At 41.0% G+C, this 220011-nt stretch overlaps 2 protein-coding genes and 1 non-coding gene across 5 annotated transcripts; 2 read left to right on the top strand and 1 right to left on the bottom strand.

Annotated features, from left to right (window-relative positions):
- Positions 1-33488: 33488 nt before the first annotated feature.
- Gtf2a1 (general transcription factor IIA subunit 1) lies at positions 33489-65775 on the top strand. Its single transcript, XM_051150133.1, has 9 exons — positions 33489-33970; positions 36695-36796; positions 47536-47740; positions 50441-50508; positions 53325-53400; positions 54915-55048; positions 55327-55647; positions 59727-59816; positions 63018-65775. The coding sequence occupies exons 1-9, from the start codon at positions 33941-33943 to the stop codon at positions 63123-63125; spliced, it is 1134 nt and encodes a 377-aa protein (XP_051006090.1). The 5' UTR covers positions 33489-33940; the 3' UTR covers positions 63126-65775.
- On the top strand, positions 49558-49700 carry LOC127197606 (small nucleolar RNA SNORA79). Its single transcript, XR_007831702.1, has one exon. It is a non-coding gene; the product is annotated as a small nucleolar RNA SNORA79 (small nucleolar RNA).
- Positions 65776-88589: 22814 nt separating the features above from the next.
- On the bottom strand, positions 88590-219014 carry Tshr (thyroid stimulating hormone receptor). 3 transcript variants are annotated; one of them, XM_051150103.1, is made up of 10 exons: positions 218524-219010; positions 147712-147783; positions 140497-140571; positions 129672-129746; positions 127229-127303; positions 124703-124780; positions 122181-122249; positions 115159-115236; positions 93569-93757; positions 88590-90203 (listed from the first exon to the last, which is right to left on the bottom strand). In XM_051150103.1, the coding sequence occupies exons 1-10, from the start codon at positions 218691-218693 to the stop codon at positions 88790-88792; spliced, it is 2295 nt and encodes a 764-aa protein (XP_051006060.1). In that variant the 5' UTR covers positions 218694-219010; the 3' UTR covers positions 88590-88789. The 3 variants fall into 3 exon arrangements, with proteins under 3 accessions (XP_051006060.1, XP_051006070.1, XP_051006079.1); XM_051150113.1 differs by lacking the exon at positions 124703-124780 and having other exon boundaries at positions 218524-219013; XM_051150122.1 differs by lacking the exons at positions 124703-124780; positions 127229-127303 and having other exon boundaries at positions 218524-219014.
- Between the last annotated feature and the right edge of the window lie 997 nt (positions 219015-220011).

Raw genomic sequence — 220011 nt, 5'->3', positions numbered from 1 at the left:
CCACAAGTACAAGGATTTGCAGTGTGTCTTCTCATTTAATGTAAACAGTCACCTTCCTCTGATTCCAGATTGGTGGGTATAGTAGATTTTATCCAAAGTGGTTTGAATGAGAATGGCCTACGTAGGATTATATGTTTGAATGCTTGTTTCTGTGGTAGGTGGAGCTATTTGGGAAGGACTAAGAGGTGTGGCCTTGTTGGAGGAGGTATGTCACTGGACATGGGCTTTGAGCTTTAAAAAGCCCACACCATTCCCAATTAGCTCCCTCGCCTCCATCTTCTCATTGTTATCTCAACATAAGCGCTCAGCTATTGCTCCAAAGCCATACCTACCTGAAGTCATGCTCCACGCCAAGATTATGACAGACTCGCACTCTGAAACTACACAAGCCCTCAATTAAATGCTTTCTTTTATAAGGTGCCTTGGTCATGGTGTCTCTTCACAGCATAGAAACAGAACTAAAACAGGAGCTATAGGACAGAAACACACTCCTGTTCATAAAGGGCACTGACCTTACCCTATGGAGGGAATTCCCTATGAAACACTTTCTCTTTAAGCCCTAACCTGAGCAAACCCATCCCTTAAATCCCCAAGCCAAAAGCTTAACATTCTGCCCCAGTGGGGATTGTATGCTCCCCCCCAACCCCCATTATTCAAGATAGGTTTTTACTGTGTTGCCTTGGCTGCCCTGGAACTCACTCTGTAGACCAGGCTGGCCCTGAACTCACCTACCTCTGCCTCCTGAGTGCCAGGATTAAAGGCATATGCATTGCCTCCAAGATGGAGTTATATTCTTTTTCTTTTCTTCCTTCCTTTCTTTCTTTCTTTCTTTCTTTCTTTCTTTCTTTCTTTCTTTCTTTTTGAGACAGGGTTTCATTTCTCTGTGTAGCCTTTGACTGTCCTGGACTCACTTTGTAGACCAGGCTGGCCTCCAACTCACAGAGATCCACCTGCCTCTACCTCCCAAAGTGCTGGGATTACAGGCATGTGGCACCACACCCAGCTTGGAATTATATCCTTAAGTGAATACTCTCAAACCTCATATAAATGCAATTAAGGGAGGCCAACGAGCAGATAAAGGATAATTCTTAATGACAAATCCTCTATGACCCTCAACTCATTTTTAATTTCTCCCGTGTGGGAGAAAGTCATTAACTGTTCCTCCCTGAACAGTGGGAAGAAGTCATTAAAATGAGTCACACCCTTATTCTCTGAGATCTTTTGACAGGAATGGACTATTCCAGACTTGATAGCATCTTTGCTTCACAGACAACACCACCAAATAAGATGGCTGACCAAACAACCTAAATGCAAGTAAAATGACTTCACTTTTAAACTCATTCTAAGATACAAAGTAGGTTTAGTCCCACTCTGTCACTGCCCTGTACCTAGTGAAATATCTTTCCAAACCAAAAATAACATTAAAAAAAAAAAGTCATTCTTGCACTGCCAAGAGATATAAAGTTGCTCAAAAGTTAGATAAAATTATGAGGAAAAGTTGAAGTCAAATGCTTTCTGTGTAACCCTGACGACGTGAGCTCTGGAGTCCATAGGCAGAATCCGCATGAAGAAGGTGAATGCAGAGGCTCAAATCTGAATTCACAGCCACAGAAGTACTACAGAAGGGGAGCCAAAGATAGGAAGTCAAACTGCAAAGTGGAAAAGTGGCAGAAATAAGAGAGACCCTGCCTCAAAAACAAGGTGGAAAAGAGAACTGACTGCCAAATGTTGTCTCTTGATTTCCGTATGTGCTCTATAGCATCTGCACACACACACACACACACACACACACACACACACACACCACAGAGAGAATCTTTCAATTAATCAGTGCTTAAACAAACAAACAAACAAACATACCATTTGCCTTCTGAACCACAGTGTAGGTTAGCAGAGCAAACTCCAAGGACCAGGAATTTCAATCTCCCTCCTCTTCTTCCCAAACAACCCCTCCTCTCTTCTTACCTCTCCTCGATGCTTCACTAACCAGGCAAAAATAAATTCTCGTTAATCTATTTAATCCTAAAGAATCTAGTGGCATGGTAGAGAAATGAGGCATATCTAGTGACCTGAAAACTCAATTATCTCTGTCTATGTTGACCCCATTTTGTTCAATGTCCTTTTATGTATTTTCTCCACTGTTTAAAAAGTGTCTTTGTATGCATGTTCGTGTGTGTGTGTGTGTGTGTGTGTGTGTGTGTGTGTGTGTGTGTGTGTGTTCTTTCCATGAATTTTATGAACACTGCATGCAGGACCTCCTCAGAGGCCAAAAGAGTTTTAATCCCCTGGGTGCTATTACAGAGTGTTGTGAGTTGTTATGAGGGTATGAGGGTTCCACTAACCAAACCTGGATCCTTTGCAAAAGTAGTAGACAGTCTTAAGAACTAAGTCATGTAGCAGGCTACCAAGAAGAGACTTGATACCCTATGAGCATATACAGGGGGAGGAAGTCCCCTTCAGTCACAGACATAGGGGAGGGGAGTAAGGGGAAAATGGGAGGGAGGGAGGAATGGGAGGATACAAGGGATGGGATAACCATTGAGATGTAATATGAATAAATTAATTAAAAAAGGGGAAAAAATAAAGAGGAAGTTGACTCTGGCAAATAAATAAATAAATAAATAAATAAATAAATAAATAAGAACTAAGCCATGTCTCCAGTCCCTCTGCTGCTTTTAATACTTGTGTGCTGGAGGCTCCAGAGATGGTTCTGTAGTTAAGAACACTGACTGCTCTTTCAGAGAACCCTGGATCCACAAGTTGCAGGCAAAGGGACAGAGACAGAGAGAGGAGAGAGAGGAAGGAGGCATGGAGACCGACAGACAGACAGACAGGGCATGGTATGGGCTTTTGAAACCTCCTCCAACAAAGCCACACCTTCTCCAACATGGCCACACCTCCTAATCCTTCCCCAACAGTTCCACTCCACTGGGGACCAAGCATTCAAACAGATGAGCCTGTAGAAGCCATTCTCATTCAACCCACTACACCCACAGTTACTTGCAACTTCTGACGCCAGCTGTGTGAGGACTCCGCCATTGTGCTGCATCATTTTGTGTCAACTTGACACAGACTGAAGTCATCCAAGCAGAAGGAACTTCAATTAAGGAAGTGCCTCCAAGACAGGCATGGTGGCATATGACTTTAATGCCACGAGGCTGAGGCAGGCAATCTCTGAGTTGAAGGCCAGCCTGATCTACAAAGTGAGTTCCAGGACAGCCACAGCTACACAGAGAAACCTTGCCTTGAAAATCCTAGAAAAAGAAAAAAAAAAGAAAAGAAAAGAAAAAAGGAAGGAAGGAAGGAAGGAAAAAAGGAAGGAAAAGTCTCCATAAGATTAGGCTGTAGGGCTTTTTCTTAACTTGTCACTAATGGGGAGGGCCCATCCCGTTGTAGGAGGGTCATGACTTGGCTGGTGGTACTGGGGTCTATAAGAAATCAGGCTGAGCAAGCCATGGGGAGGAAGCCAGTAAGCAGCGCCCTTCACTACCTCTTTATCAGCTCCTACCTCCAGGTTCCTGCCCCATTTGAGTTCCTGTCTTGACTGCCTACAATGATGAGCATCTGAAAGTGTAAACCAAATAAACCCTTCCTTCCACAAGTTGTTTTGGTTATGGTGTTTTTTTCACAGCAATAATAACCCTAACTAAGACACCCACATATTTCAAACACTGCAGCAGATTCTGCATAGAGGTGTCCTCTGATTCTATTTAATTCCAGCACTCTCTGGAGATAGTGCTAGACCCCACTCAACCTGGCTATGTTTACCTTAAAAGTAGTCTGGAAAAAAACCCCAATGAATGACCAAAATAAGCTATTATTTCTTTTGCTGCCAAAATGCCAAGTAAAAAGCTATATACCAATTTATTCTTTCCTGAGATTTTGAAATTATTATCTTAGGTTGTATCCAAGGCATTGGCTTATTCTTTGGAAATTAACCCACAAAGTATTGCCAAGAATAACATAAAAATAATGAGATCTTGTATCCCACAATGGTGAGCACTCCACTCCTGATTGAATGAAATGACCTTGTTTCTACCCAAGGTCTTTGGCCCTTTCAGGTAATTCCAGTCATGGGATTCTTACTCGGAGGTAGACAATGCTTTGGGCAAAGCACATTGTGCAAAATGGCAAACTAACATGGAGGAAGGAATGTGAATTTGATGTTCTTTTCATCTCTCTAACCAGATTCTAGAACTTTCCCTTTATAAACTGGTGCTTCAGGGCCAGAGAGATGACTCCATGGGCAGAAGAATTCTGAGTTCAGTCTCAGGACCCACATGTCCACACATGGAACTGACTCACACACACAAAGCAATATTTTTTTTAAAAAACTTTGATGTTCCAATAATGGCATAGTTAATATAGTTTCCTAATATAGGTCCCATTAAGCCCTGCCTCAAAGAGGAAAGAATTAAGTATAGTATACACAATCCTAGATTTTGGTTACAAAAATGTCAAATACTGCCTTCTGGTTACAAGTATTTTTGGTGGACACTGAGAGATGTGTAGATAATACCTCTGTAAGTTGACCCTGGCAACAATAGAAACATTGTTATTATTACTAAAGTGATTTTTATTTTGCTTTGTTTTGTTTTGTTTTTTGTTTTTTCGAGACAAGGTCTCTCTGTATAGCCTTAGCTATCCTGGACTCGATTTGTAGACCAGGCTGGCCTTGAACTCACAGTGATTCACCTGCCTCTGCCTCCTGAGTACGAGGATTAGAGGCATGTGCCACCACGCCCAGCTTTAAAAACCTTTCTTCCCCATTGCTTCTATTAATGAAACATAAAATACAAAGTGCATGCTTCCCACTGCAAACTTTTATCAGTTTCACTTAGCATTTAATCTCTACAGTCCTTTTCTAACCCAGTACACTTCTTTCTGTATCACTAAAAAAACTATAATGTGAGAGAAGCTTGGAAGACTCCAGGAGGCCCCATTGGCAATTAATGGCTACCTAGAGGAGGGAGAACCATTTTCTTTGAGTGGTGTGGTCACTTCTTAGTTGCCAATGTTCCAGTAAGTTTCCCCCCACATACATTTATGCAAGAAACCATAATCAAAATCAGTGGGGCACACACACACACACACACACACAGGAAGTGGGAGGGGAAATTGTTGCGAAGAAAATGGGGGTCTTTAACAGGGTAATGACAGCATGTATATTTTATCAGAATAAATGTGTGTGTGTGTGTGTGTGTGTGTGTGTGTGTGTGTGTGTGTGTAAGATTGCCAAGGAATAAAGTATCTCAAAAGCCATGCAATGTCCAGCACTCTACTGTCCCTACATGCAGTACTTACTAACCTCTTACAACCCTATGAAGCAGACACTTGTTGGTGCCCTTATTTTACAGATTAAAAGAAGAAAGCTATCGGTGCTGAGAGGTAATTGCTTTTCCTAAGAGTAGAGAACCCACAGAATCTACTAACCTGGGCTCATAGCTGCTCACAGAGCCTGGACCAACAACCAAGGAGCCTGCGTTGGACTGACCTAGGCCCTCTGCACCTGTCACAGTTGTGTAGATTGGTCTTCTTGTGGAACTCCTAACAGTAGGAGCAGAGGCTGTCTTAGACTCTTTTGCTTGCTTTTGGGACCCTTTTCCTCATACTGGGTTGCCTCAACCAGCCTTAATACGAGGGGAGGTGCCTAGTCTTACCGCAACTTGATATGCTGTGTTTGTTGGATAATCATGGGGTGGGGGGGGGGGGGGGGGGGCGGCCTGCTCTTTTCTGAAGAGAAAAGGAGGAGTGGATTGGGGGAGGGAGTTCGGAACTGGGAGGAGAGGAGAGTATGGTCAGGATGTAATTAAAAAAAAAAAAAAAAAAAAAAAAAAAAAAAAAAAAAAAACCAGCAACAAGAAATATATAAAGGCAAAAAAAAAAAAAAAAAAAAAAAAAAAAAACAGTAAAAAATAGAAAGTGGTAGACATTGTTTGATGAAGCCAAGCTCCCAGCTGTGTTAGTGTGCCACCTACAGGACAGTCGTGAGTGGGCTGCCCCATTCTCAGTGACAATCACTAGGGTTTTTATTTTGCCCTCTCAAAAAAAAAATGTGCTAACCAATATACAATACACTCAAGAAACACTTATGTTTACAATATATTCTGGTTATGGTTTCTCTTCCCCCAAACTCCTCCCAGATTCTCCTCCCTTCCCCACCTACCCAAATCCACACTCTTTCATTCTCTCACTCATTAGAATACAAGCCAGCATCTAAAGCATAATAATAGTAATAATAATAATAATAAACCCTGTTTGTTTTTATATTTATAATATAATAATAAATATTATTATTATTATTATTATTATTATTATTATTATTATTATTATTATTATTATTCTCAAGGAATAAAGTGTCTCAAAGTATTTGTTATTATTATAAATATAAAAACAAACCAACAGAATAGGACAAAACAAACAGAATAAAAAATAGCCAAAGAAAAGGCTCAAGAAACACATATAAATAAACAAGCATGTTCACACCCACAGAAATTCCATAAAAAACAGAAACCGGAAACCATAATCTATATGTGGAGGGTCTATAAAGTTAAAAAGACGACATACAAGAAGACCTGGCAAAGCACTATGAAAAAAGGAACCTCCAAATAATACCACTGATATGTTTTGTTTGGGCCATCTATTGCTGGGTATGGAGCCTGCCCTGAAGTGTGATTTGCATACCCAGTGAGACTCTGATAGACAAAACTATTTTTTCCATTGCAAGAGGTTATCAATTGGAGATAGCTTCTAGGTTAGGTATGTGGGCTTGTGTCCATTTTCCCTCTCAGCCCTGGGATCCTATGTGTCCCAGACATGTGCAGGCCCTGTGCCCGTGCCTGCTGCGACAATCTCTGCGAGTTTATATGTGCATCAGTCCTGTTGTTTCTAAAAGGGCCTTGTTTCCTTGGTATCCTCCATCCACACTGGCTCTTACAGTCTTTCCTCCCCTGTTCTTCCATGAGGTTCCCTGAGTTTGAGGGGAGGGATTTAATGGTGATATCCCACTTAGGACTGAGTATTCCAAGGGGTCTCACTCTCTGCACATTGTCCAGCTGTGGACATCTGTATTTGCTCCTATTTCCTGTAGGAGGAAGCTTCTCTAAGGGTGGCTGAGCAAGACACTGATCTGTGAGTATAGCAGAATGTCTCTAAGAGTCATATTATTGCTACATTGCTTTAGCAGAATGTATTTATTAATACTCTGTTTTCCTCTAGGTCTTTGGACCACCTAGTCTCAGGCCCTTGACCACCACCCAACCACCCAATGCCAGGGATGGGTTGCTCAAATGGAGTGGTGCTTAAAGACAATGTTATTGTTCTTGGTTGGTTGGTTGGTTGGTTGGTTAGTTGGTTGGTTGGTTAGTTCCACAAGCTTTCTGCCACTATTGCATGATCACATCTTGCAGGCAGGTCACAGCTAAATATCTAAGGGTTTGTAGCTGGGCTGGTGTTCACCTTTCTCCCCTGGAAGCATGCAGAAAAGAATATCCTCCAGTTCCCAGCCAGTTTATGGAGAGCAACCAATAGCCTTAGCAATAGCCTTGGTTGTTTGAGGACTCCCATGAGACACCTTTGGCCAACAATAGACCTGGAATTGTAGGTTTCATATGGTGACAAGCAATGTCCAGTTGGGATTTTGTATCCTTGTTTGGTGATTCCATTTCGATCACCTTCATTTATGTATGCATTGTAGAAAGCTTCTACCTTTTGGGTTTCCATAGGACCCTCAAATGGCTCTTAGTTTTAGCTGTCCTACCTCCTCCCCTGTATTCCCTCTCTTATTTCTTCCCTTCCCATTCCCCGCTTGACTCTTCCATTCCAGTCCCACCCCTCACCTTGTCCATCCATAACTATTCTAGCCCCTCTTCCCAGGGAGGCTCAACCCTCCCCTCGATTCACTTACTCTATAGCTAATCTCTGTGGTTCTATGGATTGTAGCCTGCTAATCAAAGACTTAACAGCTAACATCCACATATAAACAAATACATACCATATTTGTTTTCTGGGTCTGAGTTACCTCATTGAAGATTATTTTTTTTTCTAGTTTCATCCATTTACCTGAGAATTTCATGACTTCATTTTTTTAAAAATCTGAGTAATATTCCATGGTGTAGATGTACCGCATTTTCTTTATCCATTCAACTGTTGAAAGACATGTAGTCTGTTTCAAATTTCTGACTATTATAGAGTATCAGTGAACACAGTAAAATAAAATGGGTAACAGGAAAAGGGTAACAGACTGCAGTCATTAATTCACGGTCACAGAGTTAATCTTCGTGATTATAAAGTACCATTCATAATCTTCATTCATTTCACCCATGTCATAAACTGAACATTGATATTATCATGATATTATTTGTTTCCTTATATCTTATCTCAGTAAGTTATTTCAGAATAACAATTAACCCTAACACATCAATAGCTTTGTTCAGGCTACTTTTGGGTCAACTTGACACAAGCTAGAGTTATCTGAAAGGAGGGAACCTCCATTAAGAAAATGCCTCTATAAAATGCAGCTGTAGGCCATTTTCTTAATTAGTGACTGATGGTTGATGACCCAGCCCAATGTGGGTGGTGCCTGCTCTGGGCTGGTGGTCCTGAGGGCTACAAGAAAGCAGGCTAAGCAAGCCATATTGACTAAGCCAGTAAGCAGCATGCTGCCATTGCCTCTGTGTCAGCTCCTGCCTCCTCTCCAGGTTCCAGCCTTGCTTGAGTTCCTGTCCTGACTTCTTTCAATGATGGGCTACAATGTGGAAATGTAAGCTGAATAAACCCTTTCCTCTCCAAGTTGCTTTTGTCATGGTGGTTTTTTTTTTTTTAAGCTTTTCTTTCTTCTTCTTCTTCTTCTTCTTCTTCTTCTTCTTCTTCTTCTTCTTCTTCTCTCTCTCTCTCTCTCTCTCTCTCTCTCTCTCTCTCTCTCTCTCTCTCTCTCTCTCTCTCTCTCTCTCTCCTTTTTAATAGTTCACAAGTCTGTGGTCTGCCTGGGATTGGGCTCCCTAAGGGGGCTGGGAACTCTGCTCTAGGCTGGGTTTGGCAGGGCATCTTAGCTAATGTAGACAAACTCAGCATGACTCTTCTTGGAGCCAGTGGTCTACGGGGATTATGTTCTTTTTGTGGGGAGGCAGAAGCACAAGAATGGGGCTAGAAACACTTAAGGCTTCTTGACTCCTCTTCTGAAAATGGCCCAGCAATATGTCTGCCACCTTCTAGAGTCCAAATCAAGTCTAAAATAAAGCCTAAAATAAAATACTTCATCTAGTTAGTGAACTATAAAATCACAGGCAAAGAATATGCACATATGAAGGGGTATCAGACAGTAGTGTAATCTATCACACACTTGCTCTTCATAAGCATCAAGTCAGCATCATTCTAATATCACTCATTTCATTGATAAACCAAGGCTCAGCATCTTTAGAAATGTGGGCTTGTTGAAGTTTTGGGAGAGTCCGATGAATAACAACAATTCTTGGGACTTTCCCATGCCCCCGTTCACTGAAAACTACCTAAGAAACCACCCTAAACTTCAAGAAAATGTTTTTGTTTGTTCATTTATTTTCCAGATGATAAGGATTACAAGCGTGCTGGAGCACCTAGTCTTCGTTTGTGATTCCTGCCCTTGCTTTACTTGGCTCTCGGGATCGTCATACAACCATACTGAAAACTATACATATGCTGTTTGAAGTCACCGAGAAGCTGCCTCTGGCAGTGGGAGATCCAGGCGTGTTTGTCTCAATTGCCCTCCCGAAGTTCCTGTCCTGGGGCAGACTGGCCGCTTAAGTCGGAACACAGAGAAAGGAAAGCAACAGACAGATAAAGGAGGGGAAAACATTGCGGCCTTGAGAACGCTAGAATGTAAACCATTTCTAACAGCTGTTACCGTTCTTTGTCTTGTGATAGAATAATGCCCCAACAAACTCCAGGTGCTCATCTGTGGACAGAAAGCTCAATCGGGAACTGTAGCTTTTACTGCTTCAACGTCCGTCCCTGATTGATTTCTGCTGGGTCCTATAGACACCACCGCACCACCCCCCCCGCCCCCGCGCCCCCAATATGACGCTGTTATCTCTGTGGTATGTAGCCTTAGAGTCCTTTGGGTAGATTCCCAGGAGAAGTACGGGTAAGTCATATAGTAGTTCTATCTTTAGTTTTCGTTGCTGTTTTTGAGGTACCTCCACACACATTTCTATAGCGGCTGTGCCAATTTCCCTTTTCACCAGCAGTATATGAAGGTTCTTCTTTCCCCATGTCCTCACCAGAAGTTTTAATTTCGATTTCCTTGATCGCTAAGGCGTTGATCACATTTTCAAGTATTTATTGATCATTCTATTTATCCTTTTGGAAGTTGTCTTTTAATGTGGTGGGTTGAATGACTGGCCCCCACAGGCTCATAGAGAGTGGCACTATTTGAAAGGATTACGATGTGTGGAGGAATTGAGGCCTTGGTGGAGGAAGCGTGTCACTGAGGGTGGGCTTTGGGGTGTCAAATGCTCAAGCTACATTCAAAGCCCAATGTATCTCTCTCCCCCTGCTGCCTGCCAATCTACATGTGCAACTCTAGGCTCCCTCTGCAGCCAGAGTCGGCCTGTGTGCTGCCATGTTTCCTGCAGTGACAACAACGCACTAAGCCTCTGAGCCTGTAAGCTAGCCCCAACTAACTATTTTCCTTTATAAGAGTTGCTGTTGTTGTGATGTCTTTTCACAGCAATAGAAACCCTAAGACATTTAAGTTCATTAAAACACATATTAATTGTATGATATGATTTTCCTTTGTTTGTTTGTTTGTTTGTTTGTTTTTTTGTGTTCACTTTTTGAGTTCTTCATATATTCCAGATATAATCCTATCAGAGTTTTCCCCCCATTCTGTAGGGTGTCTCTTCACTCTGGAAATTGTTTCCTTTGGGTTCAGATACTTTTTGTTGTTGTTTTGTTTTGTTTTTCATTGTCTGTACCTTTTTATATTTCTTTTTTGTCTGTATTTTTTTTTAACTTAAGTTTTTTGTATAATATACTTTTATCATGTTTTGTCCTCTCTCAACTCCTCTCAGATTCCTCCACATCCTTCCCACCCAACTTTATGTTCTGTCTCTTTCTTTTAAAAAAAAGAAAGAAAGAAAGAAAGAAAGAAAGAAAAAAGCCACACAAAGACAAAATTCAAACCAGCTAACCAACCAAAAAACCTAGTAAGACAAAACATGCCAAACAAAAAAAAGTGAAGCAAAATGCTTACCAAAGAAAACACATGGAGGTTTTTTTGTGTCTTGGGCATGGTGCCTGCAATGAACTGTGGTTGGTATATCTAGTGACACCCACTATAGAAAATGGATTATCTGTTTGCCAGCTGGTGTCAGTTTTAGATAGCTTCTTCCTTAGGAGTAGAACCAATCTCCACTTCTCACAATCTCGGTGGTGAGATTCTGTCAGGCTTGGACCTGTTTAGAACTCTTTTGGTCACCAGTCCTTTTTTTTAAAAAAAAAGTTTTCTGTTAACATTTTGCAGAGGGGGACATAACAGGGCCCCAGGCTTAATAGGTCCCAAGACTTTAGCATTACTAACTCCATGGTGGAAGTACCATTCAGGCTGTAAAACTCAGCACATGGACAGCACCACCTGTCAAAACTAAAACAAAGGCCTGATCCATCAAAGTCCACAATTATGAGAAAGTCTCTAAATATACTAAATCTTGCTTTTTTTTTTACTTCTGTAGTTCTGTTTCTGGCTAACTGTTCTTGTTAACTGAAGTATGTCAACCCAGATCATGGTTTTTGTGATTAAAAGCTCACCCCGAGAAAGCCTCAGTGCTACATTGTGATGCCAAACAAACACCCAGTGTTGTAGCCGACTAACTAAAGAAGACTTTCTTTTGTTTTTCTTTTATTTGACTTTTGGGTTTTCAAGATAGGATTACTCTGTAAAACCCTGCCTGTCCTGGACTGGCTTTGTAGACCACGTTGCTCTTATCTTCCTTTTCCCTCTTTGACATTTTTGTTTATCATCATTTTGTTTTCTTCTTTCTTTCAGGTGCTCACTCTTGATGTACACATGTCATTTTTTGGGAGGAGGGGGACAGGAGCTCCTTACATACCCAAATTGACCTTTAATTTGCCATCACTTGGCTTAGCCTCCTTCCTGAGAGCTAGGCTTGCAGGTGTGAGCCATCCTGCCTGGGCTAAGTGTTGTCCTCCATCCAAGCCCTACTCTCTGGTCATCATCCCCTTCTTTCAAAAGATCTCCTCTCAAAATATTTCTCATTTGATTGCAGCTTACAATGCAATGAGGCTGTCATTTTTATTCCTCATCAGTCTGGGAGATTAAAAACTTCCCACTCCTCCTCTGAGGCTAAAGAGTTTATTATCATTACGGAGGTCAGGCAAGTGTCTTCTTTAGCAAAATGACTGAGAAGTTGCTACTCTCACATCTCACATCCCATTGGATGAAGCTTAACACAAGGGTGTGGGAGGTACACAGATGGTTTCTTAAGCTGGGTGTGGCGGTACACGCCTATAATCCCAACATTTGGAAGACTAAGCAGGAGAACCAGGTTTGGAGGCATCCAGGTTTAAGGTGCATGATAGGACCCCCATCTAAAACAAACAAACAAAAACCCACACATCCCAAATACAGTCTCTTATGAGGCAAGACGACCACTCTGATCTGAAAATGTCTCCTGAAATTTGTGTGTTGAAATTCAATCACCACTGGGCATAGTGGTGCACACCTTTAATCCCCTCACTTGGGAGGCAGAGGCAGGTGGATCTGTGATTTCTGAGGCCAGCCTGCTCTACAGAACAAGTTCCACGACAGCCAAGGTCACATAGGAAAATATTTGTTTTTTTTTCAAAATATTAAAAAACAACAATAACAACAAGAAAGAAGGAAAGGAAGAAAGGAAGAAGAAAAGAAAGAAATCCAATCGCCATGGTAACAATGCTATGAACTCAGGATTTGGGGTTTTTTAGGTGATTAGGGCTTAACACGAACCAATTTCTGTCTTTACAAAAGGACTTAATGGAAGGAAGGAATTTTTTTTCATCTTTAATTTATTCTTTGAGAATATTATGGGCATATTTTTTGTATTTGATCTTATCCTCTCCCTACTCCCCACTCACCTGAGACATTCCCACTAAATCCAATTAGTGTTGCCCCTATAAGTGGTCACCCCATTCAGTGGTGCCTGGGCCACCATCAGAAGCCACATCCCTGAGTGGGGAAAAATTGCCTCTCCCAGCAGCCATCAACTGCTAATAACCCCTCAGCTAGGGGTAGGAGTGTGCCCTGCCCCCACCCCACCCTCCATCCATGCTAGCACTGTGAAAGCTAGCCAGAGGGAGGAAGCTTCCTGGTTAGTAGCAGCTGGGTTCCTCCACGCCCTGTGGCCACAGCGTGGGTGTGTTCCCTATCACGTTCTGGCAGTCGACCAGGAGCCATGACAACAGCCTGTATTGTTTTGAGCATCTCTGGGACACCCCTGACCAGCAGAGGCCACCTCTTTTAGTCCTATCTGTTTCTTGTACCTGGTGAGGACCCAGCTTTCCCTCTGGACAATGAGGTAACAAGGTACCATTTTGGAAGTGGAGACTGGCTTCTCACCAGGTGCTGAGCCTGCTGGCGCCTTGCTCGTGGACTGTGACGTGATGATAATCTGGCAGGCCTAACCCATGTCTAGGTGCTGGAGAAGTAACTGAGAGTTTTATGTACTGACCCATAGATGGCAAACAGAGAGGGAGGAAGACACTAGGCCTGGAGTGTGATTCTGAATCTCAAAGCCCACCCCCCAGCTACATACCTCCTCCAAGGCCCAATTTCCTAATCCTTCCCAAAGTTTTTCTTTCTTTCTTTCTTTTTTTAAAAGATTTATTTATTTATTATTTATTTATACAGTACTCTGCCCGCATGTGGGACAGCAGGCCAGAAAAGGGCATCAGATCTCATTGTAGATGGGTATGAGCCACCATGTGGTTTCTGGGAATTGAACTCAGGATCTTTGGAAGAATAGCCAGTGCTCTTAACCTCTGAGCCATCTCTCCAGCCCCACAAACAGTTTTTCAACTGAGGCCTGAGCATGCAAATATTTGAGCCTATGGGAGTGAGGGGGGGGGAGGCGGAGGGGGAAGCAGGTGGGGTGGAAGAAAAGTTATTCTCATTTCAACCACCACAGCCACCATGGAGTTCTGGGAAACAAACCAGGGTCTTTGGTAAGAGCAACAAGTGCTCTTAAGCATGGGGGCCATCTCTACAACTCCATAAATGTATATTCTTTATAAATTACCCAGCTGTCAAATAGCACCACAAATGGACTAAAACCAACTAGTTCAAACTCAAGGCATCCTGTTATTAAAAGGAGATATAAACACATGAAGAAAGTTAGTTATGGGTACCACGTTCCTTAAGCCCAATGCTCACTTGCTTCAAGTCTTTGCAGAGAAGAGACAGCTGGAAGTAGTGAGGAACACACAGATAGGATGACGACTATCACCTTAAACACAATGGGCAAGTCTGCGTAGCGACCATATGTGTACTTTGTCTTTTCTCAGCCCTCCAGCCATCCCTTTCTTCTCTTTACAGTGGATTTCCAGATTACAGCTGCCTGTTTGTATCTTTTAGGAAAAAAGAAATGAAAGCAGCCACCACCAAGTCTACCAATTTAGCTACAGAGTCTCAACATCAACTGTTTTTCCTCATTCTTTTCTCCTTTTATGGTACACAGAAGCTCCTAGCAACAAAACTAGGCTGAGTAGCCCAGGTGAATAGACACCTCCTTTTATAAAGCACACACCCATCTTTAAGCAATGGCACTGATTGTCTTTGGCTATACATTTTGAGCACAACAAAGGCTTGCAACTTCAAGGGGAAGCCTTGGGAGGCAAATGGCTGTTAATTTTGGTCATTTTCGACTCTTGGCACATTAACAGTTACCCAAATCGCCACTCAACCATTTGGCAGACAGCTAGGCATTCATTCCAGGAACAGCTTTCATGTAGCTTGTGGGAGCCACTGTGGGTATAAAGGACACTACCATCTAAGTATTTGGATCTGTGGCCCAGTTGCTGATTGCAGTTTAAACAGATTATATTTTTAGAACAGTTTTAGGCTCTCGAGAGAGTTCCCGTATACTCTTGGCCTCCACACAAGTGTCAGCGCAGTGAGTATTATGTTTGGTAGTGAGAGACTGAAAGCTTTCCCTTTGAGAGAGGGAAACAAGGCAGAGCCTCCCACTTTCAGTGCTCCTGCCCATCACACTGCTGGAAGTTTTACTAGGAGCAATTAGGAAAGGAAGAAAAAGAAAAGACGCCCAGCTGGGGAAAGAGTTCGTAAAATGCCCTCTTTTGCAAATGGTATGATCATGTGTGTGTGTTTGTGTAAAACCCTGAAGACTCTGTAAAGATTGTCAAAATTAAACAAGTAAATCTAATGTCAGAGAGGCAGCTCAGAGGTTAAGTGTGCACCCTGCTCTTGAAGAGGCCCCAAGTTCAGTTCTCAGCAGCCATAACAGCTGGTTCACAGCCACTAGCTCCAAAGACATTGACCACCTCTGACCTTGGCAGGCACCTGTACTCACATGCACATACCCCTACATGGCAACACAACACACACACACACACACACACACACACACACACACACACACACAAACACATGATGAAAAATTAAAAATAAATCTTAAAAAACCCCAAATTTAGAAAAGTAGACATCAAATTAAAACACAAAAACTAGTTAGAACTTCTTCGTACTAACATTCAACAATCAGAAAAGGAAACTGGCAAAGAAATTCCATTTATAATAGCCACAAAATAATAAAACACAAAGGAATTAATTTAGACAATGAGGCAAAAAAGAATGACTGCTCTTCCAGAGGAAAGAGGTTTGATTATTTCCCAGCATCCACATAGAAACCCACAACCATCTGTAACTCCAGTTTCAGGGGACTGGGGATCCAAAGCCCTCTCCTGGCCTCCACTGGCACCATGTATGTACGTGATTCACAGACACACAGTAGGCAACACAGGTGTACACGTGAAATAAATATTTCAAAGTAGTTCACAATAAACCAAATACCTAATGATCTAAAACTATTATTTATTTATTTACTTATTTATTTTTAAACATTTTATTTATTTTTTAAAGATTTATTTATTATGCATACAGTGTTCTGCCTGCATGTACATCTGCACACCAGAAGAGGGCATCAGATCTCATTATAGATGGTTGTGAGCCACCATGTGGTTGCTGGGAATTGAACTCAGGACCTTTGGAAGAGCAACCAGTGCTCCTAACCTCTGAGCCATCTCTCCAGCCTCAACTATTATTTAGTTTTAATTTGTTCCCTTTACATCCTGATTGTAGACTCTTCCCTCATTGCCTTCCAGTCCTACCCTCCCTCCCTGATTGCCTTCCAGTCCTACCTTCCCTCCTTCATACCCTCTCTCTTCCTTTCCTAGTCCTCAGAAAGAGGAACCCTCCTCCCCTAACATCTGACCTCAGCCTATCAAGTCTCATCTGGACTGCCTGTACTCTCTTCCTCTGTGGCAAGGCCTGCCCCTCCAGAGGAAAGTGGCCAACATGTGGGGACCAGAGTCCATGTCAGAAGTAGTCCCTGCTCCCCATATTATGAGACCCACAAGGAGACTGTGCTGCCTATCTACTACAAATGAGCAGAGGGTCTAGGGCCTCGGTTAGTGCATCCGTGTCTGCAGCACTCCCCTCCTCCACCTGCATTTGTTGGCTCCATTGGTCTCCTTGTCCTGTCCCTTCCAGGTTCTTTTACTCCCCAACTCTTCAGTAAGGCTCCTTGTGTTCCACCCCGAAGTTTGGTTGTGTGTATCAGCATCTGCTTGGATCCCCTGCTGGGTGGAGTCTTTCAGAGGACCTCTATGGTAGGCTCCCTTTCTGTTCCTTCCCATCAGCTGCTTCAGGTGTCTTTTCTATTTGTCTTTCTGAATGAGAATGATCTAAAACTCTTAGAAAAAAAGTACAGAACAAAAAATTTGCAATTAGATTTAGTGATAATTACTTACATCTTGTCTCCAAAGGTACAAGCAACAAAAGAAAAAGAAAACAAGTTGGACTTAATGGAATATGAGTTTAAATGTTGTAGAATGTGATCTTTGCATGCCTGAGAACCCAGGTTCAATCCCTAGTACCCTCTTACATGACCCTGAAAGGTGTTTGGAGAAGAGTAAAATGGCAACCCATATAATGGGAAACAAACTTGTAAGCCATGTATTTGGCAGGGCTTTAATATCCACAACATAGAAAGAACTCTTAAATTTGAACAAAACAGCCCAGTTCAAAAAGGAGAAAATGACTGACATAGAGACTTTTCCAAAGACAGCATGGCCAGTAACAGATGGAAAATGGCCAACATAAGGAGGCATTTGGGAGATAAAGACTGAAAATGTGAGGTGCCATCACTTTATAGCCATTAAATGCTTTTTAAAAATTCCAGAAAAAAATGTTGGCAGAGATGTAGAGAATTTGGAATGTGTGTGCAGTGTCAGTGGCTGCAAAATAAAGAACAATTACTGTGGAAAGCACTCTGGTATTTTCTCAGAAAATTAAAAACATAATTACTATGTGATTCATTGATTAATTCCACTTCTGTATCTACACCCAAAATAATTGGAGGCAGGACGTCAAAGTGTTACCTATATATTCATTATTTGTAACAGCTAAAACAGAAAAGCAAACCAATGTCCGTTGTCAAATAAATGAACAAGTAAAAGGTTGTAAGTACATCTGATGGGCTATTATACAACTTAGAAAGGAATAATGTTCTGACATGTGACAACATATATGAAGCCAGATTCAGAAGACCAATGTGGCACAATTCTTCTTACACAAGAGAATTAGTCAAAATCATAAAGACAGAAAGTAGAATCATGGCTGATAGGGACTGAGAGGAAAGGGGATTTCTTGTTTTTTCAGTGTAGGCTTTTCAGATTTTAGAGGTAGTTTTCAGGTTTTAGAGGTAATTGCCAGTTTTGGCTACACAACAATATGAGTGCATTCACCACGACTGAACTCTATGCTTAAGATGATATGGCAGTGCATTTCACGTTCTGTGTGCTTTACTACAATATAAAGAGAGAAACCATTTGCTCCCATGTCCCTACCCCAACCAAATACAGCCCCATCTGAGCACCCTCACTGCCAAGCTTCTCAAAATGCTCAAAATCATTTACTCACTTCCCCCTGAATTCACTCTAACTCATCATGCATTTCTACAATCACAATAAAGTACACGTTTGTGAGCCTTCCGACTTGACAGATCTCAAGTCCCGGCAATCCCCTGAAGTAGCATTGGGCACATTTCATGGTTCTGTTCCTGACACGCCTCCTTTGTTGTCTTGCCACACCCCCACCCTCCTCCTGACGATGCGTGGTAACTTTCCTTTCTTTCCATTTGAGGGAGACTTTTCTCCTCTGGGGTTCATAAATTTGAGAAAGCCTCTTCTTTCTCCCCACAACTCCTCCAGTCATCGTGTTAACCTTCTGACTCTAATGAAGATATTCTAAAGAGGTCCTCTGCCCCTCTCTTTGGCTATCAGACTATTGAGATGATGTCACCTAAGGAATTGAAAACTTTCCAGGAATCTCATGCTGGGAGATAGAAAAGGCCAGAGCCTTGACAGCAGCCTGTCTCCATGGAAAGGGACTTCACAGAACTTTGACAATGTGTCTGTACCTTACAGATCAGACTGGAGCTGAAAAGATGACGGGTGCCGCTGTGCCACGCTTGGAAGGGGAAAGCTCACTATGCCCACCTTTGGTTTCTGCTCACCTGTTTAGCTGCTACCCTCCATAGCCTGAGGAGTCCCCCAGACCTTTTTCAGGGATCTTGATTTAGGCCAAGCCAGGATTTTAGGCTTCAGTCCTATCTGGCAGATAATAGTGAAGCAGACTTAGAAACTGTATTAAAGATATCTTTCTTTAGGCTTGAGCAGTATGGTTATGAGAAAGAGCTGTGTGCTCAGAGGAAAGTAAGGTACACTCAAGTGGGGATATGTGTTTCCCAAGTGAGACTAGGGGCATGTGCTCCTCAAGGGAGGGGAAGCCATTAATTTTCTTAGCATTAGCATGGTGGCTCAGAGGCTACATCTAAAGCACTCCCTCCCTCCCTCCCTCCCTCCCTCCCTCCTTCCGTCCCCCTCCAATCCCCCCCCCCTTAACCCCCCCCCCCCAGCTCTGCCACAATCTTACAAGGTAAACCTGAAAGCCACTAGGGTTGTACACGTGGGTTCTCTGGTGAGATTCCTAGAAATTGCAGGCTTACGGCTGGGAAGAGAAAAGAGCCTTATACAGGTGGTAATTGTGCTAGGGTCTTGGTGCACACCGTCTGGCAAAGACTTTACCCAGATTTCAGAGTGAGGGTGAATCCTTTCCCTATTCAAGCCGCCAAAGCTTCCCTGGCTTTCTGTACTGCTTCAGCAATGGGAGCCATAATTAGAATTTCTTTAGGAAATTCCACGCTGCAAATAAGGATGGGCATAAGCCCCATCTCCCAGGAAGATTCATTCACAGTTCTGAGGACTATAGCACAGTTAAATGAATACATGCACATTTCCTGGAATCTGTTTCATCTTTTCCTGAATTCTAACACTGCCGCAAGGCAGAGAGAAGCTGAGAATTTTACTTCCTCAGTTTTAGGCAAAACTGTAAATAACTCCTGTTTCTCTCACCAGTTCCTATTCTAGTTTTCTGTGGAGTGAGCAATGCACCTAAAATTCTGGTCACATCATGGTTAAATAAACAGAACTTTCAATTTTTTTTTTTTCAGTTTTGATTTCTTTCACCTGAGCAGGGTGGGGTGCAGGGTAAGGGTAGAATTTTGTTTCTTTGCAACAAAGTTTCACTATATACCTCTGGCTGTCTTGGAACTTGCTATGTAGTCTAGGCTGGTCCCAAATTTACAAGAGTCTAGGTGCCTCTGCCTCCCAAGTGCTGGGATTAAAGGTGTGTGCCACCACACTGAGCAAGATTTTTTTTAAAATTGTGTGTATGTTTATGCAGGTGAGCACAGAGTCCATGGAGGGTAGAAGAGGGTGTAGAATTTTCTGGAACTTCAGTTATTATTGTAAGCTGCCAATGCAGGTGTTAGAAATTAAACTCTGGTCCATTGGAGTGCAGCAAGCACCCTTACCTGCTGAACTGTCTTTACAGTTCCACACGTGAAAACATTTTACGTTTCCCCTGGTGTCTAGGTATATAAAATGGGTATATAGGGTGTGACGTGTAGCTCACATGATAGAGTGCTTTGCGTAGCATGTGCAAAGCCTCGGGCTTGCATCCTAGCATCAACATTACCTGGTTCAGCAGCACATAGATCATCTAAGCAACCCAGAAGTGGAGGTAGAAGAATCAGAAGTTCATCCTTAGTCATATAGTGAATTCGAGGCCAGCCTTGAGCTGACCTGTTTCAGGCGGCATTGCTTGACTATGCACGATGTGACAGCGTGCATAATGCAGATGCAAAGTACCCACTATGTCTTCAGAACCAAGCATGTGGTGAAATCACATGACATGTCACAAGCGAACGCAACTAGAGACCCCTCAGAGTCCTTACCTATTTGCTTTTTAATTAATTCTTGGTCATTGTGAATTCAGAGACTTTTTATTTTGGCCACGCGTTTCAGGATACCCCACCTTCAGTTATGCAGCCCGAAACAGGCTCACAATCCACAGTTTAAGGTGCTGTGGCCTAGAACACTTGTTGAGTGAAAAATCAGAGTGCCTGGAATCCTAGCACTCTGAAGAGGCAGAGGCAAAAATATCAGGGTTCAAAGTCACCTGTGGCTACGCAGTGAGCTCAAAGCCAGCCTGAGATCCATGAGACCTGTCTCAAATTTTTATATTTTGTTTTATTGAATGAATATAACTTTTTCTAGTTTTTTTGAGACAGGGTTTCTCTGTGTAGGCCTAGCTGTTCTGGAACTCACTATGTAGACCAGGCTGGCCTCAAACTCAGAGATCTGTTTGCCTTTGCCTCTGGAGTACATGTGCCATGAATGCTCAGCCTATACAATAATTTAATGATAATTAGATATAAAATATATTCATAAACTATATTTTATTTCTTTTAGTTTTTTCAGGACAGGGTTTATCTGTCAAGAGCCCTGGCTGTCCTAGAACTCAGTTTGTATACCTGGCTGGCCTTGATCTCATAGAGATCACCTGTCTAAAGAAAATATATAACAATTATGTGCCAAATACTATCACTTTCCAAATGTATAAAACTAAGAACACAGGGGTTGAAGAAAAAAAGAGAGGGAAGTTGAAAGTCAGTGGAGGGGAAAGGAAAAAGAGTTAGAAAGAAGGGATTTAGACCTGACTGTCTGGGAAAGAAATTAGAGAGAATTTGGAAGCAAATATGTGTGGAATTCTATGCTTTGAAAATGAAGCCATTGTTATCAGCACATTTCACCACAGAGACTAGAAACATGAAATGTTTCCAGTCATTGTATTTTCAGGGCCCTGTGGTTTTTTTCTGGGTTCAAAGCATATTTTGCCATCCCATGGCCAAGTGACACTACTGAATATGCCATTTACCTCACATATTATAATACAATATACCTGAGGTCCTGTGCTGGCGGGGGTGGGGTGGGGTGGGAACCCATCGTTTACTTTAACAGCTATTGAAAAAGAGTAGTACAATTTGCACTTGAGAAGTGAGCAGTGGTATCTCTTATCTAAAGGTTGATATATAAAGAATCTTGTTTTAAACAAGTTGAGCCATCCCGGAAAACCAGGTGACGATTTTCAACTGATGAGCAGAGAGATCAGATACTCAAATGATTTGCCTCAAAAAAGCGGGAAATACACTAGCTTGGAGTGAGATGTCTGTTTCATTTCAAACTTGCAATTGTTCTCTTTTCTGGTTCTCATTCAACAAATGGAAAGATGCATGCATTTGTAAAGTAGGTATCTGTGCCTTATCAGTAGTCTGGGTTACAACCGTGCCCTAATTTCCCAATGTTTGTTCTACTCCAACGCTCAATGAGATCTAGATAAAGACAATGTAGAATTCACCCTTTAATATTCTTTTTTTTTTAAGATTTATTTTGGTTTTTATTATGTCATGGTATGCAAATATTAGTGCAGGTGACCCTGGAGGGCAGAAGAGGATGTGAGAGCCCCTAGAACTGAGAGTTATGGGCAATTATGGGTACTGGGAGTCAAACGCAGGTCCGCTGGAAGAACAGCAAATACTCTTAACCACTGAGCCATCTCTCCAGTGTCCCCCTTTAATATTCTATGCTATCAATATTGCCGGTGTTGCTAACATCTCCTGAAGATCCACTTTGTGCCAAGCACCATACAAGGGGTTCTGGGGAGTTGTCTCTTAATCCTCACATGACTCTCCAAAGTAATATTACTGAATGTCATTTTATAGATTAAGTAATTTGCCCGTAGGAGGAGGACAATGCTTGAACTCATTTCTCTCTGGAGCATACGTTCCTAGGAACTTGCAAGAGTGGGCTTTTTTCCAATCTACACTTTCTCTTCCAATTACTGAACATCAGCATTGGCATTGTCACAATTTATCTTTCTGTTTCCATAGTTGGAGATATGCCATTGGTGCATTAAATAAAATAAAAATGAATTCTCCTTCCTAACTTTCTATCATTAAAAATGACCATCCTTTTTTCTTGTTTGATGAAAGCATTTACAATTTATAGCAGACTTAGATGGCAACGTTTTCCATTAGAAAGCATCTCACTAGAGCATGATCCCTTTTTGCCAAATTCAGTAATTGAGAAATTGCTTTTCAAAACAGGAATGTGAAGGCTTTTGACTGACACAGAAGCAGAGAAAATCAGCTATTGAAATCATTTAACAAAGACTTTTTTTGTCTGTTTTTTGTTTGTTTGTTTGGTTTGGTTTTTTTGTTTTTTGTTTTTTGAGATGGTGTCTTGTAACCTTGGTTGGCCTACAACTCACCATGTAGACCAGGATGGCCTTGAATTCACATGATCCTCTTGCCTCTGATTCTCTGAGTGCTGGGGTTACAGGTGTGCGCCACCACACCCAGCTACTTTTAAATTTTTTAAATTTAATTTAAATCAGTCCTGGATGTCTTGGAACTTCCTATATAGACCGAGCTGGTGTCAAATTTGAAAAGACCCTCACGCCTTTTTCTCCTGAGTGCTGTTAGACTGTGTCTAAGACAATGAGTTTTCTGCCTCTGTTTTTAAACTCTTTACCACTTCTACTTAGAACTGTTATTTCCACAGGAAAATAATTTTGGAGAGCAGTGACCCACATGTGCTGGCTAATCATCTTGACTGCATTCAGAATTACCTGGTAAATATAGCACAGATGTGTCTTTGAGGGAGCTCCCAGCTAGGTATAACTGGGGGAACATATACCCTGAGAGTATGGGTGATACTACCCCACTGGTGGGATCAACACTGAGTCAAGGGTCAAAGAGGAGGAGGTCAGGCGAACCCTAACGTCTGCTTCTGTACTACCGTGGGCACAATGGGACCAATCACCTCATGCTCCTTCTACCATGCATTTTCCACAGTGACAGGCTGTAACCCCTCAACCTGTGACCAAAACAAGCCCTTTGCCTTAGTCAGTGTTCTATTGCTGTGGAGGGACACCACGACCATAGCAAGTCTTATAAAGGAAAGCATTCAATTGGGCCTTGCTAACAGCTTCAGAGGTTTGGTTCGTTATCAGCATGGCGGGAAGCACGGTGGCTGCAGGCTGACACGGTGCTGGAGAAGGGGGTGGGAATTCTACATCCAGATCTGCATGCAGGCACCAAGAAGAGAGGCCACAGGGCCTGACTTGGGCTTTTGAAACCTCAACGTCCACCCCAGTGACAACGCTCCCTCCAACAAGGCCACACTTTCTAATCCTTTCAAACAATGCTGCTTCCGGAGCATCCTAATATATGAACCTATGGGGGCCATTCTTATTCAAACTACCACATCCCCTTTCCCTTACATGGCATTTGTTAGGTATTTTGCCAAATAAGAAAAAAATAACTAACATACACTATTTCTAGCTTTAGGGCAGCCTGGCCATCCCTAATGTAAAAATCTGAAGACTCTCTGAGCCTGGTGATAAATAAATATCTATAATCCTAGAATACATAAGTCTGACATAGGAAGATTCTGAGTTTTATACCAGCCTGGGCTGCATACTAAGACCATGCTTATATATTAATTAATTAAATAATTAAAATGGAAATGATCCAAAATTAAAAGTTTTTTTTTGAGCGTTGGAATGATGATGGTGGGAGAGAACTCTGTGCCTAACCTCACGAAGGACCACCCTCAGAGGATAGGCACATTAGAAGTACTGTAGGAAGTTACTTACCTTCAGGCTGTGTGAACAAGGTATGTATGAAACAAATTAATTTTGTGTTTAGTCTTGGCTCCCATCCTCAAGATAGTTCATTCTATAAACGTAGAAACATCCAAAAATACTTCTGGCCCCAAGCACCTTGGATAATGGATACCGAAGCTATAATAATAATTCTCCAATATCTAGTTTGTATATTATAGATGCCATTTCCTTGCTATAATGTACTTTTTAAAAATTAGAATATAAGCCAGGTGGTAGTGGTACACATCTTTAATCCCAGCATTCAGAATGCAGAGGCAGGCAGCTCTCTGAGTTTGAGGAAAGTCTGGTCTACATAGAGAGTTCCAGGACAGCAAGTGATACACAGAGAAATCCTGTCTCGAAAAACCAAAAAGAAAAAAAAAAGGTTGAATATGTAACATGGTTGTGGGAATTTATGTGTGTAGGCACAATATTTGGAAGGCAGAGGCGGAATGATCAAGCATGCCCAAGCTAGCTTTGGCTAAGTAGTGAGACCTCTCTCAAAGAAATATCTTCTTTATATATAGTATTCTGTTATATACTGTTAAACTCCACATAAGGAATATCACTAGACTCTGTCTCAAGTACAGAAGACTGTAGCAAGTTGAGAATAAATAATCACTTTTTATCCTTTTGTCACCTGTATTACCTGCTCAAGTGAAAAGCAAACACATACAAGGGAAAGGTTGGCAGGCAAGCCAAAGATCGCTTGACAACTAGAACAATATTTTCATATAGACATCTGCACAGGCACCCTAATTATCACCTGTTTTACCTCTCCTAATCCACCACACTTGCGATTCAAGAGCAGGCCTATAAAGCTGAGACACTGAAATTAGATATAAAGAAAAATCAATGTAATTAAACATGATATTTAGTGGTGGTTATGTTTATACTACAATGCCAGGATTTCTTGGGAATTTCCACCAAGTCTGGAAGATAAAAGTGAAAACATGGGGGCTGGAGAGATGGCTCAGAGGTTAAGAGCACCGACTGCTCTTCCAGAGGTCCTGAGTTCAATTCCCAGCAACCACATGGTGACTCACAACCATCTGTAATGTAATGCAGGCCCTCTTCTGGCCTGCAGGGGTACATTCATGCAGAGCACTGTATACATAATAAATAAATAAATCTAAAAAAAAAGTGTAAATATGGAGCTACTACCAATGCTAAAATAATGTTTCACTGGGTTTATTTATAAACATTTTAGTTATCTAAAAAAAAACAATTTAGTTTATGTACATGAGTGTTTTGCATGCATATATTTAAGTGTACCATGTGTATGCAGTACCCTCCGAGCCCAGAAGACATTGTCAGATCCCCTGGAACTGGAATTATGTACAGTTGTGAGAACCCCTGTGGGTGCAGAGAACTGAACCCCAGTCCACTGCAAGAGCAGCAAGTGCTCTTAACTGCTGAACAGATATCTCTAGCTCTGCAAACTTATTTTTTTCCATATATTATACATGTGTGTCTATGTGGCTGCCTACCCACATAGTCCTTGGAACTCAATGTTTTGACTAGACTAGAGAGCCACCTCTCTCTGTTTCCCAGCCTTGGCCGTACCGGGAGCCTTGGCTGTCCCTGACTCACTTTGTAGACCAGGCTGGCCTTGAACTCACAGCGATCCGCCTGCCTCTGCCTCCCAAGTGCTGAGATTAAAGACATGCACCACCACGCCTGGCTGTTCCCCACTTTTTAATTGGGTTATTTTGTTTGCTAGTGTTTAATGTTTTGAGTTCTTTACATATTTTGGATGTTAGCCCTTTGTTAGATATAGGATCGGTGAAGATCTTTTCCCAATCTGTAGACTGCTGTTTCATTCATTGGCAGGAATTTTGCCCTACAGAAGCTTTTCAGTTTCCAGAGGTCCCATTTATTAATTGTTGGTCTTAGAGCCTGAGCTGTTAGTGTTCTCTTGAGGAAGTTGTCTCTTGTGCCAATGAGTTCAAGACTCGTCCCCACTTTCTCTTCTAATAGATTTAGTGTATCTGGGGTTATGTTGAGGTCTTTGATTCACTTGGACTTAGTTTTTGTACATGGTGGTAGATATGGATCTGTTTGCATTTTCTACATTTAGACATCCAGTTAGACTAGCATCATTTGTTAAAGATGCCATTTTTTTTCATTGTATAGACTTGGATCCTTTGTCAAAAATCTATTGTCCATAGATGTGTGGGTTTCTTTCTGGGTCTTTGATTTGATTCCATTGATCAACCAGTCTATTTCTGTGTCATTACCATACAGCTTTTATTACTATTGCTCTGTAGAATAGCTTGAAGTCAGGGATAGAGATACCTCTATAAGTTCTTTTATTGTACAGGATTGTTTTAGCTATTCTTGTTTTTTTTTTTTTTTTTTTTTTTTTTTTTTTTTTTTTTCCATATGAAGTTTAGAATTGTTCTTTCAAGTTCCATAAAGAATTGTGCTGGAATTTTTATGGAGATTGCATTGAATCTGTAGATTGCTTTTGGTAAGATGGCCAGAGACTCCCAGTAGCAAGGGCCATAGTGACTGAAGAGGACACCCTCTAACTAGACAAGACTCCTAGTAGAGAGAGGGACACATCAACCCAGCCACAAAAGCATCAACCCAAAATTTACCCTGTCTTCAGGATGTGCAGGGATAAAGATAGAGCAGAAAGAGCAGAGATTGAGAGAGCCAACCCCTGACACTATACTTTCAAAAAGGAGCCTGGCAGAGTTGTCCTCTGAGAGGTTCTACCCAGCAGTGGTTCAAAACAAATGTAGAGTCTTACAGCCAAACACTGGGTGATGTGTAGGAGTCTTATGGAAATGTGGGTAGCAGGAGAAAAGGAGCTCCACAAGAAGACCAACAGAGACAACGAACCAGGGCCCCTAGGGGCCTGCTGAGACTGAAGCATCAACCAAGGACCATCCATGGACTGGACCTAGGCCCCCTACACAGATGTAGCCAATGGGAACCTCAGGCTTCATATGTGTCCCCTAGTAAGGTAAGCCGGGGTATGTCTCTGATATGGACTCTGATGCCAGATTTTTGATGACTGTGGTCCCTATGGGACTGCTGTGCCAGGCCACAGGGGAAGAAGACATGCTCAGTCCTGATGTGACTTGATGAACTAAGGTGCTCCTCTTTTCTGAGGAATAAGGGAGGGAGAATCGGGGAGAGGGAGGTAGTTAGGGACTGGGAGGAGATAAAGAATGGAGCTAAGACCAGGATGTAAAGTGAATAAAAAAAATAATTTAAAAAGAAACACAGAGAGCTTCTCCTGTCTTTGCCTCCTAAATTCTGGGGTTAAAGGTATATACCACCATACTTGGCTAGCCCTTTAATTTTAATATATTTTTAATGAAAAGTTTTAGAAAATAAGAAAAAGAGCCAGTGTGGTGGTATGTTCCTTTAATCCCAGCACTTGAGAGGAAAAGGCAGGAGGGTCTCTGTGAGTCTGAGGTCAGCCTGGTCTACACAGCGAGTTCCAGGACAGCCAAGACTATATAATAGAGAGATCCTAACTCAAAAACACTGGTTAAGAGAGAAACAGGAAAACAAAGTTATATAAAAATAACTTAAAAAAAAAAGAAAAGGTTTGAAATAGTGTACTGAAACCCATTTTACCCTGAATTTACTTTTTGTTTTTTTGTTTATATTTTTGAGACAGGGTTTCCTTGTATAGCCCTGGCTGTGCTGTACTCACTTTGTAGACCAGGCTGGCCTTGAACTAACAGAGACCAACTTGCTCCTACTTCCCCGAGTGCTGAGATTACAAGTGTGTGCCACCATGCCCGGCTACCAGGATTTACATTTAACAATGTTCAACAGTGGTCAAACTTCCTTCATTTATACCTATCCTTATATCTGCTTTTGCATTATTTGAAAAACAAATTCAGAGCTCACACCAATTCATTCTTAAATTCTTCAGTATGATTTTAGCTGTATCACTCAAACTTCTACCCTTATGGCCATTTATTTCTCCTCCTCGTCAGTTTGCTCTCCTTTGTTTGTCTCTTTTAAATGTGTTATTTTTGTTTATATGTAGATATGTGTCTGTCGTGTGTGTGTGTGTGTGTGTGTGTGTGTGTGTGTGTGTGTGTGTGTGTGTGTGTATTGTGTGTGTGACGAAGCTGGAGTTACAAGTGGTTGTTATCTATCCAACATGCATGTAGGCCTTGGAAAATCTCAGGCGCCAATAGTATAAGACCAGGTCCAGATTCACAGGACTGAGAAATAGAGTAAGAGGCAAAACCTTAAGGGCATCCTAAATAGGCCCCATTCCCTACTTTTCACCAACCCCCAATCATACATCATGTTACTTCATCAAGAGAATAATCGGCTCATTAGACCAAAGTCTGGAGAATCCAATCACTTACTAAAACTCCATCTGTTGGCAGCCAAGTGCCCGGAATATATCCGAACCACAGTACACCTTACAGACACACTCATGATGTTTTATTACTTATCTGGACATTCATTCGCCCAGACAAGGCGGTTAACCGTTACCAGATTCTTTCCAGTGTCCGGGCTATCTGGACCTGCCAACACCTAAGTTTCAGAATGTTAGTTTCCAGAGGCATAAAAAAAATAAATTCTTGTTTAAACTACTTAATGAGTAGTACTTTGTCACGGTAGGAGTTAGTTTTCCTTTTTGTTTGTCAGTAGGAAAAGATATCCCACAGTTGGTTTGGATGTAATAACTGGAGCAATAATTGAGGATTTTTTTTTTTCTTTTTTTTTGAAACAAAGTTTCACGTAACTCAGGCTGGACGTGAACTTATGTAGCCAAGGAGGATGTTGAACTTTTGATGCTTTTGCCACTTCCCCAGTTGTTGAGATAGCAGACTCACAGCATGATGGCCAGTCTTAGGTAGTGCTGGGGCTGGAACCCAGAGCTTGATGTGTACTTTGTTTCTACCAACTGAGTTACATGCTGGGTTCCTAAAGAAGTATTTATCTTGTACCGTTTATGGAGTTGTTGTAGGGTACCCTCCAGAGAAGACTACTCAGATATGAGTTTAAGCCAATGGAAAATCCTTATTATCCTGCTGGCAATTACACTAGGTGTTTGGGATCCCAGTATAGCCTCTAGTCTTTTTCAGGGTGAGTTTTAAGTTCAAATACTTTATCCTGGTTTGTCACACTTCCCTTAACAAAAACAACCTACTAAAAGTTGAAATACAGAAGCCAAAAAACAAGGCTATTACTTTAAAAGATTTCTCCAGACCTATGGTCTTTGATGGATTAGGTCTTTTTTTGGTGCGGGGGTGGGGGGGACTGGTGATGCTGTCTGCATGCTGTCTCCAAGCAATCTTGATTCCTATTACTGAAAAATAGTTCAAGATCATAATCAGAAACAAATGTTACTCAATGTCACTGGATTGGTCATTTGAAGCTCCTCAAGATACTTTTGTGTTGTTTTTGTTTTTCGAGACAGGGTTTCTCTGTGTAACCTTGGCTGTCCTGAACTCGCTTTGTAGACCAGCTTGGCCTTGAACTCACAGCAATCCGCCTGCCTCTGCCTCCCAAGTGCTGGGATTAAAGGTGTGCAGCACCACGCCCGGCCCAAGATACATATTTTATAAAATAAAAAATTGAGGTTTTGTTCTTGTTTTAAGAAAGGCATTCCCTGCTCGTGACTCAGAATCAGAAGTTTCTCAAGAGCACTGGCCGTGAAATACCACACACAATCTAGGTACTAAGTGTACCCATTGCTTCTAGGTTGACTTCTTCTAGGCCTCTTCAAAGACAGGAAAAGAATTATGGATCATTTTTCTGTTGGTTTTTCCAGAGAGGGTTTTTCTGTGCAACAGCCCTGGCTATCCTGGCAATCCCTCTGTAGACTAGGTTGGTCTGCAGCTCACAGAGATCTGACCATCTCTGTATCCTCTGAGTTCTGGGATTAAAGGCTTGCCCCACCACACCCAGCTCATCATGATTCTTACAATTCAGTACTAGAGAATTCTGCTCTGTATCTTGTATCTGCATTTCTTTCCTTTTGTTTTGTTTTGTTTTCTGAGTAGGGTTTATCTGTGTAATAGCCCTGGCTGTCCTGGACTTACTCTGTAGACCAGGCTGGCCTTGAACTCACAAAGATCCTCCTGTCTCTGCCGTGCTGGGATCAAAGGTGTGTGTATTTCTTCTCTCCCACGTTGACAAGAGATTAGCATTTCGACCTGTAGACTAGGTAAGGTTCATCTGAGCCAATTTGGAGGTCTTGATTCTCTAGAATATACACGTTTGCTTTTGTTTTGCATTGTTTTTCTGTTTGAGAACAATCCTGGCTGTCCTGGAACTCAGAGACCCTTTTGCCTCTGCCTGAGATTAATGGTGTGCCCACTATCCCTGGTTTATATAGGTATTTTTATCTGCCTAAATAAAAGAGTTTGAAGTTAGAGAAAGCTAATTATTTTTTTAATGGCGCTATTTATCTACATAAAAAAAAAAAACCCTCAGAAATGGGAAATCAAGCATGTCTCAAACAGCTATTAAATTAGAAGTTTTTCAAGCTCTAGACAAAAAAGGGGAGAGTCAGATAAGAATAACTTAAATATGATACAGTTTTGCTTGTGTTTTTCTGGCTAGAGGTTCCACATGTTAAGTTCCAGAATTCTGATACAAGATCAGAAAATATCTGAAACACACACACACACTAACTGCAGGGTTATTACAGCTAATCAGAGTTCGAAGGAATAGACTGTAATGGAATCCATGGTGGGGTTTTTTTTGTTTTGTGTGTGTGTGGTGTTTTGTTTTGTTTTTGTTTGTTTGGTTTTTTTGGTTTTTCAAGACAGGGTTTCTCTGTGTAGCCTTGGCTGCCCTGGACTCAGACAGCGATTCGCCTGCCTCTGCCTCCCAAGTGCTGGGATTAAAGGCGTGTGCCACCACTGCCTGGCTCCATGGTGGTTTTTTTTAGAAGTCAGGCACATGGGCACTGGAGAGGAGGAGAGTCCTGGGGGAAAATGTGACTCAAGTGTAGGCATTGCTGCCATCTAAACCGTATAGCCATGGAAAGAGCCCCCACCGGTCTAATGGTATTGTCTTTTTCTGAAAGTTTATTGTTTATCCTTTGTGTACAAGTTCTGAAAGAGCTGGAGTAGTGGCGGTTCAGACTCCTGATGCAAGTGCTAGGAAACAAATTCAGTCATTACACAGAGCAGCAAGCATTCTAACTGCTGAGCCATCTCTCAAGTCCTTCTAGGAATCCTTAAAAAAAATCCAATTGACACTGGTTTCACAAATCAGACCCAACAACATAGATTTCATCAATCTCCTACGAAGACTACCTCTGCAGAGAAGAAGTCTTCCACGTTCTGTCTTCAGTGGTCTTAACCTTAACTGATGGCAAAAGACCCAATCATTTAGTTAGGAATACCAAATGGCAAGAAGAGAAACTAGGTGTAAAATGTTCCTAGAACGAACGCATACAGACTCGCAAAACAGCCGAGTGAGGCTCACTGGGCAAGGGTCTCTTCACTGTTCATGCTAGTTGTTAAATATGTTGATTGGATCACAACCTCAATACCAGTAACACGTATGTTCTCTGAATCATTTTCTAGTGCTCCAGACCAGACAAAGCTGTGCAGAGAACTGCTGAGGCACTGTTGAGTATTTAGTGGTCAGATGTTGCAGCACACGCCTTTAATCCCAGTACTCCAGAGGTAGAGGGCTGTGGATCTCTTTGAGTTCAAGACCAGCAAGTTGTACATGGTCTCTATATTGTCCTGAAACTTGCTTATGTAGGCTGTCTCAAAAGAAAAAAATAAGAATAAAAATGAGGGGGCACACCTTTGATCCTAGCACTGAGGAAGCAGAGGCAGGCAGATCTGAGTTACAGGAAAGCTAGGGCTACACAGAGAAATCGTGTCTTGACTGCACCCCCAGCAATCTCTTAAGAGATGCTTATCAAGCCCAACTTTTCAATAGTCACGGCATGTTTTCTCTAAACCCTTTCCCTGAGGTCATATGAGACAGGCTGTATCCTTTCCTTGCTCTGCTAACCTTTGATAGTCTCTATCTCTGGCATAGAATGATGATTGATTGGCTTTGCTTTTTTAATATAAACTTCATGGGTCCACATTAGTCTCCAAATTCCTAGTACCAGGAAAAGTGGCACTGTAATTCTGCCCACTGCACTCTAGTCTGTTCCATGAAATACTGATACAACGGCAGGATTTGCTCGGATGTCAACAGGTCAAACTCCTAATGAGTTGCACTCCGAGATACCGACTCTGCAGGATCTCTTTTAAGTGGCAGGCCAGGCAAGTTGGTGAGTCAAGGCCATGGGTTTCAGATGTGGTTAGTCACTCTGTGCAGGGCAATATGCAAATTACAGTACTTTGGTAACATTACCAAAACAGTAAAATCTTTCGGGTAGTCCAGTCTAATAGTTGTATCCAAGTTCGTTTTCTTTTTTCCGTCATCCCTACTACCCTAAGAAGTCATTTAAAGTGCCCGAGTTGGAGGAGGCTGAATCTTTGGGAGTCCTTTGGCCAAACCACTTTATGGTCTAGCTTTATAGAGTCAAACAGCTCAAGACGCCTTCAGGAATTCCTAAATCCTCCAACGTAGATACAGCGAGCACAAAGCTCTCATCTCCTTTAGACTTAAGCGCAACTTCTCGAGGTCTATCCTTTTCAAGAGGCGCGAACTTCCCTCATCGTCCGACCTCAGCTCACGAATCAAAAACATGACTCCGCATTTAAAACTGTCCCAAGCCCCAGCGCGCGCGGGCTCCGGAAACCGCACCACGTGACGCGCCGTTCCTCCGCAGCCATCCTCAAGAGAGCCGGGTAGCCTCCAAGGCTACCCCATTTCTGCGCCCCACCAGGTCGGCTGGCCGCCCACCACAAGCAGTGCTAGGTAACCCCGAACTCTGGGGTCTCTATGAACCGTCCCCATCCAGCTAACGCCGTCTGGTCAACGCCTCCCGGCGCACCGCCCCCGGAACGCTTCCGCCAGGGTGCCGACCACGTGATCACGCGAGACTTGAGAAAAGGCGGTGGCGCGCCTTTACTCCAGGCCCGCGGGCCCCGCCCACTCAGTGTCAACCGGGACCTAGCGACGCCCCGGCGCGCGTGCGCACGCGGCTTCTCGCGGTGTCTCGCGCTCGGCCCCGCCCCCGGCTGCCCCCGCCCTTTCCGCCCCTCCCTCCCTCCGCCCTGTCTCTCCGCGGCAGCGACGGCGGCGGCTCGCGCAGCTTCTTGGCTCGCTATATAAAGGGGAGAAGCAGGCGGACCGGACGGCTGGAGCTGCAGCCGGTGGCGGCAGCGGCGGCGCGGGGAGCGGTGACCGGTGTTGGTTTCCCTCCTCGGCGCCGAGTGGGGAGCGGGTGACGCCCCCTAACCCCCTAAGGGGTCGTGGCTTTTTTTTTCTTTCCCATTTTTTTTTTTTCCTTTAAGGAGAGTCTCGAGGTTTTTAGCTGCGGGAGGAGTGCCCCCCTCCTCCTGGTCTCCCGCCTCTTACTCTTCCACGGTCGGTTTTGTTGAGAATTTTCTGCCCCACTCTTGCGGGTGACTTGGGTCACCCTCCGGTTCTGAGTCTTTATTTTTTTTAATTTTTAAAAATTGTTCTTTTTTTTTTTTTTTTTTTTTTAAATCTCGTTCCCTCTTGTTTGTGTTGTGTGTGGAAATGGCGAACTCGGCAAACACAAACACCGTGGTAAGGACGTGGTGCGGTGGCCGGCGGGGGCTGCGAAGGTTCCGGCGGCAGGCAACGGCCGGGGAGGGCGGGGGCGGGCCCGGGCGAGGCGGCGCTCCCGACCCGGTCCCCTCCGCCCTCCACCGCCGCGGGCCTGGCCGGGCGGGGGAGGGGGCGCCGCGGGCTGGCGGGCGGAGGGCGGCGGGGCCGGGAGCGCCGCGGGGCGGGCCACGCAGGCCGTTGGGCCCTGGCTGTCGACCCCCGGGATGCGGACAGGCGGGCGGCAACCGCATGCGGGGCCCGGACCCGGCCAGCCCCCGAGTGGCCGCGGGTCGAGCCTCGCGCCTGGAGAGCCTCTCGGACGCCTCCGAGGCCGGGCGTGCCTTCGGGGGCTCTCTGGAGGTGGTGCTTGGGAAGCCTGCACTGGGGCCGGTTTTACTAATCCTCCAAGGAAAAAAAAAAAAAAAAGAAAAAGAAAAAAAACCCAAAGGTTGGCAAGCACTTATCTCGGTTCCTCCCCAGTGGGTAAAATGGCGAAGGGGAAGCAAAACCCCCGTGGTATCTTCCACTAGCAAAAGCACCAGAACAAACAAAGCCTACAGTGAGTGGCTCAAGTGTCCCCGCTTTCGCCTCGAAATTTGCCTACTTCCCGCTGCTCCCTTTTTTTTGGTTACTTGCGATCACGTAGGTTTGCAAAAAGCAGTCACATAAAAATAACCTTTTCAAGAGTCACCAACGCAATGTGATCACTAGGCCACCCCAACTCTTGTTTGTTTGTTTTTTTTTAATTATGACAATAAAACACGCTTTTTTGTTTTGATTTTCGTTTCGCTTTTTTTCCCCCGGTCCCAAACGCCGCAGGGCAGCCTGCGGCCGCCCGACAACCGTACCGTTGGCGACTCGGGTCGATCCATCATGGCTGCGGCCTCTTACCCTGCTTTTCAGTGCCTGCGCCTTGTGGTCCTCCTCCCTTTGGCTGCCCTGTTTATATAGAGCCATTGCCGCTCTCTAATATAGACTCTGCCAGGATGGGAAGGTGCTTTTCAGGCCTACGTCACCGCCTCTCCATTTAAACACCAGATCCGGCTTTAAATAGTGAGAGCTGCTGAGCGCGGGGCTGGGAGGTGCGTGCTCCCGAGGCGAGAGGCGCCCGCATGCGGAGCGCAGCTTATTTCTATTTTCCCTTCACGCTGAAATTTCGCTCCGGAGCCGGGAGGTTGCTTTCACAGACCCGAGTGTTTTGCTTTAACAGCTAGGGTGTACTGTCTTTGTTTGTAGTGGGAAGTAGGCCAGAAATACAGCATCGTTTTGGTCCCCGCTCTCCCTACTGTATTTATAGTTTAATTTTAAGTCATTTTAGATCAGATAGATTTTTTTTCCCCCTTGAAGAGGTACCTTCAACATTCTAGGCTTTAAAAAAAAAATACTGTGTGCATTTTATGTTTCCCGGAGAGGACTTGGGTTCGGTAGTGTTTTGTTAGTCAGATATTTGGGAAATGTTGCAAATACAGCTCCTAACAGTTCATCATATTTTCTTTATACAAATACCTAAAGCACGATGCTTTTCAAAGTTGTAGTGCCTGAGCTTCCCAGTGAGATCTGTGCCCGTAATAATTGATGTGTAGAGTAAGTGAAGAGCCTAAACTACATTTTAAGAATTAAAGATTAGGTGGTGGTTTTAATTTCATCAGCGGTTAACATGGTATTGAGTATAAAACCTACCCAGTTTACCTAATGCTATGCCAAAAGAATCAGCACTTTCTGAGAGGAACCTTCCAATTTATCACCTGATAATGCCACATGTGGCCTCTGATGCTCCAGTTTCAGAGTTTGGAATATCGTGTTTTGAAAGGACACGTCTAAATCACCTTCTTGCAATAAAGACCAAAAGCCTGGGCGAGTGAAGCTTAGACTTTAAGCCTTTCCTTTTTCTTTCAACCATAGTGCTTCTGAATTGCTTAAATTGTAGGCTAATTGCTGAATGACTAAATGGTACCAAAAGAAGGCAGAGCTGTACATCAGTGTCTGACTAAGGAGAAGACTTGGGGGTAACTGATTTCAGACATTAAAACATTGGGTTTGCTGGAAATTTATCCTACCAATTTAAAATTACACGGCCAGTGTAGAGTTTAGTGGTGTAGCTTCAAGGTACAAACTAGGGCAGGGGAAAAAAACAGTGAGGTCATTTTGTATGATCACATACTGATGAGACTGCTGGGCATGGCCAGGGGATGACGAGTGAACAAAAAGTTGCCCAAAGTCTTAAGAATTGGAAAGGTATGTGATTGGACAGGGGTGAAACAACAGATGGGTAGTAGGAACCAGACACAACCATAAACTATTATTAATAATAATGTTAAGATATTTTGGTTATAACCGAGGAATTTATAACTGGATTTTGTATGAACAGCCTGTACATAAAGAACTTAGGTTTATGAACTATATTGCCTAGCCTTATACTTCTATAAAATATGTAGTCATCAAATCCAGTTTAATGAGCCTTTGTTTATTTGGAGACAGGATCTCTGCATGTAGATCAAGGCGGCCTGAAACTCTGAGATCTTCTGGTCTCTACCTTCTGAGTATTAAGCCTAGCTTAGGATTGCCGTGTCTTTAAAGGCACAATCTTAAAATACATTTTAGACAGTTGACCAATTGGCTTGTATTTAAGGATTATATATTTATTAAGGATTTCTCAAAACCTGCTAAATCAGTCTTTTAGTCAATCTTATTTTTCCTTTAAAGCCTAAATTGTATAGATCTGTGATTGAAGATGTTATTAATGATGTACGCGACATCTTTCTGGATGATGGCGTGGATGAGCAAGTCCTGATGGAACTAAAAACTGTGAGTTTGTCTTTTTAAAAGAGTGTTTCAATAATGAGTAACTTTTCTATAGGATGAATGTTTGACTGTAAGGAGAGATACTGTAGTCTAGTGAAGGATATTGGTTTTATGGTCCAGTTGCTTGATATGTCAGTAACAGTATTTTAATTTTTTTGTTGTCTTACTAAATTTGTATTCTAAAATGTGTTTGTGTTAGAAGGATTGAACAGATGCTTCATAAAAGAATTTAGGTACCAGAGTCAAATCCCTTATGTGTGCTAAATGCTCTGTTGATTATGTATTGAACACCGAGAGCTAGTTTTAAAATGGCATTTGCGTGGGGACTGGAGAGATGTCCCAATGGTTAAGAGCGCTGGCTGCTCTTCCAGAGGTACTGAGTTCACTGCACAGCACTCACATGGTGCCTCACAATAGTCTGTAAATATAGTCCCAGGAGATCCCTCTTCTAGCCTTGACAGGCATCAGCACACAAGTGGTACACAGATACTCATGTTGGGAAAACACTCATATACATAATTAAAATAGAAAAAATATAGCATTTGTGTTTTCCTGGTGGTAGAATGACATGAAAATGTCGAGTATTTTTGTACTGGTTGAACTAAGTACCCAAGTTTGAAAATTTCATAGTTCTATCATTCATTTAAAAGCCTTTAATCCCAGTACTTGGGAGGTAGAAGCAGGTGGATCTTTGTGAGTTCGAGGCCAGCCTGGTCTACAAAGTGAGTCCAGGAAAGCCATGGCTACACAGAGAAACCCTGTCTTGGAAACTGGAAAAAAAAAAAAAGTTTCAGCTTGTGTGGTTGGGAAAATGTCTCATTGAGTAAGAATGCTTATTCTGAAATTAAGAGGACCTGAGTTCACATTTACAACACGTAAAAGCCAAGTCTGGCCACATGTACCTGTCACCTCAGTGTTACAGATGAGGACAGTAGATGCCAGGAGCTTACTGGACAGCCTGAACCTAGGAGCTTCAGGTTTTAATGAAAGGCCTGTCTCCAAGCAACAGTGCAGAGTGATAGAGATGACATTTAACATCCTGTAGGCTCCACATGCGCACAGTTGTCCAGTGAGAAAGTCGCCAGCTCAACTCACAGCTTGTATGCACAATACTTTCTGTACCCTTCCTTTAGATGTCTGTTCATGTGCAGCTGAATTGCTTTAGGTATATTTACTGTGCTGATGACTGTTTTTAAAAGAGTATACTCAGTGAAATGTGTTAACATTTTAAAGATCTGCATATTTTATTTTTAATGATTGTTGGAAGATTCATTCAAAATACAAGGTTTTACTCTTAGTATAAAAAACTGATTGGTATACAGGTTGAGATTCTGTATTGCTGAACTTCTAAGAAATATTTTTAAAATATCTTTTGCTTTCTCAATTGTGTAAATAGTTGAATGTTTCTTTGCACCCTTGAATCAAAACAACAGCCAAATGCAGAGGTGAATAGGAGATCTGGCTTCTTTTTCTTTTTTGGGTGGGGGGTTTGAACAGGATTTTTCTATGTAGCTTTGATCTGCCTGCCTCTGCCTCCTGAGTGCTGGGATTACAGGCATGTGTCAATCACTGTACCCAGCCACTGAGATCAGTTTTTAAGTTTTTTTCTATCAGTCCCTGTCGCCTACACCCCTGGTTAATTCTGGAATAATTGGTGTCATTTATGTATATCTAGACTTCTCATTTTAAAATCTTAACTCTAAAAATACCTAAAGTTTTTCAAAGTCCTCAGTAACTTTTAGAAAGGATAAATGGAGCCAAAATTGATTTTATAAAGTTGTCCTTTGGCCTCCATATGCTATGGCATGCGCACATCCATCATTCATAATCAAAATTAAGATTATTAAAAATGTAAATGGACCTGAGATCAGAAGATATTACAACTGTTGGTTTAGAAATTGAGAGCAACTTCTTTAGAGCTGTGCTCAAGTCATCCCAGCTAGTAAGTGGTTAGGGACATTAGCTGTGGTCTTCTCCATCCAGATGTGGAAGCTAGAATTTAGCACTCATTTTAAATAAAACAAATATGAGCCTTTTTGTGGTGATAATATATATCTTAGTGTTTTAGCACCTGTGGGGAACTTCTAGAATAGTCAATAAGAGTTTGCCAAAGTGAGAAAGGGAAAAAAAAAAAATGTAAGTTTAAAGTGAAATGAGTAATACTTATGTGGAGAGAATTGTAAATGTTATTAATGCTCCAGGATACAAGTGTTAGAATGCCTCTTATGAAACAGAAGTTGGAAGAACATGGGACAGAATAAAGTATGTGAAAAATAAGGAAATAAGCTTAGCTCCTACAGGGAGAGAAATGTAGATGTTACTACTGCTTAAAGACACAGGTGTTAGAATGTCTCTTCTGAAACAGGGCTTGGAACAACATGGAACAGCATAAAGTATCTAAGTTACATGAAGAGTAAACAGACAAGCTTAGTTTGGTCCTTAATTTACTGGGAAATGTTTTATACTTTGCTGCACTTAGTAGCTGTATCTTTACAATTCTGTGACTTTATGTAGAAAATATAATTTCTTTACTTCTTTCTTCTTCTTCTTTTTTTTTTTTTTCCTCTTTTTTTTCCTCCCCTGAGGTGGGGTTTCCCTTTGCAGCCTTTGCTGTCCTGGACTTGCTTTGTAGACTAGACTAGTCTTGAACGCACAGAGATCCGCCTGCTTCTGCCTCTCTGAGTGCTGAGATTACAGATGTGCAGTACCATGTGTGCCTGACAACATTTCTATAGGTGTAGAAATGAGCCCTAAAAACTTGAATTGATTATGGTAGGGGTCACTCTCGGATCTTTATATTTGCTCTTGCTTTGTAAGTTGACAGTTGGAGGAGTTCAGTCTTCCCACTGGTCCCCATAGCTATAAGACATTCTATTCAAAGAAACTGAATTGTCTTAGAAAAACCAGATATCTTCATTTGCATGTTTCATACATTTGACAGTGACTCATTCCACTTTTAATCCTCAGTTTTGACCAGAATACCTGGCCTGTGTGGCTGGAATTCAGCTAAATATTTAGCTGAACTGCTTAATAACAGATGTGGCTCTAGAATCTTTTACTTTTTTTAAAAGGAGTTATTATTTCTTTATGTATATAGTGCCTACATGTAAACCTGCATGCCAGAAGAGGGCACCAGATCTCATTATATAGATGGTTGTGAGCCACCATGTGGTTCCTGAGAATTGAACTCAGGACCTTTGGAAGAGTAGCCAACTGAGCTGTCTCTCCAGCCCCGTGGCTCTAGAATCTTAACAGTGCTATTTTTGTTGTTAAGTGGGTCATACTTATATTTTGGGTTGTAATAAGAGAGAAAGCTGTTAGACCAGAATGAACTTAATTCTCAGCACTAAATTTCTTTAGAATGTGCCCTAGATGTAACAGTTGGACACTAGCCCTGTCCGGGGGATGGCTCTCTGCAGTGATGAAGATGCTCTGTGTCTGTCGTCTGCTGCATGGTGGTCATTAGCCACATGTGGCTGTTAAGCATTTGGAATGTGATTAGAGGAAATGAGAAATATGTTTTTGTTCATTTTACTCAATTTAAATTACCGCATGTGGCTAGTGATTACCACATTGAGCTGCACAGATTTTCTTGTTAGCAAGGTTAACACCCATTGTATGTTTTGTGGTTTATAATGGGTGTTGTGATTTAGCTCTGGCCCTTCTCCTCTTTTAACTGTTTCATAGATTATCAAAGTTGTTAAAGCTATCAGATAGAGTGCTGATTAGAGTATGAACTGAGATGCATGATGAGAACGCATGTAATTTAAAGGTTAACTGATAGTGCAGAAAATGTCGTGATTAGAAAAACAAAACAACAGAACCCAGCTCAGTTATTGAGATCATTTCCCAAAGTGTTAAAGGAGCTCATTTTTATGTGTAAACTATAGGTGCTAGGGAAGACATCAGATATAATCCGTATTTAAATGGAGTGTGGATTGGCAGTTAACAAAATGGGAATGACACTTTAGAAATTCTCTTCAGAGGGAATAATGAGCACCTAAGGAGGACAGCCTGCACACATGTGAGGCCAGCCTAGTCTGTATGGCTCCAGGCCAGTCTGGCCTATATATAGTGAGACTGCCTCAGAAAAGCAAAACTGGAAAAACAAGAACTCAAAGTAGATGATAAAACCAATCTATCTGCCTACTTATATCTACTTAGATCTAAGTAGCAAGTACAACTCCATATGTAAACCACGGGATCCTCCCCCCTCCCTTCCATTGCTTTCCATCGAACCTGGAACCTTACACAAGCCAGGCTAATGCTCTGCCACTGAGCCGCCACATCCGTAACCCTTTGCCTCTGTGCTGATAAAATAAGAGCCCTCAGAGAGAAGTCTGAAAATTCAGGTTCTATGCCTCTAGTTTACTGCCTCAGCTTTTGAGCGTTTGACATGTTGGACTGATTGGTTAATAGCTGCATATAGGGTGTTAGCAGATGACTAACTTCTGCTCACCAATTACCTGCTTTCTGCCTTTTGACAAAAGTAGTTCGCTAGTATGTAGTTGAAGTGTGAACCTAAGTGTGCCACGAGATAAAAGACCTACATTCACATTTCTGCCATCTTCTTGCTAATGTCTTTGTCAAGAGATGGTCCAAATTTACTTTTGAATCAAACTGAAGCGTCCGTTCTCCAGCAGTGTGTTGGCTAGAAATCTTAAGTGACTCTGTTTCTACAAAATACTTAGCTCCTGCATAGAGTGTACAACCAACCATTTCAGAGCTTCTGAGAGATGTTCGGGAACTCAGCTTCCCCAAAGAGCAAATGAAATAGGAAGAAGATGAGGTGTTGTGGTTGGCTGAGAAGCATGGAACATTAGGATGAGGCAGGTGAAGTACCCAGGGCACAGTATCCAGAGACACTGGAGTTAGACTTTGGGGTTTAGTTCTTCTCTTCTTGCCTTCCATGAATAATTTGTCTAACTTTTTGTTCTTCAGTTTCTTTTTCTCTGAAGAAGGAGATGATAATGTCTACATGTGTACTTATTATATAGAACTAAAGTTGAGTTATTAGACCATTTCAGTAACAAATAGAGCTGTAGACCTCAGTCTTTTTAGCAACAAGTTAAATTTTGTTCATGTCAATTTTAGATACCTAGGCAAAAATTGCCAAAGTGTGGGTATGCCAGAATTAATAGTTATGTGAAGGGGAATAAATAAAAAATGAAGTAAAAAGGCTCTTCCAATTTTCTAAGCAAAAGAAATACTTAACAATTCAGTATACCTGATTCAGCATTACTGAAATGGCTACCATTGCCATAACAGTGTAACATTATTTTAACAGCCGATATTTAGAACCTGGACCTTTCTGATAAAATCAGAATTGTGTAGTAGTGAAATTGAAGGGATAGAGAGCTGGCTCAGCAGTTAAGAGCCCTTGTTGCTCTTACAGAGGACCTATATTTAGTTCTCAATACTCACATGGAGGCTCACAACCAGCCATAACTCCATTTTCAGGGAATCCAGTACTTTCTGACTTACATCATTGCTAAGTCCTGAGTCCTGATTGAGTAGCCCAACCCCTACAGAGCTTTTGGCAATATGTGGGACCATATTCATATGTTCAAGAGTAGCTGGCACCTTTGGCATTTAGTAGGCAAGAACTAGAAAGGTTTCATTTCCTGTGGGACCGTCTGTATGATACAGATATGCTCTCCCTAAAATGCCAGTAACACCTTATACAGAAAATAGAATTCTAATAAACATTAGTTTATCTTTCTAATTTTTCTTTGAATTTATTACTAAATGGCTGGCACATTCTTATTTATCAGTTAAGTCCTGAGTAAAATAGTGTCTTTGTGAAGGAATTCATTCAAAAGTAAAACTATCTCTAATAGTCACAGGCAGTGACTGCCTCCCTCTCAAACAAAAACAACCCCCAAAAACCAGACTCTCACTTTGGAGCTGTGAGTTAGCCTTGAATTAACAGATTACCTGCCTCTTATCTCCCAAGTACTGTGGATTAAAGACATGCACCACCATGCCTAGCCTAAGTGACTGCCTTTCTCTGAGGCTATGGAACTTTGAGATGTTTCATTTTAGAAGACTACACATTAAAAGCAATGGAATAGTCTGAGGTTATTTAAAAGAAAGTAGCTTAGTACTGTAAGAAATACAGTCTAGTCTGTTGCAAATAGGCTATATACTAAGTAAGCTTGTACCCCAGAGTCTGACTAAATTGGGTAGTAGTAGAACAGGACAAAGGTGCTGGTTTTAAACTAGTACACTATTTTCCCCTTATCTATGGCCTTCTTTGTTTTAAAGAATATATTTTATGGGTGTTGGTATTTTGCTTGCATGTATGTCTTCATCATGTTTGTGCTTGGTGCTTGTGAAGGCCAGAAGAGGGCACTGGGTTTCTTGGAACTGGGGATACAGACTATTGAGAGCTGTCATCTGGGTACTAGTAATTGAACCTGGGTCCTCTGGAAGAGCAGCAAGTGCTTTTAACTACTGAGCCTTCTCTCCAGCCCCATCTTACTTTTTGAGATTTTGGTTACCCTTGGTCAGCTTTGTTAGAAGAATATAAAATATTCCAGAAATAGTCAGTTTGTGAGTTTTAGGTTGTGTGCATTCTGACTAGGATGATGAAATCTCTCCCCAGCCAGTTGCATCTTCTCTAGGTTGTGAGTCATTTCTCTGTCCAGTTTATCTATTCTGCAGATGCAACTCATCCATTAATCACTTAGTGTCCACCCAGTTGTCAGAATATCTGTGTAGTGTCATGGTGTTTATGTTCAGATAGCCTAACAGAGCTGTTACGTCACAGAGTCTGTGTTCTTCACCATCTTACCACATAGATATTGTATTTCATATCTCCACAAGAAGACTACATGCATTCAGTAAGGTACTTTGAGAAAGAGATGACAGTCAAATAGCTTTTATCACAGAATATCCTTATAGTTGTTCTATTTTACTAATTTTAGTTGCAGTGTAGGTAATTTGCAAATGAAACTTCATTATGGGTATGTATGTATGTAGGAGAAAAATCACATTTGAGTCGAGTATGGTTTTAGACTCCCAGCTGGAATATGGACTATTTCCCCAAATACGAGGGTGAGTACATTATAGCATATATTATACACACACGCACACAGAGACGCGCGCGCACACACACACACAAAATCTACAGATTATGATTTACTATGGGTATAGTTAATCAGGTTAATCCTGTTAACAGCGCAGAAAACAATGTATCCTAAGCTTTTTGCACACTGTATAACAAATAAAAGTACAGACTATTTCTTATGTTGCATTTTCCTCTCAGTTTAATATTATTCATAAAATAGTTCAACCTTGGCTTTTAATGACCCCACTAATGGGGTTGAAAATCATTGGTTTAGACTTTCATACAATGATTCTCACTTTTGCAAACATCACAAAATAACCTGGACACTTCATTATAATGGTTTGTGTCTCACTTCTTAACCTGCTGATCAATAGAGTAAGTTGGGATCCCGCCTCAGAATTAGCTTTCTTCCTCTTCTGCAGCCACTGGCCCCTTCCTGCCTCCTCCTCTTTCTTTTTTTCTTCATTTTCTTGTGATTCTTGATTTGTGGTTTTCATTTCATGCTAACTGGGCAAGTACTCTTACCAGTGAAATACACTCTAAACCTTCTCAGTTACAAGTTTTGATTGTTAGGTCCTTGACACCAGGAAGTAGGGAATTTGAATGTGTATTCACCTGCAGGTTACATATAGACAATATTTCTGTTGATTATAGAGACTTCATTGGAATGATGGGCTTGTATTACCAATCAATGGTGATTAAAAATGAAAAAGTGTGAAAGGATTCTGGAGGGATGGCTCAGTCATTAAGAGTGATAACTGTTTTTTCAAAGCACAGAGTTCTATTCTTAGAACCCACTTCAAGTGGCTCACAACTGCCTGTACCTTCAGTTCCAGGGGATTTAACACCCTCTTCTAGTTAGAGAGGGCATCCACAAGCATGTGGCATATATACGCGCGCGCGCGCGCGCACACACACACACACACACACACACACACACACACACACACACACACAAACTAAGATGCACGCTTTTAATCCCAGCACTCAGCAGGTAGAGGCAGGTGGGTCTCTGAGTTGGAAGCCAGCTTGGTCTACAGAGTGAGTTCCAGGACAGCCAGGGCTACTCGGAGAAACCTGGTCTTAAAAAGCAAACAAACAACAACAAAGTACGATGGGTTGGGAGTTGGACAGTGTTAGAAATGTACTTTAAGAACTAGGTTGGGGACGAAAAGAACTAAACTAGGTTGGATCCTTCTCGTGTAGAAGATTTTGGTGTAAACCCCTACCCCCACCTCCTTCCCCCAGGAAGCTCTAGCTCATCTGGAACTCACTATGTTCCAGCTGGCCTTGAGCTCAACAGAGACCCTGCTGCCCCTGCTTCTCAAGTGCTGGAATGAAGGCATGTGCCTGCCACTACGCCTGGCTTAAAAAACAGTATCTTAACACTAATAGTTCTCTTACTTCACTTCTTTTTTAAGGAAAAATTACTGTGTTTGTGTGTGTATACATACATGTGCATGTAGAGGTTAGAGGGTAATTTGTGGAAGTTGGTTCTTTTTCTGTTTGGGGCAGGGGGAGGTTTCGCGACAGGGTTTCTCTGTGTCCCCCAGCTGCCCTGGAACTTGCTCTGTAGACCAGCTTGTCCTTGAACTCAGAGATCCACTTGCCTCTGCCTCCTGAGTGCTGGGATTAAAGGAGTGCACCACCACTGCCCTGTAGTTCTCTCTTTGTCTCATGTGGGTCCCGAGGATCAAACCCATCATCAGGCTTGACGGCAAGTGCCTTAGCCACTGATCCATGTCAACGGCTCCTCCACATTGATTTTTGACTCATAAGAAACTGGGTTTTGTTTTGAGTTTAAAAAAGGAAAAGAGAACGGCAGGAGGGCCAGGTGAATTGCATATCTGAGACACTTACCATATACAATACTCTAATCATACGATGGCTGTCTTGTCATGCAGGTACCTGTTTTGACCTGCTTTTAGCCCACTTTGCGGACATTGGCCAGACACAGTTTGGGCTCTTAGGAAGTGTAGTACTTTGTTGCTACAGGAATTTGTTTTTAGTGTGGGGGTTGTAGAAGCCTCTGTTATTGGCTAGAAGTTTAGAAGTAATCTAAATGAGTTTTCTTTAATTTTAGATGAGGAAAATGTCTAAGAATGTTACAGGATTGAGTTGCATTAGTAGACAAACCAGGATTAACTGGTTTCCCAGCCTCTGATGCAATGCTATTACATAATTAAAGCCACTACTGTAGTAGTAATAACAACTAGTATTCAATAATCACTGACTTTAAGCCCTGATAACCATGAATAGAGGTTAGACTCTTTTAAAATACAGATTTCAGGTCTTTAAGTATGCGTCAGGCTTTCTCGGGAAGCAGTTGTACTGTGAACCTGACTTTTACTTCATGTTTCAGTACACTATTGGGAAGATGCTGGGATTGTTACCAGCATATAGTTATCAATCTAGGTCATGTAGAGAGGAAACGGTGAGGGGTTTTTGGTGTTGTTTTAAATTTTTGAATATGTCAAGAGAAGCCTCTGAAAAGATCTTAGAGACGCCTCTAAGCAGTATCCCAAGAGCAGGTCCTGGAGTTAAAAACCGTATGTGTAAATGGTACTATGTAAAAATACCCAAATTGTTTCATTTACATTTCAGAGGTACAACTTTACTTTCTTTCTTGGATAATTTCTTATAGAAATGAAGCTCTAAATTAAACATTAATGTAGTATAAAGCAAACATGTTAAGGAAAGAATGAAATAGTTGGAAATGTTTTCATTTCCTCTTTCTTGGGTGACTTTCCCTCTCCTCTCCCCCCATAGAACTTACCTTGTGGTGAAATGAGAAAATACAGATTGGGCATCCCTAATCTGAAAGGGGTCACCAAACCCAGGAATATTTTTGTTGTATTTTTTTCAGATTTTGGAATACTTGCATATAATAGACAGTGAAGTTCACTTATGTAAAACATATGCCTTTTATACACTGCTAGAAACTAATTTTAGATACTATTTTAAATAGTTTTGTGCATAAAATAAAATTTCATCAGGTGGAACTTTCCACTGGTGACTTCATGTCAGGAGTCCAAGAGGTAGAGATTTTAGAACATAGCAGATTTTGAGTTTTTAGGTTAGATATGTTCAGCCTATAGAAATAACTAAACAGAAAGTGATTGTCAATCTTTGGCATATTGGAGGAAAGGAAATTTCAAGAGGTGTAGAGGATTGGGATAACCATTGTGGCCTCACTTTCTTTTCCTTAGAAGATTAGACAAATAGTAAGTTGGTCTATCTTAATTTAGAGTGCTTCTATTTCTCATTCTTATGGAGAGATGAATATTTGTCCTGTTGACTGATATTTAAGAGATAGAAAAATTTCTATTGAGCAAATTTCCATAAAAGTAATTTAATAATGGTTTTGAAATAAAAAGATAAGCTGTGATTATTCAGATAGTGACTCTGGGAACTCCATTAAATAATACCTGCTAATTAAGGAATTACTTTAGAAAGTTTCTTGGAATATAAAAAAAAAAAATGTCTTTAGTACAGTAAACATGAAGTCAGATTAAAGTTTATTTTCTTACATAAGAATTAGGCATTAAAGGCTAATTTTTTTGTGATTGTATTATTTCTTCAAATGGAAAAAAATTACAAACACCTAATGTTTTGCCCATTATGTCCAGAGTTTAACTGACTGAGAAGTCTTTACTGTTTTTTGTCTTAGTTGTGGGAGAATAAACTAATGCAGTCTAGGGCAGTAGATGGATTTCATTCAGAAGAGCAGCAGCTTTTGTTGCAAGTTCAGCAGCAGCATCAACCCCAACAGCAGCAGCATCATCACCACCACCACCACCAGCAAGCTCAACCTCAGCAAACGGTACCTCAGCAAGCACAGACCCAACAGGTCCTTATTCCTGCGTCACAGCAAGGTGAGAAGGCTAGAGTTCCCTATCATGGCTTGCCAATTACAGTTATCCTTTCAAATTATTCCTTTGACTCTTTGAGTTTCTTGTATCATCCTTTTAAAATAGATGCTTGGTAAGGGGTGGAAAGCTATTCTGATTTTTCTTTTTCTTCCCCTCTTTTGGCTGAGTTTTGGCTTGTAGCTCATCTGGTAGAGGGCTTGCCTAGCATACATGAAGCCCTGGCTGGGTTCAGTGCCCAACACTGCATAAACTGCACTGTGGAGCACATCTGTAATGCTAACACTTAGGAGGGGGAAGCAGGATCAGATACTCAAAGTCATCTTCAGTTAGTTATATAGTGAGTTGGAGGTCAGCCTGGGCTACTTGAGATCCTTTCTCAAAAGCAACAAAACAAAATAACAACAAAGGAAGAAGGTATGAAGAGCATCCTTGGGAGGGGAGATATGTGAATGAGATGAGCTAGGGACTAGGTAGAGAGACATAAGAGTCCCAAGAGCATGAAGGCAAGAGGGGTAAGTTCTGTGTCCCTATGGGGAGATAGGAGGTGGAGACAGATTCTCAGAAGCTTGTGGGCCAGCTAACCTGTGATACACAGCAGAAACACTGCAGAGAAATCCTGTGCCACACAGCTTGGAGGCAAGGGCCCATAGTCCACTAAAGGTTGTTCTCAAGGATCCTGATCTATATAGGCTTACTTATGAAGGGTTACATTTTTTTTTTTTTTTTTTTTTTTTTTACATCAGGTAGTTTTCTTTATGCAACGTGTTCTTTCAAAGGCATGTTTGGGAGCTGGAGAAGTGGCTCAGTGGTGATGAGCACTGGCTGCTCTTGTAGAGCCATCATACGGCTGATAACCATCTTATAGAGATCTGATGCCCTCTTCTGGCATGCAGGTATACATGCAGATAGAGTATTTATATACATAAAATAAATACATACATACATGCATTAAAATTTTTTTCTTTTGTTCATGCATCTTAAATATTGGAGAAATTTTTTGACTTTGGTAGTCTGAAAATTCAGTTTAAGTGGAAACTGAATATGAAACTTAGCTTTTACTTTACTTTTAATGCTTTATTTAAAGAAAAAACTCATTTGTAGACTACTGTCATAGTTCTTCACAATATGCAAATCATTTTATAGGTCCTGTTTTGTTAACCTTTTATTGGGGTGCTGCAGAATAGCTCTTAGCTCCATTTCACAGTTAAAGAAAATCTGGGCCCTGCAAAGATTAAGAATCTTGTCACACCCTTAATCCCAGCACTCAGGAGACAGAGGAAGGAAGAACTGAATTAGAGGCCAGCCTGGCAACACCAAGAGACTCTGATGGGGGATGGAGTGGGAAGGGAGGGGCTCAATCCACCATACATACTTTTTTTTATATGACAAAAATCTATATTTAGTTACAACATTCCCTGAATATTATAGTTAAATGAATCTTGACTGGCAAGGATACATAAAGTAAAGCCTAGTTTAATGTAGTAACTGTTTGGTGACAAGAGTGTATAAAATACAAAATGAATAATGATATGTAATAGAAAAGACTATGTGATTTAGTTTACTGTTTATGGCTAATAGACTTTGAATAGTTATTTATTTGCGCTGTGTTTACTTAGTTTATTGTGTGTGGGAAGGAGTGGTAGACCATGGGACACATGTGGCGCTCAGAGGACAACTTGGAGGAATCTATTGTCTCCTACCATATAGGTTCTAAGGATGGAACTCAGGTCTTTAGGCTTGGTGGCAAGTGGCTTTGCCCACTGAGGCATCTCACCAGTCTTAATATCTTCTGTACCACTTAATTTCATCCTTTTCATCTTTGATGACTGTTCCTCCTATTGCCTTTAGGCGTGGCACTAGGATTTTAGGTCATCATAAATTAAAAGTGATTTTTTTCACTCAGAGAATATCAAGATAATGGTATTATCCATGTATTCTCTGAAATTTGCGGGGTCAAACAATTATATTTTTTAACTAACATTGCCATTGTTTCTGATTTTTGTGTATGATGTTTGTGTGCACACGTGCATTTCTGAGTGCTTTTGTACCGTGGTGCATGCATGGAAGTCAGACAACAACTTCAGGTGTTGATCCTTTCTTTCTACTTTGTTTGAGACAGAGTCTCTGTTGTTTTTCCTTTGTATCCATTAGACTAATGGTCCTCAAGTTTAGAGTCTTCTCCTGTCTCTGACTCTCCCTTATAGCTCTCCATGTGCTGCATGGAACAGTGGTATTATAATGCTTGTGGTATGTACCTGGCTTTTATGTGTATTCTAGAGATTCAAACTCAGGTCCTCATGCTTGGACGGCAAGCATTTTTACCCGTTGATTTGTGTCTTTCAAATAGTTAATTAGAATGCCTTGATTGAGTTAGCTGACAAGTTGGTAGAAAAGGAAGAACTAGGAGAGCTATCTGCCTCTGTTTCATGAATACTAGACTTGAAGGCATGCGCTGCCATGCCTGGCCTAGGTATTGCCATTTTATTAATGTTTTTCAATATCAAAGAAATATATCCTAGCTGTTGATTTTCATAGAGGGGGAAAACCTGAAGTACCAAATACATAGAGTATGTTAATGAAGAAAATGTAAACAAAAGCATAAAAAGTAACAAGTTTGTGGCATTTTATAGCCTGTTGACTCTGAATTAACCTTATGATTTCTTGCTTGCAAATGGGCCTTTTTTTTTTCTTCTATTTTTGTAGCTACAGCACCACAAGTTATTGTTCCTGATTCTAAGTTGATACAGCATATGAATGCATCAAGTATTACGGTAAGCCTTGAACGTGCTACCAACATTGACTTTATTTATTTAATTTAAATCCTATGTGTATTTATTTAACAAATTTGAGATTATGGAAGATTTGAGCAAAATAGCTATTAACCACAAATCTAAAGTATAGTTTAATCTTAGACATTAAAGTTCATAAGATTAATGTCATTTTCTTTTTAAAGAAAATCAAGATACTCTTTGTGGGAGATGCTTCATAGCTGTAGGGAACCAGCTAAACATACACTGGCATCCATAGTTCTATTTCAGAAAATATCATGTAAGAATATAGGAATGGTAAGATTTACAAACTTGTTGAAAATTGGACAGTTCAAGATAGCTATTTCTTTTTTAAAAATTGAATTTTATTAGTTTTAAAATTTCCTATGATGTAGTCTAATCATATTCACCCACACCCCAGCTCTTCCTAGATCCACCCCTTCTTTTCGACCTCAAGTTTGTGTCTTCTGTTTCTTTTTAAACCATCACATCTAGTTGTGCTGATCATTACACTTGGACTATGTAGCCATCTACTGAAGCATTCAAGGAAGTTAATTTTTTTCTTTTTGTTTTTGTTTTTTTGTCTTTTGAGACAGGGTTTCTTTGTGAAACAGCCCTGGCTATTCTGGAACTTACTATGTAGACCTGGCTGGGGTCAAACTCAGAGATCTGCCTGTCTCTGGCTTTAAAGGCTTATGCTAGCACACCATGCTCAAGGAAGCTATTTATAAAGTCACATATTTAAAGAATCTTTGCTCTGATTTAAACATAATACATAGCTTGTTTTACTGTAATCTTTAAATTTATACCTTAAAATATATTTAAATTTTTTATTAAATTTTTATTTTTTTACATATACATTATATTATTACACACATATACAGTAAACTACTACCTACAGCAAGAAGAACCATGAAACAATCAGGAGTTATATAAATGTTACATTCTTAGTGTTTTGGCTGTTTGTATTTGGCTGCCTTGAAGAAAACATTTTTCCTATTGTGGTGTGTCTAAAATTCTAAACATAAATCAATATCTGTCATATCTCATCACTATCAACTTAAAACATCTATCTAGACCTAAAAACATCTTAACCTCTAAACAACTAAGCTTAGTTGTAAAACTAAACTATCTGGTCTTCAACCCCATCAGAGACTTGAGAAGGAATAAAATTGATTACCTGAGTATACGGGGAGTACAGTTAGCAGCTTCCCAAATGAGAAGATGACAGAAACAGTCTCTGTGGTTTTCTAAAAACTTACAGGTTAAACAGAATATGTAACAGTTTTGCATTTTAAGGAATATCTAAGCATAGGAGAATAAAAACCAATCTAAATGTAGTTACAGTGAGATGAATAAAAATACTTAACAATACAGAATTATACAAACAGTGATGAAAACACTTTGGGGCAAGTGAGAAGAGACATGAAGGCTTCAGAAGAACTAAATGGAGTGATTACTGTCAAAGCTCAGTCTCACTGGGGCTGTTATTAGCGCACGTTTCTAATCCCATCATCCCTCAGGAGGCAAAGGCAGGAGGATCGCTGGTTTGAGGCCAGTCTGGACTATGTAGTGAGACCCTGTCTTAAAAAAACAAGACCGGTAAACTTTAAACCCCTACCCAGATCTAGCCAATGGTCAGAACATTCTCCACAGTTGAGTGGAGAGTGGGGTATGACTTTCTCATGTACTCTGGTGCCTCACATTTGACCATGTCCCCTGGAGGGGGAGACCTGGTGGCACTCAGAGGAAGGACAGCAGGTTACCAAGAAGAGACTTGATACCCTATGAGCATATACAGGGGGAGGAAGTCCCCCTCAGTCACAGTCATAGGGGAGGGGAATAAGGGGGAAATGGGAGGAAGGGAAGAATGGGAGGACACAAGGGATGGGATAACCATTGAGATGTAACAAGAATAAATTAATAAAAAAAATTAAAACAAAAACAAAAACAAAAACAAAACAACAACAACAAAAGGCCAAGGATGTTGGCACACACCTATGATCACAGTACTTGGGAGGAGGCAGGAGAATTGACTTCAAGTTCAAGACCAGCATATCTGGGCCGTGAGTTCCAAACAAGAGAAGATGACATCGAAGACCTACTTTCAGGGGGAAAAAAGAACAAAAACAAAATACCACGTGTGCATGCGTGTACGTACACAAGTACTTTTTAATCTGGGAAAAATATCTGAAATTTGAGATAGTTCTGGCTCCAAGGTTTTGGTCTAAGAAATACTCAACCTATTATATATTTTACCTAGACTATTGTGTCAGTGTGTTCCTGTTCCTTTTGGGTAATATGGTCTCTTAGAATTGCCAGTTACAGAAACCAAAGAATTCTTCAGATTGTTTTGTGTGAGACCTGTTGATTCTTGTAGAAATGGAGAAAATAAACAAGGATGCTTTGACTTTTGGAAATTGGGTGTAAGGAACTAAAAAGTGATTCCTCACTACATGGTTTAGCAGTAATGGAATGGTGGTCTCATATATGGTACAACATGGCTGCTAGTGCCTGTATTTATACAATCATACAGGCTAGACTAAGTCTGAGAGCTTGAATCAGAAGCAACAGAAGCTGCCCTCTGAGGTACCTAGAATAAGTTCTCTAGGAAAACTAAACAGTTGGACCCCTAATTTCTCAAATACGTCAATAGGCTATTTAGACTGTTGTCTTTCTCTGACACATGGAACTTCACCCTATTGCTAGAATGCCATCGTAGTAAATTCCTCCTTGTACTAGTAAAATATACTACAAATAAACTCAGATCTTGTTAAGTGCAGATATGATTTTTTTTCCTTTGTTTTATACTATTCCAGAGTGCTGCTGCTACAGCTGCTACCTTGGCACTCCCTGCAGGTGTGACTCCTGTTCAACAGATACTAACAAATTCAGGTAATTGGCAACAATGGAAGCAGTTTAAATATTGTTCAGAAATTAACCTCAAGCTATGTAAATATTTTATTGTTATTGAAGAATGGAGATAATACTGAAACTTGTTTTAGCTTTTCATTTAGGTTTTTGAAATAATTTGAGGGCTATAAGATACAGAAATGACTGGGCGTGGTGGCGCACACCTATAATCCCATCGCTCAGGAAGGCAGAGGCAGGTGTATTTCTGAATTGGCAGCCAGCTTGGTCTACAAGGCGAGTCCATGACAGCCAGGGCTACACAGAGAATCCCTGTTTTGATACCCCCCAACCCCCCTCCCCCCCAAAAAAAAAAATAAAAGAAAGAAAAAGGAGAGGGAGAGGAGACATATAGAACTGAAATCTTTCCTTAGGATACAGTTGGGAGAAAAAGAAAAACGTAGCCAGGTTGAATAGCACATATAATGCCAGCAGTTGGGAGTTGGAGACAGGGAATCAGAAATTCAGTGTTATCCTTGGTTTCATAGGGAGTTTGAGGCCTCTGAGACCCTGCTTTAAAAAAAAGAAGGGAGGTTTCCTGTGAGTGAGAACCCTGCTGAAGAACTAAGATTAAATAGCAATGCTTATGTGTTGAGTTTTTTTTTGGGAGGGGGGTTGGCTTGGTTTTTTGTTTGTTTTTTTAAAACTAAGCATCTGTCTGGCCAAATGAGTTAAATAAGATATTTGAATTAATTTGTAGTGATGACCAAATTAAATTCTATAGGACCTGTAGAGCTGATGCATTATATTCTTTGAGACATAGTGTCTGTGCCTTAATACTGTATTTTTATCATATCTTTTGGAAGATTTAAATAGACTCTTGGATTATGTCATCTTTGTTAATTTCTAAATTTATGAGGAACAAATAGGGCTTTGTCTTTGCATTATCTTTGTGTCTTTAAAGTTTAAAAACATTGAAATGGCTGACCCTATTTATTGAACTTTCTTGACTACTGCCATATGACCAAAAGTAATTAAGGCTATCATTAAGTCTTTTTAAATTTCATTTAAACATTTCATATGTATGGATATTTTACTTACTTGTATGGTTGTGTACCACAGGCTTGCTTTTTTTGCGGGGGGGGGGGGTGGGGAGGCCAGAAGAGGCCATTGGATCCCCTAGGGCTGGAGTTAGAATTGCTTGTGAGCTCTCACTTGGGTGCTGGGAATGGCAGTACAGTTTTCTGGAAGATCAGCTAGTGCTCAGCTATCTCTCCAGTCTCTTGATCAAATCTTATAGTCTGTTGTTAAAGCTTTATTGGTAAAAAGCTGATGAAGATAATAAATATGGGAAAACATTTGAACATAGAGGGAAGTTGGGAACAGTAATGGTTATTGGTTAATAGTTCATCATGTATAGTTAATAGCACTTAGTAAAAGGGTTAGTCTTCTAACTTGGTAACTTCTAGCTTCTTTGGCTTGAAAACAATATAAACTCATTTCTTTGTATACTTATTACTGCTGAAATAGCAACATGGACTATATTCTTTTTGCCTTAGGCCAACTGCTTCAGGTGGTCAGAGCAGCCAATGGTGCCCAGTATATCTTTCAGCCTCAGCAGTCAGTTGTTCTACAACAACAAGTTATACCACAAATGCAGCCTGGTGGAGTACAAGCTCCTGTTATCCAGCAGGTAAATCAGTTTTAGCTACCGTCCCCTGGGGATCCATTTTCTTCTACTGCTCTTGATGCTCTTATAGCTGGTTATGACTTCCTTATGGGGTTCCCCACTCTTTCCCCCCCACAATTGTATGTATACATAGCAGTCAAAAAAATCTTAGTTTGTATTTTGATTGTATGCCTTTAAGCCCAATTTATACACCTCATGTTTAAAGCTGAATTATTATTAGTTAGGTTCTGGATTGTTGATCGCTCTGTCCAGTTTCTAATAAGTGGTTTTGCTTGCCCTAGGTCCTAGCACCACTTCCTGGAGGGATTTCACCACAGACAGGTGTCATCATCCAGCCACAGCAAATCTTATTTACAGGAAATAAGACTCAGGTCATCCCTACGACAGTGGCAGCACCCACGCCAGCACAGGCACAGATACCTGCAGCTGGCCAGCAGCAGCCACAGGCCCAGCCTGCCCAACAGCAAGCTCCATTGGTGCTGCAAGTTGATGGAACAGGGGATACATCTTCTGAGGAAGATGAAGATGAAGAAGAAGACTATGATGATGATGAAGAAGAAGATAAAGAGAAAGATGGAGCTGAAGATGGACAGGTGGAAGAAGTAAGTTTCTAGTAAAAGACTTGAGAAGAGAAGCCACTCATCATTTACTATTGTATTTGGTGCTAAGCAGAAAAATTATATGCAATTTCTTCAGAGGCAGAGAGAGGTGGATGTTTGGACTTAATTAACTTTATCCTTATCCAGGGAGTGGTGCCTCCCACTTTTAAGTATAGGTCTTTCTGCCTCAAGTAACCTTAGCAATTAACCTTATCATCACAGTCCATCCTAGGCATGCTCAGGAGCTAGACAATTCCTCATAGGTGTGCCTGAGGTATTTCTCTTAGGTGATTCCAGAGCCTGGTAAGGTGATAGTAGCAGGAGCCATCACATTTTTAAAGCTATGTATATCAGATGGAAATTATATTAGGATAGTGCAAGTCAAATTCTTTCACTTAGTCATAATGTGGCTTAAACATAAGATAGTGGTAGAACCGATACATGTAACCGATCTTCTGTTTCGTGATTAAAAAGACATGATAGTATTTGGGGAGAGAGGAAACTGGAGAAAAATTGGATGTGACAACTCAAGCCAAAGCCATCTTTTGGCCCTTTTGTCCTCATACCAGTCGGTCCTCAATAATCTGATCTTCATATCTTTTCCTTGACACCTGTAAACATGTCACCATTTTCTCTCTTCTGCCAGATTAGTTACTAATGTCCAAGGAGATTATTTAGCTCGCCATAATTTTTATTATTAATTGCTCTGACATTAAATGGAATCATCTTTCTTTGAAATCTTAAGGCAGAGTTCTGCTTTGTTTTACTTATTTATATTTATTTATTGTTTCGGTTTTTTGGAGCCAGTTTCACATTGTAGTCTAGGCCACAGGTCTGGAACTCATTATACCGGCCTCAAGCTTGTAGTAATCCTGGTTCAGTCTCCCAACTGCTTAGGATTATAGCTGTGAGCCATTGTTTGGGCCAAAACAATTTTTTTAAAAATACTGTTTACTTAACAGTAGTTTATTAAAGCTGGGCGATGGTGGTGTACACCTTTAATCCCAGCATTCAAGAGGCAGAGGCAAGTGGATCTCCTGAGTTCAAGGCCAGCCTGGTATGCAGAGTTCCAGGACAGCTACACAGAGAAACCCTGTCTCGAAACTATCTGCCCCCGCCCCCCCCCCCCCAAGTGGGTTAAATATTCGAGGAATCAAAGTGAATAAAAACATTATAAAATATGTCTTATCCTGGCATCCACCATTAATAAGAAACTTTTTTCATTACTTAAATGTTTTGGTGTTTTTTTTACCCCCAGTCACATCTTCTTTCTTCTGTTTTCAAATCATTTGTGCCAGATGTTCCCATTAAGCTATCTTTGTATTACAAAATATTTGTGTATATTTCCAAAGTTAATATTGCTTGACTTTTTCTTGTCCATGTATAGCATAAGTGCAATATTTTAAATGTAGTTTCTGTTAATTTTTCCAAATTGTTGCACATAATTAATAATTTTTTCTGTTGATTGTACCATAATTTGATTATCCTTTTTTTGATCCATTGAACATTTGAGTGGCTTCTAGTTCTACATTCTAAACTATTCTTGTATGTGTTTCTCTTCAGCATTACACATGAACATGGATTTGCCAAGTTGCTGTACCGAATCTATCCTGCCATTTTTGTCTATAAAATTTGTAGATGTCAACATGTTATCAGTTCTTGATATTGACTGACTGTTGAATTTTTTCCAGTCTGAAAAATATCTTGGTTTGGTTTTAGTTTAAACTTCCTTGAATACTTAGGATCTTCAGCCTCTTTTCATGTATTTACTTGTTATTTGTGTTTTTACTGTGTGGAAGTACTTATTTAGCATTATTCCTAACCCTTTTTCATAGTTTTGGTCCTTCCCTAAGTGACATTATATTGGGTTTTCTCCTGCTTGCTTGTATATTGGACATGGATAGAGTTTTTAATAATCGTCATTGAGCCAGCCTGATGCCTTTTGTAATAATGCCTTTGTTGGGTTCTTTTGTTTTCTATGTAGGTGAATCTTCTTATAATGGTCTATTATTAAGAATATTTTTTGTTTTTTGTGGATGTCATTTCAGGTTAAGGGAGTTCATTGTCTTTGTAATTAACCAAGTCTCTTTGCCTTTTATTTTTAAACTATAAGGAAATGTATTTTATTATTAAATGGTTTTCTGCAACCATTAGATTAATCACAGTATTTCATTCATAGACTGTCATTTATGAATTTCATTGATTGGTCTTAATTTTAAACCAGTCTTTAGTTCCTGATAGGACACAGTTTGGTCATTGTGTATTATTCTCTCTGTAACTGCTAGACTCACATGATAGAAGGTCCCCATCAGTGTATATGAGTCCTTCTGTAACCTCTTTTCTCATAATCTTCTTACTAGTTCTCACCTTGATAGTACTCTCTTATGAAAGAACTTGGACTTTTTTGCTTTGAACATTATGCTGATCTCTTCTGTACTGCATATTAGCTCCCTTGCTCCCTCTGGCCATCTGGCCATCTGGCCACCCATCCATCCGTCCATTCATCTAGCCATTTGTCCATCTATTGCTTTTGAGACAGGGTCTCATTACATAGCCCTGGCTAGCTTGGAACTCTATGTCTCCTAAGGGTTTGGATTTAAATTTGGAGATTTAAAATTTGGCTCAATTTGGAGATTTTTGTTGTTGCTGTTTTTGTTTTTGCTTTTGTTGTTTGTTTTTGAGGCAGGCCTCACTATGTAGGCCAGTCTTTACCTCACCAAAATCTACCTGCCTCAGCCTCCCAGGTTCTGAGATTTAGAGGCAGCGCCCACCATTAGCAGAACATGTGGGTATTTGTGAAAGCTTGTTACTTCATTCTGTCATGGCAGTACCTATCCTCAGCTCATGAGAGTGCCTTCTAATGCGAAGTCTCATTCTTGTAACTTTAAACAATTCAGTTCTGCCAGCAACCTGAATGAGCTTGGAAAAAGAACCAAAGGTTCAGGTGAAAATATGTCTGGTGATACCATGAATTTCAACCTTTGTGAGGCTGAACAGGGAAACTTGCTACGTTATGCTATGCTTGCACTTTTTTTGACCCTCAGAAACTGTATTAATAGATGTGGTTTTCTTTTCTTAAGCATTTTTAGTCATTAGGGAAATGCAGATCTAAACCACAACTGGGTGCTTGTCATACCTACAAAGAGATAACTATAATTATTTTTAAATTTTTATGAGTATGGGTGTTTTGCCTGCATGTATTTCTGTGTACCATGTGCGTGCAGTGCCTACAGAGGCCAGAAGAGAGAGTCTTTCTCTCCTTCAGTTATTAGAAATCTGAGTTAAAGCTTTTGTCTTATACTACAAATGGACATTCAACCTTATTTTATCCCCTCTTTTGCTTTAATTTTTGGCCCTGCATTTAAGAGTAATTTAAGGCCTAACTTATTCTTTCTACCATAATGTCATAATGACACATACTACTGACCAATTAGCAATTAGAATCTTCGTCATTAGTACAGTCCTAAGGCCACACTGCAAACTGATTGTATACTTTGCTTCTTCAATGTCACTACCTTTTTAAGAATTGTTGCTGGTACATAATATTGTGACCTCATGAAACCTTTGTATTTTCTCAGGTTCATTGTTAGGCACCGAAACATGAGGATTTATCCTGTGCAATTATTAATGAATAAAGAAAAAATTAAAATTTACTTCATGTGCATGATTGTTTTGCCTACATGTATGTCTGTCTGTTCACCACAGACACATTTCAGGCCTGTCTTGGTACCCAGGGATTGGAGTTTGAAATGCTTGTGAGCTGCCATGTAGGTGCTGGGAATTGAACACAGGTATTCTACATGAGCAGACAATGTTTTTTAATTAGCCTCAAAGAACATAAATGTTAACCCTTTTTGAGTCTCATGAGTTCTATAGCTTAACTTTTCTTGAATTTCTTGCTGAAATTCAAATAATATCGGCAAACTTTAGGCGTTGACAGCACTGCATTCACAGTGTGCACAGATACACACCTGACACTAGTTCTCAGAGAGCACCAAGGCGACTATACTGCTTTCACTAAATGTTACAGGAAACTTTAGCAATACATGACATCTATGTATAAATTTTTCTTCCATTTTCAGGAGCCCCTCAACAGTGAAGATGATGTAAGTGACGAGGAAGGGCAGGAACTCTTTGACACAGAAAATGTTGTTGTTTGCCAATACGATAAGGTAAAGACTTCATTTTCAGCTATGATCATTACTTTGGTGTTGGTTTCTCTAAGCCATCTTTCCAGCCTTATTGAAACATGTGGGCAGATGATAGCTGCCTATATTGAACTCTGTTGTACTTTTACTTCTGAGACCAGGCTGGACTTAACAGCTCAGGGTAGCCTGGGACTCCGTGTATAGCTAGCTGTCCCAGGATGGCTTTGTGTTCATCTGTCCTCCTGCCTCAGCCTGGGGTTATAGATGGATGCTACCATGTCTAGCTTGCCTTCTTTATTTTTTTTATAGACAATATGAAAGAAAACATTTTGATTGTTTCATACATTGTTTGAGTAAAATGAATAAAACTAATTCCTTAGCTTTACTTTTGAAAAGTAAGTAATGACTAAAAGAAGAGAGAGAATCTTTTTCGATCCATACTACCTCAACTTACAATGACCCTCTTCCCTTTCAGTGACACAATTAATGAGATAATCTTGCCTTTCTGACCTAATTGAATTATGTTTTATTACTAAGAGGACTAGGATAATAAGCAATAACAACCAATAAACAGACGAGTTTTATGAGATTCCTTAAATTTTTACTTATTTTACAGTTCAAGGAAATTTTAAACCAAGCTGTCTAGGTATTGGTTATTGAGTTTTGTGGGGTTTTTCCTTAGTTTATAAGGTTTTTGGTTTTCCCCCATTTTTAAGTGTATGAGTGCCTTGCTTGCATGTGTATGTATGTGTACCACATTTCTGCCTGGTGCCTGCAGAGATCAGAGGACGGTGTTAGATGCCCATTTGGAGTTAAAGAAGGTTGTGAGCTACCATGCCAATGTTGGAAACCATACCCTGGTTTCCATCTGGAAGAGCAGCCAGTACTTTTAGCTGCTGAACTATTTCTCTAACTGCCTGGTTATTGATTCATTATGTTTATAAGTCTTAAACAGGGTGTTCTTTTACAAAGTATTTGTTAATAGCTGTTAGTGCAGAGGTTCTCAACCTTCCTAATGCTGCAGCCCTTTAATTCAGTTCCTTATGCTGTGGTTGTGGAACCTTAAAATTATTTTCATCGATACTTCATAACTATAATTTTGCTACAGTTCCAAATCACAATGTAAATATATGTTTTCTGATGGTTCTGGGCAACCCTTGTAGAAGGGTCATTCAACCCCCAACGGTGGAGAACTGCTATATTAGTGTTTTTGTTGGAATTTTTAGGTCATTAAATGACAAGCACTTTTCTGTCATGGAATTTATCATTCATTCACATATTATATGGATTTTTCTTAAACGTTTATTGAGTAGCAGGGAGTGAGTACTAAGTACTTGATGACTAGAGTTGTGGTTTATGAATGTGCATTGTTTGTATCCTGCATGAAATTTCCTTGTAGATTAAAGAGAACTTAAATTTTTGCTGTTAAAGTGAATGTGATAAGTAGATGTGCTTAAATCTAACAGATCTATAGGAGAAATGTCAATACAGTGTCTTCTTAATTAAAAAAAAAAAAAAAGTAAAGCCACGTCAGTTGCACACCAATAACCTAAAGTTTGTTACATTATTGATAATTTTATAGCATCTGCTTTTGTGCACAATGACTTTTAAAAACCCTTTACTACAAACAAACAGTACAGCAGGTGAAATTTTTTGTTACCTGTAGAGAGAGTATGAGGTTTAAAACAGCAGTTAGTTGAAGAGACCAGCTTGCAGGCAAATACTCAAAACACAATTTCATGAAAGCAGGCTAGCAGACAAGAGCCTGACTGAAGAATATTCCGTAGTATTTTCCTGTTGTAAGAGAATAGCATAAGCTATATGCGGTGTTTTAAATGCTTCTAGAGTTGGTTTATCTTGCTCTCAGATACGTTCATGTTTTTGGTTTTGGGTTTTTGGGGGGCAGGTTTTCAACACAGGGTTTCTCTGTGTAGCCTTGACTGTCCTGGACTCACTTTGTAGACCAGGCTGGCCTCGAACTCACAGAGATTGGCCTGCCTCTGCCTCCCGAGTGCTGGGATTAAAGGCGTGTGCCACCACCACCCGGCTTTACATCCATGTTTTAATCTAATAAATTGAGACTAAGTTTGCATAGCCCAGTAAAAAACAATTTCAGAATTTCAGAGCTCAAGAATTAGAAAGACTGAAAGAATAGAATTGGTGCACCAGAAAGCTATAAATGGTGAGGTAATCTGTAGTTAGTTAAAATGAGGAATGAATGTGGTTTGAGCTTTGTTTTGAAGCCTAAGCTTTATTTTTTAACAGTGAGTCAATTTTAAGAAAAGCACAGAAGGAATAATGAAGTTGTTGCCTGAAAAGTCATGGTCTTAGTTTAAATGCTAATAAGATGACAAGTTTCAAGTAATTAAAGGACTGTTGGAGCATTGATGAAAACAACATAATATAAAGTTTCAACATTGTGTATAAGTAATTTTACTTTAGTACATTTTCATTGGACATTTAAGAGGCCTTTCTGTTAGCATTTTGTACGTTATTAAGGGCTTAGATCAGTAACGGAATGCTTTTAAACTTGTACTTTGTGCTTCTGTGCAAATAGAAATATTTACCATTTATTACTCAATATGACTTCGGTTTTGAATTTCTGGACTTCTTTCTGAATGTGTCTCTATTCTACCTTTGTTCTAACATTATTCTCTTTTGCTTTAATGAGAAAAGTTTGAATCTAGAGCAGGAACACTCAGCGATTTACAAAACACTGTTTTTATATCAAAAGATAGTGCTAAGATCCATAAGTGAAAGAAGAAACAGATTTCATGGCAGAGTAGAGAAAGTTCTAACTAATCAGATCGGCATTGACAGCCACTTGTCATAGATATGCCAGAGGGTGCCTTGCTGAGTAGATAGGCCATAGGGTTTTAGAATTGAGATCTAAGAAAAGTGTGTCTAGTGAGCCTCTCTGCAATATTATGTGAAAGGTCCGTGTTTGGTTTTGAGAACACTATGTTTATTTTAGCAGAAGAAATAAGGCCACAATTTTAATGCTTGCAGATAACTCATAATTATTTTAGTGAATACAAGTTACTGAGTGCTATTAACAAACTATAGAAAATTTTAAATCTATAGAGTGTTTTGCAAAACATTGTGAAACCAGCTTTCAAATGTAGTATTTATACAGGACAAAGCTTAACGGTTTTATTATGAATGGAGTTTTGTGGTTGTGTTTTCTTTCGTATTACATCTTTTCCATTCTCAATTTTTGTTTAGATACACAGAAGTAAAAACAAATGGAAATTTCATCTCAAGGATGGCATTATGAATCTTAATGGAAGAGATTATATATTTTCCAAAGCCATTGGAGATGCAGAGTGGTGAAGAGTTGCTTCTTTCCTTTTATAAATAGGACAAAAGAAACTTAAAATGTTAAAATGGACGGTTTGAAACTTGGGACATTTATCAACCAAAACTTCACTTCTGCATGTCAGAAAAGCGCAGTAGAAGCAAAGCTACTGGAACAAAGCTAGACCTTGACCACATAGACACTACTTCAAACTGGCAAGCCATGGAACTGTAGCACCTGGGGTTGCTGGGTGGGGGGAGGGGTTTGTGTAGGAAAACTGTAACTGTCAATTTTAAATACAAGAACCTGCCATTGGTAATTAGCATGTAAAAGCTTTGTCTATATTCCTTTCTCCAAGTTGGGCTCAATCAGAAGATACGTATGTCTTGTAATGACCTGAAGGAATTTCCTTTTTGATAGATTGAACTGAAACTGTTTATTGTATGTGGTTATATTTGGTAAAAAAAAAAATTACGTGTGAGCTTTTTACAGAAGGGCAAGAATTATGGTGTTGAATTTTAATTCACTTGTATAAGAAAATTTAAAACTCATAATAGGTCTTAAACATTTTTTACTTGTTACTTTCCCTTAGTAATACATACCTCTTGCTTCCCTGCTGTATGAACATCTACTTAAGACTTAAAGCAAAGGATCAGTGGTCATAGTTTGTAGACAAAGTTGACCCAGGAATGGATGCTTGTTTTAATTAGGTTCTCATACTTATTAAATGTAACTTAAAGACTTGGGTTGTTGAGTAGAAATAAAATGACAACTCAATTTCCATATAGAGAAGCTGTGCTCAGTCCCATACTTTAAGAAGAAATCTCAAATTGGCTCCTCAGGAATATGTTTTTATTTCACAAGGCACCACCAAGCTGAAATTGTGTAGTACAAGTGATATGTGAAAGTTTTCCTTGTTGGACTACAGTGTGTGCTTACCTGTGCATTTAGTCTCTATGTAAACACGGAGGTGACATTCTGTACATTGATCTGAGAAGCATAAGGGCAGGTGGTGAGGAATGGATTTGTATTAAACAATTTAGTAATTATAAAAGTTTCTTGTGTTTACTAGTAAAGAATTTTAGAAATTATTATTTTAATTAAGCAAAATTTTTTAAAGACTTTGTAATTTGAGGGGAAAGTTTGAGGGTGGAGTGGGTAGAGGGAGGTGGGCCACTAAACACAAATTTACCTCTCTTTCATTGGATGGCCCTTCCAGGCTATTGATAATGTAGATTTGGGCTCCAGTTTGCACATTGGAAAGAAAATGCGGAGGCTTGACTTGTATGTTAAAAACTAGATAATTGCTGTGTGTGTTGAGAATGTGTAGCTTTGTTCCCATAAGGGCTCTACAGAGCAGTGTGGCGCTGCAGTGAGTCAGCTTCTTGGGAACTCAGGGATGCTTGCTTGCCCACCTTCATCTCTGTTCTAGTGACTAACAATTGGCATTCAAATTGACTTGCCTGTTGATTTTGGGGAGGGGGGTGTCTTCCATTTTTTGTCTTCCTTTCATTTGACTTAATGTAGTTCCAGAAGGAACAGATAAAACTAAAGTATATTACAAAAGAGAAAACTGTGAGTTGTATAGGGCCTTTTTTTTTTTTTAGCAGATATTTTAAAATTTCTTAATGCAGTTGATTCCCCTCCCCACTTATCACCCTACTGAATTGATTTATGTTCTGAAATTTGTTATCAGTGGTGGTGTGTTAACATGATAGTAGTTAGATTTTGCTTGTATACCATGACTTGTAATGCAGGTTTTTGGTTTCTTTTGTTTTATTATTAATGTAGCCTTTTGAGGGGAAGCTTTTTTATTCTCCTATTTTCAAAGCACACGCATTCTGTTTTTTTAACTGTAAAACTTGGTGAACAGAGTAGGTAAAATCCCGTGAGTCTGTTGTTCAGTTGTCCCCTGGTATAGTTTCTAGGTTTGTGTTTACTCAATGAAGTCAGTGACCTGAACTACCTATGACAGTGTGGCAGTGTTGCTAATCAGTAGTTGTTATGCTAATTCAGTGCATGTCCTGGGCCCTCTGTTAGTCACACTAATTGAAGGTTAGCATTGTCCACTGGCCTGTCTTTTCTAGCTATATTTTCAAACACGAACAACCACTTCCTTCAGAGTGGCACACAGGGACATCTTGAAGCAGGAAGTAACCATTTGCATTTGTACCTCTGTATTGCCTATTAATGATGGCATCCCCGATGAATACTTTTATCTGTGAAAACTCTGAAAGCTTGTCCAAACAACCCTGCACACCAGATTGTGCTCTTACATGCTGTTATATTGTGTTCCTTTTTAAATCAAGTAGCATGTTGTATTTTTTATAGTATTTTTTGTGGTCTAAGTGTCACTTGCTTTGAATTCTTAATCATGTTTTCACCATTACATTTAACAGATGATGTCATTACATTCTATTAAAGTGTCTTTCCTTTGGAAAAAGCAAGGGATTCCCACTTGCAGAATATTATGATGAAAGTACCATGCTCATCTAAAAGGCGGAAATAGTTCAGACATGGCAATAGGGAAGTAAGCAGTGTTTTCAGAAAGTGATGTTTAGATTTGTACCAAAAGAGATGGCACCTTTTGTATAACATGATACCAGTAATGCTAAGGTAAATTTACACAGAAGGACTAAAGTGGGAATGGGTGCCTTTCATTAGATGAACTCTGACCTGGTGGTCGCTTGTATTCCCAGACCACAGGGATGCCCGAGAGCACATGTATTTGCTTAAAATAAACAACTTTGTCACATGCAGTTTCTAGAGTCAAACACAACAGGAGAAGATCTTTATATTGGGCTTTTATTTTTAAAATGTTAACATTTTTGTTAATGTGCATCACTTTTACACCGTTGCCTTTTTAAAAGTCACACTGGCTTCAAGATTCATGCAGCGTGTGCATTGATTAAAATGTGTTCTTGACAAGCATACTAGATTCTGGCTTCAGAAGACAATGTACAATATATTCGTTTTTATATAAAGGCTTTCTTTTGCTATATTGAAAATCAAGGAGTCATCTTTTGGTGACTTGTATGAATGAATGTGGAACTATCTCCCTCTGAGAATTTTTTTTTTATTATCTTATAGCAATAATGTCATCATTTAGAGGGTATTCCTTGTATAAAAAGCCAGACATCTCTTCTTAGCAATTTTCCCTTTATAACAACAATTTCTTCCACTTGAGAAGGTTCTTATATTTTCAGATTACTTTATCTTGGACTTTTGTGCTTTTGTGCAATGTGCTATTTTATTGATCTTTGTACATTTTCATTTCCTGTGTTTCCTTCCTACCTGTCTGAATCAGCTATAATGGATATTGAGGGGTTTTTGTTTGTTTGTTTTTTGTTTTTGTTAATAAATGGTTGTTTTGTGTGTTTTCCCATGCTTGTTGTTAGGTTTGCGTTTTAATCTGTTGCCCCTTTGGAAATTGTTCTGGTTTATATTCCTTCCCCTGGAACCTTTTGTCCTTCTTTTGTCATCTTCCTTGCATGCATGATTTAAGGAAGATTGCATCAAATTTAATATTTTTGTGTATTTTGAGGAACAAAAGCTTTCTCCTGTGTGAGGAGAGAACAAAACAACATTGAATAATTAACTGTTTGTTCAGTCAAGCTTCCTTAAATCAGTCCAGTGTGCACCAGGGTACACCGAGTGGGGAGGAGCTAATCCCTAGCTGTTCGGAGTTACTATTGTCAACTGCTGTTGTACATACTGTTATGTGTAAGGACATAAATATATTTATTATGTTTGTAAAATTCATTCTGTACACTTGCAAATCAAGGTTGCTCTTCTGTGATATATGGGGTATTAGGTTTTAAAGACCATCTTGGAATACAATTAAAAAGCTTAGTATTTTGATGTACTAAGACTATTTTAAGTTTAATATTTTACCTTGCAAAAACTTTAATTAAAGATGTTATGTAAAAAAGTAATGTTGCTTGCTTTGCTTACTAGTCTATGACATTGGCATATGGACAACTGAGTAAAACCATACAGTTTAGGCAGGAAGTTGAACAAAAATAGGAATACTGTTAAATTCTGTACCCTTAGCGTACCCTTAGTTAAATTCTGTCCTTAAAAGGTAGTGGGTTTGGGATGCCAGACTGCATTGTTAAACTGTGCTCGAAATCCTTTAAATGTTGTATTTTCCAGGCACAGAGACATTTAGGATGGGTAAATTCATACCAACTGAATGTAAATTAAGGTTAATATAATTAACATTGTGTTAAATGAGTATTTCTACTCAAGAAGCTTAGGTTACATAGGATGAAGTTACTAAGAACATCGTTTCATTTCTTTGGCTAAACTGTTTTCTCTCAGTTCAGAGTTTGTAAATAATTGCTTATTAGGAGATTTGGATTATTGAGGTTTGTATTACATATTGAATATATTTTGTGTTACTTTAGAAGATATTAAATTCTAGCAGTATTTTGATTTTATAGTTAATTCAAATGAATCATTAAGAGCTTGCCTTTTTGTAATTTTTTATCCTGTTATAAACTACTTTATCTAAGAAACATGCAGATTTTAACTATTAAATAATCATAATAAAGATATTTTATTTATTGCCAGCATTTCTTGTATTTTGCAGTTTAATTGAATCTCCTAATTATGATCTTAATCCTTCTGACCCAAATTCCCATCTGTGACATAACAGTGGCAAGATCCTGAGTATTAAATAGTGTAAAATGAATGGTAAAGAGCAAAATAGCAAAATGTGTGATTAAGAGATCAAAAGGATTGGTCACAAACTAACCTAGAAAAGAGAGTTGGTGCACCTTTCGGCTAGCAAGAGCAGACCAAGGTGAGGAAGAAAGGAGGATGTGAGCACCAGACGGGGGGTGGGGGGGGCGGTACCTAATGTGCTGACTTACGTCAGAAATAGATTTTTTTTTTCAAAATTGAAACTGATAAGAACTATACTATTTTTTCATTTTTTCTTTCCCTCCCTCCTTCCCTCCCTCCCTCCCTCCCGTCCAAGAGTTTCTCTGCATAGCCCTGGCTGTCCTAGACTAGTGTTGTAGACGAGGTTGGCCTCAAACTCATAGAGAGCCGCCTGCCTCTGCAGGATTAAAGGCGTGTGACACCACACCTGGCTCTATGTGTATGAATGCTTTTTCCCCTCTGCATGTATATACGTGTATCATGAGCATTCAGTGCTCCCGGGGATAAGAAGAGGGCACTGGATCCCTGGAAATGGAGTTAGAGAGTTAGGAGCCACCATGTAGGTGCTAGGAATCAAACCCAGGGCCTCTGCAAGAGCAGCCAGTGCTTTTAATCATGATGCCCTTTCTCCAGCCTTTGAACTATACTATTTTAAAAATAAATTTCCTAGCTATGTATAGTCCTGTACAGTTGATGTAAAGAGAGCTCTGAGGTGCCAAGCGTTAATCCACAAGCGTGAGTGGATTGTGACTGGTTATCTCTTGGCAAAGAGCCGCTGACTTAGTGTAGTCCGTGGGCCTTCCATTCTAAGGATGCCACAGCTAGTTTCTTGTGGGCAACCACAAGCAATGGCTATAGCCTGTGTTTTGGTGGTCACAGGCCCTCTAACCAACTCATATACATACTGGGATTTTTTTTTTTAAAGCTGTGAGAAACTTGGCAAGAATATTCAGAGGGATAAAACACTAATGCAAGAAAAAAGAAAGAAAGAAAAAAAAGACTAATGTGAAGAGAATGTGATCAAAGTACACTCTGGAGGGAGGCGGAGGCAGGAGGATCTCTGTGAATTGGAGGCCAGCCTGGTCTACAAAGTGAGTCCAGGACAGCCAGGGCTACACAGAGAAACTCTGTCTCGGAAAACAAACAAAAAAGGACACTCTGTGTATATATATATATATGTATATATATATATATATATATATGTGTGTGTGTGTGTGTGTGTGTGTGTGTGTGTGTGTGTGTGTGATTGTGAAAGATTAACAAAGATGCTATAGCTAGGGTTCGGGGGGGGGGGGGGAAGGGCAGGCAGGCTTAATAGAGATAGCCCTTCCTGACTTGGTTTGCAGGGACAAATGCTTCCCACCTTAGCTAGTCTTGTTAGTAAGAGACCATGGCCCGGTAGCTGCAGTCTTCACTGTCTCCATGTCTTTGAACAGACAAGGGAGTAAATAAAATCACCCAGTGTGTAGTGTTGCTATTTGCTTCACATGTCTGTCACCAAGAAAACTTCCATGATGACTTTTACAGGTAAGACATTGGGTGGCAGTCGATACAACAGTAAATAGAACAGCGCTGTTCTTACGCTATAAACAGTTTGGAAGATAATGGTAACGAGACTATTTCTTTGTAGGAGTGGGAAGAGGCAGGGTAATCCTCCTTGATTGCAGCCATCACACCGCCTGTCTCATCTGCACACCATCCTGCCACTAAGGTGCAATTAGCGTAGCGGTGAGAGCATATAGGAGGTGGGAGGTTCGTTGGACACTGACTTCAGTGATGCAGCCGTCTATGCTCCGGGAAGGAAGCCCAGTTAATTTAAGAGTTCACAAAGCTGGACTTGGGCATAACCCATCCGCTGTCTACCTGCTGTCTGTTGAGTGAGGTGAGTAGATACTTCTTTAAAACTGTCTTGACATGAGGGATGATACAATAAAGAGAGACACCTGTGCCTCTCCTTTGGCGATCAGACTATTGAAACAGTAGTCCGCCACAGAGTTGGAAATAGGATTTCCTTGAGTCTCCTCCTGGGAGAAGCGAAAGGATGAACCTTGGTGCCAGTCGGGAAGTGGGGAGCTTTTCTCTTGGAAAGTGAATTCAAAGTTGTTGGGTTTTTGTTTGTATTTTTTTGAGACAGGGTTTCACTGTGTAGCCTTGGCTAACCTGGACTCACTTTGTACACCAGGCTGGCCTGGAACTCACAGCAGTCCACCTGCCTCTGCCTCCCAAGTGCTGGGATTAAAGGCGTGCGCCACCACTGCCCGGTTGAGAATTCAAAGCTTTGACAAGTTGTCATACCTCCTTGAAGGAGACACAGCTGAAACGATGGGTCAGTGATGGGTTGAACACACTTTAACTAGGACTACTTAGTGCATACCTCTAGCTCTCTGTTTAAACCTAAATCTCACGTCAGGACTCCAGATATGGACTTGGGAGGCTATCTCTAAAACCTCTAGATTTGTTGCTCTTTCCTGTGTGGCCACACTGGATAAATCTTTCACTAATAATGGTCTCTTCCCTTGGCTTGTTGAGGATGGGTGGTGAGCCTAGCTTGTTATGGCTGCCAGGGATTCAAACAGCTCCTGTAACTGTCTCCCTGGGTAAAGTTATACAGTCTGGGAGCGTGAGGGTAAAATCATTGTTGCTCACTTGAGAATTGACCAAGCGTATTTAAAAGCTTTTACACCTCACACAACAGTAAAACAAGAGGTTTTTTGTTGTTGCTGCTGTTTTCAGGTGGGTTATTTATTTTGTTTCCCCAGAGGACATTTGTCTACATTCAGCCCATATTTGAGAGTGTTCAGGTGCAGCAGAACCAGTGTGTAGCATGTTTTTAGGTTATTCCTACGATCTGGAAGTGTTTTGTCTGTCTCAAATTCATATATTGAAATCTTAATCCTCAAAGCAATCATATTTGAAGTTGGGCCTCTGAGAAGTGACTTGGTCATGAGAGCGCTCCACTCATGAGGATAATAGATTACTGGCCTTAGATGATACTCCAGATGGGTAGTAGCTAAGCTCTCCTATGTGAGACTGCAGCAAGGACCAGTCTCTTGAAAGATGCTAGGTGTGCCTGGATTTTGACCACAGGCTTCTTAGCCTCTAGAACAGTGACAAATGAATACTTGTTTGTAAGTTTTCCCGTTGATATTATCTTGTGATTAAGTAGTCCTAGCAAACTAAAATAAACACCCTAACCTTTAAAATTAAATATGTGGTGTGGTAGCTTCTGCTTACCGAATTGCTGCCAAGGAAAGCTGTGAAATCTTGCCTCACATGGCGTGTTTAGCAGCAGAGGTGTGTGGAGGTTGGGGCTGTGGTCTCTCTCAGGAGCAGGGAAGGTGAGGATAAAGTGTGTGTGAGCAGTAGCAATGTTGATTAAAGTCAGTGTGCTTTTTGTCAGGAAGCAACCCTAAACCACGCCTATGAAAAACTCCTCTAAATAAGAATTACTCGTTCCTACTGATGTAGTTGCCACAGTGTAACAGAGCTTTAAAGCAAAAGCTCCAACAGGCTAGGCTCCTGTCCCAGGACACCAGTTCAAGACAAGCAGTGACTGGGTGGTGGTGGTACACGCCTTTAATCCCAGCACACTAGGGAGGCAGAGGCAGGAAGATGTATGTGAATTCGAGGCCAGCCTGGTCTACAGAGCAAGTTCCAGAACAACAGATGTAGGTGCCAATATGTAGGTGCCTCTTTATTTTATTTTTAATTAAAAATGTCTGTCTCTGTCTCTGTCTGTCTGTCTGTCTGTCTGTCTCTCTCTCTCTCCCTCTCTCTCTCTCTGTGTGTGTGTGCGTGTTTGTGTGTGTGTGTGTGATGGGGACTGAAGCAGGTCAGGCCAGCCTCAAACTCCCAACGCTGAACTTCTGATCCTCCTTCCTCTCCCTCTCAAGCGCTGTGATTGCAGATGTGTATTATCACACCTAGGGCTCAAACCCCGAGCCTGGTGCGTGCTAGGCAGGCATTCTACCTACCGAGCTCTCTCCGGCCCCTCATACGGCTTTTCTGTTACCTCTTGGGCTCAAGTGAGGAGTCAGTGCTTTTCAGCAAAACAGCTTCTACGTACTTGTCACAAGAGTGCAAAGATCTTTAAACTTTTTTAATGTGTTGAGCCCACATAAAACTTACCCTAACCATTTTTTTTTAATGTTCAACTCAGTGGTCTTAACTACATCAACGATAAGTTTTAATCCTATTTCTGTTGCTTATTATTTTCTTAAATTTTTATATAAATGATTAAGGCAGTCCAAAAGAGAGAGGTAGTGTATGAACTTACTTGAATAAGGCATCTGAAGGAGTGAGGTTCTTAGGAGCAGCAGGATGGCAGACTCCAAGAGCTGTGAGTGAAGAAATGCTTAATGGGTGTATGGCTTCATCTTTGCAAAATGAAAAAAATTCTGGGGGTTGTTTTGCAGCCACATAAACACACTTAATACTGGATAGCACATTTCAAATGCATAATGATGGTAATTTAAACCGTTTAAAATTTATTTTTTCCCCTTTTTGTGTGTGTGTATGGGTGTTTTGTCTACATGATTGTGCACCATGTGTGCACAATGCCTGTACAGGCCAGAAGAGGATGTTGAGTCCTTTTACAGAGGGTTCAGAGCCGTATTGTGGGTGCTGGGAACCAAACCATATCTGCTCTCTGTAAGACAAATACGTACTCTTTTTTCACTGAGCCGTCTCTCCAGAACCAATTCATATCCCCACTCGTATGTGTACGTGTATTAGTGCAGGCCACAGCACTCCTTTAGCAGGAGAAGAAAATTTGCAGATGTTCTGTCCTTTTGTCATGTCACAGATGGAAGCCAGGTCTTCAGGCTTACAGCTAGTGCCTTTACTCACTGAGCCATCTCTGGCCCTATCGGCTACGATTCTGTCTTCAGCCCTTTAATAGCTGTTTATTACCCACCGCTGTGTCGAACTCAACCAACATTCTTGTAACTATCAGGTAGAACACTTTGGAAAGCTAGCTAGCTTCCGCTAACCAAAAGCTAAGAATGCCATCGGGAATGTCTGAAACCTGTCCCAAAGATACTCTTTCTTTGCCGTAACCCTCCCTGCCCATCCTACATTCCCACTGATGTATTTTAAAATTGCCTTGTTCATGGATTTCTTTTGTTCTCTTTAATTACAAAAACTTCATGAAATTGTTTCCATGTTGGAACATACTATTTGGGACTACCTAAATCCTTGTCCGTGAGCCGTGGTCACTCATATTTGCCTCAATAATAAACTGTTATTCACTTCTAAGTGATAGCCACATTTAATACTTTCAAGGGCAATATACCCTTTAAAAAGACCCAAGATGTCTTCTTGATTTTCCTCTCAAAACACATGGGGCTAGAGAGATGGCTCAGCAGTTAAGAGTTCTTACTACTTTTTTCAGAAGACTGTAGTGTGTACTTTTTAAAGGCTATTTTAATTTAGCTTTCTTCTTTAACTATTAAAAAAGATTTATTTATTTATTATTTCATGTACAGTGCTCTGCTTGCATGTATATATGCAGGCCAGAACAGAGAATCAGATCACATTACAGATGGTTGTGAGCCACCATGTGGTTGCTGGGAGTTGAACTCAGGACCTCTGGAAGAGCAGTCAGAGCCATCTTTCCAGCCTCTAATTTAGGTTTCTTAATGCCTCTACCTCCCTTCCAACCCCCTGACCCTAGGTAGGAGAGAAAGAATGTTCGAAGGGACTGGGGAATGTAGACCTCTTTAGCCTTAGTTCTGGCTGGTTAGGGTCGCCAGGATATCCAACAGTCCAGAGAACCAGCAGCCTTCGTTCTCTCCATCTCGAAGTGCCCTTCTGCTCTCTGGGCTTTGATGTTTATACCTTCTCAGAGTCCTCAGAATTAAACTAAGTGCAGCTGGCAAGGACCAGATCTCTCTCTGAGGTACAGGAGGTGGTCATCAGCTGTGGATAAACTAAGGCTGTCCCATATCCCACCCTTGGGATTAAAACAAAAACATAACATAACTGAGTTTTAAAAGAAAACAAAACTTCCACTACAGAGGACCCAGGTTTGGTTCCCAGCACGTAAGTTGGGCAGCTGGTAACAGTCTATAACTCCAGCTCCAGTGGATCTGACATCCTATTTTGGTCTTTGCTGACACCTGCATTTATGTGTGCACGTGTGCGTGCTCTTTCTTTCTCTCTCTGTCTCTGTCTTTCTCTGTCTCTCTGTGTTTCTCTGTCTCTCTGTCTCTCTGTCTTTGTCTCTCTCTGTCTCTGTCTCTGTCTCTGTCTCTCTCTCTCTCTCTCTCTCTCTCTCTCTCTCTCTCTCTCTCTCACACACACACACACACACACACACATTTGAAAATAAAAATTGTAATTCTTAAACACGTTCAAACTACCACCAAATCCCTGTGGCTTCTAGACAATGACTACTTCTTCCCACAGGATTGCTGTTGCCCTTGGCTACTTGTTACTGCTCCTCCTCCTATTATGGATCATCTGTTTTTCTTCTCTTGTCTCTCACCACAGTCTGTTCCAGGGATGACAGACTACCCCTTCCCCTGTGACTGCTCGGCCACTACCTACTTTTGTGTGTCCGAAGTGTTAAGAATAGTTTTATGTTGTTGTTCTTTATTTTGATGTGGTGTGTGTGTGTGTGTGTGTGTGTGTGTGTGTGTGTGTGTGTGACTACATGTGTGTGTGGGTATGGCTGTGTGTGTGGGTATGGCTGTGTGTGGTCTGAGGACTTAGGATGACAGCTGTTTCCTTAATCACTTGCTCTCCAATTTATTTTGTTTTCTTCTCTCTCTCTCTCTCTCTCTCTCTCTCTCTCTCTCTCTCTCTCCTGTGTGTGTGTGTGTGTATGTGTGTGTGTGTGTGTGTGTGTATTGAGGCAGCGTTTTAAAAACCTGAAGCTCATTGGTTAGGCTAATCTGGTTGGCTTCAGGGATGTGTCACTGCCCCCCCCCCCCACACACACACACACAGAGCCCATGCTAGGGGTATAGGACCAGAATACAACCTCTGGTTTTTTGCATGGGCCCTGGGATTCTGAATTCAGAATATAGTGCATTGGCAGTAGGTGCTTTCCTACCAAGCTATGCCCTCCCCCCCCCCCCCCCCGCCACCTGCAAAAAAAAAAAAAAAAAAAAAAAAAAACCAGATAGAATTTGGGAGCATATGAACAATGGCACTCAAATGCCAGCACTCATGTGTCCTTCCAAGGGAAGCCAGCCAATTGTTGCTCATTTTCTTGTATACAGCTAGGCTTGTGCTGCGACAGCTGAGGTAGACAGCTGTGGCAGAAGCTGTGTGGACCCGCAGTGTCTGACATGGCTGCTATCTGTTCTTTCCAGAAGAGTTTTTCAACCAGTGCATTCTCGACAGCTCAACCAGGGTTCTGTCAACACTCAAGACAGGCCGTCATTCTTCTCACAAAGCTTTTGAGAGGCTCTCCAGTTCTCTGACGGCAGAGGCCTCTTAAGCAAGGCCTGTAGGATGGTATCAATCGCCTCTCAGTTTTTAATCTCAGAAATCTCTTCTTGCTGGCTTTATTCTATCTGTTCTGCCTTCCTCCTAGTCCCACATCGTACTCCTACTCAGAGTGTGGTTTGTTGGTTCCTTGCTGTCTAGAATGCTTTTCTCCCTTTAGCTGGATAAGCCTCTCTCCTCCATCAAACACTGGCCCAATTAGCATGGGCTTAATGAGGCCTGCTCTGACCTCTCTTGCTTCCTCACCTCCTTATCATGCTATATGTTTTTTCTACTCCACGATCACCACCAAATACAAGACCCACAAAAGCAGATATTTACATTGGCTTTATTCATTGGTGTATCCAAGAGCCTATAACAAACTCCAGCCCATAGCAGGTGCTCAATATGTGCTTGACTTGAATTGAGTATCTGATGTATTACTATTTGTGTTTCTTATGTATTTAATTGATGATGAACACTTATAAAGATACAGCCTCCCAACTATACTGTCATAGTTTTGGCACAATAGAAATATTTGACTGTGGGCTGGAGAGAGATGGCTCAGTGGTTAAGAATACTGGCTGCTCTTCCAGAGGAGCAGGATTGAATTTTCTAGCACCCACATGTTGATTCTCAACTTTCTGTAACTATAGTTCCAGGGGATCTGATGTCCTCTTTTGTGCACTAGTCATGAAAATGGTACATACACATATACCCAAACACCTAACTATATGAATGAATGAATGAATGAATGAATGAATACATAAATAAATAAGAGAAAGTGTTTGGGCTATTATCTGCTTTATGCCATGTGTGAGCATCTATTGGAGTTGAAAATTAGAGTTGGTCTTATATAAACTTATAAAAACCATGAGAAAAGATTTTGCCTTGTATCATTTCCTCCTGGGGGGGGCAATTCATATGTCATCAGTCTTACAGTTAAGAAGCATTATAACTACAACCTGAAAATCTCTATAGCTCCCAAAAAGTCAGCCCCAACTTTCCTTTTAAAAGCACAAAGATTGGTCCATCTACATCTAAGAGATTTTGTTTTATCCAGCTCTTTCTTCAGGCCACAAGAAGGCCGTCTCCTTCTCTAGCTGGGCAACTACATAGCTTTCCTGTGGCACTCTTTCCTCAAGCTCTTTACTTGGAAAATTCACTGTCCAGGCCTGTTGGATGGTACTTACTACATAGTTTATCCCTCTGTGAAAACTCAATTTACTGTCCTGATTCACTGCCACTGTGCAGTGTTGTAATGGAGCGCTAGGATCTCCCTTAACGATACAAGAGATGTCATGAACATTTGACTGGTCTGGATGACCTATTTTCTTGAGGCATCTACTCTTTAACTTCTGTAACTTAGCTACCAAGAACTAGACTCATTCTATTAACAACATTCATAACACCCATTATTTACTCTCTTATCCTTAAAAAATAGACAATAGAAAGATCTATTAGGGGTTAGGGAGCTACCTCAGTTCGTAAATTGGTTGACTTGTCAAGTGTGAGGTCCTGAGTTCAGTCCCCTGATCCCACATTAAGTCAGGCATGGTAGTGTGGACTTGTGATCGCAGTGCTGAGATAGATCAAGAAGGGATAGATCAGGAGTCCTGGGACTCCTGGATAGACAGGCTAGTCTACTAGGCAGGTTCTAAGGCAATGAGAGACCTTGTCTCAAAAAAAGAAAAAAAAAAGTGGATAAAATCTGAGCAATGTAATGGGAAAATGGTGGGGGGGGGGAGGAATGGGAGGATACAAGGGATGGGATAAACATTGAGATGTAACAAGAATAAATTAAAAAAAAAAAGACAAATCACTATCAAACTTCAAAAAAAAAAAAATCTGAGCAATGATACATACACATGCCTCGGTATACACATGCACGAAACGTAATAGCCAGAGACTGCTATTTAATTCAGAGATAAATAGCTACATCTTTTCTTTGCCCTAGAAGCAAGAGCTTTGAAGTTCAGTATCTCTCTTTGTCATGCTCCTTAGCCAAGTTCAACCTGCGCTAACTTCTCTCAGCAACCAATAGAGCATTCTACTTTCTCCTGTGTGTAAAGCAAGCATGAGAGGCCCGCCCACCAATTAAGTATATGGGATTGGTAAGGTCCCCACTTTGTCACAGTGATAACTTCTAGACAAATCAGTTGTAGGAAAACTGAGCTCTGCCATGGTGTCCCAAGCAGACCCGAAGTCTCAACCTCAAAGTCAAAATGTGGTCAGGGATGAACGCTTCTCCCTATGTGGACAAGCCAGCATGGTCTTACATGATCATTTCTTTTTCTCTGCCAAATACACATGGCTGTTCTACAGAGGACCTTTGCAGAGAGCTCAAAAAAAAAAAAAAAAAAAAAAAGCCGTATTGAAATACACCTGCGTCACTAGGTACTTATTAAAAGATGCTTACTCGGCAGTCTCAGGTCAGTAAATGAGGAATAGGTCACACTGAAGGATCCTTGTCAGCCTATGGAACAGAAAGGAGGAGGCAGGAAGGTAAGTAGTTCTGACCTGAGAGGCGAGACACAGCCTTCTCAGAACCGCTTGAAAATACAGTTTTCTCCACTTTTCTCTTGCCAAAGAATGAAGTGCCTGCTGGCTTCCTCACAGGTGGCTGATATTACACAGCAAGTCCTTGCTTTGGATAGAATACTCTCTTCCCGGGGACTGTCTCTGATGTGGGCTCTGGTTGCTGTGTTTTTGTTCACTTTACCCTGGTGGGGCTGCCTCACCAGGCCATGGGACGAAGATGTGTTAGACCCGGCTGTGACTTGATATGCTGGTGTGGGTTGCTGTGGCGGGGGCTCCCCTTATCTGAGGAGTATGGGAGGGGAACGAGGGGGAGAGGGAGGGAGGGTGGGACTGGGAGGAGAGGAAGGAGGGCCTATGTTTAGGATGTAAAGTGAATAAATAAATTTTTTTAATTAAAAAATGAATTTAGATGTTTAAAAAAAGAGTACTCTGTTTCTACTGCAGCAGCACAGAAGCACAGGAAAGCTCTCCCTGTGGTCCTGTTTGCAGTTCACTTGTCTGCTGGGCCCCTCACCTTTGGACATCGCTCTCCCAGTCAGCACATTGTGATATGACTAATTTCTCCACTGTTGATTTACAGACCAGAGAGTAGAAATCACAGCAAGGGCCTGTGTGAGCCTGAAATGGTCTGTCACACGGGTCATGAATTGGGTCCACTGGGGTGGGTATGGCTCCTGCGAACTCCCAAAACGCTAAATTGGAGCAGGGAAGATGGACTAGTTGACAGAGAACCTGCTGTGCAAGCAGGAGGACCTGAGTTCAGATATCCTAGCCCATGCAAAAAGCAGGGCACGCGCATGTGTGCATGCTTGTCTGTCTGTCTGTCTGTCTGTCTGTAATCCCAGCACTGGAGAAGCATAGACAGGCAGATCTCTGGGGCTAGCTGGTCAGTCCTTCTAACCTAATTGCTTCCATGAAAGACCCTGTTTTTTTTTTTAAAAACGTGGAGGGACTAGAGAGGTGGCTCTGTGGTAAAGAATATTGGCTGTTTTTCAGCGGACCCTGGTTCAATTCCCAGCATTCACATGGTGGCTCACAGCACTCTGTGACTTTAAGTCCTGAGGATCTGACATTGTCTTCTGGCCTTCTCAGGTGTTAGGCATATATTTGGATAACTTATGAAGCCAAGTGACAGTGTGCCTCAGACATGCTCTTTTTTTTTTTTCTTTGTCATTACAGTTGGTCTCCAGATGGTGAAAACAGGTATGATGTCAGCTATCTCCTCTTTCTTCTGGACCATGATGTTGATTGGCAGGGTATCCCTTTTCTCTGACATTTGTCGAAGCTATTAATATTTCCCCTAGTGCCTCTTCTGTCAGAGTGCTTAAGGAACTCTTTAAGCAGAAAAGCATCTCATCACAAACAGTGTAATCATGTGAGTTCCATGTTTGCACAGATCTATGGACCATTTTTCAATGTCTACTTTGAGTTTCTTTTTAATAATTAAGAATTGTTTTTATTATGATTAAATTTAAATTATTAATATATTTCACAATAAATCAACATATTAATATATTAAATTAATCTCTAATAAGTAAAATGTTAATAAGTATAGTAAGTATAGTTTAATAAGTTAACTTATTTATAGTGCCCTGTCTGCATATACACATGTATGCCAGAAGAGGGTACCAGATCTTTTCTTTCACAGATGGTTGTGAGCCATCATATGGAATTGAACTCAGGACCTCTGGAAAATTAGCCAGTGTTGTTAACCATTGAGCTATCTCACCATCCTCTACTTTGAGTGTCTATTTATAACCTCTAGCATTCTAAAGCTCTTTCCACTGCTGTCAGGGGAACTGAGATAGAATACAGTGAAATTTAAACTGAGGTTTGCTATAAAGAAATAAGAATAGTAGTCTTGTTTTTCTCAAAAGTTTACCTCATTTATTTAATATGGCCCTTGGTGAGAAACTTGAAAAGCTTCATAAGAAAATGAGGCTTTTTGTAATTCCCTTTTGGTGTTGATCTTTGGGTGCAGTGTCTGGGATCTTTAGAACACTTAACCTCAAGAAGGAATAAATTACAACTAGATTTTTGTCAAAAGTCCTTCCTGCCTACAGACTCTATGGTTTTTGGAAAGTAGGTTTCTTAAGAACCCCATTATTGTAGACAATACTACTGCAATGCTCATGAGAATGCAGATCTTCTTTTTGAAAAGGATTTATTTTTAATTGCTAGTTATGTGTATGAGTGCATGTACATGAGTGTGTATACCCGCAGAAGCCAGAATAGGGCATCAGATCTTCTAGATCTGGAGTTACAAGGGTTCATTTGGCATAGATGTTGGGAGTCAAACACGGGTCCTCTACAAGAACAGCATATACTCGTAACCATGGAACCATTTCTCCAGCCCCTTAGTTCTTCCAGCAAAAGGATTTCAAGTTTATTCCCAGCAGATTGCTGAATCACATGGTAGATGTAGTGTTTTGGATAAGAATGGCCCCCATATGTTCATATATTTGAATGCTTAGTCACCAGGGCGTGGAACTGTTTGAAAGGATTAGAAGGATTCTAAGATATGGCCTTGTTGGAGGAAATGTGTCACTGGAGGTGAGTTTGACATTCCAAAAGCCCATGCCAGGCCCAGGGTGTCTTTCTCTGCCTGAAGATCAGGATGAAGCCCCTACCTATTTCACTTGCACCATGCCTGCTGTGCCTGCTGCCATGCTTCTTGCCTTGATGGTAATGGAGGAACCCTCTGAAGCTCTAAGCCAGCCCCTGTCTATGTAAAAGCCGTGGCTCTCACCTTAAAGAGAAAAAGAGATCATTTATTCTGGAGCCATCATGAGTGACCATGGTCTGGGAACACAGTTTTAGGTTACCCCAAATTCCATAGCCCAACATGGAAGGAGTTTCATGAAGTGTTTGTGGTTTTACAAAACCAGATCCCTCCGTGCTGGAAGTACAGGTGTGTTCTATTACACCTGGCTCCAGTTTGTTGTTGTTTGTTTGTTTGTTTGTTTAGGAATTTTCATGCTGTCCTCTGTGATAATTGTAATAATTTACATTTCTATCAACAGTGGGCTTTTCTCAGTGCTTGCATGATAGTGGCATAAATGCCTTCATTTTACCTTCACATTTGAGTGGTAATTTGGATGGTTTTGTATACTAGATTTTAAGAGAGAGACAGAGACACAGAGAGAGACGGGGGGGGGGGAGAGAGGGGAGGAGAGGGGGGAGAGAGCGAGAGAGAGAGAGAGGAGGAGGAGAGAAGAGGGGAGGGGAGGCGAGGAGGAGGGGAGGAGAGGAAGAGAGAGGAGAGAGGAGTGGGATGGAGGGAGGGGAGAGGGAGAGAGAGGAGAGCGAGAGAGAGAGAGAGAGAGAGAGAGAGAGAGAGAGAGAGAGAGAGAGAGAGAGAGAGAGGAGAGAGAAGAGAGAAGGCATTGAAGGTATTGTTGTGTTGTTTGGGGAGGCACTCTGATTGCAAATTCTTTCCCAGACCTGACTTCTCTCTCAGTTCTCTCCCAGGCAGTTTAGATGTTTCCTTTACTTTGGGAGTACTGACATCTTTCAAGTGCTCTTCTGTATATGGGTCTCACTCGTGCATCTTGACAGTTACTAATCGCAGACTATCCGTCTTTACAAGTGGAACAAGTTCTTCTCTTTCCGGTTCTCTTTCTAGTGTGTCTTCTGTGCCGTCTCTAGACCAGCGGTTCTCAATCTGTAGGCCATGACCCCTTTGGAGATTGACTGACCCTTTCACAGAAGTTGCCTAAAACCATCAGAAAACACAGATGTTTACATTATGACTTAGAGCAGCAGCAAGGTTACAGTTATGAGGTAGCAATGAAAATAATTTTGTGCTTAGTGATCACCACAACATGAGGGACTGTATTAAAGGGTCACAGCGTTAGGAGGGTTGAGAACCACTGCTTGAGGCCAGTCTGAAGGATATTCAGTTTGGAAACTGACATCTTTCAACCATTATGCATATCTGTATGCCTGCACATGTGTAGAGGCCGGAGACAAACGTCAGGTGTCTTCCTCTCTTACTCTACACTTTATTGTTTTGGGACAGATCTCTTATGGAACCTGGAGCTTATCCCTTCTGCTAGGCTGCTTGGTGGTGAACTCCAGGGATCTGCCTGGATCTGCTTCCATCACTGGAGCACTGGGATTCCAGATTTAGGCCTTAACCTTCTGCAGCAAGCACCTTACCCATTTAGCCGTCTTCCTGCCCCCTGGACCATTCAACTCTGGCTTCATAGCTCACAGCTTTCTTTACTCAGCGTTCAAGGAGACTGCCTCACTTTAACTTCCTCTCCTGCTGTTAAAGCTCTTGATCTGGAAATTTAATTTTAAAATTTCCAGACTTTCTAAGCTTTGGTTACATTCTTTTCTCTTTTTAAAGATTGCTCTGTGGTGAGGTTCAATAGTTCTTCAAAGCCCTCTGTTGTTATTAATTGAAATTTTAACGCTAATATTTTGGCTTTGAGTTATCTGGGCTTCCCCCTGCCCCCCGCCTGGAACATGTTCTCATTTGCCCATTGAGTAATGTGACATTAATATTTTCCAAGTATGTGACAATCCTTTTGGTCCATGTATGTTTTGAAGGAAGGATGAAGATAGTTAAAATCTTCAATCAGTGTGAAGGATTTCACCCAGATGCCTCTCTCTGACTTGGAGCTGGAGAAACTCTGCTTACGGTGCTCAAAGCAGGCTTCACTTTATGCTGCCGAAGCAGGGAGTGGGCGATGTGATCCGGGTCCCTGCCTACACTGGTCATTCTCTATTTTTGAGCTTTGTTTTGTTTCTATGGTGTTTTGAGACAGGATCTTTCTCTGTAGCCCAGGCTAGTCTTGAACTCACAATAAGCAATCTTTCTATCTTAGGCTCCTGTGTTCTGGGGTTATAGATGTGAGCCGCCATGCTTGGCTCTTCTTCTTCTTCTTTTTCTTAAAAAGCTAATTCTTTTTTTTATTACTGAAAAATGAAATCATATTACATCTCATTTGCTATCCCATCCCATGCATCGTCCCATTCCTCCCTCCCTCCCGCTTTCACCCCATTCCCCTTCCCTATGACTGTGACTGAGCTGGACCTCCTCCCCCTAAATATGATGCTAGGGTATCAAGTCTCTTCTTGGTAGTCTGCTATCCTTCCTCCAAGTGCCATCAGGCCTCCCCATCAAGGAGACATGGTGCTTGGCTCTTCTTTAAGATCTTGATTTCATTCAGGAGCAAACATTGACTGTATTGTTCTTCCAGATGACTAGAGAGAGGGTGGATGGAAAGGACCAAATGATACAGACTTTCAACTAATTACCTGTATTATCCCCTCAGCTCGGTGTCCTTCAGGCTCTGAGGCATCTCTGAGACTCTGAAGGAAAACATCTGACCTTCCATAGCTGCAAAAGTATATTACTTTCCTGGCTTAATTGTTGTCTGGGAGGCTTACTACCTCCTTCTGCTGTCCTAGGCCTAGGCCTGGAAGCTTCTAGCCTCCATGCAATCTAACCTAGGCCTAGAATGTTTTCAGCCTCTGAGACTTACTGCTTACTGAGCTCACCCTTGTTCTTTCTTTGCTCTGGGCTGGCTGGTTTAACTCAGCTGTTCTGGCTCAAACTCTTCTCCCAGCTGACTTATTTAATCTGGCTTCTCTCTTGGCCCAGAATTGCTCTGCTTGGCCTCAAACTAACTCAGCAATCTGCTCTAATCTTTTGGCTTCTTCTCATTTTCTGACTTGTTCCATCTTCACCTGAGTTCTCTCTCTGTAACCCATTTCTCTGCGACCCATCTCTCTATTACTGTCCTGGTAAAAACTGTCTCCTCTCTGAAAAAACTGCCTCTTAAGTAGCTTCCCATTCCTCTCCTGAGTGTGGGGCATATCCTATTTTGTCAAGACTTCTCTGATTGGTCACCTTTTCTGCCACTCAATTAGACATCACTTTCAAACATGGATGCTGCCTTCTACAAACTAACTTTATCTTTGTTTGGGATTAAAGGCATGTACCACCATACCTGGACCTAAGTTTTTCTTTACCTGAAACTTGTTCTATACCAGGCTGGCCTTGAACTCAGATCTGTTAGCCTCTGTCTCCTGGATTAAAGGCATGCTTGTATTCCTGCCGGATCACACAGACCTAGAAGGTCTTTGGATATGATCTTTTGCCAGAATAGCCATGTTATGAATTAACATTCCTCTACACATAGCCACATCTTATTCCAGGAATGCATTTGAGATAGAAGCTTCTCCACTGAATCAGCCTGTAGAGGAAGTTTAATTCAGAACAAGCTGTTCTGGTCAGAGATCACATCCAAAGACGTTCTAGGTCTGTGTGATGCAACTGGAATACAGGCATGCCTTTAATCCCAGGAGACGAGGCAGGCAGATCTCCGAAAAGCATATGCCAGGCTTAGGAGCATGCCTTTAATCCCAACACTCAGGAGGGAGAGGCAGTTTGGTTGAGAGTGAGTTGTCAGACAGTGCAGGAGAGTTGAGTTCCTGGCAGTTAAGTTCCTGGAATTCAGAGGCAGTTTTTAACTGGAGAGCTTTACAGAGAGAGGATGAGCTAGACACAGGTGAAGACAGAACGAGCCAGAGAATGAGAAGGAGCCAGATAATTAGAACAGACTGCTAGAGTTAGTCGGAGGTCAAGCAGAGCAATTTAGTGAGAAACAGAGAAGCCAGTTTGAATGGGTCAGCTTGGAGAAGAGTTTGAGCCAAAACAGTTGAGTTAAACTAGCCAGCCAGAGTTCAGAAAGAGCTAGAAAGGGTGAGCTTTTTCAGCAGTAAGTCTCAGAGGCTGAAAACATCCTAGGCCTGGATTAGATTGCACGAAGGCTAGACGCTTCCAGGACTAGGCCTAAGTTAGCAGACAGAGGCAGGAAGCCTCCAAGATGACAATTAAATTAGGTGAATAAAAATGTTTATATCAGTCATTACCTCACAAGCTTTCTGCCTTCCAGAAGGTCACCAAAGTCTTTGGTTTGCCAATTGCTCTGTTTCTTCTGTTCACCATATAGTTTCAGCTGCTCTCACTTCATACCTCTTTATGTCATTCCAGTCGAAAATGAAAGAGCAATTTAGGTACTAAGCCTATTACTTTGATCTAGAACCTGCATCACTTTTAAAACAAAATGTAGGGCTAAGGAGATATAGCTCAATGGGTCAGGTGGCTTGCCACACAAGCATGAGGATCTGAGTTCAAATCCCCAGCACCCAGATAGAAAGCTAGGCTTGCCCACACATGTACCTCAGTAGTGGCTGGAATAAGAATAGTTATTATAGGCTCATGTGTTCGAATGCTTGGTCCTGAGTTGGTAGAACTGTTTCCAAAGGATTAGGATCTGTGGCCTAGTTGGAGATGTGTTACTAAGTTTGAGCATTGAGGTTTCAAAAGACTTGTGACATTCTGAGTCTCTCATTCTCTCTGGATCAGGATGTAAACTCTCGGCTACTGCTCCTGCACTGTGCCCACCTGCCTGCTGCCATGCTCCCTACCATAATGGTCATGGGCCCTCGCCATTTGAAACTAATGGTAAACACCAAATAAACTCTGTCCTTTCTAAGTTGCTTTAGTCATGGTGTCTTGTCACAGCAATAGAAAAGTAACTAGTGTAGCTTGTAACCCTACGGCTGTGGGGTAGAGAGAGGAAGATTACTAGCACTTACTGAACACAGGCCTAACTTCAGACCCACTGAGTGATCAGACGGGAAAAAAAAACAAAACATCCCATGCCTTCTGCTCTCCCTGTGAGCAGAGATATATGTACCTGCACGTACACATCTGCATACGTCATATACTACACACACACACACACACACACACACACACACACACACACACACATACACACAGTGAACAATCTCCTCCCAACCCAACTTCAAGTAGGATAGAATATTTGTTCTCAAACTGTTAAATGTTTTTGTTGGTATATTTTTCTTTGTATCCTTTTATCTCTTTGCCAGCCTCATGGTGGTGCCCTGTATACATCCGTTCTGCTGATAAATACGCTGCAGAGTAGAGTACTGAGCAAGCAGGAGTCAGTGAATGTGAGGCTGTTTTGAAAGATATCGCTTTGAGAGCTATATAGAAACGTTTAGGACATGAATTTCATGACCTCTTGCCAATGGGTACTTTTGGTGTGTGTATGTGTAACTTTGTGTTCGTGTGTGTGTGTGTGTGTGTGTGTGTGTGTGTGTGTGTGTGTGTAGAGGTCATGAGAAGATGTTGGTGTCTTCTTCACTTGTCCTCTATCACATTTTTGCGGGGTGAGGGGAGAGTTTCTCACTGAACTGAACCTTACCCATTTAGCAAGCTGGCTGACCACCAAGTCCCAGGACCAGGACCATCCTGGCTCACCCAGTGCTAGGATTACACGTGTACATTTCTCATATGCTGGAGCTCAGACACAGATCCTCGTGTGTGTGTGTGCAGCAAGTACTTACTGGCTGGGCCATTTCCCAGTTCCTAGCCTGGAACTTATCTTCACTAATGTTGGTCAGTCTTCAGATAATTAAAAGCTACCAGTTAAAACAAAGGACTTATTGACTCAATATTTCATTACAATAACACTTGTTTTCATGTGTGTGCATGTGTCTATCTGTGTGCATGCCTACATATGTATGGGTAGGCCCAGAGATCAGAATAGGGTGTCAGGTCCCTTGGAGCTAGAGTGATAGGAAGTTGTGAGCCAGGTGATGTAAATTCTAGTCCTTTACAAGAGCAGCAAGGGCTCTTTAAGTGCTCAGCCACTTTGTTGGACCCTTGAATGCTATTTAGTTTCTAGGATCAATACTCATCATTGGTTTGATACATTCTATTTTATTCTCTTTCTACTCTTATCCGTAGATGCCTGCTAAGGAATCCTAGTCAACTTTCTAGGCGTTATCAATCAGTTTCAATAGATTTCTTAGCAACTGTGCACAGTGCTTTTCTCTCTTTGATTTTAACACATACACATAGAATGTTAACCTCAAAAGATATTGATCAAAAAAAAAAAAAACCCAAAAACCTTAGTACTATAAACCTTAGTACAGAAAGAAAATTTATTTCATGCTGTCAATATGAATTTTAATAACAATTTTGTTGACGAGGGCTTCTAGGACTTTGTTTTCAAAGTTCTAGATAAGCTCCTCAAGATGCAACACATTATCTGTCCAGATGTGAAATTTCAAAATGTCACAAGAGAGAAACATATGTCACAAGGCAACACATATTTGTTTAATTACAGTTGAACTGCTGGGAAAGCCTGTGCTTATGTGTCTGTGACAAAGTATCAGGCCAGTGATATAGGGACTATTCTGATGACCCATAAACCCCCCCTTCACAGACTTAAAGTGGCAAACCCCTTATATTTCCTGCTTTAATTCATGAGCACTTAGAAGCAAACGCCAGATCTGTTTGGTGGACACTAGAACAATAATAGGTGTTACAGTAAATTTATCTGTGGGGAGCTAACTAGACAGGCAACCTGGGAGATACACCTGTATATACAGTTCCTGACTGAAGCAAGGCTATTATTGGGACATATATGTTTTATGTCAGTGATTGGCAGGGTTAGAAGGAACTGGCAGTGTCAGATGAAAAGAATTTTTTTTCTTTTTCTTGACAGTGTTAGTGTGGTGTGAGCTGCAGAGAGCTAAAAAAAAAAAAAAAATGAAATGAATCTCTGATGATAAGCTAAATGTTTTGAAGTGAGTTTATACAGTCTCACAGTAACTCTATTATTTGTCTATTTTGTTTTGTTTTTTTTTTTTTTTGAGGCAGAGTTTCTCTGTGTAGCTCTGACTGTCTTGGAACTCGCTTTTTTGAGATCTACTGCCTCTGACTCCCAAATGCTAGGATTAAAGGTGTGTACCACCACACCTGACTGTATTATTATTCCATTACATAAATTCGCACCCGTTTTGGAACTGACAGCAGGATAGATATACTAATTAGATGAATAATTAGTAATATGACTCCATATAGTCACTCAATAGAATTTTTGGTTCAGACATGATGGTAAAAATGAAATAAGGGAAAATCTTCTTGGGTCATATATAATGGTTTCAAAAAGAAGTAGATAGCAGCCCCACAAAGCAGAAAGAACAGATTCTACCTCAGTAGTGCTTTTTTCTCTTTGTCATGAAAATATATCTACTGAGGGGAAGATATACCTAGAGTTTGGAAAATGGAAGAGGTCATCAAGCGCCTCCGTTTCTATAGGAATTGAATTCCAGGGACTTGCTCAAAGCCAACAGCTAAGTGGTGTGTAGTTGTATTATTCAGCAGGTGACTGAGTGTGCTCTGTCCTCATTCCCACGTGTTGCTTCGAAATGGCTTTCAGAACTCACGTCTTGTATGAGAAGATAATTCTTAGTTTTCTCAGCCACGAAAGCTGAACTCTTAGCAGTTTTTCCAGTCCGTTCCTAACACCTGGGTCAGGAGGAAGAGCCTGGGGAAGAGGACATTGTTTGAGAGTCTCAGGAGGAAGCAGGGGGAAGCAAAAAACCTCCCAGGGCTAGACTTCCCCCCTTTTCATGCTTAATAAAAGCAGTATGTGTCATCTAATTGTGTTTGCTTTCCAAGTTTCTTTTGGTATCTTGAGGTGTGATCTCATGTAGCCCAGGCTGGCTTGGAACTCACTATGTAGCTAAGGGTGAACTTTATTAGATCCCCCTGCCTGTACCTCCCAAGTGTGGCAGTTTTTTTTTTTTTTTTTTAAGGGATAAAAACTTTCTTTGGTTATATATCAAGGGAGCCAATATGGAGGTGCTCAAGTAAATGGACACTGAGCATTTGTTGAATCTTTAGTATAAAACACTACATAAAATGGAGAAGATAGATGTGGGAACAGCTCAGTTGGTATCTATGGTACATGTTACACAGTGTCATAGACAAGCATCAAAAAAGTCCCCCGGAGAGCATAGACTATTTTCATATCACCTGGGACTCAGATATGCTGATAGCTTCTCTTCCTTCTTGGACGCAATACTCTCTACAGATGAACTTTGACCCCATGTAATGTCACTTGCATGAAGCTATGCCTTCCTCTGTCATGGGATTGGAATGCATGCTCAAGAAACCAGCCTTTTGTAAGTCCTACTGTGACTTTGTAGTGTCACTTTACAAGGCTGTTTGTTTATACTCTTCTGCGATTTGTCCCTGTATTTTTGGAGTTAGGTGAGAGTTTCCAAGTAGTTCGTAGGCGTCTTGCATGTTGGGGAGACTCTGCCTCGCATTCTGGGGAATCTTTTGGATCTGAAGACCAGTGCTATTGTTTGGACAGCCTCTTTGACCCTGATATGCCTGGGCCTGGCGTTTGCAGATGCCAAGCTTGCTGAGCAGGATGAATACATCCCTCTGGAAGGCCGTGGTGAAAATAGCATAGAGAAATGGATTGGCACAGGAGTTGAGGGGGTAGAAGAGAACCAACAAGATTTTGGAGTTAGTGACGGTGATAAGAGGCTTGTTCATAAGAGCTGACAGGGCATAGAAGGAGATCGGGGCCATGCACACAAAGTCGGTGAAGATCAGCACAGCCATTCTCTTGGCAATCTTGGTGTCTTTATCTCGAGGATTGTACTGGGGATTCCGGACCGTGATGTAGATCTTCACGTAGCAGGAGCAGACGATGACAAAGGCAACAACATTGAGCAGCAGAACGAGGACAATGTACGCCAGAGCCAGGGGGGTGTCGGTGTCCATTGGCAGGCAGATGCTGACCTTGGCATAGCTGCTTATCCCCACCATAGGGAGCAGGGCAAGAAGGAAGCAGGAAACCCAGCCCCCAGCCATGATGGTGTATGCGTGCCTGAGGCGGATCTTCCTATCCAGGCGCATGGCGAAGGTGATGGCATACCATCGCTCCAGGGTGATGACCGTTAGTGTGTACACAGATAACTCACTGGCAAAAACAGTGAAGAAACCAGCTGTGTTGCAGCCGGGGCCTGTCTGCCAGTCGATGGCATGGTTGTAGTACTCAGAGTGTGTGTACAGGTCGACAGAGGCGATGAGAAGCAGATACACGCCCATGCAGAAATCGGCAAAGGCCAAGTTGCACATAAGAAAGCGTGGCACGGTCAGTTTATAGTGGCTAGTAAGGAGAATAAGCAGGACAAAGATATTGCCCAAGAGAGCCAGCAGACTGACGAACCACACCACGATTCGCAGGAATTTGTAGCCCATGATGTCTTCGCAGGGGTTAAACTCATCCGACTTGGGGGTACACACCATGTCTTCATTGTCCCCACACACAGTATAGTCATAGTGGCTGTCGAAGGCTTGTAGTGACTCTTCCTGAGGATTTTTGAGTTCTTGGCCAAAACCAATGATCTCATCTTCTTGATCTTCAAAGAAGACGTAATAATGAGAGTTGCTGGGGCTCTCCTGGGACTTGGAGTTTTGCTTGTCCCCAACACTGTTGTCACCCAGATCGTCCTCGTATTCCTGGTAGGTGGGACCTCTCAAGACATTCACTGCTTTTCTTTGACGCAGTTTCCGGATGCTGCTCTCATTACACACCAGGGACTCTAGGATTCTGCAAGGCAACAGCTATGAGTCACTTCTTGCTTAAAGTTTACCCGTGATCCCCATAACCCCTGGGAAGGGATGCAAGGTACTTATTTGGATGTTCATGATGCTATGGATTCTGCTGGATTTGGTCAGGCTGGGCCTCTGCTACATCATTTAATATATTTACTTAATTTATTATGTGTGCACACACCACAGTGCGATATGAAGGTCAAAATGTAATGGCAGAATTAAGCCTTTATCAACACTCACTCCAGGTGCTTCAAAGATTAATGCTTTAAGAAAAGCATGCATGCAGATCCCAGCTAAGCCAATGGAATTTCAGCCAAGGGCAGAAATCTGGAACAGCTTGCAAGCTCGATCTATAACATGGCACCTTTACAGATGCTTTCATCTGCCAGTGGCTTTTTAGGCTCCTATCTCAAGGTACGTTTTCCTAGCAATTAGAGAAGAGTAATGGCAACAAAACAAAGCTGTTTTGGATTTTTTGGATATCTTTAGATTACATTGAGCAACTTGTGTTAAATAAACCAGATTTGCTGTCTGACCAGGTGACACCAAGGGTCATTTTCTCTCTTTTTTTTTTTTTTTTTTTTTTTTTGAGAAGAGGGTCTCCATATAAGCAAGTTCTAAAGAAACATCCTCAGTGGATCAGAGTTCTAATTTTTCTTACAAGTACAACTCTGCCCTTCCTCATCTTATGATTTCTAAGTTTGATTAGGATGCAACTTATCTTAAAGTTGTGTCTGAGACAATTCTTTTTGCAGGTAAATTCTACTTCTGTGTAACTTAACATTTTCTAAGCACACACTAGTAAATCCTCTATGACACTTGCTTATAAATGTTAATTCCTTTTTGTTTAGGAGGACAACTTGTGGGATCTAGCTCTATTCTTCCACAAGGTGGATGCTGGGGGTGGGACTCAGATCATCAGAGTTGGCAGCAAGCATCTCTCTGAACCATCTTTCCCGCTCTTTGCTACATCCATTTATATGACCTCACTTCTCCTACTGTGACCAGTGACAATGATCTTATTTCTCATCTTCTTGAGCCACATTTTTATAATTCCTGATTGTGTCATGGTTCTTCTTGCTATAGGTAGTTTATTGTATATATGTGTAATAATATAAATGTATATGTAAAAATAAAAATGTTTAATTAATTAAAAAAATAAACCTTTATTCAAATAAAAAAAGAACATGATGAAAAATCATGGACACTGAGACCAACTTAGGACATGGTTCCTTTAGTTACTAGCTGTGTTGTGTTGTACAGGTCTGTGAGGTGTGTGCATTTGTGAACGGAATGTGAGTGTTGATTGAATAGGTAAGCATCTTTTCCAAGCTGTTACAACTGTATTGGCAGCAAGGGTTGTGCCATCTGTGTGCTTGTGGTTGCTGTTGACGCTAGTCCTAGTCTGAGTTCCAGAACTTCACACTCCCTTTGCCTAGAAACTCATGGCCACCCATAGTCATTATTCAATTTTAAACATAGGCTGATTTTTTTTCATAAGAGTCTTTCCTGACATAGTGGCGAATGCCTGTAATCCCAGCACTCAGGAGTCAGAGGCAGATGAATTTAGTGAGTTCGAGGCCATCCTGGTCTACAAGGCAAGTCTAGGATAGCCAAGGCTACACAGAGAAACTCTGTCTTGAAAAAACAAACAAACAAAAGTCTTTCCTGGTTTTCAAAGCACTCCACCCTGGTGTTTCATATCTTCACAGGCCTGACTGACATTTCCTTCTTTGTTTATTGACTTCTTCCTTCAGTAGACTGTAAGCTATATGCAAGAAACCTCCGTGTACTCCTGCTGGAGCTGGGACAGTGGCAGGCACATAGGAAATGCTCATCAAATATTTGCTAACAAATGAATAAATGGCCACAGCACATAGGTATACTCATAGAAATAGGGTTTACTTTTTAAATGTATTTTTGTGAGATTACAATATAATCACATCATTTCTTGTTTTCCCTTTTCTTCCCTCCAACCCCCACTTGCTCACTTTCAAAATCATGACTCTTTTTAAATAACTGCTGGTGTGTGTGTGTGTGTGTGTGTGTGTGTGTGTGTGTGTGTGTGTGTGTGTGTGTATTCCTAAATACATAAATACAACCTGCTCAGTCTGTATAATGTTATTTGCACATATATGGTTCCAGGGCTGACCATTTGGTATTGGATAACAAATTGGCGTGATCTTCCAAGGGAAGGCTATTTCTCCTACTCTCAACATTTTTTAATTGCCTATTGTTCTTTGCATAGAGTTGAGGCCTATAGATTTTCTCCATGCCAACATTAGCATGACTATTGTTATTGTCCTTGCTCAACTCCTGTTTGGGTAGTTGTATTGGTAAGACTCCATGTATGTATCTTTTGACATTCCTAGGAGAGACTGCCTGTTGCTATGGCTCTTCAAATTTTTCCCTTCCCCAGGGATCCCCCAGCCTTAATGCAGGGGTTACCTGTAGTTGGGACTGAGAATGTTTAGTTTTTTTATACCTCACCAGCAAGGTCCGCTCTATGTATTCACGCTTGCTCCTTTCCCTACAGTGTCCTGTAGCATTACTGTAGCCCCTGATATCAACACCATGTTCCCGTGCAGTTATTATGGCTGTGATGGGCCCCTTAGCCTAGGTCTTCAACCTTCTAGTTTGCATCTGCCTCTTAGACTAGGTCCTGATATTTTTGTCTGGTCATCTAAGTAGATACTTATGTAGAAACTAAAGGAGACAGAAATAGAAAAGGAAGGGTGGAATTAAAGCGGGAAATGGCACAAGACATCAAAGAGGAAACAGGTCAGAGCAAGAATGGGCAACAGCTTTGAGTGTAAAGTAGTACATCTCTCCTTAGCAGTCTTTTAAGTTGCCAGATATTGAAATTATATATGTCATAGTTAATGCTTTTTACTTGTCGCATTTCAGCTATTCAAATTCCAGGTGTTTTTCATGCAACCTCTTATTCTTTTCAAAACCCCTATGGATTGTCACCATGATGATCTCGAGTCCTTCGCAGCTCGGAGCAGCTGAATAAGTAGGCTGAGATAATGTGGCTAGACTCGATAGGGCTGGGATGCAAGCCAAACCTGCTTCCAAGTCTGCAGACACCTGACAAGTCAGCTTTGTCGTGAGCCCCGTCTCCATGACATCATTTCTTACTGTCTCCCTTTGCTCCACCGCAACCCAGCAATCTTGGCTTTGTTTCTCATCTGCAACCACGTTTTCCCCACAGTTATCAGGCCCACAAGCTTCCTGCGTATGGCGATGCTTCCAGTTCACTTCCTCCTGAGTTTTAAACCACGTTCTTTTCCAAGCCTACAAACGAGTCCCTCTTTCATTCCGGCCTCTCCTTGCTTATTCCACACCCCTGCTACTTACCCCCTAATTTTTTTCTGGTTCTTAAAAGCACAGCAGTGGCTTGGATAAGAGAGGTCAGCCCTCGTGAGGTGCAGGAAACTCAAGGACAGAGGAAGCTTCTTGAGGGTCCAAGTGTTCTTTGCGATCAGTTCTTTCAGGTGCTCCAAGCCTTTGGAGGGAAGGGAGGTGACACTGGTGGAAGACACGTCTCTGGGATTCAGAGAAGAGAACAACACAGGCGGTGAGCAGCCATGGCCTTCTCTTATCTTTGCCCATCTTACTCGCCACCTGCTGCCCCCAAAACCTAACATTCTCAAGACTAATGGGGAGATGACAAGCTCCTTTCTGCTACTGACTATGTCATCTGAGTTTATTTCTTACAGCCATTGGTCCACTGCAGACATGAGTTTCTAAGTCCGAGTTTCAAGGAACTGCTATATTTAAAAGACTTAATAAGTCATTATTGTGTGTATTTTTTTAGGTGAGTGTGTGTGTGTGTGTGTGTGTGTGTGTGTGTGTGTGTGTGTGTGTGTGTCTCAGTATACACATACTGTGGTATGCATGTGGAAATCAGAGGACAGTTTTGCGAAGTTGGTGATCTCCTTTCATCTTTCCATGGGTTCTGGGGTTTGAACTTATGTCCTCAGGCTTATGTGACAAGTGCTTTTTACCTGCTGAGCCATCTTACTGGCTTAGAACTACTATTTTTTTTCAGGGGGAGGGGGAGTTTCGAGACAGGGTTTCTCTGTGTAGCCTTGGCTAGAACTTGATCTGTAGACCAGGCTGACCTAGAACTCACACACATCTGCCTACTTCTGCCTCCCAAGTCCTATGATGAAAGGCATGTACAAACTTCTGGCTTAGAACTATTTTTATTGAGTGGAAGTCTTACATTTAATCAACATGAATCCATAAACATTTTATTCTCTCTGTAAACTCATGGAATCAGAGAGGAATATGAACTTTGTAAAATGGCATCACACAACTATTAAAAAAAATCTTCAGAAACAAAATTTAAAAACCAGACGAGGTCAATGGCATCTAAACTGTTATCTCTCTCTCTCTCTCTCTCTCTCTCTCTCTCTCTCTCTCTCTCTCTCTCTCTGTGTGTGTGTGTGTGTGTGTCTGTGTGTGTGTGTGTGTGTGTGTGTGTGTGTGTGTGTGTCAGGTTTGGAGATCAGCATCACTATTATGAAAATACTCTTCATTAAATGCAAAGCTTAAGAACTTAATAGTTACATAGTAAATCACGGCTAAGGGAACCCCCAAAACACAGTTTCTTTTTAGAAGACTATAAATATATTCCTATGAAAAAGATAATATTTTATTAATAATCTAAAAAGTACATCTGCAAACTGTGGGAGGGAGATGTGGTGGGTCTAGGAGTTGTATATTAATGTTAATTATTAAAGTAGAATGATTTTTGGCTTTTTAGTAGCAATTTTCTCTTCTCCAATCCCAAAGAGTATAGATTTTATGTCTTACTGATGATTTTTCTTGCACTGAAAAATAGCGAGAATAAGGGCATGAATATTTAATCTATCATCTCTTTCCTTTTTATGTCATCAACTAAAATAGTCAATATGCATTCCCTCTCCAAGACTTTTATATTTATATTTAAAATACTTAATATAAGCTGGGAGTAGTGGTACATGTCTTTAACCCTAGCACACGGGAGGCAGAACTCTAAGAGTTCTAGGCCAGCCTGGTCTACATAGCAGGTTTCAGGATAGCCAAGACTACATAGTGAGACTTTGTCCCTCAAATAGGAAAAAATTAAATAAAAAATTAAAAACTAATACAAGCCTAGTTGGTGGCATATATTCATAATCTTAGCACTTGGAAGGTGGAAGCAGGAGAATCAGGAGTTCAAGGCCATCATTCTTTGGTACACAGTGAGTTCAAACTAGCCTGGGCTACATGAAACACTGCTCAAATAACTAGGTGGTAACCGATAGCTCTTTAATTGAACTCATGACCAACTTAACAAGAGGGAAATCATGCTTGATATTGGAAACCCAGCCAACTAGTAGGGCTAGTGAAGTAATGGACCTTGGAGGAGAACCTACGATGCCACTTTCCTAGACCAGCATACCCCAACTCCATTCTAAATATTTGTCTTATGCCCACAGATGAGCGCAGTCCTTACCCCTCATTAAGGAAATCTCTCTTTGCAACAGAGATAGACCACAACCAATCAAAATATAGACTTGTGGAGCCCAGTCCTCCAAACAATTCAGGGATCATTCCAGAAAAGGGGGGAAGAAGATTGTAAACCAGAAGAACAGGAAGTTTCCATCTCCTAGCAGTGTCAGAAGCTCTACCCATAAAGTCTCACCAACAAGACTGCCAAAACATGAGCTGAACAAGGGCAGCTGCAACAGACATGCTGAAGTGGACTTGGGGGGAGGGGTACCACAAGGCCTCAAATCTACACAAAGAACCGCAGGCAACTCGGGAATGCTGAGGGTGCAAGGAATAGTCTTTCCAGTGGAAGAGTACACCAACTAGTTACCTACCAAATGGTCAGCCATAAAAAACATATATATGAGTAACATTATACAGACTGAGCATGTTAGAGCTATGCATTTAGAAATATGCACATATACATGTGTATATATGCACGTAACAACACTTAATGAAAAACAGAGGCCATGGATTTGAAAGAGAGAAAAGAAGGGCATATGGGAGGATTTGCAGGGAGGAAAGGGAAGAGAGGAATGGTGTAACTGTACTATAATCTCAATGAGAAAGAAAGAAAGAAAAGAAAGAAGGATAATTAGTAGTATCTGCTTAGCAAGTGAAATCTAATGTGACAACTTCTCCCATTGCAACCGGATTTAACTGGGATCATATTATCAAGGGTCAAGGCTGCCAGAACTTGATACAGTTCTTTAAAACAAAAAACAAAAACCAAAACAACAACAAAACAAATGAAAAGCTTATATATTGTCCTAGCTTTCACCCCAGAACTATGGTTCTTGTGGAAGAAGGTGTCACACCAGTTATTTTGATTTGTTTTTTTTATTTAAAATTCTACAGTTCTGTGTTTCCCAAACTCGCCTATTAACAGGAATGAACCTTGGCTCCCAGCACTGAATGCTCTCCAGGTGATTAACACTAGAGAAAGCTGTTTATGAAAGTGGCCTAAATAACTCTGCAGCTGGGAAAAGAGCAGAGGGAGGAGAGAGAGCCTTCAGCACAGCTGGGAAGTGTGGCCTCTCCTGTCCTTTGGATGCCCTCCACTGACTCCCTCCCCCAATCCTCCCACCATGCTGTCTTCAAGATCAGGCCATCTTTCAAGTCTAGTTTGTCTTGAGGCGTCTCTACCCCACGGTGCATCCATCCGTCCATATGCCCATCGTCTGTCTGTCCATCCAACAACCCATGACACTGAAGGGGGATAGCATCTTTTTGCTCATTTCTTCTGCTTTGCTCTCATCCAGGCAAGTGAGACAGGTATAGTATGTGAATGTGGCCCAATGCTATCCTGATGAGATCTGATAGGCTGTGGTCAGATGGTGGGGGAGGAGGGTCCGCTGTCAGAGGACTAGGGGAGGGGAATAGGGTGGAGGAAGGAGGGAGGGTGAGTATGGGAGGATAGGAGTGAGGGGGTAGCAATTGGAAAGTAATATGAATAAACTATAATAAATAAATAAATAAATACATTTGCTTAAAACACTGAGATATGCATGTGCGACTTTATTTTGTTGTTTTTATAACTTGGTTTTGCATTGTGGATGGTGCTATCCTTGGGCTGATGTCCTGGGATCTATAAGAAAGCAGGCTGAGAAAGCCATGAGGAGCAAGCCAGTAAGCAGCACCCTTCCATAGCCTCTGCCTCAGCTCCTGCCTCCAGGTTCCTGACTTTTTTTTTTTTGTGTGTGTGTGTGTGTGTGTGTGTGTGTGTGTGTGTGTGTGTGATGAACAGTGATATGGAAGCAAAGCCAAATCTTTTTCTCTCAAACTTGCTTTTGGTCATGGTGTCTCATCATAGCATATAGTAACTCTAAGACAGCAGGCATGTACAAAGTCAGTAACAGAGTATCAGTACACACCCATAGAAGCATCTGTGGCATGATGGGCGTTTGGAATCTAGTGAAGCTTTGAGTTTATCTGAACTCAAGCCCAAAGCATAGGATCCAGTCAATACAACCACAGCCTGGGACTCAGCTTGTCTGTGTAACTGTTCATTTGATGACTCCACCTGCATGCCACACAGACATTTCCAGTTTAACAGCTGAAACTGAGGGGTGGCAGCAGTTTGTGGCCACCTACTGCCAACACTCCTCTTCTTCCTTTTTCTTCTGTCATAGTATCAGTACTCCTATAGCTCAGTTGCTGAAACTTGGAGTAACTTCAGCATGGTGAATTTCAACACTGAACACAGCAAAAAGCTGTAGATTAAACTTCAAAAGATCTCAAGTCTGAGCACATCCAGAAATGGGTACCTGTGGGTTTTAGTTTTGGTTGTGAGCCTAGCCTTTAATGGCTAAGCCATCTCTCCAGCCCTCCTGTGGGTTCTAAATTCATGGATTCGACCAACTGCATGATGAAAACATGTAAAAAGGTAAGTTGCGTCTGTACTGAGTATATATGGTTGTTCTCCCCCAATAAAATAAAATATTAGCATAGGATTTACTTTGCATTAGGTTTTATAAGCAATTTAGAGATGATTTAAAGTTCACAGGAGGGTATGCCTGGCCTTTATGTAAATAAATACCATTTTATATAAGGGACTTGATCAGGATGAAATTTGATATTCTTATTGAGTCCTATGGTCAGCTTCTCTCAGATACCAACAATGGCTATGTTTGCATCGTCACTAACTCCAGCTAGCATCTTTTGTTGCATTAACTTTCATGTTTATTCTTTTTTTTCCTTCTGAAATGGTTTTCAGATACCACCTAGAACAATCTTGAGACACAAGTTGTTGCAGGATATTTGGTTGCACTGTGAACCCCGAGATTGCAGTGCTTACTGGAAGACCCTGTTTCTAGTTGTGATGTGGCCCAGCACTAGCACACACCTTTAATCCAGGAGCTTTCTACTTGAATTAGATAAAATCAACCATAGGTCAAGAGGTGGGGCAAGTAAGCAGTTAACAGGGAGTGAACATAGGAAAACACCATGGAGAGTAAGAGGAAGTCAGGAGGATGGATAGAGAGACACCCAGGAAATAGAAGCTCAAATTCAGGTTGAAGGTTTTTTGAGACAGCATGGGGAAGGTATTCTTTGCTTTCTGGGATGTGAGCTGAGGAGGACCATCACCTGATTTCTTTCTCTGCCTCTCTGACCTGGCAGGTTTTCACCCCAGCATCTGGTTCCTGAATCTTTATTGGTGAAATCAAACAATTGAGAGTTTGATAAAAACAACATTGAATAATATCACTTTCCTGCTTAAACTGCCCCAGTGACTCCCCAGTGACCTATCCACTCAATATGTCTTGTCCTTCAAGGCCTTGCAGATCTGGTCCTTGACTACCACTCCCACTTTGGTCTCAGGGATGTAAGGTCACTTGATGTGGCTCAAAGCCTCTGTTGTACAGACTGTGCTTGAAGTGTCCTGGTGTGACTCTCCTGAAGTGGGTCTCACAGGGTCAAGTGGCAAGAGCCGCGGTGGGTTTTGTTGTACTCCTCGTCTGTGTTTTAAATTCATCTTGTCTTGCAGAGATGTCAAGTTCCAAAATGGACATTCTGAGTGGTATCAGAAATGGAGGTAGCAGTTCCTTTTATTTCCCAGGTAACATTGTGCTGTTTCTCCACTTGAAACAGTACAGCTGGAATGAAACTTCCTTTCATTCCTACTGGTATAAAAAACAAAAACAAAAACAAACTAACAAACAAACCCTTTCCCGCCTTTTATATGCCAGCTTCCAGAACTAGAAGTTTCAGTGTTCTTTCATGTGGTCTCCTTTGCCGTAAATATCCATAGTAAAATGAAATTGTGCTCCCCCGAGCCATCAGATGTCAGTTCAGTTGTTCATGTGTTCATGTACAGTTTGTGGTTCTTCCTGCCACCATAGTTTAGGTTTTAATTACATTTCACCTGAGTTTTGCAAACATGTCATGGTGTCCCAGCAATCTAATAATCCCAATTTAATGAGTAGGATAGAATAATCTGCCTAAAACGTAATCCCATCTTATTGCTCCAGCAGCTTAAAAGCCACGGCTCCTTCAAGGAAATTTCAGGTGCTTGGACAAATATTCTCCCTTCCCACCACAGAGGCTCTATCCCTAAAGTCTATGTCCTCTGTCTTTAATTTCTCCCTCATTTCAGTTAGACTACACTTTCCAACAACTTCCTAGAAAGGCTATATAGAAAAAGATTTTCAGCGTGCTACCGTGTCCCATTCTTACCTCCAATCAGTGTTTTACCTGACTATAGTATTTTGGGCTGCACACTTTTATTAAAAAAAAAACTCATTTTCTTTCAAAATTTAAATTATGTCTCCTATTATATTTAACAACCACTGTTGGTTTTCATAAATAAGATGCCCCTCAAGTTCCTATAATTTGGACTTTCTGTAACTATGTATGTCTGTCTTGCTCTCTGACTCTCTTACTCTCTCTCTCTCTCTGCCTCTCTCTCTGCCTCTCTGTGTCTCTGTTTCTGTCTGTCTGTCTGTCTGTCTCATGCATATGTGCGTGCGTGCGTGCGTGCATATGTGTATGTGTACCTGCCTGTGTGTACATGCTGGTGATTATTAAGCGTACACACTCTACAACTGACATTCTGAGCCCTAAACCATCTGGAAGTCTTTCCAAGAGTCTCTTTATCCCTACTGTGAGATTTCATGATGTTGTGCCACTTTGTGGATTTTTACCATCGTTGGTCCTGGGCAAGAGTTAGGCTCATGCTCAGCCTGGACCTTTAGGAAACGTTCATCTCTGATTACTTTTCTTGTAGCATACTTGGAATGACTAATTGTTTACATTTTCTCTTCCTCCTCCACATCTTTATCTTTTGTTGTAATTTTCTCCTATCGCTCTTTAGTCTTCTGGTAGAATTCCTTCATTGTAGTGCTCATTTCTTGTACTGAATTTTTAGGATTTGCTTCATGAGGTCCTGTTTAGAGTGGTGCTTTTGATGCTTAGACCTCAGGCTCTCAGTATGGTTTGTCAAGTGTAAGAGCACATTTCTAAGTCTTTCTTGTGCTTTCCTTCTTCTGGTAACAGGTATTCAGGGAAGCCCAGTGCAGTGCTCATGAGTGTGGATATAACCACACTGGATCTTACCAAGGCAAAGAAACAAACACAAAGGATGAGATTGAAATTCAGGTCTGAATCTTGGCTTCCTGGTTTACTAATGGTCATTCAGCAGCGGCTACCAGTGTGTCCTTAATAAGTCCTAGCTGTCATTGTTGTTTAGTTGTGGGATGACATGCTTAGCTTTATCAGGTCACTAATTATTGCTTTGTGAAAAGTTCCTTGCTGTTTTCTGCCAATGTCTGGTTCTTCCGGCTCACTTTCCGATTTGTTTACTTGGGCTTTGATCTCTCATGTTAGACTTATTCTTTGCCTGGTGACCCTTAGTTACTTATTAACACTTAGGAGTGAGCATCGCCACTGGCTGATTTTGTTTTAGGGCAATTGTAAAGAAAGGTGACCATTATCTTACTGGACTCTATAATGTCAGGTTACATTCCAACACTCATGAGCCCCTGCCTCAGCTGATGACCTACTGACACTCGATGACCTACTGACACTGGCTTCTAGAGAAGGACGAGTCAGGTCTCTTTAAGGGTGTGGCCTCTGGTAGATCTCCACGATCTAGTAAATGGCCAGCACTCGTGAGTATTTTGGCTGCACAAATTGGATTCACTGGGTTATTTTAAAAGACAAAAGGGCATGAAGTTGGGAGGGAGGTAGGGAGTGGGAAGTGTTTCTGGGAAGAGTTAGGGGGATAAATGAGAAATGAATATGATCTAAATATATTTATGTATGTGGAAAAATCTTAAAGAACCAATAAAGGTATTGTACTAATAAAATATCAGGTTATGGGTGTCTTTTTTTTTTTTCGTTTCAGGGTTTTCTAACTTCTTCACAAAGGTGACTTGAAGTCTCAAGTCCTGAAATCTTAATAAGGAGATGCTAGCATCTTGCACAAATGGTTAGAGCGTATGATACTCAATATGGACTGTCAAGATGACAGAATCTGAAACTAACGGAGGAGGTTAGATGAGCCTCTGGGCATGCTTATGAGGGATTATCAAGATCGGGATAAAGTGAAAAATTCTGCCTTAGAAGTGGGATCCTGGACAAAATAAAAGGGAGGAAACTAGCTTAGCACATGCATTCATCTCTGTCTGCTTCCAGACTCCCCTGGCATGACAGACTGCATCCTTGAACTGTGAGCCGATATAATAGACCTTTTCCGCTTTAAGTTGCTTGTCAGGGTATTTTATCTCAGCAATAGAGAAAGTAACTAACACAGATGGCCAGTGTTTCCAGGTAGACACATTCAACCAATTCTTCTTCTTCTCTCTGCTACATCACCTCTAAATCCTATACCACAAAGGCTCTGTGCAGAGCAGGACCCCTCTGACTATGTGAGTTTTTCTCTCCTTCTCCTCTGCCTTCCTTTTCCATGACTCTCCAGACTGTATTGTGCCCTTACCTGTCTGCTTTGCCCTTGTAGGTTTATATATCTTAAAACTTCTCTTCCCTTTTTTTTTTCACTTTCTTTTTTTTAATTTATTTTTTCCTTTTTTCATTATTAATTTATTCAAATTACATCTCAGTTGTTAGCCCATTCCTTGTATTCTCCCATTCCTCCCTCCCTCCTGCTTCCCGCCCCATTCCCCTCCCCTCCCCTATTTCTGTGACTGAGGGAGACCTCCTCCCCCTGTATATGCTCATAGGGTATCCAGTCTCTTCTTGATGACCTATTATCCTTCCTTTGAGTGCCACCAGGCGTCTCCATCCAAGGGACATGGTCAAATATGGGGCATCAGAGTTTGTGTGAAACTCAGACCTCCTTCTCCACTTAACGGTGGAGAATGTCCTATCCATCGGCTAGTCTGGGTAGGGGTTCGAAGTTTACTGCCTATATTTTCCTTGACTGGTGTCATAGTTTGAGGAGGACCCCAGGGCCCAGACCCGCCTGTAGTTTTCCAGGACCCTCTGGATCCTTCTATTTCCTCATTCTCCCAGGCTTCTTACACCTAAAGTCTCAATAGGATGTCCTCCCCTCTGACTCACTTTCCTGGTAGGTAAAGTTTTCCATGGGGACATACCCCTTGGACTATTGTCTCGATATAAGTGAATATATACTATTTAACTCTTTTTGCTTCTGGGTGAACTCACTCATTATGATAATTTCTAGTTCAATCCATTTGTCCACAAATTTTGGAAATTCCTTGTTTTTAATAGCTGAGTAGTATTCCATAGTGTAAATGTACCACAGTTTCTTTATCCATTCTTCTACTGAGGGACACTTAGGCTGTTTCCATGTTCTGGCTATTATGAATAAGGCAGCTATGAACATGGTTGAGCATATGTCCCTGTTGTGTGGTAGTGCATCTTCTGGGTATATTCCAAGGAATGGAATAGCTGGGTCTTGAGAAAGTGCCAGATAGATTTCCAAAGTGGTTGTACTAGTTTGCATTCCCACCAGCAATGAAGGAGTGTTCCTCTTTCTCCACATCCTCGCCAGCATGTGGTGTCAGTTGAGTTATTGATCCTAGCCATTCTGATGGGTTTAAGATGGAATCTCAGAGTTGTTTTGATTTGCATTTCTCTGATGCATTTGATATTCCTCTGTTGAGAATTCTCTGTTTAGTTCTGAGCCCCATTTCTCTATTGGGTTATTTGGTTTGGTGGTGCTTAATTTCTCGAGTTCTTTATATATTTTGGATATTAGACCTTTGTCAGATGAAGGGTTGGTGAAGATTTTTTTCCAGTCTGTAGGCTGTCGCTTTGTTCTTTTGACAGTGTCACCTGCCTTACAGAAGCATCTCAGCCTCATGAGGTCCCATTTATTAATTGTTGACCTTAAGGCCTGGGCTGTTGGTGTTCTGTTCAGGAACTTGTCTCCTGTGCTTATGTGTTCCAGGCTCTTCCCCACTTTTTCCTCTAACTGGATTAATGTCTCTGGTTTTAGGTTGAGGTCTTTAATCCACTTGGACTTGAGTTTTGTGCATGGTGACAAATAGGGGTCTAATTGCATTTTTCTACATGTAGACATCCAGTTAGACCAGCACCATTTGTTGAAGATGCTATCGTTTTACCATTGAATGGATTTGGCTTCTTTGTCAAAAATCAAGTGACCAAATGTGTGTGGATTCATCTCTGGGTCTTCAGTTCGATTCCACTGATCCACTAGCCTATTGCTGTGCCAGTACCATGCTGTTGCTCTATAGTACAGCTTGAGATCAGGTATGGAGATTCCTCCCAAGGATCTTTTATTGTATAGGATCATTTTTGCTATTCTGGGCTTTTTGTCTCTCCATATGAAGTTGAGAATTGTTCTTTCAATATCTTCAAAATATTTTGTAGGTATTCTGATAGGGATTGCATTGAATCTGTAAATTGATTTTGGTAAGATGGCTATTTTTACTATGTTAATTCTCCCGATCCACGAACGAGGTAGATCCCACCATCTTCTGATGTCATTTTCAATCTCTTTCTTCAGAGATTTAAAGTTTTTTTCAAATAGGTCTTTCACTTGCTTGGTTAGGGTTATTCCTAGATATTTTATATCACTTGTGGGTATTGTGAAGGGAGTAATTTTCCTAATTTCTTCCTCTGTCTGTTTATCATTTGTATATAGGAAAGCTACTGACTTTTTTGAGTTAATTTTGTATCCTGCCAATTTGCTGAAGGTGTTTATCAGCTGTAGGAGTTCTCTGGTGGAATTTTGGGGGTCACTTATGTACACTATCATATCATCGGCAAATAGGGATAATTTGACTTCTTCCTTTCCCATTTGGATCCCCTTGATCTCCTTTTGATGTCTTATTGCTCATCTTTTAAAACTAGATCTGAAGAGGAAGAGGAAGAGGAAATAAAAGCACAGTCTCAACTTACTATCTTTTACTTTTAGCCACTGGTTACCCAGCATGCCAGACTGTGCAACAGCTTAGATAAATGCTGCCAAATGCTGAGTTCGACCAGACAGTCTCCCAACCAAGGTGTTGATGGAGAAAGAGTGCTGGTCTGAAGAAAAATCCCCAAACTGAACAACTTAAGGTCATTTTAAGGTACTTGAAACTGTATCTTTTCTTTTTACTCCATTTTTTTTTTAAATTTGAGCAATTTGCATTCTGGATCTTTTTAGTATAATTTCTTTCTCTTTTGTCTTCTTTTTATTATTATTTTTCTTTTTTATATATACATTTATCTTATGACAAATAAATACAATAGGCTATATACAGTAAGAAGAACCACAAAACATTCAGGAATTATGAAATTGTTACGTTCACAATGTTTTGGCTATTTGAGTTTGGCAACCTTGAAGAAAACATCTTTCCAATCTTGGTGAGTCTAAAATTCTGAATGCAAATCACTATCATATCTCGTCATTATCAACCTAAGACATCTATCTAGACCTAAAATCATCTTAATTCCTAAACAACTAAGCTTAATTGTAAAACTAAACTATCTGGTCTTCAGCTCCATCAGAGACTTGAGAAGGAATAAAAATTAATTACCTGAGTAATCTGGAAGTGCAGATTAGCAGCTTCCAAAATGAAAAAAATGACAGAGATAATTTGTTGCCTGAACAGTCACCCAAAACTCTCTATAATGTTCTTAACTACAATCAGACATTCAGTAGATAGTTACAGCCCACTCTGAGTCAGAATTTAATTAACAAGACAGGTTTCTATGTCCTGTCAGAGACAGCACACCCACATGAAAGCCCATAACTCCTTCTTTCCTTCTACTATTGTAGGACAGAACTCAGTGAGGTACAAAGAAGTTGGAATTAACCTATGTTTGCATGGGACACATTGTGTGCATAATTCCACACACTAAAACTTCAATGTCGTACTTGTGTAATCCAGCAGACTGATCTCCCCTATTAGTTACATAGATGCCAAGATTGTCTAGTTAATTGTAACATCCTGAGTAAAAGTTGCTGCAGAATTTAACACACTTGATATTTTTAAAGTTTTACTACAACCTCAACTCCTTTAATCATAAATAATTGAATCAATAGAAATAGAACCATGAATACTTATTAGAGGAATGCTTATGGGGAGGCCATAATTTTTTGAAGTTGAAAGCACAAGATAAAAGTTGTAGAAACATGTTTAGCACAGTCTTGTAGGCGTTCACTGATAGATTTATTTGTGTTTAAAGACATGAACAGGGAAAGGTAAAACTTAACTGTGCTGTTTGTTCTTCAGTTTCATCACTGTGGAGGGATCATGATCAGCAATGTTGTGAAATTTTGGCATTTAGGACCTTTTACGGTATTGTTTTTCTGCGGTTCACTAAGCAAAAACTCTTATGTTTCATTGTTTTATCGTGGTAAAAGATAAACACAAAGTTGCCCTTTATTCAAACAATTAACTGAGGTAAAATTGTGCTACAAGGGAGCTTATGGATTTTTGAATTATTTTCTTGGCATTTATCATGGATATGAAAGCATTTATTCTGGCCGGGCGTGGTGGCCCATGCCTTTAATCTCAGCACTTGAGAAACAGAGGCTGGGGGAGCACTGTGAGTTCGAGGCCAGCCTGGTCTACAAAGCAAGTCTAGGACAGCCAAGTCTACACAGGGAAACCCTTTCTCGAAAAAACAAACAAACAAACAAAAAAAGACAGACAGACAGACAGACACACACACACACACACACACACATACAGAGAGAGAGAGAGAGAGAGAGAGAGAGAGAGAGAGAGAGAGAGAGAGAGAGAACATTTATTCTGAATCAATCTCTAGGTTCAGGGTAGTGGTTCCCAGGATTTTAGTAAATTATTACTTTTTTCTCAGAAAACTGGAAATAGGGCTTCCTCAAGACCCAGCTATTCCACTCCTTGGAATATACCCAGAAGATGCTCCAGCACACAACAAGAAAATTTGTTCAACCATGTTCATAGCAGCCTTATTCATAATAGCCAGAACATAGAAACAGCCTAAGTGTCCATCAGTAGAAGAATGGATAAAGAAACTGTGGTACATATACACTATGGAATACTAATCAGCTGTTAAAAACAAGGAATTCCCAAAATTTGTGGACAAATGGATTGAGCTAGAAATGATCATAATGAGTGAGTTAACCCAGAAGCAGAAAGACTCAAATGGTATATACTCACTTATATCTACATACTAGCCCAAGGGGCATGTCCCATGAAAGCCTTCACTTACCAGGAAACTGGGACAGAGGGGAGGACATCCTATTGGGACTCTAGATGAGAGAAGCATGGGAGAATAGCAAAGTAGAAGGATCCAGAGGGTCCTAGAAACCTATAAGTAGAACATTATGATAGGCAGATATGGGCCCATGGGTCCCGCTCAAACTATGGCACTAGCCAAGGACAATACTCATGGTAAACTTTAAACCCCTACCCAGATATAGCCAATGGTCAGAACATTCTCCACAGTTGAGTGGAGAGTGGGATATGACTTTCTCATGTACTCTGGTGCCTCATATTTGACCATGTCCCCTGGAAGGGGAGACCTGGTGGCACTCAGAGGAAGGATAGCAGGTTACCAAGAAGAAACTTGATACCCTATGAGCATATAAAGGGGGAGGAAGTCCCCCTCAGGGACAGTCATAGGGGAGGGGAGTAAGGGGAAAATGGGAGGGAGGGAAGAATGGGAGGATACAAGGGATGGGATAACCATTGAGATGTAACAACAATAAATTAATAAAAAATTATTACTTTTTATTTAAAGTAAAAACAAACACTTTGATAGATGATAATAGCTGTGGTTTTAGTTGATTAAAGAAAGGCCAATAAATATTTGTCTGATGCTGAGGATTTTCCCACTAACTCTGTCACCTAGCCCCCTCCAATAGGAAGCCTACAAGGTAGAGTCTACTCTGCAAATGATGTCTCAATAGTTGTTAAAAGGTAATGCTGCCACCATAGACTGCTGTGATTTAAAATATTAATATTTTTTCATGTCAGTAGCTACAGTCGTAAGAGGTCTAATTAACAAATGAGGATTTGGGAGAAACATCCGTAGTTTCTGGTACCACACTTCTTGTTTGAAGATCCCTAGGGCTGAAGTTGTTCATCCCTCTGATCTTGCCCAGAAGTCAGTGTATATAGTGCAGGAGAGGTAGCTGTCTCTATTTGTTCTGCAGAACCTTCTATGATCTTCTTTCAGAGCTGGGTCCACAAAGGTGAGACTGCAACTTAAGAAGTATGAGGTACTTGAGCTGTTTCCTCAGCAGCTTGGCTCCTGGGCTGTGCACTGCAACACACCTGTTTCTGTTGGATTTGCAATGCTCTCCCAGTCAGTAAAGCAGAGCAGCCTATCAGATTAACATCTTCTAACTTTGAATCCCGAGGAGGGTCCCTTCTCCCGGACAACTGCTACAGGAGTTCCTCTGAGCAGCCCAGAAACAAAGATGGGGTCCATGCTGACATGGATTTCAGAGCTAGATTTTCTTCTCCTTTGAGGGGAGGTACAATTCCTTTTAAGTTTCTAGGAGGCACAGAGGAACTGGAACCAAGTACCCTGATGAAGCCAGGGTTAGAGAGAAAGAGAAGAAGGCACGTGGTGAGTTGAAGAGGGCCACACCCTGTAAAGGGTCTTTGGCTACTACTAATATCATCACAGCCAAAGTGGTTGTACAAGTTTGTATTTCCACCAGCAATGAAGGAGTGTTCCTCTTTCTCCGCATCCTCGCCAGCATGTGCTGTCACTTGAGTTTTTGATCTTAGCCATTCTCATGGGTGTAAGATACAATCTCAGAGTCGTTTTGATTTGCATTTCTCTGATGACTAAAGAGGCTGAGCATTTCTTTAAGTGATTCTCCGCCATTCGATATTCCTCTGTTGAGAATTCTCTGTTTGCCTAATGTTCAGTCTTCAGCAGTACACTACCCCCCCCCCATACACACACAGAATCACTCACAAATACACATTGGTAAGAAATAGAAAAGGCTTGGCTGGCAAGGAGGCTCTCATATATTATTGATAGGACAACCAACCAGAGATGGAGAGATGGCTTAGCAGCTGAGAGCACTGGCTACTCTTTCAAAGGACTCAGGCTCAATTCCCAGCACCTACATGCCAGCTCACAACTGTCTGTAACTGTAGTTCCAGGATTTGGCATCCTCACATAGACATACATGTAAGGCAAAATACCAATGTAGATAAAAAAAAATAAATCTTAAAACAAAACAAAACAAAGATGAGTTAGACATGATTGCACATGCCTTTAATCCCAGCTGAGGCAGGTGAATTCACGAGTTTGAAGACAGCCTGATCTACAAAGTGAGTCCAGGACAGCCAAGGCTACACAGAGAAACCCTGTCTTGAAACCAACCAAACCAAAACCAAAACAAAACAAAACAAAGCAAAAAACAAAGATGCATCAGGATGCTACAAGAACCTTACCACAAAATTTCTGCTATAACCTTACGATGATCACAAAGAGCCAAAGCAATCAAAGACTTACTTTATTTAAACCAAGAAAGTTGGCAATGCCATGCCTAGGGGTTTTCAAATGATGAGTTTGAAAACAGCTGACAACAAGGAATACTTATTTTTGTTGATGAATGTAATACAAACTCCAGGATATAAACACAAAGATTGTCTCTTATTAAGAGGTACTTATAATACCAGTTGGGACTGTTATGGTAATTAACATCAGTATACTAAATGCTGTTAAGGCAAGTTACATAATGTAGAATCATAGAGCACTGATTGCTATGGAAAGCATTACATTTCAACGTGTTGTTTTCTTTGCCATTATAAACACAAAGAGCTTCCCTTTCAAAATACAGGGGTAAGGAAACAAGACATTCAGAAAATAGAAAGTATAAAAATGGAAAGGGAGATTGAGGATCTCTATGACAAAAATCAATCAACATAATGTTATTAAATTCCCAAGCTAAATTAAAAGGCCTTCTTAGAAAAGAAAAATAGTAAGGCCTGCAGAATAGATTCTACCAGATTTGTGCCTTGTAGAAATCTAATTCTTCTTTGAGAAATGACCTTGAGAAAAGATGGTGCATAGGCAAGTTTAATGATTTTTGTTGACTGTTGGTGATGACTATTCTTTTACCAAGATAGAGCATGAGGCAGAAATACACATAACACACATTCCCTTTTCTTTAAATGTATCTTTGGATTTTCCAAGTTTACCTTGTAGACCAAACAGCAACCATGCCATGGCTATTTGAGACTCAATTATAGTGCATCTGATATTCACTGGGTATTTGCTAATTTCTGTTGTGGTGAGAGCATCATCAAATTGTAAGGCATAGTCCTTTTCCTATGGGACCTTCAAATCTAATTAGGGAAAGGCTGTGAGAAAGGAAATAAAGATTTTGATACCGGTTCAAGAGAAAAATGAAAGAGATTTTATAGGTCACACACACACAATTTTAAGAAAACATCTGTTCTTGGAATTTGAGAAATGATATTGTTTATTTCTTACTTTGCTCCAACTGAACCTTCAACTGATGATGATTTTTTAAAAACTTTCTCCCTACATTTTATTTGCTTAAATTTTTTGTTAGTATAATGCATGGTACTTGTTAGGTTTTGAACCCAGGATAAGCCTCACTCAGTACCTGTGGTTCCTCCCAGGAGTCCTTACCCCACCCTCTACCCTAAACCTCTCCTTCACAGGGCCTGGCTTTCTATGACCCTTCCTCAAGCCTGATCCCTATGTAATGCAGCCATTTTGGGTACTGTGCTCTCTTGGTCCAGGCCGCCTCTCTTGGTTGGTGTCTCCTCTCTTGCTCTCCTTCCTTGGCTCTCCTCGCATGCTCCAGTTTAGTCTGTTGGCTATATTCAGCCTGGACTCTTCCCTCTGCCTGTTTTCTCCCTTATATCTATATTAAAAATCTTCTCTGTACTTTATGAGTACTCATGTCCTCTTCCTTCTATTTCATTTTTTTTTGTTCAGTATTATTTCTTCAATTAAATTTTTTTTTTTTATTAATTTATTCTTGTTACATCTCAATGTTTATCCCATCCCTTGTATCCTCCCATTCCTCCCCCCCCCCCATTTTCCCATTATTCCCCTCCCCTATGACTGTTCCTGAGGGGGATTACGTCCCCCTATATATTCTCATAGGGTATCAAGTCTCTTCTTGGCTACTTGCTGTCCTTCCTCTGAGTGCCACCAGGTCTCCCCCTCCAGGGGACATGGTCAAATGTGAGGCACCAGAGTATGTGAGAAAGTCGTATCACACTCTCCACTCAACTGTGGAGAATATTCTGACCATTGGCTAGATCTGGGAAGGGGTTTAAAGTTTACCTCCTGTATTGTCCTTGGCTGGTGCCTTAGTTTGAGCGGGACCCCTGGGCCCAAATCTGCCTATCATATTGTTCTACTTGTAGATTTCTAGGACCCTCTGGATCCTTTTATTTTGCTGTTCTCCCATGCGTCTCTCATTTAGAGTCCCAATAGGATGCCTTCCCCTCTGTCCCAGTTTCCTGGTAAGTGAAGGCTTTCGTGGGACATGCCCCTTGGGCTAGTATGCAGATATAAGTGAGTATATACCATTTGATTCTTTCTGCTTCTGGGTTAACTCACTCATTATGATCATTTCTAGCTCAATCCATTTATCCACAAATTTCTGGAATTCCTTGTTTTTAATAGCTGAGTAGTATTCCATAGTGTATATGTACCACAGTTTCTTTATCCACTCTTCTACTGAGGGACACTTAGGCTGTTTCCATGATCTGGCTATTATGAATAAGGCTGCTATGAACATGGTTGAGCAAATTTTCTTGTTGTGTGCTGGAGCATCTTCTGGGTATATTCCAAGGAGTGGAATAGCTGGGTCTTGAGGAAGCCCTATTCCCATTTTTCTGAGATAGCACCAGATAGATTTCCAAAGTGGCTGTACTAGTTTGCATTCCCACCAGCAATGAAGGAGTGTTCCTCTCTCCCCACATCCTCGCCAGCATGTGGTGTCGCTTGAATTTTTGATCTTAGCCATTCTGATGGGTGTAAGATGGAATCTCAGAGTTGTTTAAATTTTTTAAGATTTATTTTTTACGTAAATGCGTGTTTTGCCCGCGTCTATGTTTGCGCACCATGTGTGTACCTGGCATCCTCAGAAGACAGAAGAGGATGTCAGTTCCCCTGGTGGTTGACTTACAAATGCTTTTGAAGCACCCAAAGAATGCTGGGAACTGAACCTGGGTCCTAGCAACAAGTGCTCTTAACTGCTGAGTCATCTCTCTACTCCTAATTAATATTTTTTAATTTAGTGTGTGTATATGCGTGGGTGTGTATTTATATAAATATGGCTTATTTGGGTGCATGTGTGCTTCATGTGTGGTATATATGGGTATATGTAGCTCTGTATTCAGAAAGAGAAGCAGCATCAGATGTCTTCCTCTTTCACTATCTGGCTGTTACTTTGAGGCAGTGTCTCTCCTAGAGTCCAGAGCTCACTATCTTTTTTCTACCTAGTCTGATAACCAGTAAGCTCCAGTGATCCTCTTGCCCCTACCTGTCTCTCAGTGCTGTGTTACAGGCTTGCATGGGACTACAGCTGGCTTTTTATTGTTAAGTCTCAAACTTCAAAGGAAAGAACATATGTCTAGAAATGACAGTCTTGGCTCAGCTCACACTGGACTGTAGAATCCCTGGTGAATACTTTCAGCATTCCTCAGAAACCTGTATGGCAGGAAGAGCCACTTCTTTATCTCCCCTTCCTCTAGTGGAAGAGGCATCTGGCTTCCTATTGACACATACCAAAGCCACTGCTATCCTCCAGACTCCTCCTGTCCCTACTCAGTTGAACTTATTACATATATGGATATCTATCTATCTATCTATCTATCTATCTATCTATCTATCTGTCTGTCTATCTTTATATATCTATATCTATATCTATATATATCTATATCTATATCTATCTATATCTATCTATCTATCTATCTATATATATATATATATATATATATATATATATGAATTCTGGTCCCCAGCCCCCACTATTCTCTCTCTTGCTATTCTCTGCTATTCTTGTTCTCTGGAAGATAGAGTTGGACATGTCCAGTCAGCTTCTCTCTGCTCTGGAATCTTGCAGATACCTCGGGATGTTTTCTCTCTCTCATATCTACAATTAAGACCCTACCCAATCATGGAGCAGCCATCTCTGTGATCTCTTTACTGTGTCTTTGCTTATAGTTATATAGGGGTTATCGTCTGTATTCTGGTTCCCTTGTTTGTGCAGCAAGTAGTTAATTTCAGAGCAATCTCTCCAGTGCCCATATTTCCTAAGAAGCAAATGAAAACATTGGCAACCGCACCTTGAACGCCAGGCTTCTTTCTAATCTTCTTCTCCAGTCTAGTTTCTAATGTCTCCAAAGCACTCACTTTCAACTTTGGCTATTTCCTTCCATAACTATCGACATTACTCCATGTATTTGTTTTAGATTTTATAGGCTGGTTTCCTTCTATAGAAGATGAATTTAGCACTCTTCCATCACCCTTTGCCCCCACATATTCCCCCTCCTTATAGCTCTACTTGCCTAGTAGTGTCAGGACCTATTTACTTAAAGACATATCTAGGATTTGGGCTGTTACTTTCTGTGTTGGATTTCATTGTTCTCCAACTATAGTTTTTTTGTTTGTTTGTTTTGTAATAAGATGTCTCTCTCTTTGCCCCTTTATTATTTACATATTTTGGTTTTAATGGATCTCTTGCTAAATCTTCTTTGTGCTCCAAAGTTTTATAAAATACTCCCAAACTAAACCAACACTGCTCTTTATTTTATTTTTATTAATTATGCTTAGTCTGAGACAATGCCACATATAACGTATTCTATTTATTCTCTTTTCCCTCCCTCCCATCCCTACTATCCTCCCCTTCCTTCTTACATCTTTCTACAATAGATTTATGTCTCGTTTATTCATTTGGTGACAAACCGTGCTTAACTAGGGCTATCCATGTGGCCACTGGTTTGGATATACTTATTGGAATATAGTGGCCTCACTGGTGCATAGACAACGGAAAGAAGCAACGTTTTGTCTTCCAGAGTCTATTCCTAAACTGTGCTCAGCTGTGGGGGCTGAACCCCTGAGGCTTTCACTCATCCAGCCTGACCATTGGTGGGTCACTGTTGTGTAGGTTCAGTGTAGACAATCCCAACAAGTTTGAGTTAATGATCGAAACTGTTATCTCCTGCATGCTCATCTATATATATTTCACTATGAGTTAGGAGAAACTCCCTGCATAGTACAGATAATTTTAAGGAAACTGGTCCACCAACCTACTTAACTAGGTGCATTTACTCCCGAGGTATAACAAAACTGTTGAAGGTGAAAGAGTGACGGTATCAGGTACACAGGCTTGGATTGCCAATCATCCACGCTCCTCTTGGGATACACCTATTGTCTACTAGTGTTGGTGGTCATCTGCGTACATGTTAATATAATTTAATTTTTCCATTTTATTAATAAATAGTTTCCTCTTGCTTCTAATGGATAGCCTTGTGCATCTTTAGGGTACTGTGCTTAACTTCATTAAGAACTAATTTAGATGGTTGGTGATAAGATCATAAACTAAGGCAATGAACTTAAATCAAGGGACTCGAGGGAAGATGACATTGAGGAAAAGACTTGATTGTACATGATCACCAACTACATGTGGGTGTGTAATGAGAATGAACACACAAATAGGTGAATTGTCCAACTATTAAAAATCACACTCGTCTCTCATCTTCCCTAGGAGCTAAGTTCTTCCAGATATGAATCAGATTATAAGTATATAGTCTTCTGCTCTTTGTGCTGGGCATCAGATGGTTGCATTTGTGTACATTTTTTTTTTCCTGTAAAGACAGAGTGTTTTCTACTTCTTTGTAAATCTCATATCTTAGAGTTTTGTAAACAGATACTGGTCCACAAACAGAACCCCCATAAGTTGCCTGATTGTGAGACAGATGACATCCTGGGACTTGGGGCCTTCTGAGTCTCAAAGACTTTCTTCTAAGAGGTAGCCTATTGAGCCAAGTAAGGAATAGTGGCAGAAGTCTTTACCCAAGATAACAGCATTCTCTTGTCTTGACTGTTGGGGTGGTGGTCTGAATAGAAAGGGCCCCCATAGGCCAATAGGGAGTAGCAAGTGGCAGTATTAGGAGGTTTGGCCTTGTCGGAGGAAGTGTGTCACCAGGGGTTGGCTTTTGAGGTTTTCAGATGTTCAAGCTAGGCCCAGTGTGACATTCCCCTCCTGCTGCCTGACGATCCAGATGCAGAATTCTCAGCCCTACTCCAGCACCATATTTGCCTGCACCTCACCATGCTTCCTGCCATGGCCAATAACTTAACCGATGAACTATAAGCCAGCCCCAATTAAATATTTTCATTTATATGAGTTGCCATGGTCATAGTATCTCTCCACAGCAACAGGACACTGACTAAGACAGTTGGCATGACCCTCTTCACATGCCTTTTATTTCAGAAAAGTAAAAAAGAAAATAACAAACTACTGGCCATTCACTTGTCTTACTCACAGCAAGGTCGGTCCACTGTATACTCCTCCAAAGGCATCTTTGTCAATAGCTGTCAGGTATTTATTCTTGTTTAGGTAACTAGAGAGGAGAGAGAGAGAGAGAGAGAGAGAGAGAGAGAGAGAGAGAGAGAGAGAGAGAGAGAGAGAGAGAGAGAGAGAGAGAGAGAATATGAGTTAGGCACTTAAGCCATCACATAACATTAGAATAAACACCAAAATAAAATGTAACCAAGGTCACATTAATTTTAAAGACACCTTATGTTTTTCTGGCTTAAGCACCAGTCTCTGTGCTAGGAATGCAAAGTTCCATTGTGGCAGGAATCTCTGAAAGATTATTATATTTATGGTCTAGCTTGCATACCTACATTTTATCAAAGTTGCCCAAATTTCCTATTTCCTAGCAATTACTGTTTTTCTACCCTGACTCAAATTTGCTTCTTAAGATCAACCATTATTCCCACATATCTTTGAAGCTACAACTTAAGTAAGAGGTGGGATGGAGATGGTGAGGGTGGTAGGCGTGGTATGGATGGCTGGAAACTCAGTTCTTTGAGCAGAGATCCCAGATTTAGCAAATTAAAGTACATGAGGTCAGTTTAATTTGAATTACAGAAAAACACTGAACAATCTTCAGGTGTAAATATTTCTTATGCAAGGTTATCTGTTGCTTATCCGAAATTCAGATTTAATTGAATGGCATGCATTTTATCCAACAACACGAGCTTTGGTATGGGAATATTTATATAAATAAGATTAAAGTGTCTACCTTTCGTGAAAAGTGATGGCTGTGTTGATCCTTTTCCTTTTAATCACATTGGCCATTTGTAAGAATATTTCTTATGCAATTGAAGTCACAAAGTATGTTTGAAATAGATTTCTTCCAGATGAACAAAAGCACCCGAGGATTTTAAAATTGGCCCTTCCCTCACCCCACAGCTTTTTAAGAGAATAAAATTGTCTAAAATAAAATAAAGTACATCTATTTTTATTATAAATGGCCTCAATTTACACATTCACATTAACTTGAAGCATAGTGTAGGCAATTAAACACTAGTGAGTGACCATAGCTTGATACAAAATAAATACAGTGAAGACTCTTGGGAGGTCTGACTAATGACATAGTGTACTTTTGTTGTTGTATCAGCCAGCTTTGCACTGCAGGGTGCAATTCTTAAGGACGATGGCTAGTAAGAATAGAATAATCAAAGACTGTCAGAATTCTTCCTCCAGAGTCTTCATAAAGTTCCTTTTAGTTAATTGGGTCCAGGTGCGTCTTTCTTGGGGCATTGTGGGTAAGACTAGAACAATCAGCTTCATGGGCTGAAGAGCTTTATCCCCCCACCCCACTTTGGGGCATACTGAGGGATTAAACAGATGAGTAAGAACTGGGGCACACAACAAGGTTTTACAAATTTGAATACAGTTTAGACTTTTTCAATTATTCTTTTAAATAGAGGTCAAGGGCTATTCATCTAAAGTAACACGAGTTTGCTCTACACTCTCTATTTCCTCCTGAGATTATCAGAATCTGCAATTACCTTTTTTTTTCTTACTTGAATACTATGTCTTTTCAACCAGAATGGATACAATCAGTGGCTTACTTCTGTTCATGGTCAGGGAGATGAGTTGATGCCATTATTTTTAGGCCTGTGTTGCCACGGCTCACCTTGGCAGGAGCATGGGGCAGAAGGAAGTTGCTTTTTTTTTCTTTCAGTGGTTGAGAAGGCAATAACAGGAAAAAGAAGGCATGGGACCTATAGCCCCTTCAAAGAAGTGTTGCCAGTAACCCAGTTGCATCGCATTAATCTTTACTTCTTAAAAGCTCTACCATTCCCCACCAACACCAAGCTGAGAACAGGAAAACTTTAATAACATGGGCTTTGGGGGCATTCCAGATACTGTCTATAGCAGAGGGTGTTAAGGCTCATATACAAGAGACCAGGCTTCCTATGTTCAGATGCCTGAGTACGATGCCAAAGCAGCCAATGGACATGTTCCCAGAGGGTTAACCTCATATAGGGTCTGAGTCACAGAACTCGCATGTTCATTTATTGATCCAATCAACCTACTGTGTCTATGAAGATCTTTTGTTTGGTTGTAGTTGGAGTAGGTAAGACCCATCTTGGGGGGTGGGGGGCGAAGTAGAGAAAGGCTCTTGTTAAACACAATTTTGTGATATGACAACTATATTGGGCATAGTGGCCACGCTCTTTCTGGATCCTTGGGCCAGTGTAGTTATAGATAGATTGAATTTTGTTCCCAGGCTGCTCAAAGTCAAGTAAGCTCCACTGAGCTCCTCTCTTTTCCCCTCTTCATCTCCAATGATTGAGAGTAAAAATCGGCCTAATCATCAGTAATTGTTGTAAAAATGAAATTATCACTTCTCCAATTTCGTAGTGTTTGCATCTGATATTTAATACACCCCTGAGGACAAGGAGACTGCTTGATAAGCACTTCTGTTTACCAGAAATGTTGCAGAAGACTTCAAACTGGGGAAGGCAGCCAGGGTCCAGAGTGGGAGAAAAGAATGTAGCCAGAGGCGCAGCCAATGTGAACGGAGATGAACCGGCATGACACAGGCCTCGTTTCTCAAAAGACAGTATGGTCGTTTGGATGCTTAACCTCTGAAGCTGATAAGGGCCTAAAAGTAAGGAACCTGCCACTCTTCCTGGTTCAGTCTGTTGGGTTATGGAAGCAGGGTCTAGCTACAAAGCCAAGGCTGACCATGGCCTAAGGAGCCTCTTCCACACCCCTACAGTCCCTGGTAGTTCAGAGCTACCTCTTCTAGCTTTTACCCTTAGGTTCTGATTTCTCCTTCTGCCGGAAGTTATGGGTGAGGAGTTACAAACACGAAAGCTTTAATATCCGAAAGGATGCCTCCATTAACCTCATTAACCCCATGCTCTGTCCTGGTAATGTCAATTTCCTTAAACTGGCTCCTGGATCATAGCTGAGACTGTGCCGTATTGTTGCCTTGGGCAAGCCAGTCAGAGACAAAGACAGTTCAGAAGTTTATGACTTGTCAGAAGTGACAAGAAGAGACTTCCTAAAAGTCCAGAGTGCTAATGTAAGTCCTGGGAAGGGTTCCTAGCAGAAGCCGTAACAGTTCCTTCCAAAGTGAAACAGATGCTGCTAACCCTGCCTGCTTAATGACTCCTCATTATTTGGATGGATCCTGCCTCTTTGGGAATCTGGTGAAGAAATTAAGCTTTTCTTAGAAAAGAGTTGTCAAAGTTTCCATATTTTAATACTTTAGAATCTCTGCTTGACTGAAAATGACATATCTCATGGTGAGAGGAGAACAGTGGGGCTGGAAAAATGAAGGTGGCAATGGGTGGGGGAAAGTGTCCAAGCAACAGTGTCACTATTATGGGGTGTGTGTGTGTGTGTGTGTGTGTGTGTGTGTGTGTGTGTGTGTATGTGTGTATGTGTGTGTGAGTGTGTGTGTCTGTGTGTATGTGTGTGTGAGTGTGTGTGTCTGTGTGTGTCTGTGTTTGAGTCTCTCTCTCTCTCTCTCTCTGTTCTGTTTCTCTTGGACTCACTTTTTAAAAAATGTTTCTCTTTCGAGATTTATTTATTTCTATTTTACGTGTTTGATATTTTTTCCCACGTGTGTCTATGTACCATGTGCATGCAGAGGGTCAGGGGGTTCAGATCACCTGGAACTGTCATTACAGACAGCTGTGAACTGCTATGTAGATGCTAGAAATTGAACCTAGGCCCTCTGCAAGAGCAAATGGTGCTCTCAACCATTGAGCCATCTCTCCAGCCTCCGATTTATTCTTGACACACAGCAGCCATTCAGGAACGTCTTGTTTGGTGAGAAACAAAAGCCTTGTTTCTGGGTAAATTCACAGATAGGACAGGTTTTAGTCAGTGACAGAAGTGCTTAGTATTAAAGAGAGAACGGTGATGTACTAGGTGAGGAAATTTCTTGGTTCTCAGAGGGGTTTAAGGATCCATTTCATTTCCAAGATAGAATTTCAGCTCATTCCTAGATAATTCCTTTAGGGGAAATTGGGGTTGGCACAAGGTTATGTTGTGACATTCACATGGGAGTGATTCTGTGGGGAGCCATGGGTTGTTTTTTTGGTCCCTACACGGGCCTTGTTATTCAGAAAATGATAGGTAGGGACCCAGAGCCTAGCTCTTAAATTAGTCTAAAGCTAAGCTGATTGCTCTGTGAAAATCTTGTTGGTTTCAGAGATTTGGACACTTGTTTATCAACAGTAACAGGTGAGAAAGTGTTCAAGACTGCAGTAGGCAGAGGGGACAGCCAACCTTGGAGCATATCCTACAAGCTGTTCAAATACTTATCCCGTGAGAAATAGCAGCCTTCTTAATCCTATAATCTTCTCTACCGTCATCTTTTCCCAGTGGCTCCAAGCTGTGGTGAATTACTTCTAATCAGCTAATGTGTGATGCTAATTAGCACATTATTCTGTTGACTCCTCTGCTCATGTTTACTGTGGGAGTAAGTCCTTAACGTGTTGAGGTCATATTTACTTATTTTTGGTCCAACTGTTTACTTCTAGATAGAAGCTAAAGGACTAGAATTCAACAGTAGAAAATTCATCTCAGAGAATTAGACACTTTGGAAGAAGCAGCTCAGCTCTAGAAGACTGTATAAAGAGAGAACAGAGAGGTCCAGAGAAACAACATGTGACTTGTGATTGAGAGCAGCGCAGCTTCTCTTGAGCACGGACACTCATGTTAAGTGATTTGTCATCTGAGTGATGACAATGCGTCTGGCTCTCTGTGAACCCACAGGGCATTGAGCTATTGCCCAATTGTCATGATTTTCACAAGATTCCAGCTAACAACAGAACGGCTGTTATGGCTTCGGTGCTAGTCCTCAGTGTGGTATTTGTCCAACTTGGCTGCCATAATGTTACTCAGTTACACTAAAATTGAGGTCAGACCTGGTAATTTCAGTGCATCAGCATGAAGTAGATGATTCTGTTTTGGATAATTTATCAGTTAATCTAGAACCTAGAGATATCTAAACACAGTGCTAGAGAGAGTATGCTATTTACAATCTCTGAATAATTGCTGTAGAAGAGTAATAGGTTTTTCTTCATTTGCAAACCCAGTAAATATTGAGCTATGTTACAAAATATAATCTGAGGGTCTAGAGAGATGGTCGGGCTAAGAACGCTTTCCTGCCTGAGTTTTATTCCTGGGACTCAAGTAAAGGCCTGGACTGGAAGCACATATCGTAATCCCAGGGTTCCTGTGATGGGATCCGAGGTAGAGATGAGCTGAGGACCCGAAGTCTGTGGAACAGCTAGCCTGGTGTGATTATTTGAGTCAAAGAAGAAGATACTGGGTGATTATCTCCAAAATAGTAAATGCTGATCTTTTAAAACCATGGGATAAACTTAGAGATTATCCTGCTGATTTCTCCAAGGAAGGAGGCCAACCCCTTTGGATTCTCGGCACTTGTGTATTTTCTAGCTGGTGCACATTTTGAAATGGATAAATTTCTTTCTAACATACTTTGATCGTTGGTGTAGCTGGGCTTGTATTGACTGCATGTGAATGTAATTTGTATTGTGAGCAGGAAGCGCATTGCTTTTTCTTGTCCTTGCTTTGTTAGTGACTACCACAGTGCTTTGTGCATTGTAGGCACTCAGCAGCTATAGTGAGAAGTAAACAAAGGACTGTGAAAGACGAAGTGCAATGGGGCTTTCTAATTCTGTAAATTTTATGCACAAGAATATCATACATCTGTGGTGTCTTTCAGAACTTCCCTTGTAATTATATATTTAAAAGAAATGACTGAAATCAAGCCATAACAACTCATGTCCTACCTAGTACCCAAGAGAATGATACTCTAACCCTCCTTCTGACACAGACTAGAAGGCTGCCCAAAAGCCCAGCCAAGAGCTAGACGTCACCTCAACAGGAGGTAGAGAACCTTGCCTAACTATAAGGAATCCAGTACTTGTTACTATTTATCTTTTAATTCCAGAAGCCAGTACTTACCCTGGAAACCAGACTGTCAACTCAAAGCACTTAATCTCCACATGTGTTCTTTTGTACCCAGGCCCTCGACATGGCTGTGTAGCTGTTCTACTTAAAGTGCAGTCCATGGGCTACACCATCAGCGTTGTGAGAGGGTATCATAGAAATACAGACTCCCACAGCCCAGCCAAGTCTACAGACTCAGCCAGCATCTGTAGATCCCTTCCTGGTTTGCATGCCTAATAGTATTTGAGAACCGAAGTAGTATACAGCACATTTAGACTCATAGGGCCTTTCAGGTTTGACAATGATCAACTGTGTACGATTATTAAAGGAAGAGTGAGTAATATAAAAAGCAGTGATTAACATATCACCCTAAGAAATGAACAGTTAAGTTTTGGGAGAAATACCAGATAATTTGGAACTAAATATATATAACTACTAAAGAAATAAGAAGTGTTGCAATGTCAAGTGAGATGCATATCTTTAATTATGGCACTCAGGAGGCAGAGGCTAGCAGATCTCCATAAGTTAAAGACCGGCCTAGTCTACACAGCTAATTCCATGACAGCCCAGGGTTACACAGCGAGACATTACCTCAAAAAGTAAAAAGTACTGCAGGACAAATAAAATGTACGTATCTTTTGTTTTGTTTTGTTTTGGTCATTTGGGTATCACTCATCTTTAAAATAGGAAAAAAAAACATGTCAAAGAGGTTGAGTAACTTTTGGAAAACACCTTTGGGTGTGCAAAGATACTCTCTCACTTTATGTAACAGCAGATGAATGCTTGCAAACACACATACATACAGCTCTATAACATAACAGATGGTGACAGTGTGTGTCTCCATTTTATTGGGAATGAGAGCTTTGAGATTTAGAACTGGGGCCAACATTGAGTGTTCACTTCAGAAAGCCCTTGTCAAGTTCCTTTGGCATTACTTCCAAGGCTTGAGACACTTAAAATAGATCTTAAGGGATTCAGATCCTCTGGATGATCCTTCTGGGAGTGAGATGTGGGGAACAGTGGCAGTTTCCATGGTTACCCTAAACTTACACAGCATCCAGTTTTGTTCCATTGAAAGCATGTCCTTGGATTGAAGTAAATCCATTGTTGTATAGTTTCCTAAAATCAAGAGAAGGAGAGAGAGAAAAAAATTAACTACCAAGTGGTAGGGTACTTGCCTAGCATATATGAGGTGCTGTGTCACTGGATTCCCAGAACTGAATAAATAAGTAAATAAATCAGATGGCCTATGGGATATGTCTTTTTCTTCTTTTTCTCCTTCTTCTTCTTCTCCTTCTCCTTCTCCTTCTCCTTCTCCTTCTCCTTCTCCTTCTTCTTCTTCTTCTTCTTCTTCTTCTTCTTCTTCTTCTTCTTCTTCTTCTTCTTCTTCTTCGGCTTCATGTCTTTATTATCAGAAATGTGCATAAAATTTCACAAGTCATCCACATGCATTCCTCAAGAAAACCTTAACAGGTTGAAGCTCCATTGTTCAGGCTTGGGTATAAATCAGGCTTTCCTTAGAAGCAGGTTTACTTTGAAGAACAAAGGTTTGCAAAGGATTTTTTCTAAAAGGTTTTGTGTGTGTGTGTGTGTGTGTGTGTGTGTGTGTGTGTGTGCATGCACATGTGAGTGCAGGTGTTCATAGAGGCCAGAAGAGGGCATCAGGTCTCCTGGAGCTGAGGTAAAGGCAGTTGTGAGCTGCCCGATATGGGTGCTAGATGCTAAACTCAGGTATTCTGCATGATCAGTAAGCACTGTTTACTGCTGAAGCATCTCTCCATCCCCAAAGATTTTTTTTTTTTAATGTAGACATGTTCAAGGGGAGGGAGACATGGGAGTGGCTTGCTAAGAACTTGTTAGTCTAAACTGGGTTTGACTTCTATTTTAGAGACTAAAAACTTCATGGACAAGTAGGTCTTGAAAGATATAAAGGGTAGAGGAAAAAAAGGAAGAAAGAAGTGGGGACACAGGCATGGACTCTGCTGTTAGGCACTTTCCTTGCACATGTAATGTTTTGAACTTCACTGACCTTCCAGGAAGAAAGGGCTTCTATAAGAGTATAGTTAAAAAATAAAAGTCATCTGGAATGATAATTGACAACTTCATGCCATTCTCGCCTCTACAGCCAGGATTCCATCCAACACTGAGCCTCAAAGGAGGCCTTGGACAACTTTCATTTGGAAAGGAAAACAGGTCCTTGGGGGGAGAATGTTAAAAGGGAAAGCTAACATTCTACAAAGAAGCTGAGATTAGCAGTTTCCTTGGGAAGAATGGTACCCAACACAGTGGAAACCTTCCCAGGGGGCGTGTGTGGCCCTGAAGCCAGGGGCTGAGCAGGCTAAGAGCCCACTGTTGCTAAAAGAAAAGTTGACTGAGTGGCAATTACTTGTCTTTTCCCAAGAGGTCTACCATGGGAAAAGGATGTTTTGACTTGTTCCACAGGGAGATCGACTGTGATAACTCACTTTGCTTTGTTTCCATGTTTTGGAACTGGGTTTGGAACTTGCCGTTAAGCCAAAGATGATCTTGAACCTCAGATCCTCCTGCTCCCACCTCCCACATGCTGGAATTACAGGTATGTGCCACCACGCCCCTTTTATAGGATAATAGGGATGAAGCCCAGGGCTTCATGCATGCTAGGCAAGCACTATACTAACAGAGATACATCCCCCTCCTACTTATGAACACCCAAAGAGCAGGTCATGAGTTCTTAGCAAAAACACTGTTCTCTATTGAACAACAAACACTTGTTCTCTATTGAACAAGCAGTTATAGGAGCTCCACCATAGTTTCTGACCTCTGAGTGAAAGGGCTTGCAGAGTAGGAAAAGCTCTTAGTGGCGTTACTCAGTATTCAGTGACTCTGTGAAATTCAGATTTACTCTATGGAACTTCTTCTAGAACAGTGTTTCTCAACCTTCCTAATGCTCTGACCCTTTAACATAGTTCCCCATGTTGTGGTGACCCCCCCAACCATAAAATTGTTTTTGTTGCTACTTTATAACTACAATTTTGCTACTGTTAGGAATTGTAAACACCCGATATGCAGAATATCTAATATGTGACCCCTGTGTAAGGGTCATTTGACCAGAAAGGGTTGTGACTCACAGGTTGAAAAACACTACTTTGTAAAATGGGGACATTTGGATATAGGATGCTGTGCCACAAAGCCCACAGGCCACATCTGATCCATACTATGTTTCCATAAAGAGACTTAATTGCAACACAGACTTGCCCAGTGACCTATGTATGTGTCTGGCTGCTTTTGCTTTTCAGTGACAGTTGCTACAATACAGTACAACATGTACAGCCTACCTGGCCCTTCTTGGAACAAATGCACCAACCCCTGCCATAAGAGACTATGCAGTTTATACTAGCTTATCCTATTTGTAGTCTGTAGGATATCACACCACCAGGCAACACTCAACTCTGCAAAACCCTTCCAGACTCAGAGTACACATTAGAAGATAGCATGCTTCTGTAAATCTCAGATACACTTTTAGCTAGAAAAACCATGACAATAGCCTCAGATAAAATTAAGGTTCCAGCAAGAGTGAGACTGGAAATACTCACAGGGTCAAGGTTTCATTACATAGTCCCTGAAATGCATTTTCGGGGACCGAAGTCATGTAAGGGTTGTCTGTGATTTCACTGTAAGAGAAAGCGATGAAAACAGGTGAGAAAAGAAACATGCTAGAAATGGGTTTTCATTGCATATGTGCACCTCAAAGAACTGGCCATAACATATTTCAGTTTTAGCTGCTTGTTTGACCCAATTCTAGTCACTGGTGGTTGCATGCTATGGTGAGAGCTGTTCCAGATGCAAACACATTCAGAGTCCTGGTCTTGGCCTCGCTCTTTGTCTTGAAGCAGATGGGGCTCAGAGATGTCTGAATCTATAACACTATGTCCATAGCAACTAGAATTTTCTGTCAATAGAAGGATCAGGGGAAAGGGCTCAGTGGATTTAATCTCAGGAGTATCACTCAAATGCCCTCTGTTTGCAAAACGCTGCCAGGCAGGTGCTCCCAGAGGACTGCGGATGTTTAAACTGAGCTTACTGTAGCAAAGAGGCATGGCCATTTCTTTTTCTGGAGAAAAATATTAACAGTTTGAAGCATGCCATGTTGCTATAGCACACGCCTTTAGTCCCAGCACTTGCGAGGCAGAGGCAGGTGAATCTCTGAGTTTGAGGCCAGCCTGGTCTACAGGACCAGTTCCAGACAGCCAGAGCTACACATAGAAACCCTGTCTTGAAAGAAAGAAAGAAAGAAAGAAAGAAGAAAAGAAAGAAAGAAGAAAGAAAGAAAGAAAGAAGAAAAAAAGACCTCTCACCAACAAAACAAAAACCAAAGAGTTTGCAGCTAATCATTCTACACTGTGCTGGCTCTGAAGTGCAAACTCAGTCTTTGAAATTCCCCTGCAGATGTACTTTTTCATTTGTATGATTAGGTAAGATAACTGGTCAGTGGAAAAAAGCCTCATACGGTCTATCCAGAGCATGGCTTTGACTGCTCTGTGGAACTCAGGGCACACACTCATGTGAATTTCCTAGGCCTCTGCTTTACTGTTTGTTGAAAAGAAAAAAGAGCAACTTTCGCTTTATACCTTAAAAGGTGAAGCTTCACTTGAGTGAAGCAAGTGTCATGCATAGGAAAGTAAAAAGCTCTCAGAAAATATGAAAAATAAGCTACCATTCAGCAGCTCCCCCTCCCCCTTTCAGCCATTCCCTTCAGAAATCATTTGATCATTTTTTCCCATTTGAAAATTAAATGAACGCTGGGGAGCCTTGAGACAGTTTCTAGGGTAAAGCCACTTGTTGGTCCAGACAACCTGAGTTTGACCCTGCGAACCTACACAGTAGAAGGAGTGCCTGAGTGTTGCCTTCTGACCTTCACAAGACAACCCCCCCTTCACATAAAGAAAGATGACTATACGGTAAATCAATAAAACATTTCATATAAAACATAAAATAAAATAGGCTGGGAATTGTCTTGCTTAATTGAAGTGGGAAGATCCATGAATATGGGTGGCACCACTTCAGGAAACTTCCTGAGTTGCGAGCAAGCAAGGGTGTGTTTATTGTCTCTTTGCCCTTGACTATGGGTATGATGTGACCAGCTGTTTGAGTTCCCTAAAATGATGGGCTGTAACTTGGAAGTGTAGCCAAATAAACCATCTCTTCTTCCCCACTGCCTTGTGCCTATGGGGGTCAGAAAAGGGCACAGGGTCCTCTGGAACTGGAGTTATAAACACTGTGAGATGCCATGTAGATGCTGAGACTTGAACCTGGGTCTTCTGCATGAGCAACAAGTGCTCTTTACCTCTAAGCCCCCTTCACACTGTTGAGCACATTGTTGAACAGCAGTGAAACTCAAAAGAGTGGGCTCTCTTCCCTCTCTCTAATTCCCCTCCCCTCTAACTCTTTCTTGAAATTTCTTCCTAGGGTTACTAATTGCTGTCATGAAACTCCATGGCCAAAGAAACTTGGGGAGGAAAGGTTTTATTCAGCTTATGCTTCCACGTCACAGTTCATCATCAAAAGAAGCCCAAACAGGAATGCAAGCAGGGCAGGGAGCTGGAGGCAGGAGATGAGCTGAAGCCATGGAAGGCTTGCTCCTCATGGCTTGCTCACCCTGCTTTCTTATAGAGACTAGGACCACCAGCCCAGGAGTGGCACCACCCACAATGGCCCGAGCCCTCCTTATCAATCACTAGTGAAGAAAATGCCTTACAGGCCTACCAAGAACCTGATCTTATGGAGGCATTTTCTTAATTGAGGCTCCCTCCTCTCAGATGACTTTAGCTTGTGTCAAGTTGACGTACAACTAGCCAGGACAAACCCATTCCAAGCCAGTGTCCTACTCTTATCATCCTACACAAACTGGTTTTGTCAGACTCACCAGTGGCGTACAGCTAGTAAATTCAGTGGCCATTCTTCACCCTTGCCTACTCCACTCTTCATCATAACCGCCCTGCTCACTGCTCTCTCTTGGACTTGATTGTTTTTCCTGGCTTCTACCAGTTCCCCTGACTGCGCTCCAGTTCTTGTCAGGGGTATACAAAATATACAAAAGACTGAGTGTTGAGCATACTTACAGTATAAAGAATACATCAGTGGAATAAATTTTGGTCAGGTCAGGGAATATTCTAAGTCCAGTGTTGAAAATTCCACTACATTAAAAAAAAAAAAAAAAAAAAAAAAAAGAAGAAGAAGAAGAAATGAAAGTTTTAGGTATGAAAATCAACACCTAGAAAGTACAGTGTACTAGCTGAAATTATGAATTTAGGAGGTAAATTTCAAGTCCTCTATTCAATATCTCATGACTATGGCAAGTGTTAATCCCAGAGTGGGATGATATTCCTTGAAAGTGTAATAATTTAATTCAGTCAATAATAGTGATACCTATGTGCTGCTTAGAAATCTCTTTGGACTATATAAACCCAGTGAAATTCCTGAAAATAGGAGATGAAACAACAAGGATAGGTGAAGTGAGTGATGGGGGGTGGGGAGGGAGGAGGGGGGAAGAGATTGTGCATGTATGTTGGGGGATGGGCTGTGGAAGGCCAATAAAGGACATGACTACCAAACTCGGAGTCATTTTTCCTGTTTTCAATTCTTCATGATGGCATGGTGGCATGGTGGCATGGTGGCCCATGCCATTAATTCCAGCACTCAGGAGGCAGAGGCAGGAGGATCTCTATGAGTATGTGGCCAGCCTGGTCTACAGAGTAAGTTCCAAGACAGCTAGGGCTATCAGCCAGGGCTATGTAGAGAGACCCTCACCCCTTCACACACACTCCAAAAAACCTCATTATGATTTTTTTTCAGTAGTAATCTGTGAGTATACAGCAGTTCCACTTAAAGAACCCATTCAGAAAGGAAGGAAAATCTGAAAGACGATAGGTTTTCCTTACAAAATTCACGTCATCAAGGAAAACATATGTCAAGACTCAAAGACGTGCCCAGTATAGCATGGACACAAAAGTTTAGATGCTCCTAATGCCTCTGAGATTTAATTCTTGGAACACCTTTCTACACTGGTGGAAACAGAGTAAGTTTTGAAAGACTTGGCGTGGATGGGAGGAGACTTATACCTTGCCCAGCTTTTCTAGGGCAAAACCCCTCAAGTTTCACTGATATATGTTCAAAAGCAAATTCAATCTTGACTCCTTCTAAAGAGAAAGACATTGGATTGAAGAGGCAGCAGGAAGCAGAGAACTAAAAATGAATAAATGGGATAACCCAGGAGAGGAGCGATAATCCACGGCCACATGTGAATATGGCAACAGTTTAGTTTTGCTTGGGGTTTCCTGAAAAAGAGTAGGACAAAAAGGCTAAGGAGTTAAGTGGAGGCCGGAAATGTAAGATTAAGGAGACTTAAATCATGACTTTCTCCTGTCCAAAAACCACAAAATGAGTCTGTTTTCTTCTTTGATGTTTCCCCCAATTACCATCCAATCAGTAGAAAGCAAGTCCATAAAAGGGTTGACGGCCTTGTCTCACAAGATACCTTTCAATCATACATGCCATGAGTGGGCATCTCACACTCCCACCCCTGCAGCACTTGGCTGTTTCTAGTTTTCCCAAAAGAGCCATCGAGCCGACAGGATCCATGCTTCTGTCATTAGCACGACCCCCTAACCCTCTGCATGCCCCATCTACCATGAGCCCTGCACTTCCTGAATAACTTCTGTCCATCCTTAAGACTCAAAGATGTGCATAAAATATCCAGGGGGAGATGCTTTTATTTTAAAAGCCTGAATGGAAATGAGCTAAATGTTAATAGTGATTATTTCTAGGCACAGGGATTAAAGTGGGTTTTTATTTTCACTGTACTGATTTTTGTTTTCTAATTTTAAAAATTGCATTTACACATGAAAGAACTTCTTCCAGCTAGTGTCTAGAGGGTCTTGGGTCAAATATATACATCCATTCAAGCTATTTTTCTTTAGTACCTTTTGTGTCAGGCAGTAAGGATGAAACAGGACCAACATGTCCCCCTGCTCTTACAGGGTTTATGGCTAGCTCATAAGTCATTACTAAAGCCAAGCAGAAGTTTGTCCCTTCCATTTTAAGGCTTTGCTTTTTGAAATTTATAATATTGTTTTTTGTCAAGAAATATAAATATAAAAGGTATAAATATAAACTTGTTGTTTCCCAACATAATTAACCAGTTGGCTCTCAAGTTTTGTTTAATTTTGTCCACACTTAAAGACTACATATATGTTTTACTGTTTTCTTCCTCATATCTCTTGGAGCAGTCTCTGGACTTAGAACTCTGTGCTGATGTTTTGGGTGAGGCTTTCAACATGTGCGCCATTTTCTGGTATTTTGCCCAATGGGGAAGGGTGAGAAGTTTCAAGAAGTGACCATTTAACACCATCAAAATGATGTTAAGCAATATCATCTTAGGGAAAGTCTTGAAAAATAACACCACCACAAATCTAGATCATGCATACATGCACACACACACACACACACACACACACACACACACACACACACACAGAGGATGATATGGAAGGAGTCAATACTTACAGGAACTTGAGCAAGGGGAGCTCTGTCAGGGCATCAGGGTCTATGTAAGTTAAGCTCCTGGTGTTCCGGATCTCTCTGTAAGAGTTACAAGAACACCGTCAGAAAAATCTCCATTTCTGTTTGCACTACAGACACATCAAGTTTAATAAAAGTTCATGAAAACACTATAATCCATTGTCTGGTAGGACATGGACTATATGTCATTAACCAGAGATTCCTAGCTCCTCCCCCAGACACAATTGCCCTTCTTGCAACTGTAGACTTGACCTCAGTCCATTTGAATTTAAGGACTGACTACTTTTCTTTCAACTGCAATCTCAAAGTTTTGTTTGGTGTTTTTATTTCTTTCTTCTTTTCCTCTCTTTCTTTTTAGATTATTTTTTTCTAGAAATGAAAACCCCTCCCGTGGTTTTTGCAAGCAGCTGAGGTCAGAGGACAGACATCTTTATATTAACAGGAGCCAGTAAGGTTGCTATGACAAATGAGCATGGAATGGGAGGCTATGGTTTGCTTGGGTTTATTTTGTGATTATTAGTAATTGAAGTCTTCAGTATATATATTGTGAGATCATGTCAGTTTGTAACTTTTATAATTAGGTTCATACATTCACTGAGCAAGAATATACAGTTAACATTAGTGACTTAACAACTGTTAGACTTGGGCTGCTGCTCATGAAGTTAAAACTATTTGCCACACATAGACTGGCTAGAAAAGGCTCACAGCACTTCCTCTGCTTATAAAGGAAAGTCAGTAAGAATCCATTAAGGCCTGTAGTCTTTTTTTTCTGTACATGTCCCCTGAGGCTTGGCTACTAAGGGCACTGTGTTCAGTCATCCATGTGATTATTTGGAAAGCTTGAAATCAGATCTTTGTAAATTTACTCAACGATAATCTGCATTTTACAAAGTCCATGCATGGTAGGTACACGGTTCAGTGATTTTTAGTAAATTTACAGAGCTGACCATCACAATGACCCACTTTTAGAACACACATGACTATCAATGACAAAACTGCATGTGGACATTTGTAGTTATCTCAGCTTCCTCCTTTCAGCCTGACCTTCTCTTCTTTTCCCTTTTCCCTTCCCTTCTTTCTCCCTGGCCCCCTACTTTGTAAGTGGTTGAGATCAAACCCAAGGCTCTGTGCTTGCTACCTACTTGCTAGACCACTGAGCTACTTTCCCAGACCCTGGGAAAAGTTGTGTTGCTACAACTTTGTCTTGTGTAGACATGTCCTATGAATGGATGCACATAGCAGGTGACGTGTCATGTTTTGCTTTTTTTCATTTAGATTTATCTCTATAAGATAAGGTTCATTATACTGTATAGCATAGATATGACTTGGCTCTGCTGCTTCTGGCCACATAACTCTGGATAATGTCATTAATCTCTTTGAATCATAGCTTCATCATCTGTAAATAGGGACAATAAAAACCTTTCCTCCTCCAAAAGGCTCTTGTGAGGGATTTGGGTGTATCTACAGTTGAAAGCTTTCTACACATCATGGTTTTGTTTTGTTTGGTCATTTTCACAAGGTCAGAGAAAGTAGGCCACTTAGAGCTTAGGAACAAAGGCATTGCAATGTTCTTGCAAAAAAAAAAAAAAAAAAAACCCTTGAGAACTGTGCTGTAAAGGCAATGACTATGCAACATATCTTGAAAGAGAGAGGAAGGAGTTAGAGAGCAGAATCTATCCGCTTCCGCTCTTCTGCAGTGTAGATCGTATTGTTTATAGGAACATGACCTTACTGGTTCATTCTATTCAGGAAGCAACTGTATTCTCCCAGGAAACTCTTACCCAGGCAAATAGTTTAACACTCTCTACAGGGATTTTCTGCCAAAAGGACCCAACAGCATTTGAAGTGTAAGTACTAACCATTTACATTCCAAAGGTTTTAGCTGTGTTAAGTGTTAAATTGTGATTCCTACCCAAGCAAGACTCCACCTAAGACTCAAATCTTGTCTTTTTATTTATCATAGTTTCAAGAATTAAAGCCAAAGTCGATCCAAGATGGCGGTGAGCAGTGTGGACCGTATTTGGAGGCTCCAGTGAACAGTTCAGGGAATTGCACAGATTCCTGAGCCAGGAACACCGAGGTCCCAACACCACGGCAGCGGGAGTGCTCCGCAGTTCGGAGGGACCAGGGTGTGGAGGACCTGTGTGCCCCTGCACACGGGAGGAGCTTGGATTTTCTCGGATCAGAGCAGCAGTAGCAGAGGCAGCAGCAGCAGTGGCACCAGTGGCACCAGCGTCAGTAGCGGCGGTGGCTGAGGTTTGCAGCTCAGAGCCTTCCAGTGGAGGCGATTGGTGTGGTGGCCGGTTGGAGTTGCTGCGGGAGAGGGGACTCTGGGCAGGATTTGGGTCCCGTGGTGCCTTGGGACCCAGACTGGACTCGGTGGACAGTTCGGCCCCAGAGTCCCGGTTTCTGGCTCAGCTCAGAAGCAATTCTGCCCGAGGCACTAACGCAGTGCAGCCACAGCTCCCCTACTGTGGCGCAGGCTGGGCGGAGTGCTCAGTTCCACCCTAGGCACCACCTCAGCACAGCGGCAGCTCCCCTGTTGTCAAGCAGTCTGGGCGGAGCACTTGGTTCCACCACCAGCGCTACCTCAGCGAAGCCGCAGTTCTCCTGCTGTGACGCAGGCTGGTCGGAGTGCTCAGTTCCACCGACTCTAAGACTCTGGTTGGACACAGTGTGCAGTTTGAATCCAGAATTCCTGGCTGAAATTGGTGGACAGTTCGGGCCCTGAGTCAATAACTGACCACAGCATGCACTTTGGCCCAAAAGCCCCTAGCTGAGCTTGGTGCGCAGTCCCAGCCCAAAAATTCTGGCTGGACCCTGTGTGCATTTTGGGCCCAGAATCCCTATCTGAGCTCAGCAGACAGTTCCGGCCCTGAGAATCTAGCTGAGCTCGGCGTGTGGTTCGGGCCCAGTGTCCCTGGCTGGACTTGGCAGGGGACACAGAAGGTTGTGGATACCTTGGCCTGACCCAACGCTCATTCAGAGACCCAGAACGATTTCAGGACCCACAGCACAGGGGAGCTGAGGATCACTGGCTATGAGAGTCCAAAACAACAGGGCTAACCTCCTAACATCCACACCAGTGAAGCATTAGAGCTTCCAGCCTAGGGAAATTGTGAGAAAACAAGTGAATCTATCATGAGACTCCCTCCATCGAACTCTGGAAGCTACCCAACAAAAACAAAGACAGCAAGATGTCTAAAGGACAGCGAAAAAGCGTATGCAAAAAAACCCAAAACAACATGGTGTCTCCAGTTTCCAGCTATCCCAAAGAAAACAACCCAGAGAACTCAAATACAATGGAAATACAAGAAAATGACCTCAAATCCTTAGTAATGAGGATGGTAATGGAGGAAACAAATAAAATTTGTAACCAAATGCAGGAAGAAGCAGACAAATAGGTGAGAGACATAAAAGAAGCACATAGAATGGAACTGGAAAAATTGCAGGAAAATGCAAACACCCAGATGAAATAAAGAAATAAAACAATTCAAGCTCTGAAGACCTATAAAGAGGCAATGGAAGAAACTCAGGAATATACAAACAATCACATGAAAGAAATAAAAAAATCAGTTCAAGATCTGAAAATGAAAATGGATTCAATGATAAACACACAGACAGAAGAAAAACGAGAACGTGAGACCTCAGAGAAGAAGGCGGGCAACACAGAGGTGAGCTTTTCTAACAGAATCCAAGAGATGGAAGAATGACTCTCAGGTCTAGAAGATACAATCACAGATCGTGAAGCAACCATTAAAGAAAATACCAAATCTGGAAAAATTCTGACACAAAACATCCAAGAAATTAAGGACACCATGAAGAATTTTGAGGATAATAGGCATTGAAGAAGGAGAAGATATCAGACTCCAAGGCCCAGAAACTACTCTCAACAAAATCATAGAAGAAAATTTCCCCAATCAGAGAAAGAGATGCTTATAAACATACAAGAAGCCCATAGAACACCAAATAGAGTTGACCAGAAAAGAAAAACTGCCCGTCACATAATAATCAAAATACAGAATAAAATCAAAATACAGAATAAAGAAAAAATATTAAAATCTACAAGGGAAAAGGGCCAAATAACATTTAATGGCAAACCTATCAAAATTACACCCGACTTCTCAGCAGAGACCATAAAAGTCAGAAGGGCCTGCAAACCCTAAGAGACCATAGATGCCAGGCCAGACTACCCAGCAAAACTATCAATAACCATTGATGGAGAAAACAAAATATTCCATGACAAAAACAAATTCAAACAGTACCTATCCGGAAATCCAGCTTTACAGAAGGTACTAGAAGGAAAACTCTATCCCAAAGGGTCAAGCTACAACCAAAACTACTCAGGAAATAGATAACTATCCCATGGCAAAAACACAACTACACAAATGCTCAACTGGAACCAACATCAAAATTAAGACTCTTAACAGTCACTGGTCATTAATATCTCTCAACATCAATGGTCTCAATTCTCCAATAAAAAGACACAGACTAACTGAATGGGTGCATAAACAAGATCCAACATTCTTCTGCATTCAAGAAACACATCTCACTCATAATGATAGACATTACCTCAGGGTAAAAGGTTGGAAAAAAATATTCCAAGCAAATGGTCACAAGAAGCAAGCAGGCGTAGCCATTTTAATATCAATCAAAATAGAGTTTCAACCAAAATTAATCAAAAGGGATGAGGAAGGACACTTCATACTCATCAAAGGTAAAGTCAACCAAAATGACATCATAATTCTGAACATCTATGCTCCCAATACAAGGGCACCCACATTTGTAAAAGATCTGCTAAAAAAGCTTAAACCACACATCGATTCCCACACAATAATAGTAGGGGACTTCAACACCCCACTCTCACTGAAGGATAAGTCATTGAAACAGAAACTAAGCCGAGAAATAACATCATTAACCAATGCCATGGGTCAAATGGATCTAACAGATATCTATAGAACCTTTCACCCAAACAAGAAAGAATATACCTTCTTCTCTGCACTCCGTGGAACCTTCTCCAAAATTGATCACATCGTAGGTCACAAAGCAAGCCTCAATAGATACAAGAGGATTGAAATAATACCTTGTATCCTTTCAGATCACCATGCTCTTAGGCTGCAATTCAACCACAACAGAAATAACAAAAAGCCTACACGTACGTGGAAACTAAACAACTCCCTGCTAAACAACTTCCCTGGGTCAGGGAAGAAATAAAGAAATCAAGGAGTTTCTGAAATTCAATGAAAATGAAGGAACAACATACCCAAATTTGTGGGATACATTGAAAGCAGTGCTAAGAGGAAAATTCATAGCACTAAGTGCCTTTAAAAAGAAATTGGAAACATCACACATAAGCACCTTAAGGACACAACTGGAAGCCCTAGAAAAAAAAGAAGCAGAAACACCCAAAAGGAGTAAACGTCTGGAAATAATGAAACTCAGGGGTGAAATTAACAAATTAGAAACTATGAAAACAGTCCAAAGAATCCACAAAACCAAGAGCTGGATCTTCCTTGCTCATGGATCGGGAGAATTAACATAGTAAAAATGGCCATCCTACCAAAAGTGATCTACAGATTCAATGCAATCCCTATCAAAATACCTACACAATTTTTTAAAGACATTGAAAGTTCAATTCTGAACTTCATATGGAAAAAACAAAAAACCCAGAATAGCTAAAACAATCTTGTACAATAAAAGGTGCTCCGGAGGAATCTCCATACCTGATCTCAAGCTGTACTATAAAGCAATAGTAATTAAAACAGCATAGTACTGGCACAGCAACAGGCTGGTTGATCAGTGGAATCGAATCGAAGACTCAGATACGAATCCACACACATATTGTCACTTGATTTTTGACAAAAGAAGCCAAATTCATTCAATGGAAAAAGGATAGCATCTTCAACAAATGGTGCTGGTCTAACTGGAGGCCTATGTTTTAAAAAAATGCAACTGGACCCATATTTCTCACCTTGCACAAAACCAAATCCAAGTGACTAAGGACCTGCAAACATAAAACCAGAGACACTAATCACTTAGAGGAAAAAGTGGGGAAGAGCCTGGAACATATTGGCACAGGAGACAACTTCCTGAACAGAAACACCAATGGCCCAGGCCTTAATGTCAACTATTAATGAATGGGACCTCATGAGGCCGAGAAGCTTCTGTAAGGCAGAAGACAGTGTCAAGAGAACAAAGCGACAGCCTACAGACTGGAAAAAGATCTTCACCAACCCTACATCTGACAAAGGTCTAATATCCAAAATATATAAAGAACTCAAGAAATTAAACACCACCAAACCAAATACCCAATTGAGAAATGGGGCTTGGACTAAACAGAGATTCTCAACAGAGGAATATCAAAGGCTGAGAAACACTTAAAGAATGCTCAACCTCCTTAGTCATCAGGGAAATGCAATTCAAAACAACTCTGAGATTCCATCTTACACCCATCAATGGCTAAGATCAAAAGTCAAGGACACCACATGCTGGCGAGGATGTGGGGAGAGAGGAACACTCCTTCATTGCTGGTGGGAATGCAAACTAGTACAGCCACTTTGGAAATCTATCTGGTGCTATCTCAGAAAAATGGGAATAGGGCTTCCTCAAGACCCAGCTATTCCACTCCTTGGAATATACCCAGAAGATGCTCCAGTACACAATAAGAAAATTTGCTCAACCATGTTCATAGCAGCCTTATTCATAATAGCCAGATCATGGAAACAGCTTAAGTGTCCCTCAGTAGAAGAATGGATAAAGAAACTGTGGTACATACACACTATGGAATACTACTCAGCTATTAAAAACAAGGAATTCCCAAAATTTGTGGACAAATGGATTGAGCTAGAAATGATCATAATGAGTGAGTTAACCCAGAAGCGGAAAGACTCAAATGGTATATACTCACTTATACCTGCATACTAGCCCAAGGGGCATGTCCCACGAAAGCCTTCACTTACCAGGAAACTGGGACACAGGGGAGGACATCCTATTGGGACTTTAAATGAGAGAAGCAAGGGACAATAGCAAAGTAGAAGGATCCAGAGGGCCCTAGAAACCTACAAGTAGAACATTATGATAGGCAGATTTGGGCCCAGGGGTCCCGCTCAAACTAAGGCACCAGCCAAGGACACTACAGGCGGTAAACTTTAAACCCCTACCCAGATCTAGCCAATGGTCAGAACATTCTCCACAGTTGAATGGAGAGTGGGATATGACTTTCTCATGTACTCTGGTGCCTCACATTTGACCATGTCCCCTGGAGGGGGAGACCTGGTGGCACTCAGAGGAAGGTCAGCAGGTTACCAAGAAGGGACTTGATACCCTATGAGCATATACAGGGGGAGGTAATCCCCCTCAGGGACAGTCATAGGGGAGGGGAATAAGGCGAAAATGTGAGGGAGGGGAGAATGGGAAGATACAAGGGGTGGGATAAACATTGAGATGTAACAAGAATAAATTAATAAAAAAATTTTAAAAAAAAGAAAGGTGGAAGTAACTAGTTCTCTGTTGGCATGGATACTAGCTGACTACTAAGTTTGGCTTTGGGGAATGTATTAAGTAAGATCATTCCACTAAAATAATATAGTTTTGCCACTGTAATAGCTGTCTAAATAAGCATGTAATAAATTTGAAAATCCATTATTTAAAAAATAAAGTATTTTATCAAATATGAAAAAAAAAGAATTAAAGGCATGTATCTTTGGAATTCCCTCAGGGCCACTCTATTCTACCTTCATGTGACAATCTGCCCCAGAGTTGTTTTTGTCTAGTTATTTTATCACAGCAACAGAGAAGCAACTAGGAGAATCACTTCTCATATAATCTGAAGAGTCTAGAACATTTCAATATCATTCATAGCCTCTCCATTCTTTTGTGATATCATGTATTTTAATTCTGTGTATAGATGCATTCTCTGTCTTGTAATGCGCTTGTATGGACAAAGATCAGTTATTGTTATCTAGTTAAACAGCTTTAATAACAGTTTTCAGTGCAGTTATCACAGGATATAAGTTGAATAACAGACTAAAAAACAAGCTTTCCTGTCTGGTCTTCATCACACACATCATTGGGTAGAGAAAATAGATGGGAACCATAGTAGGTGATCAATCACATCACCATTTCAGTTGCTGGTAATTGTCACCACAATTCATTTTACTCACAAACAATAAGGAATACAAAGGCATCAAATGAGTCTGTTAGTAACAGATTGGTATGGCATTAGTTCATTAAATGAATGAATTGATAGACAAAGATGGGTGTGCAGGATTCAGTCGTGAAGGTAGTGTGCTGCTGTAATCCCATCCCTTAAAGGCTGATGCAGGAGGAGCACATGTTCAAGGCCAGCCTGGAGTACATAGTGAATTCTTGACCAGAATAGATTACATAGAAATATCCTATTTCAATACCCCCTCCCCTCCACCTCTACCTCAAAATAAAGCATGATGTCTTATGCCTGAAATCTCCACGTTTAGGAAAGGGAGGCAGGAAGACTGTTTTGAGTTCGAAGCTAGCTTGAGCTACAGGATGAGAGTTGGTCTCAGAATCCTAAACCAAACCAAATCAGAACACCATCAGACACCTCCCAACCCCCACCAATTCCCCTCAGAAATACAACAAATTCACACTTAATACATTCTTTGGAGATTGTTTATTCCATTGAAAGAAGGAGGGTTGAATATTAGCAGCTAGAACGAGAATTTACCAAGACATTAGAAAGATACTTTCTTTTAATTCATACAACAAAGGCAAAAATGGGCAAGCACAGTTTAAACGTTTTAATAAGGTGTTACAAACCAATAAAATACTATAATTCTAACTAAATATTTCTGATTCTCAAAATTATGCATTCAATCAATATCAGATTTACTGTCTTTCTTTCCTTGTATGTTTGTAAAAGAGAAAATTTTGTTTTGACAAAGATTTTATTTATTTATTTATTTATTTATTTTTAAATATATTTTATTAGTTTATTCATATTACATCTCAATTTTTATCCCATCCCTGTTACCTCCCATTTCTCCCTCCCTTACTCCCCTCCCCTACGACTGTGACTGAGGGGGACTTCCTCCCCCTGTATATGCTCAGAGGGTATCAAGTCTCTTCTTGGTAGCCAGCTATCCTTCCTCTGAGTGCCACCAGGTCTCCCCATCAAGGGGACGTGGTCAAATATGGGGCACCAGAGTCCATGTGAAAGTCAGTCCCCACTCTCCACTCAATTGTGGAGAATGTCCTGTCCATTGGCTAGATCTGGGTAGGGGTTCAAAGTTTAGTGCACATATTGACAAAGATTTTAAATGTCATAAAATACTCAGACTTTTTTCATTGACTGTTGAGTTTCTTTACCCAGTTTCAGTCTGTACACTTTTAGGGTGCCAGCTGTCGTGCAGAGAAGGAGTTACCTATATTTTAAACTCCACTGGTTTTTTTTTTTTGTACAGTCAAAATCTATTTATATTTACCCACACATTTACCCCCACTGTTGCTGTTCATTTTTTTCTATACAGACTGTATGGCCAGATGGGGTCATTTTTCTTTTTCCTAATAATTCCCTTTAGCAGTTCTTTTGCATTGAGTCTAATGCTAAAATTTTTTCAAAAACTTTTCTTTGTGGATTTGGTAAGATGACTCAATCTTTTTTGTTTGTTTGTTTGTTTACTATTTATTTATTTATTTAAATATTTTTATTTAATTAATTTATTCAGATTACAACTAAATTGTTATCCCACCACTTGTATCCTCCCATTCCTCCCTCCTTCCCGCTTTCACCCTATTCCCCTCCCCTAGGTTTATGACTGAGGGGGACCTCCTCCCCCACTATATGGTCATAGGCTATCAAGTCTCATCTTGGTAGCCTGATTATTCTTTCTTTCAGTGACACCAGGCCTCCCCACCAAGGGGAGATGGTCAAATATGGGGTACCAGAGTTCATGTCAATGTCAGTCCCCACTCTCCACATAACTGTGGCGAATGTTCTGTCCATTGGCTAGATCAGAGTAGGGGTTCGATGTTTACTACTTGTATTGTCCTTGGTTAGTGCAATAGTTTGAGCAGACCCCATAGGGCCTGATCCACTCATCACGATGTTCTTCTTGTAGGTTTCTAGGACCCTCTGGATCCTTCTACTTCTCCATCTCCTATATTTCTCTTACCTAGAGTCCCAGTAGGATGTCCTCACAACTATCTCAGTATCGTGGTAAGTGAAGACTTTCATGGAACATGCCTTTTGGGCTAGTGCCCACTTATAAGTGAGTATATACCATTTGATTCTTTCTGCTTCTGGGTTAACGCACTCATTATGATCATTTCTAGCTCAATCCATTTATCCACAAATTTCAGGATTTCATTGTTTTTAATAGCTGAGTAGTATTCCATAGTGTAAATGTACCACAGTTTCTTTATCCATTCTTCAACTGAGGGACATTTAGGCTGTTTCCAGGTTCTGGCTATTATGAATAAGGGTGCTATGAACATGGTTGAGCATATGTCCTTGTTGTGTGGTGGAGCATCTTCTGGGTATATTCCAAGGAGTGGAATAGCTGGGTCTTGAGGAAGCCCTATTCCCAGTTTTCTGAGAAAGCGAGATGGCCCAATCTTTAATGTCATGTGGTACCAAGTCCAATGACCAGAGTTCACTTCCCCAAACCCACTTGGTAAAAGGAAAGATTTAACTTCTGCAAGTTGTCTTTTGAACCCCACACATTCATACTGTGGCACACTCCACCCCACAAAAAATAAAATAAATAAATATAAAAATATTTTAAATGGTGGATGTTGTTTGGGTCTATTCTTCACCTTTCCTTGTACTTACATGTGTGTCATTTTACTCAAGTTGTAGAAAGAATGTGGTTCCAGCCGCTGCAGAGTTGTGTCTATAGATAAGTAGCTGGACATTATAAAAAATAAGACAAAGTAGAAGGTTAGCAATGGACTCCCAACATTCTATTTTATTCATCATACTGGTTTACATATGGCCATTAGAATGAATTATGTAATGTGCTTTTAGCACATCCTCCAGTACTCCCCTGCTCTCTCTTCTCTCACTCCAACCCTTTCCCATTAGTCCCTTTGCTCCCCTGGACAGTATGGTTGCTACTATCATGTCGTCTTTACACATGTGACTTTATGTATCTATAAAGTCTAGGACCCACAAATAAGAGAACATTTGAAATTTCTGTCTTTCTGAGACCTGCTTAGTTCACTTAATATGATGATCTCCACTGGCCTTTCCATTCTTCTTCATGGCTAAAAAAGACTCCATGTGTCTATAAACTATATTTTCTAATCCATTCTTGGTGACAGACACCTAAGTTGATTCTTTAATTTCAGTGGTGTGAAAAGTACTAAAAGAAACATTGACGTGAAACTATCTGTGATATAAGCATACTATTTTATCTACATATATGCATATATTCATGTGTATGCAGATGAATGAAGTGTGTCTGTGTGTGTGTGTGTGTGTGTGTGTGTGTGTGTGTGTGTGTGTGTGTGTGTGTGTAGGCTGGAGGCAACTTCGGCTGTCATAACTCAGATGCCATCCACATTCTTTTTACAGACAATGTCTCTCATTGGCTTGGGACACCTAAGAAGACTAGGCTGGCTGGCCAGTTATCCCCAGATATCCAGCTGTTTCCACCTCCAGAGTTCTGGGATTTATGTGTGTGCCACCATGCCTGAATTTCAAACATACATTTTGTTGTATAGCTTCTTTGTCAGGGCTCTTCCAAACCATGGACCACATATGTAGTCCCTAACTGCATTTTGTTTTCAGATCCCAGTATGCCTAGAAATTCCCAATACTTTATGATCCAGTCCTCTTTAGTTCTCAAATGTCACTTTCATCAGAATCTTTCTACCAGCTTTCTGGAAAAGCTAAAAGTCCCGCCGGGCATGGTGGCGCACGCCTTTAATCCCAGAACTCAGGAGGCAGAGGCAGGAGGATCGCTGTGAGTTCTAGGCCAGCCTGGTCTACAAAGTGAGTCCAGGACAGCCAAGGCTGCACAGAGAAACCTTGTCTCAAAAAAAAAAAGTTTAAAGTCCCATGGGTACATCTTTCATAGATAATCATGGCGCAGCATTCAATTATTTGCATAGAATTTGATTTATGCCATGTCATTAGATTGTAAATTAGCTAATGTTGAGGGTTTGACCATGAGTGTCTTTTATAGTTCTTAGCATTAAGCAGATTTAGTAAATAGATGCTCAGTGAACACGTAAATGAATAGATGAGTACATGCATTGCTCAAAATAGTGAAACCAGAAGGCTTCAGAAAAGAACCTTAGAGTGAATAAGAAGAATTTTAAATAGAGGGCCTAATAGCATGTAATGTATTTTCCATTTGGAAAGAGTTGAAGACAAAAATTATATTTCTCTAGCGGAATATTCCAGAGGGTGTTGACTGCTGTGATGATGAAATATTCTGAAAATATTCCTTATAAGAGACAGGACCCTTTGCTGGATTCACAGCCAACAGCAACACTGTACCTTGCAGTCACTTAAACTTAAGACTGCTGGTCTACTGTGTACTCAGCTTGTTTGTTTAACCTGCTTTTAAAGGAACAAAGTAACAACCAACCTTACTTGCTTCAGCTTTCCCATCTTATCAGCTTTTACACCCTAAGTTAATGTTTAGCTGTAACCTTAAATTACATATTCTTCGATACCCTTGTCCCGTAACAATGCATGTGTATCCTTTGTTAAAAGCAGCAAATATGGAAGTTGAAAGCAACTTTCTAAAATCTACCACAAAGGATGAAAGTCACCCAGTTATGAATAGTGGTTGATAAACAGTATTTGTTATTGGGATCAGTTAGTGCCAGTAAAACTCTGTTGAAGAGGTTTATAAGGTCTCCCATTCTTTCCCTATAAGATGCTTACTGTGCTGTTCAATAAAATTAGAGTGAAGCCTTTTGTGGTGGATAGACACACAGCTCACACACACACACACACACATACACACACACACACATACACACACACACACACACAGAGAGAGAGACTGAGACAGAGATGAAACAGAGAGAATAACAATGAGAGACAGACAGACTTCGGGACAAGGGTAGATTCACCACAGTGCAGGCACAGATTAAGACTTGTACACTAGACAGAGGACAAAAGACAGAGAGCACAAAGTATGGAATTCAAATCTGGACTCTTGATTAAATGGCTCCACGGGGACGTGCTCTATTTCTTTCCTCAATGTGACACAATACATTATTGCCAACTCAGGGTTAATCAATAGTGCATTTAATCCATGCAGCACAATGCATTATTGGTAACTCAGAGTTAATCACTAGTGCACTTAACCCATGCACACTACTTTTTCTCTTAAGAACGTGTCTTCTTGATTTTCAATGAAACTGAAAAGTCAGGATTTGTCTTGAAAATTTTAAGCAACATATCATAGACATAGAAGTTTTAGGTACTAGCAGAGCAGTTGAGAATTTGAATGTAAACAGTGTTGTTTTAAAAAGCTTTCTCAAAGTCTCTCCTGTACTGAGAATAATACACACAGATTCAATGACTATCTTTACTGAGAGGCACTTCTGTGACATTTGAGAAAATGAATGATTAACAGCCCCAATATAGTTTCTCAGCCCTGAACATAGAATTGAACAATCTGGACACACAGATGTTCAAACCCTGTCCCAGGATTATTGATTTAGGGTTATGAGGGCTGAGCCAAACACTTAATTTTTCAAAAAGCTTCCTTGGTAATTATAACCGAATGACATTCTTCATAAGAAGAGCAGTAATTGTTAGACTCTGGGTGTCCTTTTAAGCAAGGTTGTTTGTTACTATTCTGGTGCCCCTATGCTGTTTGTTTGGAAGTATTTATTCTATAAACAATCAGCCTTTGATTTATCAGGTTTCCCAGCCCTTTGTCCTTTGTGGCTAAGCAACAATATGTAAATTATTTTGATCCAAACACTATCTCAGGACACATTTCACAGGATCAACTTACTCTTTAGGGACCTTAGAGAATTTTTCCCAGATGAAAGTAGAGCAAGATCTATTCTGAAGGCTGACAACCAACTTTCCTATGTTTGCCTCTTGGCCTTTGCCTCACATTTCCTAATGAATTCTAGAGAGGGTGTTCATTCTGCCTACCTTACTGAACTGAATTTCTGGTTTCACTAACCTCAGGGCTTGTTGTAGCTTAAATATAGGAGCCGTTTATCCACTGGGATTGAGGTAGTGACTGTTTATTTCTTTCCATTTTTATTTTTAAAAATATGACATCATCTTTTCATCGCATGTAAATGTTATGCAATTGCTATGATGACTATACAATCTATTACACAAACTAGGGTACTTTTTTTCTTTGAAACATTTGCTAGAATTACTGGTGGGAAATTTTAATTTATCATGCAAACCTAGGAGTATCCTGGTGATCTCTACTTGCTACCCCTGAGATACACTGTATCTTTAACTCTTAGTATTGTATGCATCTAGAAGATATGTATTGACCATTTACTTTATGTCATGTATGTTTCTGGACTATAACAGACCTGTTCCTCAGCTTCAAGGAACTCACAGAACTGGAAGATGCAGACCATCAACTGGGATTAATACAAATATTAAATATTGATATTTAATATTAATGCAAATATTAAGATTAATGCAAATATTAAGTACTCTGAAAGGTACAAGGGATGCTTAGACTGGCAAACCCAGTGCTGGCTTCCTGGGGAAAGCCTCAATGAAGTTTTCAGATCTTCATGTCAACCCTCCTCTTACTGCCTCTGCTTTACCATATGATATTTCTAATTCTGGCCATTCAACACCAGTCCTAGTGGACAAACTTTTTATAGTCTGGTAGAAAAGGTGGAAACTGGAGTAGGTTTCCTTGAATTGTCCACTGATCATTTTCTTGTGACAGTGGAGAGTGTGACTGTTTTCTTATATCACATCATTGGATGTGAACCTCATCTGCCTCTTCAAGGACCACAAGCCTTTAAGGTTGTTTTTGGTTTACCCTTTTGTATCTCCTATTTTAAGGCCTTCCTCTTGTACTTGAGACTGTCTTTATAATATCCAAAATATAATCTCGGTCTCTGTTCATATCACTCCCCTGATCCTGCACATGCCAAGAACATTCAATATTTATTATTATGCCTTATACTTTCCCCTTCTCATATGTATTCTTTCTGTCTCAATAAGTACATACTTTACTTTATGTTTTGGCTCACTATCTATTTCCTTCCAGTTGAAAATAATATTAGAACATAGCCAAAGTGGAATAAATACTTGTTGACTGAATAAAATATTATTTTATGTCATATGTCTGCAGAATATACACATGCCTCAAATACCACATGCCCCCCCAAAAGTTCCTAACTTACCATTTACCCTGCATTGCAAATAACAAAAAATTCTTTTCTTTTTTATATTTTATATTTTATTTTTACATATACATTTATATTATTATACATATATAAAACAAATTACATAGAGCAAGAAGAACCATGAAACAATCAGGAATTATATTAATGTTACATTCATACTGTTCTGGCTATTTGTATTATTTGGCAGCCTTGAAGAAAACATTTAGATTGTGAAGGAGATGAAATAAATAATTTGAAAAATAAAAACACAGTAAAAAAATAATGAAATAAAACCAGAAATGGGCAAGAACAGCATCTTATGAGTCATATGAAGAAATATCAACCATTTTATAGGACTAAGCCATTGGATAATTTTAAGCAGGCAAGCAAAACACTCAGATGTTTACTTCCAAAATCTCACAGCTATGCTGTGAACAGGGGTTAGAACTCGAGTCAAGGTACAAACAGGAAGCTAATGAAGAGACTGATGTAGTATCCTGGGTGAAAGGGAAGGAAAATTGAGTAATGGTGATTAATTTGGAATCTTTCTTAAAGGTACAGAGATTTGATAAACAAAGGGAGAGCTTACAAACATAAAAGTGACTGATTTTAAAATTGAGGGAAATAAGGAAGGTTGTAAGCTTAATGAGCATATTCACTGAGATAGAAAAGAAAACTTTTCCACATTGGGGACCCAGAGGCCATGACAGAAATAGTCCCTGCTTCCTGTATTGTGAGACCCACGAGGAGACTGTGCTGCCTATCTACTACCACTGAGCAGAAGAAGGTCTAGGTCCTTGCTATGCATGGTGCTTGGTCGGTGCAAAACGCCATGTGGATGCGATGCTTGGAACCGAACCTGGGTCCTCTGTAACAACAGCAGGTGCTCTTAACACCTGAGCTATCCCTACAGTCTTGTTTTATTGGTTTTTTGAAGCAAGAATTCAAAAGAGGAAGGCCAGTTAGCAAAGGCACAGTTGTTCAGTTAGAATGGTCTCTTGGCCTAAGCACCACTGACATTTTGTAACTCTTTACTGTGTGCCCATGTCTTCCCATCCTTCACCTCTACCCTCTAGAGGTCAGTAGCATTCGCCTCTGCAGTGCTGACAATCAAACGTCAGAACTGATTCTTGTTGAGAGTCGTTGAAATGATGCAACAGATGTTCAATCCATGGCCATAAACTGAATAAAATTTCGCCAGGAACTGTACCTGTTGCTGTATATTATTGGCTGTGCTTGAGTTCGCTTGAGTGGCTACTAAATGGAAGAAACACCTCATTCACTTCAGGTGTAGACTATGGCAATTCAAAATTCTGGAAGTATCTCTTACATTCTTAGACCTCTCAGTCAAAGATGATAATACACCTTGAGGCCACTTGAGGGTTAAGACTGCTATCCCTACTGTGTTCTCAGCCTGTTTAACCTGCTTTTGAGAGAACAAAGAACAAAGTAAATCCAAAGGCCTTGGATTTCCCATGTGGCCAACTTTTGCAACCCAGGCTAATACGTAACACTAATCTTAAATGTGTACTCTTCCATGCCCCAACACAGAGTAACACACACATGTCATTGGCTCAAAGTGGCTGATACAGAAGTTGAAAGCAACTTCCTAAAACCTACTGTAAAAGTTAAAAGCATCCATGTATGGATACCGGTTGATAAACAATGACTTTCGTATCACTGTTTGTTGTCTGGGTTAGGTGGGATCAGTTGGAGCTGTTGATTCAGTCCTCGTAAAACTCTGTCAAAGATTTCTGTAAAGAAGCCTGTTCCTTACCCATGTGCTGATTTCTGTACTGTTCAATATGTACAGAGCAAAACTCTTTGTGGAAGGAGAGAGACACATACAGCAACAGACAGACATACACAGCAATAGACAGATACACAGAGTCACACAACAGAAGAGAGAAGGGGGAGGGAGAGAGAGGGGGCAGGGAGAGAGAAGGAGGTAGGGTGGGAGAGGGCATAAACACAGGGACAGATTAACAAGACAGCCCTCAAGCAGTCATAGATTCAGACTCAAACAGTAGACAGAGAGAGCAAGGAAGGGACAGGGAGCATGAAGTAGAAAATTCAAATCTGGACTTGCTCTTGGTTAAATGGTTCTAAGGAGGAAGTCCTTTTATTTCTTTCTTTAGTGGGACACCTGTGCATTGGTGACTAACTGCGGTTAATCACTGATGGGTATAAATCCACACAGAGACAGTGATTGTCAGCCTAATGTGCAAGTTCCTCTTTTCATCAGTTTGCATACTACATTGCTGTTTTTAAGGCTTAGAATTGCTATTAATTCATTTTCAAGTGAGAGAAATCTGAAATAAATGGCTACATTTGTGACAAAGTGCCTTGTGTTACCGGTGAAAGTAAGTCAATAAAAATGCAGAATGGATGGGTAATAGAGAAACACGTAAATGTCTGGGGGTTCTCAGTTCAAGTTTTTGTCACATCCTAAGATATGCTAAAACCACAAAAACAGTGAACTTGACACGACCAAATAAATTTACATTTGTTTTAGATTTATAAGGTCCTACAGCAATTTAGGTAAGTACTAAATAAATAAAATTTTCAAATACATTAAAAAATGCCAATGTCATTGACTTACGCAAATACAATAGAAATTGCTTTTCTTGATAGAACACATTTAGAGAGCAGTGTGACTCAACTGGAAAATTCTCTGCATACTAAAATAATTACTTACATCCTGGAAATGTTGGGCAGATTTGAAAACGCAAGACTGGGAATGGTGTTCAGGTGGGTCTCGATGAGCTTCCTAAGGAAACAACAGTCAAACAGAGTTCTCGTCATTAGTCTCTTCTAATTACTTGCCTTAATTACAAAGAAAACCTTATCCGAAGCATAGTGACCTCTTACAGCACAGAATAGACAAAACCATCACGGGCTCTCCTCCAGTGACATAAGAAGTGGGAATGTGCTTCAGAGCCAGACCAAAAAAAAAAAAAAAAAAAAAAAAAAAAAAGCCTCATACTTCATCTTTGGGATGGCAGTAGAGTAATATACGTTGTCCAACATGGCACTGCATTTGCACACCGAAAAGGAACAGAGTGTATCTCTGCAGAATGCTCCTGAGAATGCCAACGCGGCTGTGGTATGGGGGTAACTGGTAAGTAGTTAATGCTTTCTCAGAACCGTAAGTCTTCTTCATTGGACCTGAAAATTGAAGGCATATCATCCCTCACCTTTCCTTTCTGGGACTTCTCATGAAATATTCCAGTATGATTCTTGATCTAGGTGTTCCATTTTTTTGTTTTTACTTCTCCTGTTTATATAGTGATTATTTGAGTAGAATCCTGTATATGATAGATATGCCAAGTGTCCCAACCCACTTTACAAAAAGACAATAATGTGCCCCATTAATCATCTTCCCTCATGTCTGATTTTGACCTCTGAGTATTGGCAATCACATATCAGTCCCTTACTACCTACATATAGGAAATAGACAAATATAGTTCATCTTTCTTTCTAGATTGCCAGGTTATTTTTCTATAATTTTTATTTCTTCTTCTTTTTCTCTTCATTCTCCTCTTCTCCCCCCTCTCTCTCTCCTTCCTTTTTCCATCTATGTTTTCTTTGAACTGTTTCCTTTGGCAGTACTTGAAAAATATCTGTAACGTGCTTAATCAGAACACTACCAGGCCCATGGAGCTTGTAAGAAGACTAGGAACTTCGGTGAGATAGAGAGTAGGTGAGTGAAAGAGGAAAAATTTTACCCCTTCTCAACCTCTGAGTATTTTACCCTGAAGTCCAGTGTTGCCTTACATTAGGAAATTCAGTGTTTGGGGGGCTACCTTAATCTAGCTGTGTGGTGTTTTTATTTGTGTGTCCACTACAATAATGTGATTTTTATTATTAAAGAAAAAATAAAATAAACTCAGATCCCATAAATTGCCTTCAGTTGAAGTTATATCCCCTTATCTGAGCTGCTTAAAAGCTTATTGATTCAGATCCAGGATTCTGGAGGTAAAATGACATGAGAACAACTCATTTTACTAAAATCTCTGTGTAAAAATGAGGCCATGCAGAAGGAAAACAAAGGATAATATGCACACCTGTTGGGTATTATGAAAAGAGATTGAGTTTCTTGAATCCAAACGTGGTCTTATAGAGCTCTCCTGCTACAAACATTTTGAGGGCATACTTTTTATAAGATTGCACCTTGCTTTCAGGTGACATGGACCTAAACTGCAACCTTCACTGACTATAAACTAGAAACAGGTCAGGTCTGGTAGTATACATTTAATTTTTCTGATACTCAGGAAGTTGGGGCAGGACAGTTCTGGGGTACATAGTAAGATCTGTCCCAATATAATAATAATAATACAAAATAAGACTTTTAAATAAGACTTTTAAAAAGTAAATAATAGATGTCAAATTAAATAGGAAGTTAGATATAAGTTGAAATGTTTTCTAGCAGTTTGTTGAAAAACAGAAATAACATTAAATAAAATTCAATGTATCTTTCAATTAAAACTCAGATAGTATTTATATACTTTTCTGAAAGGAGAGAGGAGAGGAGAGGAAAGAGAAAGGGGGAAGGGGGAAGCTATGTGTATGTGATGTTAAGTTTATGTGCACTATGTGAATACAGTAGCCTGTAGAGGCCAGAAGAGGGCATTGGATCCCTGGAACTAGAGTTACAGATGGTTGTGAGCTGCCATGTGGGTGCTGGGAACTGAACCTGGGCCCTTTGCAAGAGCAGCCAGTACTCTTAACCACTGACCCATAACAGCTCTCCATCCCCATAACAGCTGTTTCTTAAAGTCTTTCTTTTCTCAAACATCTTAAATCTGAACAAGTTATTCTTTCTTTGTGTGTGTGTGTCTGTCTGTCTGCCTCTATCTCTTTCTCTCTCTCTTACAGGCATCATGTATACACAGACCAATATAAATTATAGACTTAAGAGCAGCTGTCTTTTTAAGTATTTTATTAATTTATTCATATTACATCTCAGTTGTTAGCCCATCCCTTGTATCCTCCCATTCCTCCCTCCCTCCCACTTCCCCCACACCCCCTTCCCTATGTTTGTGACTGAGGGGGACCTCCTCCCCCTGTATATGCTCTTCTTGGTGACCTGTTATCCTTCCTCTGAGTGTCACCAGGCCTCCCCACCAAGGGGACGTGGTAAAAAATGGGGCACCAGAGTTTGTATGAAAGTCAGACCTCCCTCTCCACTCAATGGTGGAGAATGTCCTGTCCATCGGCTAGGTCTGGGTAGGGGTTCGAAGTTTACTGCCTATATTTTCTTTGGCTGGTGCCATAGGTTGAGCAGGACCCCAGGACCCAGATCTGCCCGTCATAATTTTCTTCTTGCAGGTTTCCAGGACCCTCTGGACCCTTCTATTTCCCCATTCTCCCATGATTCTCTCACCTAAAGTCCCAATAGGATGTCCTCCTCTCTGACCCACTTTCCTGGTAAGTAAAGTCTTTCATGGGACATGCCCCTTGGGCTAGTGTCTCGATATAAGTGAGTATATACCATTTGTCTCTTTTTGCTTCTGGGTGAACTCACTCATTATGATAATTTCTAGTTCAATCCATTTGTCTACAAATTTTGGGGATTTCTTTTTAATAGCTGAATAGTATTCCATAGTGTAAATGTACCACAGTTTCTTTATCCATTCTTCTACTGAGCGACACTTAGGCTGTTTCCACATTCTGGCTAATGTGAATAAGGTAGCTATGAACATGGTTGAGCATATGTCCCTGCTGTATGGTAAAGCATTTTCTAGGTATATTCCAAGGAGTGTAATAGCTGGGTCTTGAGGAATCCCTATTCCAGGTTTTCTGAGAAAGCGCCAGATAGATTTCCAAAGTGGTTGTACTAGTTTGCATTCCCACGAGCAATGAAGGAGTGTTCCTCTCTCTCCACATCCTCGCCAGCAAGTGGTGTCACTTGAGTTTTTGATCCTAGCCATTCTGATGGGTGTAAGATGGAATCTCAGGGTTGTTTTGATTTGCATTTCTCTGATGACTAAGGAGGCTGAGCATTTCTTTAATTGTTTCTCAGTCATTTGATATTCCTCAGTTGAGAATTCTCTGTTTAGTTCCAAGCCTCATTTCTCGATTGGGTTATTTGGTTTGGTGGTGCTTAATTTCTTGAGTTCTTTATATATTTTGGATATTAGACCTTTGTCAGATGTAGGGTTGGTGAAGATCTTTTTCCAGTCTGTAGGCTGTCACTTTGTTCTGTTGACAGTGTCTCCTGCCTTACAGAAGCTTCTCAGCCTCATGAGGTCCCATTTATTAATTGTTGACGTTAAGGCCTGGGCTGTTGGTGTTCTGTTCAGGAAGTTGTAAGAGCAGCTGTCTTAGTAACAATAAAATATGCCCAATAAATCTTCTAGGAGAATGAAGAGAGTGGTGCCAGCCATCTTAGCATAAGATGAAAATAAAAAGCCTACTTGTTGGGTGAATTTAATGTGGTGATAATCATAACACAGACTAATTTCAGTACCATTAAATGAAGTGTCAGAGTGAAAAACGATTGCATGAATTGAAATTCAATCACAATCTGACTTACAGGTTTTCTGCTGTGTACACTCATAGTTGTGTGTAAGATGAAACACAAAAACGCCTCTGCAGCTGAGGTCTGAATTAATTTATTTTTACTTTTAGTATAAATGGGTCTTGGACACTTCTCTAAAATTCACCTCATATCTTCATACACTTTGCTCTTTTTCTAGTTTGAAAAATGTGGTTAATTGGGATGAACTCAATAAACACGTTGAATGGACTACTTCCCAATGCTTACGTAGGCATCTGTAGTTCTTCAGAAAAGAAGATAGGTGAAACTATGGCATTTAATTAGTGAAATCACAAAGATAAAAAGTCTACATACAGACCTCCTATTCCTCCTTTTCTCTTAATGAGACAAGCCCAGAGACCAAGCTGTGCCCTGTTTTAAGTTAGTGTCCTGTCCTAAGTTGTCCCATATTGTGGGACCATGGCTTTGGGCTGTGCCTTGCCCTGGATCCACTGAGAAGGAGAATGTAGAGTTAGGGTGACTGGGCTTCCTGATTGTGCACATAAGTAGTCACTACTCAGAATGAATCATGAGGCACAGGCTGCTAAGTTATTCACACAAGTTAAAAAAAATTACTTCCTGTGTACATGTGGAAGTACACTGGGAACACATGAGCACATATCAAAAAAGCCAGGCCCATGAACTTACAGAACACACCGGATATAATCTCTCACTCAGGATTACAGGAGTGCCCTAAGACTGACTCACAGGGGATACTGACTTGTTACCTAGTCATTCGAGAGCCTCCTCCAGGACAGCTGCCATGATCATAGATTGCTGCCTCCCCCCCCCCCCCCCCCACCCAGCTGCAGCCTGAGGGCAGTTTGCCCTGCCTTCCCAAAACATCCCACTTTAGGACAGGGGTTGAAAACTACCAGAGTCACTGCTATCTTTACAAAACCAATTACCCTCCTAATGGAGGGTGGTTACTTGCCACAGGGAGGCTGCACCCCTGGGCAGGACTAATTACTTCCTGGGAACCCCACCAAGCCCCTCTAAGAATAGGAGTTTCTCATCCTATCTTGCAGAAGCAGAAGAAGACAACTAATCAGAAACACTCGCTTATGCATACCGTCTCTCCCTTGCTGCCTGCCCAACCATTTCTCCATGAGGCTCCTGTTAGTGTCTCCAAGATGGGTTTTGGATTTGCCGAACCCCTTTATAAGTTCCTATTTCAAATGTAGCCACATTGACTACATCTCTTTTCTCCATTACTACTCTTGATTTGTTGTGTTGGGGACAGCTGGCCAAGGCTAGCTTATTGGAACTCCCAGAGGCAAGGCTTCTGATCCATTGCTACAATAAACACTTGGAGTTTGGACTTTGGTCACAAATATTTGAAGCGGCCAGAACTACTGATATGTTGTGGCTAGAGGCTCACAATGTATATCGAGAGGTTTTGGATCTCTTGTCTTACAGAGACAAGAGTCAGGTTATCTGCCCTCCCTTCTTGGGAACACTCATTCAGGACCATCTGAGCCGGTGAGCGCTGAGCTGTAAATCCTAAGGCCACAGACCTACCTTTTACTTTTGTGTTTCTGAGTTTAAATTGATAGGCATGGGGTAGGTGGCAAGGTTTGTATTTCTCAAATATCTGAATCTTGTAGATAAAAGGCAGAGACAGAAATAAATGGAAAATGTCATGGACTGACCTGTAGATTTTGTGGGATAGGATACAGTTTAGAATGGTCTGTTTGTTTTTTACAGCAGCAATAGGGGAAGGAAATCTAGCCAATGGTAGTAGAGGCAGCTGACTTCTATGTTCCAAATAAGAAAGGCCTGTGCATTAGATTACTCGTAGTAACCTCTCACACAGGCTTATTTCCCTGAAATTCATTAGCATATGAGCACAACCAGTATTTTAACATCTTGTTGCTTATGGAGGATAGGTATTTTGGGCTGAGAGAGAGAGAGAGAGAGAGAGAGAGAGAGAGAGAGAGAGAGAGAGAGAGAGAGAGAGAGAGAGAGAGATTCTCCACTTTATTGTAAGTGTCTCTGCAGGGCAAACCTTTACTTGTGATTAAGAGGGCGCACTCCTCACAAAGGAGCAAGCCCACAGGAAGTGAACTAGGGTTTTCTTCTGATGAAGGTGTGACTGTGTCATTTCCCCATTTGGCTGGAATCCAACCTTACATTCTTTTGATATTTGTCAGTTTTAAAAGAATTAGTGCAAAGAAAATGAAGGGGAAAGGGGCCAATCACTAGACCATAGCAGAGCCTTTATATAAACAAAGGTTTCTACTGGGGTGAGGAGGTTGGGGTGGGGAGTGCATGAAACATCTGTATAAAAATCTTATACATTTGGGGAGATAAGAAAGAGATTTGAATTCCTTGTTTTGATGGTTTGAATGACAATGGCCTCATACTCCACGTGAATAATTGGTCCCCAGTTAGTGTTACTCTTTCTGAATGGATTAGGAAGTGTGGCCATGTTGGAGGAGGTGTGTCACTGGGGGCAGGATTTGAGGTTTCAAAGGATGCCTTTCCCAGTTAGCTCTCTCTCTTTGTGCCTGGTGGTTGGGTCTCGAGATGTGAGCTCTCAGCTCCTGCTCCACCACCATGCCTGCATGCCTACTGCCATGCTCCTCCTGCCCATGGACACTAATCCTCTGAAACTTTAAGATGCAAATAAAGATTTCTTTTTATAGATTGCCATGGGCAGTGGAATATTAACCAAGACAGTTGTCTTAAGCACAAGTTTTATAGTATTTGATAGAAAAGACTCATACTTGATGTTTCTTACATAGAGAAGCCATGGAGTTTGTATGTCCTTTCTGAAAGTGTTCTCATCTATAAGATAAATTGGTAAGAGGAGGACTAACAGGGGAAAAGCATACAAATTCACTAACATGCAAAAATATGGAAGCTGTAGTACAGGGACTCCAAGGAAGGCTAGATGGAGGGGCTCTTGGATGAATAAGGACAGGTGTTAATGGGAGGGTAAGGGAAGGTGTCTCCTAACATAAATGAGGGCTCAAGTAGCAGCTCACAGAACACCTGGTAGTGGGTCAGGATCGCTGTTTGGAGCAGGTGTGATCACTCACAATCTTCCTGTGGTTGCTAAGTGTTAAGCAGGCCTCACCAGCACGTCTCTGCTTGAACCTGTTCTTGCTCCACAAATGTAAGTAGAAGCAAATTTCTCTTACACATGAACAGCCGTGTGTGTGTGTGTGTGTGTGTGTGTGTGTGTGTGTGTGTGTGAACTACAGGGCCTCTCATTGGTCTGGAACTGGCGTATAGGTTAGCCTCAATGCCAGTGAGTTCCAGGGACACACTTCTCTCCACCTCCCCAGAGCTGGAATTACAAGTCCATGCCACCACACAATGATCTTTTCCCCTTTAATGTGGGTCCTGGGAATTGAACTCAGATGCTTGTGTTTCCACAGAAAAGTGCCAACTGAGCTGTGTCTCTAGTCTAAAGACAGCCTTTCAAAAGTAATTTTGTGTCCACAGTTTTCTCACACTAATGATCTCAAAGTAAGTCAAATAAATATTTACTGAGTTGTTATACTCTTGGGTCATACAGAAATTTCTACAATTTCAAATATATGCTGTGTGTGTGTGTGTGTGTGTGTGTGTGTGTGTGTGTGTGTGTGTGTGTTCACCTGTGGGAGATGTAAGTTGACCAGAGCTCTGGGCAATCATAAAGAATGTGAAGTACAGGTGGGATGCACACAACTGAGTCCAAGGATGCTCTTTGGCATGACTAGGTCTATATATTCCAGTCACAACAAATTTCTCATTCACGTGGCATAGCTTTACCTCTTGGCAAAGAAGCTGAGAATATTCTGTGATTCTATATCAGATTTATTCGTTTAATAGAAAGGTCTGCATCCCAAAGGCCTTTCTATGTATTCAAGGCTGTGGCAATCTATCAACTAGTATTAAATTAGTCTATATGAACATACTGGCAGTAGAGAAAGAGGAAATTGGTGTAAATAATTCATATAGATATTATGAATTTGTGGCTTGGACAATGTTAGTGTAATCTCAATGTAACATTTATCATTTGTATTGTGTTTATTTTGTGAGTTGAAATTCTTAGAGGTGAATATGTGTTAATATGCAATTTCAGCATGCTGTGGAAAGCTGCGCACTAGTCATGGGATTTCACATCAGGACTGCAGACCAAGATAGATCACTCATGCAAACACCTGGGGTGATTTGCATATAGACTACTTTTAAATAAGAACAAATTTCAAATCTGTACTTTGCTTTAAAAAAAGTGTGTGTGTGTGTGTGTGTGTGTGTGTGTGTACGCACGCACACTCACGCTGGTAGAAGAGTAGGATTTCCTTGCTGTGGTTGAATTATTTTCCAATAATATAAAAACTGCAGGCAATAGCCACAGTGTAAAGTATAATATTGCAACATAAATGGAGCTATTGAACACTTAGAAGTCAAGTGTGCCTGTGAGTCATGAGTTTGGGACAGACAGAGTTTTTATTTGGGACTTAATTATTCTTATAATTTATCCCTTAGAAGACCAAGTGATAGTTCAATCGATTTGACCTGTGGGAACTTTCCAGTTTAGAGCCATCAGGGAAAGAACTGTTCTTACACAGCTCATGGTTTAGTCTCCAGGTCCCTTAAAATATAAAAATTATTTCATTATTAAGAATAATTTTTTATTAAAATGCTTTTTCTTAGTTATCTACATTAAGGTGTGAACATTTGAATGTATGTGCTTTAGGGTTTACAGATTCAGCCTTATACAACTGCCCCCGCTTGATCTTGGGTTGTACTAGCTAGATTCTTCTGCATAGCTTTTCAGAACATATAGACAGAATCCATGGAGCTTTATAACTAGTCTCTGTGTCTTAGTTACTTTTCTATTGTTGTAAAGAAACAGCATGACCAAGGTAACTTATAAAAAGTAAGTGTTTAATTTGGGGCTTGGGGCTTACTTACAGTCTCTGAGAGTGAATCTGTCATGGTGAGAAGCATGGTAGCAAGCAGGCAAGCATGGTAGTGGAACAGTAGCTGAGAGCTTCCATTTGACTCACAAGAAGAAGACAGAGAGAAGAGGAGAGGAGAGGAGAGGAGAGAAGAAGTGAGTGAGGGAGAAAGAGAGAGAGAGAGAGAGAGAGAGAGAGAGAGAGAGAGAGAGAGAGAGAGAGAGAGACTGGGCTGGGCTGGGCTGGGCTTGGCTTGGGTTTTTGAAGCCTCAAAGCCCATCCCCAGTGACACACCTCCTCCAATAAGTCCACACCTGCTAATCCTTCCTAAATAGTTCAGCCTATGGGGGCCATTCTCATTCAGCATATCCCACGCTGGGGTGAGGGATAGTACCAGTTCTAAGATTTTATTTTATGATAATGTAGGTATATTTCAGATAGAAGGAAATTACTTTTGTCCTAACCCATCAACATGTGAATATTTCTAATCCTAGTCATGGAGGTTCAAATGGTCTTGCTGCCACACAGGACCGTACTTCAGTTAGCAATTCTCTCAGCCAATAGTACTGTGCAAACCCACATCTGTCTATCTCTGTTTCTTTGGTCTCGTGGTCCTTGGGTCTAATGATTCATAGACTAGGAATGGCGCCTTTTGGAACACTTATAAACTAAATCTTAAATAATAAAATTTTAAAAGGTAAATGTGTATTATATTTACTTATACATTTTCCATAACTATATAGTTATCATTGAATTATTGGTTTGAACAAGAGTACAGATCTCTGTGGTATAACTCTTCTCCATAGAGGAAGTTGCACTGGCACCTAACTAGAAGCCCCACTCCTATTTATTACCATTCATGACATTGGACGGTACTCTGAAAACTACTGGAAAAAAGGGTAATCATCAATATCACCCTGCTACAAACTCTGCGACCTCTAACAGTGACAAGCCTGAAAGATACTCTGATGTGATAGTGTCACAATGTTATGGGAGTAACCACCTGCATTAAAATTCTGGTGCCCCCCTATTCGACCACTTCCCCTTGGTAAGGAGGCCTGGTGACACTCAGAAGAAGTAGAAGCAGACTACCCAGATGAGACCTGATAGGTTGTGATCATATGGTGGGGGAGGAGGTCCAGCTCTGTCACAGGCCTAGGAGAGGGAAAGGGTGAAAGACGGAGGGAGGGGGAATGGGAAGATACAAGTGAGGGGATGACAATCAAGATGTAATCTGAATAAATTATCTAAATACAAAAGTTAAAAAAAAATAGAGCCCATATAATAATATAGAACCCATACCTGACACTGCTAAAGTGTCCAAGAACCTGAGACTAGATAGGTTATGGGCCTAGGGTAAAACTTAATAATTCTGCTAAAGGAATGTAGTCATAAAATGACTCATAGCAACATACTGTCAATACCTATAGATCTGTGCCTTGATCAGCCCGCATCAGAGTTCTTCTAGTGGTGGGCTCAGAGTTAACACAGAGACCCACACTAATCAATGTACAGAGTGAGAGACTTTGGAGCACTCAGCTCTAAATGGGATGTCTTCATCAAACTCTCCCATCAAGGCTCAGGAATCTATGCAAAAGAGGAGGCTGAAAGATTGTAAAGGAGAGTGGTGATGGATGACTCTAAGGAAACAGTATCTTCCCGACAACAGGACTGATCTGCACATTAACTTACAGAGGTTATGGCAACATGCACAACATGCATAGGTTTAAGTCAGACAGGGTTCAAACACTAAGAGGGGAAGTGTACATTGTATCCCACCAGTAGCCAAGAAGCTATTTGTATCCTACCACTAGCCAAGAAGTTATCAACCTCTGACAAGGGGAGCATCAGTTTTCTCCAATAGCATGTCTCTGAGTGTATCAAGCACTCCCTGGTCATTCCGTATGCCTACAAGTAGTTGGCCGACACAAAATAAACAATAATGTTTCTGTGGATTTTTTGTTTTATTTTGCTTTGGCTTGCCATTTTTTTGGAGGGTATGTTATTGGTCTTTTGCTTGCTTGTTTTGATTTTCATTTTTGTGTTTCTTTGGTGTGTGCGTGTGTGTATGTGTGTATGTGTGTGTTTGAAGAGAAAAAGATCATGAAGTTGGGTGGATAGGATCTTGGAGGAATTGGGGGAAGGGAAAACATGAGCAAAATATATTGTATGAAAAATCCAATTAAAAAAAAATGTGTTTCAGGGAACTGGTTTCAAATACAATCTGAAGGCTTCTGTTTATTGAAAAGGTCTGAAGGATCCAGAAGCGGAGGTGAAGGGAGCAGGACCATGAGTCGATGGCCAACTTTCTAAGTTGAAATGAACTAAGGGGTTGTAATAATCTTTCCCTTACTAAGTTAGATATTCTGAGATGGCAAAGTAGACATGAAAGTGAATTAAACTGTACAAAACCTCAAGTGATTATCAGTAATTTAATGCATCGGGTCTTATCTAAAAAGACATTCATCTGGGCATACTAGCACATGCCTGTAATCTCAGACTCAAAGTAGATGCAGGAGGGTTGAAAATTCAAGATCAGCCTCATCTACATAGGCTAGCCTGAGCTAAATAACAACTTCTTTTCTTAAAAGAAAATTGAGGGCCGAAAGTGTAGTTTTCTGGAAGAGCATTTGTCGAGCCCTCAAAAGATCCTGGATTTCATCTCCGTAACAAGAACAACAGCAATGTTCATAGATGCAGTAGGCGTTCTGTTTTCTTTTAAACAAATGGCAGTGTTGGCTTTGGCACAGGTGTGTTTTTCCACCTGGGTTCTTGTGTGCCTTGTGGCAATTTGAAAATTTTACCACCTCTTGTTAAAATTTAAAAGCATTACATGTTAATTATTATTTTTTGGAGAATTTTTTAATTGAAAAATAAAATGATTCATATTACATCTCAATTGCTATCCCATCCCGTGCATCCTCCCATTCCTCCCTCCCTCTTGCTTTCACCCTATTCTGCTTCCCTATGACTGTGACTGATGGGGACCTCCTCCCCTTGAATATGATGCTAGGGTATCAAGTTTCTTCTTGGTAGTCTGCTATCCTTCCTCTGAGTGCCATCGGGCCTCTCCATCAAGGGGACATGGCCAAATATGGGGCACCAGAGTTCGTGTGAAAGTCAGTCCCCAGTCTCCACTTAACTGTGGAGAATATTACAAGTTAATTATATGCAGGGAGAAAAAGACTTGGCTTAAGGACCTTTCAAACCATTAGCACAGTGAGGTAGACATTCAAGAGAAAACATGCATGCACTTAGCATATGTATGTGTTACTGAGAGGCAAGCAGTTGAGGAAGTGGGTAGGAGTGTAAGTGCACACACTTTTGAGCGCATGTGTGCATGTGTGTTGTTGGTTGTCACCATTGTTATTAGGGAAAAGAAAAATGATTTCATTTAAAAATGCCAAAGAAGAAAGTTCTTATTCTTAATTTGTATTTCAAGAGTTAACCGGTCTGCATAAATTATTTTTTATTTCTGTGCTTGTCTTTCAGTTGTTTGGCATTAATCTCAAGCCACGTGTTCATCCTACCCACATTTCCTATTGCTCTTCAGTCATGCATGCAAATTCAAGTTTCTGTTTTCACTCTGGCAGAAGAACTGCTTTAATGTGGTTTGATTCTCTCCCTACTCCCTTCCTTCCTCCCTTTCCTTTTTTCCTTCTAAACACAAGTCTGCTGGCAACGACTTCACCAAGTTTTTGCTCATTTGAAAGAGTTTCTCTTCAGCTTCATTATGGAAAGTAATCGTCATTGTGCGTCTAACAGCCTAGGAAGGAAGGCTTATGTTCTTATAATGCTTTAAGTTCTACTACGTTTTAGTTTATGTGGCACGCATGTTCTCACTCTCGGTAGACAATGAGAACACAGTTTTTCCTAGCTCTTATTGAGATCACTTTATCCTGATTTATAGCAAATCAATTAAATATACTCTATCGTAGTGTTCCTCCCATTTATTCTTTTCAGATTTTATAGATTTTTTAAATCTGTGAAGTTAGAATTTCTAGATTTTGAAAAAAATGGTTTGTGATTGCCTTAAGTTTTTTTTCTTTTCTTTTGTTTTCTTCTTAAGCTCCAGTTCTGTGAGGCAGGGCAGTGGTGGCGCACACCTCTAATGCCAGCAGTTGGGAGGCAGAAAAGCAGGTGATTTCTGAGTTTGAGGCCAGCCTGGTCTACAGAGTGAGTTCCAGAACAGCCAGGACTACAGAGAGAAACTATGTGTTGAAAAAACAAAAAACAAACAAAAATTTCTAGTCATGTATAAGTTAGGTCACTAGATAGATAATACCCAGATCACTGATACATCTTTAATTTTTAAAAGAAAATTTGAAACTGTGTTTTGATTATATACACCTTCCATTTCTCCAACTCCTCCCAGACCCATCCCCAGTCCTCTATCATCCCTCATAAACACCAACCTTCATGGGCTTAAAAGAAAACCTAGAGTTCAACTTGTGCTACCCACATTCTCATGAATGTAGGGCCTTCTACTGGAGCATGGTCTACCTGCCAGTAGCCAAACTCTTAGAAAATAGCAGACTCCTCCCTCCCCAGCTGCCACCAATGGTCCATAGTTCTTCAGTTAGAGGTGGGAACTCAGGAACCCCTCCCCCTTTTGTGCTACAATGTAGACTGGCTCATTTAAAAAATTCCTTTAACTACATTTGTGTGTGTGTGTGTGTGTGTGTGTGTGTGTGTGTGTGTGTGTTCATTTGCACACATGCCACAGTATGCATGTGGAAGTCATAGGGCAGCCTGTAGGAGTCACTTCTCTCGTTCCTCATGTGGGTCTCATGGGTATTAACTCCTATAGAGAAAGCATGGCAGCAAGTGCTTTCAGCTGCTGTGCCATCTTGTAGGCTCTCCTTATAACTTCCTCTTAATTGTATCCACATCTGTATTTTATATATTGTTAACCTTGGCTATTTTACTTGAGTATTCTTTGGAGTCCATTTTTTCTTCTTTATTACAGTCACTATTGTATTATGATTTAGAAGACTTTGCATGATGCCATGGCTTATGAAGTCATCACCATTGCTGGGGCCTGTTGAGATCTAATGGCATTTTTCTCCTACTTATAGGTCAGATTTGTCTTTTTTGTTTTTGTTTTTCACTCTTACTACATAGAGAAGTATGACAGTAAGATAAATGCCATTGGGAGGGGCGCTCTGTGTTAAGTGGACACAAAGTCATCGCTCTGTGCAATGAGGTTGCTCTTAATGCTTGTTTGGCCACAGAATGTCTGTAGAAGTGAAGTTCTGAGACCTTGATGCTTGACAAGAAGCCCTGTTGCTTTTGTGAGGGTCCTGTGGGGGAATTTCCTCTGGGTGCTTGGTTCTGCTCTGTTAGTGTAATGATCCAGAGACTGCCATGCAGAGAGACCACAGAGGAGCTGCCAAGTGCCACCTGAGACTGACATTCAGATGAGTGTCACCAAGGCTGCAGACATGGAACTACAGCCATCTTAGGCTCTCCAGGCAAGCCTGCTTGTCCCAATTAACACCACTAAGAGATTTCTGTTGATACTATGAAAACAATCCAGCTCTCATTCATAATAGGATGTAAATGTAATGACATGGTTCTCATTTTAAATCTCTTCATTTGGGACAAATTCTTATGTGGTAATAGATAACAAAAATGTCCTTTATTTGCTGAGAACGGTGGTGTACACCTGTAATCCCAGCACTCGGGGAAGCAGAGGCAGGTGGATCTCTGTGAGTTGAAGGCCAGCCTGGCCTACCGAGTGAGACCAGGACAACCTAGGCTAAACAGAGAAGCCTTGTCTCAAAAAACCAAAACCAAAACCAAAACCAAAAAAATGTCCTTTATTCAACATCATTTTCATAAACAATTTGCATTCATGAGATTACTCATTGGACTTTTTGCTTTCTGAATTATTTAGAAAATGTGGAATTAATTGAGTTTGTATTTTCATGTAGTTCTGTGGATAGCAGAGTACAGACTGTGTTTATATGCTTGCTCGTAGAATGTCTACTTGGAAGAAAGGAAGAGACTATAAGTATCACTGTTTTCTTTCATTAAACTAATGAGATGTGATGCTATAATTTAATACAAGAAGGCAACAAATGGGTGTGGTTCCCCTGGAAACACCTCACTACCACAAAGGGAAAGCACAGCATCAGCATCATCACTGTCAGTCCATTTGTTTGTTCCATGTGCTACAAGTGAAGCACATAGCCTGCTGATAACCATGATCATAACAACAACAACAACAAAAACCACAACAGTAAAAGCATATTTTCCCCCAATAGGACTCTCATTTAAAAATAATAAAGAAGAATCCATATGATTTTACATTTTGAATGGAGTAATCTATATATCTGGAATGTTTATATTCATCTCCGCCTGGAAGACCATTGCTTGTCCTAGTGAAAAGCACTTTTATTTCTCATAAAGTCCTTTACTGAATGATAGCATTAAGCATAGAAAATGTGGCTTTACGAAATGGGTAAATCTTGATAACATGAATTTAATTCACATTTACCTCTGCTTGTTTTTTTTTCAATGGAGCTTACATTTGCCCTAATCCATTGAGAAAGACAGAAAAGAAGATAACATACTTTGTACTGTGTCACAATTCATTATCAGTATCGAGTTGTAAAACAAAAACTTCAGACTTTAAAAACAATATATTTTACTGTGACAACCTTGAACTCAATCTTTGAAGTAAAATATTGGACTTGTTGTTTAAATTAATGAATTGCTTTTTAAATTATTTTTTAATTACGCAAAGGATCAGTGTACTTTGTATGGTCTCTTGGTCAAGAAACTCGGTGAATGTCGAGCATCTGTTCTGTATGGGCATCACACAGCAGGCAGTGGAACAGTCCCTGTGAAAGTAAGTTTTCTTTTCTTTCTCTCCCAAGGGTTCTTCAATGTTCACACTGGAATGCCAGTGCCTTGGTTATTTGTTCGTTTGTTTGTTTTTAGCCAGGAGTTTATATCCACCCCTCTTGGCTGCTCTTAATGTTGCCGTAAATGTGCTCCCTTCATGGTAGGTACTAGTGTCTGCAGCAAAGGCTGCACTCAGGAAAACAGCAACTCTCTGCCTGACTTCTGATGACACTGCTTAATTCCTAGCACATACATCCATCTTCTACTTTGAGTCACAATAAAAACACATTTGGAGGCAGTTCTAATGAATTACTTTTACACGTCCAAGGCTTGGAAATTCCAGACATTGCTGGGCAGTCTCAATAAACTACATAGCAGACAACTGGCAAGGATCTAGAGTCCCTGAGTGTGTTTTTGTAAGAAAGGCCAACTTACTATTTCATCTGCTTTTCTTTAGAAAAATGCCACATATCTTGATCAACTCACCAGTGACCAGGTACCCCAATTTAAGAACAGTTTAGCAATTTAAGAACGGCTCGTATTCATATCTAACAATGTTAGAAACCAAACGCAGGGCTTTGCCTGTGCCAGACAAGCATTCTACCACTGAGCTATGTATCCCACCCTTAGAGATAGTTTATTTCCATAAAATATACATCCAGAAACTTAGAATAATTTGAAGTTTTTCCTCACCAACGTATTTTGAAACCTAAACCCATGTTATGCATATTTTTGTTTTTCTTTCCATTATAAGCATAAGTAATAATTACTATTCATTGGAGGTTTTTACGCCCTGGATGCTAGGAGATCCCATTCCCAGCTCTCTACATGGTAGTTCTTCAGTTGTGTTTTCTGTGTTGCCTCTGCGTTCTAGATATACCTCTCTGGAGAATATGTCATCTATCTTATTTCTCTCCAACAGGGCCACCTCACAGGTGAATGGCACACCCATAGAGCCCCTCATTGTACTTCTGTTCACGACCTTTTCTCCTTCATGTGCTTTCATGAAGAGACCTGTGGATTAAATCTAGCTGCTGTGTACATCAACAGCGACTGGTACTTCCTTTTCTAGCGCACTCACGGTATAGTCTGGTTTATCTCTCCACTAGATTGTAATCTTCACTAAGACCAAAACCCAGTTTGGACTGGTACCAAACTATCTCCTTGTGTCACTGTCACATTTGGCATAGTAGTAACACACTGAGCCATTTATCCATTCAAAAAATACATATTAAATGGTTCTTATATGGCTGCCCAGTGTAATACATGCACTTACTATATGTTAATGTGCTTGGTTTAGAATTGGTGACTGGCATGCCTAAGCCATCCACATTTTATCACTTGTCCAATCTCAAACAACTGGAGTAATCCTTTTTATATAATGTCTCACACCACTGGGTTTTTTTTTTTTTTTTTTTTTTTTGGAGTCGGTAAATGTGTTTGTGGCCTGATATATAAAACCAAGTGTCTGCCATGGAGCTCAGAAAATGTGATCATTATTTAGTAGTTTAAAGATGTCTGTGTTGTGCGCTTTTTTCCTTTTTAATTTTCCTGCCCCTCAAACCACCTTTTATATAATGATTTGCAGTGTCTCTAACATCTTGACATCTATTTTCACAAATACAATCTACTTGAATTTCTAAATTGGTTTGCGAAACACATCTAATATTGGCTATATTCAGCGTCTGAGTTGGCTAGAGTTTGTGTGGGATTTCAAGTGTCTTTTTCTGAATAGTAATTGAACATTCAAGGGGAGCCTCCTAAAGCCATTTTACCTACTTTACAGTAGAACACAGACCAGTTTGAACTGCTCCTAAGGCTGCTTCAGTCTTTGTGGGAAGGCTTCCCATGTCCCCGAGTAAAGACTTGTTTCTAGGTAAGAATGTTTAAGAGTGCAGTTTGCATACTCTCTCCTTCCCTACCCCCAAGCAGCTTTGTACATTTCTCTGTGGCCTTTCTCTTCAGACTCCTGATGCCCTGGGCCCTCAGGAAGCTTTCATTCCATTCATTCCTTCATCCACAAATAATTTGATCCTAAATGTCAGTGCTTAAAATGTCCCCATTATGTCAGCCCTACACTCTGCAGGCATGTCCTTTCTCATCTTTGCAAACCGAAGGGGAAGCTTGGTCACAATATGAGGTCATTTTATATTTTACTTTAATTCTTCTCAGTACCGAGATTGAACAAGGCCCTTATGCATACTAAAGAAGCACTTTGTCATAGAGCTTAAACACGGGGCTAGGGCCCCTGATCTCATTTTATTGCTTCATTGATTAATTTGGTGTGTGTGTGTGTGTGTGTGTGTGTGTGTGTGTGTGTGTGTGTGTGTGCATGCGTGTGTGCGTGCTCACTCATGCACACACGTGTGTGTTCATTTAGGTATGTGACTATGGGTGCGTGCTTGGCAGAGCACATGTTTGTAAGTCAGAGGACAAAGGCAGATGTCAGTCCTCACCTTCCACCTTGTCTGAGACAGGATCTCTGTTGTTTTTCCACCATGTACAGCAGTTATCTGGCCCATGAGCTTCTGGGAATTCCCCGTTTCTGGCTTCTATTTCCCCATAGGAATGCTAGGATTGCAGACACTTGCTCTACAGTGTCGGGTTTTCTGGGGATTCATACTCAGGCCTGTATGCTTGTACAGCAAGCACTTTTACCTCCTGAGCCATCTCGCCAGCCTGACTGAATATTTTAGCTGAAAAAAATTTTTTTAACTAAATCCAAGTATAATCTTAAGGTGCAATTAAATTATGTATGCAGACTATTTAATAGTTAAATACTGAATGAGGTCTAGAGAGAAGGCTCAATAGGTAAGAGAACCTGGAGGTTCAGTTCTCAGGACGCATCTGGAGAAGAGCTCAGTAGTTAATAGAACCTGTAGGTTCAGTTCACAAACCCCTTGAACTCAATTCCAGGGGATGCAGCACCCTCCTCTACCCTCTGAGCACACCAGGCACGCATGTGGTACACATACATGCATGCAGGCACTCACACATGAAATAAAAGAAATAGAGAAATCTTTTTTTTAAAAAGAGAACTATATTTTGGATGAGAATTAAATTATTTATTGAAGAATGTTTTAGCAGTTATTATAAACGACAGTCTGTGTTGATCAGGGAGATAAAGATAGGTAAAGGGGAGACACAGCCCAAATCCAATTCTTTTCCTACCTTACCTACCTAATGTTCCATGTTTTATCAACTGTTAAATCTTTTTAAAAATAATTTATTTTATATATATAATTTTTATATTTTAAATTTTTATTCAGATTATATCCCAATTATTATCCCCTCTCTTGTTTCTTTCTGTTCTCCCCCTCCCTCCCTCTTTCACTCTATTCCCCTCCCCTAGGCCTGTGACAGAAGGAGAACTCCTTCTCTACCATATGATCACAGCCTATCAGGTCTCATCTGGATAGCCTGCTTACTCTCTCTCTCGAGTGTCACCAGGCCTCCCCACCAAGGGGAAGTGGTCAAATAGGGAGCACCAGAGTTCATGTCAGAGTCAGTCCCTCCCCCACTCCCCCCACAACCATGGAGAATGAGATGGTCACTGGCTAGATCTGAATAGGGGGGTCTAGGTTTACAGCATGCATTGTCTTTGGTTGGTACAGCAGTTTGTGTAAGCCCCCCTGGGTCTAGATCTGCCATCCTTGATGATCTCCCTGTGGGGTTCCTGGATACTTTGGGTCCTTCTCTCCCCAATCTTCTATGCCACTCTCACCTGGAGTCCAATAGCAAGTCCCAGCATCTGTCCCAATCCCCTGCTGAGTGAAGACACTCAAAGGACATCCATGTTGGGCTAATATCCAATTATAAGTGAATATATACCACGTGTGTCTTTCTGGGTCTGGATTACCTCACTCAAGATGGTCATTTCTAGTTCCATCCATTTGCCTGCAAAGTTCAAGATTTCCTTGTTTTTAATAGCTGAATAGTATTCCATTGTGTAAACGTACCAGTTTCTTCAACCATTCTTCGGGTAAGGGACGTCTAGGTTGTTTCCAGATTCTGGTTATTATGAATAAGGCTGCTATGAACATAGTTGAGCAAATGTCCTTGTTGTATGGTGGAGCATCTTTTGAGTATATGCCAAGGAGTGGCATAGCTAGGTCTTGAGGTATCCCTATTCCCACTTTTCTGAGAAAGCACCAGATTGAGTTCCAAAGTGGTTGCACAAGTTAGCACTTCCACAAGCAATGAAGGAATGTTCCCCTTTCTCCACATCCTCACCAGCATATGCGGTCCCTTGAGTCTTTGGTCTTAGCTATTCTGATGAGTGTAAGATGGAATCTCAGAGTCATTTTGATTTGCATTTCTCTGATGACTAAGGATGTTGAATGACTGAGAAACATTAAAGAAATGCTCAACTGTTGAAACTTATTCCTGTTTATCTCCTTAACCCTTTGCTATTCCCTTCTTCTCAGTTATTTAAATTTGAGGTTATCCACACATATTTCTGATGTACATATAATGTTATGACCATGCCTTCATAACACAGCAACAAACTTTTCTTCAGTACACAGATATTTGCAAATGATTTTTGTGAAAACTGAATCTCCATATTCAAAAAGAATAAGACATCTTCTTATATCAAATGTAAAATCCCACTCAAAATGGATTTTTAAAAAAATCTATGATTAAGACTTTCAACCCAACCCCTGGAAGAAAATATCATGGAAAGCTTCTTGATACTGCTCTTAGCAATGAGTTTTTGGATATAGCCTCAAAAAGACAGACAAGAAAAGAAAACAAAGTGGGGGAGAATTGGACTAGATCAAATTGAAAAGCTGTGTAACAAATGAAATAATTAACAGAATGGCAAATCATCCTGTAAGCTAGAAGAGGATATTTGCTAACCATGTATCTGGTAAATTAATACTCAAATTGTATAAGGAACCTGAGAACGCAACAGCGAGTATGCCCTAAGATTGGGCAAAGAGAAAGACCAAAATGTATGTGACAAAATGCTCAGCATTAATAATTATCAAAGAAATAAAAATCAAAGCCACTCTTATCAGAATAGCTTTTAGCAAAAAGACAGAGCTGACAAGTGTGGAGAAATAAGAGCAAGAAAGAACCCTTCTATGTTGTAGATGTCAATACAAAGTGGAACCACCATTATGGAAAGTACAGAAGTCCCTAAAAGGTAAGTAGAAATGGAGCTACCATATGGCCTATCAACCTCACATCTGGAATAAAACTAAATGAATGAGATCAGCACTTTGTGGAGATGACTGTACTCCCATTTTCAATGCAGTAAAATTCATAATGGACAAGACATGGAAACAGCCTAATAGCTATCAACAGATGAATGGGTAAGGTAGATGTGCTGTAACTACACAAAGGAACAATACTTAGCTTTCAGAAAAAGCAGTATAAAGCTCTGCCAATTGTGACAATGCAGATGAATTGTCATTCATTATATTAAATGAAATAAGCTAGGTAATGAAAGACCTAAAATGATAAATGTAATTTTAGAAATGGGAAATGGAGTGGTGTTTACCAGTGGTAAGGGCAAGATTTGGGGGATGCCAGGGAGGTGTAAAAAAGACACAGAATTTCAGCTAAATAAGCATTCTGGAGATCTAGCATACAAAGTGATGGCTACAGTTAATAACAATGTATTGTACACTTAGAAGTTAATAGGAGGAGATTTCTTCAGTATACTTATCAGAAAACATGGTATACATGTTAAGATGAGGCATATATTAGCTCAATTTGGTCGTACCAAAAATGTATAAATATCTTAAGCCATTGTGTTTTAGACTATAAATATAAACAATTTATTTGTCAGTTAAAATAATTAAAAATGCACATGATGGATTCTGAACACGTGTTCAAACACTGCTATAACTATATTTGTATGAAATAAAACTCTTGTTGATCTTGAAAACTATGTACTAGAAGTTTAATACAAAATTTTAAATTGACAACAATTCTTCATTCTTTCCCCTTTTCATCCCCTTTACCACAAAATATAACTGTCATTTTCTTCTTTCAATTAGTCAACGTCTTTGGCAGCCTTAGGCTTTCAGAACTAATTTTAAAAAATACTCTCCTGACACAGTCCAGACTTCATAACTAGAAAACTCAATTATTTAAAGTTTCTCAGACAAAGGATTTAGGTTGCTTGAAACATTCAACTTTTGTGCTTCAAAAACTTACACATGAGACAAAGAAGTTTTAAAGTTTATATCAGAACCATGAACATGACCCAAACACTCATGTTCTGTATTCCTCTCACATAAACAGAGTCTGAGGACTCCATCTACAGCAACACTCAGATCACCAGTGCATGATGTGATTAAAATAAAGGTAAGGATTGTATTGAAGGTTTAGTTTTCAGGAAGGGACTATCCCAAACGCAATTGAACTCAAGGATGTGTTCTGTTCTTTTGGATTCTCTTTGGTTTCCTTACTGTCATTACAGTTGGCTGAGACTGTGTGACGAGCCAAGTATGTGGAGAGCCTTTAGGCAACAGTGTTCTGCAACTGTCTACTAAAGCACCGTGACTAATAATGACAGGAAATATGACTCAGTCTCTAAGTTGGTGTGGGAACTCTAAGACAGAGTCACCTCAGCTTGATGGCCATCTTGTTCCCACACAATGAAACTGTGATCGCAGAGGGATATGGAAAGTTCTTATAGCATTGAGTATAGAATGCCATTGTTGACTCAGACCCTGAGCCTTCACAGAGAAGAGCAGAAGGATGCCAACGGTGAGGTGGAAAGGAGAAAGCAGAGAAGGAATCTACCAAAGGCTATGGGCTATGTTTTCAGATGTTATCGGGCTTTTCATAAATCATGTCATTTATTCTCCTTCGTATTGGTTTGGCACAACATTCCACCATTCTAGATTTTATCATTTATAGAAATGTTGGTATTTGGCATCATGTCATCCAGTGAGGTCACCTTAAAGTATGCTTTGGTTGCTGGTTCCTAGCCACTCTGCTCAAGCCTAAGCACAGTTCATTTGATATCTACCACGATGATAAACATTCCCTTACAGGGAGACCCTTTGAGGCTCCATAGAGGCCAGCCCTGACATTGTTCTCACTGCTTTTCTAGATTATAAGCAAAAGAAACACAGTTCCTTCTCAGAAGAGGTTCCAGAACCTTTGACAAAAAATGGATCTCAATTTGGCTTTGGGAATAAAGTAATTGAGTCATGAAGATGTTATAAAAGTATTTATTTGTTTCCTTTGTCAAATTATGATTAATTTTATAGATTCATATTCTACCTGTTGCAATACTGAATTGAGTATTAGAACACAACTTTTCCCACATAGTACTCAAGCGTGGAAATGTTTCCATAGGATTAATTCATGAAGATCTTTTCATCAAGGACTAGTGTTGAATAAAACCCTAAGTGAGGCCAGGTAAATATAAACAGTGCCACACACACACACACACACACACACACACACACACACACACACACACAAACACACACACAAAAACACACACACAAATATATATATTCAGAGGTTAGTGTTCAATAAAGAGTGGTTACACATTTCTATTAGTTTGAAAACTCCTATAGAACAAATAAGTATGTTTTTCTTTATAGTCACACTGCTTTCTCAAGGGTACCTAGTTAATACATTTTATATAAACATGTTTATTGAGGGGAACATACCTATATCTGTTTATCATCATGTATATCTTTAAATTTAAAATTTTTAAATTTTAAACATTTAAAAATTTTTTTAATTTTTTAGTAAGAAATACATAGGAAAACTACCTTAATTCATTTTTTTCCCATGTGACCAATACTCTTTTAAGGATGAGAAGAGAAAGAAAGAGAAGGTGGGGTGTAGGCTCAATTTTCTTAACAGTTTTGTTTTATTATGAACTCACTAAGAGAGCATACCTCACTTACAACCTTACTAACCCAAACAATAGGAAACAGATATTAAAGAACACAATAACAAAACTTTAAGGATGTCAGTTCCGAGGAACAATCCTCCTGGCATAGTAAGCAGGATTTCAGCAGATCAGAAATCCCACCAAACTTGCTGCTGGAACCTGGAGCAACTGGAACCAGGAGCCTCAGCAGGAACCTAAAGCCTCTGAAGCCTTCCCTGGAGCAGTTCTCTTTAGGAGCCTCTTGAAGTATAGAGACGAACAGCCAAAAACCAAATATATCTATATATCCTCTTAGAGTCTGTACTAGGATGTTTTCAGGCAGTAATATCCAAGCTCCCCCAGGAAGTGGTTTGACTTCTAAGTGGAAAAACATCCTGCTCTCTCACAAGTCCCCAAACCACACTTGGGATCAACACAAAAGTGGGGTGAAGAATGGGAATTATTATTTTCATTTAGTTTTTCCAAAATCTTAATTTATTCAGATTACATCCCGATTGTTATCCCCTCACTTGTATCTTCCCATTCCCACCCTTCCTCCCTCTTCTGCACTCTTCCCCTCCCCTTAGACCTCAGACAGAAGGGGACCTCCTCTCCCACCACATGATCACAGCCTATCAGGTGTCATTGGATAGCCTGCTTCTTCTTCCTCTGTGTACCCACCAGGCCTCACCACCAAAGGAAAGTGATCAAATTGGGGCCACCAGAGTTAATGTTAGAGGCTGTCCCTGCTCCCCCCACAACTGGGGATCTAGGTCCTTGCTTGGTGCCACAGTTTGTACAGACCCATCCTCAGTCCAGATCCACTGATCTTGATGGTCTTCTTATGAGGTTCCTGAATCTCTGGGTCCTTCCATCCCCCCATTCTTCCATACTACTTTCAGTACTCTGCCCAGAATCCAGAAGCATCTGTGCCAATCCTCTGCTGGGTGGAGACTCTCAGAGGACATCTATGTGGGACTAACATCTGCTTATAAGTGAATATATACCATGTGTGTCTTTCTGGGCCTTGATTACCTCACTCAGGATGATCATTTCTAGTTCCATCTATTTGCCTGCAAATTTCAAGATTTCCTTGTTTTTAACAGCTGAGTAGTATTCCATTGTATATCTGTACCACAGTTTCTTTAACCATTCTTCAACTGAGGGACATATAGGTTGTTTGCAGAGTCTGGCTATTACGTACAAAGCTGCTATGAGCATAGTTGAGCAAATATCCTTGTTGTATGGTGGAGCATCTTTCAGGGATATGCCCAGGAATGGCATAGCTGGATCTTGAGATAGAGAAAATTTCTGAGAAAGCACCAGATTTATTTCCAAAGTGGTGGTACAAGTTTGTACTCCCACTAGCAATGGAGGAGTGTTACCCTTTCTCCACATCCTCGCCAGCATGTGCTGTCACTTGAATTTTTTATCTTAGCCATTCTGGTAGGTATAAGATGGAATCTCAGAGTCATTTTGATGTGCATTTCCCTGATAATTAAGGATATTGAGCACTTCTTTAGGCGTTTCTTGGCCATTTGATGTTCCTCTGTTGAAAATTCTCCATTTAGCTCTGTATCACATTTTAAAATTAGATAATTTGGTTTGGTGGTGTTTAATTTCTTGAGTTCTTTATATATTTTGGACATTAGCCCTTTGTTTAATTTTTGTTTTGCTAAAGTGAAGTTATCTAGTTCCTGTGTTTTCCTGGGTGTAGCTAGCCTCCTTTGGTTGGTGTTTTCCTTTTAGTATTGTCTGTAGGGCTGAATTTGTGGATAGGTACTATTTAAATTTGTTTTTGTCATGGAATATATTGTTTCTCCACCTATGGCTATTGAAAGTCTTGCTGGGTATAGTAGTCTAGACTTGCATCTGTGGTTTTATAGGGTTTGCAAGACATTTTCCTAGGCCTTTCTGGCTTTCTGGTCTCTGCTGAAAAGTTGGGTGTGATTCTGATAGGTTTGCCATTACATGTTATTTGACCTTTTCCCCTTGCTGTTTTTATTTTATTTTTTATTTTTTGTTCTATACATTTAGTGTTCTGATTATTATGTGACAGAAGGAGGTTTTTCTTTTCTATTCTACTCTATTTGGTATTCTGTAAGCCTTTTGTATGTTCATAGGCATCTCTTTCTTTAAATTGGGGAAATTTTCTTCTATGATTTTGCTAAAAATATTTTCTGGGCCTTGGAGCTGAGCATCTTCTCTTTCCTCAATTCCTACTATCCTTAGGTTTCTTTCTTTCTTTCTTTCTTTTCTTTCTTTCTTTCTTTCTTTCTTTCTTTCTTTTCTTTCTTTATCTTCTTCTTTCTTTCTTTCTTCTTTCTTCTCTTCTGTCTTCTTGGCATCCTATTTTGGATGTTTGTATCAGGAATTTTTTAGATTTAACATTTTCTTTGATGGTTCATCATTAAGTTTTTCTATAGCTATTTCTAGATGCACTACTTTTTAATTTTTTGAAATTATAATATTTGTGTGTAATTTCTTCCTTCCCTTTAAACTCTTCTATATATACCTCCTGCTCATTCTCAAATTTATGGCCTCTTGTTTCTTTAATTAATTATTTTTGTACATATATGTGTGGATATATACATATATACATCTATAAACATACATACATACATTCCTATATATATCTATATACATGCACAATATGTATATATTGGGTATACACATATATTCCTAAATATAAAAGTAGAACTTTCTCAGTCTCTGTAACATTACTTAGATGTATGTTTCCACAACATGAATTGGTGTGTTCCTTCCCTTCTGCTCCTAGTGTTTATTAGTTACCTGTAGCTCTTTATACAGGATGGAGGCTTCCTGAGCTCCCTGTCACTGACCTGTTCACATTATCATGTCTATTGGTGTTGCCCTTGCTCAGCTTAGGTCTGGGCAGCTATGTTGGTGGACTTTAGAGTATAGCTTCTGACATTCTTTTTTTTTTTTTTTTTTTTTATTTATTCTTGTTCCATCTCAATGTTTATCCCATCCCTTGTATCCTCCCATTCCTCCCCCCCCCATTTTTCCATTATTCCCCTCCCCTATGACTGTTCCTGAGGGGGATTACGTCCCCCTATATATTCTCATAGGGTATCAAGTCTCTTCTTGGCTACTTGCTGTCCTTCCTCTGAGTGCCACCAGGTCTCCCCCTCCAGGGGACATGGTCAAATGTGAGGCACCAGAGTACGTGAGAAAGTCGTATCACACTCTCCACTCAACTGTGGAGAATATTCTGACCATTGGCTAGATCTGGGAAGGGGTTTAAAGTTTACCTCCTGTATTGTCCTTGGCTGGTGCCTTAGTTTGAGCGGGACCCCTGGGCCCAATCTGCCTATCATATTGTTACTTGTAGGTTTCTAGGACCCTCTGGATCCTTTTATTTTGCTGTTCTCCCATGCGTCTCTCATTTAGAGTCCCAATAGGATGCCTTCCCCTCTGTCCCAGTTTCCTGGTAAGTGAAGGCTTTTGTGGGACATGCCCCTTGGGCTAGTATGCAGATATAAGTGAGTATATACCATTTGATTCTTTCTGCTTCTGGGTTAACTCACTCATTATGATCATTTCTAGCTCAATCCATTTATCCACAAATTTCGGGAATTCCTTGTTTTTAATAGCTGAGTAGTATTCCATAGTGTATATGTACCACAGCTGAGAAGCTTCTGTAAGGCAGGAGACACTGTCAAGAGAACAAAGCGACAGCCTACAGACTGGGAAAAAATCTTCACCAACCCTACATCTGACAAAGGTCTAATATCCAAAATATATAAAGAACTCAAGAAATTAAACACCACCAAACCGAATAACCCAATTGAGAAATGGGGCTTGGAACTAAACAGAGAATTCTCAACAGAGGAGTATCAAATGGCTGAGAAACACTTAAAGAAATGCTCAACCTCCTTAGTCATCAGGGAAATGCAAATCAAAACAACTCTGAGATTCCATCTTACACCCATCAGAATGGCTAAGATCAAAAATTCAAGCGACACCACATGCTGGCGAGGATGTGGGGAGAGAGGAACACTCCTTCATTGCTGGTGGGAATGCAAACTAGTACAGCCACTTTGGAAATCTATCTGGTGCTATCTCAGAAAAATGGGAATAGGGCTTCCTCAAGACCCAGCTATTCCACTCCTTGGAATATACCCAGAAGATGCTCCAGCACACAACAAGAAAATTTGCTCAACCATGTTCATAGCAGCCTTATTCATAATAGCCAGAACATGGAAACAGCCTAAGTGCTTCTGACATTCTTAAGACACACAGTCTTACAGCAAACTCCCCAATCCCCTTGCTCTTCCACCCCCTCTTCTATACTGATCTAAGCCTTAGGTTAGGGAGTTGAGTTGTAGGTGTATCCACTGTGACTGGGGTTCACATCTCTACATTTTGATTGGCTATGCTTTTCTGTAATGGTCTTCATATATTGCAAAGAGAACTTTTCTTGATGGGCAGCAAGGACTACACTTATCTGTAGATGCACTGTTTTTTTGTTTGTTTGTTTGTTTGTGGGTTTTTTTTTTTTTTTTTTTTTTTTTTTTTGCTTTTTACAGTTTTTGAAGATTGAGCTGTTCACTTTATTTTAAACTGTTACTATACTTGTATGTATACCTTCTTTTCATTACTAAATTATATGTTGTGTTTTTTCTTTTTTTACCAATAAATTTTACTAGATGTGTATCTGTTTTATTAGTTGTATTATACATTTTACCAATCAATTTTACTAGATATTTATTTTATTAAGTGTTTCAGTGCCTCACTTTTTATAGCAGTTTGTCAAGTTTTGGGGTTTTGTTTTTTGTTTTTTAATTTTCCAGACAGAGTCTCACTCTGGCTGTCCTAGAATTTACTATGTAGACCAAGCTGTCCTCTAACTTACAGAGATTCTTCTGCCTCTGCCTCCTGAGTGCTGGGATTAAAGGTGTGCACCACCACTTCCTGGCCTATGTTTTCATATTAAATCATATTTATTGTATAAAATAAATAAAAATTATAATTGTGGATTATACATTAACGTCTATTAAACGTTTCATTATATGTTTTAATAGGATTACAACAAAGTTAGATATAAAGCAGTAATTCTTCACATCTCATGAATAATTCATGACAATGCACCTTAGCTTCTATTCAACAGTCATTGTTTTGCTCCATTTTACATCTTCCTATTAGTAGAATTTCAATGCTTGTGCCATATGCTGCGAAACAATGTAAGCTACATAGAGTTCATGTCTAAGGTAGAATTTCTATTAAGTTCATATTTGTTTTACAAAATAATCTAAGAGTTTCTTATATTTGTCAGATGGAACTCAGAAGCAATCCACATAGTTACAGTGGACCAATTTATGGCCAAGAGTGTCACCAGTGTAGTGGCCAGGTGTACATCTTTTCTTCCACACAGTTTCAGGGTTGAGTCTGAACACAGGGTATTAGTGTTCTGCTCAAAGCTGACTGATTTTGTCAGCACCAACTTCAAGGAGCTCTCCCATTATGTTGCTGTCCCCACTTAGTTTTGTAGGTTTCCCAGGGACACTTCTACAAAGCTTAAAACCACAGCTCAAGCCTCTCTGATTCTGTTCTATCTGCTCCCTGAATTCAGCCTTCGTTTTAAAGCAGGAAAAAAAAAATCTCACTAATTACATGGAAAAAACTAGAATCGAGTTAGAAAACTGACTCCCACTTGCTGTTTTGTAAATAATAAATGTGAAGCCCCAAAACTCTCCCCTCTTGAAGTGTAGTCCAAACAAAATGACATTCCGACAAAGAGTACAATATAGAAAGTAAGGAGAGAGAACAACTTGATGGGAGAGACTGGAGAAATTTAACAACCCTCACTGCAACCAGGCAATGCAGGTAAACATCAATAGTGAAAAGACATGTTGACAGTAGGAAACCTTAAGAAGATGTGATTAAGAACGGCATTTTATATGTGTCCTCCCCCAACTGCACCCTACGTTCCGAGTCTAATTACAAGAAAATGTTGGATATATCATATCTAGTTGGGGAACATGTTTCCAAAATCCCAGACCAGTAGTTCTTACAATTATGTGAGCCGTTAAATCTGGAAAACTCAGAGGTTGTTAGACAAGAGCAACCTAGATTGTCTGTCCTTGTCGTCACAGCTGCCAAAACAAAACATGAAAGTCTGGTTGAATTAACCAACCAATAGTTATTTCTCATGGGCTGGTAGGGTACAAAGCCAAGAGTGAGATACAAGAATGTTTGGTCCCAGTAGATGTTCCACAGCTTTGATTACAACCTCTATACTCTATTCTCACATAATGGAGAAAGTTCAGTTTTGTTACTCCTCCTCTTTTTGTGTGAACACAAATCTCACTATGGAGGTTCTACTTTGCTGGCCTCATGTACACTTGATCTTAGCCAAAAGGCTGAGAAGCGATTGCTGGCTTCATGTAAAACTAATTATCCACCACAGGCTCATCTGCAAGTACCATCACATTAAAAAATTATTATGTGTGTAGGTATGTGCATGTGACTGCAGGTGCACTCAGAAGCCAGTAGCATTGGATTCCCCTGAAGCTGAAGATGTGAGCTACCCAACATGGGTGCTAGTCATCAAACCCACATCCTTAAACTTAAATTTGAGTAGTACTTATTCAACTCTCTCCAGATCCACATTATCATATTTAGTTTGGGCCCTCAACAGATCAATTTGTCAAGGATGACAATGACAAAAACATAGTATCACATTTTACATAGCATTTTATAACAGATAATGGTCGCTAGATGAAAAATGTAGGAATCTAAGTACAGGCTATTAAAAGTAACACTGTATCTACGTGGGTTAGTGATTATAAGAAATGTACAATACTAACATGAATAGGACAAGTGAAAAAAGGGAAGTGTCAGAAGAAACCATCCTTACCTATACGTTGGTTTTGGAATTTTAGCCTCCAATACAATGAGAAAATACTACCTACTGCTTAAGGCTCCGAATCAATGGTAATTTGCAAACTAGAGTACGGGAAATGTGAGAACTACCTTTGCTAACTTTCCAATTTTTCTGATAAATTAAATTAATCCTAAAATTAAAATACTTGTTTTCAAGAAGTAAAATCTAATGAGGGTTAAACAAGGCAGTATATGAGTCAAAAGTGCTGTGGAAAAGCCTTGGCCTCTGATTATCTGGGCATTTGCCCTCTTTAAACTTTTGCTTATTTGTAAAATGAACATGGCCTATTTACTTCACAGGGTTTGTATGGTATCAGAGATGCAAATACAGATAAAAGCAATTTAATCAAAGTATCTGTTACCATTAAATATCTTGTGCAAGGCCCACAGGTTTTACAGAGAGGTCAAATTGTTTAGAACTCATGCCTTCTTAGTGGCAAGCCCCAGCCTATATCATCCACCCCAAGGCTCAGGAAACAGTACAGAAGAGACAGAAAGAATGTAACAGTCAGTGGATGAGGAGGCACACTGCAAAATATGACATCTTCTAGACATGGAATGGCCGTTGAACTCATGAGCTCACTTACACTGTGGGTACCTACACAGACTGAGCCCATCAACATTTATATAACCATTGAAACACCTCCCTTCAATGAGGGATTGTTGACAGTTAATGGTTGCTAGGAGAGTGAATATCATTTTCTTCAGGGGTATGGCCATTAATAAATTATCCATGATCTAGTAAATAGACTCCCACCACACTCTTGCAAGCAACCAGATCTCAATGAGTCACACACAAAGAAGACATGGAAGTAGAGGGAGACTTGTGAGGAAGAAGAGAGATTTCAGGCAGAAGGGGAAGGGAATGGGAGAGAGTAATGGAGGTTATATGTGATCAAATTCACTATATATAAATTCACACACACACACACACACACATATGGCTGTCAAAGAGCAAAGATTTTTTTAAAAGGAACCTTTGTCATCTCTTAGCTCACTCCTAGCACTCATTACTGACGCCATAACTAGAGACTTCTTGAACCCTGTGGTTCCAAGGTGACAGGAATCAGATTGTATTTGTGGTGTCAGCTTGACATCAGAATAAACCATTTGAAATGATAAGTGGTTGAATTCAGTGGCGCCCTGTGGGATACAAGGTGCAAACAACACAGTACTGATGGTGGATCAGTGTTACTCCTCTGTAAGGAGGAAACAAGTTTTATTTCCTCTTAAATATAATACTTCCCAGTTAGACTCCAGGATACAGTGTCTAAAGCAATAGTGTAGAAAGCATTAGAATATATATACTGATAATTTAAAAAACTTACATTCTCTGAATTTATTTTTTATGTGTTTATAATCTATAAAATACATGTAGTATCATTTATAATAATATCAACCTATAATATAAAAATTTCAAATCTACCTTAGATTGGAAACAAGCCTTAAAAGGTTTGAAAACAAAAAAATGACAGAGGCAGTTTGTTACCTGAGCAGTCACCCAAAACTCTTTATAATGTTGGAGTATCGTCTTTAGACTTCTGGCCCAGTATATCTGAAGACCAGATAGTTTAGTTTTACAATTAATCTTAATTGTTCAGGGATTAAGATAGGGGTCTAGATAGATGTTTTAAGTTGAAAGAGATGAGATATGGTAGATATTGATTTACATTTAGATTTTAGACTCACCAAAATAGGAACGATGTTTTCTTCAAGGTTGCCAAATACAAATAGCCAAAACATTATGCATGTAACATTTATATAATTCCTGACTGTTTCGTGGTTCTTCTTGCTGTATGTAGTTTATCATATGCGTGTGTAATAATATAAATGTATATGTTTTTAAAAAGCATAGTGGAGAATGGAAAAGAAAGGTTTGAAAACACAGCAAAGGAAATAATCATCGGAGTGAAGAGACAGTCTACAGAAGAAAAACTACACATCAGACAGGAGATTAATAACTAAAATACATAAAGAACCACAAAACAAACACCAAAATAAATCATCTAATCAATAAATGTGCTAATGAACTGGAGAGACAGTTTTCAAATGATGAAATATAAATGATCAATAAGTACTTGGAGAGGAATTCAACATCTTTAGGCATCAAAAAAATGCACATTGGAACTGCTTTGAGATTCCATCTAACTGTGTACAACAGCCATCATCAAGAAAGCAAGCCCAACGCTAATCCACACACCTAAGGATGCTTGATTTTTGACAAAAAAGCCAGAATGGAAAAAAAATAGCATCTTCAATAAATGGCTGGTCTAACTGAGTGTTTATGTGCAGAAAATGCAAATCGATCCATATTTCTCACCACACACAAAACTCTAGTCGAAGAGGCTCAAAGACCTCAACAAAAAACCAGATACACTAAACCTATTAGAAGAGAAAGTGGGGAAAAGCCTCGAACTCATTAGCACAGGAGACAACTTTCTTAACAGAACACCAATAGCTCAGTCTCTAAGATCAACAATTAATAAATGGGACCTCATAAAACTGAAAAGCTTCTATAAGCAAAGGACACTGTCAATAGAACAGAACAGCAGCCTACATGTTGGGCAAAGATCTTCACCAACCTTACATCTGACAAAGGCGAATATTCAAACTATATAAAGAACTCAAAAAAACAAACACCAACAAACCAAATAATCCAATTAAAAATGGAGTACATATCTAAACAGACAATTGTCAACAGAGGAATCTCTGATGGCTAAGAAGCTCTTAAAGAAATGCTCAATGTCCTTAGTCATCAGGGAATTGCAAATCAAAACTGCTCTGAGATTCCACCTTCCACCTATCAGAATGGCTAAGACCAAAAACTCAAATGACAACACATACTGGCAAGGATGTGGAGAAATGTTCCTCCATTGCTGGTGGGAGTGCAAACTTGTACTACCACTTTGGAAATCAATCTGGCACTTTCTCAGAAAATTAGGAATAGCTCTATCTCAAGACCAAGATATACCACTCCTGGGCATATACCCGAAAGACGCTCCACCACACAACAAGGGCACTTGCTTAACTATGTTTATAGCAGCTTTATTCATAATAGTCAGACTCTAGAAACAACCTAAATGGTCCTCAACTGAAGAATGTATAAAGGAACTGTGATACAATTACACAATGGAATGCTATGCAGCTAAAAACAAACAAACAAACAAAATACAAGGAAATTATGAAATTGGCAGGCAAATGAGTGAAACTAGAAAAGATCATCCTGAGTGAGGTAACCCAGACCCAATTTTGTCTGGATAGTACAGAATAAACGTACTACAATTTACAGACCCAAAGAAGATAAGTAACAAGGAGGACCCAACAGAGCCAACTAATCAGGGCACAGAGGAGCTTGAGGGAGTGAAGCACCAACCAAGTACCACGTATGAGTTGGATTGCCAGAGGCCAATCAGCAGGAATGGACTTGAGGCAAGCAAGTGAGCTAACTGTGATGGGTGTGCCCTAGGAGGCAAAGTTCCTAGGGACCTCTTCCCTTAGATTGCTTCTTACTGATGATTGCTTTTCCATGCCTTTATTTGCTATACCCCCCCCCCCACACACACATGCGCGCACACACGCACACACACACACAATGAATGTCATGGCATAAAAATATATAGTCTTCATTGCCTATGCTCTGATGTCACTGCTTTTCTCTGCCAGACAGATTCTTGCAGAATCATTATGATGTTGATTTTATAATTCTTGACGATGGCTCCTAAATTGATTCAAGGAGCTTTTTTCAGCCCCTCCTGCAGAGTAACAAAACCTGCTAGGAATTCTGTGCTTTTTCACATGTCACTGACACATAAACTTCACTGTAAGCCTGAGACAGGTTTATATCTCAGGTATGCTTTCACTCCAGCTCTAGAGATAAAGTCATGGGCCTCTGTAAACACAGAAAGTAGACAAATAACTAATCTTGGAATAAAAGACAGGTAGCATTATTGTTCTAAACTCATGATAAACTAAGAGATAGCTGGAAAATGTTTAGCTGTGTCAGTCTTAATGGAAAAGACATATATCTTACTGTAATCTTTTGGACCCTGTTAACCCTTGGTCCCTGTCACCTTTTGTCATTCTGAACTCATTATGAACTTATGTAATGGATACATAGATAAAAAATGTTTAGTGTTAATGAAAAAAAGTAACCTTTTATCCTGCTGTATTTTTCAGTTCATCTGTTTTTGTGATTAATTGCCTTTTTGACTATGAGGTAATTCCTTTTCTGATGTAGGGAGCTTTGTCTCTGAAGCAGAGAAACTATGACCAGACAGTAAATGGGACTGAAGTTCTTAACTTCATTCTTTTCCTCTTGAATACACACTCATGCATGAGTGCATGAGTGGTCTTTGCTTACTTCTGTTCTTTCTTTTCTCTCATTGATTCACAAATAAGTTAGCAGTCTCAAGGCCTTACCCTCAGTCTTCTAAGGCAATCCTGCAGAGCTCTCCTGCAGCCTGCTCCTGCACAGGAGCTGATCTCAGATCAAAGAGCCTTTTTGCAACTCTCTACAGGTTTTCTGTTTTTGTTGTTGTTGTTGTTGTTGTTGCTTTGTTTTTGTTTTTGGCTAGAAGCCACTTTTTGCATCCCTGGGTGCATGAAAAAAGTGGTCCATTAAATTTTTCCTCAGCTTTCCCCTGAGGTCCAGAACCAGCCTGCTCTTCTTTTCCTTCAAAAAGTCAATACATCTTATTTGACCCACCAGTGGCTTCTCTCTACAAGTTTAAGTTTAACCAAGACTGGTGAAAGAGGGAGGATGGAGACACAGAGTCCTACTGGATAGATTCTATGGCTCCATTTGCTTTCTGGGCCTCACACATAGTGTTCCATTTTGAGTTATTTGTTACTGTAGCTTTGTCTTTTTGGAGTCATCTTAAAAGCCTTGGAGACTACTTACAGGGCAAGTGATGTGAAAGTGAAATGTGTGATTCAGACTTCCAGGAAAACAGGGTGAAAGGTGAGTGAACTTGGGTAAGACGCTGAGACTTGGGCTGATATGAGAGGAAAGGGCAGATATGGTAGTTTGTGCCTTTAATCTCTGGGCTCAGGAGGCAGAGAGAGATGGATCCCTGTGAGCTAGAGCTCAGTCTGGACTCTAGTTAGCAAGTAGAGGCCAGCCAGGGCCACATAATAAGACTCTATTCAAAAAACAAAGAAAGAAGGAAAAAAACCACCCCAAGCTGTTATGAAGCAAAGACTATAACCCTGAGAGGAGCCAGGAAAGACCAAGACAAGCATCTATTGATACCCTTTTTAAAAAATATGTTTACTTACATACTGTGGGGGGGGGGCGCAGTAGGGGGTAAGGGCACATGCTGGGAACTCATGTGGAGTTCAAAGGACAAGCTGTGGGATCATTTCTCTTTGTCCAACATTTGGGGCCCAGGAACTAAACGCGTCATCAGCATTTGTCAGATTTAGGAGCAAGCACCTTTACTCACTGAGCCAGCCATCTTGTCTGCCCCATGGTATTTTTGTCTACAAAACCTAGAGCGTCTGCTACAGTGTTCATCTTCCTGCCCTTCTGGGCTCAAGTAATAAGGACCTTAGAATTTTTCCTCAGAGAACACAGCCAGGGCATCTTTCACCCAGTTGAATATAAGAAGGAAAGCAGCTAGAGTCTTCTAGAGTGGTACTTGGCCATATCAATTCAGAAAAAAGACCTTGTTAGACAGAGTGCTGGATGCAGAAGTATTTCTAGTTCTGTGTAGGGTGCAGGTTAAACAAGACTAAACGAAACAGAAATCTGAGATTACGTTTTGCTTGTGGTTTATTTTGTTATGATCAGGTATTCCAGGAGTTAAATGTAAGCTGCTCTGAAAATACCGTATCTGTGCAAAGTGTAAAATGTATTCTGACTAACCAGCATCTAGAACACAACCCTGTAAATTGGCGAATGTTTGTATCTTTCCTTGGCTAGCATTACTAAAATGATGGCATATGAGAAATGAAAACAATAATTTATCTCAGTGAGTCAATGTCATGGCAGCATCTCCAAAACCAGGCTTAATTTTAGAACTAATATAATTTTATAATTTCCTCGACCCAAAGAGAACGAGTTGTTGAGCTGCTTCACGTGTCAACATTCATGAAGGGATCAGCGTGCCGATCAAATCTGACAATGTCACAAGACCAAGAGAAGGAACAAATAAGCTAGGTAACAGAGCCAAACATTCCGAGCTCCTTCCGCCTCTTCCATCTCCAACACCCATACTGGTTGTGGTCTAGAGAGTCATGTTACAAAAGAATTGTGGGGGGAAATGAAATGAATAGCCTAAACAGTGGGGGATGGAGGGGTGGGGGGATGGAGGGGTGGGGGGATGGAGGGGTGGGGGGATGGAGGGGTGGGGGGATGGAGGGGTGGGGGGATGGAGGGGTGGGGGGATGTAGGGGTGGGGGGGTTGAGGGGCTTGTTAGTGGTGGAGAGGAGCAAAATCATTAAGAAGTGAAATTCTATCTGATGTGGACTGTGGGGCTCTTGCAGAGCCATCTAAGACATTGGTTATACATTTTATCTACTGTATGACAGCATAGAAGGAACTGGGGAGATGACTCAATGGGTAAAGTGATTGTCATTGTAAGTATGAGGATTTGGGTTTGAGTCCTCAGAACCTATATAAGGCTGTAGCATGGGTCTGTAATCTCAGCATTTATATAAGGAGATGGGACACTGAGACAAGAGAATACCCAGAAGCTCAAGGCCAGCTACCCTGCCTTTCAGAGCCGTGAAGAACAAAGTGTGGTTCCGTTTCTCTCACCACTGCCAAGCAAGCGCTGCCAGAGAGGTACGTGCTGAAGGTGGAAGGTCCGAGAGTCAGCTTTCAGGAGGAAACAGATGGAACTCGGAGTCCCAGCCTTCAGTAATGGCTGGAGCACGTGGAGCAAGGTCCATGCACAAGACTCACTGGGGATGTGGAAAAGAGTCTTTCCATCATCTTACAGTTAGCTCTTTTTAGTGAGATTGCCAGTAACAGATGGCAGGCAAGCCTGGAGGTCCAGCTTTGAATCCTTAAGGAGAAGTAGTCTCCTTTCCCCAGAACACATGATGAGTCTCAGGTGATCCTTGACGAACTAGATGGTGCTCGCCCTTTATTTTATGTGAAACAAGGCCTTATAAACCTTGGGTAGTGGGAAGGGTTTTGAGGATGAATACTGGGACTAGGACCCTAGCAATACTGTATTTGCATGGGAAAAGACAACAAGAGACAAGCTCAGTTGACTAACTGCCTGTAACCTTGAGTGACCACCTGTAACCTTGGAGGCTGTGTCACATGCTTCTGGGGAAGGCATGGAAAACAGCAAGAGAGCTTTGTCCCATGCCTTCCGTTCTTAGGATGAGATTTTAAATCTCAAATGTGAGATTTCTGGAGTTTGAAAATACTCCATCTAAGCAGTTCTGTGCCAATGCCCCTGGAGGCACGGTCCATGAGCCCCACAGAAAAAGGCGAGGACAACATTGGAGGTTGCCTGTGTCACTTCACATGTGTACCATTGCATGTGCTGGCTCCACCCTCACAACATGTTTTTATTGTTGTTGTATTAAAAGAAACAGCATAAGAAAATTCTCAAAAGAGGTAAATTCTCTTCATTACAAGCATTCAAAGAAAGGATGTTTTTATTGGAGTACAGAGATTCTTATACTAAGGAGGAGATTAAAATTGATGAGTTCCTCTTCCAGTACTCTGAGAGGCCACACAAATTATTCTATAACCCTTTCTCCTCCAGGCCATGTGATAAGTTCCAATGTGGGTGCCAACCAGGAAATTCTCGTTGATGCTAGGACCTCAGTTGGTTATACAATTATGCAGCCAATATAATTGGCTGGTTGATGAAGCCAGCCAGCCTGAAACTGCCTACTTAGTCATGGATGTGTACTTTTGGAAACCAGAATCTGTAGTAGGGCATAAATCAGTCCAAGCCACGAGGCTTTTCTAATGGGGTGTGATATGAACAAGAAGAGGAAAAGTCAGCAGAATTCACTGTCCCCGTAGAACGCCCCCTTTGGTTCTCCGCTAGTGCTCCTGTATGCATTTTTGGCAGGTTTTATTTTGTTTTGTTTTTTTGGTTGTTTGGTGATCTCTGAGGTTAAAGCAACGAATCTCTAATTTCTTATTTTTTTTTTTTCAAAATCAATTTGTGCTTTCTTATTTAAAAAAAAAAAAAACACAACTCATTATACTCTTTTGTTGGGGCTTGTATGTGTCACAGTGTGCACAGGGAGGCCAGAAGACAACTTTTGGGAACTGACTCTTTCCATGTGGATCATGAGGTTTGAACTTAGGTCATCAGGCTTGGCAGCAAGTACCTTTACCTGCTGAGCCATCTTATCGACCTTTATTTCCTTTATATTCCCATTGGGGGAGATGGAGCTAAGATTAGCCATTCTAGTTTATTTTTATATTAGTTGATATTTAAGATGTTCAATAATCTTTGAGGCTGTAAATCATTCAGAGTTCACAAAATAGCTTTCACCTGATCTTTAAAAACATTAACTTTGAGTCACTGGAAGCTCATTTTTTTTCACCTTTCTAATACCAAACTTGTAATTATTGCATTAATATCGGCTGTCTAGAATGTCAGTTTTCTCCTAAACAGCACCCACCAACGTGTAATTATTTCGCCAATACCTGCTGTCTGGAATGTGTATTTAAGGAACACGTAGTGAACAACCTACTTGCCTTGTTCAGTGCCTACTCCTGAGCACCTACTCTTTCAGCAACCAAACAGCCCGGAATTGAACAAATAGATCTAGCAAGTCCAGAGCATCACTCTCACAAGGCTCTTCACTTGTTGCTTTTCACACCCTACATCACAGTGCACATGCACAAACACGTTTTGGGGGTCAACTTCCTGGAGAATAAAAACAGCCAACTGTTTGTTGTAAACTAACATAAAGAAAGCATTACTGTCTCATACGCCTTTGTGCGGAGGTCAGTACAAGGATTCCATCTCTTTGTTTTTAAGCTCTTTTGTAATTCTTTAATTTAAAAAAGATAGATGTCATCTATTTGTTTGTTTGTTTATTGTTTATCTCATGTGTGCTGGTGTTTGCCTGTATGTATGTTTGTGTAAGGGTATCAGATCCCCTAGCACTGAATTATAGACAGTTGAAATCTGCCATATTGGTGCTGGGAACTGAACCCAGAACTTCTGGAAGAGCAGCTACTCTCCAGCCCCCCATAATTCCTTAGCTTTAAGCATAACAAATTGGCACCAGGGAAATTTACAATGATGTACAGGTTATCTTGGATTTACTGAATGTTAGGGCCTATAATGTTTTATTTTATTAGCATAGATATAATATTTATTCAATAGTAACTACTTTTTGCCTTTTTGTTTTGTTTTGATTTTACTTTTTACCTTTTTCCAGGCTAGTGAACACTTTGATTTTTTTTTTTTTCATGATTCTGAGTAGCAAGACAATAGCTCTCTGCCAGCCATGATGGGGCAATGCCAGTAACCAGCAGCACAGTGTCACTGGGCTGTGATGGTTGGTAGGAGGTTCATGAAGGTCATTTTCACTGTAATATTTTCAAATTGCAGCGGATGGATTGGTGCAGCCAACATAGAAATTGAGGACTGTCAGTGATGACAACTCACCTGGTTTTTGTGTCCAAAGTAGAAGAAGACTGATTCTAAGCCTCATAGAAGGCAGAATAAGGAGTGGATGGATGGCTTCCCACAGAAAAGAATAGCACCTCATAGGACAGTTCAGACAAGCAGATGCATCAAAAATTAAGTGGGATAAACATGCCTTTTAAATATCTTCTAATGCTTTTTCAAGCACATTCTTCTCTGAGAAGCAGGACAAAGAGAGCAGGGAAGGTTGTTAGCTGGGGATTTGGACAGCAGAAGATGAGTAACACTGAACATTAACACAAAGAAGCCAATAAAAGACGTGACTCTGTTCTGTCTTGCCACTTTGCCGGAAGGTACACATAACTTGGCTCCTGACTCTAACCCAAGATCATCTTAGTAATAGGAATGTGGCTTTGTATACTGTTTACTCATCTTGTAAATGTGTTCATACATTATTTCATTTGATCTTTGTAAATAACATAATACTAGTCTCATTTCTATAGGCAAAAACTCAAGGTATAAATGGTTGGGTTAGGATTAAAGTGTTGGGGCAAAGCCAAGTCCCCTCACCTGTAGGTGGCAAAGCAGAGTGGTATGCCACCCACATGGCACCTATTCCCTCCCAGCTCTACTCTTTATGTAAAGATGAAAAACCTCTTTTGACCTTGTGAGCTTTAGCTTCCCTGATTAAAAAAAACATTTTGTATGAATGAGTGTTTGCCTGTTTGTATGTCTGCGTACTGTATGCATGTCCAGTACCTGCAGACATGAAAAGAAGGTATCAGTTCTAGATGGTTGTAAACCTCTGTGTGGATTCTAGGAACTACACCCAGGTCCTCAGCAAGAGCCACAAATGCCCTTAACCACTGGACAGTCCCAACCCAAATTTTAAAATTCAGAACTCACCAGGTAAAGAGGAGTTGGGAGGCGTGGATGTTACTATTTGTGTTTCCCTCACAGAACCATTTAGAAGTGCAGACAATAGTGGCTATAGTGATCTGTACAGTGCAAAATAGCTGTGAGATGGTGTTAACTGGTGAGAACATGGGCCTTTGGAGTCATAAAGAGCTTTCTAGCTTGTGTCCTTGGTTGATTTCTTCACTAAGTCTTTACTTCTTCCTTAATAGATGAGAATAATAAGACTTACCTCTAAGGGATAATGTGAGGATTCAGCATGAGGATAAACAGAGAGAGAGAGAGAGAGAGAGAGAGAGAGAGAGAGAGAGAGAGAGACAGAGGCGAGGAGAAGAGAGAGGGAGACAGAGAGATGGAGACAGAGACGAGCGAGAGAGAGGGAGAGAGAGGACAGAGAGAGAGAGAGGACGAGAGAGAGAGAGAGGAGAGAGACAGAGAGACAGCGAGAGAGGGAGAGAGAGACGACAGGAAGCGAGACAGAGACAGAGAGAAGAGAGAGGGGAGAGAGATGAGGGAGAGAGAGAGACAGAGAGAGTGGGGAGAGAGAGGAGAGAGGAGAGAGAGAGAGAGAGAGAGACAGACAGAGAGACAGAGAGACAGAGAGAGAGAGATGGAGAGAGAGAGAGACAGAGAGACAGAGATAGAGACACAGAGAGATGGGGAGAGAGACAGAGAGAGAGAGAGACAGAGAGAGAGAAAGAGAGACAAAGACAGAGACAGAGAGAGGGACAGACAGAGAGAGAGATGGAGAGAGACAGAGAGACAGAGACAGAGAGACAGAAAGACAGGGAGAGAGACAGAGAGAGAGACAGAGAGAGAGAGAGGAGGGAGACAGAGAGAGAGGGGGGAGGGAGGGAGAGAGAGCACGGTAATGGCAATGGCGGTAATATAAGTATTACATGTTCTTTACTGTGGAAGAAAAAGATGTGATAATTCAATAATTTGAGACTCCACAAACCAGTGTTGTCTTAAACAGCTTTGGTGGGAGCTTCTGTGACTTTTCTCTTCATCTCATTGACCATCCAGGGATCCACAGAATCAATTTATTTAGGGTTTCAAAAAACAAGAGCCACTGAGCTGTACAGAGAAACTTGTGCAAAAGAGACTTCCCTTCCTCTAAAGATTTCAGGCAAGAGAATGTATTCCCAACGGTGCAACAGACAGAATGCCAACTCTCCCCAGTACATTTGTGTGGGAATCTTTCTAGAAGAGGTCCCTGACACCAGTGAGAGTAGAAGAGATGTCATCGGTGGATCAGGGCCAGGACAGCTCCCGAAACACTCCAGTGCTGGGTCCAGTTTGTCTTCTCATTTTATAAAACCACCAGGTGGGGTAGGCAAGCAAGCCAGATTTTATAGGCGCAGTCAGCAGGCTGTTAAGGCCAGTGGCCACTGTTTCAGCTGTTTCTGCAGGTCATCCTGTTCCAGGTATCTGGTGAAGTCACGCCTTGTGAGTAGGCAGTACAAACAGTGCTTTAAATAAACCGCTAAATAAATCAATAAATCAGAATCTTATAATTGGCCTTTCTACCATATTCTACTCCAACATGGACAGCGCTTCCTCTTGCAGAGAGCAGGCCCGGACGCATCTAGGCTTCCTGGGACATCTAGGCCCTGGGAAGACCCCTGGGAGCTGAGCCATCTTCTGGAGCTCCCTCTGCTGGTCAGTTGAAGTCTTAATTGGCAGAGCACAACTATTCAAAATGTTTTGCAAATTAACAAGTCATGACCACTGCACAGGTCATAGAGATGTAGAAAATGAACAGCAATAAAAGAATCCTGGAAGTTTGTGTCATCTTATAGCCTGATAGTTCATTTAAAAGTGAGTCAAACCTGAGAGGAAAGAGGTAACCTGTTGGCAAAGCAAAGAGCATTAGATTACTCAAATAAGGCTTGTGGGTTTGTGTTGAGGCCCTGTAATTTAATGGATTTAATTGAAATTTCACAGAAAAGAATGAGAACTGTTGATTCAATTCCTGATGATGACTTCTTTATTTAATTTTATCCTTTAAAAAGCACGCTGCAACTTCTCGTATAGAATATAGGGTGTTTATAAGGAATATATATATATTCCTATATATATATAAGGAATATATATACATATATATATGGAATTAGATCAAACCAAGTGGAATCAACAAGAAACTGACTTTTGGAATACTTTTCTTTAAGACTTGCAGAAAGCATGTAGAAATTCCAGGAAATCATGTTTCTTTCTTTGCAAAACATTTTCTATAGGGAAAAGGAAATAGGAAAACATAGGATTTATAGAGAGACTGTTTAGCCCAGGAAGGGCCCAAAATACCTGGCCTTGTGATATGGACATGGTGAGATCCTTTGGTGAGCAGAAAGAAAGTAATCATAGTTCTTGTGAACGGAAGAATGAAGCTGCGCCTTCAGGTTGAAGACATTCACAAGGCAGATGAACTGATTGCAACTCCAGTGGTCATAAAGAGGCCGGAATACTGCGAACCCAGAGCCCTGCTACAGTTTATCTAGGGATCTCCTGAGCCCCTGTAATAGTTAGTTTTCTGTTACTGTGATAACACACCATAATCAAGGTAGCCTGTAGAAGGAAAGCTTTATTTGGGATTATGGTTCCAGATGGGTAAGAGCCCATCACCATTACAGTGTGGGAGTGGGAGTGGGGGGTAGGGGGTGGCAGCAAGCAAGCCTGGCTGTTGGAGCAGCATAGCAAGAACTCACGGTTTGAGCTATGAACAGCAAGTAGGGAAAGAGAACCAGGAATGCTCATGGCTTTGAAACCTCAAACCTGCCCCCAGTGATATACTTCCTCTGGCAAGGCCACACTTGTGTACCCCTCCTCAAACACTGTTACCAGCTAGGGGCCAAGTATTCAAATATCTGAGCTACCATGCCCACTAAATAGCCATTCCTTGCCTATCTCTGTGCAGACCTAGCATCCGTGACTAGCAGCTACAATCCTTTTGTGGTATAATAACAAGATGAAAAGTTCTGCCAACCAAAAAGCTGTGAGTCATCAGCCAACATCTGGGGCCTATAGCTGTGATTTCTCTACTTTGCTATAACCACCTACTTAATGTTCCACAACTGTATTTGAAAAGTGTGTTGTTTTATGACTTTTTTCTGTTGTTAAAAAAAAAAAATACTTCACACAACTACTTCTAAATTTGAACATGAAATTTAGGCTAACTAAATCTGAGTTCCCAGACTATAGTGCTCTTTTGTTAAGGTTCCACATTTATTTTCCCCAAAGTAACAGAATTCCACATTGTAGTGCCCTTATAGGCTTATGGCTTGGGATATAACCCATGTAGTCTTTGGTATAAGTTCATTTAGAGCAAATCCCATACCATGTGTCTATGGAGCTCCTGTTGGTTTGCAGTCTGTCAAAAGAACCTCTCTGGGAGGGGGACACCAGCCCTCCCATAAAACCTTTCACCCAAAGTTTGTCCTGCTCACAGGAAATGTTGAGTTGAAGATGGAGCAGAGAGTGAGGGAATAGCAAACCAATCACTGGCCCAACTTGAGACCAACCCCATGGGAGAGAGCCAGCATCTGACACTAATAAGGGGGCCCTGCTATGCTTGCAGACAGGAGCCTAGCATAATTGTCTTCTGAGAGGATTCATTCAGCAGCTGATGGAAACAGATGTAGTAACCCACAACTAAACAATAGGCAGAGTTCAGGGAGTTTTGTGGAAGAGTAAGAGGAAGGATTGAGGGATCTGGAGGCATCAAGAACACAAGAAGACCTACAGAGTCAACTAACCTGGGACCCTGGGGGCTCACAGAGACTAAACCACCACCCAAAGAGCTTTGCATGGGTAAGACCTAGACTCCCTACACATAAGTAACAGCTGCTCATCATGTGGGGCCCTTAACAATGGTACTAGGGGCTGTCTATGACTCTGTTGCCTACTTTTGGATCCTTTCCCTATAGCTGGACTGCCTTGTCTGGCCTCAGTGGGAGAGGATGCACTTAGTCCTGCTGTGATTTGAGAGGCCAGGATGGGTTGGTATCCCTTAGGCCCTCCTTCTCTGAGAAGGAGAGGGGGGATGGAGGGAAGGGATACGAGAGTGAGACTGGAAGGAGGTGGGGAGAAAACTAGAACCAAGCTGTAAAGTGATTTTTAAAAACCTCTCTGAGCCTTGAATTAGTCATCTGTAATCATTGGCTAACATGTCCCCTGGCAGTCATATTATCCTTTAATTGCCTGTCTGCTTTAAGCTTGGCTTTCTAATGCCTCCTTCACCTTAAATTTTACCCTTAATTCCTACACTTTTCTTTTCGCCTCTCCTCTCCAGTATCTGACAACAAAATCTGGGAAGAGTGGCAATGTTAACAGTAAAATGAAGCATAGTCTTTTCATCTGTCATTATTAATTATCTTCACATTTTGTTCTCCATCTACAAAATTTGTTTCTTTTCTTCCTCTTTCTACATGGACCTAGCCTGGTTATTGGACAGCTATACTGTGATTTTTTTTTTTTTTTCTGAAAAAAAAAATTCAGGGTGTCTTGATGTGTATGAGAGCTCTCAAGTCTTTCTAAGTCGGTAAAACTACTTGCTTGCAAAAAGGGAATGTTCTCCCTCTCTTAAGTGTGCACTGGTGAAGAACTTTCACTAAGAGTGTGAGGTACATATGGGGTGGAGAGTTACAGGCTAAAAGGATGAATTAAGAGGTAGAAGAGAGAGATATTCCGAGTCATCTTAGAGTGGCCAGGATAGGAGAGCCATGCACCCTGCCATGTTCTCCTTGGCACTGTGGGCCAGAGTGACAGGCCTTACCACTCAGTGGGGACAACATGTAAGGAATTTGCATAAGAAAGCAGAGCAAAATGGTGCCGGAGGAACCTTATTTGTGCATAGAGACTCTCCTGAGAATAACCCAGATTCTCCATTTGATTTCACACCAGAAAACTATAAGAGGATGGAGGCAACAGTGAAAAACTACCCAGAAGGGCATAAAGCAGCAGCTGTTCTTCCAGTCCTGGATTTGGCCCAAAGACAGATGGGATGGCTGCCCATCTCCAAGATGAACAAGGTGGCATTGCCAAAAAAATCAAGCTCAATAAAATTATTTTTAAAAAGATTGGAGAGAGAAAAGGATGGACTTGTTTGTATTTTGTTGAGAAGTTAGAATTATTTATTTATTTACTTGTAGAACAGTGTTTCTCAATCTGTGGGTTGTGACCTCTTTGGGGGTCAAATGACCCTTTCACAGGGGTTGCCTAAGACCAACAGAAAACACAGATATTTACATTATGATTTACAAGAGTGACAAAATTACAGTTATGAAGTAGCAATGAAATAATTTTACAGTTGGGGATTACCATCTAAGGAGCTCTGCTAAGGGGTTGCAGTGTTAGGAAGGTTGAGAACCATTGATGGAGAATCGTGACATAATATGAATATGAAGCTCTAGAACTTTGTGATTTTTGAAAACCATATATGAATCTGCAAATTATTCAAGAGAGAAAAGGTTAGAACTTGTTCATTCTCTACTTTAGTACGATTCATAAATTTCACTATTTACTTGTACAGCACCTTTAAAAATTATCATCCCTTTAGATCTATGTTTTTAAAAGATTTATTAATTTGTTTTATGCATATGGTTGTTTTACCTCCACATATGTCTGTGCATCATGTGTGTGTGGTGCCTACAGGGCTGAGAAGAAAACATTGGATCCCTGGACTAGAGTTACAGTTAGAAGCTGCCATGTAGGCACTAGGAAAATAACCGAGGTCCTCTGCAGGAGCCACCCAGTGCCTTTAACAGCTGAGCCTTCTCCAGCCCCCTCAGGCCTGTTTCCTTACAGGTCAAAGGCTCATTATTGTTACTGTGGGAAGCATGGCCCCACACAGGTGGACATGGTGCTGGAGAAATAGTTGAGGGTTCTACATCCAGATCTGAAGGCAGCCTAAGAAAGAGACACTAGGACTGCCTTAAGCATCTGAAACCTCAAAGCATACCCCACAGTGACACACCTCCTAATCCCTGTCAAGTGGTGCCCCTCCCTAAGGACCAAGCATTCAAATCTATGATCATTTGTATTCAAGCCACCCCAAGTCTCTTGAGTCTACTATATGAAAGGGATTACTACAAGTAAAGGTTAAAAAAAAAATTGCATAGATAATATTGCCCTGGGAAGGGATTTGGGAGAATTGAATTCTAAGCCTGACTGATAATTACTCTTTAGCTGTTAAGTGCAGAGCTGTCTCACATAAACTCTAAATCCCTTCTACAACCAACCTTACTATTTAATAAATTTAGTCCAATAGAATATTGCAACCACTTCTCTAAGAGAGGTGATATTCAAATCCCATGGGAATCTGGAGCCTTGGGGATTTAGGAAGAGGTCTTTGTGATGAATGAGACATTGGGTCCAAGCCCAGAAGGACTCGTAGGAGCATGATGGACAGTTATGGGGCTAATGGGCATTTCAAGAAGGAAGAAAAACAAACTAAATGGAAAAGTGGGATACACATTCAAGAGCCATGGCTATTTCAGTTTGGCTCAAATAAGAAGTAGATGAAGGTACCTCAATAAAAGAGTTGGCAAAGTAGAAAGTAGAAATGGAGGACATCGACCACATTGACATATACGTATGTGCATAATTCAATCTGTATTGAGTGACTCAGAACACTTTAGAGTTCTCCCTGTGTATCAGAGAGGGAGTAAGGAACTGACAACATAGATAACACAGCCTTCAAGAGACCCTCATAGGGCTTATGAACAGTGAGCAAAGAGCGAGGATCCCAAATGACGTGGATGTGAGAAATTCTGATTATATAAAACCAATATGAAATAAAAGTGGGATCCTTCAGAGGCAGAGTTGGTGGCGGGAGGCTTAAAAATGGCAGGAAAGAGACAAGGATAGGTATGAATATATTATATTGATAGAATAATAAATTCATTTTGTACAGTGAATTTCAAGTGCTCCTAGCCAACCAGGCAAAAATATGCAACAAATAGCATTTTGCTGTGGCTAGGTTGAAATATTGCAAGAACTTGAGAGTATTATTTGAACAGCTTATAGGCTTGGGGAGAATTGCCAAAGAAGAAAACATAGACAGAAGAGTCAAAAGGAATGCGCTAGGTGGTGCCATGTTGGTAGAGACATGAGCTAACAAGAAAGCATCACGATTCAAAGGGATGCTGGACAGTGAGCATGAACCATGTCAAGAGAAGAAAGAACCTTAAGTAAAACAAAGCAGTTCAAGAGGCACCCATGCTTGATGGACCAGATCAATAGAAAGATTTACAAAAGCATTGACTTCTTGTCTGTGTGGAACCTCAAGAATCCACACAGGATGTTTTGAGGGAGACAGTTTAGGGAGCCCAAGAGCAAGAGAACGGATGTCTTATTCTTTAGTCAGACAGACAGACAGAGACAGAGGGACAGAGAGACAGAGACAGAGAAGAAAACCTTCAACTCTACTTCAAACTAAGTAAATCTGAACTTCTTTCAAAGTGAGGAATCTGGTATCTTTGCCAGTCATGCTGCTACAGGATTAAGGGAACAGATCAGGCCGTAAACGATGACCTTGCAGAGAGCCTGATCTCTTCCCACCACTGCTGATATTTAGCATTATTTAAATTTTTGCCAAGTGCATGTTTTACTAAACTGCATAAGTATGTTAAAAATAGAGATTTATAGCTTCTTTTAAAAATGCTTAATTTTTGATTATGTGGGCTGGGGGTGTGGTAGGTACCTGTGAGTACAGGAGACAAGGGATGTTGGATTCCTCGGAAGTGGAGTAACAGGCAGTTGTTATCTGCTCAGCATGGGTGCTGGGAATTGAACTTTTGTCCTTTGTAAACTCTGGGCTGTCTCTCCAGCCCCCAGGTTTATAATATATCTCAGATATACAAGATGAGAATGTTCAAGAGTAAGTACCAGGCATCGTTTCAGATAAATTCTCCAGGAAATCTTAATATGAAGACAGATTTGACAACCCTTAGAGTAGGGGACTTCTGGAATGATTTCTAGTTCTTACAATAATTGTCCCATGAGTTAATGAATAAGAAGAGCAGTATTTTCAAATAACAGAAATAATCCAGAACACACACATACACAACAAACAACCTACCACCAAACCAAACCAAACCAAAACCCTAGTGTCTATGGAATCACAAGTTTTGGTAGAAATATGGGATCTTAAGAAGTCATTCTAAACACAGATGATAAATGAATATAAGATGAAGAAACAGAAGCAATGATAAGTGAGTGATCGTAGAAGGGAGAACCTGAAGAGTAATTGCGTCAAGTAACAGTGTTTCCCCAGTAATAATCAAAATATTAGTCTGCCACTTTCCAGCAGGGGGCAATAGAGAGCTCCCAGAGCGCCAAGACCTGATGAAAGAATCTCAAGTGAACTGTCCTGTCAAATCAAAGTGTGGGATGCAAGTATCGTTTATTTATTTATTTATTTATTTATTTATTTTGTATTTTGAAAAGATGTGCGATGTCTCATTAGACTTGAATCAGAATTAAGATGTAGCTAATAGAAGACAACAGAGCCAATTTTCAAGTGCCTGTACAACAGCAGCAACAACAACAACAACAACAAACCAAGATTCAAGGCTCATGAGAAAAAAACAAAAACAAAAAAACGAGGACAACCAGCAATCATAAACACAGACAGCAAGCAAGAGCCAACGTGCTACAACAAATTGGTATTGTTTTGGAGATGCCACCTGGGAAGGATTGGATGGCTCTGCCTGGTTTATGGTAATTATGAACTACCAACTACTTGAGTGAAGAAGAGATAGAGTGCCTCTATAAGAAGAGCTGAGAGAGGTAACATCGATTGGAAGATATAGGACACATGAGGAGGAAACACACAGAGAAGGAAGAATTCAACAACAAAGAAAAGCTGGCACTACATGAGTGAAGGGGCCATAATATAGTGGTAACAGAACTTTCCTGAAGATGCTGAAATTATTGCTTACCTTCTGAAGCACAGTGTTCAACAATTACACACTGCAAGTTTATGGTTTGATTTACAGTTTTCAGTTTTATGAGGGTGTGAAAGCAACTGTATTCATTGAAAACAGTACTTTGAGGTTTGTTTAAGGTTTTTTTTTTTCGTGTGTGTGTGTGTGTGTGTGTGTGTGTGTGTGTGTGTGTGTAGGTCTGTATATGTCTCTGTGAGAGTGTATGCCGTGATGTGTATGTGTGTCTGTGGGAGTGTGTCATGTGTGTGTGCTTGTGCATGTGTGCATGCCTGGGTGTGTATGTCTGTGTGTGTATGTCTGTGTGAGTGTATGGTGTGTGTGTGTGTGTGTGTGAGAGAGAGAGAGAGAGAGAGAGAGAGAGAGAGAGAAAGAAAGAATGTATGCTATATGTGTGTAGGTATCCTCAGAGGCCAGAGGAGGGTGTCAGACCCTCTGGAGCTAGAGTTCCAGGTGCTAGTGAGCCTGTGTTAGGAGCTGAACTCAGGGACTCCGGGAGAGCAGCAACTTTGTGTTATTGGTTCTTTTTATCTTTAATCAGGTTCTGAAAGAGTTTATTAGCTATGGGAATTGAACTTGGGTCCTCTGGAGTAGCAGCAAGCATTCTTCATCACTGAGCCATTTCCCCTGCCCCTTTGTATCATATTTTAAGCAACATCCAAAAGCAACCACTATAGAAAAAGCATTACACAACCAATGTCAGGAGATTCAGCAAGCTGGAATTTGCCGATCTTACTCACAGGCACAGTTAACCCAACAAATACATTGAGAGTGACAGACACAGAGGCAACAAATGTGCTAACAACATGGTCAATACGCCAATCACACAGCAATCCATGTGGCATTTCTCCCAAGTGGATCACAGTCTTTTCCTAGAAGAGACAGTGTTTTTGCCACCATGGTGTAAACACTTATTCTGGGTAACTGTTTCTATTTCCCATAAACTCTCATGGTACATCTGTGCCTGGGGAGATTTCTCAACCTGATCCATAGTTGTGGGCTATCCTAAAAACAGCAGCCAACTGTCAGACACACCAAAGATAAAGGAGTGACCTTATAGCTATGAACCTTCTCTGCTTCTAGCAAGTATCACCCAATGTAGAAGATGAGAAGCAGAAGTAAAGTGCCAATTGTGGTCCATGTTGGTGTGCCATTGTGTGGGCTACCCACAGAATCACAGCCTTTCACATGGTTCTGTTTCCCCATTAGAAAGAATATGAATCTAGGAGCCAAAGGGCTGAAGTAGATATGCTCCCACTGGCCAGTATATTCAACAATGTACTGGAGGACTCTGGTCTTTCGATTCCCATCATTTCACGCTCCACATGGAACTACAAAGTATACCATGATCTGGACACTCCAGGCATCTTGCATACAGAGACCAGAAGGTTACAGTAGTTAACTTTTTATGGGGAACAACAGACTCTGAGGAAGAAGCAGCAGGCTGCTGTTACACTAGTATGCAGAGAGGAATGTGTTGGTGCTCAAAGGATCCACTTGGCATGTCACTATCCATCCCTGACTACAGATAAATGCAGTAGTCCCAGCCTAAATAATGTATGTTAATTGTGGCTGCCAAGTCCTTGACAATGAGAGCCTTGACCATATCACCAGCTGTTTTCATAGCTAAGAAAAGTGGGAGATGAGGGAATTTTTAAACATTTTTAATTTTAATTTTATTAATTTATTGAGATTACAACTCAATCGTTATTCCATCACTTGTATCCTACCATTCCTCCCTCCCTTCCGCTTTCACCTTATTCTCCTCCCCTAGGTCTGTGACCCCTACTATATGGTCATAGGCTATCAAGTCTCATCTTGGTAGCCTGCTTATTCTTTCTTTGAATGCCATGAGGCCTCCCCACCCAGGGAAGGTGGTCAAATATGGAGCACCAGAGTTCATGTCAAAGTCAGTCCCCACTCTCCACATAACTGTGGAGAATGTCCTGTCCATTGGGTAAATCAGAGTAGGGGTTCAATGTTTACTATTGTATTGTCCTTGGTTAATGCAGTAGTTTGAGCAGAACCCCTGGGTCCCGATCCACCCATCACAATGTTCTTCTTATAGGTTTTTAGGACCGTCTGGGTCCTTCTATTTCCCCATATCCTATATTACTCTTACCTAGTGTCCCAGTAGGATGTCCTCACAACTATCCCAATCTCCTGATAAGTAAAGACTTTCATGAGACGTGCCTTTTGGGCTAGTGCCCGATTATAAGTGAGTATATACCATGTGAGTCTTTCTGCTTCTGGGTTAACTCAGTCATTATCATCATTTCTAGTCCCATCCATTTGTCCACAAATTTTGGGATTTCCTTGTTTTTAATAGCTGAGTAGTATTCCATAGTGTAAATGTACCATGCACAAAACTCAAGTCCAAGTGGATTAAAGATCTCAACATAAAACCAGAGACACTAAATCGGTTAGAAGAAAAAGTGGAGAAGAGCCTGGAACACATTGGCACAGGAGACAACTTCCTGAAGAGAACACCAACAGCCCAGGCTTTAAGGTCAACAATTAATAAATGGGACCTCATGAGACTGAGAAGCTTCTGTAAGGCAGGAGACACTGTCAAGAGAACAAAGCGACAGCCTACAGACTGGGAAAAGATCTTCACCAACCCTACATCTGACAAAGGTCTAATATCCAAAATATATAAAGAACTCAAGAAATTAAACACCACAAAACAAAATAACCTAATTGAGAAATAGGGCTCAGAACTAAACAGAGAATTCTCAACAGAAGAATATCAAAAGGCTGAGAAACAATTAAAGAAATGCTCAACGTCTTTAGTCATCAGAGAAATGCAAATTAAAATGACTCTGAGATTCCATCTTACACTCATGAGAATGGTTAAGATCAAAAATTGAAGTGGTGAAGATGTGGGGAGAGAGGAACACTCCTTCATTGCTGGTGGGAATGCAAACTGGTGCAACCACTTTGGAAATCTATCTGTCACTTTCTTAGAAACCTGGGAACAGGGCTTTCTCAAGACCCAGCTATTCCACTTCTTGGAATATACCCAGAAGATGCTCTAGCACACAACAAGGACATATGCTCAACCACATTCATAGCAGCCTCATTCATAAAAGCCAGAACATGGAAATACCCTAAGTGTCCCTCAGTTGAAGAATGGACAAAGAGCTAAGGGAAATTTAGAATGAACTTTGGAAAAGAGGTGAAACTGCTAACTGTGAGCTTAAACTTAATTGCAGCATTAGGTTAGAGTTATGTTTCTTTTCTCCTACCACTCTCTTCTAAGAGTCTCCCAGGGAAATGAAGCCCATTGTTGCCCTGGGCAATCATTCTCAAATGTACAAAGAGTTAGATCTCTATAGCAAGGGGTAGAGAGTGGCAGTCCTGAGGCTGAGCACCACACTGGAGTCTGCTTATCCTATAACTGCAAGAAGGCAGTTGGCACTGAAGCAGCTCATCACGTACGTCATCGTACATCCGCAGCTCTGCCTGCTGTGCTGACCCGATGGCCCAGCTGAGGTCCCAGGGAGTCAAGAGGCATGGTGTGGGCGAAACCAAGGGGAGCAGGACAAAGCCAGCAAACCTTCAAACTGGGAAAGAGCCTAAAAATGGCCTTTGGGTTTTGCAACAAATGTTGCAGTGACTTTAGCAAGAATTTTTTCAATTGAGTAATAGGGACAAGAGCCAGATTGCAGTATGTAAGGGGTGAACAGGAAATAAGAGCACCCAGATAGCAACTTGCAAAGCATTCCTCATGAGCATGTGAAGGAAAAGAGGAAAGGAGAGTGAAAATGGCAGGCATTTGTTACAAGAGTAGAGGAGGTAAAGAAGAGCTTGGGGGGCTCTTAAGTTAAATGTTTAGTTTTTTGTTGCTTTTTACATTTTTTAAATAGTCTAATTCCTTCAAAGTTCATGTTAAACAGAGATGGCTGCTTGGGCCCCTTTTTCGGTCGGCCAGGAGACAACCAAATGTTAATCAAATCAGAATTTCCTATCTTTGCTGAGTACAAAGCATATCAAATATTGACTCATTTACCTAATGGTTTTTTTGAAGTCCTGAACCACTTTACAGTTTTCATTTAACAGATACCAAAGGCAAGCCGCAGCATGGTTAACTGCTTTGGTCAAAGGTCTGTGACTTATTAAAGCTCTCCTGATTTAGGATCTCCATCACTATTAAAACTGTATGTAAAGAGCTTTTTGCATTCGATTGCAGAGTCCACCCACTACTCCCTAGGGCAATGAGACAAGAGTTAAACATTGTTAGAGCACTGTTAAATATAGATACATCGCTGTTATTAGTAAGCCTTTGTGGTTAGGCCCTTCTTAAATGTGTACTGTCCCTTAAGAAAGCTATGATATTGGAGGCTGGAATGACTGACAGCTGTTAGACCATTCCTTCACTGGTGTCCCTGCCGACTTGAGCTAAAGGACAATGGCCATACAGCTAGGAGGGCTGCCCTTTCTCACGCTGGCCTGGTTGCTGTGAGAACTTTGTGGCTAACTTGAGGAAGCTATATTGCAGCCATGGCCGTTCCAAGCATCTTGGGCCAGTCTTTTGGGTCAAAGCAAATAGCTCTGTCACCGTTTTCGCCCAGGCAAAGAAGGAAGGATACTCCCCCTGGTGACCCAGTGGAGGACTTCCTCAAGCTCTGCAAACACACTTCATTTGCATTAGGGGCTGTGCTGTGATTGATATAAACACAGTCCTCTAAGAACATGAGGAAGAGTTCCTGTAGTAGTTGGTGGAAATACCCTGGCCACACGCCCTTCTGCCTTCAGAAGCAGGCTGTTGAGTTTAATGTCTCAGTCAGCTGAGAGACACCCTCCTGTACTGCCCCCTGGCGTTGCAACAGTAGGCACAGCTTTCTCAGAACAATTTTCTGGCCTCAGCATTTCTTGTTTCTTACCATTAGTAAGGCTGGATGACATGGTAACATGGAGGACTGGAGAAGTGGCAGCAGGTTAGTGGCCATGGCCATAGTGGCGGTGTAAACATGCTGGCAGCAATGAAGGCTTAAGAGACACTTGTGCCCCTCCCTTTGGCAATAAGACTATTGAAAGGATGGTCCCCAAGGAATTGTAATTTTTCCCAGAAATCTCATGCTGGGAGAAGGAAAAGGCTAAAACCCCAGTGCCAGCAAGAGGATAAACATCCGCTCTAACAATTTGTTAGGACACCTTGCAGGAGAGAGTGGAGCTCATAATGATGAGTCTGTGATGGACAGTACGAAATCTTGGCAAGGACTGCTCTACCAGTTCTGTGTACCTCTTGCTTCCTCTCCCACTCCCTCTCCCTCCCCTTACCTCCCCTCCCCTTCTCCTCCCCACTCTCTCCTCCTAATTATTTATTAACTTATTTATATGTGGGCTGATGTTTCACCTGCATGTGTGTGTAGTGCCTGCAAAAGCCAGAAGAGAGCATTAGATCCTGTGGAGTTGGAGTCACAGACTTTTGTGAGCTTCCAGGCTAGGAATTGAACCCTTGTCCTTGGAAGAGCAACCAGTGTCTTAAGCACAGAGCCATCTCTCCAGCCAACCTCTTGCTTTCTAGTTAAGCCCACACCTCATGTTAAGACATCAAAGATGGATTTGGGAGGTCACTGGAAAGACATCTTTGTTTTCCTTCCAATGTGGTTTCACTGAATAAATCTCCTTTCTTTGTTTTTCACTATTAGCTGCCTATTTAACAGGTGTATTTAGAGCAGGTGGGTGAGCCTAGCTTGTTAGAGAGGCCAAGGCCCAGGCTCTGATGCTAAGAACAGCAGATACAACAGTACTAAGGAGAGAGTAGCTGACATTGGGAGAGCAGTCAAGAGAGAAACAACAGTCAGAAGAGGCAACCAGAAAGGCTTGGAAGCAGAAAGAAAGCAAAGGAGGGTGAAAGTTGAGGCTACAGGAAAAGATAGAAGGCTATGAAGGCCTAGGGCAGAGACACTGTGAGCCTTTGTCCATGAGATTCAGTGAATCACAAACCCTGAAGGACCAAGAGTCTCAGACACCCTTTGCCTGAGAACTGTTCCTCTAACTAGAGTCAATTGCTAACACTCTAGGGCTGAAGGTCCAAGTGCCCAAAGCTGTTTAAAACTGTAACACAAGTTAAAGCTACTGCTGTCTGTAGCTCTGTGCTCCTATAAACCAAGAATGGCACTAGCAGCTCAGTGTGCCTGTGGTGGTGGTGGGTGGGGTGGGGGGTGGGGAGACACACTGTTAGGTAAGGTCCAGAGTAATAAGCCATCAACTGGAGTGTCTACACTTCCTAAAGCCTGCAGCTATCAGCCCCTAGCTTTTGGGGTTTGTAGTCAAAAGCATTTAGGTTGCCAGTCCGGCCACCAAGCCATGAACACTCAAGGGCTCATAATTGTCAGCCCTTGGAAGAATATCCCATGTGCCCATGATATCTATTCGGGAAAAACAATCTGGCCCTAGCTCCTTCACTGGTGATATTAATTTCATACTAATAGACTAAAGTTTGCTACCGGGTGGGAAACTTCTATCCTCTGGTTGCCACAATCACTTCTAGATGACATAGATTTGTGTGTGATATTTTTCCTTCCCTAGTTTGCTGCTGTTAATGATGAAGGTGTTGGATTTAATACAAAAGGAAAGCTTTGCCCTAGACCCCACCCCCACCCCGAAGCTGCCCTATTTGCTTTGGTCACAAGACACAGATTCTCTGTAAGGTGCCAGGAGGAATCCTCCTAAGAACATCAGATCTTGTGTTGTTACACAGAACTAAACCAGACAGAGCCTCAATGAACTCTTTAATGCTTCGCGGAACATGTTTCAGAGCTTCAGACTGTGTTATTTTAGATCGCAGGGGTTGAGGGTGGTTAAGAAATGCCTATTTGGTTATGCTACATAAGAAGGCCAGCCAAGCATTAAATACAGGCATCTGGAGGATCTGGAAATGCTAACAGGCTCGTTAGCCAAACTCTGACAGAGAGCAGATAAATTTTTTTTACGGATTTATAGGCTCTGTTAGGTCTGAGACCTGTAAATTACAATTTCAATTACTATCCCCTGCAGATGGCAACTCTTTGGGATGATTATCTTTGAAAGGGGAAACTCATTCTTGTAAATCTTTATGAAGCTGCTTTGCGAGATGGACAAATGCTTTCTTAATACAGTGAGCAGCACAGCCCTGGTCCCAGGCAGATACAGAACTATCTCGGCGCCGAAGCCTGCCTTCTACAGACTGCTATAATAGCCACAATGAAAGCTCCATGAGCCTGGATGGCACAGTCTCTCAGACCTGTCACTGTTCCTGTTAACAGTTGACCTGTAATCAAGGCACATTCTCTGTCACTCAGTGTCTTTCTTTTTTTAGGTGTTATAACAAAGTATCTGATGAGTAACATCTAGTGGAAGAAGGCTGTCTTTTGGTTTAGTCCATGGGTACTGACTCTAGATTTGTGGTGAAGCAGGATCTTATGGCAGCAACATCCTATGGAAAAGGAGGCTGTTCTCTGGGCAGAAAAGGAAACAAAGAGAAAGAAATAGACCAGGGAACAGTATAACCGTCAGAGGCATGCTGCCAGTGCAGTGGTTCTGAACCTGTGGGTCATGACCCCTGGGGAGCTGGCCAAATGACCCTTTCAAAGGGGTCTCCCAAGACCGTTGGAAAACATGGATATTTACATTATGATCACCAACAGCAGCAAAATTATAGCTATGAAGTCATAACGAAATAATTTTATGGTTGGGGGTGGGTCACCACAAGGTAAAGAACTGTATTTAAGGGCTGTAACATTAGGAAGGTTGAGAACTAGTGTTCTAGGGCCTTCCTCCAGGTAGGCGCCATGTCCTAAAGACTGAAGAGCTTCCTAGACTAGTACCACCAGCTGGGAACCAAGTTGCTCTTCCCATTCCTGTGACAAACCCCCCGAGGGCAGATCTGAGAGGAAAGATTTCTTTCAGCTTATGATTACACGAGGTGCAGTCCATGACTGCTTGGTCCCAACTGCTTGGGCAGAAAGAACATCATGGTAGAAGGAGCGTACAATATGGAGAACCCTTTTTTAGCTCCTGGGGAATAGAAAGCAGAGAAGGAGAATATGGGGGGGTGTGGTAAGACCCTGTCCCTAGGGACAGACTTCCTGGGATTCACTTGCTCCTGTGGGACCTACTCTTCAATATTTCCCAAAGTGCCAAAATAGCACCACTGTGTATGGAGGGGCCAGGAATTCAACACATGAGCTTGCGGGCTAGTTTCTATTTAAACAATAATGTGAGGATACTTGTGTTCCTCGTAATCATTTGATGGGAGGGCATGGCACATCTCAAGGGTCTTCCTACTTAGTGTAGCCTGTGAAGTAAGCAGCCAAGTAACCTGTATGAGGTGAGAATTTGTTCTTATATCTTCTACCAAGGAGTCTGCGGGAAAAACAGCTGAGATAAAAGCACTGATAAAGGCCAGGTGTGGTGTCACCTTGGTGTCACCCTTTTCATCTCAGCACCAGGGAGGCAAAGGCAGGAAGATCTCTGTGAGTTCAAGACTAGCTTCGTTCTCTTAGTGAGTTTGAGTCAGGCCAGGGTAATGAAGTAAGATCTTGTCTCAAATACTAAAACAATATGAAACAAAGAAAATAAGATACGAGAAAGAGCACAAATTTTTGCCGTTTAAATTTTTAGAAATTCTTGGTGAGAGAGCTGGAGAGATGACTCAGTGTTTCAGAGTACTTGCTGTGCTTCCAGAGGAACCAGGTTCAATTCCTAGTAACCAGTTCACAACCACCCATCACTCCAGTTCCAGGGCCCACAATTCCCTCCTCTAACTTCTGTGAGCTCCAAGCATACACATAGTATACATACGCACATGCAAGCAAAAATACACATACACATAAAATAAGTACATCTAAAAAGTAATAAAAATTCCTAGCAAATTTTATTTTTTAGAATATTATCTAAACATTTCATAGAGATATAAAATGAGGTGTAGAAACCAAAATTATTGTAGAAAAACTCAGTGGGATATCACTCTAGTTGTTTTTAACTTTCTCTATAACATAAAAACTCCTTTTCCTTGAATATTGACTCACTAAAGAATTACAGACCATGGCATATGCCTTTCTCTTACACCATCTCCTTGCCTACTATCACCATGAAGCTCAGAAGCAACAAATGTACATTCTTCTTCAGCCAACTGGCTAAAAATACCGCCCTTCAACAAGATGGGCACTCCAGATAGTTTTATATTAAAAAGCAGTTTGGTGCTTAAGCTTCTGAAAATAGATGAGAATATTTCAGTTTTTGTATTTTTATGTCCAATTTAAGATACTGAAACATGGGTGGGGGGGGTTGTGCTCTCTACGCTGATGTGTTCAAAAGCAAGGATGTCTGGAAAGTCTTACAGTCTTTAGATTCAGTTTCCATCCAGCCCCTAGTCTAATCACTCACACCCCGTCTCCATAGTGTGATGATACCCTCAGTAAAAGAAGCAAGGTACACGAGGGCACATACCCTTAACATCTATTTATTTAAAGTCTGGAAGAGGTAAAACCATTGAGAAGACAGTTAGTGGCTGCCAAGGCCTGGGAAGGGCAGAGAATGTTGAATGTCTGCCCAATTAGCATACGATCCACTTTTGTGAAAAATATTTGAAACTAGATAAAGCTACTAATCAGACAATATTGTGAATATAACAAGTGCTGTTTCCTAGGAAATTTCAGAGTGACCGTGGTGTGAATTTTACAGTTGAGAGCAGGAGGAAGATTGAACTGGAGAGGAGAGAGGAGGGAAAGAGAGTGAGAGGTAGGGGAGAGAACAAGCTTTATTTAGAAAGATAGAGGTGGAGTAGAGAAAGCCTTGAATAATACCAGAAGGTCTGTGCTTGAATTCTGACATTCTCACCACTGATGACATAAAACGGAAGAAAGATGATATTTCCAGGACTTATTGTAAAAGTCTAACTTAGAGTCAAACACCAGCCTTATGTAACCACTGAGTTAAAAGTGAGGTGTTTGTGTATATGAAAACACAATATGGGTCTGGGCACAGAGTTGACACAGCACACAATCCTACACAAATGAAACAGGCTAGTGGCCAGTTTTACAGAGAGTAAAGAGCAGGATGTTTAGTTCTTGCTGTAGTTAAAAACTGTTAAGATGGGCTCTGGGGTGATGGTCTTGTTAATAAAGAGCTTGAGGTACAAACAATACACATGCCCAGCATTGACACAAAAAGTGGGGCAGGGAGCATATAGCTGTCATCCCATTGCTGGGGAGGTGGAGATTGGGGTGGGGTGAGGTGTTACTGGACCTGTCTGACCAGTCAATCTAGCTGAATTGAATTGTGGAGCCACGGCTTCAGTAAGAGACCAAGTGTGGTGGCGCACGCCTTTAATCCCAGATCTTGAGAGGCAGAGGCAGGTGGATCCCTGTGAGTTCGATGCCAGCCTGGTCTACAATGCAAGTCCAGGATATCCAAGGCTACACAGAGAAACCGTATCTCAAAAAAACTAGAGAGAAAGAGAGAGAGAGAGAGAGAGAGAGAGAGAGAGAGAGAGAGAGAGAGAAGAAAGAAGAGAGAAGAGAGACTCTATCTCAGAAAATAGAGAGCAACTGAAGAAGACATCTCATGTTGACCTCTTTCCTCCTCCATGTGTGCACACATGCACACACAAATACACACACACACACACACACACACACACACACACACACACATGCTCTTGTTACAGTGGTGGTGCATGCCTTTAATCCAAGCAGAAGACACAGGTGGATCTGTGTGATTTTGAGGCCAGGCTGATCTATAGAGCAAGTTCCAGAACAGCCAGGGCTACACAAAGAAACCTGTCTCAAAAACAAGAGATGTAATATGAATAAATTAATAAAATATATTAAAAAAACAAGAACCCAAACCAAACCAAACCAAACAAACAAAAATCAAAAACCACCACCACCACCACCAACAACAACAACAACAAAACCCAAACCAAACCAAACACTGTTAAAATGGCTAAGAGTAGAGTTGAATTAGTAATTCATCACAGATAAACATCATGAAAATTTTCAGGAAGGCAAACACTAAAGAACTGGATAGCCCAGCAGATAGCCCACCACCCATGACTGAGAAACCTGGGAGGTTGGCAGAGTTAGGGACCCCCCCCCCTCAGGACAAGAACTACTGGATCCGTGTTTCTTTACTCCCCTTCCTCCAGCCAATGTCCTGAGATGCTTAGCATTTGAGTTCTCTGTGACCTCATGGGATACAGCAACGAAGGGGTCACACCCGCTGCAAGCTCCCCAACTCTGATACCTTCATTCTACAGTCTACTCTTCTGTGCAAGCAAGCTCCCCACTTAGAATTCTCATGCATAATCTGCTTTCATGAGAACCCAGGCTAAGACATCACCAGCTGCTGCTTTTGCTAAGACCATCGAGTCTTAGGAAATCCTGTTGGATTTACCTTCAAAATAAACCTCAGATTCCGTCATTTTTATTTGTCACTCTTCCTGCTATTAGACTGGCACAATCCATAAGTACCTTCTACTTGGCTGACAAGCTCACTAGTCAAGGCAGTCCTAGCAAAATGTAAATCGCATCTTGCATTGTTTAGGGTGGGGATGAAGGTGGTTCTTCAAAATTCTTATGAGCATCTTAAATTATTCAGAAAATAATTATGCATGTACATGTTAGTATGTACGTATGTAAGTATACATACACATACAATAATATTCTATAGATTATATACAATGACCTGCAAAGCACAACATGATGTGTTAAGACTGTATCCCCTTCTACACTTGCTACCTGAGCCACATTGCTTGTTTTATTTCTCAATATGACCTACACGTGTTTTCTCCATTGTCACTCTCACTTCTGGATCTTTGCATTTCTTCATAATTTCATTCTCCTAGATATGAGCCTGGCTTACTCTTTTCCCCCATTTAATTCATTTAGGGGTTCATTTGAATGTCACCTTTTTCAATGAGGCCATCTGTTTTGTATTGAATATCTGAGCCCTTTCAATAAGTTCACTGGGTTGCAATGAGAATCTCCAATGTGACAGTTTTAGAAAGTGAGGCCTTTGGGTTGTAATTAGGTCATGAAGGTGAAGCTTTTGCTCACCTGGCTCAGTTCCCTTAACATAAGAACTAAGACCAGTGAGCTCAGCTTTCTACCATGTGCAGTTACAAGAAAATGGCCATTTACCAACCAAGGATGGGACAGCCAGTGTTGCATCTGCTCATCTGAAGAAACTTCCAGCATTCTTTTTTTTATATGCATTTCTTTTTTTTTATTTTTTATTAATTTATTTTTGCTACATCTCAATGGTTATCCCATCCCTTGTATCCTCCCATTCTTCCCTCTCTCCCATTTTCCCCTTATTCCCCTCCCCTATGACTGTTCCTGAGGAGGATTTCCTCCCCCTGTATATGACTTTCACATGAACTCTGGTGCCTTATATTTGACCATGTCCCCTGGAGGGGGAGACCTGGTGGCACTCAGAGGAAGGACAGCAGGTTACCAAGAAGAGACTTGGTACCCTATGAACTTCCAGCATTCTTACTGCTTCTCCCTATCTTTAGATTTCTCCTCCAAAAGCTTACTTCCTCCACCTGCCATTCTTTGTATTTTACTCTGCCTTACCCTTCCTATTTTAGCTGTTTTCCTCTGTTTTTATGTAAGGTGAAGGAGGTCATTTAGTATGTATCACAAATTTATTTATTGAAAAAAACAAGAGGAAGGGAAGGAAGGAAGGAAAGAGGAGAGGAACTGCACGAGAGAGAGGAAGAGAGGAAAGGAACCAGATACAATAAAATACTGTTTATTTAGCCTGGGCAGTGGTGGTACACGCCTTTGATGCCAGCACTTGGAGGCAGAGGCTGAGGCAGAGGCAAGGGCAGAGGCAGAGGAGGCAGAGGTAGAGGCAGGTGGATCTCCATGAGTTTAAGACCAGCATGGCCTACAGAGCAGGTTCCAGGACAGCCAAGGCTACACAGAGAAATGCTGTCTTGAAAAACCAAACACCAACCAAACAAAAACAAAGCAAAAAGCAAAAAAAACCAAAAAAAACAAAAAACAAAAAAAACCTATTTAAAGGTAGAATTTCTGGTTTTCTCAACTCTACAGACCATGTTCATAAACTCAGAAGTACTTGATGAGGATGTTGAGATGAAAGCAACTCAGTTGAAGAGTCTGTTATTGCCTCCCTCCATGGAGACTCCCTCCTTTTTCTGATTCTTGGATCATATGTGCAAATACTTTGCCCAAAGCTGGCCTTCTAGTTTCCCAGCTTATAAAAATGATTGAAATAACAAGATACAAAGTTACAACATCTTGAAACAAAAAAGACCATTTTAATCCTCTCTCTGGAGCTGAATATTTGTTGTTGGAATTCAGAGCTGGGACAAGTGGCTGAGGTGCCCATTTAGGCAGACCAGGCCCCTAGGTTCTCCCAGAATCCCTCAGTTCCTACCTATTACAGGGCTTGGCTAGCATACCCTGCCTCTGCCTCTGCCCTGACTTTTCCAACCCAGGAGCAGGGACCTACCCCACCCCTCTCTCTCTCCTCATTTCTGCATTTCCTCTTTTCTCTCTTTCTCTCTGCCCCAACTCCCACTTTTTTGTCTCCCTCTGCATGGTGACCTCACTGTGAGGCTGGTAAACCCACCCTCAAACTGCCACCAATAAACCTGCATTTATATACTTTAATTTGGCTTGAATTGACTCATTTCATCGACAGAGATAACCTATCATTTGTAACCCCCAATGATGGATAAAATTAAGCTAATGCCTGAAAAATACAATCCCAAATCTTAGTGTATTGTATAATTGAAGAAAGCACATCTACTGAAAGAGAAAGCTGGACCCTAGAGAAAGTTTTCCAGGTGCAAAAGCAATTTGAAACGTTTACTTTAAGATAATGAAGAAATATTTGAATTTCTGATATATATATATATATATATTTTGATGGGAATGTATTTTCATGAAGACTGCATCAGAAGACTCCAGGATGGTAGTACATATATGACAGAATATTTACAGAATGTGCCTTAAAGTCACAAGAACCTGCTTGACTTCCTAACAAGAAAATTGTTTTGAAATTTTCTGATAAGAATTCACACAGTTTCGTCAGCCATCTCTTGAATGACACACTTCAAAATCCAACCCATAGTTTTGGACAGCAGCTTGATGGTCTTGAGCTACCCTTCTGTAAAGGTGAAATGGCTCGGCTCCTACTGGTTTGGCTTGGAGCCCTCCCACCATGTCAGTGACGTAGTTCAGCCTGCCAAGGGGTAGGGGAGGAGTTAGAGATTTCTTTTATAGCAATTGGACCTCTGGGACCTTCTCTCTCTCTCTCTCTCTCTCTCTCTCTCTCTCTCTCTCTCTCTCTCTCTCTCTCTCTTTCTCTCTTTGGCTTGGAAGAGCCTTCATGGAAGGAGTTCATTTTCTCTCTGGGCTTGCAGGAACAACAGAGAAACAGATGGCAGGACACAGGTAAAACAGTATTCTAGGAGAGAGAGCTAAGGAGCTCTCCTGGGTTTGGAGGAGCTCAGGAGAAAAGAAGACTAGCTCAGTAGAATGACACAGATAGAAAGATTTCTAAAGAGCTAGCAGCTTAGTTGTAGAATCATGCTTGTAAATAGATACTTGGCATATAGTTCAGAAAATAAAGTTACCTCCCAGAGCTAGTAGGTTTTTACCTCAGTTGTTTAACTCTTGTGTTTTTATTGGTATAAATATTAGATCATTTAAATGGCTAAATAGTACAATTAAGGATACATTATCATATTTAATTTAACTGTGCATATATATACACGCATGCATGTGTCATGGCTCTCATTTGGACATGTAGCAGTCACAGACAACTCGCCTGAGGGCTTTTGATGAACTTATGTGCGAAAGTGTTTTCAAGGGACGGTTGAGGAAAGCAATCGTTTTCATAATGTGTTCAGAAGGGAAAGCTTCATATTCTGAGGTCAGGAAATTTTGTTTATTCCTAACCCATGTGTTTTTGTGTTCTTTGTGATAAAATAGATTGAGTCACCAGGCATGGTGGTACAAGCCTGTAATCCCAGCACTTGGGAGGCAGAGGCAGGCAGATTGCTCTGAGTTTGAGGCCAGCCAAAGATACAAAGAGAAACCCAGTCACACACACACACACACACACACACACACACACACACACACACACACACACACACAAAAACAAAAAAACAAAAAACCAACCCCAAGATAAAATAAAATAGATTGAGTCAATGTAGATACTGAATATGTACCAGTAAATATAGCCCCGTAAATGTGGTAGATTATTCCATGCACAGTTTCGCCATTTTTGGCAGGTCAAGGCTATATTTGAAACTTGTAAGCAATCTGTTGACTTGTGTGTGTATACAATTTCACACGATCCCAGGTTCCTAGCAGCGTGGTAGACTTCTAGGACACATCTGAATCTCTTCAGTAGCAAGCTTGAATTTGAAGTGTAAATGGCACACCCATACAACCCCAAAACAACAATCAAGTAAATTGATTCATAGATGCAATCCCTTAGCTTTGGCAGGAAGACAAACTATCTTGATGATAAATTGTCCAATAACACTCACGTAAGAGTAATTTATTTAATGATGTATTTCAAGCATTGTGAATTAGCTTTCTCTATGTGTACTGCTTGGTTAGAAGTAATATAAGAATATAGAATTAGTCTAGCCAGCACTTGTTTGTAGAAATGGACATAATTAAAATCTGTGAATTCAGACCTCTAATCAGGATACCTGACATATTCTACTGGCTTCTCATGCACATACAAGGGCACATGCACCCATGTACATACATGCTCACACAAACACACACATACATATAAAATGTATTTGCGCGTGTGCGCATGCACACACACACACACACTCACACACAAGAACCCAGCTACACTAATACTTCCAGTGAAGCATGCCATTCATCGTCTCAGAGTCCATCTTCTGGTGTATGTGTGCATGTGTGCAGGTGCAGGTAGACAGAGGAGGATGCCAAGTATCCTGCTCTAGGATGCTGCTGAGTTGTTAAGTGACCCTATTCCTGTCTTCCTAATACTTCACTGTCCTCCCACAGTGCCACTCAAGTCACCTCTTTGAGTCAAGTTCTGGGATAATTAAGTAAAATTATTTTAAGATACAGGTTCATGGACATTACTCCTGGAAACTACATGACACCATACAACACTTGTGTGGTAAGAAAAAAAATAAAGACACTAAAAAGGAGAAAACCAGAGTTGGCAAAGGAATGTCCCACTTGCTTTGGCTGCTTTTGGAGCCTCCGTATCTTGGGTGTCTACTTTTTTCTTTCTCAGAGGAGTACTAGATCAGACAGTTGTAAGCCACTATGTGGAACTGAGCCTGGGTCCTTTGAAAGAACAGCCAGTGCTCTTAGCCACGGAGCCATCTCTCCAGCAAGAGTACTGTCTCAGAAGAGTTCAGGAAGCACTGGTGAAGTCAGTATTTGTAGGAGATTGATATTCAAAGTACCTTGAACATGGTTTTACTAAATGTCAAACAATGGCAAGCAGTGAAAGGGGGGAAACCAATCACACATCACTGCAGCATCTAAAAGTAAAAAGCTATTGCTCTCAGCAGCCAGAGAAGCAGCCTTAGTCGGGGGCATTTGTAGACAGTGGCCAATGTAGAGGAATTTTAACCCAGCAACATGGCTGCTCCGATTACATCCAAAGACCTAGGTCTGTGTATTCCAGCCAGAATGCAGACATGCCACACACCTTTAATCCCTCTGGCTATAAAACAGACACACCCTTAAGACACATCTTTAATCCCAGACATTGAAGGTAAAGTTAGTTTATAGGAGGAAATACCCAAGCTTGAAAGTGATGCTAATTGAGAGGCAGAAATAGTGACAAATCAGAGACTAGGATATTCTCAACTCTCATGAGAACAATGTGGAAAGAGAAGAGACTTAAGGGAGCAGTGCAGAGGGAGCAGAGAGAGGGAGAGAGTGAAGGCAGTTTTACTTGGCAAGTTTTACAGAGAGGTTAAAGATAGACACAGGTGAAGAAAGAATGAGCCAGAGAATGAGAAGGATCCAGAAAAATAGAAGACATTGCTAGAGTTAGTTTGAGGCCAGCACAGCAATTCAGTCAGAAGCTGAGAGAAGCCAGTTAGAAGCAATCAACTTGGAGAAGAGTTTCAGTCAGAGCAGCTAAGTTGAACCAGCCAACTAGAGTTCAGAAAGATAAAGAAAGGGTGAGCTTATTCAGTAGTAAGTCTGAGGCAAAAAAAAAATTCTAGATCTAGGTTAGATTGTAAGAAGGCTAGACGCTTCTAGGACTAGACCTAGGTTAGCAGACAAAGGCAGTAAGCTTCATCGATGACAATTACATGAGGAAAATCAAAGTTACCTTTATAGGTCTACCTCCATTATCTTGCTTGTGTACTATAGTTTTGAATTTGTTTTGTCTTGTTTTCTGGTCACCAAGATGTCTAAGATGTCTAATTAACTTTCCATCTCTAGCAGCAACATGAGCTTTTAAAAATAAATTCATTTCAGTTAAATAAATTTAAGCATCCTAAGTGGCAAATAGCACAAATGGAAGCTAAGGACCAGATCCTGAAGGTGGAACACAGTCATTTAGTTAAAAAACAAACAAACAAACAAAACACTGAGATAGTTACCAATTAAACATTTAGGTACAGCATGCAAACAGTTAAAACCAGAACTCGAAAATCTCAACAGCATTTCTGAACACACACCCACATGGTGGACAAACCCAAGATCCACGACAATGTAGGAAGTGGCAGAAGACGCAGGCACTTCTCTGCCATCATAAAACCAGTACGGAGAATGCCAGGTATCCTGATGTATCATTGTACTTGGTCAAAAGGACACAGCAAGGCGAGTCAGCAGAAAAGCACAGAATGGCATTCTATTCTCGTGTGCAGAGAGGCAACACACGGCAACCTTCTGAATAGAGGAGACCAATGGCCCAGTGTGGCATGTTTGGTTTGGAGGTACTATTGTCTATAATTATGTGACAGATGTTATTGTTGTTTTGCTTTTTACTTTTTGGAAATCCTCTAGAGATATAAGTTTTCATTCCTTTATTTAGTGTGTGTGTGTGTGGGGGGGTGTATGTGCATGCGCACACCCACCCCCCCACCCACACCCACAGGCTATGGTGTTCATGGGGAGGTCAGAGGATAACTTGTGAGATTCAGTCCTCTCCTTCTAGCATGTGAGTTCACGCTCGGGATGCTACGCTGTGGGGCAAGCTTGTCTATGTCTACTCACACCATCTCCCTGGCCCTATGTGACCAAATCTTTAATTACATTCTCTTGCTTTACCTTAGCTTCCTCGTGTAATGTTCAAGTGAGAGCAATAAGTTTCTTTTTCCAGACTTCCTGCATATCAAAGATGGTTGAATGTTCCAAATTGGGAGTAGGGATGGCAGCCTCCTCCTCACACACACACACACCCTGTAACAGCCCTTGCTATAATGAGGACGCACTGTGCTCCTTTAGAGAGGCAAGTAGGGGAAAGATCTAGAACCAGATTGTAACTGTGTTCTTCCCATAAATAAGTCCACAGAGTAGATGCATGGGCAGTGCAGAAAGAGGAGATCTCCTTCACTCTCCCCACCATAGCACATGGGTAGATGAGGTGAAGGAAGAAATGCCCTCAGAACCTTTACAACACATTCAACAGCCAACCCAAGCTTGTATTGCACCCTGATGGACACCACAGAGTGAGGCAAAGAGCCCTGCAAGAGCACAAGGCTTTGCACTATAAACCAGAGGGCTCTTCAAAATTCTAAACGAGGATGGGGTTGAGTATTGCAGGACACTGTCTGGACATGGCATGGCTGTGGCACTCTTGAACTAATAGAAACTTTGAATTCCTGTATATGATTTGAACAGCCCTTCCTTCTGCATCCTGCCATAGCGAAGAGGGGCTCTTGAAGCCCCCATTCCTACCCAAGGACTTTTAGGAGGTTAATGGGAGGAAAAGACATCTTCTTTAGTGGTTTCCTCACAGGAAGGTGCTCAGGCTCCTATAACCTCTCATTCATGCTCCTATAAGCAACCTAGTTAAACTTGTTGGGAAACACACACACACACACACACACACAGAGAGAGAGAGGGGGGAGGAGTTCAGAAGATGAAGGATCAGATGGAATGGGAGGGGAGCAAGACGGGCAATGGGGCCAAATATGATCAAATACATTATATATACATTATATACACATAAAACCATTATTATGTATAATCAATTCATGCAAACAGAAAAGCAGTAAGAAAGTTTAAAGAAGGGGTACACTCCAACAATATAAATCTTATGAGAGAACACCCCTCAGGTCATTGTTTGAGTGAGCACACACACCACACCATCCACCCACACTTAAGAAAATAAACCAGCCTGTCTCCCCCATGTCAGAATAACGTCATTCTTCGGGACCTAGCACCTGGCTCCACTGCTCTCAGATCCGCTTGTCGCTGCGCAGTCACTCTCTGAGACTTGGTGATTTCCTGCATTCGCATCACAGAGTCAGGGGGGTCCTTTTGAATAAGTGACCTCACTTTCAGCACTTCCCTTTCTCAACATTTAGTGGGCGATGGTGAGTTCCTGTGCACTCACAGAACCTCGTCTCTGGCCAATAACTGGAAAGCCCACTCCTTAAAACACTCCGATGGAAGAATGCCATTGGGCTTCTGGCAATCGGAGACAAGAGTGTGCCTTTATTCCTTCCTTCACTTAAGGTTTTTTTTTTTGGGGGGAACATCTAAATAGGTGCAGCTGAGCTGGCTGGTTTGCAATTCAAGGTTGCGTGACAGGATCCCTGTGTTGGAGGTATTTACTTGCTTGGGTAAGCACACAAAACAGGTAAACTAAGAGGGTTAAGGTTGTTCTTATGGATTTTGAAGTTTGCACAAGAGTTCTATTTTGGAGACTATCTGTACCCATTGTAGGATTTCCATCATGATGGTGAGGACGTGTTTTATTCTGTGAAGACAGCATAGAGAATGAAGTGCTCCTTAGAGGTTATTGAAGTCACAAATCCATGGGAAATAAGAAACAAGGGTGGGTGGCTGAGTTTTAACTAATGGACCAAACAAAGTACAGGAATTTGTACACCTCTGTTGACTGTTCCTCCAAGACAAATTCTTAAGAAAACCTTGATGTTTAATTGCCTTTCATTTATCGCCACTTCCTCTGGGTTTAAGCAGCCCCACCGTCTTAATGTCCTCTCTGTTGTATTTTTAGCCAATCTCTTTTAAGGGATCGGTTAAGACACAAACATGTAGCACTCAGATGAAAATGTGCTTTATGAAATTTCATCTCTTTACCTTTCCCCGTGTGCATTAAAAAGAAATTCTGGCTAGGCTAAGTGGTGGTGTGAGCTGCACAGTTCACATTAGGATTTATACAGATTGCATGAAGGGCACACTGCACTTTTTATTATTTTTAAATAATTCACACCCTCCCCCATTCCCTTCATTTATTGTGCCCCCCTTCCTTTGGAACCCTCCTTTGTTCTGACAAATCCAAGGGTACATTTCTAAATGGCCTCCTGATTACAGTTTCCTGAACTTATTACGTAGACCAGGCTGGCCCGGAACTCACAGAGACCCACCTGCCTCTGTCTGTCGACTACTGGGATTAAAGGCAGAAGCCACTATGTTCATCTCTGATTAAGTTTTAAACAATTATTTGATAAGTCAAATGGCTAAGCTAATTTCTCACCTAGGGAGACTTAAAGGGGGAGGACAACAATTTTATTTTCTAAGATAGTTTTTAAAAGTTAGTTCTTCCGTTGTTTTATGTCTTAACTACTACTTGAAGTGAAACCAAAATCCAACGGGCGCGCTTAGGAGTCGGCAGAACGTAGACAGAATAGGAACATTTGAGAAAAAAAGCACAACTCCCATTGGCATCCTGAACCAAAGGTTTGTTACGCCTCTGTTTCCCTGTGTCAGCGGCACAGACGACCTTCCCAAGTTTGGGCGCTGGAGTTTGTACAGGGGCTGACCAGACATCTGCGCACCCCACCACACACCATACATTTCTATTTGGAGGGTCCTTGGCCATGACTACTCACAGAGTCTGGGTGCTGGGTGGTAGGCTGGGGATTCTGTGGAGTTCCTTGCAGGTGACTCTGAAGTCATCCTCCTGGTGGCACTCGCAGGGTGGAGACTCACACCCTCTGCCCCTCGGGCACCAAGGCGCGGAGAGCAGCAGCGTGAGCTGCAGCAGGGACTCTGGCCTCATTTTCCAAGGGACTTCTTGCACTACTTCACCATTGCGCTCCGTCGCCTCATTCTCAGTACCCTGTGCCTGACGCTGGAGAAGACCAGGGTGCGGGAGGGAATGGGCGGGAGGAGGAGGGTTCCTAGGGGCTCTGACCTCATCGCTGGAGAGCACTCTGGAGAGGGGGAAGGAGAGGCTCTCAAGTGCACCGCTTGCCTAGGCAACTCTCTCCACCCAAACAAGCTTTCTCGATCAGCCTGGCAGCTCCTTCTGTTCTGAGACACTCAACCACGGACCTGGCGCTGTCCCCTCCGTGCCACCCTAGACACGCCTTCTTCTCTCCTTGTTTCCGAACTCCCGAAGCTATCTTCGCCCGCCGAGCAGCCTTTAAGAGCGAGCAGTGCAGACCAGGAACCTACCTAAACCCCACACTTGTGGGGACTGTTGTGGGACACTCTAGTGCTCCGGGGAACTTCGGCTTCTTCAGGTAAATGGCGCCTGAGCAGACAACACAGCCCGGGCCAGCTTAGAGAGTAGCTTAAGGGAGATGTGACACTCCGGGCGAATCATCGATACTGCCCAGCTGGAGCAGCTGGGACCGCCTTGCGCCTTGGTGGCTCTCGAGCTGGAGCCGCTAAACCCGTTGTGTGGAGATGCTAGTCTCACCGAACCAGAGCAACTCCGAGAAGTCAGGCGCTGGGCTCTGGGGCCATCTGCTGCTTATAACTGGCAACTGCACATGCAGGTCCTATTGCCCGCGTGGAAACAATGTGATTTGCCATAGGAAGGGATCCTTAGAAATCCAGAAATTGTTTTCTCCCCGCCCCCGTTTCCTACAGAAATCGAGAATAAAAAGAACATTTAAGTGGCACATTGTTCTTCCCACACTAACAAAAAATATTAATCGCAAATGTAATCTAGATTGTGTCAATTTTCTTCTTTAAGGTGTAAATGCTTGCTAATTCTCCTAGGAGCGAAAGGAATGTTAACTCCTGATACACTTCACAGTTTCTTTTATATGTGACTCTAGAGCAGGAGGGAAAGGCTAGGGTGCTGGGAATCAAGGGACACATGAAGAGAAAACTCTAAAACTACAAGATATATTAAGCAGGAGGTTAAGGGCAGGTAAATATTAAGATTCGTTGAACTGTACATGTAAGATATATGCATCATAGTGTTTATAGAAACTTAATTAATAGTCACTGTAAAGTATAAACAACCTCACATGTCCTTTAAGAAAACAGCGACTTATGGACACTGCGCCACAGTCCAATGAAACAAGCGTTAGTGTACACAAACATATACAAATCTAGAATGTGAGTGATAAGCACAAGAAACT

The sequence above is a fragment of the Acomys russatus genome, chromosome 1 (genome assembly GCF_903995435.1).
Source record: "Acomys russatus chromosome 1, mAcoRus1.1, whole genome shotgun sequence".
NCBI classification, from domain to species: Eukaryota; Metazoa; Chordata; class Mammalia; order Rodentia; family Muridae; genus Acomys; species Acomys russatus.
The sequence above is the reverse complement of the archived record's forward strand: the minus strand, read 5'-3'. Positions and strand labels throughout refer to the sequence as shown.

Excerpts from the sequence above, each read along its gene's own strand:
- Gtf2a1 (XM_051150133.1), top strand. The coding sequence starts at position 33,941 with ATGGCGAACTCGGCAAACACAAACACCGTG. Across the intron at positions 33,971-36,694 it reads CGGCAAACACAAACACCGTG|CCTAAATTGTATAGATCTGT; the intron begins GTAAGGACGTGG and ends TTTCCTTTAAAG. Across the intron at positions 59,817-63,017 it reads TTGTTTGCCAATACGATAAG|ATACACAGAAGTAAAAACAA; the intron begins GTAAAGACTTCA and ends ATTTTTGTTTAG.
- Tshr (XM_051150103.1), bottom strand. The coding sequence starts at position 218,693 with ATGAGGCCAGAGTCCCTGCTGCAGCTCACGCTGCTGCTCTCCGCGCCT. Across the intron at positions 129,747-140,496 it reads TTGAGTAAAATGACACACAT|AGAGATCCGGAACACCAGGA; the intron begins GTAAGTACAAGG and ends TAACTCTTACAG. Across the intron at positions 122,250-124,702 it reads TGTAATGAAACCTTGACCCT|GAAACTATACAACAATGGAT; the intron begins GTGAGTATTTCC and ends TCTTGATTTTAG.